The following is a 208,478-nucleotide window of genomic DNA, read 5'->3' on the forward strand; positions in this document are numbered from 1 at the left end:
CATCCTAGACATTAAGAAAATGCGGTGGGGGGCAGAAGCTAACCCAAATACTTAGGATATGTGAATAAATACACATTGAGGTAGGAAGGTTGTTGCTATATCCAAGGATTAACAGAGCATGAAATAATGTAGGAGACAGTTGGGGTAGGGTATTAGAAAATCCATTAGGCGGAGAGGAACTGGACCTTAATATGACAGAGTATGAAGAGAGACATAAGGGCAGGTTTAAGAATGAGCTAGATGTAATGGGATGAGATAAAGATTGAATATGAGAGATATAACTACTATAGAAAAATAGCTATCCCTACTAATACTAAACAGGTTCTCTGATATACTATAACAAAGAACGTACTCACCATCTGCCACAAATTGGGCATTTCTTTGATTCCTGTCCATGACCCAAGTAGGAATTTCTCCATTTATTTATTAGAATCAAGAAAAGAGATGTTCAAAGAGGTAATCTCTGCCATTCCTCCTTTCTGCATCTCTTAGAGAATTGCAAATTTTACCTGTGCCAACAGTGTTACACTTTATCATTTTTCTGACAAAATGACTTTTAGCATGTTAAACTAAACCATGCTCCCTTCTGATTTTTTTCTGGCAGCACATGCAGCCAATTATTTTAAATTCACCTTTTAAAAAGACAATTACAACTCACCTCAAGATGACAAAATTCTATTCCATGGTAGCAATTAATCAACAAATCAACATATAGTACTCACAGTATGTCTAGCACTGTACACGGTGCTGTGAAGAATATAAAAAATGTTGTTCTTTTTTATTCAATTTTTATGGAAAATTTCAAACACACAAAATAGAAAAAATGGCATTAATGTAATGAACTCTTACATTGCCCAGTTTCAACTGTTATCAAATCATGGCCAATATTTCTTCAACTATATCACTACCCACTTACCTTCTCCTGTTTCATTTTGAAGCAAATCCTAGTAGTCATATCATTTCATTCATAGCTAGTTCAATATGTATCTCTAAAGGATAAGGATTTCTTTTGGACATAAGGATTTTTTAAATAGAACATATAATTTAATTTCTTGATGTTATCAAATATCCAGTCACTGATCAAATTTCTAATTAAGGCTTGCTATTTTTAAAAATAGCATTTAAAGAGTTCTTCATATATGTCAGGCATGATGCCAAACAATTTTATAAACATTATGCAATTTAATCTTCACAAAAATACTATGAAGAGAGTAATGTTATCATCCTACCTTTTATAGCTGAAACCTCAGGGTTTTTAAGAAATTTGCTCTGGGCACTGCCTTCAGAAGGTATAGAAAACCTGTGGTAATAGAAACCAGGGACACTTAAAATGGATTACCAATTTATATGTACAATAGGACCAAGTTTAAAGGAAATTTATCTGTGCTGTAGCAGACAGAAAAAAAATCATTCTGGTAGACATAGGTCTGAGAAGCCATAATTCAAACTATTAAGATTTTTCATGCTCTGTAATGATCAAGAGTTCCAAAGGAAAGTCATTTCAAGATGCATTTGAGGAAGTGTGTTGCCAGAAATATCAAGGGCTCACAAATGATCTGCTTCTTTATTTTGTTTAGGTGGCTGCAATATGTGCTATCACCAATAGATGGCAGCAATAGTAAACGTCTCTGCTTCTATCCCTGCTTTACCCAGTAACAACCTGGCCTTCCCTCTCAGTAGCTCAAACGTATTTCAGGAGGTATCTCAGTTCTCCCAGCACTCTAAAGGTGACTATGGGAACAGAAAAAATGAAAGAGCCTCTACGATAGCGTTTCTCAAAGTATATCTCATAGACAATTCCCATCCCATTATCATCACTTGGAAGCCTTGTTAAAAAAAAAATAATAATGGTTTTTGACGACTCGGTAGAAGAAAAAAATGTAAAATATCTCCATAATTTTTCATATTGATTGCATATTGAAATAATATTTTGTATATACTGGGTTAAATAAAATGTATCCTTACATTTAGGTTCACCTGTTTCGTTTTACGTTTTTTTTTTTTTTTATTTTGTTTGAAACAGGACTCACCTGTCACCTGGGTTAGAGTACAGTGAGCTCATCATACCTCACTGCAACCTATAACCTCAAACTCCAGGGCTCAAGCTCTCCTCTTGCCTCAGTCTCCTGAGTAGCTGGGACTACAGGCCCGTACCACCATGCCCAACTAATTTTTTCTATTTTTTGTAGAGATGGGGACTCGTTCATCCTCAGGCTGGTCTTGAACTCCTGGCCTCAAGCGATCCTCCTGCCTCGGCTTCCCAAAGTGCTAGGATTACAAGCGTCAACCACCGTGGCTTGCCCCTCTTTTTACTTTTTAAAATGTGGCTACCAAAAAATGTAAAATTACATGAGGCTCATATCTATGCCTCCCATTACATTTCTATTGGACATCTCTGCCCAATCAAAGGAGAGAAAGGGATCATAGTGATATTGAGTCCTGGATGAGGCCATGCCTGTACTTAGCTCTGTTCTTGGACTTCTCAGTTACATGAGCTAATACATTCTCTCTTTCTCTTTCTCTCTTTCCTTTTTGTTTTTTTGTTTTTTGTTTTTTTGCTTAAGCCAGTTTTAGTTGGAATTTCTATCAACAGCAGCAGAAAGATTCCTAATCAGTACATATTGGCATTTGAGAACAAATTCCAGTCAAAAAGAGGTAGAAACCGTAATTCAAGGGATAGAAAACTGAGTGGCAAGGAAATATAGGCAAAAAATGTAAGCATGACGTTTGGTGGTAAAAGACAGGTCAGGGTCAGGGTCTGCTCAAAGGAGAAATGGTTAGAGGGAACCATTTCTGATTTTGTTAGTTGGTTTGTTTTGGTTTGGGGAGAACTGGAATATCCTCATTGTCTAGTTTTGCCTGGCTTTGGGGTCAGCAAGAACAAGGAGTGTTTCCTCATCACCATTCCAAGAGTGTTGCCTTAAACTCTGGGCTTTCCTTATATTAGAAGAGAGATTTCTTGAAGTAACCCAAGGGACAAGTGAATGCTTGAACTCTGTTAACAGAGGTGGAAAGAAGGGAAAGATTGAGGAGACAGTAAAAATGCACAAATAAAGGGCTAGGGGTTGACTACAGGTAGGGAATAAAAAATAGAAAGACGAGAATGATCCTGAGTTTCCCCAACTTGGGACACTTGGTGTGTGGTGATGCCTTTTGCCTACGGTGGAGCGTAGAAGAGGGAGTAGATATCATGGGGTCGGGGTTGTGGTTTTAGACATGCTTATTGGTTTCTGTGCTCTCCTAGGGCCACAGGAACTTGGGTGAGGATGCCCCCTAATTTTTTCTCCCCCCTTTTCCCTGCCCGGTGGGCTACCCCAAGAAGCCCTTAGCCTCTGGAAGTCCCCAGACAGGAACTGGACGCAGTCTCCGTGATACAGAAAACCACTCACCCCAGGGGCACACGCATCACGCTGTGTTTTGAACGCTCAGCTAGCTCTCCGCCCAGGCAGCACCAGAGAGGGCTGCATGTTTGGCTCCCCAGCAAGCATCCAGCCAGGGCTCAAGAAGCCAGTCTCCCCATCTTGTGGGACCCCCCAGTCTTTGTGAGTGATTCTTTCAGAGACTCGCAGCACATTGCTCAGAGGTTGAGTGGGGAAGAAACTTCCTGGTGGATGGAAGGATAAACTCACCACCAAAACTCTTGACTCTTACTCCAGCACAAATCACGTCCCCTTCCCTAGGCCTCTTCTTATTTAGAAGGTAAGTAGTGTAAGGGAGGTGGTTGATGGCAATAGGGCCATTTAAGCTGCTTCTGAATATGGCCTGGGGGAAGAATCACACCATATTTTTTAGTGGCTTTCCTCAGAATTCTGGGTATCAGGGCTCTTTGGTTTTTTTGTTTGGGTTCCAATCACCAGTGGGCTAAAATGAATGAATGATGCAAACTTGGAGCTGGGGAAAGATGATGCCAGGCAGAAGGACCAACAATGCAAAGACTCCAAGATGGAAAAGGTCTCAGCACGTTTGAAGGTCAGAAAGGAGCCGTAAATGCCAAGATCCTTAGCAAGATCTATAAAAATCTTAAAGAAATGGCATCTACTTCTCTTTTCCCTTTTCCAGCAATCCATTTCCCACTCTGAGACTTCTGAGCACCAGTTATCTATTGCTGCATAGGAGGCTGCCCCCAAACACAGAGGCTTACAGCAACAATGACTATTTCTCATGCTCTGTGGTTGACTGTACTCAGCTGGCGGTTCATCTCATACAGCTGTGGTGTCACTCATACAGCTGCATTCATCTGGGAGCTCAGCTGGAGCTCAAATGTCCAAGATGGCCCCACTTACATGTCTGGGGTTTGGTTGCCGACCCCTGAGGTGTCTCAGTGCTTTTGCACATGGCCTCTCTCTCCATATGATCTTTCATCAGTCAGTAGTCTAGCCCAAGCTTCTTTACATGACAGCTGGCTTCTGCAAAGGTGATAACTAAATTTCCTAGCCTTGGCAATTGCACAAGATCACTTCCATTTCATTTTATTAATAAACCAAGTCACATGGCCAGCCAAGAGTCAATGCAGGAAGGGAAATAGACTCCACATCTTGATGGGAAGAATGACAAAGAATTGTGGCCATCTTTAATTGGCCACACTCTGGCAAAATCAAACAATTTACATTTTTGTTTCCTGAATACCATGCCACTCCACTACATGTGCCTTTGGACATAGGATTACTTCTGTCTGGAATGCCCTTTCCCTTTTCCCTTCTGTTAAGCTTTATTAGTTACCTTATTAAATTAGTTTACATGTTTTTTGTTACCACCACAGTGACCAGCTAGTGGATGCAGGCAATGACCTTGGGCTAAGCAACTCTCTTCAGTCTAGGGCAATTTCTGGAGAGGGCTGGCAATAGCTGGAAGAATAAGTATGTTAGTTTTGAAGGAGCATCTGCACAGTACAGCACAGTGTCCATTGCCTTCTACTGTCTTCCCCTCCTTTTCTGCCTTTGTGTTGATACTCTGTTTTTAACAAGCCTTTTGGGGAACTGTTGCCCCTGAACTCCAGCCCAGTGGTTGGAATGGTTACCCTTGTTCCCATTCCTGCCTGAGTTTTCAAATATTTGCTGTACCTTAACTCATGGCTTTCATTTGTCACATACAGTCTCTAACCCATCCAGGTACCCCTCGTTGTATCTTCTTGAAACTTACCCTCTTCTCAGTCCCCTATTGCTTGTCAATAGCCAAAAGCATTGAGCTCTGGCTCTCTGTGAATACTAGCTTTTGTTCCCTGACTTTCCCCTTCAAATGTCTCTCCAATTTAGTGAACTTGCCTAATGTCCTAGCCCTCCTTTCTGAGTCAATGAACCTACATATGAAGAGATATTCTAGTTCATTAGTAAACACAAAAGGCAAACAAAACAATTATGACATTTATTTAATTGATAAGCTTATCAAAGATTTGAAAGTGATAAAGTCTTGGAAAAAAATGGCACTACTCCATTTCATACACAATTGGTGTGATTAAATTGATAAGACCTTTCTGGAGAAGAGTTTGATTTCAACATGTTTACCATCATGTAAATTACCCAGCAATTGAATTTCTAGTCATTTATACTAACAAGATATTTTCACATTTGTGAAAAGATTTATAAATAATGATGGTCGTTGCAATATAATAGGGAAATTGGGAAGATAAACTAAGTGTCTACCAATTAATAAGTAAATTATGGTACAAAGAAACAATACTATGCAAACACTAAAATTAGGGATAAATTTATATTTATGTATATGTATATGGAAAGATGTCTAAGATATTGCTAAGTGAAAAAAAATCAAATTATAAGGCCAGGCGCTGTGGCTCATGCCTGTAATCCTAGCACTCTGGGAGGTCAAGGCAGGAGGATTACTTGAGTTCAGGAGTTCGAGATCAGCCTGAGCAAGACTGAAAGAAATTTGAATGATTATTTACCAAAATGGTCTTTTAAAAAAATTCAATTTGGAACAAAGATTTAGATACAATAATGTAAAAAGTATTAGAAAAACATAGGTGTAAATATGTAAAGGTATTCTTTTTTTCTTTGTTTTAGTTTTTGTTTTGCAAAGGTATTCTTATGCCTTGTGAGGCTAAACAATCAAAATCATACAGGATAGACTGAATACATAAACCTTTGAAATTTCTTTGTTCGATGAATACCATCAACAACATTGAAAGGCAAATGAAAAACCTGGGAAAATATTTGCAATACATGCAACAAAGCCTTAATATTCCTATTCAATGAACATTTAGAAAACAATCCAAAAGCAGAACATTCCAATAGAAAAATTGATGAATAACAACAAAAAAGACAATTCACAAAGGATGGAATATAAGTGGTCAGAAAACACACAGAGCTCCTACCAAGCTATAAACCCCATGAAACACACCCAGATTCAAAGTAATTGATCGGGATTTTTCCAGCCCATCTTTAAAGTTACTCATTTTATCCTCAAAACAAGCTATTGTTTTGTATTATTATTTATATTAATTTTATTTATAATTATTTACAGTAATTATTATTTTTCCCATTTTACAGACCAGGAAGTTGAGGTATAGAGAGGTTGACTAACTTGCCAGAGGTCACAAAGCCAGTAAATGATGGAGCAAGACTTGAATCCAGGTAGTCTAGTTCCAGAGCCCACTTCAACACCACATCACAATTAAGTACAGATCACCAAGCAACACCTAATAACGCTCCCTCCTACCTCTCCATGCTCATCTCATTCCATTATCCCCCAGTTCCACGGTCTCCAGCCACATTGGCCTCCTCTTTGATCCTCAAAGATGGCGAGACCTTCCCTGCATTGTTGGTCCTTCTGCCTAGAATGCCCTTTGCCCAGCTCCAGCTCCCTTGCTTTATCCATTCATTCATGCATGTGTACATGCGTACATTCAAACATCCAAACTGCATGGCAGCAAATAAATCAGAAGAAAGCCCTGGTTCATTCTCATCCGTCAGGTCTCAGCCCAAATGCTCTCTCCTAGACAAGCCTTCCTTGTCCACAACTCCAAAGGGGCCTCTCCCACTTTCTCTATGTCACATTGCCTCTGTTTTTCAAGTCACTTATCACTTCCTGTAATTGTCTTGCTTGTTTGGTTTTTTTGTTTTTGTAGAGATGAGGGTCGCACTATGTTGCCCAGGCTGGATTCAAACTCCTGGGTTCAAGTGATCGTCCCGCCTCAGACTCCAAGTAGCTGGGACTACAGGTGTATGCCACAGCACTAGCTCGTGGTCTTGTCTGTTCTATTCCCAGAGCCTAGAGCAGTACCTGACATGGAGTAGATACTTGGTAATTATTTATTGAATGAGTAAACAATGAGATAAGAGCTAAATACCTTGCATCTTCAATTTTTCAGAAATACCTTTTTACTTTTTTAGTTGTAGACTCCCCCCAATCCTCACTGCTTCCTTCCACTTTCCTACCTTCTCCCATTCCTTTCTCTTCTGCTTTCCAGAAAAAAAAAAATCCAAATCAGATTAATTTGGAATGGTTCCAACTGGAAAGCAGGAGGCAAAGCAGGTGACATCCGGGATGACTCGTACACCTCTCCATGTATGTTTGCCTTTTATTTAATTAGAAAAAAATTCAAGTTCTACAGAAAGAGAACAAAGATCAAGAGTGAGGAAAGGGTCAAAGATTGTAAGTTATATAAGGTATAGTATAATATAGTTTTACTGAAGGATTCATTTTCTTAAAATAGGATCAATAAACATTCATCCAAAAAAGTAATTCTTCTATTACACTATTACACACCTAAATACACAAAAGTTTATAGAAAACACAATGGCGTTTTTAAAAGAAGCAAGAGTCTTCAATTTTTTTATTTCTTCTGAGTCAATCTTGGCCAAAGATTACGCAAAACAAATTAGAAATTTCTTTTCTTTCTACCGTGAAAGCTCAGGAATGGGCTTGGCTTACAATGTAGGTGAGAAGACAGGCAGTTCTTGGGCCAGACTCTGCCCATACAATTATTGTGTCAAAACTTCAAATTTGAGATTCTTTCGAAAAATTCTTTTCAATCTGCATTTCCAATAGCAACAATCAGCTGGAACTAAGTAATTACTGTCCTCTCTCAACAGTTACTGAGCTTTAAAATCTGACCTGATCTCACTAATCTGTATTTTTCTTACGTTCAGCTTCCTTCCTTTATTGACTTCACTTGCTTGGACTCTGAAAATTTTCAGGTTTGAAATAGCTGTCTTCAAATAGAAATCAAAATGTCCTAATTTAATGCCATGCTAAAGTCAGGCAAGGTATTCAGCCAGGACATAGTGGCGCGACTGTCTCTCTCACTTATGCTCAATGACCATTCTGATTGGTCAGCGCCATACTGTACTGGCTGGTAAATATTTTGAATATAATTTTGCCCAAAATTCTTCTGGTCATATTTTTGACAGTTTTTTGAGCTGGTATTATGGATATTCAAATAAATGAAAAACTTTATTATATAATGAAGGCAAAGAAATTAAACTTACAGGTAAAGAATTTAGCTAAAACAGATAAAGAATCCTGTTTTACTTTTATCAAGGTGTTAAAAAATATTACAGTTTAGGGCGTAACTGATCAAGACTGAGTCTTAAAATTAAATCTCATGACCACAAAATATTTGCACGGATACACAGTAGGTTCACCTAGTTGGGTGGGTTTCATTATTGCGACAAAACTGTTTTCATTATCAATAAATGTGTGCCTTCGTCCCAAGTCTTTACTAAATGAGTTGATAAATGAGTTATAGCTCATGTCTTTGCTTAATTAGTTGGTTCTAAAGACACAGATATTCTGAGCACTAGGAATGGGAGTCAGTATGATCACAGAAAATGTTTCAGAGCAAATCCCAGCAAAAGAGATTTTAAATAAAATAATGCAAGAGAACATCAAGCACTCCTCTTCCGTTTTTTCCTACTTCTTTGGGAGCTACACCTGCCCTAAGATGTTTGGGTCATCTGGTTTTTTAGAAAAGAGAACTGGTGGTGAGCGACCCTGAAAATGGCCTGGTAGCCACTGGGGTCTTAGACCTCTGCCTGTTTACTGCCTGGTCCACAAGGGCAAGCCCAAACTCTCCTTTTCCTATTCTGTCTTGTAAAAGGATGTAAGCAACAATTCACTGTGAGTGTTTGAGGCCCATTTATGAATGAGTGGAATAATTGAATCATGAAATGCTCTAGGTGGAAGGAGCTTTTATAGGCTGTTTAATCTGCTCCATTTCTTTTACAATTGAGGAAATTGAGACTCAGAAACATGAAGTGATTTGCTTAAGAGATCGTACAGCAGTTAATTACAGGGTCAGTTAAAGGACTTACCCTATCATTTCAGATGAGCAGATTGGTAGCATTGTTACTGTGAATTGTGGAACCAGCATAAGGAAACTTTAGAGTGGCAAATATGCCATATTTCAGAAACGCTCTATATTTTACTCTGAGACCTCATATGTGTGTCACTATCCTGCTAAGTAACTTGAAGGCATTTTTTTAAATGACAGGATTCTCATCAATACTGTATTCAACTTTAGCATTGAGAGTCAAGACTTTGGGGAGATTTAGAATAAATGCCAACATGGGCTGCCTCGTGTGATACGGGGAGGAAAATAGAAGAGTGGAGGCTGGCTGTGGGCGGCATGAGCTATGCAGAGGTACAGCCGACAAAGGAAACCCCTTGTTTTTCTGTCGAATTCTTCACATGTCCGGCTTCATCTCTTATCTACATTTCTTGCTCTGGCCTCTCTCCCAGCCTCCAGGCTCAGATCCTTTATCATCTTCTGGACACTTCTACTTGGATGACCACATTAAAAAACCAAAGTGCTCAGCAATTGTCAAACTTCATCTGCCATTGTCCCCATTAAAACATATTAAGCTCCCTATTTAACAACTCCAATTAAGTGTCCCCCAAACATCCCAAATATAATTCATCCACCCTCATCTTCACCTTGACCCTGCTGTCCTTCCTGTAAGCCTCGCTCATCTCAGTGAATGGCAATACCAGCCCTCCAATTGCTTGAGCCCAAAATCCAGAAGACATTCTTAATCCCTCATTTCCCCTCTACCTCCAGTCTTTCAGAAAGCACTGGCAAGTGTTGGCCGGGCACAGTGGCTGAGGCCTGTGATCCTAGCAATTTGGGAGGCCAAGACGGGAGAATCACTTGAGGTCAGGAGTTTGAGACCAGCCTGAGCAACAGCAAGACCCTGTCTCTACTAAAAATATTAATAGAAAAATTAGCTGTATGTGGTGGTGAGCACCTGTAGTCCCAGCTACTCAGAAGGCTAAGGCAAGAGGATCGCTTGAGCCCAGGAGTTTAAGGTTGCAGTGAGCTGTGATGATGCCACTGTGCTCTAGCATAAAAATCCTTCCCTGATTTTCCTATTGTGCTTAGAAAAAAGTCAATGTAAACTATTTGCCATGACCCTGAATGACACCACCACTAACTCCCCAAAGTTAGTTCAAGCCTCTCTTCCATTCACTCACCACTCTCCAACTCTTTGGTCTCCTGTTACTTCCTCAACATGCCAAGCTCATTCTGGCCCAGGGCCTCTGCATAGCCGTGGCCTCTGCCTGCAGCTCTCTTTCCTGCCACCACTCCCATGGCTGGCTGGCTCCGTCTCCTCTTCGGGTCTTGGCTTAAACGGCACTTTCTCAGGGGGACTTTCCTTGACTACCTGTTTTAAATTATGATTCCTATTACATCCTATCTCAGCACCCTGTTTCCTTTGTAGCATTTGTGACCACTTGTAATTATTTTATTTATGGGATTCCCTGTTTTCTCTCTGTCTTGCTCACCAAACTGTAAGCTCCAAGAAGATGGGAACCTTGATCATCTTGTTCATCTTTTTGTCTCTAACTCCTAACACAGGGCCTAGCACATAGGAAGCAATCATTAACCATGTGTTGAATGAATAAATAAATGAATACCTGTTTACTTCTCTGCAGCCCCCCATCCCTACCTTAGGAGATTGTAGAGTATATGAGGGTACCAGATCTATCTTGGCATATGAGGTATATGAGGATATGAGGTATATGAGGATATGAGTATATGAGGATACCAGATCTATCTACATTTCTATCTGCAGAGCCTAGCACTGTGCCTGGCACACACTGAATACTCAATAGATCTTGCCGGATTAAAATAAAATGCAGGAGACCAGTTATAAGACTAATTTCAACATACTCGTGACACTATTAATGATTACCTCTTGGGAAGAAGACGGGTGAGAGGGTGGAAGGGAAATCTACATTTTAATGAATATTCTCTCATGTTATTTAACTTTTTTGCATCTATCACGTATTACTTTTTAAAAAAATACTAATTTTTTAAATTAATAAATCTCCTTTTAAATATCCCCTTATGGATTATATACTTCAATTCTTATAAAGCTAGAGTAATTAACTCAGGTGTTATTCCCACATGATGAATTAAAATAGTAATTAATGTTAATGTAGTACTTTTTAGCTTTCAAAACATTTTCACATACATTATCTCAGTGCAACCTAGTGATGAATACATTAGTAATAGTAGTAGTAACCACATTTTATAAATGAAGAAACACAGTCAAGGTAAACAATAAGTTATGGATGCAGGGTTTGAATGAGGTCCATGAACATCAAATGCTGGTCTTCCCTCTAAACCCAACTGCTCCTCTGTTCACCAAATCATTTCCCAAAGGACACCTTTCTGCCTCAACTTCAGATTATACACATATATTATGTACATTATATGCACATTATTAGAGTATATATTAATTGTATATATATTATATACGCATTATTGGAGTGTTGGCTATCCCTTTAAAATGCTATTAATAAATTTCAGATTTCTTGCCATTGATTGAACATCCCGAATAAAGAATTATTCTATTGTTGATTGATGCTATTCTATTTTATTGGAGAAAATATGAGGTTTTTAAAACTTTTTTCCCCTTCTAGTATGTATTGATCTTTTTTTTTTTTTTTTTTTTGAGACAGAGTCTCACTTTGTTGCCCGGGCTAGAGTGAGTGCCGTGGCGTCAGCCTAGCTCACAGCAACCTCAAACTCCTGGGCTTAAGCGATCCTACTGCCTCAGCCTCCCGAGTAGCTGGGACTACAGGCATGAGCCACCATGCCCGGCTAATTTTTTTGTATATATATTTTTAGTTGGCCAGATAATTTCTTTCTATTTTTAGTAGAGACGGGGTCTCACTCTTGCTCAGGCTGGTCTCGAACTCCTGACCTCGAGCGATCCACCCGCCTCGGCCTCCCAGAGCTAGGATTACAGGCGTGAGCCACCGCGCCCGGCTGTATTGATCTTTTATCAGTTTTTGATTTCATTGGTGGAAACTATCTATGGGCTAAGGGACATGATCCTAATATTGACCCAGACAATTACTAACTCTTATGAGTTTTGTCATATCCCTGCTAGTATCAGAACAGGAATGGACAAGAGTGGACAGTTGACAGAATTTCAATCCTAATGGTATAAAATGGTGGCGGGGGGGGGGGGAGTGGTTTCCAGGCTTCTCTTTCGTGTTAGTCTAAGTGACTTGACAGCTTTTTGATGAACTGTGTAGAGAGCCCCCTCCCACAACAAACAGGAAAGGGGCTTCACCCTTCTCTCCTCACCAAGAGCTCTCAATCTTGTTTGCACATTGGAATCACCCTGAGAGCTTAAAAAAAAAAAAATGTTGATGCCAAAAATCTCAGCCCCCAGAGATTTTTGAGTCAATTTGTCTGAGACAATACCTAGATATTGATACTTTTTAAAACTCTGCAGGTGATGCGATATTAAGTTCAAATTTTCTGGTGCTGCATTTAGCAGCTGACTTCTGGGTGTGCTGGGGAGCAGTTTGCCCCTGAAGCAAACATTCCTCCGGCCTTATCAAAGTACTCCGAAGGCCCTCACTGGTCTTGGCCTCTCCCACCACCTCTCCCACACTCGGTGATGCTGAACTCTGGGCCTCCAGCTGAGAACTTGCTCAGGCATTTGAGCCAATTCCAGACAACCTCTTAATAAAACACTAGCCCTGCCTGTGTCTTCCTGGTGTGCCCTCTGTATGACATGAGAAGGCTGCTGATCTGGGTTAAGAATTTAGGTCTCTTTATTTTTCCCAGCAAGGTATAAACTTTACCTACTGGCATGCCTAGAATTTAAACTAGATGGATTTATTTGCACTCAATAACAGAATTTCTGCACTTCAGGACCTGCTAAGGAATATAGCCTGGAGCTGCCTGCTCTCCAGTATCTGAATGAAACCTGACTGAAATCTTAATCAAAGTTCAAGGTCCATGAGAATCACCCTCTTGGCTGGATTCCATGTGCTCCATCCCTGCATGGAGCTAACCAGAGAGCACCATACCTGCACTATTACTTCAGATTTCTACACAAGTGTCACTACAATGGTAACATTGAATATGATGACCTTGGATTTTTATGGTGAGTTAGTAAAAGGAACAGCTGCAAGAATACCAGCCCTCCAATTTTAAGTAAAACTACATTTGAAGCCAATAGCTTCCGTGATATTTTGCTCAGTGGACAGTATCAACTCTTTTGCTCATTTTATTTAATCAGCAAACATTTATTAAGCACCTCCCTTGGACCTATAGGTTCCGACCATACATAGATAAATCAGATAAGTGTACGTTTCCAAGAATTCAGACTGGCATAGAAAACATAAACAAATAATCCCAACACAATGAGCCAGGTGCAACAGAAGGGTGTATTATAAAGTACACAGAGGAGGGCTCAGTTCCAACTTGGGCCAGGCCGTTGGAGAAGGAGGCCAGAAGGAGTGAGAAGAATTAGGCAGGAGGGTGTAGCTTCTCCAAGCAGAAGGTTCATGCTTAAATTTTAGAGAGGTAATTCTGGAACAGAAAGAAGGTGGATTTACTGAACAACGCACAGGATAGCACTCAAGCCCAAGCACTGTTCTATGCGCTTAGTACTGATGTATAGTAAATCACTTAATGCTTGTAACAACTCCTTGAGGTAGGAACTGCTATCATCCCCAATTTACACACGAGGGAACAAGCACACCGAGATCATGCGATGTGACTGAAGCTGTAAGGAGTAAAGCCAAGATTTAGATGCAGACAGTTTGGCTCCAGCCTCTGCACTTTGCCATCATGTTATATATACTGCCTCAGGGCGAGAGACCCACAGAGCCAGAGAGGAAAGGAAGGTGGGTCAGTTTTAAGGCTGATGCAATAGTCCAGGGGAAATGGACTTGCTAGATTTCAGAGATGAAAGTAATGGAAAAATTGACTAGCACTCTCTCCTTGATTTTCTAGCTGGGGGAATTAGAAAATTACTAAGCTTTTACATGAGGTTAGGAGTGCCTAGAGGTATTAGTAGAAAAAAGGAAGAGGAAAAGAAAAATAACATTTATAAAGCAACATTTATATTCTAGGCACTCTGCATAGTTATCTTTTTAAATTCTTATAACTCTAAGAGATAGGTATGAAATAAGAGGAAACCAAGGTTCAGAGAGGTTACATAAGGTCACACAATATATTGAACATTTGTTGGTTTGGGCTACCCAGCATCCTGAGAGCACCCTGGTTTTCTTTGAGGAAATCACATCCCTCCCATTGCATGTAGTCTTGGTGGGACCATAATTCCAGGTATCTGCTTCCAACAAAAGTCAAGAAGCTGTGTCATTTCTCTTTCTGGCTGTTGACATAGTCAAGGTGTGGATAAGCTGACCAGAGCTGGTTCTGGGTGCATGCAACCAAGAAATCCTAACTGAAACACACTGTAAGTGGCAAAGCCAGAATTCAAACCCCAGTCCATGTAATGCCCAGTTCATACCTTTTACTACACCATGCTGCCCCATGGTTCCTGCACCCAGGCTATGTGTACATGGTAATTGTTCACCAAAGGTTCAATATGAGAGCCTTTCTACAAACCATTAGAAGCTTATTCTGGGGCAAGTGAAAATCTTTGCCAGATAATTATTAATAAATAAAATCAGGTTTATTGAGGTATAATTCACATACAAAAAATTCATCCTGTTTATCAAACCAGTTCTATGATTTTAATAAACATATAGTCATGAAACTGCCATCAAAAACAAAATACAGAATGGTTCCAACACCCAAAAAATTTCTCTCGTGTCCCTTTATGTCAACCTCCACCAAACCAGCCCCAGCCCCTGGTAACCACTGATCTGTTTTTTACCCTATGGTTTTGCCTTTTCCAGAATGCCACATAGGACGAATTTTACACTACGTAGTCTTGTATTCAGCATAATGCAGCTGAGAGTCAATCATGTGGTTCCATAATCATTAGTTCACTTATCAGGTAAATTTTACTGAAAGTTAAATTTGTTAGATTTTCAGACAGTCAATAAATATTTGTTAGGTAGGCACTGTTTCAGATATGGGGAGTACAAGCAGTGACTGAGAGAATCTGAATGCCTGCCTTCAAAGAGCTCACATTCCAATGTCGGGGTGAGTTGGGGGTGAAGGGACAGACATGCAAAAAACACATAAACAGAATTTTAAAAATAACTTCGTTTCAAGTACCAGTAAGTGCCAGAAGCATCTAGACTAGGATAATGAGATACAGTGATAGGAGGAGACAGAGGGTGCTGATTTATCTAGGATGGTTTGTTATGGACTCTCTAAAGAGGAGATGAGAATTGAGACTCAGGTAATGAGAAGGGAACAGCCATGCAGGGATCTAGGCAAGGAGCAAACAGCAGAAGGAACAGCAAGTGCAAAGGCCGAGAGGGCAGCTGAGCTTGGTGTGCTCAAGAGATGGAAAGCAAGCCCCCGGGCCTGGCGGGCTGAGGACCAGAGGTGAGTTATGGGTTATCCGGGAGAGCTAGGTAGGAGCCAGATCAGGTAGGTTTGGTAAGCCAAGGCTGCAGTGTTTAAGTTTTCTTCTAGCTATAAGGGGAAGCTTTGGAGAGGACTTCATGCAATTCCTTTACCTTAAGGAGATTTGTGTTTCCTAACTGAATTATGTGGATACTAGTCCCTGTGATGCTGGGTGTTTGGGCAGACTGCAGATGAAATATTAAAAAGTTTTTAACGCATAGTAAGCATTCAGAAAGTTTGTCCAATCATAATAACTTTTGTCATTAGCTCCTTGAGAGCGGGACACATTCCTATTTTTCTTAATATCTTAAATACATGTGTGATGCTTTGTTAACAAAGATGTCCAATAGAATTATAGAAAAATCAGGGCATCAGAGACCATGAGTTAATATGGATGGCAAATGAATTTCACGTTTAATGTCTCTCCATTCCTAAAAGTGTTTTCTTTAGCAAAAAATTAAAAACGTGATTGAAAAGAGAGCACTTCCCCACCAGTGGTGCCAGAGAGGGCTTTGAGGGATCCCTCTGACGTGGACCGGACTGTGCTTGGCAGCAGGGCGGAGGGTGGGACAAGGCTGGGGACAGGGAGACATGTCTGGAAGTTTTAAGTCAGACATGTCTGACTTAAAACCAAGATTGCGGCAGCGCAGATGGTGAGAAGTGTTGGAAGTGACTGCTTGTGTGGTATGGTGGAAAAAGAAAGAGAAGAGAATCCCCAAAGCTGTTAAGTTTTTGTATTTATTTCAAAAAATTTGACTTTAAAAATCTCACTAATGCAAACCTGAGAAAATACACAAAAGTTTAAAATTCCCTCTATGACCTAAAGTAGGTTGGTGACTAATTTGCACAATGCAGTTAAGCTAGTCTTGATGATCGAGGTCGAAACAACCTAAACTTGGGAGATTCATTTAGTTTCACTGCGTACACTGACCAAAATAAGCCAGTAGCTCACCTAGCCTCCGCTCCACTTTGTGTTACATGAACAGCGGGGAATGAGCGCAAAAGCACAATGTCAAGACGCACTTGCAGGACACCTACATTCAAAGAGCTTTCATATGTTGGTTGAATTCCGAAGTAGAAAGAATGGAAAGAAACTTGTTGCCACAGGTGTACCTGGTCAAGGTCACACCACAGCCACACTTCTGAACCTTTTGGTTTAGAGATGGGAAATATAAAGTTGAGTCTGAAATAAGATGAGCCTCTGAGCAGAGTAAACTTTTAAAAAATTCATGTTTTCCTATGGCCTTTACTTTTTTCTCCCGTACATCTTCTGTTCTATCAGGACATTAAGGCCCATGCAAAAGACACTTAGTGCTGTGTTTTGAGATTATCACTTGAAGATTATTATTCTGACCTACATCTGACCACCATTTTTCCAGCCAAGACCAGTCTCCTTTGTAAATAAAGATCTGTTCAGAGGATACGAAGAAATACATCCTCATGGAATGTTCTATTCCTTTAACTGTTCAAAGGATTTGAAGGCCCTGTTTGTTTTGAAACAAGTAACCAGCCTCCTCCAACCGCCCATCTCTAACCTCACAGGACAGCCAACTCAAGTCAGATGTGAAGGCAGCCGATGGCCTGGTCGTACCTTCTGCTGTCGTCCTGTCCCTACCCTTGCCGTTTTTTGTTTGCTTGTCTTGTTGTTTTTAAGATAAGTTTCTACCTGATCTGAGGGCTCTTTGTTTCACCCTGAGGCTTTTCGTTAGTGTAATATATCCTGCAAGTGCTGGACAAAGAGTTGATCCGGAACAAGGGTCAGTGGCCTTTCAGAGACGGCAGGTCAATTCTGTGCGCACTCGGGCCGCAGGAGAGTGCGGGATGCGAATGGGAAAATACACAGGACTGTCCACGAGCCCCTTTCCTCTTCTCACCATGAGCCTGCTCCAAGGGAGGCAGGGCCCTGGGAAAGTCTCTGCGAGGTACAGGAAGACCCCAAGAGGACTTCCCTGAGAAGAGAGTGAGTGGACAATCGGGGGCAGGGAGCAGCTTCCCCCACTCCTTCGCACACCTGCACACAGGTATCCTCTCTATACCCCCAGCTCTTGTACCCCAGCCACAAACACAAGCATGGCCTACTGCGAGTCATTCCACAATAAAGACTTCATTCCTTCTGAAAACTTTTCACACTTTCAGAAGTTTCTTTTGAAAGGCAAACACAAAGTGGCTAGCAAGCAACACTGTAATCACTGCTGATCATCTTTCCAGGTATCAAATAACATCTAGTTAAGGGCAACAGTGGAACACAAGAGACAAGTCCTGAGGAAGAAGGCGGGGGCAGGGGGGAAGAGAGAGAGAGAGGGAAAGTGAAATTAATTGATGAAGTGATATAGTACCGATTTTTCCTTAAGGTTGCCCAAGTCATAATTTTCTAAATATCCTGTGAGCAACTTTTGGTGTATATTCATTTATCATTACATAAACATTTTTTTTTGCACCTGACAAATACAATGAGATAGCCCTTGACATATAACAGATGTTCAATAAATGATAGTTATTATTACTGTTACTACTAGTATAGTACTGCTGCAACTATTACTGCATGTCATATTAACACACTGTTCTGGCTTCTGGGGACAGAGAAGAATAAAACCTAGTCTCTGTCCTCAGGAACTTACAGTCTAGAAGGGGGACAGGTGGGTTAGTGGTAGGTTCTGACACAATGTCGTCAGTGCTGAGTTGGAGCAGCCCAGACGTCTATGGGCGTCCAGAGGAGAAGCCCTGGCTGGGGGAGGGCAGGGAGGGGCGCTGCTTCTGGAGAAAATAGGCACCGAGAAGAGTCTCAAAGGACAGAAGAGGCTGGGTGCGGTGGCTCACGCCTGTAATCCTAGCACTCTGGGAGGCCGAGGTGGGTGGATCGCTCGAGGTCAGGAGTTCGAGACCAGTCTGAGCAAGCGTGAGACCCCGTCTCTACTAAAAATAGAAAGAAATTAGCTGGACAACTGAAAATACATAGAAAAAGTTAGCCGGGCATGGTGGCGCATGCCTATAGTCCCAGCTACCTGGGAGGCTGAGGCAGGAGGATTGCTTGAGCCCAGGAGTTTGAGGTTGCTGTGAGCTAGGGTGACTCCATGGCACTCTAGTCAGGGCAACAGAGTGAGACTGTCTCAAAAAACAAACAAAAAAACAATTAAAAGGGCAGAAGAAACGGGCCAGGTATATCAGCCAGAGTCTTAATTGCAAGTGACAGAAACAGACTCTGGCCATTTTAAGCAGACAGAGAATGTATGGAGAGGACTGAGATGGCCACACGGTTTCTGAGCAGGCAGAGAAAAGATTTGGAAAATTGGTGGCAATGTGGTGAGGAAGCTGTTGGTGTATGGCATCACAAACTGACCCCTACCCGGCCAACCCCCAGCCAACCACCACGGCCAGGAGGGAGTCTTCCCTGCCCTGTTTCTTGGTACCATTACTTCCAGATCCGACATTGCTGACAGGTGCAGCCTACGGGCAAAGCCTAGGCTACCTGCTCACATCTTAGCTGCCAGAGGAACCGGCAAATTGAGTGATGGGTCTCTTGGACTTCTGTAAAGGAAGACCAGTGCCGCCTGCCCACAAGGCTCACTAGGTAAAGAATGTCCTCCCGCATGGGAAGAAGGTTCGGAGCCAGTGTCTCTACACCGGGTGAAGCAGGGAGGAAAGAAGCCAGAGGGGCCACAACCTGCGGGTGAGACGCAGCATGGCACCTTTGGAGGATAAAGGTGATCACTCACTCTGCCCAGGGCACGGACCATGGGAGAGAGATACCCATAGAGGAAGCTGGAGAGGTAGACAGGGTCTAGACCAGAGGAAAGCCTGGTATGTTTGGTGCCTGCTGAGGAGTTTGGTCTTTATTCTATGAATGATGATAAGATTTTAAGTCTGGGGGTGCCAGGGGCAATAGATGTGGGACGGGGGATGACAAGGAAGGTCAGAATTTTGAAATTTGAGGTGTGTGCTCACAAGCCTTCCTAGATAATGTCTTCTCTATAGTGCTAGATCAGGGACATTTATTTAGCTTTTGTGGGCATCTTGCCAACCATGGCTTTCCTTCCTGCCTTTCTGGGTCACAAGTTCCTTCCATCCTGCCCAGATTGCAGCTATCAGAGAGATTTATTCTAGGGTGTAAATTCTTCTTACACTTGAAGGATATGTAGACACAGGCAGGTGGAAACTGGCCAGGATTGCAAAACCTGTATTTGCTTAGAGCCAGCTCAATTAAACTCAGTGACAGCTGCATTTTCACAATGATATGAACACTGCACTGAACCACAGAGATGAACTGCTAAAAACAGACATTCTTTGGAATCCTAACCCGCAGGAGAAAAGTACAATATGGAGATGATGTCTGCAAGTGTCACAGAGTAAAGTAGGGGCATGATGACAATGTAGTTGACTTGGGGCTGATGTCCTGGTGGAATTTGTAGGCTAGTATGAGCATTTAGGAGCAGGAAGGGAGTTTCCCAGCACCTGGAGTGTCAAAGCTTTCTGGTTTTCAGGCTAGGAGAAATCATGAAAATGAATAGTGTGCAGGGGAGGTGATGCCCTGGGTGAGGAGCCAGGACTGGTGCAGTCACAAATATCACAAAGGGGGAAAATCCATTTCCACCCTCATGGGGACCAGGTGGGCGGGGGGTGAAACAGTAGTTTCAGACTTAAAGTTGTCCTTCCAACTCTCCACCTCTCCCCTGCGTGCCCCACCACACTGCCCGCAGAACAAGTCATCACAGCAATCTCTGTAAAATCGTCCCCAGCCCCCTTGGTTCAGGAGGCGGTGCTGCTCAGGGACATGTGGTTGATTGTACAGGGCTGAGACACACCCCAGTGTGATGTCACCTCTTCAGGGAACCCCACCCCAACTGCCTCTGCCCCCAGGTCCTCCCCCACATGTGTCCATGTCTGCAATTTCTTGGTAGGGATAGATAATAGCTTCACAATAAGTGAGGGTGATTGTTGCCCAGTCCTTGACAGCAAAGGATGCCAGGGATACAGTGACTTTGAATCTAGGAAACTCTGTTATTCATTCGTGAGGTCTCACAAGAGCTTCTAGTATAAACACTTTGGATAGTTACATTGCTACGTGTTTCTATGAGGATTTAGAATTTATGAATTTGAAAGGATTTCTTAAAAAATTTAAACCAGTGAATAGAGTCTTCCTGCATGAATGTCTTCAGCTCTGATGAATTACCTTGTTAGACAATGAATCTAGCTGAGATTTCAAAATGCAGTTTTTGGGAGCCAGGGAATGAATTGCTTGGTTCCTCATGTAAATCACATTTGCTAGATAAATGTCAGATGTGCACTTCAATGCATTTGTTGAAGAGCACCTTAAAAAAATCACCCATACGGGTATGGTGAAAATGGGCACAATAATCTCTGCTCCTCATTGTCGTGGGTGGGGGGCAGAATGGGGTTTATGGAAATTTCAGCCCCACTGTCAAAACACAGTGCAACAACCTTGGGGAAAACATGGCTGATGGCATATTTACTCAGTCACAGTTTTATAGCCTAGTCACATGAATACAGCTGTTCCTTTTTTTATTTTTTTTAAATCCTATCAGAGTAAGAGCCATCCTCTTCCTCTGGAATATTCTGGTTGAGCTTGAGTGATTTTCTTTGGGGCTGTTTAGAGACCAAGCCATCCTTGGGCACATCTCCACATTATGCAATTTATTTTTATTTATTTATTTATTTATTTTATTTTTTTTGAGACAGAGTCTTGCTTTGTTGCCCAGGCTAGAGTGAGTGCTGTGGTGTCAGCCTAGCTCACAGCAACCTCAAACTCCCAGGCTCAAGCAATCCTACTGCCTCAGCTTGCCGAGTAGCTGGGACTACAGGCATGCACCACCATGCCCGGCTAATTTTTCTATATATATTTTTAGCTGTCCATATAATTTCTTTCTATTTTTAGCAGAGACAGGGTCTCACTCTTGCTCAGGCTGGTCTCGAACTCCTGGCCTCAAGCAATCCTCCCACCTCAGCCTCCCAGAGTGCTAGGATTACAGGTGTCTCTTTTCTTGAATGTGTATCCTTAGACTCTCTCCTCCTTCCCATCCTCCCCTCCCAATTTTTCCAGCTCTAATTCCAGTTTAACACCATTTAAGTGAGTAATACTGAGCCTCTGGGCACAGACCTCACCCGTGTTAAAGTTCATGCGGTCCACACCCACCATACTGCCCTGCCCATATTGGAGAGGTTGGAGTTTTAGAGGGGGGAAGTGATTTAAAAGGTGGCAAAGTCAAACATCTCAGTCCTTGCAGCCTCATGGACTGACTCCAGAGTGAAATGAGCAAACAAAGTCTTCCTGCATAGTTACATTTTATTAGAGTCATCAGCTGGAGTAAGGCTTACTCCTAGATGTGATAGGCCCAGGAAGGAAAAAAGTAGGAAAAGCCAGGAGCTATCTGAACTGGTATCTGTTCCAGCTTCTGTTCTCACAACAATGGTGCCTTCAACACTGACATGTTTGCATCCCCCAGAGCGGTACATTACCAACCATGGGGCTCCACTGCCCGCAGATGCACCCAAGATATGGGGACTGGCTGTGGGACACCTGGGAGCTCCAAATACCTCTCTGTTATGGGAAAACTTTTGCATCAAGTGAGCCAAGGCTTAGCCATTTAAATGTTAATGGAAGAAAGTTGCATTTACCTTCTGTCAGCAGCTCTTAGTCCAAATGACCACAATCTCCAGGTGCCTCATGTAAGGCTAGAGACTTAGGTCCGATCTGTTCTGATCTGCTGTGGGTGATAAATGGCAGGCAAGGTGAGTGCAAAATAGCATTTATTTCTTACAGCATACCTTTCTCTGTCGTGGGGTTATGCTTGACCTCATTTAATTTACCTGTAATCTTCACTCAGATCTCTAGCCATAGACTACAAGTCATCTCTGGCCAGCCATGATGGGAATGCAGGTTCTTTGGCACATGGGGTATTAGGGAAAAAATGAGTTCAAATCATTACTCTTGGAAAAACTATTCGAGGTACAGATTGGAAAAAGGAGTTGACAATAATACATTTATTTAATTTGTTTAGTGTAGTAAAAGAATGGCACATGAGGGAAAAAATATGTTTTTGGATGATTTTTCCCTAATATGGGAGATCACTTTATGTGTTTACTCATGTATGCAACTTCCCATAACCACTACTTCACTTCCCTTCCTCTTCTTTTTTGCTCCATGAATCGGGTTGCTGTGACTATCAAAAGAAGCAGGGGCCAGGTGCAGTGGCTCACGCCTGTAATCCTAGCACTCTGGGAGGCCGAGGCGGGTGGATCATTTGAGCTCAGGAGTTCGAGACCAGCCTGAGCAAGAGCGAGACCCTGTCTCTACTAAAAATAGAAAGAAATTATCTGGCCAACTAAAATATTTGTAGAAAAAAAAATTAGCTGGGCATGGTGGCACGTGCCTGTAGTCCCAGCTACTCGGGAGGCTGAGGCAGTAGGATCGCTTGAGCCCAGGAGTCTGAGGTTGCTGTGAGCTAGGCTGACGCCACAGCACTCTAGCCCAGGCAACAAAGCGAGACTCTGTCTCAAAAAAAAAAAAAGAAGCAGGAACTCCTTTGCAGTCTCGATAAAGCAGATAAGCAACCTACTATGCAGGGGTAACAGTAAGTGTTGCTCACATCTCCTCAAGTCCTCTCCAGCTCCGCAAACTGGGGGATCACACTTTCCAGCTGCAGTCGACCAAGACCCCTCAATGGGAACAGCCCATCTTTCCTTTAGCAGCTTTGAAACATGGTGCAAGCCATGTGTACAGTGGGAGGTGTGCACAGAAAATTGTACACGTGAGTGAGTTGGTATGTATATGCCTACAGCATGACAAATATTGTGTGACAGGTGTTTCTACCTTCCTCTGGGAAGATATATGGAAAACAAGACAACACATTTTTGAGTTTGGTATAGTCTGATCTGTGTGGCCAATTAGTTTGTCTTTCAAGACTATTTAAAGTAGATATTTTAAGTGTTTCAGTGATTGGGTCATTTAAATAGGAAATACAATAAAATTACTCTTATTTGAAATTTTTCTAGGAAGAGTTGTGTTAAAAATGTCAGTTAAGTATGGATACTTGGATACTATTCTTATTTTTGGATTAATACATAGGTATGGGTACTATACCAGTATATATAGCCTATCACAAAGAGACTTTTGCAGATGTGAAGACATGATTAAGATTAAGGAATTTGAGATGAGGAGATTTATCTTGGATTATTTAGGTGAGCCAAATTTAACTATATGAGGCTTTAAAAGTGGACGACAGACAAAAGTGGGTCAGAGAGATGCAACATGAGGAGGACTTGCCCTGCCATGGTTGCCTATGAAGATGAAGGAAGGGCCACAAATCGAGAACTGGAAAGGGCAAGGACACAGTTCCTCCCCAGTGCTCCCAGAAAGGAAGAGGTCCCTGTTGACACCTTGATTTTAGCCCAGTGACCTATGTTAAACTTTTGACATACAAAACTATAAGATAATAAATTTTCTTTCTTCCTTTTCTTTTTATTCTTTTTGAAACAGAATCTTGCTCTGTTGCCCTGTGGCATCATAACAGCTCACTGCAACCTCAAACTCCTGGGCTCAAGCAACCCTCCTGCCTCAGTAGATGGGACTACAGGCACATGCCACAATGACAGGCTAATTTTTCTTTTTTTCTATTTTTCATAGAGATGGGATCTTGCTCTTGCTCAGGCTGGTCTCGAACTCCTGAGCTCAAGCAATCCTCCCACCTCGGCCTCCCAGAGTGCTAGGATTACAGACATAAGCCACTTCACCCGGTCAATTTGCATTGTTTTAAACTACGAATTTTGTGGCAATTTGCACATCAGAAATAGAAAACTAATACAGCCAGCAATTTCAGTAATGGTATTTAGATGTCTTTAGCTGGCAAATTGGAGGAATAAGTGGAAAATATAAAAGATTTTAATGGTACAAAAGAAACCCTCTGCATTCTTGGCCTCTAAATCAGTTTTAAATTTCACATTCTCTTCTCCCTATAGCTACAGAAGAAAAAAAAAATCATCATAACTATCATTAACTGACCCCTGCTTGCATCATGCACCACACCGTGATAAGGACTGCAAATATCACATTTAATCCTCATGTTAACTACCACAAAGAAACTGAACCTTTAAAAGATGAAGAAATTCATACAACACGATCCTGTTAGAGAAGGGCAGAACCAGGACTGGGGCCCCAGTACTTCTGAGTCCAAAGCCCATAGAGTTATCGCATGAACATAGCTCTGGTTCACCCAGTGCACCCCAGGGCTTTGTCTGCGTCCTCTAGCAGGAGCTAGAAGGTGGGAGCTATGAGTGGCTCTAGACCTGTTCTGTAGGACAAACATACATCTTGGATTTTCCAGAACTGCCCTGCCAATTTAAAATATTGTCCCTTTATCCTCAAAGGATAACAGGAGTCCCCAAAATTATTATTCAAATCATTTTTTATTTGTGATTCAGAAAATATGGCCCAGGTACTACTGTGTCACTTAGCTCCTTAGACACATCATGGCAATTTGATGTCTGTTGTATCCATTAAATTCCACCCTGCCCAAGTAAGCTGGTTTATGTAGCACAAAGTGAAGGGTAGGTTGGGCCCTAATCCTGTTTGTTTTATCAGTAGGGCACCTCAAACTGGGTGGCAACTCTGGATATACAATTTACGTGCTCGCTCCCGCACATAGGACATTCCAATGCACGGGCATGCAAGCTGTATATCTAAAGCCACATGATTGTCATCTTAGAGTCTTTCAAACAGCACAGGTGAGTCCTGAAGCTGCCAAGATCTGCTCCCCAATCTCAGTACTTATGCATGGTCCGTGCTATCAAACTGCATTCTCCTGGGCTGTGCTACTCGTCTGTCTTAGTCTGACCCCGAACCCTGTAGCTGGAGCAGCCTGGGGTATCACTCACCAGGCTGACATCCCAGACCTACTGTAAACCAGGTCAGGACTTGGGGATGGCCTAACGCAGAAGCAAGGGACCTTGAGCGCATACCATTTGTCTTTAGTTTGTGATCCTGTTATTATTTCTTCTATTGTTATTCACAAAATATGTTATATTCTGTGCCAATATCCAGATGGCATGGATTCCAATCTAGAAGTGAATGCTGCAAATTACTAAATAAGAGATATAGAAAATAAAGAAAATCTTAATTACCTTTAAAATCAAACAGACAAAAAAGATTTATGCTAACTGGATTTGTTCCTGTACTAACTGGAATTTTCATACATTAATATAGTAGGAACATAAAATGATACAGCCACTTTGGAAAACAGTTTGGCACTTTGTTATAAAGTTAAATATATACTACTATATGATCCAGCAATCTCACTCCTAAATATTCCATCTGGAAAAACAAAAATGTATAATCATACACGTACATACACAAACACACAAAATGGAAATATTGATTGTGGCTTTATTCATCATCACCAAAAACCAGAAACAACCCTATGACCTTGAACTAGGGACTGGTATAAACTATGGTACATCCATGTGATGGAATATTACTCAGTAAGGAAAAGGGCAATCTACCAATACATACAGGATGGATGAATTCCAAATGCATAATGCTAAGTGAAAGAAGTCAGACTCAAAAAACATTACATACTATATGATTTCATTTATATGAGATTCTTAGAAAAGGCAAAAACTATAGTGACAAAAACAGATCAGTAGTTGCCAGGAACTAGGGGTGGAGGAGAGAGTTAGCAACTACAAAAGGGAATCTTTCTGGGTGAAAGAGCCATTCTGTATCTTTATTGTTGATTTATCTTCACAACTGCATATGGTTGCCAAAACTCATAGAACTGTATACTAAAACACATGAATTTTATGGTGTATAAATTACACTGCAATTAACCTGACTTAAAAATTAGATGTTATTCCCTTCTTCATAAGATAAAGGCAAACCCTATTCTTAGCTCTAGCAAGATACTTTTGGATCTGAGTGATCCATATGACCAAAGGAACACTGCTGCTTTTGACATTTTTATGAAACAGTTGACTGGCGGCCAGTGATGTCATTCTGCTCTCGCTCACCTGCAATCCGCTCCCTTGGGCCACACAATCCCAGACACAGCCACGCTGCCTGCCACCGCCCCTCTGCACGTACGTTTCCCTCTGCCAGGCTGCTCTCCCTCCTGCTCTTCCCCTGGGTGGTGTCTTCTGATGCTGCGGGACTCTGCGTCAATGACCTCCGAGGGGCACTCCCTGATTCTCCCAAGCTAGATTGAGTGCGCACTGTTATTCTCCGTCACCATGCCCCTTTGGCTTCACTGGTCATGATCGTTAACTTTTTATTGTTTATTTATTGCCTATATTTTCCTGGAGATAGAAGCCCTGCCCAAGGCAGGCCCCATGTTGCCGTGTTCATTATTGTATCCGCAGCATTTAGCACAGAGCCTAGCCAGAGTAGGTGCTCAGTAAATGTTTGTTGCACCAAGAAGACTGGAGGCCTCGCCTAGAGTGAGAGACCAAATCAGCAGCCCCTAAGTTGACCCAGCATTGTGATTATCTTTGAACCAACAGTCATTATCCCCTAGTTACAGAGACACAATGGTGTCTGCACCTCAGTGAGCTGCACTAAAACCCCAGCTGTGTATAACAGAATATTCACAAGTACATTTCTTCTCTGAGTTGAAAGACTTCTAGGGCGAGTTCCACAGGATTTTGGTGGAACCAAATTGTATCCATTGTGTACAGGAACATAATGGTGATTTGCGTTTGTTCACAATACCTTTGCCCTGTGCCGTACCACAGAATGAGTGAATGCAAACACCTCTGAGATATGAAAGAATTGATTTTGATCAACACATTATGCAACACCTTCTAAGTAAATTATTAATTCATTAATAAGTTCAATCCTTTACGAATGAAACTGTGATTTTAAAAGGTAATTTCCTACATAAACCATAGTCCAAGACTCAAGTATTGATTTCTTCTCTGGTAATTATAGGCCAAATGTTTAAATTATGGGCTTATATATTAACTAGGTATTTATCCCCCTTGATCAAAAACTATATCAAAAGCCACCAAACGGAACATTTCTTACTCGGGACCCTCTTGCTCAAGGCCACATGTCATTTTGTAGTGGAGTTTGCATACCTGTTTCCCCTCTCTCTACCTGGAACACTCTTCTCCCATCTCCATAAGCCTTATGCCTTCACTTCCCTCGAGATTCAGCTCAAAGGTCACCGTGTTAATAGGTCCTCTCCTGATAACCCAATTTAAAATCACATCCATCATCCCCCCCCCCCCCGCCCTATACTCTATTCCTCTTTCCTGCTTTGCTTTCATCCATAGCCCCATCCATCTGCCACACTGTAACTGCAACTCGTTTGTTTATTTGCATGTCTCCCTCACTAGAATATAAGCTTAAGGAGAGCAGAGGTTTTTTGTTTTGTGTTTTTGCTTTTACTTGCAAAGGCACTGTTTGGCTTGTGATTCTCTCTCAAATTTTTTTAGAGCAATTTTTGTGAAACCATGCGTAAGTCAAAAATTCATGTTATTTTTTAATATGAGTTCCGTTGTGGAACTAATGCTGTGCAGATAGCTCGAAATATTAATGAAGTGTTTGGGAAGGATGTGGCTAATGAATGCACAGTATGTCAATGGTTTGAGAAGTTCTGTTCTGGTGATTTTAATCTTGAAAATGAGCCATGTGGGCCACCTGAGACCAAAGTGGATAATGATGAGCTGAAAGCTGTAGTGGAAACGAATCCATCTCAACCTACGTGTGAATTAGCAGCAAGGTTTGATGTTACTATTCCAATAATATTGGGCCATTCGAAACAAATGGACAAGGTAAAGAAGCTGGATAGATGGTTACCACATGGATTAAATGAATGTCAGCAGAGAAATCTTCTTGAAGCTTGCGTTTCTTTGCTGTCACGACATAAAGGGGAACCCTTTCTATACTGTATTGTTACAAGGGATGAACTATGGATTCCCCTTTTGACAATTGCAAGCATTTGGCACAATGGTTGGATAAAGATGAAGTGTTGAATCACAGTCCAAAACCAAATATTCATCAAAAAAAAGCTAATGATGCGTGTTTGATGGTCCAGCACTGGTGTTAACCACTATGGCTTAATGAAATCTGGTCAATGAATTACAGCGGATGTCTACAGCAACCAAGTGGATGAAATGATGAGAATGCTTGTGATCAAGCTGCTGAGATTGGTCAATAGAGAGAGGCCAATCCTCTTGTAAGACAGTGCTTGACCACATCACACAAACAACACTGCTCAAACTACAGAAGCTGGACTTGGAAACTCTCTATCATCCACTACATTCACCAAACTTTGCAACTGACTACCACTTCTTCCAGGCTTTGGACCACTTCTTGCAAGGAAAAATATTCAATTCTCAACAAGCTATGAAAATGCCTTTCGTGATTTCATCATCACTTGCTCTCCAGGGTTCTCCACCGCTGGCATAAACAAGCTACCGTTAAGATGGCAAAACTGTGTCAATAGTTTAGGCACGTACTTTGATTAATTGTACTGCTCCTTGTTTGAGATATAATAAACTAAACTTTTGATTTGGAATCGGACATTTCATATCCAACAACCTAATATATGTTGGATGACTATTAAATAGATTGATGCACTTTATTATATCAATCACTTAATACTAAATTAATGACAATAATCATATCTTGCCTCAGTTCTCTTCTAGACAGCATACATTTGCTTCTCAGTTAGCTGCTGTTAGCATATGGCACTTCATAGCTCAGGAGCTGCAAGGGTTTAAAGGGGAACTAACATTTCTTGAGTACTTATAGCTCTTGAGCTGTGGACCACTGAGCATTTCTCTGAAATTCTCCTCACAAACCAAGCAAGTATCAGGTGGATCCAGGATGATGGAAAGCCCATCACCCTGGGCTTTAGGATTCACTGTCACTATGGTGTCAGGCAAGTCACTTCACTCCCTGGGCCTCAATTGCCTCAACTATAAAATGGAGACAGTATTTGCTCTGCCTCACTCATCAGGCTGAAGTGTGGGTGCAGAGAGAACCCCTTCCCCTCTTCCCTGCTGCACACTGCTCACCTTAGCCTCTGGGCCCTACTCTGCTGCAGAAATCTGATAATCTAACCAAAGCTAATGGGGATTAACAGGTTAATGTAACTGAGTTAAAAAAAAAATGGAGACTTCAGGGAGCCCTTGGCTTCATTCTGAAAGAACAATTTCAGATAAACCACAAAGGTAAGAATTTCAGCCACAGTATGGGGCGGTGGTTCACTGTTTGGCAGGCATCGTTTCTTTTGGCATGCACTAAATTTGACTTCAAAATGATCCTGGCAAAAATAGCTGCAGGTTCTAAAGAATTAATTATTGATTGGATTCTGCAATTCAGAAATGTCCTGAGCACCTACCATTGTACCTGGTACTCTGTGAGCAGGTGGCTCTGGCTGGTTCCCTACCTCAGGTATATACATGTGCTTTCTAATGGGTCATGTCCAAGGGTTTACAATCCATTATTGTCCTGCCACAAAGTAGCAAAACACGGGGCACCTAGAAGAGGAACTGCTTCCCTGCACTCAGAAAGCCCTGGGTGTTTTCTCTAGGTTGATAGGCATTTTACCTCCAACGCTGAGGAATACCATTACTGAGATACAGTGGTTAAAATTTACTTAACTTGTGTCCACGTTCCTGTCCTTTGCATCACGTCAAATTTGCTTTTTCTTCTGCATATTTCCCTCTTTCCCCTATGTTTCTACCTAGGTTGGTGGTTGATTTACACTGGGAGGAGTGAGGTATGGTGGGGGGGAGGTGCATGTAAAATCACTGTACATTGTCCAACTCCATGTCTGTTAAACTCTCATAGAATCGGCGAGACCTGGTGACACACACCTGTAGTCCTAGCTACTTAGGAGGCTGAGGTGGGAGGATTGCTTGAGCACAGGAGTTCCAGGCTATAGTGTGTTATGATCACACCTGTGAATAGCTACTGCACTGCAGCCTTGGCAACACAGCAAGACCCTGTCTCTTAAAAAAATAAAAAAAGTGGGGGTTGGGGAGAAAAAAGAAAATCTCGTAGAATCTTTATGTGGTGTTGGGTTCCAGGTTGGGCTTATTGCATTCTTGGCCAGTTGAGTCTGTGCTTCATAAGGAATGTACCTGACATGGGTCTGTGATATATATCTTTGCCCTTTACTAATCTTCCACAGCACAGTTAGGGCCAAAGTCTTCCAAGACCTCCCCCGAGAGAAAGGTTTAGGAAAAATGCATTATCTCCTCCCCAGGCCTCTAAGACTTTGCTTAAAGGAGAAAAAGTAATTTTTTTTTTTTAAATTGTGAAACTCATCCTCTATCCAGCCTTCCTATCTGGTACAAAAAAAAGTGTAATCTTGATCTATAGAGCTCTAAAACCCAAGTTCTTTCATTCTTTCAACAAAAATTAATTGAGGTCTTCCTATGCATCTGCAGATAAAAGAGTAAATGAGAAAGAAAAGGCCCTTGCCCTTCTGGAACTTCCAGTACTGAGAGTCTGGCAATAAAAAGAGAACATAAACAAACCAACCTAAGTTAAATGCCAAGAAGCGAAAAAGCAAAGGGCAGTGAGAAAGAAAAGCAGGAGCTCATTTAAAATTGGGGGGTGGGTGGGAGTCAGCCAGGTGAAAGGCGCCATGCTGGGCTTCAGACTGAGACTCCAAGAGGGAGGGAGGCCAATGAGGCTGAAGCCCAGGGAGGGGGGCAAAGCCTGGGTCAGACAAGGATGTGGGCAGGCTCTCCAAAGTGTTCCCCAAGCCACCATTACAACAACTGACTTCCCCCCAGTGCTTTTAGGTGTTGGAGAGAATGGTGGGACATGGGTATTTTTTCAGGGCAACATCGATCTCTTCCCTGCAAATAAAGTTCCCATGCTGGCTCATTCATTTGGTGAGGACAAAGAAGGATCATAGGCGAAGGTGTGCAAGAGGCATTTTTGAGGACTAAAGTTCAGTCATCACTTTCAATTCCAGTTAGAACCAATCTAAACCTGTTTAAACCCAAAACGCACCACTGGCTCCAGGAAACTAGTGGCCTGACCTGGATTTTCCCATTTCTGCTCCCCTAGGCTCTTTCCACGCCCCCAATAAATATCTTTTATTTCCTCGATGACTATATCTTATCTCTAAATGTGGTATGAGGAGTACAGGTAAAAACTGGTGTCCCGTGCTGAGGTCAAATCCCTAAAAACAATCCTTGTCCCCTCTTCATGACCTTGCTAGAAGACATCACCGGGTCAGAAGCAGAGGCCCAATTTAAGAGAGAGGAGATGCTCCCCTGGCCAGACTGTCTGGGTGGCAGAAATATAGGAGCAACAGCATAACAGCTCCACCAACTCCCACAACCTACTTTGGACTTGGCAAGTGTTAACAATCCTCCTCCCTTGGACTTTATCTACAGAAAATGTTTGTCAGGATGCCTCATGCCCCTTGGGCTGCTCAAGCGGCCACACATTAGGAGAAGCAGATATTTAATAATAAAGTTTAATCAGTAGTTTCAAGCCAACTGACACGAGACTTTAACGGTAGTTCATGACGCAAACACGTAAAGATAACCATATCCTGATAAAGTCTACATGATTAACCTATGGCTGCATTTCTGACTAACTCAATTTCTCCTGCAAGTTGGGAAAACAATACATCCATTGCCAGTGGGCAAAAGATTTTCTACATACTCTGATGGGTATTTGGCTTTCACCCTGAGCTATTGAAAAAAAAAATAACAACTGTTCTTTTTGACTGCTTATCCTGAGTCAGAGGCTGGGCTAACCACTTTATTTCCTTAATCATCTCTCTAATCCCCAAACAACCCTATGAGGGAGATACTAACACCTTCTCTGGTTCTGAGATGAGGAAAAATGAGGCAGGTACGAAAAAGAAGAAGATATGATACTTGGGCAATTGATACCCCTAATAAGTGGTGGAGATGAGAAACTGGAGTCAGGCAGTTAGACTCTAGCTCCCCCTTTAAATGACTTAATGTCGTCTACATTTGCTGGCACCACAGGGGACCTGGCAGGTCCCAGAGTTTCCTACTGTCCCCTGAGCAGGGCAAAATTACAGCTATATAGAGGAGTAAGTTCTGGCTTTCTTAAGCACTATGGGGGAACGATAGTTAATAATTATTCTATATTTTCAAATAGCTAGAAGAGAGCATTTTGAATGTTCCCAACACAAAGAAATGATAAATGTTGGAGGTGATGGATATGCTAATTATCCTGATTTGATCATTACACATTGTTTACAGATATCGAAATATCACACTGTATCCCATAAACAAGTATAATTATTGTGTGTCAATTAAGTTTACTTAAAAAAAATAAAAGAGAGTAAATGGGAAACCACAGGAGAGTAGAGGTGATCTGGAGGCTGGGTAAAGTGGAGGGAGGGGTCTGTGTGTCCCCTCATTGCAGTAGTAAAATCGCCATGCACAGCTCTCCATGTTCATTCGTGGAAGTGTCTCTTTAGGATTTATGCCTGCCTAAGTTTTGACTTTTGGGTGGAAAGAATGGTGCTAAATGTGGAAAGGAAGGCTTTAAAAAAATCATACAATTTGGTTTCATGCAGCTAATGCATTGTATGAAAAGGAAGTGTATGTTGTAAATGTTTAGAAAAGGGGCTTTGGTTAGAAAAGGGGCTAAAATACTTGTTTCACTCTTTTCCTCCATATTCTCAAATCACACACAAAAAGGTAAACATTGCAATGATTTTCCAGTTTCTGATTTTTACCAGTATTGACTTCAATGTCTGTCCTCTTAGATCTTGCCTCTGGATTACCATTTTATTCAACATGCCGTGCATATGCCAAGTTTACCTTCAGAAAGTCTTGAGCTTTTGAAGTTGTTGCAAAGTTAACTATGAACTTATTGGACCATCTGTAACTACTCCTTTAAAATTGCTTTGGAAAAAAGCAACCTTTTCAAACCCTTCTCCTGCATGGTGCTCCATCTGGCCGAGAGCCAATGAGACCAAGAAATGGATAGGGGGTCAGAATAGCCTGGTCCAAGTAGGCTTGGACGGGCCGGGCCGGGAAAGAAGAGTTAAAGAACAGTCATTCTTCTGCCATCAGCTCCACCTGGGGCAGTGGAGGAGCTGAGAGAAGGGAAGGGAATGCACAGTTTATGGGCACATTCCATAAGCCAGGCGCTGTACTGAGAGCTTTTACAAATATTTTACAATCTAATTGTTACAATTGTATAGCTAATAGCTAACATTATCAAGCACATGTTTTAAGTGCTTTACAAGTGTTAACTCATTTAAGAGTCACAACAACTCCATAAAGCAGATTCTATTATCCCCACTTTAGAACATGAAGAAATTGAGTCATAGAGACATTAAGTAATTTGCCTAAATCACGCAGCTGGCATGTGGCAGAATCAGGATTTAAACCCAGCTCCAGAAACACCGATTTCCACTTCTGTACCTACTGCATTCTGCCCTTTGGGAACAAATTCAGATAAGCCTCCTTCTTTCCTGATTCTCTTTCTCCTCTGCCCTTAATTCTCCCCTTCACGCTTTCCTCTCCCCATTTCTCTTCCTTTCCCCCTGTCTTCTTTCCTTTCCTTGTTTTCCTTCCTTCTTTCCCCTTCCCTTGTTCATGCCTCAAGTCTGCCAGTAACACTCAAAATGGACAATAAGGGCTCAAAAGGTTAATGAGTTCTGGCACTCGTTAATTTAGGCAGACTCACACAGCTGCGGAATAATTGCCAATCTGACTGGAAGCTGTTAATAACTGAAAAAGTAAATGCTTATCTCAAGAAATGCTAACATGATGAATTGGCCCAACTGTTGTGACAAAGGGGCATTTCGATTTTCATTATAGTCAACCTGGTGATCAATTAGATCAGATTATTAAGTGCTCCCTGGATTAACTGTTTAATGATTTGATCAAAGGCTTGGTTATTGACGTGAGTGTTCAGTTTAACCAAATTACACTGCCTTATCCTTGGGGGATTCCTAGGAGCCCAGCAGGCACAAATGTATAGACACGAACTTCTCGGTTTGTTGGCCTGGGTTTATAAGATACCCAAAAATCTTTTGAATAAAGGGATTAAAAGTCATCAATCCCTCAAAAACTCCAGAAAACTCATTCATGTCTACAATCCTTTTGGTACATTATGCCATCTGTACATCTCCTATTCAAGTTCTTGTGCTGTCCAGGGCTCTGACCTTGATCTTTCCTTTTATTTACCTGCCTACTCATTCCCATGCATGCCTTCAAGTCCCATCTCTTGCTGCTGACTCCCAGACAGGTGTCTCCGGAACAGACTCTCAACGGATATCACTAACCATCTTTCTGAGTCTCTACTTGGCTATCCCTCAGGCATCTTAAATTCCATCAAAATTAAGTACTCTGACCTTTCCCCATACAATTCTGTTAATGGTATTTCTACAAGCTAAAATCCTTGATTAATCCTTGAGTCCTCTCTGTCATACACCCCATATTCAGTAGGTGTCCAAGTTCTGTTAGTTTATACCAAGGAGATGACTTCCAAATCCTTCTACTCCTCTACCCCTACTGCAACAGCCTTAGTCCACCATCTCTGACAGGATTGGCCACAGGCTTATAACGATCATCTGCAAGAGAGTATGTATTTGCTTCCCTATTTGTTTTCCTTTGCAATCTCTAAGCTGCTTAAGGGCAAGAACTATGTTTTATTCACCTTTGGATATAATTACTAGCAGAACTGAGCTGGGCTCACCTCTCCTGCAGTCTGCTATTCATGTTGTCGCAGAACTTGACTTTCTACAAATCATCCCTTTATTTCCATCAGTTTTCTATTACTTATACAATATGGTTAAGCACATTGTCATGGCATTCAAGACCCCTCACAGTGTGATCACAGTTTAATTCTCTACTTCCTTGTTTCCCACCATCCATCGCCATTTACCCAACTGTCCAGCAGAACTCAGATGCTTCAATGCCCTGAACAGGCCATGCTCTACTTGTTTCCATGACTGTACATACAAGGTGGCTCCTGCTAGAAATCACCTCCCCATGGACTGACCCCAGTGGTGCCTGGAAAATGTCTTATCTTTTGAAATCCAGCTCAATATTCCCTCCTCTGGGACACTTCCCAGGCAGCTCCTCCTCTGCAACCATCCACCACCTTGATTCTTATCTCCACATACAGTATTGTTTCTGCAAGGATTCATTTACTTGTATCACTGTCTGTCTTAGTGGCCTGTGGCTGCTGTAATAAATTACTATGGACTGGGTGACTTAAAACAACAGAAATGTATTCTTTTCTTGCAGTCCTGGAGACCAGAAGTCTGAATCAACAACATTGGGTTAAATTAAGGTGTTGACAGGGTCATACTCCCTCCAGAGACTCTAAGGGAGAATTAATTCCTTACCTTTTCCAGCTCTGGGTGGTGGCTGGCATTCCTTGGCTTGTGGCCACATCACTCCAATCTCTGCCTCCATCTTCACATGACCTTCTCCCGTGTGTGTGCTTGTGTGTGTGTGTGTGTGTGTATGAAATCTCCCTCTACTTCCTTCTCATAAGGATACATATAATGGCATTTAGGGCCCACCTGGATAATCCAGGATAATCTCCCTGTCACAGAGGTAAAGGCCTGAAAAAGAGGAAAATATTTTGCAAGCTGTCTCTTTTACCCCCCCTCCCCCACTCTTTTTGGGAATTAAACCTTGCATCCCTGCCTGAGGTCAGTTATCAGAAGCACAGAGGAATGTTCTTTGCTCTTTCTTTCCAGTATCTTAAACCACAGGGGATGGTTCAACAGAATTGTCTGGACAGAGGTCACAGGGTCATCTTTGCAGGAGATGTTATAGTTAAAAAGCAATAGTCCCAAGCTGAAAACTCCTCTTTAAAAGCTCCATATTTCTGCTTGAAAGCAGGACAATGGTACTTCAAAAAGAGAGCCTGCCATCCTCCTCATTTGCCAGCAGATTAATAAAATTCTCTTTTCCTTTTCCTCAAACCACTTGTCCTCATACTTCATTAGGCCTTGGGGACAAGTGCCAAATTTTCAGTAACATCCCCATCTCAAGATCTGTAATCATATATGCAAAGACCCCTTTTCCAAATAAGATAATCTTTATAGATTTCAGGGAGAATTAGGAGCTAATATTTTGGGGGCCACCATTCAGTCCACTACATTGTCCCAATAGACTGGGACCTCCTAAAGGGCAGGGATTGGATTTTGTTCATATTTTTATTCCCAGAATGTAGCATTAACAGTCATCCAACAAATGTTTAATGAATGGTTGGAGAATAAATGAACTAAACATGCTTGTCTTGGAGGTATTGACTATTTGTTCCAGAATCATTTATGGATCATTTCTATGCACCACATACTGCACTAGGCACAGGAAGTAGAGTAACAGCACAAAACAAACACGGCTCTTCTCTGAAGAAACCTATATTCTAGTGGGGGACCCAGATGTTTAAAAGAGACACGCACAAATAGTATATAATACTTTTCTTTTGTGTAGCTGCCTTCTTTACTTTCATTCTTTCTTTTATGTGATAAACTGCTTGTATGAAATTGCTCTGTGTTCGTGATCACTCTGTCATTGGCTCAACTCAGTACCAGTACTCATTCTTGACACTGGGAACTGGGGGACCAGGGAAACAACCACACAGAGGAACCTAACACAGGGAAGAGCTGTGTTTTAGAGTTAGCAAAAGGATCTTTGTGAAAGGTTTTGTTTCAGGACTCCAAATTTCTAGTTATACTGAAAAACAGTAGCATCATAAGATGGCATGTGAATGACCTTAGAAGAGAGTAAAAGGGCTGAATTTAGAGGCTAGCACATATAAATATTTTTTGACAGAACAAAGGAACAAGAAATACATAATATTACAAATTGGCAGGGGGTAGGGTGGCAGGAGCAGGCAGTATGTATGGTTCTGTCACCAAATACAACAAAATTTTACTGTGTAAGGGGTTGAGAAGGCCAGAGACAAGGGGGATTACTGTACAGGAGCGGTGGGCATTGAAACCAAATGCTCATTTCTAATCCTATACTTTTCTCAACTGCTCGAGTCAGATCTACCTCAGCAAAATTTTAATACTATTTAGCATAAATGCTCAGTTTAATATTTACTGAGTACATAAAGGAAGGTAGCAGAGTATAAGCAAGATGTGGGACCAGTTTGAGATATGACTTCCAGTAACCACTTAACTCATTATTTCTCATTCAGTCATGACAACTGGGGATAATCATGCCTTCAGATATTTATTCTTAATAAAAACTAACACTTATTGAGCACTTACTATATACTCAGGCACTGCACTAAATATTCTACATGCACTATCTCGTTTTACCCTCTCACATACCCTTTTAGGTAGATATTGCTTACAAGCTCATTTTATAGGTGAGCGAAGTAGGAACAGAGGGGATAAGTACCTTGCCCAAGGTCACAAAGCAAAGTTTGGATGGGACCTCATGCAGTGCAATTCCAGAAACACGGCTCTTAAAATCACTTCATTATACTGTTTACGCCTTACTTTTCAGAGATTTAGATTTTAACTTCACTCCTTATGAGAAAATTAAAATGTGTAACAACAAATTGAGGAAATCCAGGTATCTTCTTCTTTCTCAAAGATTCATTAATATTTTCCTGTTAAAAAACTATAACATCTGGAGTCTGAGGAGAAGTGGCTGTTAAATGAAATTCTCATTTGATTGATAGGCCACGGCATTTTAGATTATTTCTGTTGTGAATTCCCTATATTGTTCATGTTTGATTGTCCTAACATGGGAGGCTCCATTTCTGTTTCGTCTGAAAGTCCCTTGGGGGAAATTTCTGCTGAATGGTCAACTTTAGTTCCCCTTTGATTGATAGGCATTGTCACTTTAGATTGTGCTGGGAATCCCCTATATTGTCTGTGTTTGATTGTGAGTTTTGTCCTAACATGGAGGCTCTGTTTCTCTTCCATATGAAAGTCCCTTGGGAGAAATTTCTGCATGGTCAACTATGAACCTGTGTCTGAGCTGTTGGTTCTTCTCCCAGGAATTTGTTGTTTGGATCCTAATTTTGACTTGGAAGTACATTCTAAAGGGTCTTCTCCATTGCCTCTTCCTCCCAAAATCAATCTCAATTGGCCTTTCTGTGCTTTTGCAAAAGAGGAAACCAAACTGTCTCATTTGTAGATAAATGAGCTTTCAAAGAAGAATGGAAAATAAATCCTTTAAAAATAAAGACAAGGAGAACAACCCTCTTTGGTTACCCCAGTTGGTTTATGGTGCTTCTACTTGCAAGTATTTTGTATAAACGGGAAGATTCAAAGGCATACCAGGTTTTCTAGGGTGGCCAATTCTTGTGCACAAGGTTTTACTAAAGAGCAAATTGTATCAAGGAAAATTCAGAGCTCAAATGGTTGACCTGCCACTACACAGTTAAAATGTTGAGTCTCAAGCTCTCTGCTTGAGATGAACTCATTGTTTATGGTATACAGAATAATCTGTGTTTGTAAGATTTTTGATAAAGGAGGTCTTCCCGCCCCTGCCGGAACCCCGCAGCCAGCCGGGCAAGGCACCAGGAGAGGCGGCAGCCCACGAGCAGACCCAGTGGCAGGGAAGCCCAGGACGTGTGGCCCACGGCCAAGGGGGAGGGAACGCCTGCCGCCGCCGCCATCTTGGCACCATGGGAGGGGCCGGGGATGCAGCCGCCTGAATTAATCCTTCAATCCCACGCCCATTAGGTTATGACTCGGGGTTGGAAAGGGTCTATCCTTACCCAGCAGGGAGCTCAATTTGCCCAGAGGGCACCCACAGCCAGGGCAAGGCGATTAGCACGAATCCTTCCCAGCTGGTTAATGTGGCCTTTACAGTAAACTAAAAACTGTGCGCGTTCTGCTAGCTACACCAGCCAAGGATCCTTTGAGACAGTCGAAAGGAAAGGCCACTCTAGGGTGGGGTACCATCAGTGTGTTTTTTGGAAAAAAGAAGGAAATTGGAAAGAACCCTGCCCCAAATTGCAAAGGGCTCCAGGGAACAAGAAACCCTCAGGAAAGCAAATGGTTCCTTCAAGTCCAAGACTCGGACGACAAAGGAGGGAGCCGAGGGGGCCCCTGCCTTGCTAATAGCTCCAACCCAAATATCCCCATAGAAGCCTCACATATGAATTGACAATGGGGACCCAATTAGTGGACTTTAAGCAACGAGGGTTCCCAGGGCTCTATGCCTCCCCACTGAAGCTCCAGATGCAAATTGACAGTGGGGATTCGATCGGTGCCAAGCCGTAAGGGCAGAAGTGGTCTGGGGGGGAGCAAGGCCCCCCACCTTTCTGTCCTGGCCCAGCCCCTGGCACCAGATGTGCATGGGACTCCACAAGCCAGATAGTGGTGAGGCAGCCGTTGTCGGTGACTGAGAACTACCTGTGACAGGCCCAGGGGGCAGACCTAGGCAAGCAGTGGGAGCACCGGGAGCTGCTCCAAAAGTGACAGAAACTCACCTTTGAGGGCACCGCTAAGCTCCTGCTAGGTGGATACCAGGGCCTGGGGAAATGTGCAGGAGACTGCCTTGCAGAACGTGTGTTTTAAAGTTCAGGCCTCAACAGACTAGCACATCCTTACAGCACTGGCAAGAAGAAAGCTACCAAAAGTGAGTAAGGCCATATGGGATGACAGGACCCTGGGACGTACAGAGAGAATTTAAATTCCCCATACCAATGAATGTAGATATGTGCAGGATCCACTTGCCACTAATGACATTGTACTTAGTTGCATTTGAGCGGCAGAATCCTGGAACTGGGGCGGCCTCACCATGCTGCTGGGCTATGTTAGGGGCTTTACAGGGGTTCTCCTGCCCTGTTTGACGACAGCTTAGCAGGGGACTTGTGAAACCTAAAATTGGACAGATTTGCAAATAATAGCTTACTTATCTAAGGTCCCTAAGAATGACAGGGCTCTGTCATGTCTGGATCACAGACTTGAGACTGATGAAAAAGCCCTTATATGGGGCCCTTAAAGGGGCAAATGTGGAGCCCCTGACCTGGACCACGGACTGGCAAAATGCCTTTGGAAAACTAAAATGGAGTCTTACGATTGTCCCTGCTTTGGGGTTGCCTGACTCACAGAAAGAATTTAATACGGCAAAACAAAGAATGAGCCTTGGAGTCTTAGTATGGGTGCTCGGAGACATCCCAGGCCAGGGCATCCTTCTCAAAGCCACTAAACAATATTGTGAGAGGTTGCTCTTTGCCTCCAGACAATAACAGCTACTCATGAGTTGTTATTAAAGACTGTGTTTATTCTCAATCCTGTCACCGTTCGGCCACCCAAAGAGGATGAGCCTTTGCAACATGCCTGTCTAGGGGTTCTGGAGGCTGTCGGGATATGCAGTGATCACAGCAGTGACACTGCCGCCTGGGACTTCAGCCCAAGAACTTGAGCCAATTGCCAGAGGAAATCAGGCCGCTGGCACAACAGTTAAGGTGGTCACTGGTGGTGATCTGTTCCTCAGGGCCTTGATATCCCAGCGAGATTTCGATCCCCTCTAAAACTAAGGACTGGGGCTCTGACACTTGGGATAACACAACTAAGTGGAGACAGAATTCTCAGACTCGTTCTCCTACACAAAGCTTTGGTTTGGCCCCTTACGAGGCACCTCCATGCATACACACATTGGGAGCGTGATGCCTTGATGGATTTGGTGGGGCCTCATTTGAGAGGACCCCATATACAACTAACCGTTTATGTGCTTGGGGCAGTTTAAGGACAGAAAGGCGACCTGCTACACAGGGAGCCCAACATGTGGGGGTCCACCCTTTCAATGACTGACAGTGTCACTCGATGCCTAGGCTTGTCTACATCCCTTTCCAGGCTGGTTAGAGGTTTGTCCGACCCAAATGGAGAGAACATCTGAGGTTCCAAGATGGGCTCCTACCAGGAGCTGCTGGCCTGAGACGGGACCTTCGCCAAGTTCCTGCACACACATGCCGGCACAGAACAGGAACAGGCCCTGGAAGACGACAGGAGAACGGACATCAGCAGTCCAGGGAAAGAGGCTGAGCAGATAGGGAATGGCATGCTAGTGATGGATGCTGTGGACAAACAGCTACAGAGACGGCTCAGCAGCCCCTCCTCTTACAGCGAGGACATCAGTGGGCACCCCATTGTCAACAGGACCCAGGAGCACACTCCACAGAGCCCTGGACATTTCACAAGAGCAATAATGGAAACCTCTTTGTAGCAGAGGTAACTCAACAAGGAATCAAAGCCCTATACCTAGAACAGAAATTACATATATCCTGGAATTAATACAAGAAACCCATCTAAAGTGAGAGAGGGTGTTGCCACTTGCCTTCCTCTGGATAAGGGTAGCCCCTTAGAAGCAGGCTTAAGTTAAGCCCCTAACAAAAAATAGTTTATGAGAGACCCCTCCTAACACCCTGACGTAAGTATGATAATATAACCACAAGTAGAAGAAAATAGAATAAAAGAAGATGTCAAATAAGTGGGTCAGGTGCTAACCACTGTACAGGAGTTTGCCTCTTTCAGGGCCCTGCCCCAGTTGGAAGCAGAGAAGTGGAAAAGACCCTATGAAGTGTCTCTAACAACTCACATCTCATTGAAATTGTCAGAAGTGAAAACTTGGGACCATGATACCAAAGTAAAGAGGTGTAGCCCCCAGTAGAGGGCCCAGCCTTAGACAATCTAAAGTATCTGTTTGAGAAAAAGAAAAAAAATGAAAATGTTGATATCTATAAAAAAATTATAATAGAAATTTTAAAAAATCAGTGTATAACCCAAACAATAAAATAAAATATTTGAGTCCATACTGATATAAATAAACAATAATAGGATAAATCAACAAATGAAGGAGAAGGACCAATGCTTACATAAGAATTCCAATTAATAATTGTAGAAGGGTTAAAGAAAATAGAAAATGACCATTAGAATATAGGAGTAATAATTACCATAGGCAAGATCCACCAATAGATGCTAAAATCAGTGGATAAATATTTAAGAAGAAACAAGATATTTGCATAGTCTCAAATTATCTGCTCCCCTGAAAAACAGAAATTATTACTTACAAAGGCAAAAGTAGTCATTATACAGTGGAGAAACCAGGCAGGCAGCATCTTAAGCAAGTGATTGAGGCTGACATCACCAGTAATAAGATACATCTACATCATGTATCCCCAACATGATGCACTGAGAAGAGACATCACCTCTGTGATAGTCTTTCCAATAATGCATAACTTGAATCTAAGTATTAATATCATAAAACATCAGACAAACCAAACTCATTCTACAAAATAGCCAACCAGAACTCTTTAAAGGTCTCAAGGTCAAGAAAGACAAGTGAAGACTGAGTAATTGTCACAGATTGAATGAGCTAAGGAGATGTGACAACTAAGTGTGTGCCATCATGATTGGATCCTAGAACAGAAAAAGGAGCATTGTAGAAAAACTGGAGAAGTCTGGTTTGTGGTTTAGTTACTACTATTACACTAATGTCAGTTTCTCAGTTTGGGTAATTGGGTCATGTAAGATATCAATTTGAGAAGAAGCTGGGTGAAGGGTATATAGGAACTCCTGTACTATTTTAGCAATTCCTTAAAATGCTAATATTATCTTTTTTAAAAGTTTAAATAATGATAGTAATAATAATTAGGAGGTCAATTGGACAGTTTAGCAAAGTATAAATTATGGACCACAGCAATAATACATTGGATATTCCAGAGGCTGGGCCAAGATAATGTCTAAGGAACTCATTTTCAAGCAACCCAGCCATAGTTAACCTTTATTCTGTTGACCACTAAAATCCACCCCCCAAAATACATAACCCCAGTCTAATCATGAGAAAAACATCAGACAAATCCCAAATGAAGGACATTCATTCTACAAAATACCTGACCAATACTCTTCAAAATTGTTAAGGTCATATAAAAATTGGAAGGAACTGATAGGAAGCAAAATTCAGGGGAAGTGGTTTAACAAACAAGTCATTGGGTAGTATTTTCTCACAGTACCAACTTAGTTCAATTTAATCCTGAGCATAGACTAAATTGCCAATTCAAGAACAATATATATAGAATCATCAGCATGTGTGCTCACATCATAAGTGTTATACCTGGTGAATATGTAAATGGCTGGCATGAGATAAAACATATATGTTAATAATATAATAAATAACATTTATGGAACATCTACCATGGACTAAGAACTCTGCTAAGTGATTTATGTGTATTTATCTAACCCTCACAAGAAATCTATAAGGTAGATACGACTGTTTTCTCTGTGTTGCAGATGAGGAAGGTAAAGCCCAGAGATGTTAACCTGCCCAGGAGCACACATTTGCCCTTGGAACATTTGCCATCAGGTAAGGGTTAACAAAGGGGTCTTAACTTTTCACTTAATATTCTAATAATATGCTCTGGAAGAGGCACTATATAATCAAACCTTTATTTGTGACAACATTGTTTTAGAAAGCACAAGGACAAGCCAATGGTACTGAACCTGTTTTGGAGATTTTTTTAGGACTCTATAAATATTCAAAAAAGTGAAAGATGAAATTTGGAGTTGATAAGTAATTCAAATTAAATGTATAAGAGAATGAATTTTTGAGCTGACAGTTATGTGTCTAAAAGGGGATGTAGAATTCACAATAGCCTGTTCTCTGATTTTGGCTGCGTTTCCTTGCTGGCTTAGGTTGGATCAGAAAGGTGTCACAGTAAAATATTTTTTAATGTTACAGAACAAAAGAGAAAAGCCAATGGGAATCCTGTTTCCCTTTTTAAAAAATAGAGCAATGGGCTGGGCGTGGTGGCTTGCACCTATAATTCTAGCACTCTGAGGCAGAAGGATAGCTTGAGGTCGAGAGTTCAAGACCAGCCTGAGCAAGAGCAAGACCCTGTTTCTACAAAATATAGAAAAATCAGCTCAGGTGGTGGCACACACCTGCAGTTCCAGCTACTGAGGAGGCTGAGGCAAGAGAATCACTTGAGCCCAGGAGTCTGAGGTTGCAGTGAGCTATGACGACACCACTGCACTCTAGCTGGGCAACAGAGTGAGACCCTGTCTCAAAAAAAAAAAAAAAATAGAGCAATGTAGTACTGACTGCAAGTATATAAAAGTTAATTATTAATTAGTATTAATTTATTTTGCCAAGGAAAACCTCCTCCATTTTCAATAAAGGGAATCATTTTTCTCCCCTTTTCATACCCAGTTGCCCATAATTTATGTGTCCCTCCCTCTTTCTAAAAGTTTGATTACACAGTAAAGAGCACATTAAAGTTGGCAGTACTTGCCCATTCAATCTCTTCATAATGAATTCAATAGACATATCCAATGATTATAAATAGTAACACCAGGACAAGTAGTCCTTAAACTTACAATGGGTTGCGTTAGTCCAAAAGATATAATACATCAAAGATTGTGATTTTCTCATAGGGACAATGCTGCAATAGTTAGTTGGGTTATATTTGTAACCAAATGTCTGATGCCATACTTTCTTTTAAAGAAATGATCACAGTACCACATTTAACCAATTCTAAATTATATGCCACATATAATACACTTTTTAATGTGTACATAAATCAATTACCAATTCAGCCCCATAACCAAGTTTCAAAAAATATATTTATTTAAGAGGGTCTATGGAGAATTTTGGTGAGATGAGGAGTGAGGATCTGAGGGAAAATTTGATCACTCTAAGAAATTATTGTATCTGGGGCTCAGGAGGCAAAGCAGATCCTAGGAAATGACATGTGTACAGAAGAAAGGAGCCTTGAAAGGGCAGAGTCGATGGAGGTAAGGAAAGCCTCGCACTTGACCTGGGAGGCCCCTGGCGTGGCCAGTGAGCAGAGAGGAGAGAGCACGAGGACTGGGATACCTGGCTGTACCAGACACTGTCTCCTTTTACCCAATCTGTGCTTGGCTCTGGGAACCTCCTGTATAGACCCTGTCTTCTTTGCTCATTGTTAGTTTTTGTTTCTCTAGTAGCTCCTCTGTTCAGCAATAGGAATGAACATTAGTGCCTGTCTGTCCTATGGGCACATGCAGAGAACAGAATTTTTGCCTCCCTTCCACCAAAACTTTAAAAAGAAAAAAAAAAAAAGATCAGTGCTATTTAAACAGATACAAAAGGCAATTGATTATTATAGTTTCTCTTCTCATCTAAGTATACTGACACAACCAAGAATTGTATCTTAACCAACTCTTGATTAGCTTTGTTTGTTGACAAGTAACATTGGGGTGATGGAAGGGGACTTTCATTTTTATTCTATAAAAAAATTTTTTTACAATGAGCCTGTGTAACTTTTGCACCAAAAGAAGTTTTCTATTTTGAAAATGAACATGAGAAAGACTGTAGAGAAATGGATTGACTTGAGTTAAATTAAGGAAAAGCAGAAAAAATGAAAGAGATATGGTAAAGCTAATTGATGCAAGATCTTGAGTATTAAGTAGAACAGTTGGGCCTTCCTCTGCTTACCCATTAGTTTTTACTCAAATTAGAGAAAGGAGAGTTTGCAAAGGGGTCTCAAGGATGGGAGTGAAGGGGATTGACTGTCGGAAAACTTTTCTCTGGGAGTCGCCCCTAACTGCGGTACAGATTCATGGTGATGGCAATAGCAATCCCTCCTCCTTCAGAAGAAACTCCCCAAGAGCCTCACCAGCTCACCAGCTGTAATGACGCTGACCACTTATCAATCTGTGCTTCCAGGGTAAGGTATAGTACAAAAGGGGGTTAACAAAGGGATTCAATGATGAAAACAGTGTTTTCAGAAAATCAACTCTGGAGCAGCATGGAGTATGAATTAGAAGATACACGGTAGTAATAGGAAAAAACCCTACAGAAAAGGGGAAAATAGCATTTATGGAGCACATACTCAGTGTCAGAAACTTAATTTTCTTACCTAATTTAATCCTAAAATAGTCCCCCCTCCATCATGTAGCTGCTGCTATTCCCATTTTACATATGAAGAAATAAAAGAGTGATGAAGTGGCTTGCCCGGGTTCACAGCAAGTGAGAGGCGAAGTATCAGGACCAGGGCAGAGGTGGCCGGCATGGACAGGGAGGGATGAAGCTGAGGGATGGTAGAGCAGGAAGGGGACTGGGTGACTCTACAAGAAAGTCAAAAATAACAGAGGAATCAAGGCTGATTCCAAACCCTCAAGCCAGGGTATTAGAAGAGTGATGGGAAAGGAATTGGAGATAAATTTGTAGGGAAGAAAGAAGTGGGTTTTTTTAATGTTAACAATAAAACTAAGTATTTTTAAAAAGGAAGCAATATAATATGGCATACATTGAAAAGTAAAAAGCCTCTGTCTCCCTTTCCCAATTCTACTCTCGAATCACAGTGACTATTAACTGCTTCTTGTGTGTTCTTTCTTGAAAGTTTCTTCCACACAAATAACGATCATACACTACTAGCTCTTATTTACATTGCCTTTAACAGTGTATTTTTAATACAGAGCTTTCCAGATATGACTCATTCTTTTTAGAGACTGAGTAGTTTTCCATTGTATGGAGGTACTATACTCAACCAGTTCTGATTCGATAAGTATTTTGGCTGTATTTAGTAGGATTGTTTTTGTATGATGTTATTTCTGCCACTACTATTGCTTGCAACTACAAAAAATGGCTGCAATGCAAATTCTTGTATGCAATATAATTTTTTTTGACAAGGTCTTGCTATGTTGCCCAGGCTGGAGTGCAGTGGCTAGTCACAGTGCAATTATAGTGCACTGCAGCCTGGAACTCCTGGACTCAAGCGATTCTCCCCCCTCAGCCTCCTGAGTACCTGGGACTACAGGCACATGCCACCATTCTGGCTTTTTTCTTTAATTGACATATAATAATTACACATATTCATGGGGTACATAGCAATGTTTCAATACATATGATGTATAGTGATCAGATCAGGGTAATTAGCACATCCATCATCTCAAACCTTTATCATTTCTTCATGTTGGGAACATTCAATGTCCGTCCAGCTATTTGAAACTACACAATATATTGTTAACTATAGTCATCGTACAATGCTACAGAGCACTAGAACTTACTCCCTGGGTGGGAAACCCAGCCAGCTCTTTAAATTTTTCCACAGATGAAGCTGGCTCACTTCCAAAGTGTTAAATAATGCTGGCAATAAAGTGGAAGGTACTTTCAAAATGACCTATTCAGCCATCCCATCCCAATGTACTCTGCACACCCATTATTTTACTAGGTGTCTCACCTCTACAATGGAGACTCTAGCAATGGGAGGGAGGCCTGAAATGTTGAGGACAAAAGGTTATCATATTATATTTAAACATATAAAAATTTAATTCTCATTCCAATATTGCTATACATCTTAATCATACTGCTACACATAATAAAATGAAATAAAAAGCAATAAAGGAAACATGACTTACGTTTGAATGAGAGTCATGGGCCCCAGGTGACTGATGTCAAGGTTATACAGTGTGTACTTCCTGCACATATTTCAGCACCATGTCCCACTCACTTCCTCAACCACCCCACCTCCCACATGTGTCTGAGGATGACTCCAACTCCACTATGGCACGCTAATCCGAACTCCTCCAATAAAAGGAAAATGCCTTAAAATTGTATTCTACAGGATTATTTCTTGTTTTCTTTTTGTACTCTCAAGTCTCAACTTTGATCAAAAGAGAAGACACCAGAGAGTATAATTTGTTTGTAACCAGTAATTACTGGCTGGTTTTCCTGTTTTCTCTCCATTCTGAAATATGACTGTCCACCTGGTGTCTTTGGACTCATCTTGATATTAAGAGGGATTGAGATTCATATTAAACTAAGGAATTATTTCCCTTGATGGATTGGACTCCATTAGGGGTCAGTCTTTATGAAGTGTATAAGAATGACTGTCTCATTACCAAACTTCTCAAGGAAACAGAAAGAGATCCTCTGTATGGGCATATTGGGCCTTTGAAATAGCAGCCCAGAGTCTATTAGAATAATCAGTATGATTTGAACTCAAGACATAACAATAAGTCTAGGGGAGGTGAAGTTTTGTTCCCTCCATGACCAGGAGATTTGCCTCCTTGTGTACACTCTGCCCATTTTGTCAGTGATGTTTGGGGATACACTTGTATAATGCCAGAAAACTTGTCTTGATCTATTCAGTCAAATGCTAAGTGGTCAATTCAGGAGAAGAAAAATTAAGTTAGTTATTTAAATGACCCACTAATTGTCATAACTGACCAGTCAAGCCACAATATTAAATCTGTTCAGTCTGCTCTATAACTTTTCATATTTCTTCATGTTTGAAAATCTAATGTAAACTACAGAACATTACCCCTGAAAAATTCACACTGGCACACATACACGCATGCATTTTTGCAGAGATCTAATGGAGTCCCTGAATGCTAACCACAGATTCCTGAGGGTACCCAGATAGGCATTTCTGTTACATTTAAATTGATTTTGAGTCATGACAATTTTATCCAGAGATTCTTACTTCTAATGGAATTCGGTATAGCCAGGAGGCCATGCCTTTTAGTGGCATAGAGTGATAACATGCTACTAAATATTAAAACACCCCTCTCGAAAGTTATATGAGTCACGTGTTATCATGTGTGAAACAACCTTGCAGGTGGACAACTTGATGGCTTAGGAGAATATGGACATCAAAAATCTCTTTTTTAAAACGAATGTTAATTCTCAAATTAATCAGATTTCTTCCACCATAAATGAGGACAGAATAAAATTGGATTTTTATCCTAACTGAAATTTGTAAATTAGGTCAAATTAAGAGTTCAGCAGAAATTTGAAACTGTGGTTTTTCTATTAAAAGAAAAACTGGTAATTCTAGTCATTCATATTCATGCTTTAAATTAATGCACTTGGTGGGGCATGTTGGCTCACGCTTGTAATGCTAGCACTCTGGGAGGCTGAGGCAGGAGGGATCACTTGAGGTCACGAGTTTGAGACCAAGCTGAGCAAAAGCAAGACCCTGTCTTTACTAAAAATAGAAAAAAAATTGGCCAGCATGGTGGTGCGTGCCTGTAGTCCAGCTACTCAGGAGGCTTAGGCAGGAGGATCGCTTGAGCCAGAAGCTTGAGTTTGCAGTGAGCTATGATGACGCCACTGCACTCTAGCCCCAGTGATAGATTGAGACTATGTTTCAAAATAAATAAATAAATGCACTTATTTATTTGTTTATTGACTCAACAGCCTTATTGAACTCTGACTATATGCCAAGCACTGTGGATTTTTCCAACTCAGGATGGAAAAATAAATAAATATAACTCAGTCTGTCTTCACAAGATGGGAGAATGGTAAGAAACCGAGAGAAGTATTTAATTCAAGTAATCATGTCAATTACAAGAATAAAATTTACAGCCTAGAAAAAGATTTGTTTCCTAGGATATATGGGTAAATCAATAAATTTGTTATATTAAGGCTCAACTCTTAAATTATTAAGTGTGCTTCTAAATTATCACACTATGGCATTAAAAATAGTTTGTTCACATCTACCACCAAAGCTTTAACTACATGAAATTTGGGCTAATCTTTTAGGGAATATGCCTTATTTGGGTGTTTGAGGAATTTTTTTGCTTCTTTTAAGAAAAGTAAAATAAAATAAACACCCACCATGATGGCTAAAACTTTTTTTTTTCACTAATTATTTTTAATAAAACATAAGATCAAAAATCAGCATCAGGAGATGACACAATACAGTTGAGACTATGAAAAGCAACTACTCCCAAACTGAGCATCGTAAAATACATCATCATGAACTGTGAACAGACTTGCTCGACAAAGGAGACCCTCGTCCCTTAACCCCCCACGGCCGACACTGGGAGTTTCTCAGGGTAGAAAATGAAGTGAAAAAGGGTGGATGACCAGGGATGCTGTACATTATTCCCCAGTGACCTGCCACGGAGACTATTTTTAAAGACACATTTATCTCAGCAGGAGTGACAGCACTTAAGAAGTGGCCAAGTACTTATGTCGGACAATTGTTCATGGGAAAAGCTTGGCTGCACCCTTTACAAAGGCCTAAGTGATGGATGAGATGGGAATTTCCCTCGTTGGTTAGGTGGCTGGTTTAAGGAGCCATAAAGATAATGTAGAAGTTAGAGTTCGGAAACCACATGGAGTTAACCCCTAAATTATTGCAGCCACCCCAGCACACTGGAAAGACTAATAGTAACAAACAACAGCAAGGATGACGAACAACTAGAATTCTCATATATTAATGGTGGGAATTTAAATTGGCAAAACCACTTCTCAAAAACTATTTGGCAGTTTCATATACAGCTAAACATAGTTCTATTTCATGGCCTAGTGATTCTCTCAGGACTCAAGAGAAATTAAAACATGTGTCCACAAAAAACTTGTACAAGAAAGTGCATAGTGGCCCCAAACGGGAAACAATCCAAATGAATCCAAGAGAACAGATAAACATATCTTGGCATATTCATACAATGGAATACTATTCAACAATTTAAAAGAAAAAGGCAACTGATACACATAACAATATAGATGAACCTTGAAAATATTATGCTATGAGATAACAGTTAAACACAAAAAGGAACATACTGTATGTGGCACTTATATGAAGTTCTAGAATAGACCAAACTAATGAAAGATGACAGAAATCAGAACAGAGGTTGCCTCTGGGGATTGTCTGGGATCACCTGAGAAAAGGCATGAAGAAATTTTGGGGGGTTGCAGGGATGAAAATGTTCTCTACTTTTTGAGGGTAGGTGTTACATGGTGTAGGCAGAATAATGACCCTGAAAGATGTCCATATCCTAATACTCCAAACTTGAGCATATGTTACCTTATATGGCAAAAAGGACTTTGCAGATGCGAATAAGGTTAAGGACCTTGAGATGGGGAGATTATCTGGGTGGCTGAATCTAATCACATGAGCCCTTGGAAGCAGAGAACCTTTCCCCAGCTGTGGTCAGAGAGAATGGCACCAGGAAAAAAGGGCAGAAGGACGTAACACTGCTGGCGTTGAAGATGGAAGGGGGTCATGAGCCAAGGAATGTGGGTGGTCTCTAGAAATTAGAAAAGGCAAGGAAATAAAATCTCCTCCGGAGGCCCCAGAAAGGATCACAGCCCTGTCTACATTTTGATTTTAGTCCAGAGAGACCCATGTCAGACTTCTGATCTACAGAAGTGTAAGACAACAAATCTGTATTGTTTTAAGTTACTAAGTTTGGTAATTTGTTACAGAATCAATAGGAAACTAATACGTATAGGTATAGGCATTTGTCGAAACTCATCAAAATGTATTAATACCTTCAACCTCTGTATATTTCACTGAGTGTAAATTATACCTTGTTATAGATTGAATTGTGGCCCCTCAAAAGATATGTTGAAGTCTTGATGCCCAGTACTTTAGAAAGACTTTATTTGGAAATAGGGTCATTGCAGAAGTAATTAGTTAAGATGAGGTCATATTAGAGTAGGCTGGGCCCTTAATCCAAAGTGACTGATGTCCTTATAAGAAGGGGAGAAGGCAGAGACGCACTGTGAGAACACTGTGTGATGACAGAGGCAGAGACTGGAGTAATGACGAAGCTGCCAGGGATTGACAGATGTCTCCTGAAACTAGACACAGGCAAGAAGGGATTCTACCCAGCGTCTCACAGGGACGTGGTCCTGCTGACACCTTGATTCAGACTGCTGGCCTCTGAAACTATGGGAGAATAAATTTCTATTGTTTTAAGCCAAGCAGTTGTGGCACTTTGTTATGGCAATCCTAAGAAATTAATGTATACCTCGAGTCTTTTTTAAAAGTCTGCAGTAAGACAAAGAAATAAAATATTACAGATACAGTTGAAGCCCCCTTCATAGTCCTCCCTAGTAAATTTCTTCCCCCTCTCCATGGAGGTCACCACTACCTTAATTTCTTATTTGTCATTCCATTGTTTGTTTTTATACTTTTGCTATAGATCTATGAATCATAAGCAATTTTTGCATGTTTTTATTTTTTAAAATTTATTAGGACAAAAATAGAAACTCTTCATGTCTTTTTCTTTTCCTGATAAACAAAAAAATTGTATATATTTAAAGCATATCATGACATGATGATTTGGTATATGTACATATTGTAAAATGATTACCACAATCGAGCTAATGAACACATCCATCACCAAACAGTTACCTTTTTTGTGTGCACCTGTGGGAGAACACTTAGGATCTACTTTCAGCAAATTTCAAGTACACAATACAGTATTATTAACTGTTGTCACCATGTGGTACAATTATGTCACCAGAACTTATGCATCTTATAACTGAAAGTTTATAAGATGCCCGAGTCCCTGGCAACCACCATTCTACTGTTTTTATGAGTTCAATTTTTTTACATGCCACATAAAAATGACATCATGCAGTATTTGCCTTTGTGAGTCTGGCTTACTTTAGTTAGCATAATGTCCTCCAAGTTCATTTGTGTTTTTGCAAATGGCAAGAGTCCTTCTTTGTTTATGGATGAATAATATTCCATTGTGTATATACACCTCTTTTCTTTTCTTTCTTTCCCTCTCTCTCTCTTTTTTTTCTCTTTCTTACTCTCCTTCTCTTTCTTCTTTTTCCTCTTTATTTTTAGAGACAGGTTCTGACACTGTCACCCAGGCTGTACTGCAGTGGTGGGAGCATAGCTCACTGCAGCCTGGAACTCCTGTGCTCAAGTGATCCTCTGCCTCAGCCTCCCAAGTAGCATGAGCCACCACCTAGCTAGTTTTTGTTTGTTTGTTTGTTTTGTAGAGATGGGGTCTTGCTGTGTTGCCCAGGCCGGTCTTGAACTCCTGGACTTGAGCAATCCTCCCACCTTGGCTTCCCAAAGTGCTGGGATTACAAGCAAAATATTGGTCAATGCACCTGGCCAATGTATTAATATCACATGTCAATGGACATTTATGTTGTTTTCATATCTTGGCTATTGTGAATAATGCTGCAATGAACATGGGAGTGCAGGTATTTCTTCAACATACTCACTTCATTTCCTTGAGATATATACCCAGAGTGAGACTGTTGTAAATTGGTATAGAAATTATTTAAATTTGTATAGCCATTATAGAAAACAGTACAGAAACTCCTCAAAAAGTTAAAAATAGAACTACCATATGATCCAACAATCCCACTTCTGCATGTTTTTAGACTTTCTATAAACAGAATTATATTGCATTTATTCTTTTATAATTTGTTTTTCCACTTGATTTCTGTTTGCGAGATGAGCTCATGTTGTTATGTGAATCTTTAATACATTAATTGTAATTATTATATGGAATTCCATTTTATACACAAAGGATGATTTCTTCTACTATCCACTGTCCTATCAATGAACATTAGAATATTTCCTTTTTTTTTTTTTTTTTTTTGCTATTGTAAACATTGCTGCAAGGAGCATTCTCAAACACTGTGTCAAAGTTTCTTAAGGATACATACTTAAGACTAGATTTGCCAGGTCTTAGAAGATACGTATCTTCAACTTGACAAGATAGTGCTATAGCTGCTCTTGGAAATGACCGCCCCAATTTACAGTCACCACAGTGGTATAAGAGTTTCTGGTGCTCCACATCCTCTGTGACACTTGGTATTTTCCAGCATTTCATTTTTACCATCTGATAGACAAAAGCAGATTTACCATGAAGTTTAAGCTTCAGGACCCTTCATTCGCATGGGCCTCTTCAAAGGCCCTGTCACTAATTTTAGATTTGAAATTTTGTAGTCTTTTTTCTTAAACAGAGATCCACATATGGCATAAGCTTTAAGACCCACCAAAGGTAGTTATAGCTCAGCAGCTGACGGGTGTGACATTGTGGTTTTATATTACTTTTCCCCGATTACTAGTGAACTTGAACATCTTTTCATATGTTAAATTGGCACTTCAAGTTTTCTGTGAATTTTGCCCTTTGTGTTATCGATTTGTAGGAGTTCTTTATATCTTTTGGATATTAGTCCTATGTAAGGCTTAATTGGGGTAAACATTTTTTCCAGTCTGGAGCTTGTCTTCACTTTTGTTACAGTGTCTTTCATGTTTTCATTTTAATGAAGTTGAATTTATCTTTTCCTTTATTATGTGCACATTTTTGTGACTTAAGAAATATTTTTATTCGAAGGCTATAATGGTCTTTTTTCTTCTAAAAGTTTAAAGTTTTGTTTTTTGTATTTAAGTCTTTAGTCAAGTGGAAAAAATTTTTGTGTGCCTGATGTGAAAGAGACCTACATTTTATTTGACCTACATGGTAGCCAGTTGTTTCGGCACCATTTATTGAATATTCCATCCTTTCCCTACTGCCATCCACGTAACTTCTATCATATATCAAGTTTCTTTTTTTTTTTTTTAGAGATAGAGTGTCACCCAGGCTACAGTGGCATGATCATAGCATAGTGCACCCTCAAATTCCTGTGCCCCAGTTATCCTCCTGTCTCAGGCTCCCAAGTAGCTGGGACTACAGGTATGAGCCATTGTGCTCGATTGGTTTTTTTTTTAATTTTATTTTCTGTAGAGATGGGGTCTTTCTATGTTGCCCAGGCTAGTCTTGAACTCCTGGCCTCAAGCAATCCTTCCGCCTCAGTCTGCCAAAATGCTGGGACTACAGGTGTGAGCCACTGAATCCAACCTCAAGTTTCAATATATGTTTCTGGGCCTTCTGATCTGTTACTTTGGTATATTTATCTCCCACAGCACCAACATAGCACTGTTGCAATTACTATACCTTTATAATAAGTCAAGCTATCTGGAAGAGTAGGTCTCTCCATTTTTTCTTCTTCAAAGTTGTGGAGTCCTATGTGGGAGCTAAAAAGTGGATCTCATGGAGGTGGAGAGGAGAATGATGGTTATCAGAGGCTGAGAAGGGGAGGTGGGAGGGGTTATAGACAGAAGTTGGTTAATGAGTACAAACATACAGTGAGATGGAAGAAATAAGTTCTAGTGTTTGATAGCATAGTAGGCTGATTGTAGTTAACAATTTATTGTACATTTCAAAATAGCTCAAAGAGAAGATTTGGAATTCTTCCAACACAAAGAAATAACAAATGTTGGAGATGATGGATCATAATTACCCTGATTTGACCATTATGCATTGTATGCGTACATCAGAAAATCACATGTACCTCATAAATATGTACGACCACTATGTACCAATAAAAAAAATTGTCTTGACTTTTGCAGCCCTTTGTGCTCCCATACAAGTTTTAGGACAAGTTTGCCTGGTTCTATGGAAAAAAAACTTGTAGATTTTAATTGTAGTAGCATTTAAGTGATAGATTAATTTGAAGAAACCATCTTTATGGTATTGAACCGTCACATCCATGAAGATGTATGTCCTTATAATTTTCTTGGGGGTCTTTTTGGTCCCTTAATGATGTGCTAACAAATTTCTCCAAAAATTTATGTATCTTTAGATAGGATTTATTCCTACTACATATATAATTCCTATTCCTTTGCAGCTTTTGTTGCTATTGCCAATAGTATCTTTCTTTTTATTACATTTGCTGCTTGGTTATTGTTAGTATATAGGAATGCTTTAATTTGTCTTTGTTCAGCTTATATCCATCAATCTTGCAAAACTCTCTTATTTGTTCTAAAATAAATCATTTTTAATCTGATCAATGGTTCTGAGACTCTACATTTATATGCAATATTCTCCATTCTTTCAGCAACCAAACCTAAACACACAATTTCATCAATGCACAGTGGTTCTGAATAAATGTGCTATACATTTGTTAAAATAACCAAAAGCAGTGTTATGTGGTAGTTAAAGACATGACCATTAAGACCGGGCACAGTAGCTCACACCTGTAATCCCAGAACTTTGGGAGGCCGAGTTGGGAGAATCGCTTGAGCCCAGGAGTTCAAAACTAGCCTGAGCAAGAGAGAGACCTCGCCTCCACAAAAAAATAGAAAATTTAGCCAGGTGTGGGGCACCTGTATTCCCAGCTACTCAGGAGACTGAGGCAGGAGGATGGCTTGAGCCCAGGAGTTGGAGGTTGCAGTGAACTATGATGCCACTGCACTCTAGCTCAGGCAACAGAGCAAGACCCTGTCTCAAAAAATAAAAATAAAAAAGACGTTACAGTTAAAGTTAGGCTTCCTAGGTTCTAATTGGTTCTACCACTTCGACCAAATTTCAATGTACTCATTTGTAAAAGGAATAAAAACACTATGCTGTATAGGATTCGTATAAGGATTAAATGGGATAAACCCAGCAAAATACACTGCACAGTTCCTGGCCCATGGTATACAGTAAATTAAAATTAACTAGTATTAATAAAAGTATGAAATAAATGACACCACAGCTAATTCAATTACACAGTTAGTACATGTATGAACCAGATTAAAAAACACAGGTTAGATTAATTTAGAACTCTAGTACCTGTCCAAGTTCTTTTGGAGTTGTGTTATATCAAATATAGTTTATCTAACTGTCATTCAACCAATATTTATTGAGTGGCTGCTCTGTGATAATGTCATTCTAGCTACTGGGGACACGGTAGTGAATAAGACAGTCAAGGTGCTTGTCTGCATGGAGCTTTCATTCTAATGAGGAAGCCAACCATTACCCAAGTAAATAATTGTGTATTTTTAAATTATGCTATATATTTTTAAAAAGTACATGCAAATTGGCCAAGGGATTAAAAAAAAAAAGTACAGGCTGCTATGAGAGCATACCACAAGAAGGGCTCGCTGAAATTGGTAAGTCACAGGGGCTCTCTCTGAGGAAGTGGCATCGAAGCTAAGTGACAGACAGACAGAGAGGGAGGGAGAAACCCGTTTAGGAAGAGGAAAGGATGCCTTCAGGGAGCTGGCAGATTCAGGGGACTACAAGAAGCCACTGTGGCGGGACTGGAGAAAACAAAGGTGAGTCCAGGGCCAGCTGAGGCCGGGGAGATGGGCAGGGGGAGACTGGGCAAGGCTTTGGAGGCCTTGTATCCCAAGCAGGGTCGTTAGCCCCATGAAGAGGACTTGCATGAAAAGGTCATTCTAGCTATTGGGTGGCAAAGAGCCTGGCAGGACAGGGTTACAAGAGGAAGCAGGAGGTGCAGCAGGAGGCGCTCATGAGAGATGGCAGCGGCTCAGTGAGGGAGGGGAGAGGGAGAGGAAGGAAAGCGATGGGTTCGTGATGTATTTTGGAGGTGGACTCAGTGGGACCTGGTGATGGACTGGCTGCCGGTGGGGAGGATGTCTGCAAGAGGAAGTGTCACGGACGGTTCCCGGGTGTCTGCCACGAGTGAAGAGGAGTATTCTCTATTGAAATGGGGAAGACTAGATTTGGAGCAGATTTGGGAGAAAAGATCGAGTTCACATTGGGATGTACCACGTTTGAGACGACGCCTACGGGGCATCCACACAGAGAGGCTGAGTGGGCAGTTAAATATGTGGATACAGAGGGCTGGAGTTGGAAATCTGCACGTGGCTGGGAGCCGTGAGATGCTGAGAGGGTCGAAAGAGAGGAAAAGGGAGTCCAGGACAGAACCCTGGGGAATGCCAGAGAAAGAGTTAGAGAGAGGAGGAGTTGGCAAAGAAGTGCGAGGTGAAAAAGTGTGTTAAGAAATAAAGTTTTTTAACATTTTAAAAACAGGACATTTCAAGGAAGAGTAGTTTGCAGGGTCAAACACCAAAAGACTAAGAAGAGAGCTGAAAGTATTCATTGCCTTTAGCAACATAGGGTCTATTGCTCTTGGGCAGAGCACTGGTCGGGGCAGACACTGGGGCGCAAATAGAGGCCTGTTGCCGGGAGCTGGGAGAGGGTTCCTAACAAGGGCCCTTATCATACCGGGAGTTAAACTGAATGCCACTCTTTCGCTGCCCTGAGAGTTCTATGAGTCATCCAGCCAAGAAACACCACCACGGAACTCCCATCTAAACTGGTAGGTAAAAATGTCAGGGAGATAACCCTTGGGAAGATTTGTTTATTTTTTACTTTCATGTGCACATCTCCCGTGCAAATCTCTGCAAACCAATGAAATCCACATGCACACAAGTGCAACAGGTGGCTTAATCTCCCACAAGGAACTTGAGGAAGCTGTTGTCAGCATCACTTCTGCCGATCAAAGTCTCAAAGGTCAAGACCACACTGCAGTCTTTCCATTGTTGTAAAAGTTAATGAAAGTTAATTATTAAAGCTGACAGAACGATAATTTGCCCACTGCCTTACATAAACTATATATAGACATCCCTATACATATGGATGCACACAGGGCCTGTTTAGTGGATGGACACTGTCTCTAAGAACTGGGCTGCTTTATCTCAAAAATCGTCCACTGTTGCTGAAGCTCCTGAGTGTGTATCAGGTAGGAACTAAATTTATGATTATTTTATTCAAACTGGTTGTGTATTTCTTGAAAATGTTTTTTTTTTCTCTGATCAAAGCCTACTTAGAAGTTACTGTTATGTTCTTGAATTTATTCCATGATCGTGACTATTTTGAATGATTCCACTAAAAGGCTATATGTGCATGTCTAGAGCACTAGCAATATGAATTAAATATTTGGGTAGCCTTTACTTTACCAAGTAAATGGTTGTAGGTGTTGTTAAGCTATAAATAGCCTTTTCAAAGATAACACTGGTTCTTGTCTTAATTATTCAGATAATTTCCTTAGTTTTCCACCCAAATATGACTTTGTAGGTAGTTCATTTGCTCTGAAGGTTGGCAAATAAAGCAGGCTTTTAGGAAAGAGTTTCTCCAGGAGATAGAATCATCTGTTAGGAGGGACTTAGAAAGGCCCTCTGGTCCTAGCCAGGCACAGTGGAACATGCCTGTGGTCCCAGCTCCTCAGGAGGCTGAGGCAGGGGGTTGCTTGAGCCTAGGAGTTCGAGGCCAGCCTAGGCTACATAGTGAAACCTCCTCTCTGGGGGAGGGGAAAAAAAAAGCAGGAAAGAAAGGTCATCTGGTCCAGAGTACAAATGTGAGGATTTATCTGTCAGACACCCCAGACTTTCTGAGGAGAAATGACTAAGGGAAAAGAGGGAGAGGAGACAAGATAATCAGAGCAAGAAGGATAGACAGTGGAAAGGGAAGAGAGATAGAAAAAACCATCACTGGAAAGTGACAGTGTCCTATGCCACAAGTTGTATAATATAAAATATGACGTATAATATCATATAGACGTACTTATCCCATAGATTACCAGCTCTACCAAGATAAAATCTATTTCATTCTTTAAAATGTCAGGAAAAGGTTATACAACATTCCTTATATATGCAACTAAGAAGTAATTTATTATATTGTTGGACTAAATAATTCTCTTTTCCAAAGCAAATTTGTTTTTTGGTTTTTTGTTTGTTTTTGAGACAGAGTCTCTGTCGTCCTGGGTAGAGTGCAGTGGCATCATCATAGCTCACAGCAAATTGAAACTCCTGGGCTCAAATGTTCTTCTTGCCTCAGCCTCCCGAGTAGCTGGGACTAGAGGTGCACACCACGACACCTGGCTAATTTTTCTATTTTTTGTAGAGACAAGGTCTTGGTCTTGCTCAGGCTGGTCTGGAACTCCTGAGCTAAAGCAACCCTCCTGCCTGAGCCTCCCAGAGTGCTAGGATTACAGGCATGAGCCAGGCCTGCAAATTTGTTATTTGTGGAAATAGTATCATGAAAGTTAACCACGTAAAGCTCATTCCTACCGAGAAATTAGGAAGCGACTATTTGATTTCAGAAGCAAGCATTTTATAATGGGTTAGTACAGTACACATATTGCCTCCTCCCTCTGAATAAATGAATATGTAAGTATATAAATAAATTAACAGATGTATAAATACCTACTAGGTAGCTCTTATTCATCTAAGGAACAAAACTGTTCACGAAATGAGAATCGATGTTTTTAAATTACTGGAATGAATAAGTAAAAACATAGTCTAGCTCTTCTCCACAATAAAGGTCTTTGACTCTCCAAACAAAGCAAAAAGAAGAGCCTCCTCTAGCCTCTGTTTCACTTTGTTGAAGAACAGAGGGAAGAACAAATCAGGTCACCTCAGAGACATTGACCTGCAGGCTACACAGGCTCCCATTGTGTGTGTGCATGCTTGCATGTGTGATGTTGAGAGTAGGGAGTTGGGGTGTGAGCTCTTATGCTCAAGGGCAAGAGCACTGAGGCTGCCTCACCTGGAGCTCTATTCTCTTGCCTAGTGTCCCTTGGGGATAGGAGCTAACTGCCCCACGCCCCCAAGCCACCCCCACCCCCTCGACATGTCAAAGTAGCAGAGAAAGAAATGTGTGCAGTAGAGAAAGTCAGGTATCCACAAGACGTGGCTGCTCATCCTGGCTCTGTCATTTGCTAGCTAGACACTTGGGAAAGTCATTTACCTTCTCTCGTTTCAGTTTCTTCATGTGTAAGTTGGTGATAATAATGCCTAGTCCCTCTGCCTCCTTCAGAAGCTAACACTCAGGGAGGAAAAGCGAAAGTGCTTAGAACATCTCACAGCCTTATAGAAATGGTCAGGGATCCCCTTTGTTCTGTGAGCCTCCTAAGACTGAAACGCCTTGCTATGTATGGCTCATCCCAAAATTTCTAACAGCTCAGTCTTTTGGCTCCAAAAGCCTTCTGTTGCAGTTTTTGGATTTGCCACTCTCCCTCGAACATGATTTGCTTACGCCCCTCTAATTTCTCATCACCTCTCCCATACTCACCTGTTCTTCAGGGTCTAACCCAAGATCCACAGTTCCTTCATGAAACTTTCCTCAACCAAAACCCACACCCTCCTTCCTTCTTGCCATTTCTTATCTGCACCAATCATTTGGGGCCCTTCTCCCGTGTACGTAACCCTTGGAGTTCAGGACTACCTCATTTATATATCTAGTTGTTAATAGTTCAGTTTATTTCAACAACCTTTCTTGTGTACTTACTATGGTCACAGAACCCTATGTCAAAAGGGGAAAATATGATTAAGATTTTGGTCTTGCCCTTGGGAAATTCAGTCTTGTAGGGAAGAAAAACATAAATAATAACTATACTGTATGATATAGAATAGAAGTAAGTACAAGGTGCTTGCAAGAAGGTAATGATTAACTCTATCTGGGGGATCCGTGAAGGTTTCGCAGCATTTTCTTATCTTCTACAGCTATATTAGGAACTGAGTTCCTAACAATAGGCCAATAAATGTTTTGTTGAAGCAATAAAGGAATTAGCAGTCAGGGACAGCTGAGTATTTTTAGGAATGAATTGGAATTTACCAGGTGTTGGAGAAGAACGCAGATAAAGGAAACAATGTGCACCAGACATGACCATGTTAAACATTATGATGTGCTGGGAACCTACTCTAACTGTGGAGGAGGAGTGAAGAAGCTTGTGGGGTACGCCAGAGCCGAAACATGAAGTCATAGAAAACTTGGCAGCACTCACCTTTTCCAACAGGTTCCAGCTGACTTTTGTCATGTGGTATATTCAGTCTAAACTGTCAATATTAAATTCAGTCCTGAGGCTGTTTCCTATGAAATTAAGGCTAAGAAGTCTCTCTTTGTGTACTTTAACTTCAGTCTTGACAACAGCCCTGCAAGGGAGATAATGGTCTCCCCCTTTTGCCATTAGAAAAACTAAGGCTCGAATCACTTGCCTGTAGCAAACATAGGAAATGGCAAAGCAAGGATTGGAAACTGTCAGAATCCTTGCACCAGAGATGTTAGGGTGGGTGTCTTCCCTCGATTCTTGACATGCTCTTGGCCAAAGAATGAGCAGACACACCAAAGAGTCGAGTCTGGACTATTATCCCAGTCCTCTGACTCCTTTGGTGGAGAAATCACCAGCAAGGCCAATACGACAGAGTAACCTCAGGCAGGGAGCAGTTTCACAGAAGCAGCTCTTTACTGTAGAATAAAATGGGTCTGCCCCTCACTCACTCACTGACACACTCACTTCCTTGCTTCTCAGATTGTTTCCTTTTATTAGCCCCATCTGGAGGGGGGCTCTTGGGAGGTGTAAGATGTTATCAAATGACGAACAGCTTTCCTCAAAATTCCTTCTGCATATATATATATGAGCTGCCTCTAAGAAAGCCCACCCATGGGGGGGGTGGTGAACTGTAATGCAGATTCAAGCTTAATGGCGTATTAATTACCCTTAGGTCACTCTAGGTCACTTTCTAAATATTATACCTGGGTTGGGGAATTCTTAGATTGATAAAGCATTCCCTCCTTCCCCAGATGTAGCAGTTGCTGGGGATAGGATTAAGGGTGGGGCAACCCCAAAATGGAGTGCCCCCCCTTATCCTTCTTCCCAGGTGGAGCAATTGCTGGAAACAGCATCAAAACAGGGAACATTTGTCCCGAGAAGAGCCAGAGATCCTAACACTCCCAGGTCTATTTAGTTGCCAAATTCTCACCCTTTTCTACTGCACCTCCTGACTCAATTAGGTTTGACTTAGTTTTTCAGCATTATGGGCAATGCAGTAATTGTTAGGTTTTTGAACCCCAAAAATATCATAAAGCGTGTGAAACGAAAGCCACAGGAGTCTGGAGAGTCCAAGGTCATAAATCTAACTTCGACCACAGGCAGCTGCAGCGACTCTGGCATGCCTATCCCTCCTGATAAGGACCAAAGCTACCCCCTCCCCCATCTCTGTAGTGTTACTCCCCCCATCCCTGAGAAACCCTCCATAACACACAAGGTTTTCCCCTCTCCACCTCCACCCATCTGCACACAGATACTCAAACAGCATTTTGCTACACATGAAACTTCATGTGTCTCTCTCTCTCGGCTCCGGACCTAACAGTAATAGGACTGATGAAAAGTAATGATAACAATAAGTTTAGTGCATAAACTAAAACTAAGCTAAAACCAAGTTCCCAGGAGATGTTACAAGACCACTGTAAAATTTAATAAAACACATAAACAGACTTCTTGAATTAGCAATGCATCTGTTACGTTTTTGCCCACTATGGACACTGAACTAGAGTTGTGTGAATTATCCACATAATTTTGGCCAAAAAAAAAAAAAAAAAAAGACAAGACTGTTTTCCTTTACCCATCTTGCCTTGGGTATCTGAGGGAACTGCCTCCTCACCCTCTGGACCCTCACCCAGTTCCATCACCTTTAAACACCTTCTATGTCAGCTTATTCTTTCTCTCCAGGGAGTGACTCCGGCTTCAAGAACAATCCAGAAGGCTTCGTAAGATGCTAATAGCTTTGAACCCATTATCACTAAATGGTAGAGAAACACAGGAGAGTTTTCCATGTTCTGAATAATAATGTACCTGTGTATTTCTCTCCTCTGGTATACATACATCTATAACACAGCTTAATTAATTACCCTGCTCCGTATCACAAGTGACTGAAGCACACAAGAATTGTAGCATTTAACTGGAAATTATTGCCCACTCCAACCTCTGTTCTCTTCTGACCTCTCTTTACCAACGTCAGTGCTGAGACCCTCTCCGATTCCGCTGCCATCCTCTCCGTGCTTCCACCCAGCTTGACACCAACCAGAATGTGGAGCTTTATGTGCCCTTGATTTCCAGTCCCTCCCCAGCTGCCCACTGGAGCAGTTGTTCCGCTTGTTCTCCCACCTCTCGCCCCCTCCCGAAAGTACAGTTATCAGGACACTGCTGTATTTCCCGTTGTCCAAGGACAAAGTCACGAAAGACGAAAGACGGCTGGCTTACCTCTGATTTTCCACTGACTGGCCCAGGGGTACCGAGATTCACGAAAGGAAGAGTGTTTTCAGTAGATTTCAGGAACAGCATGGCGTTTTCAGCAATGTCTTTTTTTTCCCCAAATTTATTTACTTAATTTTCTTTCTTTTTTAACTTCAGAATATTATGGGGGTACAAACATTTTGGTTACATATAATGCCTTTGCAGCGCCCAAGCCAGAGCTACAAGTGTTCCTGTCCCCCATTCGGTGCACTCTGCACCCATTTGTTGTGAGTTTACCCACCCCAACCACCCCTCTTCCACCTGCCTGGGACCTGATTTATATTACTTCCATGTGAGCACTAAGTGTTGCTCAGTTAGTACCAATTTGATGGCGAGTACATGTGGTGCTTGTTTTTCCATTCTTGTGATACTTCACTTTGAAGAATAGGCTGTAGCGCCACCCAGGATAATATAAGAGATGCTAGTTCACCATTGCTTTTTATGGTTGTGTAGTGTTCCGTGGTTACATATACCACATCTTATTGATCCACTCATGTATTGATGGGCACTTGGGTTGTCTCCACATCTTTGCAATTGTGAATTGTGCTGCCATAAACATTTGAGTACAGATGTCTAACTCCACTGAGAATGGCTTTTATCAAAAAGTCCCAAAACACCAAATGCTGGTGTAGATACGAAGAGATAGGAACACTCTTATACGGCTGGTGGGACTGCAAATTAGTACAACCTCTGTGGAAAGTAATTTGGAGATATCTCAAAGAACTAAAAATGAAAATACCATTTGATCCAGCAATTCCACTACGAGGCATATACCCAAAGGAAAAAAAGACATTTTATAATAAAGACATCAGCAATGTCTTTATGAAGACCCTCGTTAGCTTGAACAGCTATTGACCGGTGGCGTCACTAAGAGCTGCCCGTGTAAGTGTGGAAGCACCTAATGTGACAGGAGAGGGCCTGGGAAAGCTCTGCCCGCTTGCTTGCCTCCAGGTTTCAAATGGCCACTAATTAAAGTCCAATCCTAGCATTGCTTATGAGCATCTTGGTTGAAATGAGTTGTTTCCCAGCGAAAGGGGCAGAGCCTCGAAAGACTAGAACACAGACCAGACAAAGACTGAGTGGAAAATTCAGGGCCCTAAGACACTTCTCAGCAGAGTAGGGCAGGCAGAGTGGGGATATTCCCGAATAACTGGAGGCCAGAGGTGACCTCAGAGCTTAGGCTGCAGGTTGGAAACGAGCAGAACTTGGAGGGGTGGGGGAGGGGTGTATACAGGACAATCCCTAGAAATATCAAAAAGTTGTTAATAAACTGGAATAGTTAAATTGAGAAACCAAACTTCAGAAATTAATCCTGGGATTAAATTTCTGCTCAAAAAAATAAAAGATACTTCACTGAGAATGGTTTAAAAAAACAAAAGTAAGAGTAGAAAACAACAATGTATATGACTAAGCTGCAGCACCAAGGTATGTAGGTACATGTATGTATGCATGTGTGTGTCTATGTATGTTTTATATATATATCTTACAGACCAAAACATTATAGAAAGCACATCACAGGAAAGCAAATAAAAGTGGAAATATATACAAATATGGCTCAGAGTTCTAACATTTTTAAGAGGAAGGGACCCTGAGAATGACTTTCAATCCCCCAAAGGTCACTGACACCCCAATGAACCTGGAGAGAATTGAGCCATGAAGATGGAGCACAAAAAGGCATACATTAATATGGATGTAATATTTGAAACTGGAATTGTGATTCCAGGAACCAAAAACATGTTTTCCAAAAATTTCAGGAGAAAAAGTAGCTTGTTCAGGTGAAAAAAAAAAAAAAAAAGTTAAGAAAATCGCTGTTGAATTCCTAACTAAAGTAGGTCATTCTCAAGAATCTCAGAAATGACAAAACAGAATGAATGATGTTACTTTATGACTATCTGGAGTGTCTCTTCAGCAGAGGTGCCATTGGGGTGGTTGGTTCAGGGGCTCACATTGTGACACGGGGAATATGAGGCGGCAGTTTTGGAAACAGGCATGGGAGCAAGGAAAAAAAAGAAAAGACTGGAATGTGGCCCTCAAGATCTCTCTCTAAATTCTGGAAAGATTTCTTAAGCTGCCCGGATTCCTGCCCTTGAACACCCCCTGTAGGCAGCGCTTGGGTGTGTAAGAAGGAGGCGTTTTCTAGTCTGCAGCAGGAAGGCCGGAGCTCAGGCTTCCAGTCCAGCTGGAGGAGTGAGGGAGCCAGGCCACCCTCAGGGAAGAGGCTGAACAGAAATGAAGTGATTTCTGCCCTCATTGTCTGTCATAGGCAAGGAAAAAATTGGGCTATAACTTAGCAGAGAGAAAACATACAACCACCAGTAAAAAAAAAAAAAAAAAAAAAAAAAAAAAAAAGTTCCTCAGTATCTTTTTTAAAGAAAAGAACTAATAGTTTCTGTGAACTCCTTGATGAAAAAAATTTGAGCAAAGCAATCAAAGGACAGAAGCTTTTCTGTATTTTAAATACAGAATACCCAGTGCTTGAGTCTTCTTCATCCTCAGTTTGGCTAGGTTGCATCCCTCGCAGGATTTAAATCTGTTCTCAAAAGGTACTCCAGACAGCCTCTGGGAGAGATCCAAGATGTCAGAAGTTATTGACCATGGAGACCTTAATTGTTAATGTCCCAACCATATTGCTGGCACTTGGCAAAAAAGGACTAAAATCCATGCTATGCACAGCAACGCACAAGCCAACTCCACTTCATGAGCAAGTTCTTCCCATAATGGGACGTACTGTCTAGGTAGTGGGCTCTGACCCCTGCAACTGAGGGTGGGGACATGGAGGAGGAGATAGGGACAAAAGGGAAGACAGGCAGCTTGGGGGCAGCAGGGGTGGGGAACTCAGAAGGAATAGCAAAGGGGGATCTAGAAGTCATAACTGAGCTCAAAGGGACTCACATTCTGGGGGGATCAAGCCAGAGGGTGGCGCAGAAGCACTGCGCTGTGGTCAGAGAAGGCCGGCACAGAAGGAAGATATTGGAGGAGGCTGGGGAATCAGGTTGGGGGGGGGAAATGGGTGGTCAGAGGGAGGTCAAGTGAGGCCAGCAGTTGTGGCCAGCGTCTGATTCCTGGTTATAACCTGAGCTCTGCAAATATGCTGAAAATCCCACGAGATATATGAGAGCACCATGTAACAGGATACAATCTAGTGGGAAATAATTCAATTAATCACCATGACCTAAGTCAAGGAACAAAACTTGGGCATTATGGGTAGTAATACAGAACCAAGATTAGGGGAAAAAATGCTAACAGTTTAGTTGGAATGTTCTTCAATTATGTTCCTACTGGACAATAAAGAAGCTGCATGTCATAGAAAAAATAGCAAAGAAATCTGAAAATGCAGGTCCCATTTCAGACCCTTTACTAGCTTAATGATCTGAGAAAAAGTACTTAGATTTTGTTGGGGGCTGGGGTTGTGCGTGATTATTTTCTCATTTGTAAGAAGAAAATAATAGTAATAATAATAATATAATAACAGTGCATCAAATAATTATGAGGACTAAATCGGTAACATGCATAAAAATGTTTTGTAAAATTGATCTTTTAAGTATAATAGAAGCAGGACTGAGACAAGAATAAAAAATTAAACATCTTGTGCAGAAAATGCTAATAGTTAAAATAATAACTACCATACCTACGATTTAGTAAATGCCTATTTTATGCTAGGCACAATGCTAGATACTTTGGAAACATCCTCATTTAATCTTCACATTCACCTTGAAACTTGGGTATCTTTATCCCGATTATACAGATGAGGCTCAGAGAAGTGAAGTAACTTGCCCAAGATTTTTCCTTATAAAAGACCTTACCATTTATGAACTAAGTAACCAAATAATATCCAGTTTGTGCCACAGTTTTTCCAACTATAAATTGTAAAATACTCTAACTCCTAGAAACAATAAGAAAATAACTGAAACAGATAATATTTCTGAATTTCACAAATTAAAAGCATTTTATAAGATATTGTAAAAATTCTAACAGGTAAATTGGAACAGCCTTGACTGAAGTTAGAGGCAATAAATAGACTTTAAATATAATCTGTCCCCGGATTCCGATACCATAACTTTAGAAATGTTTCTAGGAAAAACATCGATGAGACGATCTTACTGCACAAATAAAAAGTGGACTCACTGATTAGTAAATTGAGTTGATTTTTGTTACTTTTTGGCAATCTCTTTTAAAAAATAAAATAAAAGTTCTTCTTTACTTATCCAGCTCATTGGACTAAAAAGTGATATCACTGTCACAAAACACAATCTAGGTCCCTTAATCCTGCCTTTTTTGATCTCAAAAGGTGGTAACGTTCAGTTCGGAGCTCACTCATCTGTAAATTGCATCACATTATCTCTGAGTTATTTAAGAAGCAAGCTCTGTTTGGTTTCAGGCATTTTAACCTGCTAAGGGCAAGAAGAAGGGTTCACCACATAGTTCCAAAGGTCTTCAACTTGCCACAGCCCCAGAGAAAGCAAAATGATCGAACCCATTGGGAATCAGTACATTGTGGCCAGGCCAGTGTATTCTTCAAATGCGTTTGGGGAAGAACATAAGAAGAAAGACAGATATCATAAGACATTTCTGGATCATCTCAAATTATGTTGTAGGTAAGATATATCTTAAAGTACTAGCATTAGGAATAAATGAAGCACTTTCTCCTAAATTTTCTAGCTTTCAAGCTCTCCTTTCTACGGAGTGTTTCATCTTTGGTTTCCAAAACTCCTACTCTCTGCCGGAGTTGGAAAGGTAGTGTCTAAAATGAACACCATCTCAGCTCTCAACACAGTCTTTCCAAATCAGACAGCCAACAGATGGGAACAGAGGCAAACTCTGCAGTGAAATATTGCACAGTTCAAGCTGAGGATGACAGATAGACTTTATTATGGCTTTATTATGGTTAAGTAAAGCAGGCATTTTTTTTTTTTATTCCTTTGGTGGTGACCAGGCAGCAGCTGATACAGGTAAAGAGGGGAATGATAGTGAAAATGAAATTACTAATTTAATCTTTACTATATTATCATCTTTACCAATTTCCCACCTACAGTTAAGTACTCAACTTAAAATTTGATATTAATTGACTGACCTGTGGTTGTCCATGTTTTTAGCTGTTCCACACAAAAGGCCAAGAGAATTGTCCTCTCTTTGTTCCCCGTTGTATCTTGGTTACCTGGGTATCGGCTAAAGGAATGGCTGCTCAGTGACATTGTTTCTGGTATCAGCACAGGGCTTGTGGCTGTACTACAAGGTAACTTTTTGTTTTGTTTTGTTTTGTTTTTTTATGTGAATCTTTTTTTTTATTTCAGCATATTATGGGGGTACAAAAGTTTAGGTTATGTATATTGCCTTTGCCCCCCCTTACAAGGTCACTATTTAAAGATATAGTTCATGTACCATAAAATTCACTCTTTTAATGTGTACGATTCAATGGTTTTTAGTATATCCACTAGGCTGTACCTCTATCACCACTATCTATTAATAATTCCAGAACATTTTCACCACCACCACTCCCCAGTAATCCCTTACCCATTAACAGCCACTTCATATCTGCCCCCTGTACCCACCCTTCTGGCAATGACTTTCTGCCCTATGGATTTGCCTATTCTGGATATTTAATATAGAAGGAATTGTACAATATGTGTAACGTGTCCAGTTTGTTTCACTTAGCATTATATTTTCAAGGTTGATGCATATGGTACTTCATTCCATTTTATGGACAAATAATATTCCATTGTATGGGTAGACCACATTTTGTTTATCCATTCATCAGTTGATGGACACTTGAGTTGTTTCTGCTTGGAGGCTATTATGAATAATGCTATCTTGAACATTTGTATACAAGTTTTTGTGTGAACATGTTTCAATTTTCTTGGATATATCCCTAGAAGTGTGATTGCTGGGTAATATGGTAACTCTATGTTTAATCATTTGTAGAACTGCTAAATTATTTTCTAAAGTAGCTGCACCATTTTACATTTCCACTAGGAATATAAGAGGGTTTGAATTTCTCTGCAACCTCAACACTTGTGATTGTCTGTCTTTTTTATTTTAGCTATCCTAGTGGGTGTCAAGTGGTATCTCATTGCGGTTTTGATTTGTGTTTCTCTAATGGCTAATGATGTTGAGCATTTTCTTTCTTTTTTTTTTTTTGAGACACAGTCTCGCTGTGTTGCCAGGGCTAGAGTGAGTGCCATGGTGTCAGCCTAGCTCACAGCAACCTCAAACTCTTGGGCTTAAGCGATCCTACTGCCTCAGCCTCCCGAGTAGCTGGGACTACAGGCATGCGCCACCATGCCCGGCTAATTTTTTCTATATATATTTTTAGTTGCCCAGATAATTTTTATTTCTATTTTTTTTAGTAGAGACGGGGTCTCGCTCAGGCTGGTCTCAAACTCCTGACCTCGAGCGATCCACCCACCTCGGCCTCCCAGAGGGCTAGGATTACAGGCGTGAGCCACCGCGCCCGGCCGAGCATTTTCTTTTCATGTGCTCTTTGGCCATTTGTATACCTTCGGAGAAGTGTCTATTGAAATCCTTTACCTATTTTTAAATTGGGTTATTTGTCTTTTTATTGTGGAGTTGCATGTGTTATTTTTATATTCTAAGTACTAGATCCTCATGAGATATACAATTTGCAAGTAATTTCTTCCATTCTGTGGGTTATCAGTTCACTTTCTTGATAGTATCTTTTGAAGTACACATTTTTTAATTGTGATGAAGTCCAATTTATCTGTGTTTTCTTCGATTGCTTATACTTTAGGTGTCATTTCTAAGAAACCATTGTCTAATCCAAAGTCACAAAGATTAGTACCTATTTTTTCTTTTCTAAGACTTTGTATGGTTTCGGTTCTTACAGTTCCATCTTTGATATATTTTGAGTTAAGAAAGTAACTTTTTTAAAAGTCCAATCTTAAATACCAGAACCTGATGAGAACTTCTATGATTCCTCTTATACAAAATAAGGACCCTGTTGCTTGTGTGTTTACAGGGTTAGCATTTGCTCTGCTGGTCAACATCTCTCCAATCTATGGGCTGTATGCGGCCTTTTTCCCAGGCATAGTCTACTTTTTCTTGGGCACTTCTAGACACATATCTGTGGGTAAGTCAGTAACTGGGCTGATTAATGCTCACATTGCTTTTTCTTTATGAATTTTATTAGCCATACATTGTATCAATTCCAAACTGCATAATCCAGGAGAAGAGTCATAGTCTCCTGTAAGAATTAGGACTGGGGTTTGGGAAGGAGGGCAGGGCCGTAGATGGCAGGCTTTTTATATGCCACACTGTGCTTGAAAGACAATATACTTTAGGGAGGCACATATTTACCACAATTCACCTGCTGTTCATTAGGTCCGTTTCCAATTCTGAGTACGATGTTGGGAGCAGTAGTTTCAAGCATGGCCACAGATGCCAGTACGAATACTACACAATCGTCAAATAGTTCAGCAATTGATAGTTCGTCATCGATGGATCAGAAGGTGATGGTGGCTGCAACAGTCACAGTAATTTCTGGAATCATCCAGGTGAGCACTTTCTCATGTAACCTATCACCCCAATCTGCTGGTACACATCTTTCTGTTTTTTCTCCCTCCTGCTCTTCCTCTCCATCTTCCCTTTGGTTTGTGGCCCTCCTTCAGTGGCCCACAGGAAATAATTTAAGAAGGGTCACGCATCACAACCAAATGGGGAGTGGTGGATCCACGTTGCAAATACGAGTGAATGTGAGTCTAGATAGAAGGAACAATGGAAATAGGGAGGCACAAGTGGTGAGGAATGAAATTATTATTGCTTAATTCAATAAAATGCCTGGGAATTGATAGAGTCAAGAAACATTGTATGCAAGTAATAGTGAGATTGGTGGTTTTGAATTTTTTTTCTAATTCCTCAGAGGCTATAATGTAGTTGGAAGGGACAGGGGCTTTGCACTTCAAGGTGTTCATATCAAAGATGTGAGGAAAGCTGAAGAAGATTATAGTGGAGCCTAAAGCCTCACTCCCAAGCCATACCCTGACACCATTGCTGAATGGACTTTTCAGGATGCTGCCTAAGCTTATGGTTAATGATATTATTGGTTAAGACCATTTCTTAAAGAAATAAAAGTCAATTTCTACAAGGATATAAGTGTATGTCTTATTGAAAATTTCATTAGTTCCTAATATATTTCTAAACCTAGTATAGAAATGGAACCCAGCTGGACTTTGTGTACCCACAGTTCTGGCTGCATTGTGGAGACTTAAGTGGAAAGACAGACGAAATATCCAAGAGAAGGAGAATCCATCCAATTCAGTTTTTTGCAAAACAATGATGCGTTGAGGAAGGAATTAACAACTCTATCCCCCAGCTAAAATGGAGCACTTCTGATGTCCATTGTGCAGTTAGGTACTTCTTAAGCAAGCTGAGTAATTTTTTGATGACATATGAATAAACACTTATACAGCAACTAGAAAGTATAACTTAAAATTACATCTGCAATTTCATGAGGGCTGATGCTAGATAAGATTTTGCTGTAAAAGGTATATGAGTGAGTCCTTCCTAAAAATATGGGTGGGGGGATAAGGAAGCATACTGGAGTTGGGAACGTACTAGACTTACGTCCTATTTGAACACGATGTAACAGTCAACTTGGGGGATGGGGTGGAAAGGAAGGAGAGGGAGGAACCCTGGGTGTATTCAGGAGGCAGAGACATCTGCTTCTCAAAGGCATGTACCTACAGGTTGAGCCTTTACATTTTGAATCATTTCAATGTTGATCCTTTAGTTTGCTGAGGTATACTCCTATCTGCACTAACAAAGGCTTTTGTTCTTCTTTTTCCAGTTGATCCTGGGGGTTCTGCGGATTGGATTTGTAGTGATATACTTATCTGAGTCCCTAATCAGTGGCTTCACCACTGCTGCTGCTGTTCATGTTTTGGTTTCCCAGCTCAAATTCATTCTTCAGCTGACAGTCCCATCACACACAGATCCATTTTCACTTTTCAAAGTAAGTATTTCTTTTGCTTAAAAAATATTGAAATGCATGAAACTCACTATTGTGTTTCTTGAAGAACTTTCCTTTAGTGCCTTTGCCATGGAACCTAACTACAGGTTGTGAAATTTATTCACATTAAGAAAAAGTAGCAAATAGGACAACACCAAAAATTGACCACATCTACCATACAGCTAACATTAACAATAAAAATTAAGTAACACTTTTCTTAGATTTGACTCAAGTATTTTCAAAAAGAAAAAGAAAGTCTACTATCAAAAGCTTTATTATTTTGTCCCAAATTTTAAAATTTTCTCAACATCTTATTTTGAGAGAAATTTGCTAATTGAGTTATAATGTTTTCCTATTTCTCAAAAAGTAGGTCTTGTTCTTTTAGAATTGCAGTTCTTGGGGCTTTGATGCATCCCTGTTTAGAAAGCAAAAGGAAATTGACTGATATGTGAGTTAGGGCAGTGTTTCTCCTCTCCTCCAGAAGATGCGAAGTAGAACAGATAGTGTTCTTAGTTCCATCAAGACCGTCCTTGGGAGTCTGAGACAGAACTTGCTCCAAATTGGAACCAATGCTCTCTCACTCCCCTCCAGAACTATTCCAGAAGTGGAGTGTTCTAGATGCAACTTGGGATCCAGCTTGGGCCTGCTTGACCTGTCCTGGGCCCATGGATATGGAACCCAACTGGCTTCAAGAAGTAAGACCATTTATAGTGCACAGTTTCCTAGTTAGCTAGCAAACAGTTTTCCAAAAGTGACATGGAGGGTCAGCTAAGAAATGTGAGGTGTCTAAGCCCCCCCAAAAGGCCAGGAATTAAGGTGATACATGCTAAGAAAAAATATTAAAGATTAGAAGTTATTCCCTGGACATAATAGTAGGAATGATTGTGAAACAAAAAACAATGGCCAAAGAGACCTAGAGGCAGAAAAGACCCATTGTATCCAACAAAACTTGACACTAGCCAGAGATTCACGGCAAAAATGCTGGAAGCCTCCTCAAACCAGTGTGTCACCTACACTACGCTAACTTTTCCTTCTCATATCTCCATGCTAGTCTCTACAATTTCACATTCTTGGTTAACATGAACAGAACAGCAAACCGCTATCACTCTATGTCAGTCCTTTTGCTTCAATGTTTATTACCTATTTGCAGATAAGCGTTGTAACCAAATCATACATTAATATAGGACTTTGGCTCTTTTTGTTTTTATAACTACAGACACTAGTGTCCATATTCACACAAATAGGGAATACTAATATTGCAGACCTTGTGACGGCCCTGATTGTCCTGTTGATCGTATCTGTGGCTAAAGAAATAAATCAGCGCTTCAAAGACAAACTTCCAGTGCCTATCCCAATTGAATTCATCGTGGTAAATGATCATTTTAAGAATTTCTTTTTTTTTTCTTTCTTTCTTTCTTTTCTTTTTTTTTTTTTTTTTTTTGAGACAGAGTCTTGCTCTGTCACCCAGGCTAGAGTGCCATGGCGTCAGCCTAGCTCACAGCAACCTCAAACTCCTGACCTCAAGTGATCCTCCCACCTCGGGGCTTCCCAGAGTTCTAAGATTACAGTCATGAGCCACCTCGCCCAGCCCATTTTATGATATTCTTTCATAGCTAGTCTAGTGTGTATATGTTGCACACACTTCACCACCTGTAGATCAGGAGGTTTTGGTGGGGCAGAGGCCACCTCTGCAGTTTCTAGGCATAATGTTTAGTATGATTTTCTATTCATTCAGAATTTAATAACTTCCTCTTGTGATTTTGGGTTTATTCTTTTCATGTAAGACAAGGAGGGTGCAGAGAGCAAGACCTTTAGCAAGATGTGGTGATAGATCTATTTGAAATACAGCTGTGATTCCTGACCCTGGTGGCATGTTAGAATTGCCTCAGAACTTTTTTAAAGGTAACAAAGCCTGGGCTGGAGATTTTTAGTTAACAGGTCCAAGGTTGGGTTTTGGCAATTGTTTGTTTGTTTTTTGTTTGTTTGTTTTCCCCAAAGCAAGACTCTAAGTCGCATCTCATATTTCTAACTTGGGCAATTTACAACTTTGCAGACTGTGATTGCAGCAGGTATATCCTATGGCTGTGACTTCCAAACCAAGTTTAATGTGGCTGTGGTTGGGGACATGCAAGGAGGGTAAGTGGGTCTCCTACAATGGCATTTCCAAGCACTAAGCAGAGAGTAAGCAGTAGCTACAGGAGACGTACAATCTGAAACGCATTAATCCTCGTCAGAACCCTCCCTGCACCCTGCACCCGTGAGGAAGGCTAGCTGCTCTCCTTCTAGGAAGGAGCTACAAAGAATGTCAAGGTCCACAGTTCTTAATATCAGAAAGTTTCTTGTAGAAGATCTCACAAACCAGACCAAACAGGGACTCAGAGCAGCAGGAACTCATATGAAAGTAAAAGTCAGCAAAGTAGTGAGAGTAGAAAACTAGGCAAAATAAACCACTTCTCCTCATTAAGGAGCACCAAGTGAAACCAGATTTCCTTGTCCATAAATTACTATAAACAATAAGTAGTGCTTTCTTTGAGGTTCCTGGAGCCAAGTTTCAAAAGTTCAAAAGAGACACCGAAGAAATACCAGCATGCCGCTTGAGCAATCCAGATAGGCACACTCTGTCCTTTATCATGATCAAATTCAAAACAAGGCCAGAGCAACTTTTACCTCTGCAAAAGGATGGGGAGTCCAGATTGTACAAGGAATTTTAAATGTATTTCATTTAGTAGATTGAGAGGGAAGATCCAATTTTTTGCTCTCTTTCCTTTAACCATAATATCAGTTTCTTCCAACTTACTTACCAAGGAAAGGTTGTTTTCCTGTTTTATTTTGTTTTTTTGTTTTTTTGTTTTTTTAAAGACCTCTCTCCCTCACCATGCTTAACAAGTATTTGAGAATTCCAGAAATCGGCATTTATATGTATTACTGACTTAAAAACAGCCAAACTCTTTTAAAGCCAAATATACATATATCTTTTTTTATTACCAGATCTTCGTGTGTTACCCTTAATGAATCTCAAAGTCACTTTTACTTTAAAAACTTTTAAAGTGGAAATAATAGTCTGAAACTGAAAGACTAGTTCTAGGGTTTCCCTCCGCCCTGTATCTTTCAAGTGATTATACTTTATTTAAATGTCTTGAGGGACAAAAACCAATATAGAAAAATAAATAAATGCAAAATCAAAGAGAATCTTGTCAGAAGGGTTTGTTTTGTTTTTGTTTTTGTTTTTAGAGACATAGTCTCACTCTGTCACCCAGGCTAGCATGGTGTGATTGTAGCTCACTGGAGCCTCGAACTCCTGGGCTCCAATGATCCTCCTGCCTCAGCCTCCCTCAGCTACTACATTTATGGTAGCTGGGACTATAAATGTTAGCCACCACACCCGGTTTCTCAGAAGGATTTTCAAAATAAAAGATAAATTTAAGGTCACTGAATTAAATCTTACAGACCTAGATAATAATCTTCTTTAGTAAATGTATTTTAAATGTCAATGGTTTAAGCACCACAAGGCATGTGGGGTAGAGGAGGGGGTAGCCCGAATTTATTAACCATTACACTCTAGTGAGAGGCAATATAACCTTCTTGTTCTAGAGGCATAGTGCCTGTGATTTGATTCTGACTCACTCCTTGAACTTGGACAAATTACTAAACTCTGTGGCTCAATGTCCTTGGCTGTAAAAATGGGGCTAAAAACAATAGCAATCACATAGGATTCTTGTAAGGGTTAAGTAAGTTAATAGTGTGACTTGCTTAAGTGTCTGGCTTACAATGGGTATTCAAACTACACCACTCTCATTACAATTTAACACCTAAATGAGGTACTAGGCATTTAATGTGCTTTTTATGCTTCCATTTTTTCTGGGTGATGATTGAGCGGGCTTTTTAAATTTCTGTTGATTGCAAATAGAATATAATTGGAAGGTAATGATTCTTAATTCTTGCTAATCTGTTGTCAATGAGTATGTCACCTTAGAAGTTATTTTGTGAAGTCTCACACGCTAAATGCAAATAACTTGGCTGAAGAGAAGTGTGCTCCTTGAAATGGGAAAGGAAACACAAAGGATATATTCAGATTCCACAGCTATAATGATAGCTAACAGGCACTTTGTACTTTACAGTGTATAAATAGTATTCACATGTATTATTATATTTGAGCCTATGACAAAACTATGAAGGAAAAGAACAAGTATTCTTATCCTTGCTTTACAAATGGGGAAACTAGTTCAGAGAAGAGGGTTAGTGGCAGAGCCAGGAAATGAACCCAAGTCTTTAGGTTGTAAATCTCCATCACGTCACTGTCTATGGTGTTTCAAAGCCAGAGCAAAAGAATAATAGGGTCCTGGTTATTAAAAAATAAAGCAACATTCTCAGCTAACTTTTGGATTTATAATGGCAACAGAGTGTGATATAATAGTACTTCTTCAAAATTAGAGCTGAAAATGTACTACCATAGATATTCCCAAACATGGAACAGCAATTCAGCAAAAGATGATTGGATCCAATTAACCCACTTGCACTAAGTTTTAGGTCAGAAACAGATGTTTATAGGAGCTGAGTATCTCAGTAAATTGATACTGAATTTCAGATACATGCACCCAGCAATTAGTAAATGTAATTTCACTGCTCTGAGTTCATGAGGTGTAAGTGAAGAAGTATCCCGTGTGAGTTGAAAATTTCTCCAACACTATATCACTTTAAAGTGAAACCCACTCTCCCTCGGGGCCACGGTTGGCTTAGCAGTTCTGTGGAGTGCAGGGCAGAGTCCAGGACCCATCTGTTTGCCAGGGGTTTTCCATGAAAGGTTATTGTTATCAATGGGGAGAAGACTTTTTTGCTTTCATTGTCTCAGAATTGTGTTTGCTCAAAGACCCTTCATCCACGGATAACTATTGGAGGCATTGTGAGTGATGCTTTGCAACCCATTGTAACAATGCAAGTGGAATCTAAGACATTTTGCATGAAGTTTATAGGAATATACATGCACATTATAATGTGGTTATACTGGCAAAATCACATCTAATTAATGACTATCATTGCATTGAATTTGCAATCTTTTATCAAATTTAGACAGTATTGCTTTTCAACAGCAAGATAGCAGATTGCAAAGTTTTCAGTGGGGCTAAATTCTTATAAATCATGCTTCAAAGTGAGGCACAGCTCAGCCTAGATTGCCTTCATTCATTGATTTGACCAACGATTTTAATATATGAGTTTCTAAGCAGGTTGGCAATATTCAGACTTGTTTCATTTCAATTTTAGATTTGAGCCCCCTATTACACCTGACATGACGATTTTCGCATCAACCATAGGAGATAGCTTCGGCATTGCACTCGTTGCCTTTGCAGTGGCATTTTCTGTTGCCAGCGTCTATTCCCTCAAACACGATTACCAGCTTGATGGCAGTCAGGCAAGTATGCAACCTACCCTGGGTCTAATTAGACAATTCTAAATAATATTTTGTACACGTAATATCAATGGTGCCATTTCTAAAAAAGGTTCCTCTTTGTTCTGCTGTCAGGAGTTAATAGCCTTGGGAATAGGTAACATACTTAGTGGAGCATTCAGAGGATTTGCGGGGAGTACCGCCCTCTCCAGATCCGCGGTTCAGGAGAGCACAGGAGGCAAAACCCAGGTATTTCAAGATCTCTGCTGCAAGGGCCGTCCTAGCACTGGTAACTGGGAAATCCAAGCCAGGGGAAAAGTGGAGTTTGTGATGAGAATTTTTTTATCTTTACAGATTGCTGGGCTTATCTCCATTGTCGTTGTGCTGATTGTCATTGTAGGCATTGGATTTCTTCTGGAGCCACTACAAAAGGTAACACGACTCTCTCCTTGGATAACATCTCTCCTTTGGGTGATAGATCAAGGATCTTAGTTCTTAAACTCTGAAAGCACAGACTAAACTAGGGAAAATGAGGGAACTACAAACTCTTAAATACTCTTCTTAGCCAGTACACTGTGGACCAAAAATGTTTCTTTTCCCCTGGCAGCATGTTATGAACATTAGGAAAGCAAATGCCAAACCGGCCTTATCTACTCTGCTCGTTGCATGGGTGTAGCCCCGAGTATAACTAATGTTGAACAGGAAGGCACCCTGGCACTGCAGCTTCGACAGGGATGGACTGAAGTGAAGATTTTCTGGCAGGTTGAGGTAATCAGGCCCCCTCTATCTAATTCAGAGAGTGGTGCTACCAGCCACAATAACCGTTCTTAGGAATACGCCCTACAGCTCCTAGAGCTTTGGTTTGCCTCCAAGACCAACGCTGTCAGATTGTAGGATGGGAGTGAACAGCCAGACACAAACCTCCCATCGTCTTCCTCATACTCCTCTGGCCATAATTTTAAGGGTTTGGTTTAATGCTTTGTAAACTGCTGCAGCACCCAAATTTAAAAAGCACTGGACCCTGGAAAATATAGGACCTCTAGGAAACAAGATGATGGTAAATACATTGTCCGTTGCAGTTTTAATATGGTTTTGAGTTGGTACTTGGAGCACTGGTGCTAGAGTTGTGTTGACCCACTTTTAATCCTGGCTCTGTCACTTATTATCTGTGTGGTTTTGGGCAAATTACTTAACCTCTCTGAACCTCAAGAGTGCCTTTTAAAAAAAAGGAAGGGGATCTGGACTCCTGAGGTATACAATAAAAAAAATAAATAAAATTTAAAAAATAAAAAAGGGAAGGAAATAGTACATACCCATACAGTGGCTGTGAAAATTAAATGAGATAATGATGTGAAGTACTTCGCCAGGGGCCTGGCATATGATAAGCACTTGATAAATGATAGGCATTGTTGTTAATATTATTATTATTGCCATTCTACAAACTGTTACACTTCTGACTACAAAGGACTTAGAGGTAAGATACAGCCCACCAGTGTCTATTGGCTGTTATCTAGGACTTTTCTCTCGGTTGGTAGCCAAAATGTGAATTTGACCCCAGGTTTCTGGACTGCCAGGGTGGTCATCCCAAAGATCCTCACATCGATCTTCAAGTAGGGCAGAGTACTGTTTGCCAAAAAGATGCTGAACTACCGATTTCAAAATGAATGGCAGGAAAGGAGTCAAGAAGTCACCACTAAAGAAACAGAAGCATGTGTATCTCAGTAAAAATAAACACACACACACACACACACACACACACACACACATACACTCACCCCTATAGAGAGGAGAATTCTGTCCTACCGTGCTGCTGCCGAAGCGTACGTATGGGCTCTGCCTCCCCACATCAATCTGAAGCCACTGCAGAAATAATTACCATTTAAAATCCTGCCTCTCTCCTGAATAAACCACACTCCAGTACATTGTCCAAGATGTTAATTCAAGCCCCTTCTATAAAGGATCATATGAGAAGTTCTTTTTAGGCCACTGTGTCAGGAATGTCTTTGTTTCATCTGAATAGCTACTTTGCTTCTTTTTATCACATGAAGGCAAAATAATACATAATAATAGCTAACCATAAATATTTGCTGAGTGCTAAGCAGCAGCAGAGTTCTAACTAAGCATTTTATAAGCATTTAATCCTTTATATTAAATGCAGGATGGATACCAAGTTCCTGGGAAAATTGCTCCCCTTTCCTTTCTATGGTTTCTCAATACTCTGTAATCTTTACTTTAAAAAGTACTCTATTTGCCAGGCGCGGTGGCTCACACCTGTAATCCCAGCACTCTGGGAAGCCGAGGTGGGCGGATCATTTGAGCTCAGGAGTTTGAGAGCAGCCTGAGCAAGAGCAAGATCCCGTCTCTACTAAAAATAGAAAGAAATTAGCTGGACAACTAAAAAATATATAGAAAAAATTAGCCTGGCATGGTGGCACATGCCTGTAGTCCCAGCTACTCAGGAGGCTGAGGCAGTAGAATCGCCTGAGCCCGGGAGTTTGAGGTTGCTGTGAGCTAGGCTGACGCCACGGCACTCACTCTAGCCCGGGCAACAGAGGGAGACTCTGTCTCAAAAAAATAAATAAATAAAAATAAAAAGTACTCTATTGTGTATGTAAATTATTTCAAATTGTTTTTCCATGGAGTGCTGATCAGGTAGGAAATAATGCCTAATAATTCCTATATGAAAAAAATATGAATATGTCTCTTCTGACAGGTGTCCCTTGATACATTTTATACTTACATAAAAGTCCTGCAAGAGGGGGAGCCTACTGTCTAGAATCCTCTGAGCCCTTCACTCAGCTACCACAATGGTGACATCTTATGTAGCTAGAGTACCAAATCAAGACCAGTACACTGACATTAGTACGGTATGGTTAAGTAGATGACAGACTCTATACAGTTTTCGCCATTTTTTAACCGTCATTCACTTGCGTGCCATTTCTTTTTTAAAGTCATTTAAGACCGTATTTCTTCTAAACAATGACTTCTGTTCTCATTGAGTAAAACTAACTGCTCTGATATAAAATTATAAAAGTTACTTATAAAAATTAAACATACCCAGATTAGTTCAACTATCTTCAAGATACGAAAATAAAAACCATATTTGGCTTTTCTTTGTACACTGTACTTTCATGGTATGAAAGTAGTCAGTATACAAATTCCATACTCATTTAGCATGGAACAGCTCAAACTGGGGAGTTTGGGGAGAAGGGCATGATCCTACCCATGTGTTAAAATCCAAAGAAGGAAGAGAGTACACTTAAGTATTCAGCATTTTTCACCATAACTACCATAATTCCCTCAAGACAAATGATCACATTCTGGCATGTGAAGAATGAGAAGCCGGAAATGGGGCTACGGGAGAGCTCAGTTTACAGCCCAGAGCGCTCAGTGACTCCACCATGGTGGAGGGTGTTGACATCAGGGCTGCTTAAAAGAGGCTGTGTTCTGAGTGGTTAGTACTGGCTTGGGAAATATTAATTCATTAGCTTATCCACTCATTCACTGACTTATTATTAAGCCCCTCCTATAAGCATTCGCCACAGTGGGTTCTGGGGATACAGCAGGTAACAAGACGGGTAAGGTTCATGCTGTCCCAGAGAGTCCGTCACGAGTCGTTGTCAACCTTTGTATCTTTAGCTTCCTCTTACAAAATGGCATGATTGCTAGTAATCATCAAAGGTGTGAGTTCTCATTCCAGGACCTCAAGCTCCCCAAGCTATTTTTTTATAAAGAGCAATCCCCGTCTCCGCGACTCCAATAAACAGACACACATTAGACTATCTCTGCTTGGGAAGAATTTGTTACAGTGATTTTCTGTCGTAGATCTTAAGATCTGCCTTTCTTTGTCCCAAGATGCAGGCTAAGTGCGATCAGATCATCCATGGCATAATCACAAAGAGCAGTCCAGCCCTTGTCACTTTGGCGGGGACAAAGTCATGCATGAGGACAGGTCGGAGGCCCAGTTCTGGAGTGCCTAGGATGGCATCACACACCGGAAGAGGGTGTGTCCCCTGATATGCTTTGAGGCCCCTTAAAGCACCTACTTATCTACAGCCTTCACCTTTGCTTCTATATGGTTTATTTGATTAACTTAAAGTACATCTGGTGTTTATGTTTTTCACAGTCTGTCCTGGCAGCTTTAGCACTCGGAAACTTAAAGGGAATGCTGATGCAGTTTGCTGAAATAGGCAGATTGTGGAAAAAGGATAAATATGATTGTGTAAGTAGACAAAATGGTATTTGAAAGAGGGATAAATCACAATGGCATTTTAATACCGATGTGAAATGCATATTTATATTATAAACTAAGTGAAATTTTGTTTCTATATATCTGTTCAAAATAACCTTAGTTTATTTGCTATCTTTAAATTGCATACTTTAATGATCATTCTCTGGGATTTTAATTTTAAAAGATGGGCTATTGCAAGTAGGAAGTGCTCCATGAAACACTAGTGTAGAACTTCCTTAGCTCTGTTCTAAAAGTTCATGCAGCTGTCCCGAATGCTGCAGAAACTCTCTGAATTTTAGGGTATGCATGGTTTCTGTTCTTCATTACATAATGGATTAGTTTTTAGAGAATCTGTGAAGAATTTAAATTCTGAACATTTCTTTTGGAAATACTCTTTTTTGGGGGGAAAGGCTCCCCTTGTTCTCAACCTGCCTTGCTGTAAGAAGCACAGTTCACAATTTTATCAGGGTCAAAGTCTGTGGTGTGAAAATGCTTGTTAACATACTCTATGGTACGGTAAGAGCATAAACCAGTAAACTACACTTGGTTCACTTTTGTTCCTGATAGATAATTGTGGGGGATTTTAATACCCTTTTGGCATGCTAAAATTTGTATAGAGATAGTAGCCATTAATTAAATCAATAGACCAAGAATAAGAGATCAGTATGGGCTCTCCCAGTTCATTTGTTGCTTTTAATGAACAGCAGTTGGTTCTGAAATTTTTCCTGGGGCAGATAGACTCAATCCTACTTCCTCGACTGGTTCAGGGACAGGATTAGAAATGGATACAGTCTCTTTGGATTTTTTCATATTTGCTCACATTTTTGTGGCCCAGAACATGAGCCAGCAGAAATGACTTCTTTGGGACAAGTGTCTTATCCTGTGCTCTTTGCTCCCTGGCCCAAGATGACAACTTTCTACCTCTGATTTTGGCTCTAGAAGTTCATGCTTTCTCATATCTCTGAACCTAAGACATTGTACTTTAATCAAAGTAAATTGTAGTATATGTGTTGCTTTCTTTTCACAGCTAATTTGGATCGTGACCTTCATCTTTGCCATTGTCCTAGGACTCGGGTTAGGTCTGGCAGCTAGCGTGGCATTTCAGCTGCTAACCATCGTGTTCAGGACCCAATTGTGAGTGTTTGTCATGCATCATGGTGGGCTTTGACCTCCCCAAATTAGAAGAGAAAAAAAAATCATCACTGGTTAAGAAAAGATAGGCCTGCATATCTACCAGGATTGGCCTGTACATCCTTCCTTAGGTTGTTCCACCAGGGCCTGAAGAATGGCCCAGTTTTATGGTCTGCTCCATGCTTTGATGCCAATTCAAAGAAATCATATAAATCTTTAAGTCTGTTTGCCCAGCTGTAAACCAAAAGTAATTCTGTTCTTAGCAGGTTTAATGTCTTTGCCTTAGACTTGTTAAACATGGGAATCTGTTAGTGGAGGGCTTGCCCTTTTCATAGCTTATTAGATTGTACTCCCACCTTAAAAGCGTGGAGCTGGATCAGTGAACATCTTAAAGTCCCCTCTCCCCCTAAAATTCCACAAAAGTCATTTGGAATTCTTGATTCTTAAGAGTCACACGGTCTGAGCATCATTTTGATTTTTAAATCTCTGCCACATAATATCACCACCATGTGGCCACTCAGCCTATTTGGGATTACACGGTGTGACAGAGAAATAAAGCTCCTTGGGAACTAAGACGTTCGGGAGCAGGAGTTGTTGTCGTAGTTAAAGTTAATCCCAGAGTGATGGAATACCTCGGCATTGAAATGCTCCTTCCCTCTTTCATTCATTTATATTTTCACTCGATTCTTTACTGAGGACCCATCAAACATAGAGACAAACTGAATGGTCACAGGCAAGTCATATTGCTTCTCCATGTCCTCATCCATACAACTGGGTGGTCCTATCCGCCTTACCTCACCAAAGAACCGTGACATTCAGAATCAAAATGGCAAAAGCATATGGAAGTGCGTTGTAAACTGCAACGTAGCAACTGGCAGGCACTGTTTTGGCAGCTTTGGGAGGACACAGTGATAAGTAAAACAAGGTGTTTGCCTTCCAGGGTTTCTGATGGCATGATGCTTCCCCAGCCTTTTAAATTTTGAAAAGTGAGCCTGCTTTCGTATGCTAGGAAAAAAATCAGTGTTAGCCTTATTGGGCTAATAAACATGCAGAGTGATTTACTTGGTGTTGTTTTTTTCCCTACAGTCCAAAATGCACCACACTGGCTAACGTTGGAAGGAGCAACATCTATAAGAATAGAAAAGATTATTTTGATGTAAGGGAAATTCATTTTTTTCTTTGACTTGCTAAATGATATTACTATCAACCTAATTGGCACTATCTGATGTTATTTCTCTGCCTTACAGATGTATGAGCCAGAAGGAGTGAAAATTTTCAGATGTCCATCTCCTATCTACTTTGCAAACATTCGTTTCTTTAGGCAGAAACTTCTAGATGCTGTAAGGTTTGGGGTTATTTAACTTTTAAAAAAAATTCTACTGAATATCTGGGGATGAAGTGTTTCTTCTTTAACAAGAAGGTCATTGACTTTACGTATGTGTTGAATCTGGGTTGTGTTAGTGTTTTTGTTCCCCATGTCCCAGAGGAGGTGAAACTACCTTACAGGGGGTCTCTTAGTATGTCGGGAAAATAAGCCTCTTTGAATGGATTCCAATATAGAATCCTTTTATCAAACCTGCTATACAGTAAAAAGACTTACCATAAGGCTTTGGGCTACTGATTTTTAATAGATCTCATCCTACAGACTTTCTTTGGGCATCAACTTCAGAAACAAGGGAGCATTTACTATTTAACTGCATCATTAAAGAGATTCATGATAGCAGGTATAAATGAATATTTAACACTAAATAACAGTAAATACTGAGGGGCCCTGGAAAATTAGAGAGAAGATGACAAGGAAACAGTCTTTAAGGTTAAGAAAAAAAAAGATCAGTATTCACTCTTGAAATATGCCTTTTGATCTACTCTATACCTTGCATAGAGCTCCTGCCTTTAGCCCTAACTGTTATTATTAGTTTGATATGCATCAGGTATTTTTCTATACAACTGTTTTTTTTACAAAAATTGGATTATATTGTGTACATGGCTTTCCATACTCCCCTTTTCACTTAATCTAGTATCTTTCCATCTAACTACCTTTTTTTGTCAAACATTTTTTATTACATAACTTGATCCTCCTTTCTTATTACTGAGGAGCTAAATACTGCAACAATATGAACACATTTGTGTTGGAAAGAGGAACATAAAGGTTAGCCCCAAATATAGTACTAAAATTATAAAATAAAATTATGTAATAATAAATATTATAAAATCATATAAATTTTAATAAAATAAAAATTACATAGAAGCAGAATACCATGTAGGTGCCACCCACACTCAGTAGAAAATCCCCTGAGTTATATAGGCTCAAAACACAAACAGATTTAAATAGGGTTTATATCCATTCACGGATAAATGCTAGACTGTACACAGGTTTTTGAATGTTGGTAACAGCATACAGACTGGGCAGACCATGGGTATGACACAATATTGTTGCTGATTTTGTTTAAACCACTTTTAAATTTTATCACGAATATCTTTATTTTCTGTCCCAATCCCTCAACTCATCCCAGTGAACGTTATTAGAATTATGCTATACAACTAGCAGGATATTCAGTACCCTTGTAACACAGCAATGGGTTTCTCAGGTTGGCTTTAGTCCACTCCGCGTTCTACGCAAGCGCAACAAAGCTGTGAAGAAAATCCGAAAACTGCAGAAGCAAGGCCTGCTGCAAGTGACACCAGTAAGTTTCTTCACTACATTTCTGCGCAGTGCAGCTAAAAGCTTAGGAAAGTATAATTCAAGGTGTCAGTTCCATTCTTTTAAATAAAATGCCGGACAAACAAGGTATTTCCTGTGTCAATTAATGGCATATTTTAAAATGGCATCTGTGAGGGTCTCCCTAAAACCTTAATTCTCCTGGGGAAAGTAGCAAAGACAAATGTCTACAATCCCTCTGTTTGACCCAACTTTGAATCTGTGCTTCAGAAACTCACTGGTTGTCTGTGACATGCACAATGTACTTCTTGCTCGGAGTTACCGTGCTTGTCATCCTCTCCTACAGAAAGGAGTTATCTGCACCATCGACACCATAAAGGATTCCGATGAAGAGCTGGACAACAATCATATAGAAGAACTGGACCAGCCCATCAACACCACAGACCTGCCCTTCCAGATCGACTGGAATGGCGATCTTCCCATCAACATCAACGTCCCCAGAATCAGCCTCCACAGCCTCATTCTCGATTTTTCAGCAGTGTCCTTTCTGGATGTTTCTTCAATGAGGGGTCTCAAAAAGGTAATTTCTTTTTTCTTAATGGAAACAACCATGACCAAAAGGTAAAAATTGTATTTGTGGAAGGATGCTCCTTTAGATAAGACAGACTTAATTAGAAGTCAATTATTAATATAATCTTAGAGTACATTAAGATTAAGACTGAGTAGACAACTGCACTTAGTCTCCTGTCAAATTTCAGTTGTATGGTGTTTTCAAGTCCTCATGGGCGTTGTATCTAAATTGCCCTAAAATCAGAAAAGATCTAGAAAGGTCCTGGGAAAAAAATGGAATGGTGGATCCTTTTGTTTTTATCCTCATCCATTATAAGCTGATGAAATTTCACTCAGCTATTAAAAATATGTCTCAACAACAAAAAACCCAAGTAGACATAGGAAAGAATAAATGTCACATGTGATTTAAAAACAGGACTGAAACAGATTGCCGACTATTTTCTTTCCATAGTTTTGTCAGCATTTCTAAAATAAATTAGTTTCTAACATACATAAAGAAAGTTTAAGAAATTCTACATCTATCTCTTTTTCTTGGTATTTTACAAAAATCTCCCTAAATGAGAGCTGCCCTAAGATAAGACCTATTCAGTACAGGTGAACTGATACAAAATTAGAAAACAGAATCAATTTAGTTTCCTTCAAACTTATCTTTAAAAAATTTTTTTAACATCACGTAACTCTCAAGTTTGCTTGCTTTTTCTTTTCTTTCTTGGTCTTTATTTTTGTTTATTTTAGCTTAGGAGAAACACATACACACACACACACATTTAATTTTTGATCCTAGCAGTATAGCACAAAGGACAGGGACTCTGACTTGGGTTTCTTTAAAGCCCTAATTCTTAGTTCAGTGCCCAGTAGAGGTTCTAAAAGTATTCATTGATAATGGTGATGATATTAATGACCACCTAACTTGATCAACAGTATTAGCTATTTTTCTTACCTTATATGATCTTACTCATATGGCTACTGGCATTTGTTCTTAGCCTAGAGACCGGGAAAACAGATAAAGAGTCCAGTCACTGTAGACAGGAATAATTAACAACTTATGGGCCATAGGGGTTTTTTGTTTGTTTGTTTGTTTTGTTGTTGTTGTTTTACTTTTTGTAGGTAGAAAGCTCTAGTTGAGATCACTCATAGAAGATACTGTTTTAAAATTAAATCATAATTATTCTTGTGAGTTTGAGTCAGTACATTTTCCCATAATAATTCCTTCAAGAATGATCATTTTTAGCTTCTTACTGAGGAGGATGGCTCTTTTATTTGGGTATATTTCTTTCTGTCACAGAGCCTTGCTTTTAACTTTGGTATCTCTTTATACTGTTATCTCTTTTTGAAATGTAAAAGGTTCTAAAAGCAATATATCACCTGTCAGATATAGTTATGATAGTTTCCTTTACGTTTCTGACAAGTGAAAATGTTCCCTAAGGAAGATGTACTTTCTTTTTGACAGATATTACAAGAATTTATCAGGATCAACGTAGACGTGTATATTGTTGGAACTGATGGTAAGTTATTTTATTTTTACTTTATGTTCTGACAGTCACTTAAGGCTCACTGCCAACTCTCAATCTAGACAGCCTCTCCAAACAACAGGGATTTAATGTGATCATCAAGAAGGGAGCCTAATTTGCAGCCAGGCCAACAGAAACCTTTATGGACTCAGTGGTTCATGCCTGTAATCCTAGCACTGTGGGAGGCCGAGGCAGGAGGACCACTTGAACTCAGGAGTTCAAGACCGGCCTAAGCAAGACTGAGACTCCATCTCTATACTAAAAATAGAAAAATTAGCCAGGCATAGCAGCGCAAGCCTGTAGTTCCAGCTACTCAGGAGGCTGAGACAGGAGGATCGCTTGAGCCCAAGAGTTTGAGGTTGCTGTGAGCTATGATGATGCCAGCGCACTCTAGCCAGAGTGACAGAGCAAGACTTTGTCAAAAAAAAAAGGAAGGAAGGAAGAAAGGAAGGAAGGAAGGAAGGATGGAAGGAAGGAAGGAAGGAAGGAAGGAAGGAAGGAAGGAAGGAAGGAAGGAAGGAAGGAAGGAAGACTTATGGATCTTTATATTTTAGTTGTGTTGATATGCAATTAAATGAATTTTACAGTTTGAATCCTAATTTAGTAGTCAGCAAAGGAGTGAATATGTTAACCATTTTTCACTCTAAACTTCCTGAAAAAGTAGCCTTGTATCTGTCTCTCTCCTTCTCCTCCCTTGCACTTCTCAGCCCATAACTTATTTTCTGCTTCACCTTGCTAATGAGATGCAGCCCTTGCAGAGGTTATCAGTGATATTCAGATTGTCAAAATTTTTTGTAGTGAGGAGGCCCAGAGTCTCTCTCTGTCACCCAGACTGGAATGCAGTGGCAGAACCATAACTCATAGCAACCTCCAACTCCCAGGCTCAAGCAATCCTCCCGCTTCTGCCTCCCTCCCCAGTAGCTGGAATTACAGGTACATGCCACCACACCTGGCTAATTTTTTCATCTTTTGTAGAAAGGGAGTCTCACTCTTGCTCCGGCTGTTCTCGAACTCCTAGCCTCAAGCAGTTCTCCCATCTCAGTCTCCTAGAGTGCTAGGATTATAGGCATGAGCCAGCGCCTGGCCAGATTGTCAAGATTAACTGCCTCCATGTCGGCCTCCTTTGGCTGGAGAGACTTTGGCATTTGCTCCTTTCTTTGGCATTTGTCTTCGAAACTCGGTCCCTCCCTGACTTCTGCAGGACCATTCTTCTGCTGCACCTCCTACCTCTCAGAGAGCTCCTCAATTTCTGACATTGGCTCTTCTCCCATGCCTTGGACCAGTCAGTCTTCCCCAAGCTTCAACCGTAAACTCCATCCAGTAGTTCTAATTCCATGGACTCTTTCTAGTCAATCTCCTCCATGCTTATGACTTCAAGTGTATCTACATGTTAATGAATCCCCAAACTATACCTCCAGCCCAGACCTTTCTTCTGGGCTGCAGACCCACGTACTCAACTGTCTGGATGGCCCCCAGGCATCTCAGAGACATATAATTAAAACGAAACATATGACCCTCCCTCCCAAAACCACTCCTTCTCTTTTCCTATCTCAGTCACTGCATCACTACTCACCCTGTTGTCCAAAGTACAAACTCCGAAGCCATCTTTAATTTCTCATTCTCTCCTTCCCTCTACCTTCAGTGGGCCACCAGGTCCTATAAATATTTCCTCTTAAATAAGTCTCTTCCTCTCCATGTCCACCCAGGCCCTCTGGAAGGACTTTCTAATTAGCATCGTTATTGATCCCTATAATATTCTCTCATCCCATTTGCTGACTAGAAATTTCCTTCCAGAATTTTTCCTACAATAACTGAAGACTTCCTTGCTTCCCCAGGCAGAGCACTGGGTCTTCACACTGTTTGCATCTACAGAATACACATAAATCACATCATTCTGCACTTCTGTGTTTGTCTTGTAATAAGCAGGTGTTAGTCTTGTTTACCTGCTTATTGCTTGTCTCTTGCCTAGTTCCTAGGATGTGACAGACATTCAATAAAGACTTACTGAGCACCTACTTACTATTTATCAGGCACTGTTCTGGGTGCTGGCGATCTAGCAGTGAATCTGACAAAGCCCCTGCCCTCATGAAGCTTATAGTCTCATAGGAAAGCCACATAATAAGCAAATAAAAACATATTTCAGGTAGTGCTAAGTGCTGTGAAGAAAAAAGCAGGGTTACAAAAGAGAGTAATGGAGATGGTGCTGTTGGAGGCTGGCGATTGAGGATGTCTATAGAGTGACATTTGCACAGAGACTGGAATGCAGTGAGGGCATCAACCCTGACAGTATCTTAGGGGGAAGCATTTTAAGGAGGAGGGATAACTGGTACACAGGTCCTCAGGAGGGCAAGAAATTGGCATCTTTAATCTCTCCCTCTCTACTGGCTCCTATCCCTAAAGTCTCCAGTTATCTTCCAGTTCAAGACTTCCTTATAAGTAAAAATATTCTCTTGATCCAAATAACCTTGCAGTCTACTAAACAATTTTACTCCTTCTCCATCATGGGCAAGCGTCTATTCCTGCTGTCTCTGCTGCCCGGCATCCTTCTCGATCTTTAAGAAACATCATTACCTTCCTTCCCATTGCATGCCACCCACCTCCCTCCCAGGTTCTGGTGACAATGCCCTCCTCTCTCCCTCTCGCTCAGTCACTGGGAGATCCTGTCTATGTTGCAAGCTTGCCTGTGAACAAACTCTCCCACCTCTGTGCTTTAGTACCTTCTCTGTCTCCACCATTCTCCAAATCCTAGGCACTTTTAAATGTATCTTAAAGGTATCTATTCAGTTCAGTTTTCCTAGATACCCACCAAGAGGAAACAGTCTTTACCTGCTTTCCCAGAATATCCACAGTCCATGATCTGTATCTCTCTTATTCATTCAACACAAGAAGGAAGGACCTACTATGTGTTGGGAATTACATTAAAACTAAGAAAATAATAAAGGAAAAAACTAGATTGTTCCTTGCCCTCTTATTATACAACACTTTTACTTTCAGTACTATAGTTATACATAAATGTTGTATCTTCCTTGAGGGCAAGATTCAAGTCTTATTTATCTTTTAATTCCTCTTATTACCCAGCCAGAATTTTACACATCGTAGACATCAGGTAAGATTTGGTTGAGTGATTTATGCAAACTAATGCTGATTAGTACCTACAAAAATGAGATTTCTGAAGTGATTTGAGAGATAATGTAGGTGCTAAAGAAGATGTTTTCTGATAAAACCCAGTAACTTTGGGAAAATGGGCTACAGTTAAGTCACTGGTAAATAATAGGTCCGGCAGTCAAGAACCACAGAGTATCACTGGTCTGTAAGTATATGTTCTATTTTGGCAGAATACCAAATTTTAATAACAAACCACACTCGATGCTCCAAATCATTAAGTAGAGGCCAGGCACAGTGGCTCACGCCTGTAATCCTAGCACTCTGAGAGGCCGGGGTGGGTGGATCGTTTGAGCTTAGGAGTTTGAGACCAGCCTGAGCAAGAGTGAGACCCGTCTCTACTAAAAAAAAAAATAGAAATTATCTGGACAACTAAAAATATATACAGAAAAAATTAGCCAGGCATGGTGGCGCATGCCTGTAGTCCCAGCTACTCGGGAGGCTGAGGCAGCAGGATCACTTGAGCCCAGGAGTTTGAGGTTGCTGTGAGCTAGGCTGACGCCATGGCACTCTAGCCTGGGCAACAGAGTGAGACTCTGTCTCAAAAAAAAAAAAAACAAAACAACAAATCATTAAGTTGGGAGATTAAATCACTAGGCTCCTCCCCAAATGAAAGTGGATTAATTTTCTTCTAGAAACTACTTAAGTTTTTCCTATTTGAACCTTTTCCTTCTTCCTTTTCACATTAGGGTATTCAATACATTTTTTATTAGAAAGGCAGCCAGTCATTAGTTCAGAAGACAATGCACTAACGATACACCAGTATTGTACCATTACAATCCACCAATCATCAATGAAAAGCATATTTGCAAATGGAAGTTCCAATTACCTGCCTCAAGGGGAAATCTGTGGCCAAACAATTACTTCTTCTTAAGGGTGATCGTTTCGTTTCCCTCTTCAGATGATTTCACTGAGAAGCTTACTCGCTGTAAATTTTTTGACGATGAAGTCCAGAGCTCAATGGTTTTCTTAACAATCCATGATGCTGTTTTGCATATTTTGATGAAGAAAGATTACAGTACCTCAAAGTTTAATGCCATTCAGGTACCAGCTCTTTGATGACTTTCACATTTGTATAACCGATTATTTATACTTCCTAAATTTCTCTTTATTTTTCAACACCTAAGAAAAAACAAATTGGTCTCTAATCCATCGTTCCATTCTCTTTTTCTCAGGAAAAAGAAATGAAACCTGATTTTACCATAAATACAAATGGAAGATTACGTAAACGGGACTTTCAGGTAAGATTCTTCAGCAGGGTTATCTTCACCTGGACATCACAGCAAACGAGTGGAGGAGTAGGGAGGCCCCTCCCAGCACGCTGCAGAGCGTCCCTCGCCCCTGCAGGCCTCTGGGCCCCACCCCCAGAAAACCAGCCTCACCTGGGATTTTGAGGAAAGTAAACTCAGACCACAACAAAAAAAGATGAAAAATAGTGATAGTAGATTTCTATTAATGCAACAGTGAGCATAACTGTTTATTTTTTCAAAGTACTTACAACAGTGCTCTTATTCTGGCCTTGTAATAATCAATGAGGCAGGGAAGGTATTGATATATTTCCATTTACAGACGAATTAGTGGTAGAGGTGAGAGGCTAACATGCATCTCCTGCGGTGCCCGGGAAGTCCCTAGCACAGTGAAAGCACAGCAATGAAAATGAAGTTTCTTTCCTTCCTTACTAGAATGAGTTACCAATTTATCATTTAACTAGTTTCGTTTCAGTCTAGAACACTCATTTCTAGAACATTCAACCCTTTAAGGCAATGTCTCTAGTTTGGGAAAAGCAGAATCACAAATCAAAATGGGTTTCTGCTATAGGCCACTTATGTAGTAGGTGCATTACATTCATTATTTCAATTCTTGTAACAATATACAAAAAAGATATCTTCAGTTTACAAATGAGGAAATTGGGAAAGAGGCTCAGAAAACTTAAGTCATTTGCTGGAGGTCACACGCCAAGTGAGCCCAACAGGATTTGAACAGAGTAAGATCTGCCTGATGACAAGACCTGTCTTCTGTTCAGTATAGTATACCCCCTCTATCTTTTGGTGAAAGATTAAGGGATTGAGGGACAAGAGAAAGAATCTAATGATTGTCTTCAAGTATGGGAGGTGGCTGGTGGGATTTCTCCTAGTTGAAGAAAGGTCTAAGAACAGGAGAAAAGGAATTTAGATTAGAAATGAAAAACCACCTGTAACCCTAGCACCCTGGGAGGTTGAGGCAGGAGAATCGCTTGAGGCCAGGAGTTCGAGTCTGGCTCTGAGCAAGAAAGAGCAAGACCCTGTCTCTAAAAAAAAAAAAGTAGAAAAAATTAGCTAGGCATGGTGGTATGCACCTGTAGTCCCAGATACTCAAGAGGCTAAGGCAGGAGAATGGCTTGAGCCCAGGAGTTTAAGGTTGCAGTGAGCCATGATGATGTCACTGCACTCTAGTCAGGGTGAGAAAGTGAGACCTCGTCTCGGAAAAAAAAAAAAAAAAGAAAGAAAGAAAGAAAAATGTATAGCATAAGATAAACTTGGAATATTATTAAGAGTGATACCAAGTAGAAAAGGTCATTCCAAAAAGTTGGATAGACTTGAAGTGAGAAGAAAGCCTTGAGCACCATGATCCTGTTTCCCAGGACTGAATTCCAAAGAAATCCAAATCTGGCACCTTGCCCAAGTACCTTATAAACAAAGCCCCATAACAGCAACCCTCTCCACAGTGGTTGGATTCAGAATTATCACTAAGTATTATTAAAGGATAAAGCACAGCAACAGCATGGTGTCTTATGAACAGCATGAACAAACTTAATGTCTGATCCAAGCTTTAGAACCGATTATCTGACAGAATGTAGTCAGTATAATGCTGTACCTTCGCTTCCCCATATGAAATAAAAAGAAACACTTAACACCAGCTCCTTGCCTTGCTTAACGGACAAAAAATCAGCAGTTGTGGATAGGCCACCGGTGGTGATTGGGGTAAAAGCTGAATGTGCCAGGCCAGCACACATAGCCCTTTGGAACAAATGTGAAGTAATATATCACTACAACACATTGTACTATTATATTATTTTGATTAAGTGAACTTAAGCCTTTGAAAGACACACTATTACAACATGGTATCACGTGGATCTATCACTGTTAACCAAGTAGCAATGGAAGGTATTTGATCATTAAAATTCAAAACAAAAAAATGTGTTGATGACTCTGGTAAATTCTAGCTCCCAAGATATGGTTATTGAAAGCAACAGAACTTAACAAATCTTGTAAAACAAGAACTTTCTGTCTTCTTCCAGGTACCAATTGAAACGAGATTCTAATCAAAATATAATTCAGAGGGATCCTCATCTATCACATAAAGAACAACTTTATACTCAAAAAGTTATCGATAAGTTCATACATTGTATGAAGAATATTTTTGACAGAATTATGTTTCAAACTTTGGAACGAGATTGTTCTAGCATTGTATATTTTTCATATCTAGTTTGAAATTATGTAAATATTCTTAATTTTATATCTTATAGATTTATCAAAGGAAGAAAATTATTTTGTTTATATGTATATGCAGCACTGACAGATTTCCATCCAGGGCACTGCCTTCGTGCATGTTTTACACTGTACTGACACCACTGTTTTGAACCTCTTAATTTATACAGGTCATACTAATACATCTCGTTTTTTTAAAATTCAGTTGTACAGTGGATGTGTCTTGTTTTGTTAAATTTCTTGTTAGCTTTCTGAAACATACTTGCTGTGGGTCCCCCTCCTTTATAGTGGTCTGGCTGGAAACCTGCGACATGAGAATCTTGTAATAAAACCCCCGTAACAGGGCTTCTTTGCCCAGATTTTACGATTACCAATCAAGCTTTTTAAAGCATCCAACCTCCTATCCAGATTTAAACACAATCCTTCTTATGTAATACCTGTAACTATACAGATTTAGTATGAAAACTGCATAAGCTAATGGGAGCTATACAACAAGGCAAAGAAGGTGAAAAGTAAAGAGAAACCATGATGGGTAGCCAATTCTTCCTGGTCTCACTGGGAGGAAAGAACACAGATGGTTGTTTATTCACTGCTGGTCCTTGTAACTCACAGAGCAGAATAACAGGGCTCTAGGGTTCAATTTAGCTGGAGAATGAGATTCAGCGCCCTGATTTTTTTTTTCACTAACATTGTTCTTGGTGAAAATTGTATTTATTTGTGTAATGGAAATTAAACATCAGCACCAACAGAAAAGGATTCAGTGTCCTCTATTAAACATCAAACCACTTTGTCAATGGGAAAAGCTGTCCCAATTGTTTTAGATCCTTTGTTAGTGTCTTTACTGACAGGCCTTGTCTATTGGACTTAAAATCAAATACAGAAAGGTAAAATAAAGGTTATTTACACAGCCAATCTTAAAAACTAGAATATCAACACTCTTTATAGCAGTCTTTAAGCTTTTTGAGTCATGAACACCTCATAGTCTCATGCACCTGGTGGACTTTAGAAGAAAAAAAATACGTATACATACATACATACATTTATATATGATGCCTCATAAATCTCAGGTTAAGAGCTTTTCTTTTATAGAGGGTAGGCAGTAGGAATTGAAAACAGGAGCCTATTTAATTGATCATTTGGCTTGAGGGTGAAGCAAATGCTTTATATAGGAGTGTCACAGATGTCTGCATCTTCCCAACCAAAGGTGCCCTCGGCGTTCTTCTTACCAACACACACAAAAAAAAAAAAATCCAAACAAACAAAAACAGAAAAAAGGTACAAGCATTCCAATTCTTGTGCCCACATCACAATACACTCAACCTTAACATCTTGAAGGTTCACTTATCCCCATCCATAGTTTTCGTTTCTCTTAGGCCTTTAAGGTGGATATGCTTTGAATAATGGGAATACGTGGGGCCAAGCCTCTACTTCCCTGCCTCAGAGCAAATATTTGAAATTGACTAGTACAAAGCTCTGATCCCTGACCTAGGAAGAGGTCAAGAGGCCATATAAACCAAACCAGGATTGAAGGGAAGAGGATGCAACTGGGAGACAGAACAACTTGAGAAGAGACAAATATATGGAAGAGGATGCAACTGGGAGACAGAACAACTTGGGAAGAGACAAATATATCACTAAAATTAAGAAAGGCTGAACCTAATACATGTTCAGCAGTTTATCTTTAAAATCATTTTATAATAATTAAGCATTTGCTACATATTCTTATCTAAACACTGTAACTTACCACTTAGAAACATAAAATGAAATGTTTTAAATGCAAGTCTGACCCTACACTGCATAAACAAGAATAGAGAAGAGGGATATTTAAACCATTTTTCTGGCATCTCCGTCTGCATTTCAACATGTCAAAACTGATCAACTGATCTTTTCCATCTCAGTTAATGACAACTCCATTCTTCAAGCTGCTCAAGCTGAAAAATGTCAGGAAATCCTATTGACTCTACCTTTAAAATATACAACCATTTAATTCTCAAAATAGCCCCCAAAAGGTAAGTAACTAGTCAGTTATATAGTTACAGGTAGTAGAGCCAAAATCTGTCTAGACAGTCTTAACTCCAGAGCCCAGGCTTTTAATTAATTAGGAAACATTATCTCCTAAAAGAAATTAAGACCTGTCTAAAGACTAAACTCAGGAATAATATAGGTACATTCTACAGATTTGTCCCAAAGTCACTAATTTAGCATTGTGCAATAAAATATATCCAGAACAGCTATTAGGAAATATATTATTAATGCTCAGAATTAAATACATTTAATATTTCCCTCTCATTACGGTTATGTATTTTGGTAATATATTTTTAAACATAAATTTTTTTTTCCTGGCCACCATACTTTGAAAAATATAAGAAAATTTTTTGACGAAAATTTAGGGATGACTATAAAGAACAATTTCTAGATAAGTTAGAGTGTAAGCTCCTAGAGGGCAGGAACCATATCTATTTTGTTATTATATACCTGTATCTAACATATAATAGGTGTTTAGTTTTGTAAGTATATATTTCACACAATATATACATATCCTTCCACAAGTCGCCCACTTACCACTTCTTGATACCTATAATGTTATCACCATCTCTTGTGTACATTATTAAAACACTCTTCTTCCTGGTCTCTCTGCTTCCATCTTTGCCTCCCTAGTCTCTTTTCAACACACAGCCAGAATAATCCTTTTACAAAGAGCCATATTCCATTCCTTTGCTCAGAACACAATGGCTTCCCAAGCCCATCAGAGTAAGGTCAAAGTCCGTGGCCTAGAAGGCCTCTAACCTCTCACTATTCTTCTTTCATTCGTTCCACTCCAGTATCCCTGCTATTCCTCATATATGCCGGGCACAATCCCACTCTAAGGCCTTTGAGACTGTGCCCTCTGCTTGGAAAGTGCTGCCCCACATTATCTACATGGCTTTCATCTACTTCCTACCTTTGCTGAAATGTCATCTTTTCAGTGAGTTCTACCATGCCCATTTTATTTAAAATTGTAAACTTACCATGACCTCAATTATCCTTACTTTTCCTTTTTTCCATAGGATTTTATCACACTTCTAACATTGTATATAATTTAATGTTTATGGATCATCTGTCTCTAAAAACTGGTGCATCTCAAATGCTCAGAACTGTCTCTAGCATATAAATGCTTGAATGAATCTTTACATCCCACATGATACTCAGTATATAATTACTGCATATAGGTCATGAAATACTACACTTAGCATGGATGAGGATGCTTACCAGCAAATAGAGTCTATTTAGTTATCAGATCTGTAACTAAAGCGACTTGCTATACACACCAAAGACATAACAGCACTTACCTCCAAGGAGGAAACTCTTCATTGGGAGAGTCGTCAAGTGGATCTTTACCTTTATTGTAATATTACAATTTTTCCCACAAGATTTAATATGTAATTGAAAATGAGTACAAATTTAAAAACAAAATAGTAATGAAAGGTTTTGAATGTAACAGGAAGAAAAGTGAAAGGGAGCAGGATTTTTCAATCTGAATAGAGAACAATTATAAAGGCAGAGTAATAGGAAAGAGGCTTAAATGCAGTATGAAAGTTGGTGTTTACAACTACTAAGAATAAACTGGAATTTCTTAGGTCATAGAATAAAATAACCTAACAATTTTAAATGAATGGATTAAAAAAAAAAAGATGGTCCTACCCATGTGTGAGAACTAAATCCGTAACTTATAATTGTTCATTTCAATCCTGCGATTCCATAGTGCCTAAAAATTCACAATTTTTAAAGACAGAGGACATGGGAAAAATAAACTTTAACACTAAAAGTGTTATTTTAAAAATTCCACCTTAAAACTTTTTCCCTCAATGATGGAAAACTGAAGGGTCATGAATCAAAACAAGGTGTTTGAAATTCCAAGTCACTTTTTATTAGTATCACTACCAAGTATTTTGCCTGGCTTACCCCTTCACTTCAGTCTAGTATAACAGATACTGCTTTATGAGGTTGTGCATATATAGAATAAGTAAACTTGGTTTCTAGGCCATAATTGAACAAATTAGTTACAAACCAGTGAAGATAAATAATCCACTTCAATCAGAATATAGTATGTTTACAATATGAGTGGGTTATGTCAAACTTCATTTAGCATCAGTATATTAGTTTGATGGCTAACCTAATAGAGAAATGTCTTTGTTTTGGTACTCATGCATTTTTTTCATGTACTTATAATATAGGGCATTTTCAAAAAATTTATGAAACCTGGAACCGGGAACCTTTTCCACAAAGATTTATGAAAGATACTCTTCCAATATATTAGTCAGAACAAAGTCTAAAGCAGTTCATACAGTAAGTAGTCACTTATTATGAACTTAAAAAAATGTTCAAGTATCTTTTCCATTTATATTTCAGTGGTTATCTCATTAGCATTTATACAGTAATTTTGAGCAAGTGGTTTTTACAGGGCAAAATGGATATAGTTTCTTATGGTCTTTGCAATGGATCTTTCCCCAAAATACTACATTACACTCTAAACAAACATGCTACTGAAGAAATATAACATTCAATTTGCTGGTCTTAATCTTTAAAAAAGTGAACTTAATTTTACCATAGAATGTGGCATCAACACAAACATGGAAAATTCTGCATTCTCACAAATGTGTCATCATTAGGTAAAAATTCATCTAGGCAAAATAGTAGTTATGCTTCCATTTTATTGTTTTTAAGAATTAAACTGCCACCTCAGTAGTCTTAAGAGCAATATAATGAAACATACATACATTTAATTTAGATTTATGTCCATCATAGCTTCAAAGGCTTCCCTGAAATAAGGCTGGGATTCACATCTTTTTCCTTAAGGAAAGAAACACTAACAGTAATTTTGTTATCCTTCTACCCACCCACCCTCATTCAAACAATTATAATTGATCAATTCAAGTCTAACACCCTTTTAAAATTGTCTGCTACAAGACATTCATCCTATCTGCCTCCCTGCATAACAAGTATTTCTTACAGCTAACTGAAAATAAATCATTTTTTAAAAGCCTACAAGATTTCTCTTAACATGAAAGTTTATCATGATACTGACTTTTTTTGTCCAATACGTAGGCTAAGTGGTTTCTTACCACATTCAACTCTAGTGAATTTCAGTAAAAGCATGAGAGCTCTTCATAAATAGTTGAGAAGCTTTAAAGTAAATTTGGTTATTTTCTTATTACATGAAACAATGGCTTGGATTTTTATCAGTAATATTTTAACAGCTCCTAAATAGGGGCTTGAAAAAGAATCAAGTTTCCACCAGTCCAAGTACCTACAGTAATATGATAGACGCACTCACCACCAACATTTCACACTATTTCACTCCCATGCTTTTAATAACAAGCATTTCTCACTAGAAATATTGCATTAACACTGAACTTTCAAACTAAGTGTAAAAAAAGTCACTTGCTTAAAAGAAAAAATTATATTAGTTATTTTTGGCCAGTCAAGGTTGAAATGGCCATTTATATTATTTCTAACTTCTGCTCTAAGTTCAGAAATGATTTTGCATCTGATCATCCAAGATGGGAATTTGTTTTGCCTATACCTGACAGAATAAAATGGTAAATTAGCAATCAGTTCACCCTTTGTCAAAAAGAAGTATGTTCTAAATTTATACACTACAAACTATCTAATAAATGATATCTGCATACTACACGTCATGTTTATATTATGCACCATTTTAGGGGGGAGGAAAATTTCACAGGGATTAATTCAAAGGATATAGAATAATATCCTACGAAGGTTGATTTATACATACGAGTTCTGTATAAACTGTAAGTGGTCATCTTAGTTGGACTGTAATAAGCCCCTATAATGCAAAAGCTGACTCGAAAGGCACCGTATAAAGCACTGAAATTCACAATTTAGCCATTGCTTTTCTCTTGTCCAATACAAAATTATCTGGTAGTCTTTGCTGTTGACTCCATACTAAAATGTTCCAAGTTCAGACTACTTTACCAACAAAAGGAATAGGAAATAACAGTTTTAAAATTTCAAGTTAGAGGAAAAATCCTATCACACGGCAATGAAACCTGAGCAAATGGAAGTTTGTGATTACAGGAGTATGTCCTTCATTAATACATTATTCAAATTCCTCCACAGCATCAAACTGCAGTTTAAAATTCAATAAACAAGAGCCCACTTAAACACAGGATCAAACTCTACCATGAAATGAGGAATTATATAAAGCCTATTCAGCCCTAAATATTTAGTTTAAGACAATGAACAGAACACATTTTATCTAAATAACACCATTTAAACAGTTCTATAAAATAATGTTATTTAAGCTTAATATGTGTGGTGTATCATGTGATTCCAACCATTTAGTAAAAAAGCATTAACGAGTAACAGCATCCCCCCACCAGCTTGAAGCCTGTAGAGTTGATTACTTTGGCAGTATTTTTCCAAATAATTAGTAATGCCTTTTAACATTACAAACATAAATATATCTCAGTACTGGAATTCCAATGTATTTTGGTGCTCCTGAGGCTGCCTAAAAATGAAAAGGCATCCAAGTGAAGTGCATTATATACTTATTATACCTCAAAATTTCAGTGCCTAAAATGTGAAATAATTCTCTATCATTTAACAGTCTGCCTTATAGCAAATTCTAGTAGATTTTTACTTTTAGGATTTTATTGTAACTTTGGGAAAATTAGTGGTAAAACATATGGTTTTAAAAAACAGTATGTGGCTGCACTTAAATTCACATAAAAATAGTATTTTTACAACCATATTGAAATTTAATCCTTTTACACAGGTTAACAAAATGTATCACAAGAAAAACTAAACATTGGGTTTAACAAAAGCAATACTTTTGAAAGTGGAACAATGAAATTATTTTTCAAATTTTTTACAAATGGTCACCTCTGGGTCAATTTACCACACTAGGGGAACAAAGGTGTTAAAATATAGCTGTGCTCAACTGAGCCACTTATCTGCACTACAGTATAGTACTTGAAATCAATCCTAAAGTCAAGATTTAAAAGCATTTTAAGAGACAAGACCCTATATGTTTTATAGCCACCTCAGTAAGAGGTACTTTTCCTTTCCAAAAGTCAAAGCTTAATTAAAAGATTGACTATACATAAGTTTTTTTCCTCATCATATCTTCAGTTCAAAACACTATTATCATTGGTAATACGGTCTATATCTTGTCTGATCTGGATGATGTGGTCCAGGAAGTGGGGTTTGAGAAGGCGGACCCTGCATTCGTGGAGGAGGAGGTGGCCCTCTTGGTACAGGCCATATACCAGGACTCATTCCCCCTGGTTGTGTAAATGGAGGGCTCAGAGTTCCTTGATCTTCAGTGAACTGGGGTAAAGAGTTAGGATTATAATGGTGAGGAGGGGGTGCAGTTACAGGTGGACCACCATGTTGAGGTGGGGGAGGTCCTGGAGGAGGATGATTCATATAAGGTGGCATCTGGGCAATAATATGTCCAGGGGGAGGGGTTATTGGTGGTGGAGCAGAGGTCATTGGTGGAGGTGGAGCTTGGCTATATACCAAGTGAGGAGTACCTGCAGCCTGGGGAGGATGTGGCATTGGATGGCTTATTGGTGGTGGAGGAGGTGGGGGTGGTGCATAATGTTGCTGTGGAGGCATAATATGATGAGGGTGCGATACCACTGGTTGACCCTGATATTCAGGATGATGGTGAGCAGGTGCTGGGGCAGGAGGTGGTGGTTCTCTAGCACCTGAATTTGAGTCATCCTGAATAGGGACAGTTATTAAATTGCTGTGTTTTCTTGTTGAAATACGAAAGGTTTCCTGACTGACCGAACGAGGTGGAGGTGGAGCCATAGACAATTCTGCTGGAGGAGCACGAATATCCTCATGTGGCTGATTATAGTGCTCATGTGGCACATGTTGCAAAGGAGGTGGTGGCATCATGATGTGCTGCTTTGGCGGAATATGGCTCATATGATGCTTGTCTGGTGGCATGATAAAACGGTCAGGGATTTCAGCTGGTGGTGGGGCAATAGGAGGATGAACATTTTCCAGCGAAGCACAGGTAACAGGTTTTTCAGCTCTCATGTGGCGATGGTTGATATGAGCCTGTAAATCTCTCTGAGACAAGTACGTTCTCTTGCACCCTTGAACAATGCTACACATGAAGAGAGAACCTCGTGTACACTGCTCAATTCGCTGCACAGGATCACTACAGCTAAATTAGAAAGGAAAAAAATTTTGATTTACTAAAAAAAAAGATATAAAAATAATGCACTGATTTTCAAAAATATCTCAAAAATTGTTACATAATTATAGCAAAAGGTCACAATTAAAAATTACTCTGTGTGAACCTGTAATTTTCCCTACCTTGTTGTCCATTGGCCATTAAGTATCACTATTTCTGTCAACCTCCAAACCCTTAATATCAGACTTATGTTTTAAGAAGAGACCTTATTCCTCCCAAGACCTAGAATTTATCTAATTTTCTCAAACAATTCTATGCTTTGTATGCAGTTGCAAAAAAATCCAACAAGGACAAACCAAAGGATTACTTATAATCATGGAATTCAAGCTTGTATAGTATTATTAAGCAGTAAGTATTTGTTTAGCAAATACTATCAAGTGGAAGACACTAGATGCTGCAAGGACTACCACAATGAGTAAGATCAGCCTAATCATCAGAGTTCTTAAACAACATAAGCAATTTAAATTCAAACCTTGACTATCTAGAGTCTCTTAAGGAAGGGGTTTGTTGAATTGTCAAGACAATTTACTACTATGAAGGAGTACTTTCTCGCCTTTCTAAATTGTGAGCACTAAATTTAACTTAACATTTTCTTAATGATTCAGGATGAAAACTATAGCTATTCTTCATTTCACTATATTTAATCCATTCTTGCCTTTAAAGTCTTCTTGACATAGTGTAAAGAGGACTGAACTAGGAATACAAAGATCTGGGATCTTATTAGCTCTGTAATTTGTAGTAGTCACTTAACTGTTTTCAAGTCTGTTTCGTCCCTTGTAAAATGTGGTTAAAATATCCACTCTACCTAATTCACAACGTTTTTTTTATCTGTTTGCCTTACTTAAGAGAGTATTCTTAAGATCAAACGAAACAATGAAAGTGCCAATATTTAGTCACTATAGTTAAGTACTACATATGTGTATATATATAGGCTATTATCACTGGCTATGTGTGTGAGGTCATTTGCACTATATTAAATGGCTCTATATTGTTGGGGTTTTTTGTTTTTTGAGATAGAGTCTCGCTCTGTCACCCTGGGTTGAGTGCAGTGGCATGATCATAGCTCACCACAACCTTGAACTCCTGGGCTCAAGCAATCCTCCCACCTCAGCCTCCCTAGTAGTTGGGACCATAGGCATGCGCCACCACGCCCAGCTAATTTTTTCTATTTTTCAGTAGAGATGGGGTCTTGCTCTTGCCCAGGCTGGTCTCGAACTCCTGACCTCAAATGATCCTCTCACCTCGGCCTCCTGGAGTGTTAGGATTACAGGCGTGAGCCACCGCTCCTGGCCTATATTCTTGATTTTGAGTTGTGCCTATTTTTCATTCTTGTTATACGGCTGGCACTCCTTATTCATACTACTATGCTTCCCTTCATTGGCCATGTGCCACACTTCTCATGATTTGCTTCTAATTCACTGTAAATTCAGAAACATCTTCACATTAACAGAATGTAAGGCACTTTCTTTTGGGTGATGCTTAAAAGCAGTAGTATAAAAATATTTACATTAACTTTGGTTGCCATTTCTTCACTTCCTGATCTGGGTGTTAATCCAGATAGGCTTCTGTCCTAAAATAGCTAAGGACCACACAAAGCAAGGTGCTTACTAGAGTTACATTTAGTACTTTGAAAACAAATTCCTTTTAAACATTAATATTAGAACACTTACATAAAAAAGAAAACTTTTCAAGTTCTCTACATAATGTTTCATCACATCTGAAATCCTTTATTCCATTGAAGCAACCAAATTTACTATATAAAGTGAATGTATACCATGTTGGAAAATTAGGCATGAGAGAAAACACCCAAAAAATAAGTGATATATATTTCTGATTTCCTAACTTTTCTGAATTATAATTCTATAGATGAAATATTCTTTAAACTCACAGTACAGATTTTATAATTGGTTACTTTAAAAACCTAATAAAAACATGCCAAAAGAATTAGTTGTCCTTGAGTTGTCAATATATCATCCCTTTCTCTCTCAGTGATGTCAATTTCCCCATACTGTAAAAGGAAATCATCCCTTACAACTGTCCATAGCTTTGTTATCAACTAATAACTATAATCTTGGGTAGTTTCAAGCACAGGGTTATAAGGAATCTAAGAACCCTACGTCTGTTCCAAAGAAGTTTCTCTCACAGCCTTTCTTAAGCCTTTCTTTTTTAACTGATAATAAAAATTCTCAATTTATTCTGGTTTCTTCAAAACCATCCCAAAATGGATCTAGCTCTTTATAACTTGTCTGAGTCTATGTCATGATGGCGTTCTAAGATATACTCAAGACAAAATGAGCAGATGTGAAGGTAATAAATAAGAGTTTATACTTAAATAATGCTTACTATATACTGGCTACTATCTATCTATCTATAATCCAAGGAGGTAGGTACTAACAGCCTCATTTTACAAATAAAAAAACAGCTCATGTCACATAGCTAATAAATAGCAGAACAGGGATTTGTACCCTGAAATTCCAATCCTATAGTCTTTGTTCTCAATCAACACACCACACTACTACTTTCTCTAGTGTCCCATCAAAAAAAAAAAACAAAGAACTGTTTTCCATGTACACTAATTCTATGACAGCAAATAGATTTCTTCCCTTTGGCCAATTTGAACTGAATGATAGTGGCTACGTAGCCGTTATATTTAAAAAAAAAAAAGGCTAAAATCATCTCCTGGCTCACAGAGAAAGATTGGCCATGCCTACACATTTGATTTCCTGCCTGGCTTACATCACCCTCTAATCTTTAACCTAATTTATAAATCATTATTCTACAAACTTTACCATTTAAAAATATGATGATGATCTTATCTTACCCTGGACACATTTTATCTCCTTTTTTTTCATGTAAAATAGCACAGTCATAGCAAAAAACATGCTTGCATGGAATCTGTAAACAAAGACATTACAGTTAAGTATACTAAAACAAATTATTTCCATAAAAAAAAAAAACCAGTAAGCTTAGTGACGTAGAAGGCACTTGAGAACTATTTAGTTAAAATGAACATTTATTAAATACTAATTATATAAAAGTAATAACTTCTTTCAATCACAAAGCTTTCTGAGAATGTTATGCCTTTTTCCCAATAAATGTATACATGCATATGTGCTTATACTTTCCAGAGGTGTAAACCTTATAAATTGCCACTCATAGTCCCTGCAGTTTAAAAGCTCCTGAAGAACACTGTAACTATGTTTTATCTTATCCTGTTTCTCCTGAAACTATTCCAAAGCAATAAAATATCAAGTATCTCCTACATTTAATATAAGTAGTATTTTCCCCTGATAGTCTTAAGTTAATAAACTCATAAAAACCTAAAAATGAATCAGAAGGACAGAGTGAAATGATGCTAAAAACACATTTTTAAACTCACAGCCCATTATTACTTTGCTATGATATACAGCAAAGCAACCGTGCACAATCAACGCCCTCTGCTATCACTAACATATTAAAATCAATTTTTTTCAAACACAAATACAAAACTACTTTTTCTTGAGCAAGGACATATTAAAATTATTATAAAATTACAGTTAGGGTTGTAAAATTTTTTTTAATGATTAGAATTCAATTTTCAGAAATTATAAGTATTATTTATTTAGTTTTATACAAAAATTATGGCCATCGGAAATGAATAACTGATTTTATTCTGTTCTATTAGGAAAAAAAATTTTCCTTAATAAACTAGAATAAATGTAGACTAGCTGGTATCAAATAGCCCAAAGAAATTATTTAGTTTTCAGAAATTGGTGCCCTTAATAAAGTGATATTTTATAAGAATTCAAGAATTTGTCAAGATAATATTAAATTCATAGTATTCCAATACTTCCCTCAAATATTTCATACCTATTTAAAATGTCACAAACTTAGTAATTACACAATGATAAACCTATGTAGTTAAATTTCAGAATCCTACCACTATGCAAATGCTTACATTTACAAAAACAATATTTTATTTAATTAGACTTACCATTCGCCCATAGATTTTAATAGGCAATCCACATTTGTCACAGAAATGAACTGGTGTATCATCTTTTTCACCTAAGATGTTAATCTGTTGAAATGATATAATTAAAATTCCCTTCTTAAGCAATTCTAAAGATTGTGTCTATAATTTACACAAATTAGTGTTTTATAAAAGTTAAAACAGTAAGAAATAGAGGTTTCTTGGTATAATCCCCACATATTCCCCACCATTATAGCTGTACTACCATCAATTTATTTTTCTTCATAAACAGTGTTAATGGTTATTGATTTTACTGAAAATTACTTTGAATTATTTTTGGAAATAGAGCATTAATAAACAAATGTGTGTGCTAAAAATCATAGCTGTAATGAAAGTTCATTCCAGACATTCTTTATGTATCTTGCATTGCTCCAATAAAACATTTTAAGTATTGAATACTTAAAATATTTAATACTTAAAATATTTTATTGTCCTAATAAAATTTTTCATTTTAAGTTATACCTGAAAGTCCCAAAAAAGGTGTCCAGGAAATCTTCGCTGATTTCCAAACAGTTCGCCCCCTTTACAGTCATATCGTTCTTCTTCATTATAATCAAATCCTTCTAAAAAAAGAAAATGTTACTCATTAACTTCTCAAATCTCAAATTTCATTTTGGAAATACATGTAAATGGCAAAATAGGCCTATTCACTGAAAAGCCTATCTAATGCCTTTTAATGCTCTTCTAAGAACAAGATAATTAATGCTAATTTAAAACACCAACTAGAAGTGATCTTGTGATCTAGTCCAAATCTTTTACTTCATAATCGAGAATATTACTATATAGAGACTCATAATAACTCAACAGATTAGATTAGTGACAAAGTCAAGAACTCAGATATCTTGATGCCTATTCAAGTACTCTTATCAATTCATCAGACTATCTCCAGTATAAAATTTTACTGATTATCATCATCATGCTTGTTGTATAATTTTTAAGATATTGATTATCATTTATTCTAGTCTATCTACAAAAGTGGTATCATTTTGCAAGAGAATGATTTTATTGCCAAATGAATATAAGAAAAACATAAAGCATTCTGTAGATTTTCTTCTTATGACTTAGTAAATCAGATATCCTCTTCTGATTGTGTGTGATTTTAGAAACACTCAACATATTCATATTTTATCCTGTCAATTAAAACCTCTCCCCAGTTAATCACCCAAGCAGAAAAAGCTGTATCTTATCTTCTTAGGTACCCTCTCCTACACTGCATATATCAATAAACTTAAGATAATATGAAGGTCAGATAGGCTCAGTTTCTCTGGCCTAATTAAAAAGCTGATGCCAATCTTCTCATCTCATACAAAAGAACAGAAAACCAATGAACAGTCTGATGGGAATTCTAGGTAGAATCCAATTACCTAAAGTAAAGCTGAGAAGACAAATATATCCCCTCCAAGGTGCCAGGCTTCTCACGACTCTTTTGGCCCTAGATCTGGTAAACAGAGTAGCCAAGCACACAGGTTTTAACTTTTACCCACATGGCTAAATTACAGCACCTATACACAGAGACACACACACAGACACACTCACAAATAAGGATGCAAGAATTTTTTGAAGCTGAAAGACACTCTAGTGTACTGCTATTTACTTATCTCCAATACACATGTAATTCAAAGTAACTACACAAGTAGTTCAAAGTCAGGGTACTCTTATAAGTTACACCCAAGTGTCCGTAGGCTCCTATATGTTCCATTTATACCTTATAAAAGCTAGTGTGATCTAAAATTCAAAATAGGGAAAATCAATTTTTCAAACCCAGAAAATTATTGAGATCAACAGCCAAAGAAATCAGGAGGACATTATCATTTTTCAGAGTAGTTCAAACTGCACTCTCATCATTAAACTATATATATTTGTATAGATACCATACTGGTGCCCCAAATTCAACATTTTGATTAATGCCTAGGAAAAAAACAATTTTTTTTAACTTCAAATAGGTGACTCTAAAGTAACCAGTAATTATCTTTAGCTTCAGTTTGCTCTATTAAGAGAGAAAATAGTAACAGTAGTGTTCTGTCTAGAAAGGGCTGTGGGCTTAGGGGCAGGGAGAGAGAATACCTCACAGGAAAAGGATAGAAGAGGATTTTGGCTTTTTTGCATTGTTTGTATTATTACAATAAGAATGTATCTGTACATTACTGTGCAGTTTTTTAAAAAAGCCGAGAGGTGGGGAGCCTAAATTACAGAGAGTGCAGCAGTGACCCTAGGTTGTTCCTACTACAATTTATAGCACTTTGACTTCAAACATACTTGTTTAGATGGGAAGAGAAACACCACAATAAAAGAAACCATAATATAAGGCATGTTAAAGCAGTCTGATTCTAAAAAAAAATAATAGACAAATTGCTGGAATAGAATAGAAAATCTAGAAATACACACAAATACTTTTAGAATTTTAATTCACATATGATAGTAGTGGAACTCCTATTCAATGGTTGGGACAATGGCTAGCTGTTTTGAAGAAAAAATAAAGCCAGACTCCATTTTTTATTTTTCTTAATAACCAAATATATACCCATAAATGTTCCAAAATAGTACCAGCAAACTTTTTCTGTAAAAGGTCAGACAGTAAATATTTTAGGCTTTGTGGGCTATATGGTCTGAATCACAATGACTAAACTCTGCCATGAAAGTGTGAAAGCCACATACAATACTTAAATGAATAGGCATGGCCACGTTCCAGTAAAATTTTATTTATAAAAAGAGAGCCAGATTTGGCCCACAAGCCATAGCTTGCTGACCTATACTGAAAGGGAAGATGAAAAAACTGTTTTATACTAATGGAAAAGTGAAGCCTTTCTAAGAATGTCATAAAATCCCAAAGTCATAAGAGCAAAGACTGGATATCTGACTATATTGAATCTTCAAACTTCTGTACAATAAAAGTTTTATATACAAAATTCAAAAGATAAATGGGGAACATATACAATTTATAACAAAAAGCCAATTTTATCAATTTACAAAGAACTCATAAAAATCAAGAGAAAGACAACCAAACAGAAAAATGGAGAAATGATATGATCAAAAAGATTCTAGGCAAAAGAAATGACCAATACTATGAGAAGATACACAAACTCACTTATAATTAAACAAATTTATATCAAAACAAAATTTGTAAAAGGTCACTAATAGTAGTACTCCATATTAGTGTGTGGACATATAAATTAATATACCTTTTTTGAAGAGCAATTTGACAGTATCAAATTCTAAAATGTACAATCAATATCTATCAAGTTTTAAAATGTCCAAATTTGTGCAAAGTTATAAATTCTACAAAGTATACATACTAAAAACTGTATGTACATTTACTGTAACATTGTTCATAACAACTAGAAAAATTTCTAAATAATGGTATATCCATGAATGAAATATCTAAACCTATTTTTTTTAATGAGGTACATTTTTAAGTACTGGTAAGACAAAATTTCAAATGCATATTACATACAAAAGGGAATTATGTACAAAAAATTAATACTTCTGTATAAAATATCTTAACAGAGACTATCTTTGGAAACATGGATTGTTGGGGGAAGGGGCAAATTTTACTTTTAATGTTATGCTTTTTGCAATACTGTTTAGATTATTTTCTAAACAATAAGCAGTGTTACTTTCAATAACAAAAGAAACAAAACCCAGTTGAGTGTGGTGGCTCAAGCCTGTAATCCCAGCACTTTGGGAGGCTGAGACAGGAGGACTACTTGAGCCCAGAAGTTTGAGGTTGCAGGGAGCTATGATGACACAACTGCATTCTAGCCAGAGGGACAAAGCGAGACTTTGCCTCGAAGGAAAAAATAAATTAAAAAATCCAAAATATTTATAAAGGAAGAGAAAAGTACAACATGCCAAAAGAAATAAAAAAAAAAAAAGCTGAAGAATGAAAAGAGTATGTAAGTTAAAAAAAAGAGATAGCTACAAGTAAATAAGATTATATAGACAATTTGGTGCAATCAGAAAAACAGAAAGACTGTTGGAGCTATTAGTTTAAATAAATTACCTTCATCGCCAGGTGGAGCCTTTGCAGGCATCCTGTTTATAGTCCTTTGAGTTCGAGGTGCAGGTTTGGCTTTGTTAGCTTGTTTGGAGATGAGCTTTATAGGAATTCGTCTGCGAACATCAAGACCACCCAACGATCCAGAACTATTAGTGCCTTGCAACTCATTGTCTATGTTAGGAAAAAAGTTGTAACTTTAGTTTTTCTTTTTGAAGATTATTCTGCCACAGGTACTAAACAACATACTCAACATTATCAAGAGTTAAAGATCTGAGTTCTGATTTTAAATATCTTATTGACGTAAGTTTAATGGCTCATTTTCTCTATTTTGGATAAACCATTAAAGCAATACTTTTTAACCCTTTTTGAGACATGGAACCCTTTAAGAAATTGATAAAAGTTATAGAACCTCTCCCTAGAAAAGTGAACAAAAAAATTTCCCATAGAATTCCAGAGGAGTTTACAGAAACATAAAACCATTCATGAACCCAAGATAAGAACCACTGTTTTGAAGTAACTACAAGAGATTAAAAAAAAAAAAAAGAAACAAAACCATCCTTATCTCCATTTCTAAAGTATGCAAAGTAAACACTCAATAAATTTACTAAGTTTAACTTATATTAGCACAACCAATAAAACTGAAAGCACAAAGCTAACACTGATGAAGGCAAAATTAAATAATGCATTTGAAAATGAAGTTAGGTTTAAGCAAAGTGATTGTTCTCTTAATTGTAAAACAGTTATTCTAAAAAGCATTCAGGAATATAGCAAAAATTACTATAACATTTAGTAGTGGAAACATGCAATAGTGTATTTGTGCTATAACATTTCTAGAGACACACACGTGACTGAGTTATTCTTAGTCAGCATTGTAATGGAAAATTACAATTTAGGAGGATACATAGTTTCTGTGCTTCACGTAGGTCTAAACAACTGACACCTTCTAGTACCTTTGCTTATTATTGTATCTATGAGATAAATTAACTCCTGTCCCATGAGGAATAGGAACATTATTTCAAAGAACTGACTCTACATAAAGCTTAAGAGTTACCTTTTTTCAAATATATGAACACAGAAAATAATTAGCTTTACCTACTAAAGGCAAAAGGGAAAATGCTCTGAAATAGAAAATGCAAACAACAGAATTTTTCAAAAATTGTAATGTTTTAGACATGACAAGTTATTGAAGGCAGCTGTGTGACTGCCCTGCAGGAAATACTACAATCAAGATTCATAGCCAGACTGTCCACATTAAATTCAGTAAAGTCAAATTTTGAAGTAGTAAGCTAAGCCCTAATACCTCCAAGGCTACTAGGATTACACATTAAATTCACATTAATTTTCACTTTTTCTGAACAATATATAAAACAAAATTCAAAATGGGTCCTTAATGATTACTTTAAATATCTTTCAGTCTACCTTCTACTTTTATAACAGCTAATCCTCAAAAAAAAAAAATCATGGAGAAGGGATTACATGGATAGCTAAAATCTTGAGTTAGGATAAACTCAACTTGATCGACTTTCAACATTTCATTAAATGGACCAACAAGTTGATTAATGTATTTCAACTGCTTTCATTGTAGTTGCTTATTTATGTAAAAGCACTTCCAATCAATGCAACGGCAAAAAGATAGATATGACAGAATGACTTTTTGTCTTGCTTAAAAAGTATTCCTGACTTTTCAATGAAGTAAAAGTTGTTGTAGATAGTTAACAGTTCAATGCTGTCCTTCAGATATTACAAGGACTTTTAATAATTTTTCCTTTGAATGATGAAAATACCTACACTTCCTTACTGTAAGCCCTTTTTACACCACCCAGAAGCCTTGAGGTCTCTACTGTTGCTTGGCCAGCCTATCACTTTCAAGAGACTGCTGCTCCTTATTACTTTGCTATTTGGCCCACCAATTGCAAGTTCATGGAGTACAGCATTTAATAGTGGTAACATTCTGATTTTGTTTGGGGCTTTTTTGCCTTTTTTTTTGTTTCATAATTAAGAAGCAGATCACATAGCACAATTTCCTTTTGAATATAGTAACAAAACATAAAGCCCATAACAACAGAAAGTTCTTGGATATTACACAGAAAGTGCTAATGACAAGTGCTAATTCAAGGTGAATTCACATTAAAAAAAGAGTAACACTCATAGTTTTTAAAAATATTTATTTAGGATTTTATCTTATATAAAACGAACCAAGAAATATTTTACAAAGTTTAGGTCGCAGTTAGAAAAGTGCTAATTCTTAGAATGACTCTAACATTAACCAGGAGTTTCTTGGAGTAGTTTTTCTCGAAAAATTCTATTAGAACATCTTCATTTTACATTTGAATTTTTCAGCATGATCACAAAATGGGTCATATTTGCCTAATGTTCAAGGGTTTCATCAATTTTCCCAAGGACTCCTTAATCTTTTGATACTAAAATAATTCTTTGGAGATGCGTAACTTGACATGATGTCTTCAATTAACTAGCTAACTGGCATTTCCTCATTTGTCAAAGGCTTTATTTGTGATTCCAATAGTTATCAAATTCATGTTTATGAATTTCATGAAAACCTGAATCTTTTGCCAATTTTCTAATTTTACCTCATAATCAATGCACAGTATTTGATACTGTCTTCTGATATGAAACATTAAGGAGACTGACTCACAAAGAAATTCAAAGAACAGATAAGCAGCTAGTGCTAAGCACTAGCTTATGGTGGGGATAAGGGATATGAATGGGAACGAATGGGAACTATTTTTTTTTAACTGGTTAGCTCATTAGTGAATATTTTCACGTTAGGATGACTTACTTTCTTAGGCAACTTTTTAACTTTGAGAAAGAAGATAAATAATCTTTACATGCCCACCCATATTATGATTTCCTAACATAACAGCCTCTACCCACCAGTGGCAGGGACTTGACTCCCAATTCCAGTAACAGACTCAAATGAGAAATATTTTCCTAGAGTTGAATGTTTGCTACTCTAACATCAAGACCCCAGAGTTTCAACACTGTAAGATTTCCAAACACTGGAGTTCCTTACAGCCTGGTTCTAGGCCCTTTTCTCTGTACTCACTCTTCTTAAGTGATCACATCCATCCTCATGCTTTAAAATATCAGCTATGAGATACTAACTCCCAAATACGTATTTTCTGTCCAGATCTTTCCTCTGATCTCCACTTGACATCTCCCCTCTTTTGACTCAATACATCTCTCATACTCAGCAGTCCAAAACCAAACTCTCGTTCCCAAATTCTTGTGTCCCACCTCTACCAAAAAAGACTGCTTTCTTCCTAGTTTTCCCCAACTCAGTAAGGAGCACTGCCCAGCTGCTCAAACCAGAGACCCAGGCATTTCTCCTTTCTCTCACATACCTCCAAACCAATCCATCAGTAAAATGAGTTTTAATACCAAAATACTTACTGAATCTTCCCATTCCTTCATTTTCACTAAACCAAGCCTCCCCAACAGTCTACTGCAATCACCTCCTAAATTGGCTATTTACCATTATTCTTGCTTCCCTCTCTTCCACCATTCTCCACAGAAAAGCCTATTATATTTTTTAAAGAGATTATGTTCCTCTTCTACTTCTGTTCAATGACTTCATATTCACTTAAATTAAAATTCAAATTTTTAGCACGGCTTTCAATGTCGTGAACCACGTGACAGCTGCCTTCCTTCCCAATCTCACTTTAGGGCTCTTACCCTCTGGCTGTAACAAGGCCACAGGTGACTGTCCTCTACATTTTCCTACCTCAGTGCCTTTGTACTAGCTGGAAATGCTTTACCTCGTGCTTGAACCCATGGCTGGATTCTTCTTATCCAAAAGATCTCATCTTAAACGTTACCTTTCCAGAAAGACCTTCCCTGACCACCCTTTCTGAAATTTCCTATTAGTCTCTCAGCACTATTTTCTTCAAAGCATTCATCATAATCTGTAAATACTTAGTTTTTTAAAAAAACCTGTTTATTGCCTGTCTTCCCCAACAGAATGTAAGGTTCATCAGGTCAGAGACTCAGTCCGTCTTGTTTACCATTCCATTTCCAAGCCTACACGTATCTGTAGGTATCTGGCACAATCATATCTATACACATACACATACATATACATACAAGCCCACACACGTCATTATGTAATTAAGGAGATATTTGATAAATGAGGACATCGCCATCAACACTTAAGAAAAAAGCCTTTTTCTCTACTTGTGATGCGGTCGATATAGCAGCCGGCGCACTTTTTAACTCCAAGTGCACTCATTCAATATCCAAGAACCACATGGAAGCAAAAGCCAAAAGTACAAAACAAAGGGTGGAGCCACTCTTACTTGAAGAAAGGGCTGAGAATGTCTTGATTTTAAGCTCTTCTTCCTTTGTAAATACCCCCAAATGATGATGAGTAAGGACCACGGCCGAAGCGCGGGGCATGCTTCGGGCTTAGGTAGAACAGTTGCTCTGAGTTTGGTCCCCAAAACTATATCCGACTCTCTTCTCTCACCTCTAGTCCATGAAGAACCGGAGAGAGACAACGACAAGAGGTGACCACTGCAGCACCCGCCCAAAGCTGACTGAGACAGCAGTCTCCAACCCACTCTCGCCCATCCACTTCCAGCGTAACGAGATTTCCCCAACTCGGAGAGTGGAATCTACCCGCCAGTCCCCATAACGTAGGGCAGAGCAGCAGGGTAGAGAAAAAAAGAGCCGAAGCTCTCCCGTTCCCACGAGGCCTGCGCCGCCCACCGTCCCGGCTCGAAGCGAACAGAACCAGCGAAGCAGCGGCTCTTGCCGGCACCGAGGAGGTGGGTACCGCACCGGAGGGTAGGCCGGGAAGCAGCAGGCCCCTGCCGGGTACAGGAAGGGCTCTGGGAGATTTCTTTCTCACTGCCACAGCCCAGTGTTGCAGAGCGAGCATAATTCCTTTTGCCCGCCGGGCGACCAGTCCCAGACCGGCCAAGGGGGCATGGAACCGGGACCCCCACTGCCTCCGCCTCCTTACCAGTATGATCCATGATTCGGCTCGCAGAGCACAGTGGGAGCGGAAGTCAACCGCGCTGGAATCGCAGCAAGCGCGTGCGCGATGCTTTCCGGAGCCCGGGAGGCGGAAGTGCAACCAGGTTGCCCCAGCCTTGGCCTGCAAAGGCTTCCTTCTTTTCCGCTATCCCACCCCAGTAAGGGAGTCAGGCATAGTTCGGGCAGAGGCAGAAAGAGCGAGTAAGCGAAGAGCTTCGGTGTTAAGGTTGCTGAGGCTTCTCATGTGCTTCAAGAGAAAGGACACCGGCGGGGGAGGGGGAGAGCGGGAGACCATAGGAAGCCGAGGGAATAAGCTCGCAGCAGGTAAGGGCCGCCCGCCCCGCGGAGCGATGCCTTCTGGGACTTGTAGTGCGCCGGGGCCCTGGAGCCGGCCAAGCCCACTGCGCAGGCTCGGCCGTTGCGCTGGCCCCACCCCTGCGGGCGGAGTAACGGTTTGGAATCCCCCGGGGTCCTGCAGCGCGCTTCTCTTCCGCCCGGTCTAGGAAAAGCGTAAACACGCGCGCTCTGGAAGGCGTCCTCCAGTGGGAGGTTGCCCAGGGGATGGGGGAGGTTTGTGAAGCCCCCAGCTAGAGACACAGGCTCTATGCTTATTGTCTAAATTTTGCTTTGTCGTGACGGAGCTTCCTAGACTCACGCAGAGCAGACCTGGTATATGCCTCCGTTCCCCTCTCTTAAGTTTCTAACAGTTGAAACATAATGCTTGGCCACCACTCACTTTCTAGAGAAAACGCTTGTGGTGCTACGAACCCTTGGAGCATCTCTCCTAAGGACTGGACGCAAGGGCCAGCTGGAGGGCGAGTGCGGCGCGGCCGCCGCCTCATGGGACACCTGGCTGCACCGTGCAGAGTGGGGCCGAAGACGGGAGCTAGAAACCGAGGGAGGCGAAGAGAGCGCCAGGGCTTGGCCGGAAGGGAGGGGTTGAAAAGGAAAGGCCTACAATGAGGAAGAGAGAGTTACCACAACAGGCGGTACCTAGTTCCAGTTCTTGGTCCCAGGGGTTTGTGGTTGCTGCTGCTTTCATCTTCTTCAGCCAAAACAAAAGGAAAGTGCCAAAGGGCGATTCCTTAGGACCTTCGGTGCAGTCTCCACCTCGCAGACTTGGCTCATTTGTGTCCACTCCCTTCTCCAACCCTTTACACTTGATGCTCTCAGATGAGTAGAAAGGAGCACAATTAGTGGAAAACACAAGCTTGGGAGTCAAGGGATTTGGGTTCTATTCTTGTCGTCCCTTGGTGACGACATCATTACCTTGGGTTATTCACGCTTTCAGTGCCAGAGTTCCTAGATCAATAAAAGATTATTATATTGACCTCTTACAGAAATGTTTTCACGGTACAGAATTCCAAATAAAGTATGCGTAGCCGTGTGTTATATCTGCCTAGTTACAATAACAGCTCTGAATAATACTGTGAGGATCGATACTATGTAAATGTACCATGTTATTTGGTGATTATTTTACTGAGATCTTTTAAAAGACTTTTCCTCTATACATGCGGCTTTATAAACAAGTTTTTAGGTATATTCACAACAAAGGACTTTTTTTCTTGGCTCAAGATAAGAGCGAACTTAAGACATTTATGAATCAAAGTTATCCTTGCTTTTGTTACAATGTATAGTTCTGTATTACTAAGTGGTTTTCAAGATTCTTTCAGTTGCTGAGAGATTATTGTTGTTTGGGGATTGGAGAAAGCTCAACCTTTCTCTCATACCTCCCTGTTTCTTTAAATACAGTGCTGATGTGGTCAGACTTTTTTTTACCAATTTGGGGATATAAAAGAAGATAGTTTTCACCTAGGAAGTGCTTTTTTTAAAAAAAAAATCATGCTTAGCTTATCAGCTAAACTTCAGATAGATGCAAATCAGGTTCAAAATAATATTATTAGTGTCAACTGATGCTAATATCTAAAGAATTAGAATTAAAAAGAGCTTTCAATTTGTATCTTATATAATTTAATCTATAAGTCAGAAGTTTTGTCAGCCTTTTATGATGCATCAAGTTATGAAAATTTACTGAAAGAAGATTCACTTATTTTAGATTTGATAAAATGTTAAGCATGTATCATTTGATTTGATTTGACATCTGTTACTTCCATGCATTGCTTTAGCATCTGTGTTCTATATTCATTTTCCCTCTTTTTTTTTTTTTTTTTGGAGACAGTTTGCTCTTTTGCCCTGGCGTCAGCCTAGCTCACAGCAACCTCAAACTCCTGTGCTTAAGCAATCCTTCTGCCTCAGCCTCCTGAGTAGCTTGGGACTACAGGCATGTGCCACCATGCCTGGCTATTTTTTCTATATATTTTTAGTTGTCCAGATAATTTCTTTCTATTTTTTAGTAGAGGATGGGGTCTCGCTCTTGCTCAGGCTGGTGTCAAACTCCTGAGCTGGAGCAATCCTCCCGCCTCGGCCTCCCAGAAGAGTGCTAGGATTACAGGCGTGAGCCACCGCCCAGCCCATTTTCCCTCTGAATTGTGGTTACTTCACATTACCAATGCAGTAGCAGTGTGACAAATTAATCTCTTTACCTAAATTGATACGTGAGACTGTAGATAGATTGATATTTTATTACTACTCTCTAGTATCCCTTATTAGTGACCTGTGTGCTGTAACCAGTCACATTTTTTTAATCAAGAGTTGCCATTAATATTTATTTTATACAGCATGCTACTAACCTAAGGTTTATAAAAATGAAGTCATCATAATGAACAAACTGAAGCACTGAGGCGCATACTTTTATCTTACTGACAGACGTCTACCAGCCTGTGAATTATAAGCTAATGGCCTTCAAGATGTTTTGCTAGCCTTCCACTTACATGTTTATGCTGTGAGAAAAATAAGATACATATCAGCTTGTTTCCTCAAGAGCTGCTTTCAGACTCCTCAATATTAGGTTAGGACAATAACCTTCATCTCCTAATACTCTTTCAACTCTGTCCCACTGAATGCCGAAGACTGCAGATGGCAAGAGCTGTCTAAATAATGGTCCCTACCTCAAGGACCATACAAGCTAACATTTACATAAATACTTAAAAGATCCATATAATTAAGTTCTAAGTGTTTAGAGGGAATGCAGTGCTACCTTCATTCAGAGAAAGTGATGAGCAGTGGGACTGAGGGTAGTGAGATAGACTTTATGAAGGGATTTAAGCTGAACCTTAATGAACAGATAAAATATGGAAAGCAGAGCAATGAAGGAGGCATATCAAACAGGGAAGAGCAAGGGCACAGATGTGAGAATTATATGGCTCTTACAGAGGATAATGATCAGGTTTACCTGTACTGTTAATCCATGTTTGGGAGTGCTAAATAAAATAAGATATGATTGTAAATATCCTTGAAAAAGTAAGATTTCAGAGCAACAGTTGAGAAATAGAGCCTGTAACAAAACTTGGTGTGATATATTCATGTAATCCAGCAAGACATATTCAAAGACAAAGAACACACCTTAAATTTGGGGGGAATCAATACTGTTACACCTAAGAGAAGAACACCAAGAAGCCAGAAATACCTATGATGACCAAAATGCTAGAAAGTATGAATGGATTGTTCATAAAAGAACTGATCTTGATAGTGTCCACCATATGTTAACAAGTTTGTTTCTTTTTTTTTTTTTTTGCAACAGAGTCTCACTTTGTTGCCCAGGCTAGATTGCTGTGGCGTTAGCCTAGTTCACAGCAACCTCAAACTCCTGGGCTCAAGCAATCCTTCTGCCTCAGCCTCCCAAGTAGCTGGGACTACAGGCATGTGCCACCATGCCCAGCTAATTTTTTCTATATATTTTTAGTTGTCCAGCTAATTTCTTTCTATTTTTAGTAAAGACAGGGTCTCGCTCTTGCTCAGGCTGGTCTTGAACTCCTGAGCTCGAGTGATCCGCCCACCTCTGCCTCCCAGAGTGCTAGGATTACAGGTGTGAGCCACCGCACCCGGCCAACAAGTTTGATAAGTAGAAATGGATGGAAAAGACAGTAGAATATACTGGTTAGATATATGCCTTATAAAATTATGACAGCCAGCTTTTCAAACACCATCAAAAACTAGGCAAGGGACAGATTCATGGAATAAGAAGGAAATAAAGACTGTAAGGACTGAACATTGCTGATTCAAGGCATTTTCCCACTCATCTCTTTAAGAAGATTACATCCTTTGAGGCCTGGCAATATACATATCCATTTGAAAAGAAGCCCTTTGATCTAGAGAGGTCCTGCAAACTTCCTTCTTTTCTAAGAAGGAAAATTTTGCAATGTATATCCTTTGAGCTGAGTATGCCCGCTCCTTCCTACAGCTTACTTTGCTAAAAAACAATTGCTTTGTTTTTTCTCTCTCCTTTTCTATTCATCTTACTCCTGAAAGAATGCTTAGGTTGTTAAACTGCTCTCTGGCTATGCCATTATATTATAAGCAAGTAATCTGTGATACTATTTCCTAGACTTAAGAAAGCTTTCATCTGTGGGTCCCTTGACCCTAATCTCAGCTGCCACTCCATGCCAGTTGTAACAGGCTTCTTTGGTGCTATGGTTTGAATGAATGTGTCCTTCCAAAATTCATATGTTAGAATTTGAACCATATGTTGGTACTAAGAGGTGGGGCCTTTGGGGAAGTTATTAAGTCATGAGGGTTCTGCCCTCATGAATGGAATTAATGCCCTTATGAAAGAGTCCTTAGAGAGCTGCCTGGCCCTTTTGCCCTTCCACCATGTGAGGATACAGCAACAAGGTGCCATCTTGGAAGCAGAGAGCCCTCACCAGACACTAGATTACTGACATCTTGATCTTGGACTTTCCAGCCTCCAAAACTATGAGAAATAAATTTTTGTTGTTTATAAATTACCCAGTCTCAGATATTTTGTTACAGCAGCACAAACAGACTAACACACCTGGTTTATTTGGTTTTTAAATAGACCCTGTTACTGTTTAAATAAATGTATCACATCATAGCCCAGTATATAAACACAAACTCACACACATAAATATACATGTCAGTGATATGAAACTATACTTACCCTTTCTATATGCAGTGCTCTCTGCAATTTCTATTCTGCCCCTCTAAAAAATGTGCTGGTTACAACACACTAAAATGATGTCAGAGTACACTGATTGGGTTGTAATTTAAGTTTGAAAACCACTGCTTTATATCTCCCATGGTGTTTTGAAGAGCTTATACATCTGTGCAAAGGGGTAAGAAGGAAGAAGATAGATATCCAAGGCCAAAGAATGCCAGGAAACCTAAAACACAGCTACTTGGAGTTTCTTTCTTATAATTGATAATGGCTACCTCCAGAACTCCAAAGGAGCAAAAAACAATTCCTAATGGTAGATTTAACACCTATGAGTCTCTCCACTGGGGAAAGTACTAGGCATGGATTTGCAATTCTTACTCCAACCTTAAGAACTACCTCCCCATCAAGGCACCTGCTCACATGCTGCCTTCTCTGATTCACTTTTGCAACAGGTAATACAGTGTAGTAGAGAAAGAGTATGAGCTTTGGAATCAGGCAGAACTGGGTTCAAATCTGAATTCTCCCTATGTGATATTGAACAATTAATTAAGTTCAATTTTTGGGGTTTTTTTGTTTTTTTGTTTTTTTGTTTTTTTTTTTTTGAGACAGTCTCCCTCTGTTGCCCGGCTAGAGTGAGTGCCGTGGCATCAGCCTAGCTCACAGCAACCTCAAACTCCTGGGCTTAAGCGATCCTACTGCCTCAGCCTCCCCAGTAGCTGGGTCTACAGGCATGCACCACCATGCCCGGCTAATTTTTTCTGTATATATTTTTAGTTGGCCAGATAATTTCTTTCCATTTTTAGTAGAGACGGGGTCTCACTCTTGCTCAGGCTGGTCTCGAACTCCTGACCTCGAGCGATCCACCCGCCTTGGCCTCCCAGAGTGCTAGGATTACAGGCGTGAGCCACCACGCCCGGCCTAAGTTCAATTTTTGTATCAGTAAAATGGGGATAATGATAGCTTTCCCCAGAGTTGACCTGAAGATCAAAGGAGATGACATCTGTAAAGGCTTTTTATTGCTTGCTAAATAATGGACCTTCAATAAATTTTCATTTATTTTATTCGTCTTGATAATTACTGCACCTTCAGAACACCCAGGCACTGTTTCTTTTAAGATATCACTTTCTACTTTGTGTTGTGTCAACATGCTTATTTTATCCACCCTACAAATAAAGCTCCTTAAGGATAGGGTCCATTGTTCATTCATATTTGTATGATACACAGAACTGAGCAGAAGGTCCTCACAAAATATTTGTTGACCTACTAAAGAATATCATCAAAGATATGGTCATGTCAAAATTTAAAAACATTTAAAACTTGTACATGAATGTGGAAAATAACTGGCTAAAAGCTTAAATAAAAAATTTATGTTGTGAGGACACTGATAAAACTAGGATTGTAAAGAACAATTTATTACACCAATATTCAGAGTTCACTCAATAAAATGAGCAAGGAGCATCCAATGCCAGAAGATAATGGCCCATGTGCATAGAGGTCCTGCTGGGGGACGTACAGCCAAAAAATATTATGTCCAGTGAGGATGGTAGTCAAGCATACAGGCAAATGACAGTCATTTTCAATCGTGAAGGAACTTAAGCAACACAACATACCTGAGCTTTTTGGAGGGTGGTGGGTGGGGCTACTCTGTGTATATGTGTGTATTCATTTATACATATATGTATATACAACAATGAAATCTAGTCAATTAGAGAAATTAAAATTTAAAACTCAGGAAGTGAAAAACTGTGGTAAAGTAATTTACTCAAGCATTTATTAGTGCCTACTATGTGTCAGACATTCTTCTGGGCACTACAGATACATCAGTGAACAAAGCAAATAACTTATTTTGCCTGTAAAAAACTTACATTCTAATAAAGTATAGCTGGTTTAAATATTCAACTTTACTAATACTAAGCAACTATAGAAATTTTGGTTGCAGAATAGAAGGTAAATGTAATAAACCTGGACAAAACAAATATAACGGGAAAGTTCTAAAGAACAGAGAGAGGGGACAGAAAGCAGGTAAGTACTAATTTTTTGCGAATCATCTGCCTTCACTGTTTAGAATTTAAAAGTAGTTTAAAATATAGTCATGCTCCACATAGCAATATTTTGGGCAACCGTGGACCACATATGCCATGGTGGTCCCATAAGATTATAATGGAGCTGAAAAATTCCTGTTGCTTAGTGATGTCACAGCCAGCCTAACAACATAACACAATACATTAACTCATGTTTGTGGTGATGCTGGTGTAAACAAACCTACTGCACTGCCAGTCATATAAAATTATAGCATATACGGGCCGGGCGCGGTGGCTCACGCCTGTAATCCTAGCACTCTGGGAGGCCGAGGCGGGTGGATCGCTTGAGGTCAGGAGTTCGAGACCAGCCTGAGCGAGACCCCGTCTCTACTAAAAATAGAAATAAATTATCTGGACAACTAAAAATATATATAGAAAAAACTAGCCAGGCATGGTGGCGCATGCCTGTAGTCCCAGCTACTCGGGAGGCTGAGGCAGTAGGATCGCTTAAGCCCAGGAGTTTGAGGTTGCTGTGAGCTAGGCTGACGCCACGACACTCACTCTAGCCCGGGCAACACAGCGAGACTCTGTCTCAAAAAAAAAAAAAAAAAAAATTATAGCATACACGATTATGTACCATACATAATATTTGATAAGAAATGACTATGTTACTGGTTTGTGTATTTACTGTACTTTGTTATCATTATTTTAGAGTATACTTCTGCTTATAAAAAAAAAAGTTAACTGTAAAATAACCTCAGGCAAGCCCTACAGGAGCTATTCCAGAAGAAGGCATTGTTATCAAAGGAGATAACAGCTCCAGGCCTGTTATCGCCACTGAAGACCTTCCAGTGGGACAAGATGTGCAGGTAGAAGACAGTGATATTGATGATCTTGACCCTGTGTAGGCCTATGCTAATGTGTGTGTTTGTGTCTTAATTTTTAACAAAAAAGTTTGAAAAGTAAAAGATTTAAAAATTTTAAAAGAAAAAGGCTTATAGAATAAGGAAAAATATTTTTGTACAGCTGTACAATGTGTGTTTTAAGCTAAGTTTTATTACAATAACCAAAAAGTTAAAAAATTGGCTGGTCCGAGTACAATGGTGTTTACAATTAATTGATCACAACCAGTTACAGATTTCTTTGTTCCTTCTTCACTTGGCTAGCCTTAAAAAAAAAAAAAAAAAAAGTTAAAAATTTACTGTTGATGAAAGAAAAAATTTTTTTTATAAATTTAGTGTAGCTGGGCACAGTGGCTCACGCCTGTAATCCTAACACTATGGGAGGCCAAGGCAAGAGGACTGTTTGAGCTCAGAGGTTCGAGACCAGCCTGAGCAAGAGCAAGACCCCCGTCTCCACTGAAAATATAAAAATTAGCCAGGTGTCGTGTGCACCTATAAAGTCCCAGCTACTGGGGAAGCTGAGACAGAAATCGCTTGAGCCCAGGAGTTTGAGGTTGCTGTGAGTTAGGCTGATGCCGCGGTACTCTACTCAGGGCAACGGAGTGAGACTCTGTCTAAAAATAAATAAATAAATTTCGTGTAGTCTAAGCATACAGTGTTTATAAAGTCTATAGTGGTATACAATAATATCCTAGGCCTTCACATTCACTCACCACTCACTGACTCACCCAGAGCAACTTCCAGTCCTGCAAGTTCCATTCATTGTAAGACCCTATACAGGTGTACCATTTTTTTGTCTTTTGTACCATATTTTTACTGTACCTGTTCTATGTTCAGATATACAAATACTTATCATTGTGTTGCAATTGCCTATAATATTCAATAGAGTAACATGCCATACAGGTTCATAGCCTAGGAGCAATAGGCTATACCATATAGACCAGGTGTGTAGTAAGCTATACCATCTAGGTTTGTGTAAGTATACTTTACGATGTTTGTACAACAACATAATGCATTTCTCAAAACATCTCTGTCAATAAGCGATGTATAACTGTATTAAGAATGACAAATTCAACTTCTTGGAGGTTTCCTTAATTTCTTAACCTAGCAAGACCTTTTAGAAAAGAATACCTCTCATATTAAAGAAAAAAAATGTTTTACTTCATGTCTTTTTGTTGTACCAACTTCAAATAAAATTAGTTAAAATGAGAACTTTTCCATTAAAGATAGCATCAATTGTAAAGCAGTCAGGATCTAATCACTAATTCTTGATGAGATTAGTGCCCTTATAAAAAGAGACACTGAAGAGCTTGTTTTTTCTCTCTCTTCACACACATGCATTGAGGGAAGGCCATGTGAACACACAACAAGAAGGCAGTAGCTGTATGCAAGCCAGGAAGAGAATCCTGACCAGAACCCAGCTATGCTGGCATCCTGATCTCAGACCTCCAGCTTCAGAACTGTAGGACAATAAGTTTCTGTTGTTTATACTACCCAATCTGTGGTATTTTGTTGTGGCAGCCCAAGCTGACTGATACAGATTTTGGTACCAAGAAGTGGGATGTTGCTGTAACAAATACCTAAGTATGTGGCAGTGGCTTTGCAACTGGATAATAAGTAAAGGCTGGAGGGATTTTGAGGTCTATTCGAGAAATACAGATGTTAAGGATGATTCTGGTGAGGTCTCAGAAAAAAAGGAGGAAAATATCATTGGAGGAACATGTTAACTGGAGGAAAGTTGATCCTTGTTATAAAATGGCAAAGCACTTGGCTGGCCTGTGTTCTAGTATTTGTGAAAGGTAGAACTTGTGAGGCTGAAATTGGATATTTAACTAAGATTTCTAAGCATAGTGTTGACTGCTTATAGTGAAATGTGAAAGGAAGGAGATGAATTGAAGAAGGAATTGTTATGCAAAAAGAAACCAGAAATTGAATATTTGGAAAATTCTTAGCCTATCCATATGCTAAAAAACAAGAAAGATTGCTCTGAAGAGAACGCTGAGCACGTGGCTGATCTGATAAAAAAAAGATCCTGAGTGCTATTCACGGGCTTAATCAGCCATTTCAACAGAAACGAGGAACAGAGATGGGATTATACCAGCAGAGACACTGCCAGTTTGATCTAAAGGGGACAAAGGAGGAGGTGCAAAATGAAGGAAATCATTTGGACTTCTTGGATTTTACAGGACGGGACCATAGAGCTATTCAGCTGTGAACATGTGCTATCCTTCAAGAAAAAGGATTTCAAAGTCATCCAGAGATCATCAGAACTGCCACTCCCACCACAGGCCCAGAGTGCAGGAGCCCAGGGGGAAGGGAGAGGGCAAGACTGCTTCCACCTTGGTTTCAAAGGGCTGCTTGGGCAGGGCCCTCCCACACAGCCACGTGGTTGGGGCTGCGCCATCAGCAGTGGGAGTGATGCTGCCACCTCAGTGAGCCTAGAGGGCAGAGCACAAACCAAAGAGGAATTTTCCCAAGCCTTAAGATCTACTGGAATTTGCCTTGCTAAGTTTCAGACTTGCCTGAACTGATCACTCCTTCCTTTCCTATTTCTCCCTTTTGGAATGGGAATGTTTATTCTATGCCTGCCCCACCATTGTATTTGGGAAGCACAAAACTTGTCTGGTTTCTCAGGTTCATAACCAGAGAGGAATTTTGCCTCAGGATGAATCATACCTCAAGTCTCATCTGTATCAGATTTAGATGATATTTAGATGAGTCTGAACTTTTTTTTTCCCTTTATTTTTTCATTCTTAGCAGCTGATTTCCTAACACTCCATGGGATCTAGAGAGACTTTGGCCTTTAGATTTCTGAGTTGATACTGGAATGACTTAAGACTTTTGGGGTATGAGAGATGAAATATATTTTGCATGCAATAAGGACATGAATTTTTGGGGGGCCAGAATATTATGGACTGAATGTTTGTATCCCTCTAAAATTCATGTTGAAGCCCTAACCCCCAATGTGGTAGTATTTCGATATGGGGCCTTGGGGAGGTGATTAGCATTAGATGAGGTTATGAGGGTAGGTCCTTCATGGTGGGTTTGTTTAGTGCCCTTACAAGAAGAGACACCAGAGAGCTTGCATGTACATGCACTGAGCACACAGCAAGAAGGCAGCTGTCGGCAAGCTGGGAAGGGAGCTCTCACCAGAACCCAACCATGCCAGCACCCTGACCTCGGACTTCTAGCCTCCAGAATTGTGAGAAAAAAAATTTCTTTTGTTTACACCACCCAGTCTATGGTACTGTGTTACAGCAGCCCAAGCTGACTAAATGCATACAGGAATGATTTAATTTTTCCAAGTTACACGGAAAGTCCTTGACAGCACCATGAAGATAGCTATAAAGTTTACTTAGCAGAGAAAAAATAGGCACTCGAGTGCAATGAACTTCTCATTGAGAGGCTAGAGAATGATATACTCTTTGTCAGCTTTCTAATTTGCTGTAGGGGGAGGAGAGTGTCAGTCTTCACTCAAGTTGAGCTATTCCATTTATTGATACTGTTTGCTTATCTCCTGCAATAAGAGACAATAAAAATGATAGCCTAAGTCCTCCTTAACACTTAGCTAAGGCACCAGAGGAATTCAGAATGAATCTTGTTTACCCAGTGTCCAGTGCAGGACATTTTTTGGCCCCTTCTTAATGCCCCAGGGGACAATCAGGCTGCTTTCTTGGAACCTGTTTGTACTTGTCTTCAACCATCTCCAAGGTGCTAATGACACCATCACCATTCACTCATCTACCACTATGCAAACACATTGTAATGGTTTCTTTAATTATAGAATTGGCTCAGTGTTTTAGTCTAGTAGTTAAAGGGTTTGGGCTGTGGAATTTTAGCTTTGCCATTTACTTTCTGATTGGCCTTCCTTAGGCAACTCACTTAACCTTTCCTTGTCTCAGTTCCAATTACCTGTAAAATGGGGAGAGTTGTTCCCACCTGCAGTGGGTTTTTTAAGATCAAATTAGCCAATGGATTTAAATAGATTAGCATCACACCTTACACAGTGCCTAAGAAATAATGAATGTTAGTCACCTTCATCTTCCTCACCATCTTTTCCAGGTTGGTAAAAATCCTGAACTCAAACCTGTTGAGGAGATGATGTCCACTAGGTGGCACCAGCCACAGCTAAATAAAATCTCCCCTGTCATCAAAACTTCAGAAATCATGAAGAGACAGAAATAAAATACAATGGCAATATGCAGTGTACATGTATAGATATATCCGATATATCCGTATTGTAGCCCCCAAACTAAGCATTTCATCCATAATAATTACCTAAAGCATATCTTACCAGTCAAACATGTTCTGGTCTGTGATTCCCAGACCCCAAGAGATTCTGATGTGGAAGGGTCAGCAGACAAACAGAAATCCTTCCATTCTGTTTCTGGGTGTGGTATGTGGTACAAACCTGCACCATCTCAGGATTGTAGTTAAGGTGGTCAGGTTTTACTGACAACGAGCGCTTTTGTTTTGCATAAATCTGTTCCTCCTACTTACCTTGTAGCAGGGTGTGATTTGGAGAAGGACTCTGTTGAAGGTCAGAGATTTTGTGCCTAACATGCTGTGGGAGGAAACCCTTTGGGGCCAAGGAGAAGGGAGCAGACAGCTTACGTAGGAACAGCACCTTGGTTGGAAGAGCAAACGAGTTCAAATAAGGTTTTTAGAAGTTTTTCTATGTGATAAGATCAACAGTGCTTTTCCAATTAGATGTTTTCCTCATATCTGAGAATTCATGGTAAAGCAAGAACAAAATAGGCTGCACATTTAGGTTACAAGACTTTTTTACTTTTCTGTCTTATGATTCTTTTCTATTGTCCCTAAGCCTTCAAGTAAAATCTTTTCTTTGTTTGTTTTGAGACAGAGTCTCACTCTGTTGCTTGGGCTATAGTGCCATAGCGTCAGCCTAGCTCACAGCAACCTCAAACTCCTGGACTCAAGCGATCCTCCTGCCTCAGCCTCCCAAGTAGCTGGGACTACAGGCCACCATATGCGCCACCATACCCGGCTAATTTTTTCTATATAGATTTTTAGTTCTCCAGATCATTTCTTTCTATTTTTAGTAGAGACGGGGTCTCACTCTTGCTCAGGCTGGTCTCGAACTCCTGACCTCGAGCGATCCACCCGCCTCGGCCTCCCAGAGTGCTAGGATTTCAGGTGTGAGCTACCACGCCCGGCCTGCAAGTAAAATCTTATTAAACATATCCTAGTTATGTCTTAAGGGAATAAAGGATAGGGCCATGTCCATCTTTGGGCTGGATTATTACACGGTTGGAACTGAATTATAGAATTAAGGTGATAAACTGTTTTAAATTGTGAAAGCACTTGTTAATACAGATAAATTGGATAAAAGCCTGGGATTCCTACAGTTTCATGGGATAGACTGTTTTGTCATTTGGGTATCAAAGGGCAGAGTGATTCCAGAAGACTGGAACCAGCTGAATTTCTAGGTGCTGGTGATGGATCCAGAATAGGGAGGAATTGGCAGAAAAAAAACATACAAGGGCAAAAGTGAAGAGGAGATGTAAACAAATGCAGAACCTAATTAAACAGGGTAAGAAAGGAAGTTGAAAAGAGCAGTTTGGAAAGTCAATCTAGGCTGATCTTTCTGTTTTAGGAAACAAAGGCAGAGGCAGGACTACTCCTTCAGCCTCTCCACCCCCTCCCCCCGCCCATCCTTACCTCCTTCCTATCCCAGAGGAAGGGAGGTTTTTGTCCCATCCATGTTAAATTCCCTCTTGCCTCTTGTCCACACACCATCAGTTACCTATTCCCTTTTGTACATCTTAAATTCTTTCATTACTGGCTTTACTCTCTAAGCATATAAAAGAAGTTGAAGTCTGTGCCTTTTAAAACAAATCAAAACTCTCCCTTCATTTTGCATATTATAGTTACTATCCTGTTCTTTCTCCCCTTTGCAACCAATCTTCTAGAAAGAGCAGTCCCCCTGGCTTCACGTTCTTTCTTCTCTTTCTACTCCCTTCTCAATTACCCACAGTCTGGCCATTTTGCCAATACTCAACTGAATATGTCCCTGCTGAAGTTACCAATGAATTCCTTCATGTCAAAATCATTGGTGGATTTCAGCGCAAACCTAGCTAAACTGCCTGCAACATTTACAGCCATTGACTTCATAGACCTTTATTTCTTTATTCAGTCATAATTTATTAGATAATTATTGAGCACCTGCTATACATTAGACACTGTTCTCGGCCCTGTGCTGTATAGACAGGTGAGGTGTTACCCCAAGGGTATAGCCAGATTATAATAGCAGAGTTATCTCTCCTGGGGCCAGGACAAGGGAGATGGTGAGCTCCACAACATTGGTTGGTGGGACAGCAAGCCCTTATAAAGGGGCCACACTTTGACTAACTTCTCTGCTTGTGTGACAATCTGAATTTCAGATTGCTTACTCAAAAGTTAGTTTCATCATAGTATCAACTCTCCTATAAACATATCATCTTAAAGAGCGGGGGCAGTGGTTTACACCTGTAATCCCAGTACTTTAAGAGGCCTAGGCAGGAGGACTGCTTGAGGCCAGGAGTTTGAGACCAGCCTAGCAAGACCTTGTCTCTACAAAAAATTTTTAAAAAGCTATGATCGTGCCACTGCACTCCAGCCTGGGCAACACAGTGAAACCCTGTCTCTAAAAACTAAAAAATTTTAAAGAAAATCAGCCAGGTGTAGTGGCACACACCTATAATCCCAGCTACTCTGGAGGCTGAGGCAGGAGGATTGCTTGAGCCCAGGAGTTCAAGGCTGCAGTGAGCTATGATCGTGCCACTGCATTCCAGCCTGGGCAACACAGCAAGACCCTATCTCTTAAAAAAAAAAAAAAAAAGCAGTATCTTCAAATTGCTGAAAAGGTGACACTTTGGGAGGGAATGACCACTCTTTATGCTCCTCAGTCCTCATCGCCCTTCCCCAACTACGCTTTCTTTGTATCCTCTTAGCACTTGCTTTTTGGGGGTTAGAGTAACATATAAATAATTAAACAATAATTTCAGAGAATTGTAAATGCTATGAAGGAAATAGAGCAGGGCAATGTGATATGAAGCAGCTGTGGGTCTGGGGTGGGGATGGAGGACTGGTTTATAAAGTGGGGTCAAAGAAGGCCTTTTTGGAAGACGATATTTAAGCTGAGACCTGAAAGATGGGAAAGAGTTAACTTTAGTCAAACCTGGGAGGAAAGCCAGGCAGAGGGAAGAGTAAGTGCAAAGGTGCTAAAGAACTTGAAACACTGGAGGAACTGAAAGGGTACCCATGTGCCTAGAGCTTTGTAACACAATGGTGGTTAGAAAGAAGGAAAGAGGTGGGCTTTGTTTTATAAGATGGGAGCTGTCACCAGCACGTGGTTAAGTGTTAATAAGAATGATTCAGTAGAGAAAGAGGAGTTGAGATGCAGAAGGGAAGGGGATCTTGCACAAGTGGAGGGTCTGCCTTCTGCTTTGATAAGAACGGAAACACACATACCTTTTAAAGCTCTTTTCGCTTAGTTTTAATAATGTTGCTCGATTCTCCCCCTCCACCTCTGATTGTTCCTTCTCAGTTTCCCTTCCAAACCACCCTTTAATTTTGTTTGTCTGCAGGGCTCTGTCCACAGCACTCTCCTTTTTTTTAATTGGCAAAATTAAAAGGGTAAATCTCTTCTAATTATTCTCTAAACGTTTCCTTTGGCAATCTTATCCCTAACCACACCAGCCTAGACCACTCTTATTAGACTTCACTTTCCGCTGTCCAACTGCAGATATATATTTTTTATTCTCCCAAATTTATATTTTCAGTTTAGATCTGTCCTCTGACCTGATGTCACTGGTTATTCAATACCTCCACTTGGATGAAAACATCTTGAATTCAGTGTGTCCAAAATTGGGATTCTTGGGTTCCCCCAACACATACACACAAAACCCAACACTGAACAGTGCGGGTGTTCACTGATGGTCCAAGCTCTACCTCTTTCCATAACCTTCACCCTGTTCTTTGATACAGACATATGAAGTTTTTTCATTCTTATGTAAAGCGTCACGGTAAACATTATTAGTGCTCATCAATATTTCTAGTTCTCCTTCCCTTCCTAGTCATTTGAGAGTATTATGTTTGTCTACCTCTTTTACTTTGGCCACTGAAATGTGAGTGAAAGTTACACATTGCTTCCAGGTGGGAATATTTTAAAGCAGATTCACAATTCTCCTTGCTTTCTTTTTTTTGCTTTGCCTTCTTTTGTACCAAGGTGATCCTGTTTGAGATGTAAGATCAAAGCAGCCTGGAATGCTGAACCATCGCACGAAGAAAAATTGCCTTGACTCACAGCAAATATTGAGCAATAAAAAAACCAAAACCAAACAAAAGCCTTTTCTTGTATAAGTCACTAAGGTTTTTACTTTTTTTAGTTCTGAGGTATATGCACACACACACATGTGAGCATGTGTGTGTATTTTAGGTCACTGCAGTGTGATTAAATATATCCTGAATGATACAAATGCCATGGAAGTACATATTTAAAACAAATTTCTTTCAGCCCCTCCTTCCAACTAGTTGGCCACCCATAAGCCTTCCTAAATAGAAACTCTGGGGCTGCCAACGTCCCCAAACTGTCCCTCTTCAACTCTTCCCAATTTCAGTACTTATCATCACCATCCTCTTAGCTGCTCAATCCAGAATCCAAAAACAGGAACCATCTCAATTCCTCCCTCTTGTTCTCTCACACAGTCTGATCACGAAGTTTTGCTATGTACGTCTCCAATATGTCCTGGACGTCTGCAATAGCCTTCCTCTTGTTCCTGCCTCTAGGCTTGGGATACATATAATGCCGTCTTATGGTACAGAATCAGAAGTTAATAAAGCGTCTATAGTAAAAATTCTGCCTCCTGCGCCTGTCGCCAGCCACCCACTTCCTTCTTGTAGGCAACCAGAATGACCTTGTGTATCCTGAGAGAGATACTCCACACATAGAAACAAGTCTACATGCCTCTCAGAAAAAAATTTTTTTTTTTTTTTTTTTTTGAGACAGAGTCTCACTCTGTTGCCCGGGCTAGAGTGCTGTCACGACAGCCTAGCTCACAGCAACCTCAAACTCCTGGGCTTCAGCGATCCTCCTGCCTCAGCCTCCCGAGTACCTGGGACTACAGGCATGCGCCACCATGCCTGGCTAATTTTTTCTATATATATATTTTAGCTGTCCATATAATTTCTTTCTATTTTTAGTAGAGACGGGGTCTCGCTCTTGCTCAGGCTGGTCTCAAACTCCTGACCTCAAGCGATCCACCCACCTCAGCCTTCCAGAGTGCTAGGATTACAGGCGTGAGCCACCACGCCCGGCCAGAATAATATTTTAAAAATACAAATCTGACCATATTTTTCCCGGTTTAAAGCTCTTCAGTGCCTTTCCATCATGGACTTTTGAATGTGTAGGGCCCTGCTTTGGGGACCTGCTCCCCTTCCCTCTCTCCCACTGCGCTCCAGTCCTGCCAAGCTGAGTTCTCTCAGGGTGTTTCCCTGCGCTGTTCCCTTTGCTTAAGAACATCTTCCCCAGATCTGCACATGCCAACGCCTTCCTTAAATACTATCTCCTCAGAGAATGTGCCAGCCTTGTTACTTACTCTCTGTCATCACCCTCCGATTGTCACCTCCAAAGTCTCCACTGCCAGTAGTCGTTATATATTTATAGGTATGTTAACTTCTTCATCGATGGTCTCCCACCTTAGGCTGTAAGTTCCATGAGAACAGAAACTCTGTTTTGTTTACCACTCACTGGATAGTCAGCCCCTAGTTCTGTGCCTGTTATAAAATAGGCACACAGTAAACATTTGGTAAATGAAGGAAGGAAGGAATGGGTGAGGAACTGACGGGAAAAACTTGTGCTTTGGAGTGGGGGGTGGGGGTGGATGGAAGCAGATGAAACTAAAAGAGAAACTAGCTTCAGCTATTTAAGCAGGCAAGTTTGGCCTCCATATCTTCTGCCCCCGCCCCCCACATAGGTTTTCAGCCCAAGCTTCCTCACACTGCGTGGCTGGCTGGTCAACCCAAGAGTAGAAGATGGGCCCAGGAAAAAGAAGAGCAGAGCTTCACTCCCAATTAAAGGGTCCAAGCCCTTTAATTGTTTGCGAGAAGGTGGCAGTAAGCACAGAGCACTCGTTTGCCAGCACTTGTATTTTGTTACAGATGTTTAATAACTGGTTTAAACAGAAATATTAAGCAATCACCTCTTCCTTTGTTTTAGGCACCAAAAAGTTCCTGTATAACAAGCAAATACAACCAGAAAAAAAGACAGTGACTCTCACATAGAAACAGCAACATGTTTATAAGGAAATACAATGCCACAGTCTTCAATCAGTATCTACTTCTGCCTTATATGTTTTAAAATAGCACATTCTTTTCCTAATCATAGGAGTAATGCCTCATATCATTATAAATAATAGAATACTAAAATTATCTTAAAAGGATAAACTATGGAAGTAAAAATCACATCCATGGAGCAAGCCTTTTATTTCTAAATTGCAAAAGCTAATACATCTGCTTTCATCTCTTACTCTCTCCTTGGAAACTAAAAAACAAAAGCCTCATTCATCTCTACTTTAATTGCACCCTCTGAGTTTATTTCTAGATACCCAGATCAGCTGATTGGATTAGCTAGGTAACATAACCCAGCCATTTTGCTTTTATCTCTTACCAGACTAGAGGAGAAAATCCAAACTCCTTAATACCGTATACGAGGCTCCTGGTTATCTGGCCCCCGTCCACCTTCCAGTGTCATTTCTCACCACTTCCTTCCCTTACACACTTAGTTGGGAACTTGCTGGAGAAAGGTCAGGGCTCATCGGTGTGTTCTGATGGTCTAGACCTCTCCTACTCGCCCAAATACTTCTGGGCCAGGATATAGAAGGCCTCCTCGTTTTGGACATGGTATAGCCTTGAGGGAATGGGTTAAAGGAGCCCGCTGTGCTGGTTTACCACAAATTGGTAAGCTAGCAAGTGAATTCAGCTGGAGAGGGTAGGCTTGACTACTTTGATCAACACACACAGATAAGAACTGTCAAGTGTTGGGCAGTGTCACTAGTTCTCAGGTGTCTTGAAGAGACCTGTACCTGGTCTTCCTTCTAAACAGTTTCCAACTTGTAGCACTGGTTGGACAGGGACTTGTAACATTCTTTCACATCATCTAAAGGATGACCTTTAGCTGCTCCTCCTGCGCTGCCTAGAGCGCCTCCCTGGCTGGGATGGCCTTGGGTAAAAATGAAGTTGCAGAGAAAGAATATGTTCTCATTGGAGACTCACTGAAAGTCATTGCAAACAAATTCTACAATAGAATATGAGGTGTTCAACTTACCCTGGCCATAGCGAGTATAATATCAGAAGTACTTCTCCAACTCAGAATGTCCCTGTTCAGCTGTAAGTCTGGGGTTGAAGTTAGGAAGAGTGGTGTATCGGTGCTTGGAGTGCATTTTTAAACGGGCCCTCCGAAGGGGTCTTGTGCTTATGGTATAGTTAAGCTTCTTGATTATGGTGGTGTTTACACAAAACTATACATGGGATAAAACTGCATGGAGCTACACACACACACACACACACACACACACACACACACACACACACGAATGAGTGCATGTGAATAAGCTCTATGGTTTGCACCAATGCCAATTTTTGGGTTTTTTTTTTTTTTTTATTGTAGCTATGCAAGATGTTAACACTTGGGGAGGCTGGGTGAAGGGTACATGGGAATCTTGCCATATATTTCTTTGTAAATTCCTGTGAATCTATAATTATTTCTAAATAAAAAGTTTTAAAGGAGGAGGGAGGTGTCTCAGAGCACTGGAGCACTGGGTCTAAAACAATACTTTGGGAATGGCCTTGAAATGGAAAGATCCTTTGCAAAAACAGTATCTCGATGTCCAGGCCCAGGGATGTTCCTGAAGAAAAGGATGAAGTGGGCTACCTTGCTCAACATATTCAAAATGGACACAGAGGCTAAGAGGGCCTCCAACTCCCTGAAACTCTCTGTTAGCATCCACATGCGTCCCCAGCCCCTTTTCTGGAGACCAGCAGGTACGACAGGCAGGCAAGCAGGTCAGTTGTAATAAGCCTCAGGAATAGGCCCAATAGATCAGGAAACTAGATGTCTTAGATGTCTTAGAGATAACTGCTATTCTCAACCATGTGGTCCTTACTCAGCATCACTGACTGCAGCTTAATCCCGTCATCCAGCAATCCTTACTGAGTACTATGTGTCTGGCACACTTCGCTCTTCTAAGTACGTGGGATATGTCTCAGAACAAAACAAAGAACCCTGCCCCGGTGGAGCTTATGTTCTAGCAGAGGGGAGGAGGCAGGAAGGGCAACAGTGATAGTTGAATTATAGAGCATACTAGAAGGTGATAAAGGGCCAGGTGCGGTGGCTCACGCCTGTAATCCCACCACTCTGGGAGGCAGAGCTCAAGAGTTTGAGACCAGCCTGAGCAACAGCGAGACCCCGCCTCTACTAAAAATAGAAAGAAATGATCTGGACAGCTAAAAATATATATAGAAAAATTAGCTGGGCATGGTGGCGCATGCCTGTGGTCCCAGCTACTCGGGAGGCTGAGGCAGGAGGATCACTTGAGCCCAGGAGTTTGAGGTTGCTGTGAGCTAGGCTGATGCCACGGCACTCTAGCCAGGGCAACAGAGCGAGACTCTGACTCAAAAAAAAAAAAAAAAAAAAGATAAAAGATAGAAGGTGATAAAAAGAGCCAGGTAAGGGGACCAAGAATTCAGGAGATGGTGCGGCATGTGGGAGAGGAAATGTTGACCACTTCTCTGAGTTCTTAAAGGATATGATTGTATTGGAGATCAATCCTCTATTTGAATTTTCTTTTCCTACTACCAAATTCTCTACCCCACTATTCCTTTCTACTTCTTCCTGATCACTCTTCTTCCCTCCACCTTTTATTTTAGCTTTCCTCTTTGCTCTTTCTTCCATTAATTTCCCCTTTTTGGAAGCCATTCTCCTAAGTGAATTATCTCAGGAACAGAAAAACAAATACCACACATATGCACTTATAAGTGGAAGCTGAATGATGGGTATACATGGTCATACAGATCGGTATAATGGACGTTGGAGACTCAGCAGGGGGCCGGGTGGCAGGAGGGTGAGGGATCAAAAAATTATCTATGCTATTCAGGTGATGGGTACACTAAGAGCCCTGACTTCACAACTGTATAATTCATTCATGTATCAAAAAACCACTTGGGACCCTAAACCTATTGAAATAAAATAACAATAATAAAAACCATTGCACAAAATAAGCTGGAAATATTTGGATAAGAATTATAAGATTTAACTGAAATATTTGTGTGTAACATTGTTTATTGCATTGATAAATCTATAAAAAGAAATTATACAAAAATAGAAGTAGAGCTATAAAGATTACATCAAAATGGTGACTTATGAGGGTAATGGCAAACTTGGAATATAGCATTTTATTTATTTGTTTGTTTGTTTATTTGAGACAGGGTCTTGCTACGTTGCTGAGGCTGGACTCCAACTCCTGGGCTCAAGCAATCCTCTCGCCTCAGCCTCCCCAGTAGCTGAGACTGCAGGTGTGTACCACCATACCAGGCTCATTTTTTATTATATTTAATAGTTTTATTCAGAAAGGATACATCTGAGTAGTTTAAAAGGCAACTTTACATTTATTTAAAAATATGTGCAAATATTTCCAAATGTACATGATTTGATTTTTTTTCAGTTATTGAAACTCATATACAATATTGAAATCTTATTCTACAGGTTAAAAATATAGCAAAAGACAGCTTTAAAGTAAAATTTCCATTGACAATACAGAATTAAAAGTATGCTTATATTCACAAAATTCATAAAGTAGACAGTATTCCAGAGTGTGCTTGAGAACAAGTTAAACTGTGGTCTCATATAGTCACAAATGGACCCAAAATTTACAAAACTCTAGCCTTGTTGTAAAATGTAACTTTGGTATTTCCTTTAAGAAAAAAATGAGCAGTACATATTGCCTTTATTGAACAGAGGTATTCATTCGTTTTCTGCAAGACTATTACATACTCTTCAGATATATGATTTATTGCCATTATATTAACAATAATAAGTAGGTATTGCTGTAGATAGCCAGCAATATAATCCTGGTTATGCTGTGACCAGATATCAAACAATTTGATATGCTTCAGAAGTAGATGCAGTGTTTCTGATTGTGTTTAGTAAGAAAAACAGAGATAAGACATTCTACCTTTGCACAGGGCCTACTAAAGAACTTGAGTGTGCGTGGATTTTGGTATATGTCGGGGTCCTGGAACCAATCCCCTGAATATACCAAGAGTAGTTCTCAATCAAGCAAGAGATTGTCGACTGGAAACCTGGGTATTTATTTTTCTCTAGAATGAAGTACTTCATTCACTCCAGTCTGACATATATGGAAATAGTCCATTAAGACCAAAGCCCACATGTGATACATAATACCTAGAAAACTGTTGGCACTCAGAAAAGACTAAGTAAAAACAAAAGATCTAAAATAAAAATTTTTGGCTTAAAATATGGACTTCTAAAAAACCTATGTATTTTCAATATATATTCCAAATCAATTTTTTATATGATGTTTATATAGAATTGCTTTGTCTTTAAAAATTCATTTTAAACATAGACTCCCATAGGCAGTTCACTTTTAGATTTTTTTTGAAAAGTGGTCAGAATTCAGTTAAAGATTACATACTGCTAAAATTCTACTTTATTTATTTATTTTTCTTGGTACTTTAATGGATGCAAACATACTGCCAAAATTTTACGGAAAAAATATAAACTCATTTTAATCATTACAGTCTTACAAACATACCAAATTTTTTTTGCTCAAAACAGTACCGTTTTCATATCAGATTCTAAATAGACCATAGCTATATATACCTCTATGCAACGATCATTTCTATAGACTAAGGTAAATTAAAACTTTATATTTAAAGTAGAAATAATCTGTCATATATTTGCTTTGATCTCAACTGTGATCCATGATTATCATATCAAAACATGATTTCTATAAACCACAAAAATCTCATTGATTCATTTCTCTGCATCAGTGTTTCTAAAATGTATCAGCCTAGTTCTGTAGCTTTTAAGTAAACCATTTCCAGGATCAAAGGGATCCTGAATTCTAGTTATATATCTGGTTACCGTATAATAACACTTCATTATTAAGTACTAACCAAACTTGCATTCTAAAAACTTTTGAATTACGTCCCCAAAGTGATTTTTGCAGGTTTTGGTTGACAAATGCATTACTAATTACATTTCAGCATTTACTGAATGTGACCAGTGCAGCATTTACTGAATCATCACATTTTAGCATTTACTGAGGGTGACCCTGTGATCAGCGCAGCTCATGGCTATCAAGTTCTGTCAAAGACTGATTTTTCTCTATGGTTAGTCATTCCTGACTCACCTGACCACAGGCTGTTGGGTCAGCACTCACTCCAGCTGAACAGAGACACGCCAGTACCCACATGAACACTGTTAGCAAATCTGTCGTGAGGGATCAACGGCATATTAAAACATCAGCAGATCTGGACATTGCTAAATGACCTGAATAATTCTCCTCACCATTTTGCACATTTTAGAAGCAAGCTGTTTATTTTATAAATAAAGTGTAGGAACAATTTTAGTGCTTCTCTTTCAACGGCTAAGGGGTTTAAAAAAATCAAAGATTTAAAAAAATGTTATAGAAAAAGAATGAGTGTTTCAAGACTGAAGAAATAGTCAATATAGAAAATGTTTGCATAGAATGATATTGGTGGGTCAGTTTTATCTTGCAGTCCTTGCTCATAGAGACCTCCTGAGCCCGATTTCAGGAAGCAAGTTTACGCATTGCCTGTGGAAGCAAGGGGGAAACAAAGTGTTGATGTAACTGAATTCTCCTTAAGTCTACACTATTTTTTTTAACAAATACATTTTTATAGTACTGGTTGCTTACTTTTACTCATCTTAGGTGCCCATCATCACAATAGAACTAGGGCAAAAACTTAATTTTGTACCTCATCATACTTTAATTGGATTTATTTAAAAGCAGTGATTACTATTTATTGAGCACTTACTATGTACAAGACACTGCTCTTGTTAATTTACATGCATCCTTTAATTTTCGCAGCTCTGTGGTATAATTTCTATATACGTGAAGATATGAAAATTAAGACAGGGTAAGTAATTCGCTCTGGGCTGCACAGCCAGTAAGTAGCAGAACCAGTACAAGCACCCAGGTCTGTCTGGTCCCAAAGTACACACCCTTGAAACCACTCTGCTATACTGCTTCACCATCTGTAGAAACCCTATCTGAATGACTCTTTTATGTGGCAATCAACAAATATCCTATAATATGGCAGCTTTTTAAGTTCTAATTTTGACGTATGAGTTTTTATTCAAATTAAGCCTACCCTATATTCATAGAGTCATAAACTACTAAAGCTGAAAGGATTTCTCAGCTTAGTAAGGATTTCCCTGTGCTCTCTAAGCTGGTGGGCTAAGATGCAGGGCCTGGGATTTTTACTCTAGCAATATATTTCCGCCACAAAAATCTCTGCCTGTCATCCCTACTGCTTGATTTTACTATAGGGGGATTGAATGTTTTTCTCTTCAACATTTTTATCAGGACCTAGAGAAAGGCAGAGAAGTCGTCCTTATCAGAGTTGTGTATGACACCAATATGGCTGGAGGAGGGAGTCCATATGTTGGATGGTAGATTCAAAATACAAAACTACGTCAATAAACTGGAACAAACAAGATACAATCTTCAGAAATATGTGTAGTCCTGCATTAGGGTCAAAAAACAATTAAATAAGTATAAATGGGAAGCCCTGCTAGACTACAGTTTGTGTGAAAATGCCCGAGTCTTTAGTTCACCCCTGCTCAATAGAAGCCAAGATTTTGATGTAGCTATTATGAAAGTAAACACATTTTTAATTTGACGAGACCAAGGAAGGTCATGATTGCATAATCTCCATGCTGGCCTGACCGCATTGGAATTTTGTGTCCCCATCTTGGCCAAAGAAGCATCGACAAACTGTGCGTCTATGAGGAATGCCAGAAGGTATTAGAGGAGTCTTGGCTGGAAGAGATTCTGGTGGAGACACGAGAGCTGTTCTCAAATATTTGAAGGGCTATTCAGTGGAAAGGTTTGTACTGACAAAGAAGGCAGATTGAGATCAGTTTCACTAGGTGGTTATGACAGAAAGGCCAAGTTCAGTTTTGTTAGCACAACTAACATTTATAGTCCATGTAACAAACTCCCTTGAGAAATCACTGGAATGTCTAGAAATGGTCACATGAAAGCTAAGTGAACATCCATCAGGTATGTCATAGAAGGGATTTCTGCATGGACTAGGATATTGGACTACTTGATTTCTAAGAAACCTTTCAACTTTAAACCATACAGCTTTTCCCTATCCACGGCCTTGGAAGAGAACTACGTGGAGGCTTAGGTATAAAATTAGGCCCTGTGTATTAGCTGCTGCCAGTGGCTGATCATCCTACATGCCTGGGGCCAAATGTCCCCAAGTGCTTAATTTCTTCAAGGGGGAGAATTCTTGTTTTCCATTTTCCCCTTCTATGAAGCCATGCTTTTGGTATTTCTTGGAATTATTTTCCCTGACAGTTCTTAATCAGATACATTCACTATATGCATACCCTATTTATTCAAGATATAATCCAAATTATTTTCTTCAGAAGAAAATAACCATACCTCATCCTGGACATCAAGCTCTTCTTTAATCAGCTCCGCTTCCATTAATTCAAGATGATCTTCACAATCTTGAATGAGGGTGATCTTTAAAAAGAAAGCACAGAGTGGAAATATAATATAATAGCATCAACCCACTGGGTACTCTACTGAAAATGATTTGAAGCTTTGCTGGTGCTTCTCATCATGCTTTACATACTTCAGAATCCTCTTCAGCTTTCTCATTCTTTTATATTTCCCACCTTAGAAGTTTCCCTGTATCATGTGTTCACATTTAAATGTGAACTGGTACAATTCTCCATTGTCTAAACTCCTTTTCAGCTCTCCAACCTCTGAAGTGTAGGCCTCTTAACAAGTCACCCCTTCTGCCTAAATGATTCAGCATGCAGTGATGCTTTGCTTTCAATGGCTAAGCTAAGAGCACTTAGTACAGCCTTGAGCACGCAGTGAATGTACAGTGGAGGGCTTGTGACTGGTGACAATAAACAGTCCCAAATGGAATGGGATGGAAATTAATTTTATTGTAGATGGAAACCAACATCTATGGATCAAGTTGGTTGTTCAGGAAAGTTCTGGTTTTTAGGGGTAGTATGTAATTTAATCTTCCACACAGAGGAAGCCAAGAACAATTTAGGCTTTTTCATATGCTTAAAGAAGGACCTTTCCATAGCATCTCCAAATGTGTATCTAGGCTAGAATGATGTTTTGCAGTTCTATTTAGCTATTTTTCATCTCAAAAATAGCCCAATTCTCTTTGCTGGTGTGGAAATGAATTAGAGCATTAAGTCCCTGTGCAAATGATCTTGACATAATGGGAAAAGTAGAGGCTGGGTGGAACTATAAGTTGGGGCTGTCCTGGCATAGTCCTGCGATGGTAAAATAAAATATGGAGAGGGTCCTATCACTGCAGCCACAATATCCACAATACACAGTGATTCTTCCTGAAGGAAAAGAAGGTACCACAGGTGAGGCAAGGTTTATCATCACTATACATCTACCATACGCAGGGCTTTGTGCTAGACTCTGAGGAGATGCAGAAGTATAAAGTTCCTGATCTCACAGGCCACCAGTAATGCTCAACCCACTATCCGGTAGACCAGTAAGTATATAATATAAGCATTCACTTATACTCAGTCTAACATTTAGTCAGGGTCAAAAAAAAAAAAAAATCCATCCCAGCACCAGGATGGTGGCTCATGCCTGTAATCCCAGCTACTCGGGAGGCTGAGGTAGGGGGATCACTTGAGCCCAGGAGTTAAAGACCAGCCTGGGCAACAAAGTGAAACCCTGTCTCAAATTTTAAATAAATAAATCCCAGCCCCTCACAATACCTCCCTGATTGCAAACAAGATTGAGTCTAACTTAGTAGGTACATTGTTGGTTAGTGGTCTTTATGGCTTTCGCAGCCTAAGATCTTAGATAAGAATGGGTGTAAACAGATAATAACTATTTTCATGTTTAAAACAAACTTGATACCTTGGCTCTGTTTTACTTTTTTTTTTTTTTTTTTTGTGACACAGAGTCTCACTTTGTCACCCTGGGTAGAGTGCAGTGGTGTCATCATAGTGCACAGCAACCTCAAACTCCTGGCTCAATTGATCCTCCTGCTTCAGCCTCTCAAGTAGCTGGGAATACAGGTGTGCACCACCACACCTGGCTAATTTTTTTCTATTTTTTGTAGAGATGGGGCCTCACTATTTTGCATAGGCTAGTCTTGAACTTCTAGTCCCAAGTGATCCTTCCACCTTGGCCTCCCAAAGTGCTAGGACTATAGACATGAGCCACCACACCTGGCTTCAGTGCTAAATTCTAAAAAGGCATTATAGCTAATGCCCACTTTTATTAGTAAACTCATACATCATAGAACTATTATGTACTGAGTACTACCAAGTACTTTCCTATAAACTATCTTATTTAGTTTTCACATCTACCCAGCAAGGTGAATGTTTTTTACTCCAATATTCCTGATGAAAAAACTGAGGTTCCAAGAAGTTATGCAGATAACCTAAAATCCAACAGCCAGGCTGGAATTAAAGCCTAGATGTGTGTAATTTTTGCTATTTACAGAAATCATGATAGTTTAGGAAAGACATATACGTAGAAAGTTTAAATATTTACCGTTTCTAAAATGGAATCTTGACCCTCTTGGGATTTCACCTGGTTCTGTAGATAGAGTATAGCATCGTGGACAGTCAAAAAGAATGTGTCCTTTCTAATGTTGTCATCAAAGAATCCACACCGCTCCAGCTTTTCTATCACATGATCTTCAAAAGAAAGAAAGTATTTAGTCTCTAGGAAAAGATATTTTTGTAGCATCAACCAATACTAAGGTTTTGTAGCTCCTCCTTTTAATTTTTTTTTTTTTCTGTCTCATTTCCAAATGTGACCTTGCTCTAGACTGAGTTTCTTTTCTAGTAGTGCACGGAATGGTTATCCCATAATGGTGGTAGTCAGCCTTGGTGCACGGCCATGTTCCTTCTGCCGGGCCAGTGTACCCATCCTCCAGCGGCTGACGGTTCACAGCTGTGCCCTTCTCTGGAGAATTTCTCTCTTGGCTCTGCTTCTAGAGAACTCAGCCTAAGCACTAGCACCTCCCTACACACATACATTCACACACTGACACAGAGACTCACACCCTGGAGAGCCCTCTTACTCTGAGGGGTCCCGGTCGTCTCCAGCTCTGCTCTGCTCTGCTCGTAATAATACCCCCATTGGTCTGGCACCATTGTCAGGACATACGTTCCCATATATTGTCAGGTCTGTAGCACAAATTGGAAGTAATGTCCTTCGGGGTTCAAAAATGTTCTCAGAGTCATTGCTTAATGTGTACAGAGTTTCTGTGTGTGGTGATGAAAAATTTTGGAAATAGATCACAGGCAATGATTGTACAACATTGTGAATGTAATTAACGCCACTGAATTAATAGTACACTAAAAAGTGACTAAAATGGCAAGTTTTATGTTACCCTATACCACAATTTAAAAAATAGTTTAAAAATATGGGGGAGGACACTTATTCTATCTTATGGAATGAAGTGTTGCCCAATTCTAGAATTGCAAATGAAGCCAATTGAGATCTTTAAATGTGTTGTATTTTGACAGATCTGGCCACCACGAAGGGGTCTGAAGGAGACTGCTCATGATCCCAGGACCCCTTGAGGAACACAGGAAAAGGCCCCACTAACCCCTTGAAGGGGCACTGTGTCTTCCTCATGGAGCCCCGAGAGTTGTGAGTCCCTCTCAGGTCTGAGTTCTGCTTTTTTTTGCATTTGCACACCCTGATCTATGGCTTTTGGGACACCAAATGTTAGTTTGCTCTGTGAGACAGTGTTTTAACTTGGGGTGCTAAGGTTAGTTTGTACTGTGGCAGAGCACATCCTTTGCATTTGCCGTGACCAAGTCACTGGCAGAAAAGGTTCTAAAGGTAATTCACAGCAGTTGCAGTAAGTAGCTACCACCGCAGGGGGCTGGCTTTCAGAATTTGCAGGTATGTGGATTCTTTTCTATTGCACACAGGTAAGGGAGGACTCAGGCGTCTGACTGGGTCAGACAGAAATGGGTAAATCATTGGATAAGTTGGTCAAGGAGATCTCTGAGCCAGAGCATCTTAGCTCTGAGAAACCCACGATCCAGCATAAAAATGGGCTTCCTAATTTCTCAGGATCTGAGTACTTCACCTTCTGGTAGACCTGCCTCTCCTTGTATAAGATTTCTGGCCCTGGGAGCTACAGATATTTACAAAAGTGGCAAAAATCAATCTTTGGGGTTTTTTTGGGTTTTTTTTTTTGAGACAGAGTCTTGCTCTGTTGCCCGGGCTAGGGTGCCGTGGCATCAGCCTAGGTCACAGCAACCTCAAACTCCTGGGCTCAAGCGATCCTCCTGCCTCAGCCTCCCAAGTAGCTGGGACTATAGGCATGTGCCACTATGCCTGGCTAAATTTTTCTATATATGCTTTTAGTTGTCCATATAATTTCTTCCTATTTTTAGTAGAGACGGGGTCTCGCTCTTGCTCAGGCTGGTCTCAAACTCCTGAGCTCAAACAATCCTCCTGCCTTGGCCTCCCAGAGTGCTAGGACTACAGGCACGAGCCACCACGCCCGGCTGCAAAAATCAGTCTTGCTAAAGCTAATTCAGAATTACAATGGCCATTACGTGCAACAGTCCAGATGAACAAGACCGTTCATCTAAGAAGTGCACTTGAATCCCTAACCTCCTGAATTAGGCAGAGAGAAGGGGATGCTTACTGGCATTCAGAAGGCTCAAAGAGACAACAGGATTCTAAAATAGTCCTAGCTACTTGGGAGGCTGAGGAGGGAGGACCATTTGAGCCCAGGAGTTCCAGGCTGCCTTGAGCTATGATCATGCCTACATTCAAGCCTGGGGCAACATAAAGAGACCACATCTCTTAAAAATAAAATAAAATAAAATACGCTTTTTAAAAGAGTCATTGTGAACAGCTAATGAAAAGCTAGAAATACAAGATATCCCCCATACCAGGGATGGTAAAACTGACTCCTGCTGCTTCCTTCTATCCTACTTTGCCTGAATCTTCACAGTCTACTAACTCTGTCTGAATTGCCCTTCTTCTCTACAAAAACAGTTAAACAGTCTCCTTATACGATAGAACTACCTGAAAATTCAGGAAACAATTCCTGAGCGACTTACACTCCCTGGACAAAACTGAAACCCTGAGAATTTTTTTTTTTTTCCAAATTTCCAAAACCTAGGGAAGACCTTCAGAAGTTTTCTGAAGGATTCAGGGCCTTCATTGGAACTCATGACACCAGGTCCTTGATCTCTACCCGTTAACACACGTTTGTGGGAACTGGGGAAAGCCCAAAAATGGGTAAAGGAGGCAGAATATATTACCCGACAAGCCCTACCTCATCCACTTACGGGCCAGACAAAGTCTGAAAGACTGAAAATGACCCCTTTGAAGGCCATTTCCAAACGGTTTCGGCTCCATGGCAACCAACAACCTAGAATGACTTTTAGGTTTGCCCAGGGCACTTCTCCAACAAGTGACCCCTAAAACAACAATTTCTAAAACTGTGTTGCCATTTGTGCAAACTACCAGGACACTAGAAAAGGGACTGCCCCCAAAGATTTTGAGGAAAGCCCTGCGAGACAGGCTGCCACCCTCTGATAACAATCTCTGTGTTAACCACCGGGACTCATGGGCTTTGAGGAAAGCTTGAGTAAATTCCTACCACTTATTCTTTGTCCTGGTCATTAAAGGTCCCTACCCTGAAGTCGGTAGTCTAATTAATCCATTAAATGTCTCTGCCTTGAACTTGGTAATCCAGTTAAGAAACAAGCAAGTTGAAAAGACTACCTATCAAACAAATGGCTCCGAAATAACAACTTTCTGACATTTAGCTAGCTATTTGGAAACTCTTTGTGAAAGGAATTTATATTTATAAAGAAAATCTCCACTTGTAAGGACTTCTCCCTCCCAGCACGTAAATCACTAGAAACTTTTACAATGGGGAAGACATTGACTTAAAGTTCCATTTTTGTTTCTTGAAATGGGAGTCTTTCTATGTTGTTCAGGCTAATCTCAAACTCCTGAGTCCAAGCCATCCTCCAGGACTGCAGTCCCCAACACCCAGGCCTTGGACCTGTACCTGTCGTAACCTGTTAGGAACTGAGCCGCACAGCAGGAGGTGAGCAGCCGAAGAGCAAGTGAAGTTTCATCTGTATTTACAGCTGCCCCCCATCGCTGGCATCACCTCCTGAGCTCTGCCTCCTGTCAGATCAGCGGCAGCATTAGATTCTCATAGGAGCACGAATTCTACTGTAAACTGCGCATGCGAGGGATCTCGCATGTAAACTGCGCATATGAGAATCAAATGCCTGGTGATCTGAGGTGGAGCTGAGGTGGTGATGCTATCACTGGAAAGTTGCTGCAAATGTCATAAATGTAATGTGCTTGAATCATCCCGAAACCATTCCCTGCACCCTCCCCACCCCCGTCCGTGGAAAAATTGTCTTTCATGGAACCAGTCCCTGGTGCCAAGAAGGTTGGGGACCGCTGCTCTAAGAGGTTGATCCTACCTCAGACTGCTGCTCTAGGGAAGGCCCAGTTAAGTCAAGGAAAACTCAAAGAAACTCATGATAATGAGGAAGACACCAAAACCTATAAATGACGTGCTGAGACCAGAAACCTGATATGATGCTAGCTGAGAGTAGCACTGAAGCCCTGTTTTGGTCACAGTCTCACCTAGGTTGACCTAGGTTGAGAGTATGACCAAAAGGGGGTAATTGTTAAATTAAAATTATAGAGGCCATTGTTTTGGAGTAAGTGCTTGCTCTGGGCCCTAACAGACCAGACTAAAAACCAAAATAGAGTCACCCATGCTAAAGTTCCAAGTCATCAAACCTAAACTAAATTGTTGTCTGACTTTCTGAGAAATCAGGAGAGAGAAAGAATAGCCAACTTTCCAAAAAGACCAGTTTAAGCCTTCAGTTGGCATGATAATGAAGTTTCCTCTGCTATAATCATTACATAAAAAAAGGTAGCCTGACCTAACCTAATGTTAATCAGTTATTTTTCCTATTATTCTGTCTCCCTGTCCAGACTTACAAGAAAAGGAACTTTGAAAGGAAGGACTGACATATTCTTTGTTCTTTGCTTTTGCTTTCTTCAGCGCTTCTCTGTCTATAAGACCAACCTCTTCTGCTCAGTTCATTGGAACACTTAATCTATTTTATGGAATGAAGCATGGCCTGATTCTAGAATTGCAAATAAAGCCAATTGAGATCTTTAAAACAAAAAATAGGCCTTCAGACATTATGTGCCCATATTCTAAGGAGGAGAAAGGGCTTAGGTGAAAGTCTTACAGGTAGATATGTAGGTATATGTATTTACCTTGAAGTGATGCAAAGTACACATTCACGTCGATTCTTTGGAACTCTTTGACAATCTAAAAATAAAAAAGGAGAGTTTGTAACAACGAATAACTTTATCTGCCCATAATTCAGTAGCATTCAATTACTTGTTCAGGAGAAATACTTTCATGGTTAATCAGGACTTCGACTACAATGGGTCTAAGCCAATGCCTATAGTAAAATGCACAACAAAAACAAGATATTTTCAAATGAGCTAATAACCAGATCTGAGAAGAAAACTGGAACAGAACCTGTCAGCATATTCTCACACTCTTTTGCCAAGTATAATTACTTCTCTACCCTGCATACCTACTACCCACATCCTGGAATCATTTCCTGCCCTTACAGAGATAGCCAAGAAGCCCCCGTCTAAGCTAAACCTCAGTTAGGAGTCTGTTTCATATTATTACATCTGATTGCTGGTGCCTTGAACCTGCTCACTTTTCTGCCTGACCCTCCCATACCTACCTGAAGTTTCACGTAAATTTGGCACTTCAGGTGATACCCTGTTTAATCTGCATTGGCGCACTTAACACAGTTGTTATTTATTTATAAGATTACTAAATGCTTGCCTTTCCCTCGAGACTGCTTAGTCCCATGAGGGCAGGAACTATGGCGACTTCATCACTTGTATCTGGCAGAGTGCTTAGCACATATTAGACGTTTCACATCTATTGTTGAAAGAATTTATGAACTTGAGCTTGCATAACTAGTTCCTGATATCATGAATGTTTCTATGTTGCATGCTTCTCAACTTCTGCTTTGACTTCTAGATGCCTGACCTGCTTCCTACTCTAACCTCTTAATAATGATGGGTTTTTCCAGTCCTACAATGTACCTGGTGTTCCTTTTCCCGGTGGTGTTCATATAACAAATAGAAATGTAATACTTAACACAAACTTTTGCCCATTTTTTCTCCTCTTCATGTTCCATGTTCCATTCTCATAATAATTATTAATATTAGCTGAGGGGTGTCTATGTGCTAGATAGTCTTCTAAACCCCTTAAATCTATGAGTTTATTTAGTCCTCATAACAACCTATGAAGTAGGTACCATCATTACCTCCATTTTACAGGTGAAGAAACTGAGGTATAGACGGATTAAGCAACTTGTCCCTGGTCACACTGCTAGAAGTAAGTGGTGGAGCCAGGATCTCCCCCAGGTAGTCTGGCTCCAGGGCCTGTGCTTTAAAATATTACACTTGACTCCAAAAACATTCACCTAGAAAAATTACAGAGCCCATGCATTTGCTTTTCTGCAAGACTGGATAACCCATTTCACTTCACTGTTGCCAAAGTTCCAGATCTATAATTCAGAAAACCAGAGTCTTACCACCCGCAATGACCTCACTCCAACAACGTCCAGGAAAGATATAGCTCCACAGTCAAGCACAAGGCTATGGATTGGCACTTTGGGAACATTCACTTTCACTGGAAGCTCAGAGTTCCAATCCACTTGAATTTCTATTTCCTTGGTCGGGATATCAAGTTCTTCTGGATCTTCAATATCTTCATCAGGCTCAAAAGCATTATTCGGTGTACCAGCATCACTTATGATGCCATTCTAAGCAAAGAAGACAGTGCCAGCTTAGTTGCCAATGATGTGAAATGTCTTTTCAACCATTCATCTCAAATTATTTAAGAGTCCTACACACATTGTTCCTTAGCAAGCAAAACATCAAGGGGATGAACTCTTAAGGAATGAGTTATATCTCAGCTCTAACTTTGATGTTCTCTAGGAAGAAAAATGGAAGCACAGAGGAGCCAGGAAACTCCTGATTTCTGAAAGATAGTGGAACTTTGCCAAGAAATATATTTGCAGCAGTGTTTGAGGAAAAGTTAGTAGCTCTAAGAGTTTATGAACTTACTGCCTTCTATTGTAATTTTCTGGCATTGAATTTATACTTATTTTGTTCCTTTCAGCAAAAATAAGTTATAAACAAATAATACAGATGCTATTCATGACAGGGAAAAAAATTACACCCTGTGTTTCCAGGGAGCCCTGCTGTTTTCATTCTATTCCCTCCCGTTCCCTGTTGCCTGCAAGACCAGCTCAGCTGTTCTCTGACATATATAAGACATCTGTGCTTGTACACATCTGGATACCAAAGGGGATAGATTTAATTTTAGACCATCTAACTGCTTTCATCGGAGAAAGGATAGAATTTAAGAGGGTAAAGAAAGACATCTCACCTTTGTTGCCCTTAATTGTCCAGTTTTTACGAGTTTCTGTATTTTCCTCAGTGCTTTCAACCTCTTATTGTATACTCTAATGGCATCAAATCCAACCTTTGAAAATAAATGTCAAGTTACTTAAAATGCCTGTTTCCTAATGCTTATTAATGGCAATTGTTATCTGGAAATGTTACTTCTTAAAGCATATATTCCTTGAGACATCCGGCAAAAAAAAAAGCAAGGTCTGATGGAATAGATCCTCCTCCACTACCAAGCCACCCTACCCTCTTCCAGAGACTCAGGGAAGAGAGTAGCATCCTAAAGGTTCCAAGAGAGTAAAAGACAAAACAGCAAAGATAACCTTTAAGTCTGTGCTTTCCAAATTTCCCTGACATCACAGAGCCATTTTGTTATTGGAAAATCCATGCACATTCCTCCAAACCAGTTTGCCCTCAAAATCACTTAGGAAAACACTGATCTAGATGCAAACTCCAAGTTTGAAACATAGCATGGTATTCAAGACCAGAATTTCCTGCTTATATATTCCACTACCACTTTTTACTCTTTGTTCCAACTGGGCAACCCTCCCCATTCTAAACATGATGCCATTCTAAACAAATGGAGTTCTTAACAAAAAGAGTGAACTCTTAACATTTACTGTCCATACTGCTTATTTGGAACTTACTCAAATTATGCCTAGATGCTTTTGTCTGGCATAGTTATTGCTACCTGAATTTTATCATACATGTTTTTTCTTTTCCTTTCTTTCTTTTCTTTTCTTTCTTTCTTTTTTTTTTTTTTTATACAGGGTCTCACTCTGTAGTCTAAGCTGGAGTATAGTGGCATGATTAGAGCTCACTGTAACCTCCAACTCCTGGCCTCAAGAGATCCTCCCACCTCAGCCTCCCAAAGTGCTGGGATTAGGGGCATGAGCCACTGTGCCCAGCTCATGTTTTTTTCTGTCCCTAAATACATTGTAAAATATTTGAGGGCAAGGATGTTATGTTATAATTCTTAATACCCTACACAAAGGGAATAGGGGAATAGAGCCACATTCCCAGTTGGAGTCCAGTAAAATATGAGTAGAATGAATGAAGTCTCAAAGGAGGCTAGAAACGAAAGTTCTAGGGATGAAGTACTTACTGTGGACTTGATACATTTTTTAAAACCATCCACGTTGCCGTAAAAAATAGGACTAGAAAATCTAAGAATCTTCACTCCTTCAGGTTCTTCAATCTGGCATTTAAAAAACATTGAGGTTAAACCATTTCAGGCCTCAAATATTTAATAAAATTTCAGGCTATTCAGTGTGAAGAAAAAATAAAACCTCTGGACCCCAAAATTGATTATGCCAAAGGGAGAACAGAGCCTGGGAACTGAGTCACGAAGCGCTGCCACCCTCTCCCCAGACTCAACTCCTCAGTGAGGTGCGGAGGGGTTTTTTAAGAATGGGGGGCTTAGATTATGACTGAGCAGGTTTTTGTTAGCATGAGGGGTTACGGGAGGGAGAATGGAAGCTTGGCTAGCAAAGGTGGTCTTGTTATGCACATAAAGGCTCCGGGGTAACAGCCCTCAGAGAGAACAGATGGTAAATATTTCTGTTCAGACCTTTAAAGCTGTCAGACTCTCAGTTAATCTTTCCTACAGCGGATTAGGAGGACCTGGCTGCATTAACGGAGATTCTCACAGGATGCAAATTTCCCCCTCACGAGACAGCTTTGCAGCATTATTTCTGCCTGCCGGCATCCGTCTCAAAATATGTCAAAGAAATGTATTTTGGGAGAAAATATTTTTGATTCCCTTCAGCCCTAAACCTTTCAAGATATATAGCCCTCTATAAAGCAAGCACAGGCCAATTATAACCATAGGACTGCAGCCTAAATAAATTCTTGAACCTGAGTTCTGTTCCGCTTCACAACCAACAATCTTATCTCCACAGATGCAGACCAAGGACAAGGTAAGATCAATCACCTTTCTGCCCACTCTGGGAAAACTAGTCATTGACTACTTCCTCCACTCCCTGCTTCAGTGTTCACCTTGTCTTATGTAAAATGTAATTTACTGGCACCACACTTAGAGCTTCACAAGAATGTAACCCTTCGCCTCACTGTTCACCCCCCTACCCTCCTTTTTTTCCCTATACACTTTCTTTCCCTAAATACTGAATTCCCAACTCCTGTGGAGAGCCCAGGCCACAAGTGCTTCTGTGGTTTGTGCTTTTCCTGGGTGTGTTTCAGACTTTGGCTTAATAAATCTCAATTGAGTGTGACTCTCATTTTCAGTCACTTATTGTTTAAGTTGTCAACAGCAAAGAGCCAGATGACGACTGCTCAGAGGAGCTGGGCAGCAGACTCAACCTTTCTGGAATAAAGGCTTCATCCCAGCAGGGAAGCAATAGGTTACCAACACGCAGGGACCTCCACAGTCCCATAGGAAGTCAAACTTAGAAAGGGCCTTAGAGTGTAATTATTCAATCCTCTGATTTCCAGATGAAGAGACTGAGGCTCAAAATGGTGAAGTGATTTGCTTCAAGTTAATACCACTGACCCTCTTGATTTTGCTAAAATTCTTTAAAAGCAGCAAAGAAAAAAAAAAGCAAAATCAAGGAGATTTACAGGAACTGAGGCCTGTAATGTCATCTGCTTATTCTTTCCCTGGTACACAATGGCCACACCAAAAATAGAATCCATGAATCATAGAATCATAGCAATTTTAGCCTCGCTGCTTCAGATGAACAAACTGAGGCCCTGAGAGGCCAAGTGATGTGGGCAAGACCTCACCAAGATGGCACCTAGAACTCAGAACCCCAAACTCAGTCTAGGGTTCCCTGCCCAGAGCCAAAAATTCTCTAAAATGATTTTTAGCTCTTGATGGCACTTGGTTCGATGTAACAGAAAGATTGTAGCAGCTCCTGAAATTCCAGGTTCAGTGTCCAACATTTCTTTAATGTTTAAGGTAAAATTAGACTACAACTTCCTAGGCTCACATTAAATTTTTTTTTAGCTAAATTTATGTTTTCTTCATTTACTTTCTCTGATTTTTCATCTTTGTTTCCCCTAGTGATCACTAAGCAATTTTATTTGCAGGCAACACAAGCTCATCAGTGGGATGTTTAATTTCTTTGTTTTTCATTTCTTATGGCACATATTATTTCTTCCAATTCCAAGGATAAAGCAAAATGTCAAATAAGGCCTTGGTGACAGAGAATTTGAAAATCTCTTGTTATAACTGAATAAAGAAAATCTTAAAGGGATTTTAGGCAATTTCATAGAAGAATTATAATGTAGAGAAATAAAACTTTGATTGAACATCTGGAAATAATCTAATTGCCTATTATTTTTAAGTCCCTCCCACAATGATTTTACATTAAAATGATATCCAGCTAGCATGGGCAAAATTCATACAAGCCATGGATGTCGGAAGGTACATTGGGTCAAAAGTCTTCATGACACTCTCCGTGGACTAATGGACTTTCTCAACAGAAGTCTCCCCCTTCAGCTACCTGGTACCAGACGTGCTAAAAGAGAAATATGCAACTCCTGAAATTCCAGGCTCATAAACCCAAGTCCAGCCAATATCTCACAGAGGCACTTACATTTTTGTAATTCTTGGTACTTTTGTAGATATCTGTGCTAGGGATGCTTCCAAGGCCATTCCATGAAGGACTGAAAAGAAAAATCAAGGTCAAGATTTTTTTGGGAACAGTCATATTTTGGAATAAAAAGTTAAAAACAAATAACAGCTACTAAAGAGCCCATCATTCTGGTGTTTTGGACTCTGTCTCTATTGCGGATGACATTTTGCTGTTGCTAACTCTGAAATGAACAGCTGGTGTTTGTGTGGCAGTGGGGGAGAAGGAGAAACTGTGCCTCACTTTTGATGGCTGAGAGAAATAATGAGCATCACACTTTCACGTGCACCACACGTTGTAGGATGAGCAATGAGCTTTCACACATGTGAAATCTTATTTAAGCCCCACCATAACCCTAAAAGTTCAGCAGTAATATCCTTATTTTCATTGCTAAGTCAAGCGAGGTTCAGAGACGTTAGAAAAGGCCCAGAGGTAAAGAAAAACACAGCCTCTGATTTAACCCCTGGGTCTTCAGTGCCTGCCTCTTTTTTGTGACTTATGGCAACTTTCTGATGAAGTATGGAGAGTCTGCTGGGGATCAGATTAGTCTCTATTTATAGAAATAGGAGCCAGGGAGGACCAGAAATAAGCCCTTCCCATCAACCAGACTGTTGATTTCCTGTTCCTGATGGAATCAGATAAATTTCATGATTCTTCAAGTATGACTAGGGACATACACTAAATACAATTTCTGAAGAAAGAGTATCTGTTTGGGGTAACTTTCAGCATTGTGCTCTCCGGATCAACATTATAATTACTGGAAATTAAATACCATGCAGGGTACTGCTTTTTGTTGGCTAAAAGCCTAGTTACCAAACCAGTAGCTAAAATCTGCCACCAGTTTTTGCTTGGCTTACTGTGTTGTGCTGATTTTTAACTTAAAGCGCATAAGCTAGTCTCTCTATAAAACCCTTTTTTCCCAACCACACCTACACAAGAAAAAATAGACACTGAGGCATATACGGCATGAGAGGTAGCATCTTCTAAGGACAGTTTCTGAGTTATTTCCTAGCAGCAAGTTGGGCACTTTGGGAGCTGGCGAACTTTTTCAGGCCATGGGCAACTGTTTCTGGGTGCCGAGGCAGAGAACGCACGCCTTTTGGGTAGGCACCAACGTGCCCGGGGAGGGAAGAAGGGCAGGAAGGAAACTGGCTGGTGGAACAGGAGAGGTGAGCTTATGCTAACGTGGAGACATCTATGTTGATGTTTTTCCAGGTTTCTTCTTCCTTCACGCCCAAGTGCAGGCAGAGAGGGGCCCAGAAGTCTGGAAAGACGATGGCGGCAAGGAGGAAGGAGAGAGGCTCTGTTCCCCTCCGGGCCCAGGAGGGCATGTGGCTAAAGCCTCTCAAGAGTCAAAACAAAAGCAACCAAAACACCACTTTCAGGCTCCCTCACTGTCCATCACCGACTGTTATTCATTATTTAAGTCGTGCATTTGCTGCTTTCACTCTGCATATGTGCTAACGATGTTGCCCCATGTAATTTTGCGGCTTGTTGGCTATATGCCTTATTTGACCGATCTGAATGAATTCTGGCTATAATCAACTATTTTAAAGTTCTCCTGTTCTGCATTATGTAACTTTTGGGTTACTAGCTTTAAAAGAAGAAAATGAACTATAACAGATTTAGCAGCTATCTTGTCCCAAGCCTTGAATCCAGTGCCTCACACACTTCAACTCATTTAAAAGAAGAAACTACAGGCTGGACGCAGTGGCTCACGCCTGTAATCCCAACACTTTGGGAGGCTGAGGTGGGAGGATCCCTTGAGGCTAGGAGTTTAAGACCAGCCTGAGCAACATAGTGAGACCTCTGTCTCTACAAAAAATTAAAAATTATTCATAGCTGGGCATGGTGGCTTGTACCTGTAATCCCAGCTACTTGAAAGGCTGAGCCAGGAGTGGAGAAAAAAAAATTTTTTTTTAAAAATTAAAATTAAATTTTTGTCCAAAAGGAGCCAAGAAATTGGAAGAGGCCAGGGAGTTGGAGCTCGCAGTGAGCTGTGATCACACCACTGCACTCCAGCCTGGGTGACAAGGCAAGAACTGGTCTCAAAAAACAAAAACAAAATAATAAAAACAAACTAGAAAGCAACTGCAACCCCAATCTTTGGCTGAACTATATATCTTTTAGTCTTACCATGACTACAAGGAAAGCACAGCAATAGATCATGTGACGAAGTGCATAGATTTTGGGGTAAAATACATCTGGGTTCAAATCTTAGCTCTTCCACTTACTAGCTGTGTGACCTTAGGGGAGGTTCTTACTCTTTCTGAGCTTCAGTTTTCTCACCTGTATAATGAAAATAATCAGACCTATTCATAAGATTCTTTTTTTTTTCCTGGAGACAGTCTTCCTTTGTCACCCCAGCTAGAAAGCTGTGGAGTATCATAGCTCACTGCAACCAAAAATTTCTGGGCTCAAGCCATCCTCCTGCCTCAGCCTTCCTAGTAGCTTGGGCTACAGGCATGCACCATCATACCAGGCTAATTTTTTCTATTTTTAGTAGAGACAGGGTTTTGCTCTCACTCAGGCTGGTCTCCAATTCCTGATCTAAAGTGATCCTCCCACCTCGGCCTCCCAGAGTGCTAAAAGACAGGTATGAGCCACTGTGCGCGGCCTAGTCATAGGATTGTTTTGGAGGTCAAATAATATCTGTAAAGCACTCTGTGCTTAATTCATAGAAGCACTCAATGTATAGTAACTACAATGAAAGAAAGTGGTTTCACTATGTTTATCAAAACGGCACAAGAAAGCTTAGGGCATGTTGTCCTGTTTATAGGAAATCTGGGTTTTATATTACTCACAACTGAACTCTCAAGACCACAGTCAATAGTCCAAATATAAGGCTAGCGAGTAAACCAAGGTCCAGCCCCAGAATGATGGACACTACACACGTAAACACCCAGATAACCTAGAAAAAAATGGAAATGAAAAGAATTATATTAATTCACGAGGCACCATCAGGTGATAGACTACCTGTAAAAATAACATCAATTATCCACACACAAATTATAGCTTTTAAAAAATATCATGACTTCACTTATTTCGTATTTAAGTAGAAATTGGCCTTCCTAATAAAGACCAACTGTCCCATTTTATTTGTTGTTAAATTTTTGAATAGGTAATATCTTTGCACGGTTCAAAGGTTATACAGTGAAAACTCTTGCTCACAACCCTCTCCCTTCTCCACCCTTTCCCAACCTCCCTCTCTGCTTGGATCCTCTTTTATTTCTGTGTATATGTCTGCACTTTTCCCCAGCATTTCTATTTCAGTCTCTTTTCGACTTAACAATTTGTCTTAGAGATCTTTCTATATCAATATGTAGGAAGTTTTCTCATTCTTTTTGTTGGTCGAGGTTTAAATTAGAGCAGAACTCTAAAGCACTTAGCTTCTGGTTTTACAATTCCTTAGAATAGTTATGAAGGTTACTTTAGTCAGAAGTAAAATCAGCATGGGTTTTTGTATTTTGTTTTTGTGTTGTTTTGTATTTTTTAAATTTCTTTTCTTTTCTTTTACTTACTTATTTATTTATTTTTGAGACAGAGTCTCACTCTGTTGCCCAGGTTAGAGTGCAGTGGCATCAGCCTAGCTCACAGCAACCTCAAACACCTGGGCTCAAGCAATCCTCCTGCCTCAGCCTCCAGAGTAGCTGGGACTACAAGCCCAAGCCATGACACCTGGCTAATTTTTTTGTATTTTTAGTAGAGATAGGGTCTGTTCTTGCTCAGGCTGGTCTCCAACTCCTGAGCTCAAGTGATCCTTCCGCCTCAGCCTCCCAGAGTGCTAGGATTACAGGTGTGAGCCACCATGCCTGGCTCTATTTTGTTTGTCCTTCTAATCTAGGGTTTTAAAAATTTGTTTGCTTTTTAGCTTCAAAAGGCCAAGGGTATATAAATGAGCCTCATATGGGATTTTTGCTGGAAATGGATCTTCCCAGAGATACAGGATCTTCACAAAATGCAGTTCAAGTGGAAGAACTTCCTGGCTTTGGTTTATCCACACAATTCTAATTTCTGCTCTGGGATTCCCAGACTGCAAGTAAGACTTAGGAGACAGGGGAACATGATGATATGGCAGGAAGCATATAAGAACCAAATCTTATTTCAGAGAAAAATGAGTGGTGGGTGACTTACAGCATCAATCTTATTCTGCCTCCACAGCTGAGGAACGTCACACACCTGCATAAACATCCCTTTCAGGTTGGCAATTACAACAGCTGCCAAGACCGACTGCCAAGAGAGACAAGGAAGGCTGTGTTATTCAGGGGAATGGTTTTCCACGTGATGATTTTTAAATCTCCTGTTATTTCTCTGGTAGCAGAGTGGTGAAGGGAAGTTATGCAATCGGTGTGCGAGGAAGCAGGGTTATACCTTTTGCAAGGGTTCCAGAAGCTTCCCCAGGGCCACAATGGCGATCATGACAATCCCAGCTGAGATGATACCAGCAATCTGAAAGACACACACCTCCCATGAAAAGGGTTCATCCCCACTCCTGTCTTCCAGCTCGCTGGGTGTGTGAGAGCCTGTTCCCAGGCTCACTTCAGGCTTCCCCACTTCCCCCCTTCTGCTCAATACTGTTGACAGAAATGAGATTTGCTCCAACTCTATAAAACAAAAATGGCACATACACACACACACACACACACACACACACACACACACATATGCTATGGCAGAGAAATTAAAGAAAATCTGGAGACTGAGCCTACTAAAGTAAAGCCAGTTTGACCTGATTTCATTTGGATATATTATACCCCTATAACCCTATCATTTTAGTTTCAATTCAGGAGGCCAACCTAGTTATTTTCCATGCCAGGGAACATGGACCACCACCCTTTCCCAACAACAGACATCATGGCCATATTCTTGGGAAATAAATCCTCTTGGCATTGTACCTGATTCTTCTGCATTACTGATCCAGCAGGTGTAACAGCAACTCTGATAACACTTCGTCCTTGTGGCACGCGGTTCCCATAAAAGTCTCAGAGAAAAATAAATGTACCTGTCCTATTGCAAATTCAAAATGCCACACTGGCACGTGGAGAGGTGGGACAGCGTCTCCTGCTTCCTCTGACAGTTCCTTAGAGGCAGGCTCAGGGCTTGGCCCCCAAGCAGCCCAGAACAGTGGCTTCAGAGTGACCCGGCCATAGCAGGGGTAAAAGGAAGCTTCAGGAATTTTACCTTGGCTGGCAAAAAAAGCTCTCCTAAGATCCATAAATAGTTAGGAGAGAGGCTGAGGGGGTAGGGACTGTTCTCTGGTTTGATTAGGTGACCAAGGAATTCTTTGTTGAGACAGCTGGGGCAGGGCCAAGGTGAAGACTAGAAGCTCTGAAACAAAGGAGAAAAGGAGACAGAAAGCCAGAAGCAAAGCAGTCAGAGAGGAAGCCACGGGAAGGCTGTGTTGAGCACAAGCGCTGCCTAGAGCAAGATGTCTGAGTTAGGGAGATGGGCAGACACAGCCAATATAACTAGAAAATTAGAGAACTTAATAGGCAAGCATTCACTCCACCTGGCAAGTGGATCATTTATGTTGGGATTACAGTTGGGTCAGCCTAGGGCAATATTATGTATTTGACGTACTAGACGTCTGGCTCCCTGTTCTACGCTTTTCCTACCGCAACACCTACAGGTGCCCAGTACCTTGGTGAGCTTTCCCCTCTCCTTACTAAACAGAGAAGCTGATCTCCTCCCTCCCTCCCTCCTGTCCCCCTCCCCTCCCCTTCCTTCCTTAACTCTCTTACTTAACCAATATTTCCTGAGCCATTTGCATCCCACTGTGGATGTAGGGCTCTGTGCCTCAGTGAGAGATATGGAGATCTGGGGACAGAGACCACAGCCAGCTGCCAGGAGAGTGGTCATCTGCTTGTCAAGTATATGTAATAAGTCGTCTCCATTAATGGGGGCCAAGGCTAATTTGGTCACTATATTAAAATCCATAAGGGATCAATTATTTGTACTTACTTTATAAGGCTGGTTTGTGGGAAATTCTAGATTTTATATTTACAAGCAGATTCAATTACTAGAAAATCAATTATTCTGTTAAGTGTGGGGTAACAAAAGCTAGAGAGCAGTTTATAATCAGAATTACTTTTTCATGGATCACTAGGAGTCAGATTGGGGGTGAGAGAAAGAGCGGATTGCAATGTTTAGTTTTTCTATAATCTGTACATGTGCTGAGACCAGTTAATGTCCACCAATACTCATTCTTCCATCCACTCATTCAGCGAATATATGCCGAGTGTTTCTTACGTGTCAGGTACAATATATGCATCATAGGTACTAAGATGCTCTTCTTACCTTTAGGAGTGGAACAACAAGCATTGACAAGTATGTGCTAGGACTTAACACTTTCTTATTTAATCCTCACAACATCCCTATGAGATGGATACAATTATCATGCCCATTTTATAGATGCTGACACTGAGGCTTCAATGTAAGAGAAAACACAAGAAGCCACACAAGAGAAGATGTGCCAGTTTATTTGGCCAAGAGTCCCTGGATTTTGGTCCAGGTACTTAGACTTTTAACCCTAGAACGTTAGTATACATTTCAGTAATTAAATACTGAGACATTTCTGCACTTGTTTCATTCTTCAGTCCTGAAATCCTGGCATCCTTCATTCCTAAATATAATACACTCCAGTGTGTGGCTGGGGATATTAGCTTACCAGAATACCATTATCCCCCACAAGCCTGGGCCAAGGAGGTCACTTTACACGGGCATTCTTACCAGTGCAGCCAGCCCAAGCCTCATTTGAGCCTAGAGGTAACAGCAGGAGAATGGACACCAGCAGTTCGGGATTTACTGCGCCTACTTAAGACCATGCACTCGGGACAGCTTGTCAATGCTCTGTCTCAGATGAAAGCAGCAGAAATTCCTGCTGTCGACAGCTGGGGCCTGAAATGGGCACAGCTTTGGGAATTAGCTCTGACCTCTTCCCCTTGGCCACAGATCTCTGATTATGCTTCCTGGAATGGGCTGTATTATTTTACTTGCTCCTGCGGAGCTGGAAATGTTTTTTTCTTTTTTTTTTTTTATTTTGTTTTGAAGAAAAAATTCTGAAAATTAAATTTTTGTTCAAAAGGAGCCAAAAAATTGGAAGAGGCCAATTCTTCCAAGTCTGTCATAAGAGCCATTATAAATAGGAAAGGAGCATCACATGCACCAGGGGGACAATTACAGCTCTCCCTGGGCAAGCCACTGTCAGAGTCATTAGTTTTCTCATTCTCTTTTATACTTATTTGTCTCTCTGCCTTCATAAAACCCATTTGAAGACTCTGTGGTGTGTGTTTTATGCAACGTAGTTGGGTTTGTTGTTCTCTGTTATAGTCTCAATGTACTTTTTATTCATAAATAATAGTTCTTTCTGTGTTGGGAGGATAAAACCCTCAAGGCATAACACACAGAAACAATTCCTGAGTCTGTTCCTTGCCCCCGACCGCTTGGTTTGGCACACCGGACTCTGTGTGGCATATCCGACTCCATGTCTGGCTGAGAAGGGTGGCCTTTGAGAATGGCTCCCCAGCTTTCTGACTGTTGACGGGGGGATTATCCAGAGATTAACTGGGATGCTGGGTTTTTTATCACCTTGTAAAGGCAACAACTGAAAATCACATTTAAAGGGTAAGATTAAACTCACAGTCAGAACTTTAGGAAAGAAAAATCTTACTCAGGAAGAAAGGCCAAAAATGTTACAACAAAAATATTCTTGGCTAGCAAACTGGTGTTCTGTAGGACCAAAGGCCTCTAGAGGAAATTCCTGATCCTTGTAAAGGAAATGTGAACAGAGCTTTTCACTTTCCTGAAAATATAATAACTCACCAAGCCATGAAGTGCTTTTACTAGGCCCTCTCTCTCCTCAGGTAACAAATTGATAAAAATCAGCATTCTTTGTTACTGATTCCTTGTCAGTTGTTATTGACCCTGAAAAGCTGGTAAGTGTAGCCATATGCCAGGTGAGCACTGACACAAAGAGATTTGAGATTTGCTGTATCAGAAAACCACAAATGTTGTCCTTTAAGAGGTTTTAGATGGCGGGGGGAGCGGGTGGAACAAGAAAGCCCAGCTGAATCAGATCAGGACACACAAGTCCCAAAGACTAATTGTCCTGCTCAGTTCTTATGCAAGCCTTTCTGAGCTGCCATTCCCCTGACTTGTCCTTTGAGACGGATGTCACCAAGCTGTCACTTCATACCTGTGTCTTTCCTCCCGTGCTCTCCTGGACAGCGGTGCGGGACAGGGAAGTGGTGGCCACAAAGCAAGAGAAGAATCCCGAGAAGATGTTGCTGATCCCGAAGGCAATGAATTCCTAAGGGAGAGACTGGATGACAGGGACGCTACAAATAGAATAACTGCAAGACCCTCGCTGAGTATTTAAGGAAGTACATTAAGAAAGCAAATTCCCAAACCCACCCTGCCTGTTGGTCCAACTTAATTTTTACCATTAAAGGTAACCGGTGGCCTCGTAAGGCATCAGGAGTTTGGACTCCGACTTCGTGCAAGCTAAGAGAGGCCTCATTGCTCTCAATAATTTTTAAGGTTGACAATAGTAACTGATCCTTTGCTAAAATGCCTTTTCACTGCCTGGTGAGTGGTGTGTCTGCAGTTCTCACGTAAAGCATTGAACATTGCTGTGAAGGATATTACGACTAGCAGAGCTATTACTCTGCTTGATTGCTAATCGTTTAGCTGCTGTGAGAGCTATGCTGTGTTTTCAGAAACATACAGGTACAACACTTGCAGGTTTGCAATCAGCATGAAATCAGCTCGCCTGGCAATGGATCACATGCCCACAGAAACTGCTTGTGTTTATTAATTGTACAGTGAACCACCTCAATTTAAAGTGGTCACAATTATCTTTGTCGTATCATAACTGCCATTAAAAATAATTACCAGGAGACCCTGGGCCCTGGGTTACTTGAAGAATTCTTATTCTGACTTAATATGTTAACTTTGAATGTTATTAATGACCTGAGTGAATCTGTTCTTTTAAAATTAGGATTACTTCAACTTAATTTTTAAAAGTTTGCACAGTGATGCAGCATGCATATTTCAAAGTAACTTCTGATTAACAAGCACAGGAGGGAAACCAACCCAATAAGGACAGATGAAGGACTCCAACCTCTTCTTTAGCTGACACCAAAATCTTTTATGTTTTTTTCTTGTTTTCGGCCCTTTCAAACCAGTTCAGCAAAAGCGTGACCATACCTGGTTCCCGTCGATGGTGTAATCGTACTTGGTGGCGTACACTTTTCCTATGGACACTGCGATGGCATAAGCCACCACGGCGATGGAAAACGATGCAGCCAGCATCTCAGAAAACAGGCTTCCAGGTGGAAGTGCGGGAGGCAAAAACCTAGTGAGTTTTTAAATGAAAAATGCTGTGACGATTTGACCGCAATTGTCTTTCCCACCTTACCAAATGCTATACCCACTCAGCCACGTTAGACATGAAAGTACTTGGCCAAAGAGGACAAAAAGCACATGAGAAACATAAATGGTGGCATCGCTTTTAGTTTTTTTTTTTTTTTGGAGACAGAGTCTCGCCCTGTCACTCAGGCTAGAATGCAGTGGCGTCATCATAGCTCACTGTAACCTCAGACTTCTGGCCTCAAGTGATCCTCCCGCCTCAGCCTCCCAGGGTGCTAGGATTATAGGCTTAGCCACCACGCCCCACCTGCTTTTACGATTTTTAATCAGAAGTTGGCGCTATCTCACTGGCTACTTTCTTTGCCCGCTATTTGAGAGCCTACATATGTTGCCTCTTCTATATCTCTGACATGAATAAATCTGTTGTTCTGATTTTTTAATATCATACAACTCCATCCATGCCATTTCACACATTGGTATTTCTCCTTACACAATTTCATCTTAAAGTTCTTTGGATTTAAAAGATATTCTAGCCATACTGTGAGACTTACTCTGCATGAGGAGATGTCAGGTCTGTTGAAGAGACAAAGATACGTGATGCTAAAAAAGCTCAGTGGAAAATTCATATCCTAAGAGCCATAACATTTAAAATCTTCTTGAGGCCAAAAAAGATTAAATTTATGTAATCGTAACAGTGCTCTACAGTGACTAAAATATCCCGATGATTGTGGGGTCAAATGACTCCTGTTTGACAAACCAGAGCTACTCTACAAACCATATAAAGAAATTAATATAAGTTTATAATCATGAGGTTGTCCCCAAATATGAAAATTTGCAGACACCTTCATGTACCTATATCTTGACAACTATCCATATGGTGTCATTCCAGAGCTCTCCAGCCACAAAAATCTCCCCCACCTACCTTACTTATGCCAGAAGTTCCTTTAATAGGAAACTACATTTTCCCCCTATAGTTAGAGAGAAGTGGTAAAAAATAATGTAAAAGTAAGAGTCTTAGAAAAAACACAGAGAAATTTAGACCCAGCAAGCATCCTAGATATTGTTGAATCTACCTCTCTCATTTTTGTTTTGTTTTATTTTGTTGTTGTCCAGGCTAGAATGCAATGACATTGTCATAGCTTGCTGCAACCTCAAACTCCTGGGCTCAAGTGATCTTCCTGCCTTAGCATCCCAAGTAGCTGGAACTACATACAGGTGCACGTCACCATGCCTGGTTTTTTAAAAAAAAATTTTGTAGAGACGGGATCTCAATATGTTGCTTAGACTTGTCTTGAACTCCTGGCCTCAAGTGATCCTTCCACCTCGGCCTCCCAAAGATTACAGGAGTGAGCCACAGCACTCAGCCTCTCATTTTGTTGATAAAGAAACTGAAATCCAGAAAAGTGACGTGATTTGCTTGAGGTCATTTAGTAGGTCCAGGTATAAATGGGAGATATTAGATGATTTTCTAGAAACAAGATCTGTCTGGCCCTCTGCCCTTGTAGCCTTTCCCTACAGGTGAAGTTAATCTTCAAACTCCCTTTCTCCTCATATCCCATCCTACCCCACAGGCAGGCTCTGAAATGAACCCCACCCGTGGGCAGATAGGAGGTTGGAAACCCGGATCCCGTACTTGAGCAACTCAGCATCACAGCACTCGCTAGTTTGGATCTGACCTTGGACTACACTTCTTAAAATCAGGCTCCTGTCTTGTTCCTGAGACCCAGTTGACCTTACTTTAGGAAACTGGGGCTTGTCAGGATAACTTTCCAGCCCTGAGAAGAGTTTAGTTTTCATAGCAACCTGCCTACCTGACTGCCTAGTTCTCCAAATATTACCTGGTCCTTGATTATCCAGGGTTACAAAGTATAAAGTGCAAAGACTTAAAGTCAAAGGACCAGAATTGCTCTGCAAGTGGCTTTGGGAATGTTATTTAAGCCTACCAGGTTCCAGGTTCCTCCACTGTCAAATGAGGGCTATATACTCTTCACATAAGGTTAAATGAGGTATTACTTGTGTAAGTAATTAGTGCCCACACACATAGTAGGTGCTTAGTATATGTTGGGAGAACCTAAATCTGCTAAACTCCTGTCACCCATTTGTACCATCATGCTAGCCCTTAAGGCCCTTGTTTACCCCAAGCCAATTGAGGCCCTGACTGGACATCCTCTAATGACCTGTAAGTAAGCCTTTCTTCTAGCACCTGCCTTCCTTCCATGGACACAGCTCTTTCCAAACGTTATGCACACTCAGTGGGCCTGTTTGGCCCCAGCCAACCCTGTCAGGCCTGATCATGAGCTAGCACTACCAAGAGCCCAAAGGGGAGAGCGTACGAACATACACTCATCTGAACAGATGAAGATGGGGAGAGGTAGACCCTGAAGGGCCCCAAAAACCCCTAAAGGAGAGTCAGGCATGATAAACATAATGCCCAGTGCACATTTTCACTCCCGCTTAGACCTGAGCATTTGGCACATGCACCGCACTCCAGCTACAGGGGAAACGTGGCCCTCAGAAAGCAGCCAGGAGATGCTGTGATTCTGTTGGCCTCCCCACTGCTGTTCTCCCTTGTGCCACACTGTCAAGGGCAACTGCAAAGCACATCACTTTACAATGGTAACAAACATGATGACAAAGAGGACTTCTGGCACTGGCAAGGAGAGAGGACCTGTGATCAGAGATGAGGCAGGAGAGAGTTAGAGCAGGGATTAAAATGTAGAGGACAGAGCGGTTGTTATAGGCTTATACACACACACACACACACACACACACACACACACACCACTACAACAGAGGAGGTAAAAGAGAAGCCTGGGCTTGAGGAGTGAGGAACTGGATGCCATAAGAGCTGCAGGACAAAGAGCAGGTGCATGAGAAGAGACGCATGTTGTGACCAGCCCTCTTAAGAGACTGCTGGTTAAGACTGCACCTCGATGAGAGAATGAGAGACTCCTAGTGGGATGCTCAGATGCTGACTGGACGTGGGGACATGGAGAAGCTGCATATTTGTACCAGGAGAGAGAGTAGAGAGAAGGGCATGGAACCACAGTTTTTGGCTGTCCAATGGGACATTGTTATTGGGGACCGAGCAACCCTAACATATGGTCCTGGCCCCCAAAGGATAAAAGGAAGCTGCCAACAGCAGCCTTATTGGAGGACTGAAGCATGGGGGAGATCAAGAGGGGATCTATCAGTCCTTCTGTTCCTCTTCCTTTCATTGTGCTCACCCGGCCACTTTAATATCTGCTTGTCTTGCTCTTTTCCCATCTCTCCACACCACTTTTTCTTTTTCAGGTTTGTTAATATCATTAGAATTGTTTCTGTGCTACCAAGCAGGATCAGATAACAAAGACCTTTCTTGTGGCTTATTCATAATGACATAGGCTTAGGTATCTTATCCCTTCATCAGATGTTTTCTGAGCGCCTACTGTGAGATGAGTACTGTGCTGGGGAGACAGCTGAACAGCACAAACGGGGTCACTGTCCTCGTGAAGGAGCTTATGCTCCTCAGGGCCAGGCATGGTTAAGTTAGCTGACCACGCTGACCAGGCGGTCTGGCAAAGGATTTCACTTGATTAAACTCAAGGGCAAGAGGCTAGAGACCCACTCTCAGGAGGAAAGCAGCCAGGAAAGCTCTGTAGAGGGCCAGGAAGGATACCTTAGGGCAGCAAAAAGGAGTTCCCCAAGTCAATTGATGGAACATGGATTTACAGGACAGGGCATGTTCTGTGGACCACCTATAACTTGTTATAGATTAGGAAGCCTGACAAAGGGATCTATAGACTATATTTCTATGTGATTGTTTGCAACTACTGAAATGATCTGTTAGGATGCAAACTCCATATCTCAAGTAGTCACACTGTATCTTTTATCATGAGTTCCCAGGCCCCTCCTCTGGAAAGCCTGATTCAGTAGGTTTGGGATGGGAACCAGGAATCTGTATCAAAAGTCTCACGGGAGTTACACCACTAGGGGGCATCGGGGTGCACTGCCACCCCTGCGGCCAGGAAACAGTGGGGCGCAGCCTGTGGTTCTGGAGTTTTCACACACACTGGGAACGTTTAAAGGTATATAGAGAAGTAAATATACGCTTTACAAATGTAAAGAAATATAGATCATATCTAAATATATATACCAGCATATAAAAAATAATTAAAATATAGATATTTATACCAAAGAAAAGGGTCTCGTATGATGCTTTCAAAAGGTAAATTTGCGTGGTGGCTCACGCCTGTAATCCTAGCACTCTGGGAGGCCGAGGCGGGTGGATTGTTTGAGCTCAGGAGTTCGAGACCAGCCTGAGCAAGAGCGAGACCTCGTCTCTACTAAAAAATAGAAAGAAATTAGCTGGACAACTAAAAATATATAGAAAAAATTAGCCAGGCATGGTGGTGCATGCCTGTAGTCCCAGCTACTCAGGAGGCTGAGGGAGGAGGATTGCTTGAGCCCAGGAGTTTGCAGTTGCTGTGAGCTAGGCTGAAGCCACGGCACTCACTCTAACCCGGGCAACTGAGTGAGACTCTGTCTCAAAAAAAAAAAAAAAAAAAAAAAAGTAAGTTTGAGAAACATTATAATGGATAATATGTAAATTAAGTCCCACGTAGCCAGTTGTCATTTTTCAAATACTTTTTGGACAGTAGAGGAAATTGTAAGATTAATTGAAGGGGAAGGCAGTCATCCCCTGTGGAACAGGCACTGGGAGGACACTGGGCGTGGCTATTAAGAGCATGGAACAGACTGGTACAAGGTCCCTGGCAAGTGTTAAGGGAGGGGAAACGAGTACTTACTGGTAAACAGCAGGTCTAGTCATAAACGCTGGGAGTTAATGTTACAAGTATAATAAACATCTGGGATTCCTTTTAAATTCCGTATGATAAAATTATAGCGTAGGGCAATTTGTCCACTCTGCATTTTATGAGCTATCTCCCTGGCGTTTCATAACGAGCTTGAGTTGAGGTTTTGGCTGTTGTCATTACCTTTGTCTTACAGGAGAACCTCCCTGGGACCACAAAACTAGATGGTGACAGAGATGAATGAAGGACCTTGGTTTTTAGTCTTCTAATTCATCAAACTACCAAACATTCACAAAACTCCCCTTGAAGATGCTGCATTTTATTTATAGGTACAAATGCTATAATTATTATCTAAGATGAATAAACTAAACAGGTAATTTAGACTAGATGACCTTGATTCCTTAAGCAGATCATTCACAGTGCAATAAATGTTACTAAATCGTGATTCTATTTATATTATGTTGTAATTATGAGTTTAAATCAGGAGTCATGTGTTAACTATATATGTTTGGCCCATTTTAAGAAAATGAAGAAAAAAGAGAGAGCATATAGGGGCTGATTTTAAACAAATGACTTGAACTTTATATCTACACATAACTGTTTGATAGTTTGCACAATGGGTATTTCTTCAAGATCACACACAAATAGGACAATTGAAGGAGCATCAGGGAAATGAAGCTTGTAATAAAAGGTTTCATTTAAGTAGTAAGTACTGATTTAATATATTAGTGTTGTCTAAGAGGAACACCATACTCACCCCCTTGGGATGGATTTAACAATGCCAGCATTGTAATTTTTTTCCAAGTCGGCTCCATATGAAATGGCAGTAGCAATTATTGTCTGAAATAAAACAAAGGAAGATTTTTTTCAAAACAACTCCACTTGTTTTAATAATTTCTTACTGAATTTTCTAACTACATATTCTACTTACCACAATTACTTCTATAGGAATAGGGATTGGGATTTTGTGTTTAAATCGATCATTTAATTCTTTAACTGCCATACAGACGACAATGGTGAGTAATCCAGCAATGAAATCAGCAAGATTGGTATTACCAATATTTTGAAAAATCTCAACCAAAGTCTGTAAAAAGAAAATAATTTTATATACTTCCTGCTACAGGGATACACATACAAAATCATTTCTCACATGAATCTTCCCACATCAAAAATCATATCATCATCAAACAACACCTGAAAGTTTCATGTAAAATCATCATAACAATGTGTAGGTTACTACAGAGACCATTAAGTACATGCAGTCTCTGCAACGAATATATACACCTAGTTATTAATAATGGTTTACTTGGAGAGGTAAAACCAGGTGATTCCTATATTCTTCTTTTTGCTTGTCTGTATTTTTATAATAAAATTGAAGATATTTTAAAAGAAAAAGTATCATTATACAGATACTTTTACTTGAAGAAAAACTTGAAAAGTTTATATTTTAAAGTGGTTTTACAGGTACTAATTAAATGGCCTAATTTTCACCATGTTGATAGGGTATTACTGAGACTAAAGGCTGACAAACTCAAAATTCCCAATTGTTTCTTTTGGTTTTGGTTTTGGTCACAATTAGCCAAAATTTTAGGTAAAGCTCTTCTCTAAACCTGAATGATACAGATAATAACAAAAAATTTCTAAAATACTTCCTATGTGGATACAGGTGGACTGATCCATTCTTTATGGCAAAGAGAAGCTATTGAATTGATAGCTGGGCCAAGTATAAATTTTTTGAAATAAACATGGCGCTTTATTTATCAAACTTGAACTAAGATAACTTAAATAAAAGTAACTCTTCCCAAGTACATAGACAAGCCAGTTCAAGAAAAACTATTAAGAATTTTGTTTTGTAAATAGGAGGTTTCTGGGAATCAAGGATGTTTTTAAGGAAATTAGCAAGGAAGAATCCCAGGGAAGAACATTGATGTCTTTGTTTTATTAACTTCTGTCCTGTTGAAGGCATGATTTGGGAAGGTATCTTTGAGACAACTCTCTGAGACAAGTAATTTTCCAGTGAAGATTACTTTTCTTTGAATGAGTCCTTTTATATATATATTTTTATATGAAGATAAAAGAATGGAGCACTTTATAGTTTATAACATGTATTTTACTTATTTTTATGGGTAACTATTCTTAACATAATTACAACAATCTGGTACCAATTATATATAATGAACATTAAGTAACCTAGGAGTTATTTTGCCAGCAACTTCAACTCTCTGGAACACATTCAAGAGTAAAGGAATAGGGAGAGAAGTTATTGTGCAAGCAAAATCCATTCCACCAAGCGCCTGGACTAGAGTTCAGGCATTTAACTTGCAGGAAGTCTCTTGAACTTTCTTCACTCAGAGTAAAAGTTTGCTCTTACTTTGACCCCAATACTAACAAGTTTACTTTGTCTTCTTTCCAGAGTCACTGAAAATGGCTATAGGCAGATACACTGACAGCAATAAGATGAAAGAGTGACAGCAGGGTGAAAAAGAAAATGGGTAAATTACCACAAACAGACACAGCAACAAGAACGTGGGGCATTTAACATAGGAACAAATAACCCTACCTCCTCAGAGGCTTAAAGGTCATCATTGCATTTGGCCCTTTACATAATTCATTTTCTGATGGTGACTCTCATTAATGCATGAGCTAGGTATAATATTTTGAGTAACTGTCTACACAATAAAGGTTTACTTTTCAACTCAAGATGGAAAAATCAAAATTTAAAAGATAAAACATTTGGAATAGGCATCCCAGTCAGGAAAACATTCTCATCTTACAAAAATAATCACTAGTGGATACTCATTTAATCTATGAGAGTCACTTAGACCTTTGAATAAAAAGGACCTCTGGTGTATTAAAAATGTAATATGAGGCTGAGTGTGGTGGCTCATGCCGGTAATCCTAGCACTTTGGGAGGCTGAGGTGGGAGGATTGCTTGAGGCCTGGAGTTTGAGACCAGTCTGGGCAACATAGCAAGACCCAAACCCTACAAAAAAATTAGCCAGGCACAGTGGTGCATGCCTGTAGTCTCAGCTACTTGGGAGGTTAAGGCAGGATCACGTGAGCCCATGCAATTGCACTCTAGCCCAGGCAACAGAGTGAAACCCTGTCTAAAAATAAATAAATAAGGCCCAGCACAATGGTTCACACTTATAATCCTAATACTTTGGGAGGCCAAGGTGGGAGGATTGCTTGAAGTCAGTTCAAGACCAGCCTAAGCAAGAGCGAGACCTTATCTCTACAAAAACTACAAAAATTAACCAAGTGTGGTGGTGTTTGCCTAAGTCCCAGCTACTTGGGAGGCTGAGGCAGGAGGATCACTTGAGCCCAGCAGTTTGAAGCTGCTGTGAGCAATGATAACGCCACTGCACTCTAGCCTGGGAGACAGAACAAGACCCTGTCTCAAATAAATAAATAAATGTAATATCAGATGCAAAAACCAAAATCAGTTTATATTAATTACACAACTGCATCAAGCAAGGCATATGAGTATATATGTGAGTTGCCTGTATACATATTGAGTAATCGTTCAGTGTCTCTTACATAAAGTTCTACAACAGAAAGTTCAATCTATGTAGAAATAAAACTCATCCATATAAACTGAAATCATAAGATTGTACTCAAAGATATAGAAATGAGACTCTAAGAAAGCACTGAATGGTATTTCTAGTTTAGTTTACTGTTAAAATACTATAATAACATATTTAAAATATGGATATACATATGATTCTGTATTTTAGCCTAGAATTCTAAATAGTTCAAACTATTATAATGAGCTTTTCAGTAATGGACAATATTTTACTATATTTCCTACCATGTTTGGAGAATTTTAGGACCATTTCATCTAGATAAATTCTTTGTTTTGCCCAGCATTACCTGGGTGTATGAAGCAATAAGGACAAATCATGCCCAGTACTGTGTATGAAAGAATTTATCAGTTAACTTTTGGAGCTGAATATACTTATCTCCGTTAACATAACAAACCCTTCATAATCACCTCTTGCTGTCAGGCATTTCCTGCTATCAGATCTTCTGTGTATATACATATAGATCAACCCTGAAAGTGTTACTTTGTTTATTCTAATGACATAAATTCTACATAGTAAAATATTATTAGGTTCAAAGTCACAAGTCTGATAAAGCTTAGCGGTGGCTTTCAAAACTCTGACCCTTGTCTACAGAGAAGGGAAGACAATCAGACAAGTGGACTGGGAGATTCACTTAGATAATTGGGTGCTACATGGTGGCACCCACGGTATTACTAATTATAAATTGTTGCCAACACCCTGTCATTCTGCCTTCTCTATCCTATATCCAGCATCTCTAGCATTTGTGAATTAAGATTTTTTCTTTTTTCCCTAGTATTTTCTCCTCCAATTCTTTATATTCATTATTTCCAGTTGTCAGTACTTCTTTAAGGGAGAAGGCAAGACAAACCAAAGTACAACCTAACAGCAAAAGGGATGTTAACAACATTCCTGGCAAAGTATTTTACAATAACCTTACAGTCCTTCCTGGAAGAATGCACTACTGCTCTGCATTTATTGAAGGCTTCTTTCACAAATGATTGCAATAGTAATGCCATAAGCAAAATTCTCTGCTGGGGACTGAGTGACTCATTTAACACTTATGCAATTATTTCCAGACCTGCTGATTCTTTCTTTTCAGAAGAGCAAGGTTATATTCACCACTACACAGGGATGATTGAAATGCCTTCATCCAACGTGGCTGGCCTGTGAGGAATTTCTTGCAAAATTCTATGACACACACTAAACTGAAACTTCAAGAAAAATATTCAACAGGAAATAAGTCACATAATGATTGTATTTGGTTTAAAAACTATTTTGACCTTGGTCTAGTGTTTCCTGGTCACTTTTGTTCCTGTCAAAAGTGAAATCGTTTGCAGTAAGTTTCTTCTTAAACATAATCCTAGGAGACCAGAAGAACCATTTTCCATGTTCTGTAAAGGTCCAGCCATGGCCAGGGACACAGGTCAACCACTGGTCTAGGCCTCCTGCCATCTGTGCAGATGCAGGGCTGGCAACGTTCACACAGGGGCTTAGTCTGCTCAGTAAGGGATGTTTGGGTGGGTTCAAGAGTCAGTGGGTTTACATAGCGAGTGAACAGTGCCCGACACAGGGTGGGTTTTCAATAAATGTTGATTGAATAGATAAACTGAATGAATGAGAATGAAGGAATAAATGAATGAACAGCTGATGGGCAGAGAGTAAAAGAAGGATGTGTCATCAGCTGCAGAAGTGACAGATCCTGTCGGAATAAGGCAGCCAAAAGGACTCAGAGAGAACTGAGGACTTGGAAAGGAAAAAAAAACAAACAAAGAATGATGACCAAATTAATGTGGAAGCAAACAATCCCCACAACTCTAAGAATTGCTACCATTATTAGCCCTATTCTACAATTGAAGACATTGAGCCTTAGGGACATTAAATATAACATGCCCAAGGTCACGTGGGTGGTGAAACCAGGACTCCAAATCAAGTCTCTTAAAGTTCAAAGTCCATAGTCTCAATCACTGTTATTCTGCCTCCTCTAGGTATCCTCACTGCTTAGCATAGTACCTGGCCCGTAGGAAGCACTAGGTAATATCTGTTGAATGGATGGAGTAGTGTGGGATTATGGCACTGTTATAAAATCGAGCCTATTCCTTAGATATGTGTTGGCCTTACATTGTTTTACAAGCTAATAGATGGGTCATAAAAGGACTTCAACTCCATTCTTAATGTTGGCACTTTATTTCTATGTAGTATCATTCTCCCCAAGTTAGGATGACATCATGTTACTATTATCACCATTTTTCAAGCACCAATAACACACTCTAGATAGGACATATATTTAGATCCAAGAACTTTTTCAAATCAAATTAGTGCGATCTACATCCTCCTTCTGCATCTCCTTTGCATACTGAATCATCTTTGAATCTGATGTTCCTTTTCATCTATAATTGCTGAGACATTTATATTATGCATTTTATGGACTCTCATGGTTAGAAAGGGCCTGAGAGCTACATTCCTAATTATTTCATTTCATAAATAAGAAAGAAAAGATGCTTTGAAATAATTTCAAAATAACTACTTTTTGTTTTGGAGTACTTGTTATGTGCCAGCCCCTGAGCCGATGCTTCTCATCTATTCTTATTTAACAATTCAGTGAGGTGGTTTTTATTACTAAGGCATGGTGATTTGCTCACATGGCTAGTAGGTAGTAGAGTCAGAATTTGAATCCAAAGGGAGGGTGGAAGTGGAGTGAAGGATCAAAAACTACCTATTGAGTAAAATGTACATTATTTGGGTGATGGGTACAATAAAAGCCCTGACTTCACCACTATATAATTCATCCATGAAACCAAAAAACCATTTGTACCCACTAAATCTATTGAAATTAAAACAAAAATGAATCCAGTTTCAACCAGCTCTAAATCTGAACTTGCAGTCATTACCCTACCTGATGTGTCCAAGGTCACCTCACACGTCAGAGGCAAAGCGGAGATTAAACTCAAGTCTACTACATCCCAGACCAGTCTTTACTTCATTATATCACTTGGTTTTCATTTATGATTTAAGTGCAGTAATTATTTCAGAAACCATTTTGACCAATTGAGAACAATGATTTGAAAATCTGCCTTCTTTATTTATTTTTTTGAGACAGAGTCTCGCTCTCTCACCCCAGCTAGAGTGCAGTGGCATCATCATAGCTCACTGCAACCTCAAACTCCTGGGCTGATGGGATCCTTCTGCCTCAGCCTCCCAAGCAGCTGGGACTACAGGCATGTGCCACTGTGCCTTGCTAATTTTTTAATTTTTTTTGTAGAGATTGGGTCTCACTATGTTGCCCAGACTGGTCTCAAACTCCTGGCCTCAAACAATCCTCCTATCCCAGTCTCTCAAAGCACTAGGATTACAGAAGTGAGCCACTGCACCTGCCAAAATCTGCCTTCTTCAATGCTACTCCTGATTTAATGCTTCTTTCAGAGAAGCAATAAAGTGCTTTCAATGGCTCCCAAAATACGCATAGAGGAACATGGGTTCTCCAGACTCAAGTTAAAGAGAGAGAGTGTATTTTTTGAACAGTGACCCTTCCCTGGAGTAAGAAGCAACACTTACGTAGATAATGGAGAGAACCCCATTATAATTTTTGGTTGAAACGTTGAGGACAATCTTTAGCTGTGAAACCAGAACTTGGAAGGCAGCAGCTGTTGTGAATCCACCAACCAAAGGATCTGCCAAGTACCTCACTATGAATCCAATCTGCAAACCTCCAAATATCAACTAGGATAAGAAGAAGGAAGGAAAAATGAAATGTTTGCCAGAGAGAAGAACCAACTCTCTGGAAATATTAACAAATTAAGCTTAACACCAATTAAAACACTGGTATCCTGCCTACAGCACAAAAATACTTGTAGGATACATGTGAATTTCTCAATGCCCTGTCTCTCCCCTCCCCTCCACCACTCTAAAATTTGAAAACATGTAATATAAACCCTGAAGTATTTCTATATAAGTACTAAGGAAAGCAAAAATCATGTAGCTTATTTCTATGACTTTCAGGTCCTGCGGCTCCGCTCACCAGAACACTTTTTTCTCTTTTATGGATTCCGGAACACTTCCCTTCTCTCATCCTCAATTGAATTACACATATTCTTCTGTGCTTTTTTTCTGTCTCTGACTTTGATGATAAGTGAGCCTTAATAAGTGGAGTCTTGCTGACTATTTTAGCATCTGACCTAAAACAAAAAATAACTTTGGGAGCCAGGAAATTATTTTGTTTTGCTTTTAGGAGAACCTGTAAATCCATAGGCTTTAAGGTTAATTTCAAATAAAAATTACACCGATCTATATTTTACTCGTAAGTCCATTACCTGTATGATTCCAACCAAAAGAGTGAGGGTGCTCGCAATCAACACTCTTGCTGCATCTCTAGCTTCAGAGTCTACCGTGGTAGTATTTAACACAGTTCCGTTACTGCTCGATACGAGAAAGTTTTCATCGGGGGCCATGCTCAGAACAACAGATCCCACCATTAAACTGACCACTGGAAAAGGTCCTGGGGAAAAAAGTCTCTCACGATTAATCAGGTATTAATTACAAATGTTCAACATGTCTACACAGGATTGGAAAGATGTGTGAAATAATTAGCTGTGACTAGAAAAATATTGTTTGTTCACAAAAGAAGCTAAAAAGCAGATGTCTCGAGGCATTCGTGACCCAGAAATGGGCGAGAGACACCTGTAGGTAGGTGATTGTAATACAGCACTCAGGATGCTTTGTGAGTACATGGGAAGGGCGTCTAATCTCATGATTCTTGTGTGTTTAGGGGGTGGAGGCAGAGATAAGAGTTGTCAGTAAAGGTTTCCTGGCATGAAGGAGTTATCACAGGTGACCAAAAAAAATAAAATTAAATTAAATCAATCAATCAATAAAAAGGTTTCCTGGCAGAGGTAGCATATAAATAGAGTTCTTACTTGTTCCACTTAATTTTTATTCCATATAATCTCATTAATTTCCTAGAGTGTCCAATGTCTTGATCTCTGTGAACCTGAGTACCACGATCAGTATCACAGGGTCCAAATTAAGATTAGTAAACAGCAAAGGGGGTGTATAGTTTCTGTTTTTCTTTTTGTAAGACAAATTATTTTCATATCAAATGCCAATCTGTAAGATTTTATGTTTTAAAAAACTACTCTTTTCTTCCAGCAATTGCTTCATTCACCACTGATGTTTTTATCCATAACGATGATGATGATGATCCAATCCTTTGATCATGGAAAGTTTTAGGTTGGGCAGACTCAAAACCCAAACCCAGTCACCTGGAGTGTCTAAATGTATAGAATACCAAAGAGAAAAATCAGCTTCCATGGTCCTCATCTGGTCACACATTTGATACTGATCAATTCTCCAAGGTAAAGAAGTTCTCTCAACCTATCATATCAATAACCTCTTCCTGATCTCCTTCTCCAGACAAGGCAACATGATAGACACTGGGGGAGATACAACTAAGGACAGGGACATGGGTTGGGGATAGAGTAGATGGTTGTATTTGTTTCAAGAGGATCATCCAGGTAGACGTGTCTAGCCAGCAGATGGATGTAGGAGCAAAATTATCTCTAGTATAAATGTCAAAGTCACAAAATAGCATTAAGACATTCATTTACTAGAACATTCTGGCAAAAGAGAATTCAAATTTTAGGAATGGCAGGAAAACTTATGAGCCATACAAAGAAGGAAAGCCAAGCTTAGCTTCTACATTGTTTTGGCAAGATTTTGCCAGTCTCCTGATATAAGTAACTTAAAATAAGTAGGTTCTTTAATGAAATAATGAATATGTATTTGATGAACATAATTTAGTACATGCTAAGTTAAACGAGTAAAATGGTTGTTTCAAAAATCTTATGAGATTTTCTTCCCTGTCATTTTATATTTTGGAAGAGAACCCTTTTTATATATGGAGTCAAATTTATTACATTTTTAAAAATCAAAGCATGCTAAACTCTGAAGGTAAGCTATCATTTCAGTCTTTCAATTTTCTCCTCTTCATAAAAAAGCTATGTAGAAAGCTAACTCTAACATCATTGAATAGAAAAAGTAGGCAAAGCATTGACACCCTATTTCCCTAAAAAACATTAACGAAGATATAGAAGCATGATGCACATAATACAGCCAAAATGCTTAAAACATGAACAAATACAATCATAAAATATGCTTATAATTACCGACTGAGATATGTCTTGATGTTCCAAAGATAAAGTATGTCAGGATAGGGAAAAAAGCAGAGTAGAGACCATATCCAACAGGAACTGAAGCTAGTAAAGCATACGCCATCCCTGAAAGTACATCCAAAATTATTAAATTCACAAACAAAAGTTATGATATACGGACGGTCCCCAACTTAAGAGGGTACAATTTATGACTTTTTATTTTATGGTGGTGCAAAAGCAATATGCATTTGGTAGAAACTGTATTTTAAGTACTCATACAAACATTCTGTTTTTCACTTTCAGTATAGTATCCAATAAATTACATGAGATATTCAACACTTTATTATAAAATAAGCTTTGTGTTAGATGGTTTTGCCCAACTGTAGCCTAATATAAACATTCTGAGGACATTTAAGGTAGGCTAGGCTAAGCTATGATGTTTGGTCAGTAAGGTGTATTAAATGCATTTTGACTTAAGGTATTTTCAACTTATAATGGGTTTATTGGAATGTAACCTCATGGTAAGTAGAGGAGTATCTGTCTACTGCAACAACTTTTTCACAGATATTCTCAATTTACAGCTTCAGCACATCATCCTGTCCTTGGTTGTCTCTTAATTTTGCACATAGCCCGTGACTATGCTAGTATGCAGAACAGCATCTGCATCAGTTGGGATAAATGATTGCATCTATGGGCATCACCTGCTCCAATCAATCAACTCAAGTGATCAGTCACTCAGTCATCCACTGATCAGATCAGTGGGAAAAAACAATCAAGTCAGTCATTGATTAAAAACTCAGTCAATTCAGTCCAAAGGCTCTGACCAGTTTTGCATGTAAACAGTTTTATCTGAGTTCAGTGTTCCCCTGAGTTCTGAGGGACACAATCAGTGTTGTACTACTCTTTCTCCTTTCTTGTTGTGGAAGAAAAGTTAGATCCAAACAAAGAAAAAAATATGGCAATTATATAAGGCAGCAGGCAAGACAACGTGACCATGGTGAAGGTGGTCAATTCTTCCACCAGGCTATGCCAGCAGACTCAAAGCCCGCAAGTGTCAGCCTACGGAGAAATCAACATTTCAGTATACATAGGGGTTGGAAGAGGATAACGACACATTATTTTCCTTCGTTAAATACTTAGGTTGTCAGCACATCTTACTCCATTTTACCTCCTCACCTTTCACTCACAATGAAAGAAAATCAAACCCTTGACCTTTGAGCCATTAATAAAGGATTACATTTATAATAATTTTTTAAAAGTGGCAACAACCTAAATATCCTGGCCCACAGGCATCAAAATTATTTACTGAATGAATGTCCCAAAACAGGGAAGTGGTTAACTAAATTATGCTTCATACATTTTAATTCTATGGAATGAAATTGAGGTAATGTATAGAAGTACATTTATTAACATGGAGAGATGAGAAGTAAAAGGAAAAAAAAGTGAGAAAAATCAAGATTCAAAACTGATACGTATGCATGTCCCACTTTTGTAAAAGTAAACATGTATGTTGTATGCATAAAAAATCTGGAGAGATTTTTAGTATAATATGAAGTAATTCAGATATGCAAAAAAGACAATGAATAACATAATAAACACCCATGTATCCACCATCTAGCTTAAGAAGCAAATTATTGCCAGTGCAGTTGAAACACTTTTATACTCTACCTCAATCACATTCTCTTTTTTCCCTCCACCCTCTGAAGGTAACCGAAGGCAACCACTATCCTGAATTTGGTGGTTATTATTTCCAGATATTTCGTTATACTTTAATATGTGTGTGTGTCTACAAGGATATTTACTAAAATATTAATGGGTTATCTATATGGTAGGATCAGAGGAGACTTCTAGTTTACGGAGGAGGTATTTTTTCATGTTCCTTATATGTATTTTCTAATTTTCTACGATAAGCATTCATTCATTCATTCAACAACTATTGATTCTACACCTACCATGTGCCAGGCACTGTTAAAACAGTCTCCACTCTTGTAGAGTCTCCATTCTAGAAAAATGTGTGTTATTAGTGCAATTGTCTTAATATATAAACTGCTTCTCAAACTTTCTTTGAACTGGCTCTGCAGTTCTTGATATGTCTGGAAAATGGAGACTTTTCAGTTTTCGTATAGAGTGTCCTATTGAGGGACAACAGCTCTCAGATATTCTGTAATCATTTTTATTATAAAGGAACTTGGTATAACACTTTTAAAATTATAAAATTTCTAAAGAAACCTAAACCATTTATTTAAATTATGAAATCTCTGTGTTGGTGCCCATGCTGTCTAGGATGGTGGTATATACTGATATAGCAGGTGCTAATAAACACTTGAAAACATCCAGAGGCAAAGCCTTCCACCATGGGAGGACACAGCAAGGAGATGGGCCCTCACCAGAAACTGAATCTGCAGGTGCCTTCACGTTGGAGAAATAAATTTGTGTTATTTTAAATAAATGAATACATAAATAAACAAATAAATGTATGTCAAAAATAGAAGTGGGCAGCAGACTGCTTATAGCTGTGAATCAAGATAGCACGACAAAGGCTGCATCAATCTTTCACTGCCTAATGGGAATTTTTTTAATCTCAAAAAATCAGAAAGATCCCACAATCTTTAGCAACTCCCTGCCTTCTCAATACCTTGAGCCTGTTTCCTCTGATGAGTTCTTCCACCACTCCCCAGCTTCCCAGCCAACAGTTGTACCGTGGACCTTGTCATCACTGGACACTACATTACTGCCTCTGAAATCTCAATTCTGAGCCTCCTTCTTTCTCTCTCCAGCTACAGCCTCCGAGCCTTCCAGCGCACCAACTCCAGAACCCTTACTTGCAACATTTCTTTGTCCCCAGGAGGCTTCTAATCCATTAACTGGTCCACTTTCTCCTTATCCTTGGCACCTTCCTATCTTCATTTCCATCTTTGCCCTGCCCAGATTCCAAGGAATTCTGCAAATACACTTCACTCCTTTGCTTCACTTTCTCTCTCTTTCCTTTTCTTCTCTGGTAAAACCCCAATCTGGCTGAACCTGAACGTCCACCTTTTCCATGACAGCCTCTGAGCAGCTGGATAAACAGGACTAGAGGCATCCACGCCTCGGCTGACCAGTTTCACGAGAAATGTGTGGCCACTATTCCCAGATAGGCACTCAGCGCTGCCGGGCAGTCCAATTACATCTCAGAAAGGTACTTTTTGTCTCTCTCAGACAACTACTTAATGCCTCCCTACTTATCTCACACTGCCCAACCCGTTCTCCAAAGTTAAGAGACATATCTTATACTTAATCCAAGACACAGCATCCACAAGAGATGCTCCCAAGTTGCTTTTTAGCAAATTGCCATACCTCTCTGCATCTGCGCTATTTGGACTATCATTCTTCCTTTGAAAATGGAAGACATAACCCTCCTGCCTTCAAGGAGTAATCCTCTTACTTCTGTTCTTAAACTTATCCACACTTGCCCCTTTCACTACTTTTCTTCTAGTTGTTTCTCCTCCACTTCTTGGACCATAACATCTCTTTATTTCTACAAGGTCATTTCTACCAGTTCACAAATATGTTCTAGTATCTCCCATATTAAAAGAAAAACAGGGCTGGGTGCAGTGGCTCATGCCTGTAATCTCAACACTTTGGGAGGCCAAGGTGGAAGGATCACTTGAGCCCAGAAGTTAGAGGCTGCTGTGAAATATGATGACATCACTGCACTCCAGCCCAGGCAACAGAGCAAGACCCAGTCTCAAAAAAAAAAGAAGAAAAAGAAGAAAGAAAGAAAAACCAAAGAAAAGAAAAAGAAAAACAAACCCTTCCTTCACTACATCAGCATCTCTTATCTCCCTCCAATTTATGGCAACACTTTTTAAAAACTGTAATCCTTCATCATACACCACCCTTCAGGAATATTCAACACTATCTGCCCCTCTATCCATTGTTTTTTTTTTTGTTTTGTTTTTTTTTCATAAAAAAAAGAAAAGAAAACCAAACCTTCTCTCTTGGCTTCTGAGCCCACATTCCTGTGATTGTTCTTTTCCTTTAACTTCCTGGGCTCACCTTTCTTAGGCTCTCTGTGGCCACTGTCCTCATCTTCCTAACCCGTAAGTACTCCAGCCCCCTTCTCTTCCCCATCTGCTTTTTTTCCTGGGTAATCACAGGCATTCCCACTCTTTTAAATATCACCTCTAAAGTGATGCTTTCCTGATTTTTATGTCTAGTCCAGACCTCTCCTCTGAATTTCACACTTGCAGTAGCTCCAAGTTCTCTATTTGGCATCTTAGATATCTCACATGCATCTGAAACTTAGCATGTCCAAAAGGAAACTTGATTTTCTATCCCAGACCTGTTCCTTGGCCGGTCTTTGCCATTTCAATAAATGATGTAACTATCTACCCAGTTGCTCAAGCCAACAACCTTGGAGGCATCTGTGATTTTCATCCGCACTCATCAGTACATGTCAGTGATTCTTGCTGCAAAAATATTTTTCAGATCTTGCAGCTCTCTCCATATCCTGCCTGATCTGGTTCAAGCTGACACACCTGTCCTCCCTCCAATTCACAGCGATATCCCCACAGGGCTAGAAATAGGGTGAGGCAAGTGAGGTCCCTAGGGCATGAGATTTAAAGAGGACATGCCCTGAGAGTGAGCATGTCCCTTCTCTCATCCTAACCCCAGCCCTGACTAACCTTATCTCATGTTTACCCACCCTCCCCCACCGCATTCACCCACACTAGAATTCTTCTTGTTCCTTCTCAAAAATACTGAACTCCAGTTGGCCTTAGGGCCTTTGCACCTTGACCTAGTACACTTTTCTTCCTGCTTGTCACGGGGCTGCTTCCTTGTCATCCTCTGGTCTCTGACTAAATTTTACCTCCTCAACAAGGTCTTCCTTGACCATTGTATCTAAGATAGACCTCCCTTCCCAAATTAATCCCTATTACAGCACATTTAATCTGCCACAATGAAGATCACAATCTATAATTATTTTTCTATTTATCTACTTATTTAATTCCCAACTCTATTTCTGAAAATGAGCGCCATGAGGTCAGGACCTGTGCCTGTTAGTGTGCCACTGAATCCCTATGGCCGAACACTTGGCATGCAGAATTAGTCTGTAAATATTAAGCAAATGAATGATAAATGAATGTATGAGTGAGCCAGATTAACGTCCCAGAAATTTGCCTTACAAAGATAACTTGATAGAGGTAATGTTTCTGGAAAAACATATTACCCATAAAGTAAGGAACTACACAGTGTATAAAGTAAGATTGTAGGAATTAGACTCCAGGATTAAACCTCAGTTTAACCACTTACCAGCTTTGTGACCTTGGGCAAGATTTAGTAGATTACTCATCTATTGAAAAGGAGATAATAGTAGTACCTACCTAGCAGGGTTGTTGTGAGGATTAAATGAGGTAACTAGCCAAAGCCCTTGGTAGAGTGTCCAATACTTATTAAACAAAATTCATTCTTACATAAGATACTCATCTATGAAAACTGGAGAGACATGGAGCTTGAAAACTATTTTTCCTATATAAAGATGATTCATTATAACGAATGCAAATCAGTCCTCTTCTCTAAATACGCCATCTATTATGTGCCAGTCTCTGTGCTAGACACCTGCGAAACAAACATGAATTATACATGGTTCCTGTCCCCCTGGAGTCACAGGGTGTTGCCACATCACAGTCATTGTAGCCCACTGTGTAGAACACTTGGCATTGCTTAACCTATGGACTACACAATCCATCCCTCCGCCCCCTCCACCCACGCCCCTCCATCTGCCTTCGTGATTGAAAACATGCTCAATCAGGCTAAGGTCCCTCACTGGGGACACAGGACAGCCTCCTGCTCTGTGGGAATCTACCTGGCCTGCTCTGGGTAATCATGAGAGCTCCACAGCCAAATTTTAGCTCACAATATTGCTCAACATTTATTACTAAATTCTGAAATAGTCTATTTTCAAGCCATCCTCACTCCGCTCTACTTCCCATCACTTGGCAAACTCAGTCTTAGCCTTCAGGGAAACTCAGCTTTGACAACTCAACTTCCAGGAAGCCATTCCCAATCCCCCAAGGCTGGGTTGAGTGTGCCCCATTTGCATTCCCTTAGCGGGCAACCCTGTCACAGCCCTTCTCACACTGAATTGTTATCACCTGTCTCTCCATTGGCCTATGAGCTCCTTGCAAACAGGTGGTGCATCTTATTCATGTCAGCATGCCTGGTGTGTGGCATACACTAGGTGCTCCATAAAATTATAATAAATGAGTTTTCTGTTTTCATGGTTCAGGGCCTTTGGAGAATTGGGCCAAATGTGAGGGGGGCACAAACAAGATAATGGGGATGAGGCACACAGTAAAATGCCCATACTGCTATGCACCAACAATGCAACAAATTTCTAAGATGCTTGTGGAAATATTATGGGATAAAGCCTGTTTCAAAAAAAAAGAAAAGAAAAGAAAAGAAAACCACCTATGATGGGACACTTTCCCAAAGATTAAAATAAGAAGATGGATTAAAAAAAAAGAGCAGACCAGAAAAAACTCTCATGTATATAGCCCAGGCTAAGATACTTCCTTTGCTTTCCCCTAAGCCAGTTTCAAACTGTAGGTCAAGACCCATGTGTGGGTTATAAAATAATTTAGTGGGCTGCAATTAACATCTTTTAAAAATAAGACTAGAATAGAATTTAAAAATCAGAGTGTATCACTTGCGGTGATGATAAATATTTTACAAAACTTTACTATTTATTTATTTATTTATTTATTTATTTATTTATTTATTTATTTATTTGTTGTGAGACAGGGTCTCCCTCTGTTGCCCAGGCTGGAGTGCAGTGGCCTCATCACAGCTCACTGCAACCTGTAACTCCTGGCCTCATGCGATTCTCCTGCCTCGGCCCCCCAGAGTGCTAGGATTACAGGCGTGAGCCACCGCGCCCAGCCAAAACTTTAGATATGTGTGTACAGATCACGATGTGACACATATTTCATACTGTGAGTTGTGGTCAATTAAAACTGGGAGGCCACTGCTTAGCATATGCCTGTAAGTTGGAGCCATGCAGCTAGGGAGCAGCAGAGTGTCCCAGGAAGAGAACTCTAGGGAAGACAAGAAAAGAGGTGAATTTCTCTACTGAGGGTCTCCAGAGGAAAGACAAAGGCCTGGTAAGGTGAGCAAGGATCTGGTAGGGACTCCTGGTAGCTGAGGAAAGTTTTGAACTGCTGCTGGAGACTGTAACTCTCAATCACTCGAAAGCTAATCCACCAACATCTTACCTTGTAGCGTAGCCACTAGTCCAGTACTAACTCCCGAAATGATGTCACTGAGCAGCCACTCCTTGACTCGGTATTTGGGGAGCCATTCCAAGATGGGCACGAAGGTCTTCAGCACACCGAAGGCTCTCTTTCTCGAACAACTGTCAAAAAGCAAGTGGAAACTGGGTTTCCAGTCCAATCTCAGCCATAACCAATTGCCAATAACAAAATGATGAAATGAACTCTGCTGATATTTATAACTATTTAGAAAAAGAATAAGAATTTCATGGAAAATACTAACACTGAAGTGCTTATCATGCTTTTGCCAAGAATAACTTCTATCGTTTTAAATGTACGATACTAGAAGACAGGATTAATTTCCCCCACCCCTCCCGCCTTTCTTATCCTCTGAGAAAATATCCCTACACAAGAACCCATTTTCCTGTCCAGCCAGAGACTGATTAATGTGGAGTCTCTAAATGGAGATTAATTTTCAGACTTCTAAGCCAGGCGCCTTCTTCTTATTATTTCCTTTAGAGAAAAACAAGCATGCTCTGTATATATTGGCAATACAAGCTTGGAGCCAGTTTTTACAAACATCTTAACATGAATGTATACTTGTACCTTCCTATACCTTCCTACTTAGTATTTTTAAAATTCAGCAACCTATAGATAAAAGAAAAAAATCAAAAGTAGGTAGATATTATTTGACTGCTGATTTCAATAAGTTATTTTAACATTATGACATTTATAAGAAGTTTTAACAACTCAATTTTTGATATTAAGGAATTATTTTTAGGTGTGATAATGGAATGTGGTTATATTTTTTAAAAGGGTCTTTAAAGGTACATACTAAAATATACAAAGACAAAAAAGATACACAATATGGGATTTACTTCCAAACAGTACTGGAGGGGGGCAAGTGGGTGGTGATAGATGAAACAAGATTAATTCGAGTCGATCATTGTTGAAGCCTGGTGATGAGTAAAATCATGCGACCGGGATTCTTTATACTACTATGTCTACTTTTGTATATATTAATATTTGAAATGTTCTATAACAGGAGGTTTTAAAAAAGGAAATCTGGCCATTAGTTAACTGCTCTCTAAGTTCCTTATGCTTGCGATACCCACTGACGGATGGCACACTTGGGTTTAGAGACTGACGGTGTTGGTCCCCACACTGCCTCCTGGTGAAGGGCCTGGAGCGCGCGCTCTCCGGCGGTCTAGCTTTCCTTCGGGGTCCCTAACGGAACGTCCCCGGCCTGCAAAGGACTCCTGCTCAGGTTACCCATCAGGTCCTTTAGACTATCCCCTCTCTCCCCCCTTTCCACACTTGGGCCCTCCCAAGCAGGCAGCGGGGACCCACTGTACCCCAAGGTGCACTCCAGGTTTCCTCGACAGAGGAAACGTGGAGACGGGGCTCTCGGAGCCCAGTCTCCCAAAGGTGAGTTTCCTTTCGGGCTGGAGACCGCGGAGCCACCCTCCGACCAGGAAGGGCAGCACTGAGGCCCGAGACCCAGAGTCCGGCCTCCGGGAGAAGCAGCCGGCGCCCCGGGCCGGCGCCCGCATCCCCCGCCCGGCGCCCCGGCCCGCCGCTCCCCCGGCCCGCGGGCCGCTACCTGCAGCCCTCGCTCAGGCTCTCCCGCAGCGTCTTGCGCTCCTGCAGGCGCCGCTCGTGCCTTTGCTGGAAGGCGAGTTCGCTGTAGACCGGCCGCGACACCACGTAGCTGTAGCTGTATTCGGGGAGCTGCGGCGGCTCGGATCTGCCTCCCGGCCCAGCCATGACCTGCGAGTCTCAGGACAGCGGGGAGGGAGAGGCAGCGGGGGAGGACGGACGAGCGCGGGTGGAGAGCGAGTAGCAGAAAGACGGAACCACCTGTTAGCTGCCTCCGGCCGCTCCAGTCGCCGCCGACCCGGCGAGCCTGGTCCGCGTCCGGCAGCCCCCGGCGTTCGCGTCTCGCCGTCCCACGGCGCACCCCGCCGGCCCGCACGGGGGCACCTGAGCCCCTGCGAGTCTCGGGGCCTGCACCTGCTGCCCGGGGCTCCCCCACTTCGAAGGGAGCGAGCTTCGCTTTGGGGGCTCCCGGAGCTCGACTCAGTCCCCTCCCGCGAGCTGCTGGGGCGCTGTCCGCGTCCTGAAATCTCCCCCAAACCAGTCTGGGGCAGGGGCCGGGGGCGCGTGCGAGGCGGGAAGGGGACCCTGTGAGCGTCCCTCCCTCCCCGCACCCGAGGCGGGACGCAGCTTCAGGGGTGCACTGGGAGAGAAGCGCAGGCCCCGGGCCGGCGTGGGACCCTCGGGGCGTGCTCCCCGGGCCGAGGCCGCGTGCGCTGCGGGCAAATTCCAGCATCGGTCGCAGCTCTCCCGGAGGCAGAACTTCGCTCGCGTGCGGCGAGTCTCTTCCCCCGTCCCGTTTTCCTAGTCTTCTTGCTCTCAGCGTCTCAGAAAGAAGGCTCTTCCGCCCCCTGCCCGCCCGCTCCGCGCCCCCTCTCTAGTCCCGTGCTCAGCCACCGGTGGCTCCCGGGCGACGCCGCGGGCCCGGGCTGAACTCACCTGCTCCGCTCGCTCCGCGCCCCGAATGCCCCGCGGACCGCTGTCCCGCTGCCTTTATAGCTCTCGCGCACGGCCGTGGGACGTTTTATTTACGGAGCAATAGAGACACCATGGTCGAAAGGAAGGACACGCAGGCTGCGGTCTTTCCCTGCCGATCCTATCAGGAAAGAAATCCTACCCCTCCCGCATTCCTTCCCTTTCCCGAACAGGAAAGGCTGAGAATCTTTACTGGGCGTCACGCAGGGGCCACCTGGATCCTCACTCACCCCCCAATTTCTCATGCGGGCTGCGAGGTCAGGGGCTGGTCGGCCCCGGGATTAGTTGGTGGAGAGCAGAGCCCGGCGTGGAGGAAAAGGTCAGCAATCACTGGGATCGCTGACCTTGACTCCCAGGTTGTGAATCGGGGAACTCCACAGTCTGGCACAGGTGCGGAGGAGCGGAGCGGAGCCAGTTTTCTATATTAATAAGCCTCTGGATTTCTAGAAAGTCTTCTAGGAGTAATCCGTGGGTGGAGGCTGTAGAGAGCTTATAATTTACTTATAAATTTTAGATACACAATGTTTTAGAGACATACACATTTCTCTCTGTGGGTGTAATATTTCACAATCAAAATCAGTGTCGAGGTGGCCCCTATCGTACCTAACTCTGGTTTTTCTTCCTTCCCATTCATCTGGACAATGTGGGAAGGGATAAACCGAACTAGACAGGAGTGGAGACTGGATGAGGGTGAGCGGGAGTTGAATCTATCTGACCTCACCAGTGTTTTGTCTTATGTTGGGATACTTTTTGATAAAACTGACTAACACATGGTTAAGATGAAGGGCAGAAGGAAGGGTTTAGTAAACCAGAACATTCTCACCTGATTATCAGTGTTTCAAAGTAAATACAGAAGAGGCTCCAAAATGTTAGTTACCCACCTACCTGGAAAATACAGACCATGACAATTCTACAAGCTCCAGGACACAGAATTTCTCTTAGGAGAACCCTAGTGTAAATCCCCTGAAATTGTACTCAATATGGTGGGAGAGTGTGTGTTTTCCTGAGAAATGAATGAGTCAACAGCTTTCAACAGACCTTCAAAGGCTTCCTTGACCCAATGGGGTTAAGAACCATTAAAGAAGCAACCTAAAAAGAAAATCCATGCTATGAACTTTAGAATTTTTATCCACCTGCAGAGGAGAGGAAAGGAATCTCTTGTGTACGCTTAGTTTATGTGTACCAGTGGTTCTCCACTAAGGGCTATTTTGCCCCTACAGGGCAATGCCTGTAGATGGTTTTGGTTGTCACGACTGTGGTGATGCTATCAGAATCTAGTGAGTAGAAGCCAGAGATGCTGCTAAATATCATACGATGGAGTTTGCCATCCTTCTAAGGTTTTATTGGAGATTTAACATGTACATTTATTAATTAATTGCTACATGTATTAAAATATGCATCTCTACATATATATGTACATGTGTGCGTGTATTTCTTATCAGTAGTATATTATTGTTGGGTCTATAACTCAGTGCCATTAAAATAGAGGCAAGTATTTGTTTTAAAGTAGATTCTGAACGTACCCACTCTCTACACTCTCACATATACCTTCAAGGTCCAGTTAAAACGTTATCTCTTCCATGAACATTCTTTAATGCTTTCAGAATTAATCCAGGCCCCTTTTCTGGATTCTCTTGACACCTTATCTGATCCTCCCTTAAGGTGCCTCTCACTATCTACCTTAGTATCATAATTTTATTTACATACAAGTCTTATCTCTTTCACTAGACAAAAACTTCTTGAGGGCAAGCCCTATGTCTCCTTCCAGCCATTATTACCTTCTATCATGTTTTCTGAACAGAGTTATCTATAGCCTAAACATACTTTTTTTTTTTACTAAAAATCACTTTCCATGTTGATCTACAAATTTTTTTTAATTAAAACTATGTTACGGATATCTTTGCAGGTGAGTACATGTGGATTTTTCTTAACCTTGGCAAAGACTGCCTCAGATGCCAAAATATGAACTCATATACATAGCTCCAGAGTAACTCACCTAGATGACTCACAATTCTTTTTTTTTTTCTTTTTTCTTTTTAGAGACAGGATCTCACTCTGTTGCCCAGGCTGGAGTACAGTGGCACAATCATAGCTCACTGCAGCCTCCAACTCCTGGGCTCAAGTGATCCTCCTGCCTCAGCCTCTGAGTAGCTGGGACTACAGACATCACCATGCCCGGCTATTTTTTAAAAAATTTTTTTAGAGACAGGGTCCCTACAGAATACCTTGATAAATTATGACAATGTAATAGGTCATGGATAAATGCTTGTTAGATTATTGATCAATTGATAGTTTAATGATGGGATTTAAGACATCATTGGGTAGGAATGAGACTAATTTAAAAAAGATGAGAATTCATCCTTAAAAACAATGAAAAAAAGAATTCTTTGTAAACCTTATGTGGCCATCCATTCAATTTAAAACAATTTACGGTGTCAAAAATATAATTTTATAAATTTCTCAGACACTAAAGGCAATCCTGCATTCTTTAATACGAATCCAAACTTGATATGTGGTTTAGTAAATTTGTCTCTTGCTAACATAAAATAATGGCATAGGTTTTTTTAAATTTTTGTTTTAATGCAATTTATTTATTTATTTATTTCCTTTTCTTTTTTTAGGGAGGAGGGTCTCATTATGTTGCCCCCAGGCTGGAGTGCAGATTGCTGTTCGCTGGGGCAATCTACAGCTTCAAATTCCTGGCTTCAAAGGATCCTTCCACTTCAGCTGTCCAAGAAGCTGGGACTACAGGTCCCTGCCACTACACCTGGCCAATAATGGCATAGTTTTCTAAGCAAAGAATAATTTGAGAACCCTTCCAAGTTTCTTATTATTTAAGTATATTTCACTTTTAAAGTTATCCTTGTATGTCTTCTTTTAATTATTTATTTATTTTTATATGACGGAGGAGTGAGGAGGAGAGCTCAATTTCTTTTTTTTTTTTTTTTTTTTTGAGACGGAGTCTCACTCTATCCCCTGGGTAGAGTGCAGCCTAGCTCACTGCAACTCCAACTCCTGGGCTCAAACGATCCTCGTGACGTCCAGCTAATTTTTCCATTTTTAGTAGAGACAGAGTCTCACTCTTGCTCAGGCTGGTCTCAAACTCCTGACCTCAAGCAATCCTCCCGTTATGGCCCCCCAGAGTGCTAGAATTACAGGCATGAACCACTGTGCCCAGTCTATCCTTGTATATCTTATCTCATGAATTCTGTGCTTTGTTAATGGAAGGAGAAAAGGGAAACTTGAGGGTTGTTTCAAGTAAATACTGATATACCATGTTATAATGAGTCAGATGTTTGAGTATTCCATTCATTCATTTAATCATTCATTCATTTATTTATTCACTCAATGAGTATTTCTTGTGCCCCCTACTTGTGTCAACACTATCTTAAATGTTTCGGATACAGCAGTGAACAAGTCTGAAAAAGTTCCTGCCCTCAAAGGACTTACATTCTAGTGGGGGGACAATGACTATCAGCAAAGAAATAAATCAGATAATATTCTGTTATGGTAAAAAGCTATGGGAGAAATAGAACAGTGTCTTGTAGAGTTATTGATGGGAGCAATGCACAGCATGGGGAAAGAGAGGACTACTTTAGAGGGGGTGCTCAGGGAAGGCTTTTCTCTCATTGAGGAGGTGACATTTGAAGAGAGAGCTGAAGGATGAGGGACAGCCCTCCCAGAAGAGGGAACAGCAAATGCAAAGACTCTGAGTCAGGAAAGAGCTTGATGTGCATGAGAAACAAAAAGGAGGCCAGTGTGACTGCAATCCACGTACATCAGACCTGGGGACAGCAAACTGGAAGGCTTCAGGATGTATGTGGCAATTAAAACCAGGCATTTAGGAAGAGGAAATAGACAGCTAAACGGCCAGCACCACGCTGTTGGGTATTCTAACATTTAGAACTCATTTATAGGAGTGGGATGAGGGGCCTTTTTTCTTCTTCTTGTAAAATGCAGAGAATCTTTGAATTCAGGTGGTGAGGAAAAAAAAAATCTCTACAATACCTTGAACTTCTTGTTCATTTCTTGGAGAAATGTCCTCTAAATAAACTGTTTTTTGGTGTCTACATCTTTTAATGATACATGTAAAGGGGAAAAAGTCTTTTTTAAATTTATTTTTATCTGTTTATTTTTTATTTTTTTCATTGCCTGAACTTTTGGAAGAAACAAAGCTTAATGTATAAGGTTTATTCAATTGTTTCTCATTATTGCATGTGTAATTAATACCTTTATTTTTTGGTAATGGTGGCACCTTATGCTCAGTAAGTTCTCCTTAATAGTAGTCAAAGACTCATGCATGTAGAGCTCAGCAGAAACTAATCTAGGCAATCGCATTAACCACTTCTGGTGGAAAACAACAGCATATCTGAGATAGTTTATCTTTCTTTTTGTGGGAGATGCTAGCTGACAGCTACTTTATAAAGAATGCTTTTAAAATTTATTCATACCCTCTTAATAAACTATAAATTAATAACAACACAACCCTAGAATCTACTGTTTAATTCTTCATTTTAAATGGATCTTAAATATCAACAGAGAGAAAGCCTGTAAAAGGGCATAGGGACAGATGGGTGTGACAGGCAGTGGAAGAATGAGGGAAGGCAGAGGCTGAGGAAGGCTGAGGAGAAAGAAGCAGAGGACTGGGAACGCCGGTGAGACCAGGAGGCAGGCGCATGGCAGTATTTGCGCCATGTTGCCTGGTGTGGTCTGACTTGAAAGTCAATGTGAAAAGGAAACTGCTTTTAAGCCTAAGTATTATCTTGAAATAGGTATTGTTATTCCCATTTTACAGATGAGGAATTATACACAGAAAGGCTAAATTATTTGTCCAAGGTAACACAGCTTTGTCAAGCTGGAATATGAACCTAAGCAGTATGACACCAAAGCCTACTCTCTTAACTACTGCAAAACTCTACAGGGTTTTAGCAACATCAGCTCACCTCACCACTATCTCACAGAAGGTCCAGCCCTATCTTATTATCCCATCCCAGGCTTCATGGTCCCTCCAGTAAATTTCAGCTTTAATTCCCATCTTTGGATGTAATGTTTAAAAGTATGGTAGACACAGACAATGGGATACTAATAAAGCAGACCAATATATATGTGCATGGAAGGAAATCCAAACTGTATTGAGATGAAAAAAAGGCAAGCTACAGAAGGTATGTATAGTTTGCTCACATTTGTATAAATGAAGGGAATATATATTTGTCTATTATATGACTCAGAGTCTGAGCAAGAAAGAGACGGCACACTCAGATGGAGTCAATGAAGGAGCTGTTCACAAAGGTGTGGGCAGAGTCAAGCAAAACCCAAAAGGCATGGCAAAGTACTTCAGGGCTGGCTGAAGGGAGTTGTCAGCAGTCAGCTGTCAACGGTCATACAAGTAGAGGAGCTGTCAGCAACTCTAGCCTGAGGAGGCAGGAGGAAGGAGCTGTTACCAGAATCCATGGAGCTGTTGGAGAGGCTTGCCCAGCAGGAACTGTGGCCTTCAGTGGAAGAATGGAACCATTGCTAATTCCATGCTCAACAAGGAAGGAGCTGGGGGAATAAATACTCCAACTTCTCCCCTCCCTGCCTCTGATCTCAGCCTGATGCTTTCCCTGCTCCTCCATTCCTCCATTGGTCAACTCCTACTGGAAGAAGTGACAGATAAGGAGCCTGTTGACATTGACCATAAGGTCAGCCTCCTGGGCTTAGAGCAAGAAAGGTGCTGAGAGGATAGGGAGAGACAACTAGCGCATATGCATATCCCTATAATATCAGAAACAAAGGTCAGGGTGTTAGATGTGTGGCAGACCCTCTCAGCCAATAGAGCAAGAAATATGTGTGTATATTAACTAATGTATCTATATACAACGACATATATCTCTATTAAGTTAAATATAAATTCATACTAACAAAGAGACCTTTTTATTGTACGGTATTTTATACTGTTTGAGTTTATTTTTTACTAGGTCTACATTTTAGTTTGTCAATCATTTAAAAAAGTAATGTCATGTTCAAAATGGCCTAGTAATAAGATAAATTGTATACATGTATGTCTTGATAGATGAGGATACTAAATGCAAAAAAAGTTCTATTAAAAAGGTGCGCATATATCAAAATTTTGTGAATCAAACTATTTTTAAATATGTTAGGATAACTATTAGTGGATGATTAAACTAATTCACATGAATTGTTCTTTTCTTAAATAAAGAATGATCTTTATGTGAATTATTATTTTGCATGGCACCACAACATGGTAAAAATGGAATTAATTATCTTCTCCCTATTCTTTTTAAAAAACTTTAATAGATTTAAGGGGTATAAATGGTCTTTTGTTACATGGATGAATTGTACAGTGGTGAAGTAAGGGCTTTTAGTGTGTGTACTCACCACCCAAATAGTGTACATTGTACCCATAAGTAATATTCAAACCTTCACCCTCTTTCGACTTCCCCACTTCTCAATCTCCAGTGTCCACTAGACCACTTTGTGTGACTTGTATACCCATTGTTCAGCTCTCACTTATAAGTGAGTACAAGCGGTATTTGTTTTTCTGCTCCTGAGATACTTCACTTAGGATAATGGGCTCCATCTAGTTCCATCGAAGTTGCAAAAGACATTATGTCATTCTTTTTTATGGCTGAGTAGTTTTCATGTTGTGTGTATGTGTCTGCATGTGTGTATACACAGATATATACATATACCACATTTTATCTACTTGTCAGTTGATGGGCACTTAGATTGATTCCCTATCTTTGCAATCATGAATTGTGCTACAATGAACATATGAATACATGTGTTTTTTTGATAATAATGACTTCTTTTCCTTTAGGTAGATACTCAGTAGTGGGATTGCTGGATCAAATGGTAGGTCTACTTTTAGTGCTTTGAGGAAATTCCAGACTGTTGTCCACAGAGGTTGTACTACTTTACATTACCACCAACAATATATAATTGTGCCCTTTTACTGAATCCATGCCAATGTCTATTGTTTTTTGACTTTTGAATAATGACCATTCTGACAGGGGTAAGGTGGTATCTCATTCTCGTTTTAATTTTCATTTCTCTGATGATTAGTGATGTTGAGCATTTTTTCTTATGTTTCTCGGCCATTTTTATATCTTTTGTGAGAAATGTTCACATCTTTTGCTCACTTTTTAATGGGGTTATTGGCTTTTTTCTTGCTCATTTGTTTGAGTTCCTTGTAGATTCTGGTTATTAATCCCTTGTCAAATATATAGCCTAAAAATATTTTCTCTCATTCTGTAGATTGTCTATTTACTCTGTTGATTATTTCCTTTGCTGTGCAGAAAGTTTTTAGTTTAATTATGTCCTACAATTTTTGTTGTACTTGCTTTTGGGGTCTTAGTCATAAACTCTTTGCCTAGGCCAATGTCTAGAAAAGCTTTTCTTATGTTTTCATCCCAAATTTTTATGGTGTCAGGTCTTACATTTAAGTCTTTAACCCATCTTGAATTAATTTTTGTGTATGAGTAGAGATAGGGATCCAGTTTCATTCTTCTGCATGTGGCTCTCCAAGTTTCCCAGTACAATGTATTGAATAGAGTGTCTTTTCCCCATTGTACATTTTTGTCTGCTTTGAGGAAGATCAGTTGGTTGTAGGTATATGATGTTTTTATTTTCTATTTTTATTTTTTAGAGTCTTTATTCTGTTCCATTGATCAATGTGCCTACTTTTATAACAGTATCATGCTGTTTTGGTTATTATAGCCTTGTAGTATAATTTGAAATTAGGTAATGTGTGTGATGCCTCCAGATTTGTTCTTTTTGCTTAGGATTACTTTGGCTATTTGGGCTTATTTTTGATTCCATAAGAAATTTAGGGTTGGTTTTTCTTTGTTTTCTTCCTTTCTTTTTTTTGAGACAGAGTCTTGCTCTGTTGCCTAGGCTAGAGTGCCATGGCATCAGACTAGCTCACAGAAACCTCAAACTTCTGGGCTCAGGCAATCCTTCTGCCTCAGCCTCCCAAGTAACTGGGACTACAGGCATGTGCCTCCATGCCTGGCTAATTTTTAAATTTTTTGTCTGGCTGGTCTTGAACTCCTGCCTCAAACCATCCTCCCACCTCAGCCTCCCAAAGTGCTGGAATTACAGATATGTGCCATCACACCCGGCCTTCTTCCTATTCTTGAACCTGCTCCTCTTCCCGGATTTCCCATCTTGGTGAATGGCATTCCATCCATCCTGTTGCCCAGGCCAGAAACTTAGGCACCATCTTGATTCCCTCTTGTTACCTTTAATGTCATCTACTGTCAAAGCCACTTTTTGACCAGCTCTTCAGTTCGTCTGCTTCTCTCCATCTCCACCGCTACTGCCTAGGATTAGCCCAAGGCAATGGGTCTCTTTGACTCTCCTCTTGTTGTTGTCCAAAGCAGCTCCCAAAAGTTTAAGAAATGCACATCTAGTCAGGCTCATCCTTAGTTTAAAACCTTTCAAAATGGCTCGCCATTGCCATTAGCCCTTTCTTTCTATGCACCCCTGGTACTGAGCTCTCTTTTATCTCTGGACCTGGTGACTTGCTTCTTCCTCTGTCTAGAATTCTTTCCCTCTTTCTCCATCCCTAGCTTCTGTCTTGGTTTAGCTGTCCCGCTGATGGTGACTTCCCTAATAGCCAAAGTCATTAGATGACTTTACTTCATTGTCCTTAGCCCTCTTAGTGTGCATGCACTTACCACACTGAAGGGTACTTTTCCAAACCCAGTATTAGGCTATATACTCCTTTCAGGTAAGGACTTTTTTAAAGAGTGTAGTGGAGTCAGATTGTCTCAGTTTCAGTCCTGGCTCTGTCATTTTCTACCTGTGTGACCTTGAGCAAGTTATTAAGCTTGCCCTTGACTCAATTTTATCATCTTTAAAGTAAGATTATGTGAGAATGGTACCTATTTCATAATGTTGGTGAAAGAATTAAATGTAATGCCTGGCACATAGTAAGCACTTGACAAATGTTAGCTATTATAGTTGAGTTTTAGAGCTCTGGAGAGCAGTTTAAGTTAGATCTTGGTATATTTTGAGCTTCATTCCAAAAAAAAAAAAAGGTACATGAGTATATGTATATGTTATTTGATGTTGCCAGGAATAGCTAATTTTATCTGTCAAAAATTTCTTTCTAGCACGCTCTTTTGAGTCATGGATTTTGGCTTTTGAGTAAGCTAAAGGTTGTTAATTGGGAGACTGGCCAGAAAAACTTATCCACAGCTTTTGAATCACATGTTGAACAAATCTGGCATCACAAGCGTCAAGCTGCCTTCTGTTTCTAATCATTTTTCTTTCTAATTTAGGTTCTCCCACCCAAAGGGATTATAATTTATTTTCATTGCAGAGTCCATGGAAGATGTCACAAGATGTAAAGGCAATTATTTTCAAGTAGATAGAACCCATAATTGCTGAACATTGCAGTTGGCCTCATCCCAAATGCAAAGCAGTAGCAATACTTCCCAGATTGAGACAACGTGTTACTGATGTGAAGAGGCTGGCAAAAGTCTTGGCTGAGAAAACTTTTCCTCTCTTCTGTACCTCTAAAATTCTTTAAAACAAAAAGCCTGACTAGCTTAGCATTTTATTTATGATAGCTTCTCTAAGAGCATTCAGATCAGTGGCCTGGGCCACGAAAGTTTTGAACCCAAGTCATATTTCAAAATAGACTCCCTCTCGGAATTTCTTTCTTTGATTTCACTTTTCTTTTCTAAACTTTTCTTTCCTTTCATTTCTTCATTTCCCAATGTCTACCCTTCCCACCCTGTACTAACCTTAGAAGAACAACATCCTTCCTCTTCCTTTTCTGTATTTTGCTCTTTCCCTGACATATCTTATGGTTTTCTAAGTTTAGGCATTTGTCCCTGCTTTGAAATTCCTATAAAAAGAGGTGAATCAGGAAATGACTTTTGGTCAACCCTAAAGCCCATATCTTGTAAAATAAGAAAACATTTACCAAAAGAGGAAAATTGCAAGTACAGACAAGAGCAACAATCAGGAACAATGCTGTTCACCGCTCCTCTCTGTTTATCCAAATCCTGTGCATCAAGTCTTAGGTCACAAACTCCTTTTCCTCACAGCAGCCTGACCAGCATCTCCCTTAGACTAACACTTTTTCCTTGAAGACCTTGCTATATTTTTATTTCTACTACAGATTTTCTACATCATCTCATAGTTTTGCCAGTTCCTTCTGTGTTTATGTTTACCCTCGATAGAAATAAGTTTCTTGAGGGCTAAAGCTTATGTCTTTGACCTTGGACAAGTTTTCTAACCTTTCTCAATGTATAATGAAGGAATATTCATTACATTGTCATCATAATTAAATACAATGATAGAACTTTCTGGACCATAGTAAAGTGCTCAATAAACTTAATTCATTTTTCTTTCTTCCTTAGTTTTATTTTATATATATATATATATATATTTGTTTATATATAAGAGACAGGGTCTTGCTCTTGCTGAGGCTGGTCTGGAACTGCTGACCTCAAACAATCCTCCTGCCTCAGCCTTCCAAAGTGCTAGGATTACGGGCATGAGCCACCGCACCTGGCCCTTTCTTCCTTAGTTCTGAGGTCTCCTCCATGTTGCCCATCAATGTTTAGTGGGAGGTGACACACAGCACTAATTTAGAGTATGAGCTTGAATTTGATTACCAGCTCAGCTACTCTCTAAGGAATTCAGGAAACACACCTAATCTCTTGTCAACCTAAAATAATCAAAAGGGTCAGAATATAGTTTGAAGAGAGTTTATTCAAGTGCTAAGTTTGGGGATGATCACCCAGGAAGCACAGATTCCAAAGAATAGAAGTCAGTGTTCCAAAGTGTAGAAGTTTGAGGTCAGTTATAAAGATAAGGTAGAAGCTTAACAGAATCTCAACATCTTTCTATATAAATTCTAATGCATAGTTTTAGTAATCTGATTAGTTGAGGTAATCTTTTTCTTTTCTGGAAAGGTATATTTAACATTCCAAACTGAAGATGTGACAGTCACGGGGTCTTTTGCACCATCCTGTCTGAGTCAGGTACAGGAGTTAGATACAGGTCTTTGTTAATCTATAACAAAGACCAGTGATTGGAAGGGAAGGAGGCCTGGTCCCTGGTCTTTTTTAGTCATTTACAAAACAAGAACAATGAGGAAGAGAGTTAATCTATAATCTAAGAAGCAGAAGTCACAATTACTTGTTACATGACAGATCACAGTCACATGGCTCTTAAAGTTTAAATAGTTTTTGGGTTCCAACAGTTTTTAAATTTTGTTTATTTGGAAATTTTCCCCTTTCCATCAAGATCTTTCAAAGAAAGCATCATAGATGAGCTCAATAATTTTGACTCCTTTTATGTCCTGGAGTTTAGTCCTACATCACTTGGAAGGCTCATTCCCAGAATGTCATGTCCTACAATGAAGGGGGATTGGACAAGCTATAAAGCTGCTGGAGTACAGGCCAAGTTTAAAGCAACATGAAGGAAGTGATTTTGTGACCTGAGTCAGGCTAAACGACTACATCTTCAATTCTTTCAGCAAACATTATTTTGGTCTTTTCCAACATGTGTTGATTCCATTGCAAACAGATGCTGCAGCAGGGAAGACAAAAACATTACAAAACACAAGTGATTATAATTCATGCAAAAAAGAACTTTGCCACCAAGTTCCCCAAGATTCAAACCAGCTACTTAGCCAATCATTTAGAGAGAATGTTGGATTTAAAAAGTTAGTTATTTGGGTTTTCACATCAGCAGTTACTACAGCGATGTTATCTGATTCATCTGGGATATACACACAACACTCAGTTTTTACGATGGTGCAGGTTCCCCCTCTGGATGCAGTGAGTATGTCTAAAACCATATGGCTCTGTAACACAGTCTTTCTCATAAGAGTAACTTCATTGTTTAATAAGAAAATACTCATGCAGCTACCATTTGGGGCATTTTATGTATAATTGGCTAGGGCCTCTACATGCCAAACGGCATCCTCAGTATCCTGTTGTGGTATGAAGATGAAAGCTAAATGATCATACCAATGGAACACAGAACAGACCCAGTGAGATCGCAAATGAGGAAAATTTGCAGGTTTTGACAGGGTATGAACTACTCAACCTTGTGCCTAACCATAACCCAAAGAACATTGTCTTAACCATCCTGGGGGTAACCATGGACATAGGGTAGTGCCACACAGTCAAGACATTCCATTTGGAGGTAACCCATAAATACTTGTTCATTGTGCCCATTCAGTGGCATGCCAGTTAGTACTTTGTAATATAATGGTGTGGATACAGTGTTCTTTGGGTATCCCTCTCATACCTCTAGTGCCACTGGGCCAGGTATCTTTGGTATTATTTCCATTCCCAACATAAAGAGGTAAGTTGATTGAGCTAACCAAAGGAGGGGCTAAGCCAGAAAACACCATCCCACATTTGTGTTATACCTTCCTGAAGTTGAGTTGTCTTCTCTCTCAACTGAGGCAGTGTCAGGGTTTCATCCCTCAGCTGTGGCAGTGCCAGTGTTAAAGCTAATAATGAACTAGTTCTTTCACCAAAGAAGCACTTTGGCTCTCCTTCCTGCATGCAGTTTTTTGAGGACCCAGAAGCGGATTGCTTGGAGGGATCGTAATGTCGATGCATGTGAATTTCCTTTTACCTATTTTTTTTTTTTTTTTGAGACAGAGTCTCACTCTGTTGCCCGGACTAGAGTGAGTGCCATGGCATCAGCCTAGCTCACAGCAACCTCAAACTCCTGGGCTCAAGCGATCCTCCTGCCTCAGCCTCCCGAGTAGCCGGGACTACAGGCATGTGCCACCATGCCCAGCTAGTTTTTCTATATATATATTTTTAGCTGTCCATATAATTTCTTTTAGTAGTGACGGGGGTCTCACTCTTGCTCAGGCTGGTCTCCAACTCCTGACCTCAAGCGATCCACCCGCCTCGGCCTCCCAGAGTGCTAGGATTATAGGTGTGAGCCACCGCGCCTGGCTTCCTTTTACTCATGTTAAGATTAAAGCTGAGCTTCACAGTCTTCTCACACTTCCATACCTGGGATGTGAGGGTTTGTTCATACAGACCTTAAATCCGCACACCGTTCCCTTCACCCCAAGTAAATCAGATATCACCCCGAGGGTCCAGAGGTCAGGTTCATTCAAATACAATCACTCAGAGGCTTAAAAAAAAAAAGAAGAAGCTCTTCCCATACCCTTTATGCTGTAAAGTATTATTAATAGGCCAGTGATGTACATTATCCTTGGTCATACTAGTGTCAAGTACTAATGAATGATTTTTAGAAAAATGGATATATTTATAATATTCTAGCCATCTTGTCCTGGGAGAGGAGATACCCCACCACGGAGAACCAGACCTAGTGGAAAGGGGTATGAGACTGCATACCCAACAAGCATCTTTTTGTAATCTGTCGGCATAGTACTGGAACCATTGCAAAAATTTGCTTCACAGGCAACAGCTGGTGATAGTAGTACCAAGACATGGAAACTAAGGACAAAAATATAGACGTTCACTGGGGGCCCATAAGGGAAAATCTTCCCCATCTTTTAACAGTTGTTAACATTAAGTGTTTAATTAGATGCAGGCCTGGTCTGGAGTCTTGGGTTTCAGTTGTCTGCATCAGGTGTTGTCTTCTTCTCCACCTGGAGTTGACTTATTTTGAGTTGGAGGTCACCTTCTGGGAAAATAGTCCATCAGGAGATAGAGCCTTCTTTAGATGAGAAACTTGGATCCAGGAGACTTTTCCTTCTAATTTAACAACCAAGGATTAGTGAGAAGCACTTGATAAGGGCTCTTCCACTTTGGTCAGAGAGAGTCTTTTAAAAGATGTTGTTTCCAGTAGATAAAATATCTTGGTTGAAAATTGTAGGTGTTGAATCCTTCATTTCCTGGAAGCCCACTAAAAAAAGAGTCTTTCATTAGATTATAATTCTTAGTTAACTGTTTCATAAGGTTAGAACAGTAAAGGGATACATCTCCCCTTACAGTTAAGGAGTTACCCTTTTCTGGGGACAGATTCATAGGCCTGACAGTTATTATTTCAAATGAGGACAACTGACGTTCTCTGAAGGAGGTTAACCTTAGCTTAAGCAAAACAAATGGAAGAGTCTTCATTCATGAAATCTTAAAAACTTCTGTTATTTTTGCCAATTGAGTCTTAGTTATTCCATTCGTACACTCTACCAGTCCAGGTGATTGGGGATGATATGCACACCGAAAATGAAAGTGTTGGAGGATGGGCCAAATTTTACATACCATTCAATTATCAGTTTGGTAAAATGAGTACCTCAGGCACTGTAGAGTTCTAAAGGAACTTCCTGGGTCAGAATAATCTTTTCTAAAAGAATTTTACTTACTGATAAGGCAGACGCTCTTCTGCATGGAAATGCTTCTACCCAATGAGAAAACATGCAAATCATCACTAGAACATACTTGCATCCTTGTGATGGACGCAGCTGAATAAAATCTAACTGCCATATTTCAACGGGGCCTTCAGGTAAAGAAAAATGTCCTTGGGAACTGTGTAAAGGTTTCCCTGGGTTGTACTTTGGGCAGATGTGGCAGCAATTGTACACCTTATGAATTATATAGTTAGAGAAGTTTTCAAAAAATATTGTTTTCTCCAAGTAACCATTTTATTAGGGCTTTAATGAGTTAAATCATGTACATAGGTTAAAAACGATGACTATAATTCAACAGGAAGTAGAGGCAAGTTGTTTGGCTCATGCCTTACCTTCATCCTTTAAGTAACATTTGTCTGTAAACGAAGCATCAGCTATAGTAAGGGGAGTCTCTTACAGGGTCGTTCTAGGAGAGAGAAGCTGGTCGGTTAAGCATTATGCAATTGTGCAGTGTCTCATCTGATGGCGGAGGCAGAAGAGTGGCAGAGTTTGGATTATTGCACCTAGAGATTGTAATGTGAGGTAGACTAAGAAGAAGGACTACATAAGAAGCTAATCTGCTGACAGAATAATGTTGAGTGTGCTATGAATTTAGAAGTGCTCCCACAGAATGTGGAACAAAGACAGTGAGCAGAAATCCCATCACTATTTTTTCAGTTGCTCTACTAACAGAGCAGTGGTGGGTATTGCTCTCATGCAAGGTGGCAAGCCCTTAGCCACAGTGTCCAGTTGCTGACTATAGTATACTATAAGTCTGTTTTGGTCTCCATGTTTTTGTGTCAGAATGCCTAAGGGGTTTCCCTGATTTTCATGAAGAGTGAAAATGGAATATTATAATTTGGATGTTCTAAAACTGGGGCATCTGTAAGGCTCTTTTAAATCTCTTCCAATGTTAACTGATTTTCTTCAATCCATTCCAGGGAGTCTGGCTTATCTTCTTTTAAAAGATTATATAAAGGTTGAGTTTTTAAAGAAAAGTGTAGAATCCAATTTCTATGGTATACTACTAGTCCCCCAAATCCTCTTGGTTGTTTCTTAGTTTTTGGGGTAGAGAAGGCCAATGTTCCTTTTATCCTATTTGGGTGGACAAAAAGACCTTCCTTTGATATTACATAACCCAAATATCTTACTTGTTTTTGACAAAACTGAAGTTTTTCTTTTGAGCCCTGTGTCCCTGTAAGGCTAATTATTATAACAAGTGAGTTCAATTTTCTATGAAGGCTTGAGCAGTGAAGCAAATCATCCACACATTGTATTAAAATGGATTTCTTAAGGACATCACTATCTCAGAGGTCTGCTTTTCATATTTGTGAAAAGAAAATTTGGCTCTCAGTGTATTCCTGAGGCATGTCTGGCCATGTATATTGTCTGTCTTCCCAAGTGAAAATAAACAGAAATTGACAATCTTTATTCACAGGAATACTAAAGAATGCACTGCATAAATATATCATAGTAAAGAACTCTCCTTTAGTAGGGAGGTAGTCAACAATGTACAGAGGTTTGACACTTTGGGTTGGTGAGTAATGACTATGTTGTTAATTCCTCTCAGATCCTGTACAAACCCCCACCCTCTACCATTTGGTTTTCTTACAGGAGGGAATTGGAGTGTTACAGGGGCTTGTACAGGGAATAATCATACCTCTTTTTATATAGTCTAGAACTATAGGCCTTATTCCTTCTAAAGCTTCTGGTTTTAAAGGGTAAGGTTTGGAAGAGGTTTTGATGGGTCTATATGAACTTTGATTGGGATAGCCAAGAAAAGTTTTCCAATATCAGCGGAAGACTGACCACAATTGATCAGGTACTGCCTTTAGCAGTTTTTATAATTCTTCATCACTCAATAAGTATGTCTTCTATGGCAATATGGACTGCAATTTGTGAATTAAGAAAACAAGATTCTGAAAAATTCATTATAGCTAGTAATTCAATCTTGTCTTCTAAATCTAGATAAATTTCTCCCTTTTGGGAATAAGAAGTGTGGCCAGGCGCAGTGGCTCACACCTGTAATCCTAGCACTTTGGGAGGCTGGGGTGGGAGCCCGGGAGTTTGAGACCAGCCTGAGCAAGGTGAGACCTCATCTCTACAAAAAAATAGAAAAAATAGCTGGGTGTGGTGGTGCGTGCCTGTAGTCTCAGCTACTCGAGAGAAGCTAAGGTAGGAGGACTGTTTGAGCCCAGGAGTTTAAGGTTGCAGTGAGCTATCATGATGCCACTGCACTGTAGCCTGGGCAACAGAGCGAGACCTCATTTTAAAAAGAAAAAGAAATGCGGGTATTCTGAGAAGTCTTAGATTAGCTATGAGAAGTCTGTTCCTATCAAATGGATGAGGGATGAGGGAATTAAGAGAAAAAACATAAGTACCTTGTAAAGGACATCTACAGGCTGAGATTTATGTGCTGATCTAGGAATATTAGTCAACTAACCATTTGACTTGTGTGTTTGCTCTGAGGAATGGGACCTTGTAATAAGATGGGATTTATTATAGAGAACATAGCTCCAGTGTCAACAAGAGCTGGTGTTTGTTTAAAATAATATCTGTTTCCCCAGAATGTTAGTGAAGAGGAAAGGAAGGGTCCCTTTACGTTCCCCAGAGTTCCTCTATTCTTTCTGTTCTTTCATTGCCTGTTGTTCCCTCTGTTTTAGTTTCTGGCAATCTTTCTTTCTTAAAGTGACCAGATTTTTTGCAGTAATTATAAAACAGAGGGTTACGTCCATCCTGAGGTTTACTGGGGTATTGTGGAGATCCAGACTGGATGGATAGCTGTTTTATTTGCAAATTCATAATCTTATTAGCCTTATTCTGTTGTTTGGCTTCTCTCTCCCTCTCCTCTTTAGTTGAGGTATGAGATAACTGATAAGTAAGATTAACCAAATCATGAATTTGAGAAGTAACCCAACTATGGCATTGTCTTTTTACTGTTGTGTCAATTCTCCATCTGACCCATTTATGAAAATGAAATTGAGAGTATTGTTTTGACGATTAGCATAACTCTCTTCAGATAATGCTGAATATTGTTTAAAGATTTTTTCAAATCTCTCAAAATATGTTATTACTGACTCACTTAGATTTTGTTGACATGGTTATATTTTCTTCCAGTTTACCACTCTTTGGAAGACTAGACTTTGCAACCTCATGGACACATCTGTAATCTTCTAAAAATTTATGAAAGTCTTCCAAGGGGTTCCTCCAATTTGCATAGCTATCCAATCTTTAGCTTTACTTTCTGATACTAACGTGTGAACTAGTTAATACAAATCAGAAAAACAAGGATCATAAGCTGAAATATTTAGTTCAAATTCCCTGGCAAAACCAATAGGGCCCTGGTGGGGATCAGGAAATTCCTTATTATGCCTTTAAGTTCTACCTTTGACCACAGTTGATCAACTAAGGCAGCTTCTCTCCTACAAGATACTGGTTGCTCACAAAATGGAGCTAAAATAGCAGGAGCGGGAGGAAGGGGAAGAGGAGGAAAACAAGGCAAGTCTGGGCAAGGCATTCAGACAAGGAGGGATAAAGAGATGGGGAAGAAAGGAGGAGAAGAAGAAACTTCAGCAGTTTTCTTTCATTCAGAAATGGTTTTAGAGAGTTTTAAATTTTTTTCCTGCAGGGAAAGAACTTTGTCAGAGCCTTTTCTGGGTGCTTCTAAGTATCATTGAAAGTAACTCTCCCAATTAGTTGGTTTAATTTCAGAGCTGACTTTTTTGTAATTGTGCACACAAATAAACTGAGTTAGGTATTTCAAAGGCACTCCATTTTGGCCATTGTAGTTTGGGGTCTTCATAGATTAAGATCATTTTTCTAGATATTGATAGGAGCTGGCACTGTAAATATCGTACATGAATCCAGCTGGAGTTTCTAAAGGTGGACCTCTCCTTAAAGAGGAAGACTCAGTTTTGGAAGAATGATTGCCCATAATTTGGATTCTCTTTTTAAGTGACCAAAGAGTGAAAAAGAAAGACGCAATGATTCTAGGGTGCTACGTAATGGGGATTACTCCTTAAGGTGTCACCCATGAATTGCTTCTCCCTTCTTACGTATCCCAGCGAAACCCAGGACTCTTGTGTGCTTAAGGCACTAAACCAGCCCTTCATATGTGCCCATAAGGTTAAGCAAGGTTCCCTGTTGTTCTTCTTTGGGGATTCCCTGTGGGACCATTGCATGTCATGAACGATGAGCTCAGATACTCCTGCAAGACCTTAGTCACCTAAGGTGCCTTTCAGCAAAGAGGAAGAGTGTCTGTTATCATCAGGACTTATTTTCTTCCTCATAGAAAGCTTTTCATTGGTTTTAGTCACTCGAAAAGGGACTTTAGGTATGCCAACGAACCAAACTTCAGAGTTCAGCCAGTTTTTTTTAAATCACAAATTTTGCTTAAGCCACCAATATTCACTTCCTTTTTCCAGAGAAAGAACCTATTTCCTTCCCTAACAACAATGTTAATGAGAGAAAAGGCTGTACAAACTCTAATGTACAGGCTCTAACAAACTCTAAGGTAGTTTAACAAACAACCCTTTACCTCAGAGAAAAATGAAAATCACAAATCTGCAAACAGCAGAATCTCTAGGAACAAAAAACAAAACTCCTACCTTAAAAGCAGAGCTTCAATTCCAGCTTCATGGAGCCTGGAATCAGGTTGCTTGAATAAAGTCTAAATCTCAACCAAAACCAGGGAGATTCAAAACCCAAGAGGTATCTCGCCAGAGACCCCTGCCAACTCCAGCAAGATCAGGTAAACAAGAGCCACTCATGCTGGTACCAAGGCCCCGATTGTTGGTGGAGTGGCAGGGGTCACGAGTGGCTTGCTTCGAGTCCCTTCATGGTCGCCAAAATGTCAACCTAAAATAATAAAAACAGTCAGAATTTAGTTTCAAGAGTGTTTATTCAAGTGCAGAGTTTGAGCATAGCCACCCAGGAAGCACAGATTCTAAACAATGGAAGTCAGTGTTCTGAAGTGGAGAAGTTGGGGGTTGTTTCTATAGATAAGGTTTGGGAAGCTTAACAGAATTTCAACATCTTTCTGTATAAGGCTTAATACACAGTTACAGTAATTTGATTAGTCAAGGTGATCTTTTTCTTTTCTGCAAAGGTATACGTAACATTCCACACTGAAGATGTAACAATTACGGGGTCTTTTGCACCATCTGGTCTGAGTTAGATACAGGATAATAAAGGAGGCAGTTAGTCTATTACAGAAATCAGTGATTGGAAGGGGAGGAGGTCCAGCCCCTGGTCTCTCCTAGTCATTTACAGAACAAGAACAATTAGGAGGAGAGTTAATCTATAATTTAGGAAGCAGAAGTGACAACTAAATGACTCAGATCACAGTCACATCTCTCCCAAGGCTTAAAGAGTTTTTATGGTTCCAATAGCTTTTAAATTGTATTTCTTTTCACACTCTCTATGCCTCATTTTCCTCATCTGCAAATTGGGGATAATATTCATATCTGCTTCATAGGGTTGCTTCAGTCATTAAAGGGCAAGAAGCAAGTAAAGCAACTAGACCCTAGCAC

General features: G+C 40.1%; 3 protein-coding genes and 1 long non-coding RNA gene across 9 annotated transcripts; 2 read left to right on the forward strand and 2 right to left on the reverse strand.

Annotated features, from left to right (window-relative positions):
* Positions 1–68,725: 68,725 nt before the first annotated feature.
* Positions 68,726–95,171, forward strand: SLC26A3 (solute carrier family 26 member 3). The gene is made up of 20 exons (XM_045565436.1): positions 68,726–68,856; positions 69,355–69,494; positions 71,235–71,345; positions 71,597–71,769; positions 73,062–73,226; positions 74,440–74,592; positions 75,277–75,359; positions 78,483–78,630; positions 78,742–78,855; positions 78,961–79,038; positions 82,733–82,828; positions 83,865–83,971; positions 85,055–85,124; positions 85,216–85,308; positions 86,557–86,652; positions 86,974–87,207; positions 88,648–88,702; positions 92,772–92,914; positions 93,046–93,111; positions 95,148–95,171. Exons 1-20 carry the CDS (start codon positions 68,726–68,728, stop codon positions 95,169–95,171), a joined length of 2,280 nt encoding a protein of 759 aa, XP_045421392.1.
* Positions 95,172–100,008: 4,837 nt separating this feature from the next.
* Positions 100,009–116,892, reverse strand: CBLL1 (Cbl proto-oncogene like 1). Of its 4 annotated transcripts, none has more exons than XM_045565441.1 (6): positions 116,540–116,892; positions 111,562–111,729; positions 108,024–108,121; positions 107,526–107,609; positions 106,374–106,447; positions 100,009–103,522 (listed from the first exon to the last, which is right to left on the reverse strand). In XM_045565441.1, exons 1-6 carry the CDS (start codon positions 116,550–116,552, stop codon positions 102,487–102,489), a joined length of 1,473 nt encoding a protein of 490 aa, XP_045421397.1. In that variant the 5' UTR covers positions 116,553–116,892; the 3' UTR covers positions 100,009–102,486. The 4 variants fall into 4 exon arrangements, with proteins under 4 accessions (XP_045421397.1, XP_045421396.1, XP_045421395.1 ...); XM_045565440.1 differs by having other exon boundaries at positions 108,024–108,124; positions 116,540–116,891; XM_045565439.1 differs by lacking the exon at positions 116,540–116,892 and adding an exon at positions 115,872–115,999.
* Positions 116,649–117,945, forward strand: LOC123647716. Its single transcript, XR_006738318.1, has 2 exons — positions 116,649–116,877; positions 117,297–117,945. It is a non-coding gene; the product is annotated as an uncharacterized LOC123647716 (long non-coding RNA).
* A 20,090-nt stretch (positions 117,946–138,035) lies between these two features.
* SLC26A4 (solute carrier family 26 member 4) lies at positions 138,036–189,003 on the reverse strand. Of its 3 annotated transcripts, none has more exons than XM_045565442.1 (21): positions 188,562–189,003; positions 187,630–187,796; positions 186,030–186,169; positions 178,789–178,899; positions 176,938–177,122; positions 176,183–176,347; positions 169,996–170,148; positions 169,822–169,904; positions 164,110–164,257; positions 163,097–163,210; positions 159,274–159,351; positions 159,037–159,132; positions 157,707–157,813; positions 154,867–154,936; positions 152,415–152,507; positions 151,290–151,385; positions 150,430–150,660; positions 149,078–149,132; positions 144,326–144,471; positions 142,211–142,294; positions 138,036–140,347 (listed from the first exon to the last, which is right to left on the reverse strand). In XM_045565442.1, exons 2-21 carry the CDS (start codon positions 187,791–187,793, stop codon positions 140,324–140,326), a joined length of 2,343 nt encoding a protein of 780 aa, XP_045421398.1. In that variant the 5' UTR covers positions 187,794–187,796; positions 188,562–189,003; the 3' UTR covers positions 138,036–140,323. The 3 variants fall into 3 exon arrangements, with proteins under 3 accessions (XP_045421398.1, XP_045421399.1, XP_045421400.1); XM_045565443.1 differs by having other exon boundaries at positions 187,630–187,804; positions 188,562–188,572; XM_045565444.1 differs by lacking the exons at positions 187,630–187,796; positions 188,562–189,003 and adding an exon at positions 184,243–184,374 and having other exon boundaries at positions 178,789–178,905; positions 186,030–186,114.
* Between the last annotated feature and the right edge of the window lie 19,475 nt (positions 189,004–208,478).

This window comes from Lemur catta, chromosome 11 (genome assembly GCF_020740605.2).
Source record: "Lemur catta isolate mLemCat1 chromosome 11, mLemCat1.pri, whole genome shotgun sequence".
Taxonomy (NCBI): Eukaryota; Metazoa; Chordata; class Mammalia; order Primates; family Lemuridae; genus Lemur; species Lemur catta.

What these genes read in the sequence shown, in the direction of transcription:
- SLC26A3 (XM_045565436.1), top strand. Translation starts at nt 68,726, where the DNA reads ATGATCGAACCCATTGGGAATCAGTACATTGTGGCCAGGCCAGTGTAT. An exon ending in TCCCAATTGAATTCATCGTG is followed by an intron (nt 74,593 to 75,276) that starts GTAAATGATCAT and finishes ACAACTTTGCAG; the next exon opens with ACTGTGATTGCAGCAGGTAT. An exon ending in GCCTGCTGCAAGTGACACCA is followed by an intron (nt 86,653 to 86,973) that starts GTAAGTTTCTTC and finishes CCTCTCCTACAG; the next exon opens with AAAGGAGTTATCTGCACCAT.
- CBLL1 (XM_045565438.1), bottom strand. Translation starts at nt 115,971, where the DNA reads ATGCCCCGCGCTTCGGCCGTGGTCCTTACTCATCATCATTTGGGGGTA. An exon ending in GGCTCCACCTGGCGATGAAG is followed by an intron (nt 108,125 to 111,561) that starts GTAATTTATTTA and finishes TTCTTTTTTTAG; the next exon opens with AAGGATTTGATTATAATGAA. An exon ending in TTAAAATCTATGGGCGAATG is followed by an intron (nt 106,448 to 107,525) that starts GTAAGTCTAATT and finishes CTTTGTTTACAG; the next exon opens with ATTCCATGCAAGCATGTTTT.
- SLC26A4 (XM_045565442.1), bottom strand. Translation starts at nt 187,793, where the DNA reads ATGGCTGGGCCGGGAGGCAGATCCGAGCCGCCGCAGCTCCCCGAATAC. An exon ending in ACACCATCGACGGGAACCAG is followed by an intron (nt 163,211 to 164,109) that starts GTATGGTCACGC and finishes TCTCTCCCTTAG; the next exon opens with GAATTCATTGCCTTCGGGAT. An exon ending in AAAAATGTATCAAGTCCACA is followed by an intron (nt 151,386 to 152,414) that starts GTAAGTACTTCA and finishes TTATTTTCAAAG; the next exon opens with GTTGGATTTGATGCCATTAG.